The sequence below is a fragment of the Lutra lutra genome, chromosome 8 (assembly GCF_902655055.1).
Source record: "Lutra lutra chromosome 8, mLutLut1.2, whole genome shotgun sequence".
Lineage (NCBI taxonomy): Eukaryota > Metazoa > Chordata > Mammalia > Carnivora > Mustelidae > Lutra > Lutra lutra.
This window is the reverse complement of record NC_062285.1, coordinates 138,605,364-138,864,507: the sequence shown is the minus strand read 5'-3', so window position 1 is coordinate 138,864,507 and position 259,144 is coordinate 138,605,364. Positions and strand designations below refer to the sequence as shown.

The 259,144-nt window shown below is 51.2% G+C and overlaps 3 protein-coding genes across 10 annotated transcripts; all 3 read left to right on the top strand.

Moving 5' to 3' along the window:
- The first annotated feature begins 9,199 nt into the window (after positions 1 to 9,199).
- On the top strand, positions 9,200 to 39,901 carry TTLL1 (TTL family tubulin polyglutamylase complex subunit L1). 4 transcript variants are annotated; one of them, XM_047742618.1, is made up of 13 exons: positions 10,675 to 10,766; positions 12,485 to 12,568; positions 13,015 to 13,046; positions 15,846 to 15,919; positions 18,047 to 18,163; positions 23,668 to 23,876; positions 24,538 to 24,718; positions 25,687 to 25,821; positions 26,469 to 26,577; positions 29,875 to 30,018; positions 31,759 to 31,845; positions 34,661 to 34,824; positions 39,630 to 39,901. In XM_047742618.1, exons 5-13 carry the CDS (start codon positions 18,051 to 18,053, stop codon positions 39,757 to 39,759), a joined length of 1,272 nt encoding a protein of 423 aa, XP_047598574.1. In that variant the 5' UTR covers positions 10,675 to 10,766; positions 12,485 to 12,568; positions 13,015 to 13,046; positions 15,846 to 15,919; positions 18,047 to 18,050; the 3' UTR covers positions 39,760 to 39,901. The 4 variants fall into 4 exon arrangements, with proteins under 4 accessions (XP_047598573.1, XP_047598575.1, XP_047598576.1 ...); XM_047742617.1 differs by lacking the exons at positions 10,675 to 10,766; positions 12,485 to 12,568 and adding an exon at positions 9,200 to 9,333; XM_047742619.1 differs by lacking the exons at positions 10,675 to 10,766; positions 12,485 to 12,568; positions 13,015 to 13,046 and adding an exon at positions 9,200 to 9,333.
- Positions 39,902 to 63,052: 23,151 nt separating this feature from the next.
- On the top strand, positions 63,053 to 195,264 carry PACSIN2 (protein kinase C and casein kinase substrate in neurons 2). Of its 5 annotated transcripts, none has more exons than XM_047739854.1 (11): positions 63,053 to 63,189; positions 155,294 to 155,430; positions 173,753 to 173,909; positions 175,840 to 176,075; positions 177,368 to 177,523; positions 181,960 to 182,135; positions 184,258 to 184,378; positions 187,106 to 187,227; positions 189,330 to 189,452; positions 189,885 to 190,081; positions 193,534 to 195,264. In XM_047739854.1, exons 2-11 carry the CDS (start codon positions 155,371 to 155,373, stop codon positions 193,644 to 193,646), a joined length of 1,461 nt encoding a protein of 486 aa, XP_047595810.1. In that variant the 5' UTR covers positions 63,053 to 63,189; positions 155,294 to 155,370; the 3' UTR covers positions 193,647 to 195,264. The 5 variants fall into 5 exon arrangements, with proteins under 5 accessions (XP_047595810.1, XP_047595814.1, XP_047595812.1 ...); XM_047739856.1 differs by having other exon boundaries at positions 63,054 to 63,154; XM_047739855.1 differs by lacking the exon at positions 63,053 to 63,189 and adding an exon at positions 110,204 to 110,331.
- Positions 195,265 to 206,761: 11,497 nt separating this feature from the next.
- ARFGAP3 (ADP ribosylation factor GTPase activating protein 3) lies at positions 206,762 to 253,866 on the top strand. The gene is made up of 16 exons (XM_047741015.1): positions 206,762 to 206,957; positions 211,925 to 212,043; positions 217,176 to 217,248; positions 218,439 to 218,570; positions 219,708 to 219,791; positions 222,651 to 222,738; positions 227,862 to 227,921; positions 229,513 to 229,559; positions 230,155 to 230,297; positions 233,619 to 233,747; positions 234,400 to 234,522; positions 239,361 to 239,492; positions 244,108 to 244,231; positions 244,876 to 244,966; positions 251,193 to 251,314; positions 252,796 to 253,866. Exons 1-16 carry the CDS (start codon positions 206,889 to 206,891, stop codon positions 252,811 to 252,813), a joined length of 1,554 nt encoding a protein of 517 aa, XP_047596971.1. The 5' UTR covers positions 206,762 to 206,888; the 3' UTR covers positions 252,814 to 253,866.
- The last annotated feature ends 5,278 nt before the right edge of the window (positions 253,867 to 259,144 follow it).

The following is a 259,144-nucleotide window of genomic DNA, read 5'->3' as shown; positions in this document are numbered from 1 at the left end:
ATGCTACTAGAAGCCGCCCCCTGCGCCTGGCTGCTGGCCGACCTGGGTTCCACGTGGCCTGCAAACCGCTCCCCTCCCACTCCCCCCCATTTTTCTGTTTTAAAGAGGAAGCGAAGTATTCAAAACCAGAGCTTGTGGGCGGCTTTCAGGGATATAAATCGATTCTTTCGTCATTGTTTTTTCCTCCACCGCCGACTAAACACCTACTCAGCCTCACCTGCTGGAGGGTCTGAACACCTGGGATCCCCCAGGGCGAGGGGACAGTTGGGGGAGCCCAGCATGAGGGCAATGGGGCGAGGTCCCCGCAGGCTTGGGAATGGGAAGGAAGGGCGGGAAGGGGGCCGGGAGTGAAAACTGGGCCCCCCACAGAAACGGCCGCCTGGCTGGCTGTTCACTGGGGAACGGCATGAGGAGGGCCCGTGCCTCCCGCCAGCTCTGGAGGATGCTCTCCAGAGGGTAGCACAGAAGCTGGACGGCTTTCGACCCCATAAGGTCCTCTCGGGCCCACGTCGCCGGTGAATGATTTCTACCCTCTGCTGTCTCTGTGGTCCGGGTCACCTAGCTAGATGAGGCTGGAGAGGCCATGTGACCCAGGGGTCCCCAAACCCCTTCCTCATTCAGCTACCCTGTGCCAGCCCTGACCTGGGGACTGGAGGAAAGCTGGGACCAGCTCCCACAAGCCCAGGCTCCTGGACGGGGCCGCGCGGCATCCTAGGCCCTTCCCACTACTCCTACGCCAGGTTCCCTGTCATGTGCCAAGCCTGGGACAAGGGTCGTGAGACAGGAAACCGAGGGGCTCAGGGACTGCATTTTCTGCCCGGGGTTCCGCAGCCAGAGAGCTGGCGAGACTGAGATTCGAAGAGAAGCTGGTGGGACTCCCAATCCAGTGCTCTTTCCTGCTCAACCATGTGGACGGTGAGGGGGCCTTGGTGTGTGGGAGAGGAGGTAGACACACTCTGGAGGACAGCATGGCAGGGGTGGCAGGATAGAACAGGTGTGCAAGGGCCTTGGGTCAGAGAAGACAGACCACTGATTCTGAAGAAAAGAGAGGAAGGAAAGGGGACAGAGCAGAAGAAACTTGCAGACTATGGGGGGAGATGAAGGCCCCAGACGAAAATGTGGGTGTGGGGAGGTCGGAAGTTGCTGGCCCAGCAGATCCGCGTGTATCTCTTCATACACCACCTGGTTCATTTGCCTTTATTCATCTATTGGCTTATCCTTTGCTCTGCCCGAAGGAATGTGTGCTGTTCCCACCGGAGCCGAGCCTGGGATAGGCATTCAGTAATTATTTGTTGAATGAATTAATGTTTGTTTTTTAATGTTGGTCATGACCCACTAAACAGAGCTCACAGCCCACCGGGGGTTGTGTCTCACTCCTGGACCAGCACCTAGAAAGGGCCTATTCGGGGGGTGGCCCTTTCCAGCGGGGAACCCCGCTTTCCACCCCCTCCCCATCTCTGTTCTCCCAGTTTCTGACCCCCCAGGGACTCAATTCCTTTGGCCCCAGGCCAGGCAGCCTGCTCTCAGGACTTCAACCCCTGAGCCCGGGGACCTCTACCTCCTTCCCAACCCCTCCCCACCCCACTTGCTAGAAATGGTCATAACAAAGCCAGAGCTGGGCTCCCGGTGCACAGCGCCTCCCCATCCTTGGTAGATTCTCAGTCTGGAACCCCTTTGTCTGGCCACCAAGCCCCACCTTCTGGCCTCCATTCCACAAGGTGCTGAGGTGGGGGAGTTAGAAACACCGATAAGCCAGAGCCTGGGGGTGGGCCTGGGGCAGCGCTGGGTGCTAGTGGGTGGTCGGATCCTGGGCCTGAGGTGGGTGGGGGCCTGGCTCCTACAGTGGCACCGGGGGGGGGGGGGGGTCACGATGCCTCAGAGCAAGGGGCTGGGGCTCCATCAAAGTCCTTGACTCTGCTTTTTTATCCCATCCATTCGGACGGCTGCTATTTAAAACAAAGATGAAAACAAACCCAGAAAATATGTATTGCTAAGGATATGGAAAAAACCTGAAATCCTTGTGCCCTGTCGGTGAGCATATAAAATGGTGTAGCTGCCATGGGAAACAGTACGGCAGTTCCTCAAAGAATTAAAATTAACTTACCATGTGAGCCAGCAGCTCCCTCCGGGGTAGATATCCGAAAGGACTGGAAGCAGGGTCTTGAACAGATATTTGCACGCCCATGCTCAGAACAGCGTTATTCGCAGTAATCAAAAGGTGGAAACAACCAAAATGCCCATGGCCCGATGAATGGATAAGCAAAATGTGGTTTGTAAACACAATGGAATATTATTCACCTTTAAAAAAAGAAAGCGATCCGGACACCTGCCACAACACAGATGGGACTTTGAGGGCGTTGTGTTCAGTCCCAAAAAGACAAATAGTGTCTGATTTCACTTATATAAGGTCGCTCCAGTAGTCAAATTCGAAGAGACAGAAAGTACAACGGCAGTTGCCTGCGGTAGGGGTGGGGCGGGGAGAGGACCCGGATAGTCGTTGTTCAATGGGTAGAGTTTCAGTTTTGCAAGGTTAGATGAGGTCCTTGGGATTAGTTATACGACAGTTTGAATACACTTAACGCTCCTGAACCGTACACTTGAGATGGTAAATTCTATGTTATATTTATTTTGACATAATTTTTGTAAAAAATGGGAGGATACAGGGACGTCTGGGTGGCTCAGTCGGTTAAGCGTCTGCCTTCGCTCCGTTCGTGATCTGAGTCCTGGGATGGAGCCTCGTGTCGGGCTCCCCTCTTCCTCTCCCTCTGCAGCTCCCCCTGCTTGTGCTCTCCCTCCACCCCAGTAAATACAGTGACAGAACACTGAGGCCTGGAGCCCCTGGAGGGACCAGGCCCGGAGTGACCGCACCTTGGTGGGTGGGAACTCCGAGCCCGTGAGGCTGCGCTTCGCGCTGGTTCCACTAGATGGCGCTGAGTGGAAATGGTGACGGCCCTTGGAGGAGCTTGTGGGGAGGGTCTGGGAGTCCTCCCATCAAGGCTAGGAAATGCCCAGTCTCTGCAGGAGGTGGCCCTTATTTTCCGGGCAGTAGTGTGAACGGTCGGGTTTCTGGGCTTCAAATCCAGGCTGTGCCACTTACAACTTATACACATTTTCACTTTTTTTTTTTTTTTTTTTTTTTTTTTCTTAAAGATTTTATTTATTTGTCAGAGAGAGAGGAGAGCGAGCGAGCAAAGGCAGACAGAATGGCAGGCAGAGGCAGAGGGAGAAGCAGGCTCCCCGCCAAGCAAGGAGCCCGATGCGGGACTCGATCCCAGGACGCTGGGATCATGACCTGAGCCGAAGGCAGCTGCTTAACCAACTGAGCCACCCAGGCGTCCCCATTTTCACTTTTTTTAAAATTTGACAGAGATCACAAGTAGGCAGAGAGGCAGGCAGAGAGCAAGAGTGGAAAGCAGGCTCCCGACGAGCAGAGAGCCGGACGGGGGGCTCCATCCAGGACCCCGAGATCATGACCCCAGTTGAGCGCAGAGGCTTTAACCCATGGAGCCACCCAGGCGTCCCCAAATTTTCACTTTTTAATTGATGAAATTAGAAACATGATCGAATATAATTTTTTTCTTGGAAAATACAGGTCCACTAATGAGAGGGATGTAATTTGCGGGGGGGGGGGGGGAGTAGGAGGGGGATAGATTTCACTTAATTGGGGTTCAAAGTTAGTGTGTTCTCTCGTCCAATCAATTGAACCGGTCTTAGTTTTCTTGAATTGTTGAAAACATGGCAGGCAGGATTTGGCCGTGGTTTGCTGTCTCTTCTGACCTAGAATAGTAACTCTGTTAACTCTATTTCCTTGGTATGATCTCCTTTTGCTGAGTTTTGTGCCTTTGTTGTTCTTTAATATTTTTGTCTGAACTCTTAAAAAAAAAAGATTTTATTTTTTTGACAGAGAGAGAACACAAGTAGGCAGAGAGGCAGGCAGAGGTGGGGGGGGAAGCAGGCTCCCCGCTGAGCAGAGAGCCGATGAGGGGCTTGATCCCAGGACCCTGAAATCATGACCTGGACCAAAGGCTTAACCCACTGAGCCACCCAGGCACCCCTGAACTTTGTCTTTTATGAACTATCTATTCTCGTGGGGTAATGGACTGAATGCTTACATCCCCCCCCCAAATTCATGAGCGGCAATTCTAATCCCCAATGTGATGCTGATGGAAGAAGGCTCGGCCTTTGGGAGGTGATTAGGTCACGAGGGTAGAGCCTTCATGAATGGGATTAGTGCCCATACAAAAAAAGAGACCTCGAAGAGCTCCCTAGCCTCCTCCTGCCACGTGGGGACACAGGCAAGAAGACTGCCTATGAACCAGGAAGTGGAGTTCTCAGCAGACACCACACCTGCTAGCGCCTTGATCTTGGACTCCCCAGCCTGCAGAACTTAGAGAAATCAGTTTGTGGTGTGTGGAAGGCAACCAGTTGCTGGTGATTTGTTATGGTGACCTGAGCCGTCGAAGACCGCGGTTTCAGCCAAAACATGAGACTGCTCTCTGGGGAGGCAGACCAACCGCCCGTTAATTCCATTAATAAACTTTCTGGCCAACTGTCAGCGCGTGTATTTTCCTCACACTCCCTCTTGCTTCTCATCTCCAGGGCATTCCAGGGTTTTGTTCAGAAAATGCACCTTTTTTGGAGTGGCCCTCTTTTGCTCGTTTGGGAATGTTTGTCCTCATTTTACGGGGGGTTGCCCCACTCATCTGTTCTCATCTCATCTGGCAAGAATTCCTCACTGTTTTGTCTGTCGGGAGCATCTCTTCTAGTTTCCCGGCCATGTCACAGATCTGCAGCAGCTGGTCATTTATGCGGAAACCCAGTCTGGAAACTGATCTTTTCTGGCTAGACTGTTTCTGTAATTTAAATATCTTAGCACTTCAAGAGAATAATGCCCTTGAAAAGAACTTAACAACCAATGTATTTACATTGGCACAATTTCAACTTAGTAGTTTATGCAATTATTACCCTTCAAAACATACAAACTGGGAGTTGCAGTAACCTGTGTTGTGACATTGCCACGTAACAGCTCCGGTGTCGCTCTACCCACGGGGACTCCCTGATGTGGGCAATGAATCTTGCTCTGCCTGCTGGACCCACCAGCACCAGGGACAACGCCGTATAGCGAATCTATCCTTAGCAACTACAGATGGCCTGATATAGACAGATGATTTTTTAAAAGAGATTTTATTTGAGAGAGAGAAGAGAATGAGCAGGGGGTAGAGGGAGAGGCAGAGCAGGGAGCCTGACATGGGGCCAGATTCCAGGACCCTGAGATCATGACCTGAGCCAAAGGTCGATGCTCAACAGACTGAGCCACCCGGGCGCCCCGAAGAGACAGATGATCTTAAGACAAAACCTTTAACCTTTTAGGGTAATTTCTCTATTTGGATGCCTTTGCTATTTAGACTCTTGAATGATTTCATCTTCTGTATTTCTTCTGTCATTTCAGTGAGATTTCGGGGTGTGAAGAGAAGTACATATGTTCAGACTGCCCTTTCAAAATTGAAAACAGTTTGTTTATTTTATTTAAACTTTAAAAAATTACAAAATAGTACTTTTGCACTACTAAAATTCAGACAAAAAATATAGGCTGCAAAAAGGGAAACTACCTTCTATCCCAGCTTCCAAAAAGAAGGACTCATTTAAATTAGCAAGCGTTTAAAATATAGTTACAACTAATATTATAAAGGATTTAGTATAAAGACGCCTGGGTGGCTCAGTGGATTGAGCCTCTGTCATCGGCTCAGGTCATGATCTCGGGGTCCTGGGATCGAGTCCCGCATTGGGCTTTCTGCTTGGCGGGGAGCCTGCTTCCTCCTCTCTGTCTCTCTGCCTGCCTTTCTGCCTGCTTGTGATCTCTGTCTGTCAAATAAATAAATAAAATCTTAAAAAAAAAAAGAAAGGATCTAGTATTGTGCATATTTTTTCAGACTTTTTAATGCTTTTTAATTTTAATTTTTATGCTTCTTAAATTATATGTGATGCTTATACATACAAATTTTAATTAAAAATTTATTTTTATTTATTTTTAAGATTTTATTTATTTGACAGAGAGAGACACAGCCAGAGAGGGAACACAAGCAGGGGGAGTGGGAGAGGGAGAAGCAGGCTTCCCACCAAGCAGGGAGGCCGATGCGGGGCTCCATACCAGGACCCTGGGATCATGACCTGAGCCAAAGGCAGACGCTTAATGACTAAACCACACAGGTGCCCCTAAAAAAAAAAAAAAATTTTTTTAAGAAATCTCTACCCCCAACATGGGGCTCAAACTCACAACCCTGAGATCAAGAGTCATAGGATCTACAAACCAAGCCAGCCAGGCACCCTATACATAGCAATTTTAAAAGCCATACTATACAAACAGTTGTGTAATTTGCCTTTTTAATGTAATATATCATGCATATATTTCCAGGTCAGCATACGTAGATCCACCTTATCCCTTTGAATATGTAAAATACTATCTCATTAAATTGATGAACCTAAAGTAGCAAACCAAACTTAAGTTACTAAACATTTATATTCTTTCCAACTTTTTATTATTAGAAAAATACTGCACTAAATGCTCTTGTACATATATCTTTGTTTGTGAGTTTCTATAGAATGAATACCTAAAATTTGAATTTTTAGGTCAAATTGTATATAATTAAATATATTACTTGTTACAGTTTTAATGAATACTGACAAATTGCCAGCCTCCCAAAAGCTGTATTTCTACCAATAGTGGATGCAAGTGCCTTTCTAATATTAGTTGTAAGTAGATTTTAAATGCTTGCTAATTTAGTCAGCAAAACCACCTCATTGAGGGGCGCCTGGGAGCCTCAGTCAGTTAAGCATCTGCCTTTAGCTCAGGTCATGATCCCTGGGTTCTGGGATTCAGGCCCACGTGGGCTCCTTGCTCAGTGGGAAGACTGCTTCTCCCTCTCCCTCTGTCCCTCAACACACTTGTTCTCTCTCTCTCAAAAAGTAAATAAAATATTTTCAAAAAAATGTTTTTAAAAAAGATTTTATTTATTTATCTGACAGAGAGAGAGACAGCTATACAGGGAACACAAGCAGGGGGAGTGGGAGAGGGAGTAGCAGGCTTCCCACGGAGCAGGGAGCCCGATGCCAGGCCAATCCCAGGACCCTGGGGCCATGACCCAAGCCAAAGGCAGAGGCTCAACAACTGGTTGTTACTAGGTGCCCCAGTAAATAAAGTGTTAAAATAAACAAATAAACAAACAAAAAACCCACCTCACTGAAAATTTCAGTATCATTAATTTTTAGTGATTTGGGCATCTTTCCACATTCTTAAACATTTATTTTTACTTTTGTTGTATGATTTGTGGTTCCATCTCTTCCTCCAAATTAAAAGTTTTTTCTTATTGATTTGTGCAGACTCTTTGTATATTGTGGATATTAACTAATGTTTTGTCACATATGATGCACACATTTTCAATTTATCACTTAATTTGGCTGATGTTCTTTTTGGCCTCTTACAAGTTATGCTTTTTACAACCTGTGAGGATGGGTCTTTCTAAGCACAAGAGATGCCAAACTGGAAAAAGGTTGACAGATATTAAGTACTTTAAAAGTAAAAATGCTGGGGTGCCTGGGTGGCTCAGTGGGTTAAAGCCTCTGCCTTTGGCTCACTTCAGGATCCCAGCTCTGCATAGAGAGAATCTCTGCTCAGCAGGGAGCCTGCTTCCCTTCCTCTCTCTCTGCCTACTTGTGATCTCTGTCAAATAAATAAATAAAATCTTTAAAAAAAAAAAAAGTAAAAATGCTAAGGAGTCTGGTTTTCATCTTGATGGCAATAGAAAGCCCTTGATGACTTTTTAAACTAGATTTAACAAGATTGGATTAGCACCAAGTATCTCCAATTCCTGTCTCTTCCTCAGCGGGTTATCTGCCTCCCATTTAATTCTTCACATTGGTCACATTTTTTTTTTTTTTCTCTTCTCTGTTGATCTCTCGGCAGTGGTTGTCATCAAGCCTTCTGGTATTTTGGCTGCTGGCGACACTCTTTGGAATGGCACATATACTACACAAGCATATACAAGGTTGGGGTAAAACATACACTTTCCTAGGTGCTAGCCACCAGGAATTTAAAATCGTTTCTGCCCCTGAGAGATGATCATTACTCCTGTATCTCTGGGGAGAAACTGTAATTGAGAGACTGGGCTGTGTGGATGCCCAAGCAGCTAGAATGTATCAGAGCAGGGTTGTAAAATTCTGTTCCTCCTTTTTCATGCCGCTTCTAAATGCACTTTTGTGGCTGACAAACATCTGGAATACATGCTTTTATTTTGAATTATTTCAACAATTTGAGCAACTATTATGTGCTATACCACCTGCTTTTTTTTTTATTTTTATTTTTAAGATCTTATTTATCTTTTAGCAGGGAGCCTGATTGGGGGACTTGATGGGGGCCTCGAGCAAACGACCCTGGGATCATGACCCCAACCAAAGGGAGTTGCTTCAGCAACTGAGCCACCCAGGCGTCCCGCCTTTTCTTTCTTCTCTTTTCTCTTTTTTTCTTTCTTTTTTTGGAATAATCTTCCTAACAACCCTTTAATATTAGTGCTGTTATCCCCATTTATAGACAAGAAAACTGAGGCTCAGATAGGGAAGCGACCTGCCTAAAGGCACATAGCCGTGATTTTGGAGCGAGGATGCAATCCAGGTCTGACCCCGGTTTTAAATTGCTCACGAGGCCGCGCTGCCTCTTCCTAACAGAGAGTTTACAAAACATAGTTTCAGAAACTAAATCAGCCCCATGCTCAGAGGGCACTGAGCATGAATGTGGGGACCTCTGAGTACTGACTTTACATTTACTGATTAGTACGAATGGGGCACAGGATGCACTCGACCCTGCGAGGTCGGCGCTACCTGCAGTCCCAACCTTGCAGACTGGGAAGCTGAGCAGCAGAGGAGACCAAGGGCGCTCCAGACCCGGGCCCAATTCCTCACATGGCTTTGCCTCCCACTGTCAGGCTCGACCTCGCGCCTCGACCTTTCTCGACCTCTTTTCTGGGTCCTGAAGGCTGCGAGCCTCCCCGCGATGGACCGTCTTCCTCTTCGTAGGACGCGCGCCCGCACCACGGAGCTGGGGGCCTACAGGTGAGCCAGGAAAATGTGACCCCGGAAGCAGTCGCGGCGCCAGCGGCGGCGTCTTCGGTTGCCAGAGCGCCGCCCCGGAAGTACAGCGCCTCGCGCGGCGGGCCGGTCCGCGGGGCTGCGAGTGGCGTCCCCCTGCCCGCGCCGGAGTGGGGCTGGAGGCGGGGCCGGGGCACGGCGCGGGGCCGCCCAGCTGCGCGCTGCTCGGCGCTCCTCGGGGCTCTGCGCCCACAGGTGAGGCCCCGCCGCCGAGGCCGCAACCCCGGACGAGGGTGTGGCCGGCCCTGGTGGACGAGTACGCATGCGCGAGCGGGTCTGAGCGCCCAGGTCTCCGCGGCCGCGCCGTGTGGTTTGTTTAGGGGCAGCTTGCCGGACCCGCGTCCTCCCGGAAGCCTGCGCTGACCACTGTGCCCCCGCTTTTCCTCCGAGCTCCTGTGACTTTCCCTGTGCTGCCCGGTCGTTGTAATTGCATTCTGATTCATATTGGCTATCCCAGAATTTCATCGTTTAGGCTTTTCCCATTCGTTTGCAGTCTGTGTTGTTTCTCCTGCATCTTTTGCAGGGGGCGGGGGACCTGTGGTGACAGCGCTGGTTAGGAGATGGATTCGTGTCCCCCGCCCTGCCTGCCCTTCTGTGCTGGATTGGACCTGAGCATTTCTGCTCCCTGTTTGTCAGTCCAAGGGGATGGGAGGCGGAGGTAGCCGAGCAGCCCATAGAGTAGCCGGGGCGTTACAGGGAACTCGTTCTAGAAGTAAAAGAATCTCATTGTTGTAAGCAGGTTAGGGTTTGCAGAGAGGCTCTTTGTTCACGGAAATATTGTACTGAGCACATTTCAGTGCTGGTTTGTGGCAGTTACAAAAAGATTGGTCTTGCCCTGTGCCAATTACATTACAAGCCCTGCTAAGTGGTTGCTGTAGAACATGGCACTGTCTCCCAGGGGCGTGCGGAGCTAGAACGGGGCCATCCAGCTGTTTCGAAGTCGTCGTTTACACTATTGATTGTTTTCTTTAAAGATGGTATTTTTTCCTTTTCCAGGAAGACTAGCTGGAAAGGAATTGAAACGCCCTAGAATCCTGACCTCGTTGGGACTTTGTTGAAAGTGATAGTGACCAAAGTGTTTGCGTAGTGGGTTTGGGGACGGAGGAGCCTCCCGTTTTTTATGGCTGGACCCAGAAAAGTGCATTCATTCTATGAATATAATTTCTTCCCTCTGCTTGCTGTTTCTCCTGAAAGGTTGGCCTGGCTTTTGTCAGGGAGTGGTCATAACTCCGGGAAATGAAAGGCCTTTTTGCAAAGTTCTGTCCTCCTGGGGTTGGGGGTACGGATATTCCCCGAGATGTTCCCTCACTCCATGGAGATCTGCTAAACTCCAGATCTCCTAATTCAGGCCCCTGGAAAAAGTGTGAACGTCTGGGGGTGTTTGTTTACCATTTTCTCCCACCTGCGGGTCTGCCAGCCTCTGGAGGGCTGGGCTGTGCCTGAGCACTGCTTGGCTTGTTTGATTGCATGAGGGAAGGGAATTCACCTCTTTATTTTTGCTAATTCATCAAATATTGACTGAGCACCTGCTATTATTAGACGCTGTTCTGGATGCTGGGCGTTCAGTAGGCAGTGATTGAGAACAACACTTCTGCTCTCCTGACGTGAGATATGTGTGTCAAAGACAGGTAATCACCAGGGAACCAAATACGTGAACTAGACCAGTTCTTCTCAAACTTGGGCAAGGGTTGGGATCTCACCTGAGAGCTTGTTCAGATACGGATTCCTGGGCCCGCTCCCAGGGAGTCCAAGTATGCGCATCTGTGTAGGGGCTGGGGGAAGCGTAAGAATTGGTCTTTCTTTCTTTCTTTCTTTCTTTCTTTCTTTCTTTCTTTCTTTATTTATTTCTTAAAGATTTTATTTATTTAGTTGAGAGAGACAGAGACAGCGAGAGAGAGCAGGGAAGAGAGGGAGAAGCAAGCTCCCTGCCGAGCTGGGAGCCCAATGCGGTATTCGATTCCAGAACCCTGGGATCATGACCTGAGCTGAAGGCGGTCACTTCACCAACTGAGCCACCCAGGCGCCAGGTGCCCAAGAACTTCTATTTGTTTTTTCTTTATTTCTTTTTAAAGATTGTATTTATTTATTTGACAGAGAGAGAGAGATCACAAGTAGGCAGGGAGGCAGGCAGAGAGGGAGGGGGAAGCGGGCTCCCTGCTGAGCAGAGAGCCTGATACTGGGCTCCATCCCAGGACACTGAGACCATGACCTGAGCCAAAGGCAGAGGCTTAACCCACTGAGCCACCCAGGCGCCCAGGAACTTGTATTTCTAACGAGCTCCAGGTGATGCTGGTGCAGTGGGTTTGTGGGCCCTGGACTAAACAGTTGTGTGCAGCCTGACGGCCACAGAGAAGTAAAGTGTGATGAGTGGGGGCATTGAGATTGGCATTGTGAAAGTCACTCTGAAGAGCTGACCTTCGAGAAGGGGCCAGATGTGGGGGAGAGCAAAGCCTTGAGACAGGCTGCAGCTTGGTGGGTGTGAGGAGCTGAAAGGCGGCCCAGGGCTGCAGAGGGCTGATGGGGAGGGGTGCTGGAGACAAAGCTTGAGAGGTGATGGGGAGCCCGGATCACATGGGGTCCACCTTGTAGTTGGTTGTAGGTGATGGTTGTATTCTGGGGCTAATGGAAGCTCCTGGAGGCTTATGAGCAGGATGACCTTATTTGCTTTGTGTGTGTGAGAGGGTCACTCTGCTAGGCAGAGCATGGGTGCCATGGGGTGATGGTGCTAAGGAAACCAGTGGAGCCTGCTGCGGTCGTCCAGGGTTATGGGGATGCTGGGGAGAGGCATAGACAGATCTGGAATCTTCTGGAGTAGAGCTGGCACCATTTGCTGCTGGCGGGATTAAGAGTCACCTCCCCCTCAGGACCACAGCTGAGCTTTGCTGGATTGTGAAAGCACCTTGCTGCCGGGGCTTCCAGCTTGTGAAATGACTCTCTTGCCTCCCTGGATCGGGACTGTCCACGAGCACCTCGTTCAGGTGCTCACGTCTCCCGTAGTGGTCCCTGCACAGGGTGGCTGTCAGAGCTGAGCGGGTGGGTGAGAAGCTGGGCTGTCAAAGCTCAGACACCCAGGGCTGTCCCCGTGGAAACCTGTCCTCAAGCTTTTGAAGGTCCTGCCCACCGGCCCCGGCAGAGGGACCCACATCACTTTCTGAACATAGCTAACTGCCTGCCTCGAGAATGCCTTTCCCTGGCTGGCGAACCTCAGGTGGGGACAGCCCACTGGGATTCGAGCACAGCCAGCACAAAGATCACCACACACCTAACTCTGTTTCTCTGGGTTAGGTTTTATGATGCTCAGTTTGGGTTTTTAAATTTTTTTTTCAATTTTTTATTTAAATTCTAGTTAACATACGGTGCGATATCGGGTTCAGGAGTAGAATTCCGTGGTTCGTCAGTTACATACAGCACCCAGTGCTGATCACAACAGGTACCCTCCTTCATCCTCATCACTCATCCGGCCCATCCCCCACCCACCTCCGCAGCCCTCTGTGTTCTCCGCAGTTAAGAGTCGCTTATGGTTTGTTTCCCTCTATCTTTCTACTCACTCCCGTATGTTCACCTGCTTTGTTTCTTAAATTCCACATACGGGTGAAATCATGTAGTTTGTCCTTCTTTGACTTTTGCTTAGCATAATACCCTCTAGTTCCATCCACGTTGTTGCAAATGGCAAGATTTCATTCTTTTTGATGGTGGAGTAATCATTCCATTGCATATATATACCACATCGTCTTTATCCCTTCCTGTGGGGCTCAGTGTTGAAAGTAGCTGACCAATGGCTTCACGTTCAGTTCATGTGAACCCCACTACAGTCGTTACCTACCAAGTTCATTACACGGTCCTGCTAACCTCACTTATTTTTCTTTCCTGTTTTAGGAGGAAGTAACAGGAGAACTGTCTGACATCTGGTATTTCTTTATTGATTTTTCTAAGGGCAGGGCTTCGTATTTCTTAAGGTTGGGAAGGAGTCAGCCCTGGCTTCTGTGGCCAGCGGGTTCCTTTGTCTGTTCTGCACACCATTTCTGAGCCCCCGACTGTGGCTGGCCCTGGCTGGGTGTTGGGGGACAGAGACCAGTCCACCCACCCCCTGCCCTGTGGGGTAAAGGGACAGTTGACAGAGTGGGGAGGGGAGGCAGCATGGCATCCACAGGCTGCAGTCTGTGCTCTGCCTACTACTCTTTTTTTTTTTTTTTTTAAGATTTTATTTATTTATTTGACAGACAGATCACAAGTAGGCAGAGAGGCAGGCAGGGGTGGGGGGGGAAACAGTCTCCCCACCGAGCAGAGAGCCTGACGTGGGGCTCGATCCCAGGATCCCGGGACCAGGACCCGAGCCGAAGGCAGAGGCTTTAACCCACTGAGCCACCCAGGCGCCCCTGCCTGCTACTCTTTGAGCCCTACTTTCTCCGTGTGTAAACGGGGAGAATGAACACCTGCCTTCCAGCAGCGTGTGAGCCTGAGGGACAGAGGAAGTAGAGAAGCACGCGTACAGAGTGCCCGGCCCTGTGCCTGGTGGATCCTGGCGCTTCATAGAAGTCGTGGCTGTTGTTTTGGGTGATAAAGTAAATATCGAATTACTTCCTCCGTGAGGGCAGGGCTGACCTCCAGCACCTGGCCAGGAGCCCGGCCCACCCACTGTAAGTAGGGGCTGAAGTGGAGGAGCATGCAGGGCTGAATCGGGGAGAGCGTCAGAAACCTTCAGGGAAAGCAGGTGCGCTCGTTTCAAATTCGGTGAACTGTGGTGTACCACAAGCACACCCGCCCGACCTCCCAGTAATCTCAGCCATCCTGCCAAAGCCCTGGGGCTCTCATTCCCATTTTCTTCATGGGGGAAATGGAGGCCCCAAGAAAACTGGCGAGTCCGCATGAATGTGTGAGCGCAGGAAATGAACCGAGTGCCCGAGCCTCAGGTGCGGGGGAACCGCTGTCCCTCCTTTGGCTCTGCTGAGGCTGCCTTGTCATTGGTTCCCAGTGGTGGTTATCATGCTGGTTTGGTGCATTTCTGGAAAGAGGTCCCACGTCTCTCTCTTTTTTTTTTTTAAAGATTTTATTTATTTATTTGACAGAGAGAGATCACAAGTAGACAGAGAGGCAGGCAGAGAAAGGAAGGGAAGCAGGCCCCCTGCCGAGCAGAGAGCCCGACACGGGACTCGATCCCAGGACCCTGAGATCACGACCCGAGCCAAAGGCAGCGGCCTAAACCACCGAGCCACCCAGGCGCCCTGGTCCCACGTCTCTTTAAAGGAGAGGTGGCCTTAGTTCATTTCTTTCTTTTTCTTCTTTTTTTTAAACTATAGATAAATGTTTTGTCCTTTTTTATTTTTTTAAGATTTATTTATTTGACAGTGTGAAAGAGATCACAAGTAGGCAGAGAGCCAGGCAGAGAGAGGGGGAAGCAGGCTCCCTGCTGAGCAGAGAGCCCGATTTGGGGCTTGATCCCAGGTCCCTGAGATCATGACCTGAGCCGAAAGCAGAGGCTTAACCCACTGAGCCACCCAGGCGCCCCAACTTATTTGTCCTTTTGCACATCACTTTACTGTGCTGTCTCCCACATATATACTTAAAACTCTTTATAGGTGTAAATTTCCTTTTTCTTCAAGTGCCTGGGATGGCTATATCTTGAGTTCGTTTCCTGGGCTGTACTTTGAAAGTCCCATGAAGTGAGTGGCTCAGTGAGGCCAGATGTCTGAAATCAAGGTGCTGGCAGAGCCGTGCTCTTCCCGAAGAATCTGGGCAGGATCCTGGTCTCTTCCAGTCTGTGATGGACCCAGACTTTTCTTGGGCTGTGGCTGCACAGTTCTCATCTCTGCCTTCATGTTCATGTGACCATCTTCCGAACTGTGTGTCTATGTGTCCCTGCGTCCAGACTTCCTTCTTTTTTTTTTAAGTAATCTCTATGCCACATGTGGGACTTGAACTCATAACCCTGAGATCAAGAGTCACATGCTCTACTGACTGAGCCAGCCAGGCACTCCTCAACATATCTTTTTTGGGGATACAGTTCCAACCCATAATATTTACAGGAAAGTAACTCTTGAAAACAGAGTCAGATTCAAAGGACTGACCCTTGGGATGTGTCTGTTATCTCACTTTCGTGAGGAGTAGGCACTGTTTGCCCCCCTCCCCGTGTGCCGGACGGCTGGGTGCTGGAGACAGTGGGGCCTGCCACATGCGCTGTGAACGTTATTGCAAATGCTCACACCTAAGTCTAGAAAGAATCAGGGGGATGAGAAGGAAGCAGGGGACTAAGAGAGTCCTCTCCTCACCTTACTTTCCTCTAGAAGGAAGGTAAACAAAGACCAGAAAGGCAAGGTAGGAAGTTCTGTGTGCCAACAAAGATGGCAGGAGACATATAGGGAAGGCTGGGTGGTTCAGTGGAGGGAAAAGGTGACGAGAATGGCTCCCTGGGGGAGGTGGCCTTTGACCTGCAGCTTTGGGATCAGCGGAGCTGGGTGAGAAGCCCTGGGTGGGAGCAGCAGGGAGGCGGGTGCTGGGGGCGTGTGAAGTGGAGTGGCAGGGTGGCCCAGAAAGTCCCGCCGGAGTCAAGAAGTAAGAGAATCCAGAAAAATGTATCACAATAAGAAAAGACCCTCAAGACAGCTCGTGGCGTGCTCTTGTTCAGCAGAAGACACGGTTTTGCCGTGTTCACAGACCGTCTCTCAGTTCTGGGCCGTGTACATTTTGCCTGTGTGTTCATTTTGTTGTAGGTACGAACCCCAAGCAGCAGGCCCTGAAGCTGAAGTGAACTTGGCCGTGCCTGTTGGCTCCAGGAGTCCCTATGGTGGGTCCGGCCTGAGAGGCTGGTTTTCCTTAGCGGCCTGCGGAAGTGGTGGGTGGGGTGACGAGAAAGCCTGACCTCCGAGGCTCTGTGTCCTGCTCCATAAAGTGTGGATGAGAATATGTGCCCTGTCTGCTTTATGGGGTTTGGGGATCACACCTGGGAAGCGTTTTCTGACTGTTCCAACATGGCCCCATCAATGGCCCTGCTGGGTCACCCCCAGGCGGGTTGCGGGTCAGCACCTGTGCCAGGTGGCAGCGCACTGAGATATGAGGGGTGGTGTTGGGGCTGTCATTGCCTGCCTGGGGGATGGTTCTCCCCACAATCCCAAGTCTGTGGTTGGACTCTAGGGGGCAGAGTTGGAGCAGGATTGGGCTGCTGGGCTGTGAGGGCTGAAGTTGGGGAGAGCGTAAACTCGCCAGGGCTTTGGACACAGGCTGGGGTTGGCCCAGGGAGGAGTGTGGGGTCACAGCGCGCAGGGATTCCGTTCCCGTGCTGCCTCTGCCAGCGTTTCTGTGCGGCGGCGGCTGACTTTCCACAGTAACAGCCTCCTGTCATCACAGGGCGGCTTCTCGTTTTGCAGAGGGCAGTTCCGTGCATTTCTTACCTTGACCCCGGGGGGCATGGGCATCCTGATGAAGCCCATGTTCAGAGCGGGGGGGGGACAGCAGACTGTGTGAAGAGGTGGCACATCAGAATTGGGTCACCGTGGGCTCAAGTCAGGGCTCCATGGGTCCCTTCAGTCTGATTCTTAAAGGGGCTCTTAACCTTTGAGCCTCAGCGTCCAAATCCATAAAGTGGTGACAATGTCAACAGTACCACCAGATACCTCTTGAGTGTTTTCTACATGCTGCGCACTGTTCCACTGTTCACTCATTTCATCCTCACTATAGCCCTGTGAGATGGGTACATGCTGTTCATAGAGAGAAGGAAACAAGAGGTTCAGAGAGGTTAAGTAGCTTTCCCAGAGTCACACAGCTTGTGAGATTCAGAACTGGCCCTCGAACTCAAGTCCCAGCTCTGTGACACTGCCACTACTGGGCAGGGTGAGGAGGCAGTGGGCTGGTTTTGTGTGAAAGCTCCACAGAATTGTCTTCCTTCTCCCTTTCCCGAGGCAAGGCAGACCCAGGTCTTATCTTTTAACTTTCTCCAAGTCACACAGTGGTGCTGACAGACCTGGGGCTACAGTCAGTCAGTCTGATTGGGTATCTGTCACATGCCAGGTGCAGGGCTAGACCCTGGGCCCAAAGCAGTGAAGAAGAAAGCCAGCTGCCGGTCCTCTTGCAGGGCCAGGAGTGCAGGAGCACCGAGTGGCCGTGAACCAGGTCTGGAGTCAGGGAGGCTTTGTGGAGGGAGTGACATCCACTTACGCTGGCCGATGAGTGGGCAGCAGCTTTGCCAGGCAAGGGGTGGGGGAGTGCCACAGGCACAGACGCGCAGCACATGCCAGGGCCCTGAGGCAGAGTGTGGGCAGAAAAGTCCAGTGTGGCGAGAACATAGCACGCGAAGGAGAAACAGGTGAGGGCTGAGGGTCTGCAGATCTTAAAAGCACTGGGAAGCCACGGAGGCTAGTAAAAGGCAGTGATGTGGTCAGCTAAAGGTCACCTGCACTTACAGAGAGTGAGATGGAGCAGGGCAGGGGAGGAAGCAGGGAGGTAGCAGCGCTGGACAGGGTGGGAGGTGCTCCTGTTGGGACAAGCTCCCACCCAGCCTCCGGAAGCCAGCTCCAGGGTCCTCTATTGCCACCTGCGAGGGCCACCCCCCGCCTCAGGTCTCACAGCCCAGGTGCTACCTCTGCCTGGTGGCTCCTGTCGCCATGGCGACACCCATCGGGTGGTGACTCTCACTGCTGCCTCCCCCCCCCTTGCCGCAGGCCAGGCTTCTTAGTCTTGGCACCGTTGACATTTTGGCTTGGGTGACTTGCTGTGGGGGGAGGGGGCGTCCCATACGCCATAGGGTGTCGGGCAGCATCGAGGCATCCGTGTCCCCAGCTGTGTCAACAAAAGACATGGCCAGATGTCTCTGCCAGATGGCCGAGAACCACAGCCCGGGTCGGGGTAGCTTGGGGTGTGTGAGGGATAGTGTCTTGCTGTTGACATTTCCAACCTCTAACACGTTGATCTCTTCCAGGATTATGGCAGGAAAAGTGAAATGGGTCACTGATATCGAGAAGTCTGTGCTGATAAATAACTTTGAAAAGAGAGGATGGATCCAAGTGACAGAAAACGAAGATTGGAACTTTTACTGGTAAGTAGAGAAAACAGGATCCAGTTGTTTTTCCAAGGCCGCTTGTCGCCTGGTGAATGCTGGCGCAGGCTGTGCGCCCAAGGGACACCTCCCATCACACATCTTCCGCCCCGAGGCCCCCTAGGAGCATACGACAGGAACGCCCTTGGCTCGTCCACGTCCCCGCGTGTTCCCGCACTCCCGCGTGGCAGGCTGGCGTCGGACGTCCCGGGACGCTTCCGCACAAGCCAGCACGGCTAAGACACATGGTGAGAAGCCGGAGTCCCCTCCGGTCGGCGTTCTCAGTCAGTGCCTTTGTCCAGCGCTGGGGGATCTCTGCCTCCCTTTGCTTCCTCTCACCGCAAACAGTGCCGGTGGGACTGGTTACCAACAGCTGAGAAGCGAGTGGCGCGAGGAGCAGGGCAGCAGGGTTCGGCACGGCAAACACGGGTTTTCCTAGACTCCTGCTCCCGCCTGCCTCCCCGCCTTCACAGGGTGAGGTCCTGCGTCCTCCCTTGTCCACAGCCGGGCTGCTCCCTGCCTCGGGGCGGCCTCCACCCTCGGGCAGGGTTGTGTGCCCAAACTGCCACCTGCGGTTGCCCCTGCCATCCCCAGCCCTCTTTAGCTCCTGCCCCCGCGAATCTTTGAGGAAGGGCGGGCTGGTGGGGCTCTGGAGGCTTTTTCTTTCTTTCTTTTTTAAGATTTTATTTATTTGTCAGAGAGAGAGTGCAAGCTGGGGGGGGGGGTGGCAGGCAGAGGGAGAAACGGGCTCTCCTCTGAGCAAGGTGCCGATGTGGGACTTGATCCCAAGACTCTGGGATCGTGACCTGAGCCAAAGGCAGACGCTCAACGGACTGAGCCACGCAGGCGCCCCTGGAGGCTTTTTTGCCCCGTGCACCCGCCCTCCCTGAGCCCAGCTCCCCTCTGCTGCCTCGAGAGGTGTTCCTCGGCCTCTTTCCAGCCGCTTCCTTCTCCCTCACGCCCTGGTGTGGCAGTCGGCATGTTTTCCCCTGTTGACGTACTAAGACGTTCTTGCTTCCACACGCGTGTAAAGGCTGTGCTTTCTGCCCCCTCAGCCGAGCCTTGAGAGGGGCGACGCATCCGGCATTTAGACGTCTGGACCCTGGAGACAGGTCATGCCTGGCTTCCCACCCTGGCTCTCCCACGGCTGTCTCTGTGGCCATTAGCAAAGGACTCAACCTCTCTTTGCAAATCCAGTTGTTTGAAATTTGAATGACTCAGTAAAGCACGGAGCATGGGCTGTGACGGGCGCCTCATAAGCGTGTGCTGTCGCTGTCCTTCACGAACCAGCGCACCTGAGCTGCCTGCCCCGGAAGCCGCCGGTGCCTCTCCAGCCCCCCAGCCTGCTTTCCCTGGTGTCAGGAAGCCAATGTGGTTTCCCCGCCTGTGCCCTCTTTACATGTGACCGCGAGCCTCACGACGTAAGGACCTTGTCCGGCTTACCCAGAGCCTGGCGCTGGCCCGGGTGCAGAGTGCACTGGCATCCAGCTTCCATCTCCCACAGCGAGTAGAGAGAAAACCCTTTCTTTTTCTTTTTCTTTCTTTTTTTTTTTTAAAGATTTTATTTATTTATTTGACGGAGATCACAAGTAGGCAGAGGGGGGGGGGGGAAGCAGGCTCCCCGCTGAGCAGAGAGCCCAATGTGGGGCTTGATCCCAGGACCCTGAGATCATGACCTGAGACAAAGGCAGACGCTTACTGACCAGGCTACCCGGGCACCCCGGGATGACTCTTTGCCCCTGTAGCAGTTTAAGGTACCTGTACTTTAAACCAAAACGCGATTTCCCTTGGCGAGCACGGAATGCCAGCAGAGAGAGCATTTGTAGAGAAATGCAGCGGCCGTGCATGCTTTGGCGTCACACTTATATTCTTCTCTGACACAGAAGGAAATAACAGGAAGAGCCCTGCTTCCGGAGGAGCTCTGAAAGAAAGGCCGAGTAAGAGCATTTTGTAGGGCGCCTGGGTGGCTCAGTTTGAGGCGTCTGCCTTTGGCTCAGGTCATGATCTTAGGGTCCTGGGATCGAGCCCCTGGTTGGGCTCCTTGCTCAGTGGAGAGTCTGCTTCTCGCTCTGCCCCTGCCCCCGACTTGCGCTCGCTCACACACTCTCTCTCTCTCCCTCAAATAAATAAAATCTTGAAATGTCATTAAAAAAAAGTGTTTTGAACTTACTGCTTTAGTGTCCCACGGCTCCGTGCCATGGGCTTAGCCAGCCCTCAGTCCTTTCTGCTTCTCTCAGTGATTAATCAACGCTTGGGAGGGTGCAGAGCGTCTCCCTTCCCTTCTTCACGCCACATGAGAAGCATTTTAGAGCTAGTCTTAGCGAGAGAGAGAGAAAAGAGTAGAACTGTGTCACTTTGGATATTTGAACTCCTCAGAGCTCCTGTTTTAAGCACTAAGCGTCCCATTAAGTCTTAACAATGTGTTAGGGTAAAACATTGACATCAGCGAAATGTTAAATGGTTATAGGGAAAGGTACCCACGTTAAGCAGGTGGATTATGGCGCAGCCATTAAAGCAAGTGACAGGGGCGCCTGGGTGGCTCAGTGGGTTAAAGCCTCTGCCTTCAGCTCAGGTCATGGTCTCAGGGTCCTGGGATCCAGCCCCGCATCAGGCTGTCTGCTCGACAGGGAGCCTGCTTCCCCACCCCTGCCTGCCTCTCTGCCTACTTGTGATCTCTCTCTCTGTCAAATAAATAAAATCTTTATTAAAAAAAAAAAAGAAATGTTACCAAAAAATAAAACAACTGACAGTTCTAAAGCAGTTAGGAAAATTGTGTAACAATAAATATGATGACAGTGAGATCACAGCTTGCATACGGGCAGGAAGCAGGAGTAACACGAAAGCGTGGCTACCCCAGAGCGAGTGCATGAGCTGTCTGAGGGCCAAACTGATGGGTGTAACGAGACAGCACAAAACGGGCTCGGAACAACCGTTTGATAGCATTTATAGGTTTGGCTCGGTGGTACTTTTAGAGCTGATTCTGCCTGGGCTCCCCCGTGCATCTGCGGTCCCCTGGGGGAGGTCAGCTGGGGCTCGTCTGCTCTTGGCTGCCCTGGGCGAGGAGCACAGCGGCTTCTCTCCACACAGCTCTCCCGTCCCTGCGGCCGGCGAGTGGGGGCTTGCTCTCCTGCGGTGGCGAGGGGCCAGGAGGGAGGCTGGAAGCTCTGCAGGCCTTTCAGGGCTGGTCTCCAAGTGGCACACCACCGCCTCTGCCACATGTTCGGCCAGAGCAAAGCCAAAGTGAGACGTGTCTGGGCCCAGGCCTTAAGAAACTAGCAGCTTCCACTTCCTTTATGGGAACTCTCAGCGGGAGCCCCGAGCTGCCATGGGACAAGCCTGACTTCTGGGACCATCTTGCTGGAGAAGCCATGTATAAGGCTTGTGTGGGGCGGTTGTAGCCATGCCCACCAAGGTGCCAGGCAGGAACGAAGCCTTCTTGGATGTTCCAGGTCGGATCATACACTGAATACCCCGAGTGTCCTCCAAGTGGCCCCAGTCAGGGCCATAGGGAGCAGAAGCACCCTCTACTGAGCCCTGCCCCGAGTCTTTTTTTTTTTTTTTAAGATTTTATTTATTTATTTGACAGAGAGACAGTGAGAGACGGAATATAAGCAGGGGGAGGTGGGAGAGGGAGAAGCAGGCTTCCTGCTGAGCACGGAACCCGATGTGGGACTCGATCCCAGGACCCTGGGATCATGATGTGAGCCGAAGGCAGACGGTTAACGACTGAGCCACCCAGGTGCCCCCCCACCCCCCAGCCCACGTCTTGGTCCCCAAAACCTCGAGATGGGATTTAGTGGATATTGTCTTAAGTTGCTAACACGGGGCCATTTGCTTTTCAGTATTGGATACCCAGAATATATCTTATCCATCACCTGACCTGAGAATGGTGGGGAAACAACTACTGGTAAAGGGAAAGGAACAAACATTTTGTTCGTCTTTTCTGTATGAACTATGTTTTGAGTATCCAAACTGTTGATGAAGGGGAACTTCTTGTAGAAATATTCCTGCTAACACACGAGGGAGAAATGACAGTGTAGAAACACACCCATTTTGCCTCCCTTAATGACGTAAGGGTCTGGGCTTGCCCTGTACGGGAGCCACTAACCACAGGACTGATGAGCACTTAAACGTGGCCGGTCCAAATGCAGATGTGCCCCCAGATTGACCTGCAGCTCCCCAGTCTGCAGTCCAACTCCTGATTTACCGGCAGCATGTGGGAGGGGACCAGGAGGGAGGGAGGGGACACCCGCGCAGCCATGCTGAGTAAGGAACGTGAGAGGACCCCTGGAGCTCTCCTGGAGGACGGGTGACTCAAGGTCTTCAACAAATCAATAGCATAGGAAGAAAGGAGGGAGAAGACAGATGGCAAGAGCCATGGGAGAGAGAAGAGCCTGGCTCTTTGCACAAGCTGTAAGTAAGATTCCTCAGACAGCTAAGGAAGTGTGAGCACCAATGAATATTTGATGATACCAGAAATGACTGTTTTTAGTTACGATAACAGTATCAAATAGGATATAGTATAATATAAAAAAGAGCCCTTAGCTATTAGAGATGCCGACTGGAATATTTTGGGTGGGACGTTGTGTCTGGAAATCACTCCCAAGTAAGTCGGTGCTGTGGGGCGTGGGTGGGGTAGGACCACAGCAAGGCTGGCCTCTGGCCGCAGCCGCGACGCCAGTAATAGGGCTCTCTGCACTTTTCTCTGCTTTTGCATGTGGTCGAGCTCTTCCCTCCTAAAACGTTTTAAAACTCCCATTATTCCCATGATCGTAGAATCAAGAGAAATAAATGCTTTGGGTGCTGGAAGCCCTCTGTAGTTGGTGCCTGGGCCCGGTGGGGTGGATTGGGGCCAGGAGCGACAAGCCACTGACAGACAGCCCGCCTCGCCCCTGGCGGTGGTTCCAGAGTGAGGGCCGGTCCTGTCCTTCCCGCTCCCTCCCTGCGTCTCTGTGGGGCAAGGAGGGCAGAGAGGGTGGCAGGGAGACTGGCTGTCTTAGAAGATTAGAAGGAATCCCTTTGTCTTTCACCCGTCCTCATTTCATCCAAGTTCTGGCCCATCAGAGGTCTCTGTATGAACATGAAGTACTGACCCAGGGCCCTCAAATCACCCTGTGATTCTGATTTAAAATGGTCCCTGTCCTTCTTGACATTGGGTGAAAATACCGGGTAAATGATTTTGCTGATTTCAGAGTCTGGAGGAGGTCCTTTCATCGGATTGGCGTCCGCAGTCAGGGGACTTGGAACCCACGAGCATTTAGGACCATCTCCTCTGCGCTGCGGAGTGAAACCGTCCACCATGAGCCTGAGAACAGCCCCCCTGCCCCCCAACAGCTCCGGGCTCAGCCGGTCACTGGACGCCACCCTGTGCGGCACTGGGCCAGGCGTCTCCTGGCCCGCGTGCCGGGGGTGGGGGGAACGTCACCAGCTTTGACGAGCCCTGCCCCCACGTGGACCCGCTCTGAGCTTGTGCCCCACACGCCCCTTCTGTGCTTCCCTTATAGGATGAGTGTACAAACCATCCGGAACGTTTTTAGTGTCGAAACTGGCTACCGGCTCTCAGACGATCAAATAGTGAACCATTTTCCGAACCACTACGAGCTGACCCGGAAGGACCTGATGGTGAAGAATATTAAAAGATACAGGAAGGAGCTGGAGAAGGAAGGGAGCCCTCTAGCAGAAAAAGACGAAAATGGGAAATACCTCTATCTGGGTTTGTGCATTTCTCGCTGACCCCAGGTTTGAAACAAATCCCTGAGTTCCCTAGTGACACCGGGTACCAAGACGGGGACAGGCCCGTGCTGGCTGGGCTGGGCACCTCTTTCATTCCACGTCTCCAAAATGGCAGGGCGGGGGCTCATGTTGGGATCTGTGTTTCTGGGAGCATCTTGGGAACGCGATGCCCGTGCAGGAGCGCGAGACCTTGGCGCGCAGGTGGCGGGAAGCCTGTTCCAAGCGGCAGGCTGCATTTTGGAATGAGGCTCCTCGCTGCATCTGGTGGTTCCCAGGTTCCGGTCCGGTGGTAAAAGCTGGACTGTGGGGTAGTTTCAGAATCCCTCTATCTACCCAGGAAAAGTAGATGACCCTCTGACGTCTCACTGGGCCTCAGTTTCCTCATTTGGTAAATGGGAATGATAACAAGACCTAGGCCACAGGGGGCTGTGGGGATTAAAGGTTTGTGAAGGGCTTAGCACAGAGGTGATAAGGTTATCCTGCAGGAATTGAACGGCAGGGGCTTGTCCTTATGATCCTGGCGGGGGGGCGGGGGGGCGGGGGCGAGAAGCGGCCGCAGAAAAGGCAGGGGCCATGTGTCCCTGCCCGTGGGCACGTTGGGCTGGCTCACCCACTGCTGTCCCCTCTGCTTCCCCTTTCAGACTTTGTTCCGGTCACCTACATGCTGCCCGCCGACTACAACCTGTTCGTGGAAGAGTTCAGGAAGAGCCCCTCCAGCACCTGGATCATGAAACCTTGCGGCAAAGCCCAGGGGAAGGGCATCTTTCTGATCAACAAGCTCTCGCAGATCAAAAAGTGGTCCCGGGACAGCAAGACGTCTTCGTGAGTGCAGGGCCCACCCGTCCCGGGGGCTTCCGAGTTGGGAGTTCCAGGCCACCCAGTCAGCCTTGCCCGGCGGCCGGGGACCCTTACTTGCTTCTGTAGGTGTATGGCGTTCGCCACATGATGGGCACCACGGCAGGGTTCCGTGGCTGCCGTCGTGTGATTGATTGTAGGATCCCACCTGAGGCAAGTTGCAAAGGGAAATAGTGTGTGAGCCAGCATACGGTCCCAGGAGCCGGGACCCTTGTGGGCTGTTCTTTGTTCTGGAAGTTTCTGTGAGACCCACTCAGTCCTGGACTTCTGAGGTAGTAAAGTATCCGCTTAAGATCTGGGCCCAGTGTACGTGGCTTCAAATCCCTGTCTACACTTACTGAGTACGTTTTGTCTCGGTAGACGCTTACATGCCTCATCCGGGTAGATGGCGGACACCAACAGCACCACCCCCGTGGGGACAAGATGGGGATGGAACAGGTGAACCCGTGCGAGGCACACGGGAGGGTGTGCCGTCAGTGGGGCTGGTGCTAGGCTGTGTCAGGTCAGCTCTCTGCCCGGGGTTTGAGGGCTCCTTAGAACTGAGGGTACCAGTTTTTTGCCTGGGCCTCCCCTAGTCTCTGAGGGTCCTGACCTGCTCGTCAGTGCTGGACAGTGATCCTCTCCTGGGGGCTGGTGGCTCGCTGTCAGGGTTCTCAGGAGTGACAGGGTCACCTTCTCCTCGTGCAGAGAATTTAAGTCCGAGTGCACACTGCTGACCCCCTCGTGGGTCAGGTCCAGGGAGCACGTCCCTGGTGGGCTCCAGGGGCCGCTGGCATTGTCCTCTGGGGGCAGGGCACAGGCTCGGGGGCTCTTCCATGGATCCACCTGACCCCATTTTCTCCCCGACATACCAGCCTCTCACTTAATGAGTGGCAGAGGCTTGTTACCAACCTTTGGTCTTTGCATCTAACTTTGACCTTCTCTGACACGTTCAGGTTCGTGACTCAGTCTACCAAGGAAGCCTACGTGATCTCCCTCTACATCAACAACCCGCTGCTCATTGGCGGGAGGAAGTTTGACCTCCGCTTGTATGTCCTGGTGTCCACGTACCGCCCGCTGCGCTGCTACATGTAAGGGCCACCAGCGTTTTGCCTGGAGCTTTGACCGCCCAGGGTAGGCCGCTCCTCAGAGATAGAAGGCAGCTCGGCGTTGGCCCAGCCCTGGCTTGGGGAGTGACTGCTAACGGTCCCAGGCTTTCTCTGTGGGGCGACGAACGCGGGAAATCGAGTGGCGATTGTCGTGCACCTCTGAGGATACCAAGAACCACTGAGCTGTGTGCTCTAGCTAGGTGAAGGAGTTCTGTGCCATGTGAATTATATCTTAGTAGGACGGTTATTAAAAAGAACAATAGAAAATAAAAAAGGAGCTCTTCTTGGTTAAAAAAGCTTAAAACCCCCCCTAGATAATGGCAATAAAAAAATTAAAAGGCTTAAAACCAAAACCAGGGGCTCTTTGAAGGGAACAAAGTATTCTATATACATATATTTTTAAGGTTTTATTTATTTGAGAGAGAGAAAAGTGCAGGAGCAGGGGAGGGTCAGAGGGAGAGGGAGAAGCAGACTCCCCGCTGAGCAGGGAGCCCAACCCCAGGACCCCGAGAGCATGACCCGGGCCAAAGGCAGACGCTTCACCGACTGAGCCACCCAGGTGCCCTAAAGCCTTGTATTTTCCTGATGCTTCTCCTCAGAGTGTTGATATAGTCTCCCTTTCCACGTAGGTATAAGCTCGGATTCTGCCGCTTCTGCACCGTGAAGTACACGCCGAGCACCAGCGAGCTAGACAACATGTTCGTTCATCTCACCAACGTCGCCATTCAGAAACACGGGGTAAGCGCGTCCCTCTCTCAAGCTAGAGGAAATAGGCCCATTGTGTGGGTTTCTTTCTACTTGCCAGAGAGGCAGGTGGCCGCAGGAGTGGAATTCCAGACGCTCTGGCACAGCCTCGGGTCGGGGGCTCACGGAGAAAGAAAGGCCCGAGGTCGAGCCCTGCCTTTTTGGTCCCGTGACCTGGGGCAAGTTGAGTGTCCGAGCCTAGCGTGGGTTTCTCATTTATAAAAGGCGGTGATGTCCGTCCCTCGTGGAGTGGTGGGAGGGGGCACATGACTCGCTGAGCGCCTGTCTCGGTTGGTCCCGCACTGAGCGCCCGGGCTACACCGATGGGCAGAAACTTGCTTGGTCCCTCCTCAAGGAGCCTGGGCCTGTCAGGGGGAGATAGGTGTCGAGGACTGCGTAATCATGAACGGAGATGTGCGCTCTGAGACCAGAGAATGCACGTCCAGAAGAGCTTGGGATGAAGGGGTCCCTCGTCCAGGGGGCTGGAGAAGCCCTCCGTGCAGCAGTGGAGTGGTGTCCGAGCAGAGACCTGCCGTGTGAGCGGGGCTGACTCAGGTCAGGAAAGGGTGTTCGGGCGGAGGGGACAGCGTGGGCCGGGCCCCGTGGCAGGAAGGAGTACTGCAGGGGCTGTGAGCAAGTCAGGGTAGCCGGAACCCCCAGAGCATGGGTGGTGGAGTGAGGGGTACCTGGTGAGGTCAGCGAGGGCCGGGACGCAGGACGTAGGTTCTGTGTGGACTTTGGGCCTTTCCTCGGGTCCTGACAAAAATGGTCGAAAGGTCTCATTTCCTTATGAGAGATTCTTCTGTTCAGATCTTGCTTGATTGGAAGCCTTGTACCTAGGTCCTTTTTTAAATGTTATTTGAATGGAAAGAGGGTAAGTGTTGATAGAAAACAAGCTTTTTTGGGGAACCTACTGAAAGGTTTGGTCAGACCAGTCTGGGCTCCATCCCCTGTCCATCCCTTACCCTCCGTGTGACTGGGCAAGTCACCCCGGCCTCCCTGGGGCACCTTATCTGCCAGCAGGACCCCTGGTATTATGTTGCTGGTCACCATTTACGGAGGGCCTCGCCGGTCTTCTGGGTAAAGCGGACCCTGATTCACTGCCGAGCAGGTCCCCCTGAGAGCAGACTGGTGAGCACCACTGTCACACGTTCAAGGTTAGAGGAGCAAGGATGGCTTGACCAGAACCTTATTTGTAAGAATTAGGAAGATGAGTCTCATGGAACGCGGCACAGAACTGGTCAGCCATTTGGAGAAAGCTGAGCAGTGACATCGGGCCCTTCGTCGCCAAGTAGCACATTATCGAGGTCTGGGTGTGGGCTGGGACATGACAGCGCCTACCTAAGTCCACTGGGTGTTCCTGAGCACATTGGCTGCCTAAGCTGCTGGGGCGGGGGAGTGCGGGCGCTGGGGAGCCACAGTGACATTGGGAGGGCCCCATTCGATGGGCCTTCTCAGGACACCAGTCAGCTGAGTCACTTCACCAATAAGGAACAGAAGCCATTTTTTTTTTTTTTTTTAATCCACGGAAGAAGAGAGCAGAGGGCAGGCCTGTTAGCTTAGCATCTCAGCAATGTGCCAGAGGTTCTATTTGTAAATGCTTTGCTTGCGAACGTGAGAAAGTGCTGACTTTGAGTTTCATTCCTGAGTAGCAGCCTCGCATGGCTCTCATTTAGACTTTGTGTGAAGGGCAGATGTGGTACCAGACACCGAAATGCTCAAGCTGTCCATCGAGTGCACCCACCGGCGTCCCGGGGTGCAGAGCACAGCCCGGTGCCTGGGTCAGAGACTGCAAAGGGGCATCCCCACCCTCAGAAGTTCAAGGGAGAGCAGGGGAGGCAGATGGCAAAGGACCGATGACAAGGGAGGCCTCGGGGCTGGGGTAGGGGTGCAGGCATGTGGGTGGGAGGCCCACCAGGAGGCAGATGGATCCAGCAGGCAGAGAAGGGGATGGAAAGAGGAGGCGTGCACCTGGACGTGGGCAGTGTTTGCAGATTGACTGATTAAGTGTTCTGAAATAAATCTGATAAAATAATGTTCCTGATGTTCATAAAGCAGGAGACGTTCGCTGCTCTTTATATCTACGCGTGTGTAAGGCAGTGTTTTGTTGTAGATACTTTATACCTCTAGAACTTTTAAAATATTTATTTATTTATTTTTGTGAGTGAGAGCGCATGAGCGGAGGGCGAGGGAGAAGCGGTCTCCCCGCTGAGCAGGGAGCCCAGTGCGGGCCTCGATCCCAGGACCCCAGGATCATGACCCGAGCCGAAGACAGGCACTTCACCGACTGAGCCCCCCCAGGCACCCCTTGTCCCCACTTCTCATCTTTATACTTAGGGAAACGAAACCTGGTCTCATAACCTCCTGATGTGCTTCAGGGTTTTCTAGCTTTTTGTTTCCAAAAGAGAGCCTTGGGTAGAGAGTCAGTGTTTGGGGTCAGAGGCATGGAAAGAGCAGTGGATGAGGGTGAGAAAGCTGGGCTCGGTGCTAGCTGCCTCACGGCCTGGGTGGAAGCTCGGGGCGGTCACATAAACCCTCTGACCCCGAGGCTCTTACCCACGGATGGGACATCGTGAGGAGTCACGTGGGTGGTGCTCTTGGACCACAGTGCCTGGTGCTGGTGTGCAGCTTCTCTAGAAGTAGGCTTGCAGGTAGAGATGAGTGCACAGGGGATCTGCTAGGGCAGCATTGGCGGGGGGAGTCCAGACAGGGCGGAGGGAGGGTCGAGCTGGGACGCAGCTGCTGCGGGATGCCTGGAACTGGGCCATCCCGCAGAGCCACCTGCGATGGATCAGGGACTAAGGGGCCCTGCACTGGGCTGCTCCCGTTAGCCATGGGTGGCTCCCAGAGAGGGTTTCTGCCAGAAGAGTGTCTGGGCTTGAACTTGGGGTCTGGGTGGCACTCTGTAGCATGCACCACAAGACGTGGATTACTAATCGTGTTAACTACTAGAGGTGAGTAGTTTAAAACATACCCAGGGTGCCTGGGTGGCTCAGCTGTTTGGGCAACTACCTTCAGCCTGGGTCATGATTCTGGAGTCCCGGGATCGTGTCCCACGTCGGGCTCCCTACTTGGCAGGGAGTCTGCTTCTCCCTCTGACCCACCCCCTTCTCGTGCTCTCTCTCTCTCTTTCAAATAAATATATAAAATCTTTAAAAATAAAATAAAATAAAAATTAAAAAATAAAGCATCCCCATAGAGGGGGCCCCAGCACATGTTCTAGGGGGACAAGCAGGTGCTAGATTTCTCAGGATGCATGGCCTGGGACACTGTGCCCTTTGCTGTCACCAGGAAGACTATAACCACATCCACGGGGGCAAATGGACGGTGAGCAACCTGCGGCTGTACCTGGAGAGCACCCGCGGCAAGGAGGTGACCGGCAAGCTGTTCGACGAGATCCACTGGATCATCGTGCAGTCGCTGAAGGCCGTGGCGGTGGGTGGCCAGCCGGGGGGCACTGGGCGGAGCCTGTGAGCGGAGGGCCGCCAGGTGCCGGCAGTGGGGGATGCTTGTTTTCTTGCCACAAAGATTTGTCTTTACGGGCTCGCCTCCCTCGTGTGCACGTGTCTGCTGGAGGCCGAGGCGGCTTCGGGCCCAGCTTCCAGTGAGGTGCTGCGTGGGGCGCGCCAGGGGCCGGATGAGTCCCGCTGGGTTCCTGGCAGCTCCCCTGGGCCCGTGGATGCAGGAGGCATACTTCGGCGTGAGCGGACGGTCAGGGGTGGCCTCGCGGTGGCCTCCCCGTGTTTAGGCCTCCGGCTCTGTGACGTCGTGGGCATCCGGACACTACCTCTCTGTTTGTTGCCTCAAGTCTGCTGTTTGTTGGCTGGTTTGTGGTTTTTGTTTGTGTCTTGTTTTACTGTTCAAAGCAGACGGGCATGTTTTTGAGGGAAAGAGAAAGGAGTCGACCCCGGGCCACCAGCACTGGGCCGCTGTGTTCAGAGCTTCACGTGTGGCTCCCAGATGCTCGGCACCTGTGACTCATAGCGAAATGGAGGCTCAACCCCGGAGCATGGACATGCAGGGACAGGCATTGGGGCCCAGGCCTGCCGAGGGGGCCCCCGACAGACTGCCCCACGGCTGTGGGACCTGAGGGCACTTGGCCTGGCCTGGGGACTAGACATCAGGTCCTGTGCGGAGTGGATGCTCTCCTCAGTGCCTCGGAGGCCTTCTTTGTGGAACTGGGAGACAGCGGGGTCGGGGGTTAGAGAGTTAGCAACTTCCTGTCCTGCAGAGGCTGCTGGGACAGTGGTGTGGGCAGTGGCCGGGGGATCGTACCCCAAGCTCTCCGGGGAGATGCAGTTCCACTGACTCCACTGAAAAATCAGCCCCCGATTCTCCACTGCCCCCCGCCCCCCACCTGGTTTTCCTCCAGAGGGTCAGGCTGGACTGGCCTGAGTTTGAGTTCTAAGTCCAGTGTTTAAAGTAGAGCCAACACACCCACTAAGGCTTAAAAAGGCCTTACTGTCATGTCTGTATGCTGCTCTCACTGTGGGGTGCATGAGGGTCCCCAGGGCGCACGGGACGTAGCTGCTTGCTGGGCCTTCCCACAGGTTTTGATCCAGGCAGGCAGGGCTGGGCCTGGGAATCTGCACTGTGAGCGGCCAGCAAGGTTTCTGATGTACCCGGAGACCAGTTTATGAAGTAGAATTGAACATTAAAAAGAAAATCCAAAATTCAGCAGTAAATGCATTGACTCTTGTCACGGAGAGCAGAGGTTCATGACCGGGCACCCCGCATCCTTAAGGGCCCGAGAAGGGCCTGGCAGCCTGGTGGATAGCGTCCGTGTGTTTGCGATGAGAGACTGCACAGGCTGAACTCTGTGTGCCGGCTGTGGAGCCAGACTTGTGTCCGCTCCGGGGACAGTCCTGCGCAGACAGAGATGCCGCTGCTCAGATCAGGCCTCAGATGAGTGAGGCCCGGAGACCCCCGTGATTGCTTCGGGATGTCGCCTGTCGGCGGCTGAGTGCAGTTTCCGAGTCTGAGCCGAGGAGCGGGAGGAACTGGCAGGGAGGGAGGGTAGCCCTGGGGGTGGAGGAAGGCGCGCTGCCTTGGCAGTGAGACTCCTGCACCCAGCACCGCCAGGAGGTCACGAGGCCCCACCGCCTGTGGCCTCTCTGGTGGTGTTGTCAGCCAGGCCCCCTGGGGCCACCACGCAAACCGCTTCCTCTCTTGCAGCCGGTGATGAACAACGACAAACACTGCTTCGAGTGCTACGGGTACGACATCATCATCGACGACAAGCTGAAGCCCTGGTTGATTGAGGTAACCTTGCGGCTGCAGCCCCAGCGGCTGCCTCTGCCCGTCTCACCCTGGAGCCTCTGGGCAGGCCCTGGGCCAATGCAGCTGAGGAGGTGGAACGGGACGGTGCGCAGGCGCCACAAGCTTGCAGGTGGACAGGGAGCCACTCCCCATCTCTTGGCACTAAGCCCGGATCACTCAGCCGAGCTCAGCGCCGTGGTGCTCCCGGGTGCTTCCGGGCACGTTGTGCCCTGGAGGCCCTGTCCTGTCCTCAAGAGGACATTGTTGCTATTCAGGAAAGGAGCTCCCAGACCCGGAAGTCTGTGGGAGGCGGTAGCCTACCGGCCAGAGATAAGGCATATTATCTTCCCGTCACTGAGGCATACTTTGGGAGTGGATCCCTTGTCCTCTTTCAAGGCGTGCACACTGTGGCTGTGGCTGGCCTCGGGGCATGCATCGTTTCCCTGGCGACAGGCCTGGGCGATGCTTGCCTCAGCCGCCCGTGGGCGCTGGCCGTCGCACCTGAGGCCCAGAGCCTGCCTTGCTGGGGTTGCCCTGCTTTGCTCTGTGGCCAGAGAGAGGGGCTTGGGGCTCAGGGGACACATGCCATGAGAACAAGGGCCGTCTGTTCCGTTGGTTCGTCTCCTTGTGTGTGCCTCTGAGCACCGGCCAAGCTAGATGGCTCACGTCCTTTAGCTCAGTCCAGGAAAGTTGAGTCTCAAAAGGAGGTCATAGTGAGTGGTCCCTTGTAGGGAAGTGCAGTGGGAGCCCTTACAGGAAGCTGCTGGGAGAGCCGCCTTATCAGAGAGCAAACTGTTCCGGAACAGTATTTTCCAGGTTACTTGTTATCTGCCAAAACTGTTGGGCAGGGGGAGGGGGTTGGGCTTGCATGGAGATATACGTAGAGATAGAGAGGGATTTGCAGGTGCACATATGAAATGTTTCTGTGTTCTCTTTTTCCATTTTCAAAGTCCACTGTGCAACCCATTGTGCTATGGAGCATTTTTTTTCCATTAAAAAAAAAGTCACTTGAGGGGCGCCTGGGTGGCTCAGTGGGTTAAGCCGCTGCCTTCGGCTCAGGTCACGATCTCAGGGTCCTGGGATCGAGCCCTGCACTGGGCTCTCTGCTCAGCGGGGAGCCTGCTTCCCCCTCTCTCTCTGCCTGCCTCTCTGCCTGCTTGTGATCTCTCTCTGTCAAATAAATAAATAAAATCTTTAAAAAAAAAAAAAGTCACTTGGGGCGCCTGGGTGGCTCAGTGGGTTAAGCCGCTGCCTTCGGCTCGGGTCATGATCCCAGGTCCTGGGTTCGAGCCCCACATCGGGCTTTCTGCTCAGCAGGGAGCCTGCTTCCTCCTCTCTCTCTGCCTGCCTCTCTGCCTACTTGTGATTTCTCTCTGTCAAATAAATAAATAAAAATCTTTAAAAAAAAAAAAAAAAAAAAGTCACTTGAATGGAAGTCAAGCTTTCCTTGACGAGCTAGGTCGTAATTGTGAATAACACTGTAACGTAATAACAGACCTTAATTTTAGCATACTTATGATAATCTTGGCGTTCTGGTATGGGAGCATAGTAATTCCAAGGGTGCCTGAGGTTCGTACAGTCCCTTTCACTGTTGTTCGTTCGCCACTCTGCTGGCGGCTCAGAGACAGAGTCTGGCTGTTCGGGAGAAACCTGAACCACTTGCAGACTTGCTGCTCCGCTCTCCTGCGGCCTGAGGGAACAGCTAACCAAGAGTGTTACAGCTTTGCCTAAAGTAAGAGTAAGTAGGTTGTAACTGAGGTCCTGTGGGTCTCTCCACACAGTAAGTGCATTTTAACCTGTGGACGTTTGACATTGCTTAGCAGCTCAGGGACCTTATGGGACTAACTTTCTGTCTTTCAGATGGGTTCCTAATTTGGCAGAATATTGCTTTGTTGGTGACTTAATTATTCCCTTCGCCAAAAAGGGGCCCCCTGGGACACCTGGGTGGCTCAGTCGGTGGGTAGAGAATCCGACTCTTGATCTCGGGGTCTTGAGTTCGAGCCCCATGTTGAGTACAGAGATTACTCAAAGGGGGGGCATTACTTTTTACTCCAACCCCACGATGCTGCTTGGTCAGGGTGATCTGGTTCACTGATTCCAGCAAAGCTAGGGGTGGGGGGTGCTTTCAGTACTTGAGACAGAGCTCATCACACAGGTAGACACGGAAGTTGTATTTGTGATCTACAGTCACTTGACATTTTTTAAAAAAGATTTTGTTTATTTGACAGAGAGAGAGATGGTGAAAGAGAGAGCACAAGTGCAGGAGAGCTAGAGAGGGAGAAGCAGGCTCCTCACTGAGCAGGGAGCCTGATGTGGCGCTTGATCCCAGGACAATGGGATCATGACCTGAGCCGAAGGCAGACGCTTAACAACTGAGCCACCCAGGCACCCCATCATTTTCTCTAAAGATTTTAGAATCCAGTTTCTCCCAAACAGCCAGACTCTGTCTCTGTGCTGCTAGCAGAGTAGCTAACATACAACAGTGCAAGGGATCACGATCTGAGCCAAAGGTAGATGCTTAACCAACTGAGCCCCCCTGGGCACACCTTCACTTAACATTTTTATTTGTGTGATAAGTGATTTGCAAGTCATAATCCCGGCCTGTTTTCAATATTATTTATATTTCATCCAATAGCTAATGAAAGCAGATCCAAAAATGCTTCCTATATGAAGTACTAGAGGATATTAGATACGAACAGTATGACATGACAGTTTGACCCAAAGTGTGTGGTAGCTGGCGTTTTCCTCAGCAGTGCATGTGTTCACGCCGCAGGAGTCCGCTGTCCCGGTGAAGAATGCGGTTCCTTTCCTCTCCCAGGTGAACGCGTCCCCGTCTCTCACCTCCAGCACTGCCAACGACCGAATCCTGAAGTATAACCTGATCAACGACACTCTCAATATTGCGGTCCCGAATGGCGAGATTCCAGACTGTAAATGGAACAAGTCACCCCCGAAGGAAGTCCTCGGCAATTACGAAATCCTGTAAGTCTGTGTGCAGACTGGGCGGCTGTCCTTGTGCATTTTGGGTTGAGGGGCGCCACAGCCCAACGTGGATTTTCTATACATGTGTGGACTTGCCTTGGGCCAAGTATTTCATTTATTATCCGTGTTACAGGATAGGTCGTGTTGTAGCAGAAAAACGTGTCTTAAACTAGGGCTTTGTCTCCGTCTTTTGCTTGATCAATATTGATGAAATGTTTGCCACCTGCTGGGCACCACGTGAGCCGCTGGGGCAGGTGGGAGCAGGTGGGAACAGGTGGGACCAGGAGAGCTCTATGGCTTACCTTCTCCGGGCCACCATGGAGCAGAGAGCCCTTGCGCACACCTGGGCTCCAGCACCTGGAGCTGTGGGACCCTGATGAACTCTCTGCAGCTCTTCGAGCCTCAGTGTGTCCCGCTTGAGTGGGGCTCCTGCAAGCGATCTCACAGAGTTGGGAAGGCGAGAATGTTCGCGATGATTGCTGACAGCTGAGGGCTGCCACATGCCCCAAATTGTGCAGAGCTTCATTTCCCCAGAGACCTCCTGAGGTCAGTGTTGTCATGAGCGCCCTCTCACGCATGCGGAAACAAGGTTTGGAGAGGTACAGTGGCCTATTGGTGGTGACTGCGAGTGGGAGCAGCATGAGAACCTGTCAAGGGGACAGTGGTTGAGTGATGTACCATTGGTTCGTACTGTGGGATAGTGAGTGACCGCTGAGAACATGGCCCAGGAGCTATGGTGGGGCCTGGGGGGCTGCGGGAGGAAAGCTCGTTGTAGAGAAGGGTGCGCAAGAGACACGTGTTCGCTTGTCTGTGTGGGCTGCGAGGTCTGGAAGGGGAGCTGGAGAAAAGAAGAAACAGTGCCCCAAATGGAAGGGGCATATGTGTTAGGGTCATGTTAGTCTTTCTGTAAAAGTAAAAATGCACATTTAACGTTTCAAGAAAACAAAGGAAGAAATTTGTAGTGGACCTCGTGTGCCGCACGCCGATCCTGGGCGGGCGTTACGGGCGTGGGGACTTGGACTCCAGAGCCCATGGCTGACGGCGCTGTCTCCACCGTGCGTGCCCTTGACATATGCGCACAGCACCGGGGAGGGTGGAGGGTCAGCTCAGAAGGGCAGTGTGGGGCCTCCGGGGCAGTGGTGGGGAGCTGCGAGTGTGACCACTCAGCATGGGGGGTGGTTTTCTCCAGCCACGGGCAGTGGTTAAGTGGGTAAGTGCAGGGTGAGCCGAGGGCGGGAAGTGGCCAGCACTGGGGGCTTGTCGGGCAGGGAGGAGGGTGAGAGGGGAGGGCAGTGGGGGCAGTGGGAGGGGACTGGAGGTCCTGGTGCTCGCGGGCTGCTGGGCTTGGGGCGCAGGGATGCGAGCGGGGGAAGAAGAGGCAGAGGTCAGAGGGAGGGTCTGCAATCTGGGCTTTGCGGGATTGCGGTTACTGGACACAACAAGGTCGGGAGCCGTGGGAACGGGCCTGAGCTGAGGCGGAGGACGAGGTCATGGAGGGGTGCAATGGGTCAGGGAATTGGGGTCTCTTGTCTGGTCACTTGCCCTGACCAAGAACTGTGAGCCAGGGGCCTGAATCATAAGGAATTAGGTTACAGGTAACTGCACAAGGCGCGTGGTGGATCCTGCTGACCTGGGAGGGGGGCTTTGTGGGGGGGCTCCCTCCAGACCCAGGGGCATGACGGGTACGAGGGAAAGCACCCCCCGCTGGAGGGGCGGCAGAGAAGCCGTGTCTTCAGGGAGAGCCGGGGTTTAGCGCAGGAAGGTGCAGAGGACGTTCCAGGATGAGGTGGGGAATCGGGGGTTTGCAGGTGACCGGTGAGTTCTGAGGGGATCAGTCTTCCTCCAGCCACCGTGGCGGCAGGCTGGGCTCTCGGGAGCCCCGGGGCTATTGGGGGAGGGCGGCAGACACCCCACTTCCGGTTAAAGACAGAGTCCGAGTCTCATTGCTGTTAGCTGACAAAGCAAAAAGGTGACCCCCCCCAACCCGCTCGGCATCCCCCCACCCCTGTGAGTAAGGAGGGCTCCCGCGCAGAGCTGATCGATCCAGGCGCTTCCACGCAGGCCTGCTCCCCAGTGCTCAGAGGACCTCACGGTCAGGAAGCCCGTTGCTGACTCCCAGCCACGGCCTCCTGCAGCGGTAGCCGGCTGCGTGGGCACAGAGGGCCCTGACTTTCTACCGCGTCGGTGCTCTGCCTCCCATGGGGGGCTCGCAGCGGTCTCCAGAGTGTGCCAGAAGCAAGAGGAGGAAGCCCGGCGCCAGTTAGCCGCCCGAGGTCATGCTGCCGGTGCTGGCCCCCAGAAGTAGGTGCTCTTGTTGCCCTGATCGCCATCCTGGCCTTCAAGCCATGCGGCCTGACTTTCTGTGTCTGCAGCCTCCAGGGCCCAGGGCTGAAGCTGCTGGGTATACGCTTGTACACCCTTGAAAGCCCTACTGTCCAGGCGCGCCTGGGTGGCTCAGTCCGTTAAGCATCTGCCTTCTGCTCAGGTCACGATCTCAGGGTCGTGAGATGCAGAGTCCAGCCCCACATTGGGATCCCTGCTCAGCCCAGAGTCTGCTTGAGATTCTCTCTCTCCCGCTGGCCCTCCCCCTACTCACTCTCTCCCTCTCTAAATAAGGTAATTGATCTTTTTTTTAAGATTTTATTTATTTTACAGAGAGAGAGGGAGAGGGAGAGAGAGGAAGTGGGCACATGAGCAGGGGCAGAGGGAGAGGGAGAAGCAGGCTCCCCACTGAGACAGGAGCCTGATGTGGGACTTGATCCCAAGGCCCTGGGATTGTGACCTGAGCTGAAGGCAGCCGCTTAACCAACTGAGCCACCAGGCATCCCTGATCTTTTTTTTTTAAGCTTGTATTTATTGATTTGTTAGAGAGAGAGAACACGCATGTAAGCAGGGGAAACAGCAGGCAGAGGGAGAAACAGGCTCCCCGCTGAGCAAGGAGCCTGATGTGGGTGGGGCTCAACCCCAGGACCCTGGGATCATGACCTGAGCTGAAGGCAGATGCCAACTGAGCCACCCAGGCGTCCCAATAAATAAATCTTTAAAAAATAAAAAAATAATACTGTCTGGACCGTGCCAGTGACTGCAACCCCCTTGTCATTCTGCTCAAATGAGAAGGGGCCCTAGGAGACCATCCCAGCAGCACCCCTGGGAACAGCCCATCCCAGAGCCCCACTGCTTGCCACAGGCACAGCAAGGCTGGTGAGCCCTGTGTGGTCCTTTCCCCCACTCCCCCCCCACCGGTCATCAGTGCATTCTTCCTCCACACCCACCCAGCAGTGAGGTGCTGGGGGGAACTGTGAGCCAGACAGATGGGGGTCACTGCAGTCCTCAGGTCAGCGATGGAGACACAGAACCAGCAACAGAGTGCTAATGGGGAGTGCTAACCTGTGAGTGGGGAGTCAGGGGCTCTAGCAGTCCTTGGGGTGGGGAGGGACCCCCACAGGCAGAACCTCCCTGGGGAGTCCTCCCTGCAGCATCATCTCTCCTTAAGGAGATAGGGGAGAGGAGGGCCCTCCGTTGTCGCCCTGATCCCCATTCTGGAAGAGGGAAACCCCATAGTGACTGCCATGTGGGTAACAGTCAACAAACTGGCCTTCTTCCTCCTCACCTTTCCCTTGCGTCCCCCCATTTGCCAGCAGAAGCACAAGGCAGCAAATATGTTCTTCAGCTTCTGAAGCTTCTCCCGCACACTACTCTCAGCTTGTGGATTCCGATTCTGGGAATAAATGTAGAACAGAAATAGCTCCTTTTCGAGAAGTCAGCAAAATTCAGCTAACACAACCTAATTGAGCAGCATCGTACCTTTCGCATTGAACAGGAACATCTACTTACGACAGAGGCTCCTCAGTCAGGGCGTGGCCACCAAAGGACGCCTAGGAAGGAGGTTTACTAGGGAACAGAAATGTTTTTCATGCTCTTGATCCACAGGGTTAAAAGGCCCCAATTAAGAATCTGAAGTCTTGGGATTTATTTGATCCCACAGACCTTCGGACACTGAGTAAACCTCTCCCCAGGGTCAGATGGAAAGTGGGGATCCATCAGGAGGGTGATGGGAAGTCACTAGGGGATTAGGAGACCCCATCACCAGAGCCTGCACCTGCCAGGTCCCACAGGGGTGCAGTGACATTTCTCCAGCCTCGAGGACCCCTTAGGAGGGGCTCACTGTGGCGAGAGAAGCCAGGGACTACCCAGACGTCCGAATCGGGCAGGGGCATCCGCGATTCTAGCTCCGTCCTTTCTGAGGCAGAAGCCCAGGCTCTGTGTCCTACACAGGCCATGCTTTCACACTGCACAGGTCTGGCGCGTGAATGCTAGTGGGCCAGTGCAGGGGAGGCCTCAGCTGGTGGGTGCTCAATCTGGCCTTTCTTGCAGAGGTGACCTGCTCACCCTGTCCTGGTCCCCTCCCCCTGGGTGGGTCATTCACACCCTGTTCCCCGTCTGAAGTGGGTCCGTCATACCTGCCCCCAGATGCTGTGTGTAAGAGTATTTCCCAGACATCTGTCCTCTCCCTCACCTCCCTGGTGTCTCATGTTTCCTTGGGGGTCACTGCCGACTTCCACCTGGTAGGAAGCCTTTAGAAAACGCCGACGGCAGGAGTGGGAACAGTTCGCAGAGTAATTTAGCAAGTCTGTACCCGCCTGCTCTGTGGTCTCCGGCAGGGTCTGGTGGGCTGGCAGGCGGGAGGCATGTCGGGGAGTTGGGGGGCGGGCTGCTTCCCTGGGCGACGTGGGATTTACGGGATTGGCCGTGCTCAGCGCTGCTGCCGCTTCTGCCAAACCCTGAAGGTGATCCTCTGTTTCCAGCTATGATGAAGAGCTGGCACAGGGCGATGGCGCTGACCGAGAGCTGAGAAGTCGTCAGGGCCAGTCGCTGGGGCCCAAGGGGGGCCGGTCGCGAGACTCGGGCAGAACCGTCCTCACCACCTGGAAGTGAGCACCAGTCACCGTGAAAGATGGCGAGCCAGACCCTACCGGATACTCAGTGCACCTGGGCCCATTCCGAAATTTTCCTTTTTCTAGAGCTTTTTCCCCCTTTCCTAAGCGCTGTAAATAAAGGCACTTCTTTGGAAGGTTAAGGAGTCTCTTATGAGGAAAAGATGCCCCGCTTCTCCTCCCCTCTCGCACAGTACCTCTGAGACCAGACGTGTGGGGGTTTTCCCCATACCCAGCCCTTCTGTGCTCCTCTGGCTGGTGCTGGGTGTCCACGATTTCTCTCCATTTTGATACCATCTGCCTGGAGATGGCGTCTGGTCCCACCGGGGAAGGGCCCAGTCCCGCAGAGCTGTCCCCCATGCCCCTGCATCCCCATAACCTCAGAAGCCGATCCTGGTTGTCTCCTGTACTCCTGACCTCCCTGCTCTAAGTGGGAGGTTCCCACCACCTTTCTCAAGCCCCTCCGAGGGCTTCATTCCTTGGCCAGAGTGGCTCACGGGACTCAGGAAAACCGTTCACCTGCTCGATTACCCATTTCTCATGAACGATGCAACTCGGATCAGCCCGATGGAAGAGATGTAGGAGGCAAGGTATGGGGGAAGGGGTAAGGAGCTTCCGCGCCCTCCCTGGGTACGCCACCCTCCCAGCGCCTCCCCGGGGTGATCAGCCTGGAAGCTCTCTAAAGTCCGTATTCGAGATTTGTGAAGGTTTCATATATGGCATCTGTTGGTTAAATCATTGGCCATCGATGATTGATTCAACCTTTAGCCTCACCTCCTCCCCAGGAGCTGGGGGGCAGCGGCTGGAAGTACCCACCCTCTGATCCCCGCGTGGTCCCCTGGCAGCCAGTCAGGCTACCTGGGAGCCCCCAGCCACTGGGTCAGCCATCGGCACAAACTGGCTCGGTTGAAAGGGGCTTGTTAGGAATAACAGAAGACACCTGTTTCTCTTTTACTACCCGGGGCTATTTCAGGAACGGGGGACAAAACTAAGTATTCTAACAAAGAGCGGTCCCTATCGCTCTTGGAAAGGAAAGGACAGGGGTTTTAGGAACTGTGTGACAGGAACAGAGACAAAGACCAAATCTCTTTCTTTCTTTCTTTTTTTTTTTTTTTTAAAGATTTTATTTATTTGTCAGAGAGAGAGGGAGAGAGAGCAAGCACAGGCAGACAGAATGGCAGGCAGAGGCAGAGGGAGAAGCAGGCTCCTGCTGAGCAAGGAGCCCGATGCGGGACTCGATCCCAGGACGCTGGGATCATGACCTGAGCCGAAGGCAGCTGCTTAACCAACTGAGCCACCCAGGCGTCCCTCTTTTTTTTAATTAAAAGATTTTATTTATTCATTTGACAGAGACACACAAGAGAGGGGAACACAAGCAGGAGGAGTGGGAGAGGGAGAAGCAGGCTTCCCAAGGAGCAGGGAGCCCGATGCGGGGCTCGATCCCAGGACCCTGGGTTCATGACCTGAGCTGAAGGCAGATGCTTAACCGACTGAGCCCCCCAGACGTCCCTATATTTCTTATTATAAATCACAACACCCCATTTCCATTTCATCAGGGCTGGAAGAACCGATTCACAAGTGCCTGAAACCAGCTCTTTCCAGAGACTAACAGCCTCAGCGTCCAACTGAGTTTATTACAAAGTGTTCACATTTTAAAAATACTGCGCTGACTAAAGAACGAAAGCTGACTGTCTCACAGAGTCATGGTGCTGTGAGAAAGCAAGATATTTAGCCCGATGGCTGTTTCGGTGTCACTCCCTCTAACTGTGACTCGGAGGAAGACTGGCAACCGGGACTGTGTGTCAGTAATCTGTCCTCACAGAGGCCGTTGTCTCGCTGCTGTCGGAAGAGATCAGTTTCTGTCACTTCGATTTTGGAGGTGAGTCTGTCAGATGGGCCCAGACGGTCCCCACTGTGTGGCCCAGCGGACAGCAGCATCCGGGGATGCCGCAGACCAGAGGTAAGCGTCTTTGGCAGCTGGCAGCCGGGCCCAGCTCCAGGGGTGCAGTGCTGACGTGAAGCCGCCCTGGACACCGAGTGAGGTGGAGGAGAATCTGGGAAGCCCTGAGTCAGTAGGGCAGAGTAACTGATGCATGCCAGGAACCCCCGAGAGGCGGGCTCCTTCTAGAAAGAGCCTTTTTCTGATGGTCATGCTTGACACTGTTCACTGCTGCTTCGGTCACTGTCTTGAATTTATCTTTAAAACTCCCCACCTGAGGGGTGCCTGGGTGGCTCAGTCAGTTAAGCGTCTGCTTTCGGCTCCGGTCATGAACCTGGGGTCCTGGGATCAAGCCCCGCATCAGGCTCCCTGCTCGGCGTGCTCTCTCTCCCTCCCTGTCTCTCTCTCTCTGTCAAATAGATAAAATCTTTTTTTTAAAAAAGGCAAAACAAAAAAACTTCCCACCTGAAAAAAAAAACAAAAACCAAAAAACTCCCCACCTGTCTTGTTGTGATGCTAGTACTAGGGTTTGGTCTCCTGGTGGTGTACTGAGGACATGGCATGCTGACAGAAGTCTTCCTTGTACCCGTGTGTGGACATATGTCTGGTTTATACGTCCTGTCACGTGTGTCTGTGTGCTCACATGTGTTGAACGCGGTTTCACGGCCAACTGGGGAAAAGGGCCCTTTAGGTGGTAGGACAGAGAGAGAGAGGTGTGACGCAAGTGGCACTCAGCCGGCATTCACATGAATTGCAGTTTGAGGGGACTTGTCTGTGGTGTCCCTGCAAGCCTGAGATTGTGCCACCTCCATGGCCTGATCTGAGGTCTAACGTTCATGGCGGGTGTAGCTTTGACCTTGAGTCAGACCTGGGCTCCAAGCCTGGCTCTGCCATTTATGAGCTCGTCCCGAGGCTGGCCAGGGGATCTTTGGACCTTGGCTGGTTGGTGTATAGAAGGAGATTAATTATATCCGTTTCAGAAGTCACCAGTGTTACAGCCGCGGGTCCGGCCCGCCCCACGGGCGCTGCGACTCCGACACGTCTCCTGACCCAGGAGGGGCGCAGTCCGCGGGGCAGAGGGCCTCCACCCCTGGCTCCGGCCCATGGCTTTTCCAGCCACGACGTCCTCCAACCCAGCTTCTCAGTCGTGTTGTTTTTGATTTGTTCTCGGGGTCTCTGGGAGCCGGGTGGAGTCCCCGGCTGGGAAGGTTGACCTCGATCTGAGCACAAAGGGCAACGCCATCACCTCAGGAGTGAAGTTGTTAGTTTGCCGACGTGCAGGTTGCTAGGTGAAGGCGGGGTCTGCTAGAGAGATTCTGTCCAACACTGACTGTCACATCGGTGATGTCATGTTCTGGGGCAGATGTTTCCTCTGAAGACTTCCAGAACACACAGGGGTGGGAAGCGGGCGATGTCCGAAGCAGGCCACGGAAATTCATGGATTGTAAACGCTATTCATCACGGAGTGGTCCCCGCCTTTGGAATCGTCCAGGATGACACTTTCTGCTTTCTTATCAGCTCCCGTTATTTTTTTTCCCTTTCGATGGGGGCTGGAAGGGCGGGTTCCAAACTCTGAGGGTCATTTTCACAAGGATTCTTTTTTTGTTTGACTTTATTTTTTCCAGAGCACATTCGTCATTTGCCTGCTTCCCCAACGGGCTGCTCCCCAGTATTCCCTGGTGGGTGTGCAAGCTGGGAACACCACAGTATCTTCCTAAATGTCTCCCCTCCCCACCCCACGGTCCCTAAGCCTGCTGACAGCCTCCTCACTCAGCCTCCTCCTTCCCCTGGCCCCCCGCCGGACCCCTGCCGAGCCTCCCACTGGTCTCAGTCTGCAGCCCCACCCCCACCCCGTCCCGTCAGGCTTCAACCTCAGGCCAGCAGGATATCTAGATATCTAGATATCTAGATATAGATATCTACATATCTATCTATCTATATTTTTTACTAGCGTCCATTTCTCCCAGTGTGCGGTGGTCCTTCGACGCACTCCCCAAAAGGCAAAGTCTCTTGTCCTTGGGAGGATTCAGGAGGCCGTCCGCACATGCTTTGTCCACCAGCCCCAAACTCACCTGACTTTTCTCTCCCTGGACCATCTGTCTTCCTCCAAGGACCATTTCCAGCTCCCATGCCTCCCCCAGCCAGCTGGAGGCTGTGTTTCCTCCCAGCCCCAGGCCCTTGGTCTCCCCAGCATCAGGCTCTCAGGAAGGGTTGGCTGCAGGGACCCTGGCCAGCCTGCCTTGAGGCCCAGCACCTGGTTCTGCTCAGTGACCAGGCACCCACAAGGTGGCCACTGTGTCATTTAACAGGTGCTGTGCCCAAGCAGACCACCCTCCGGCTATTTCAGGATCCTTTGTGAGGCAACAGGAGCATCATTCAAATTTCGCTTCCTGTTTCTCATTTGGGAAGACGATGTATTCTTATGTTCCCTGATCTGTCCCAGCCTGTGAACCATATTGTATCTCCTATACTTTGAAGTTAAAAATAGCAATTCCATACTTTTGTGCCTGGAGCATTCAAAGCAGTCCATCTCCCGCTCACTCCCCCCATGGCTGGTGCTTCTTGAGCAGAAACAACCTAGGGGACTGCGGGGTCCCCTGTAGGGAGCCACAGGTTTCCCCTGCCTCCCACTTGTCCACATTTTTTTTTCCATCTTCAAGTTCAGCTCCCTTGATTTTTCTCATGTAAACATGCTGTCTGGTAACTCCAGTCGGAGCCCTCATCCTCTTTCTGGATCTTCGGAGACTGCAAAGTCCTGAGCAAAGCCTGCTTCCGGGGTTCAGGGATGAAGAAGCCGTAGCTTGAATGCGGCTTCAAAGGTGGCCGGGCAGATGGCTCGGGTGGCCGTGTGCCCTCGCGGATGTGTAGTGGGCCTCACTGACCATCAATGGCAGCAGCCTCTTGGGCGGGGGGATCCAGGTGTGCCCCACAAAATGTGGTGACAGGGGCCAGTGGGGCCCTCGTGGCCATCTTCACTGGGATCCTGGAGGCTTGGCCAGGATGGTGGCCCAGTGGTTGGCAGCGGCAGCTTCCTCGGAGCCCCTTACACCCGCCGTGTAGCCCCCAGAGCCACACAGGGCTTTGGACCTGGTCCCTGGGCCTACTTCTGCGGGGACGTCCTCTTCAGAGCCTCAACCTCAAGGGACACCAATGACGAGGCTTCTTGGCGGTGTAGTGGGTTGGATGGAGCCCCTCCAAATTTCATGCCAACCCAGGACCTTGGAATGTGACCTTATTTGGAGATAGGTCTTTGTAGGCGGATGAGTTAAGGATCTCAAGATGAAATCCTCTCGGGTTTAGGGTGGGCCCTAAGTCTAATGACTGGTGTCCTTATCAGAAGAGAAGACACAGTCACACAGAGAAGGCCACGTGAGGACAGAGGCAGAGACGGGGCTGAGGCCGCCCCTCGCTATGGAGCGCCAGGCAAGCCAGCGGCCACCAGAAGCTAGAAGAGAGACCAGAACAGACTCTTCCCCCAGAAGCCCCCCTCAGCAGGAGCCTGCACTGACAACACCTTAACTTCAGACTGTGGCCCCCAGAATTGTGAGAGAACAAATTTCTGTTGTTTCATGCCATCTAATTTGTGGTAATTTGTTAGAGTGGCCATGGAAAACCAGTACAGGGGGTAAGAGAAGAGTGAGGTCCAGAGGACTAGCCCACCTGGGGACCAGTGACCCACCTCGTTCTCTGTCAGGTTTGCTGCCTCAGCCCACCCAGCCTCACGATGAAGGCTCATGGTGCCGGTGTCATCTGGAGTGGGTCCTTGGAAGGGTCACACCTCCTGCCTCTCCTCTAGGCATCCACTGCCCCACACGGTGGCCCCAGTCCCAGCCAGGAGCAGCCCCATTCTCTGCTTAGCTCTCACCTCAGCGTCCTGCCAAATCAGATGCTTCGGAGAAAACCAGGGTTTTCTGGGGGGTTTTGGGTAAAATGATCACTATGCGTGAATATGATTGCTGGGACGGGTTGGGGGGGGACTCCCTGCCTACCAGGCAGTAATGGCCCCACGATGCCTGTGACCTGTACTGTCCAGGCCCTGCCGGTGCTTGGTGCCTCTGGTGTCAGACTCAGGCTGTTCTCAGTGCTTCCCCCTCCCTCACCTGCCAGTTCCAACTGAGTCTTTGTGATTTCTGTCTCCTGCATTTGGTCCCCAGTGTCACCTCTGCCCCTGCTCCTTCCCCTGTCCCCCATTTGCCTCCAGGTCCCCCCCCCCCACCACTCCCCTTGAGCTGCTTCTCCCAAGAGCACACCTGAGGCATCAGCTGCTGGTAGCCGGATGCCTCCTGGGGAGAGGGAACCATGGGGGCTCCCTCCTGCCTGGGGGGGCTCTCCCCTGTTGTGGCTGAGGACTCTGGGCAAGGCCCAGCCACCGCAGCTCACACCCAGGCCTGATTCCCATAGTGGCTGGAACAGCGAGCTGGACTGCTGAGTTCCAGGTGCCACCCCCCAACACACGCGCGTGCGCGCACACAGACACACACACACACACACACACACACGGAGCAGAGGCCTGTGGCTGCCTCATTCTCCTTTTGTCCCAGCCTTAGACCCTGCTAGCCTGGGGGTCCACAGCCAGCCAGCCAGTGGTGAGGAGAAGACATCTTAAAATGCGGGTACCAGGAGCTGTTCCAGCTGGCGAGACCAGACGACTTCTGTCCTCTGACATTGCCCATGAAAAGCAGGAAGTGGCCCTGGCAGCTGGGAGTGGGCCTAGTCCTCACAGCTTGGTGTCCTCACTCAGAAGGTAAACAACAGTACAAGATACCAACACCAGACAAGGCCACTCCGCCTGATAATCAAGAGAAAGACAAGACCCCTTGGTCATCACCGAATGCGGACGACAGCGTGAACATCATTCAGGCCACAGAAGGACCAAACCTCCCTGCCCGGCTTCCTCAGGCCCCTCCCTGTGGACGAAGGTTTGGTTTTGGTTTTGTTTTAAGTAAGCTCTGTGCCCAGTGTGGGGCCCAAACTCATGACCCCGACATCAAGAGTCACATGCTGAACCGACTGAGCCAGCCAGGGGCCCCGGATGAGAGTTACTGGGATGTCCCCTGCCTGACAGCGCCCAGGCTGGAGCAGAGCCCCGCCTCCTCAGGCCCCCCGTACCCCAACACTCACCCAACCTCCCTGTGTCACCTCTTTCTCACCCTCTTGCTGAGCGTCCCACACTGCTGTGGTGGCCCTCCCTCCAGCCTCCAGGCCAGGGGCGATCGCCGCTCCCGGCTTGGTGGGGAGAACACGAGACCACGGAGAACGTGGACGGCTTTCACGTGGCGGACTTCATTTGTTTCGATGTGGCTGAGTGTTAAGATTGACCTCTTGGGGCGCCTGGGTGGCTCAGTGGGTTAAGCCGCTGCCTTTGCTCAGGTCATGATCTCAGGATCCTGGGATCGAGCCCCGCATCGGGCTCTCTGCTCAGCAGGGAGCCTGCTTCCTCCTCTCTCTCTGTCTGCCTCTCTGCCTGCTTGTGATCTCTCTCTGTCAGATAAATAAATAAAATCTTTAAAAAAAAAAAAAAAAAGATTGACCTCTTCCCCAAGGTCGGCAGAGGCCCTGTTTAACCTTGGAGAACAAGTAAACCCATTTCTCTCGGTGCTGCAGGTGGTGAGTGGTGAAGGAAGAACGGGTGAGGGGGTTGCTGGCCTTGGGCACCTCCGCACAGGAACTCTGTGCCCCCCTTCCTGTGGGGGGAGGCAGCCGAGTCGTTACTTAGCTTATAGGCTGTTTTCTCACAAAGCCTTAAAGGCCTACTAAATAATAAAAATAATAAAAAGTATCCCAGCATCTAATTGGAGAGCCCCAGGATGCTGCCCGGTCCCTCATGGGGAGGGGGAGCTTCCCAAGGTCACACAGCTCGTGAAGGGCAAGGGCTCCACTGGGACCTGGCCAATGTGACTGACTTCCCGCTCTTTCCAGCCCAGGGGGCCATCTGCTGCGGGGCCCGTTTCGACAAAGAAACACTGGGTCACTGTGGCAGCAGTACTGTATCCAGGGACGGAAATGAAAGATTATAATCGACAAATATTGGCCGTCACTCTCCATAGACAAGGTTTGGGATGTGGGAGACTGCAGGGGTACTGGGACAACGACAGAGCTGGACAGTGGAGGAACCAGCTCTGTCCGGGCCCTCCTGCTTGCTCGCTGTGTGACTGTGAGCGGTCACGTAGCTTCTCTGAGCTCCGTTTCCCCATCTGCTGGGGTCGGGGGGGTGGGGATCATAACCTGTGCCCGCCTGCCTCACGTGGCCATCAGGAGGAAGGGAAGGGAATGGCCACGAAAGTGCCAAATCACCAGCGGTTAACATGTTTGCTACATCTTCTGTTTTAAGACTCGGTGGCTGCCCTCAAGGAGTTCACAGGCTAGTTCTTGTAAAGACAAGGCGTATGCAGCCATGAAAAAGGCAGCATAGGCTCAGGGCTAGAGAAGTGGCTGGGACAGCACATGTTCCAGTCGTGGTGATCTGGGGTGGCTTCCTGGAGGAGGAGCAGCTTGAGCTGCCCTTTAAAGAATGAGTAGAAACTGCATGGAAAGCAGGGGAATAGGGAGGTGTAGTTTCAGAAAGATGGTTCAGGGCCATATCATGAAGGATATTGGATGCCAGGCTAAAGGATTTGGATCAGTTCCATAGACACTAGGGAGCCATTGAATGTTTTTGAGGAGTGACAAGGTTATTGTTCTTGAGATGTGGGTCTGGGGGGTGGTTCAAAGGATAATCGAGGTGGGAAGAGGCTGGAGGGAAGCACAGCAGGGGAGAGCTGAGGAGGTGAACCTAGGGTGGGCAGGTGGGAGGTGAGGGGTGGGGGAGTGGCTTCTGCACACCTGGGAGGGGGAGCTTCAGAGCCTGGAGCAATTCTCAGTTCCCCAGCAGGGGGCGTATGTGAGAAAGGGGTTTGAACCTTGAAAGTACAGAGTTAAGTAAACATCACGAAAAGCAAGTTGAGTAAAGTACAGTGGACCCTTGAACAACGCGGGTTCCAAGTGTGCGGGTCCAGTTACAGGTGGGTTTTCTCCAGTCAGTACAGTACCGTAAATGTGTTTTCTCTTACAGTTTTCTTGATAGCGTTTTCTTCTCTCTAGTTTACAATATTGTAAGACTGCAGTGTATAATACACAGAACGTATACGATTTGTTCATCAACTTGTTTTGGTTAGCGGTAAGACTCCCAGTCAGTGGTAGGCTCTTAGTAGTTAAGTTTTTGGAGAGTCAAAAGGTGTAGGTGAATTTTCAACTGCCGGGCAGGAGGGGGGTTATTGGCCCCCATAACCCCCGCATCGTTCAGGGTCAGCAGTTCGTCACGGTCCATGTCTGTCGCGGCCGTGAGAAAATACTGCTTCCGTGTCACGATTCTCTGTGAGGGAATAGTGAGAAGGGCACTGCTTATTAAGTCCTGGACTAGCTAAAACAAAATCAGAGCTTTCAGGGGGCGCCTGGGTGGCTCCACCAGTTAAACATCCACCTTCGGCTCAGGTCAGGATCCCAGGGTCCTGGGATCGAGTCCTGCATCGGGCTCTCTGCTCGGCGGGGGAGCCTGCTTCTCCCTCTCCCTCTGTCTGTCACTCCCCTTGCTTGTGCTCTCTCTGTCAAATGAGTAAATAAAATCTTTAAAAACAAAATCAGATCTTTCAGAACGAGAATGAAAATAAATCCATAGGAAAGCCGACTTGCAGGCAAACTCTTGTTTGTACAAGGATGTCCCAGACAGGAGCCTCTCCCCAGCGAGTGGAGTTCCCTGCTTTCCCACCGAGCCACCCCACGCTGGAGGGGCAGCTGCTGTGTGATGGGCGCTGGGGTGCAGCCGTGAACGAGACGGGCAGGTCCTCGCTCTGCGTGGTTCCTCCTCCAGGGGAGAGAGCAGAGAAAGGAACAACGCCAAGGCCGGTGAGAAATGCTGTGACTTGGAGGGCGGACACTGAGGCTGCTCGGGGAGACGCCGCGAAGGGCCTGGGGGAGCTGAGGGTGGGGGGCGCCAGCTGTCCCGGTTGCGTCAGGACGGATGCTTGGGATCGAGGGAGGCCTGGGAGCTGCGCTGGGCTTTGGGAGGGCTGGCCGCTAGGCCCAGGTGATTTCTCTGGCGGGTCTGGAAAGTGCTCTGATGCTCCAACTGGGCCCCTCAGCCAAGCTGGCCCAGTGGAAACCGGAGCAGAGGGACTTCGAGGCTGAGTGGCCGAGGTGGAGGCCCCTTGAGAGAAGGACCATGAGCTTCGAAGGCCGAGGTCTGGGGCTGCCCCGTGACTTCCTCTCCCTAGTCCCGACCGTTCAATTCTTTCCTTCCATTGCACAAAACACCCCAGTCTCCTTCCGCTCTGTGCTGTTAGCCTGAGCTATCTAGATGTGGCTCCTGAGGCTTCCAACCAACAGCATCCTAACCTCTAAGAAGGTCGCTCTGGTCCCTGCAAGGAGAACAGCTTGGAGAATTGTCATCTAGATGATGGAAGGTGGCACCTGGAGAGAAAAGAGATGCTTGGAAGTAGCATCGACCCGATTGGTGAGCGGGGGCGGTGGGGGGATGAGTGAGGAAGTGGGAGAGAGGTGTCAGGGAGGATGCCTGTGTTTCTGGAGGGTTCCTTCATGGCAGGGCCTCTGCAGGGGAGCAGGGCTCAGGGCAAGGAGGACCTTCTGTTTTAGAGACATCAAACTTAGTGTTGGGGACAGGCCAGTGGGTTGTCCCATTGGTAGCTGAGGGGCTGAGGTTGGACTGTGACACAGAACTGAGGGCCATCAGCATAGAGACAGGAACGCTACCCCAGCAGGTGGCCTGAAGGCAAAGGCTAGCCCACAGGCAGGGTGTGGCATCTCTGTGAGGCCAGGAGTGAGCGCTGCCTGGGGTCACGGAGCTGAGACCTGGGGGTGCCCTGGGACTTCACAACCTGGGAGTGCACGGTCGCAGCATGACAGGGAGGACATGGATCAGCCGTGTAGTTGAGTCTTTCCAGTAGGGAGATGAGGGGGAGAAGAAAGGCAGGGAGCTTCCGAGGGGCTGCACGCTCAACTAAAGATGATCGTTTTAATGGCTTTTGTTCATTCATTCTGCCAGAGTCACTGGATCCTCACCGTGTACTTAGTTGCTCTAGGTGCTGGGGTACCTTTTGCTAAGAAAGATGGGCCCATCCCTGCCATCGTGGAGCATAAAATCCAGTGGGGGCTGGAGGAGAAACTCCTTGAGCTGTTGTGTCGGGGTGTGATGTACACACCATCAACACGCCTTTTCAGTGTACATACAATTCAGTGATTTTTTGGCAAATGTACAGAGTTGTGCAACCGTCACCGCAGGCCAATTTTAGAACATCTCCACCCCCACCCCATCCCCCGTGCCTGCTTGTAGTAACTCCCCATTCCTACTCCGGACCTCGGACAACTGCTCACCTACTTTCTGTTTCTACAAATGGGTCTCTTTTGGACATTCCGTGTGAGTCCTGCCCGCTGTGTGTCTTCATGTTTAGCTTCTTTCACTTAGCGTCATGTGTTTGAGGTCGGAGCACATGCTGGCCTCTCGTGCCTTTTTCCCGCCAAATGGTATCCCAGCGTGTGGGGGCAGAGAGCACGTGGTGTTTACCCAACACGCAGCTGAGGGCTTGTGAGTCGTTCTGGCTCCTTAGCTGTGCGAGTAACATTGCTCTGGGTATTTGCACACACTCTCCGCATGCACCAATGTTTTCGTTTCTCACGGGTGGGTATCTAGCAGAATCCCTAGATCACAGGCGAATAAGCCATTTTGCAAAGCCGGTTTGTGCTGTTTTGCATTCCCACCGACAGTGTCCTTGGCGATGTGAAGCGGCATCTCCCTCTGACTCTGATTTGCATTTCCCTGATGACCAGCGATGTGGAGCATCTTTTCCCAGGCTTACGGGACACGCGTGGGTCTTCTTGAGACAAACCACACGAAAGGAATGCATTTGTCACTGCTGGTAAGAGATGATGACTTATCTTTAATTCCATGGTGGACGGTTTCACTGACTCTTCCGCAAAGCCCTTACTGACAGCTCTTGTCTACACTGGTCTCTCCTTTCTCCTAAAATGTAAAGCATAAGTCAGATCATGTCTGAGGCCTAATGCTCTCCAAAGGAACGGCCCCCGGCACTTAGAAGAAACTCCAACTCCTCGCCTCTCTGGCCTCGTCTCCCATCACCCTCTCCCTTCTGCACCTGTTCATTTTGCTGGAGCCACAGTGGCCTCTGAGTGCCTCAGGGCCTTTGCACTGGCCGTCCCCTCTACCTGGAATTTTCTTCTCCTTGCTTGTTGTGGGCTGGCTCCATCTTACCATTTGGGGCACCCTGGCCCTCTCCTCTTAGAGAAGATTTCCTGACAATCCTTTCCTGATGAGCCTTCCATCTGCCTCAAAGTGCTGGTCGCCACCCCAGCCTCCAGCTGGCATTGGTTTGGCAATAGCAGGAACTGGATGAATGACAAGTGGATGACTGGCCGGAGGACACTCAGGGGTCTGCTCACTTGTGACTGTCCTCACCCTCCATCCATACAGCTCCTCCTGCCCAGGCCTTTGCCATCCATCCCCAGGCTGCGATGAGGCAGAACGTGAGATCAGGGTGACATTCTGTCCTGCATGTCTTCAGTGGTCACTTGGTGAAGCAGTTTTGGACAGTGCGAGAGTGGCAGGTGTCAGGGCCGGCAAGCCAGAACAAGATCAGACAGTGTCTGAGGAATCGTTTAAAATCTGAGGAACTGTACTCCTAAGAAGAGAAGATTGAAGGATAACACAAGTATTCGAAGGGCTGTAAGGTGAAGAGGGGTCACAGGTAATGGATATGTTATGGGGGTTGTCTCAGAGGGCAGAAGGAGTGAGGAGGTAGAAGTTAGTTCCACTCAGGGAGGGCTTTTCTGTTAGCATTGCCTATTCTGGAATGGTCTCATCTTATGAGGTAGTGAGCATCCTGTCCCAGAGAGAGTACAACTCCCCAGGGTGTGGTAGAAAGGAGGCAGCATGGAGAAGGCTGGAGCAGGTGGCTTTTAGGGAGGGCCTTTCTCCCTCTGAGCCTCTAGGAAATTCCCCTCAGCAAAATCTAGAATTTTGATCTGGTGCTTCTGGAAAAGAGGAAAGAGCCATTTCCGGACAGGTAGAGGGCGGCCAGCAGCGTGCATGTGCCAGCATGTGCCTGGATACTGGCCAGCAGGGAGAGGATGGGCCATACTCCAGGGTCCCAAGAGTGGATTTTCCGCTCACTGGATGAATTGGGCTCATCTCATTCACCACAGCCTCCCCAGTGCCCCCAAGAGTGTCCAGTATGTAGCTGGTGCTCACCAGCCCCAACTTCAAAGCTTGGCTGTGGAATCCAAGTCCTTGGGAGAATCCCTGTCCCCTCACTTGCCGTGGGCTCCCAGCTCCTTTGCCTCTCAGCGTCTGCTTCCTTGTTTGCTCAGTGTGTGTGGTGACGTGAGGGTGACAGTCATCCCCACCTTCCAGGTGGTTGCTCTCCGGCTCTCCTCCATGGCGATGACCACTGTCTTTGTGGCTGGGTCCCGCCTCCATTCCCACTGGCCGGCCCCTGGGCAGGCAGTTTCGAGGTCCCACCCACCTGCTTCGGGGAGGAGCAGCCGGGTGGAGCCAGGCTGCGGACAGGTGCCAAGGGAGTAGTCCCCCGAGCCCTGAAAGGTCAAGGGCTGGCAGAGTGCTGGGCACGGTGAAGGCTGAGTCACAGCCACAAAAGCTGAGGGGCGTGTCCGAGTGACAACACTCACTTCCGGCCAGGAGGGTGCTATGTCTCATATCTCGGGGCAAGGGAGCCCAAACAGAAAGTCTTTGAGAAAGAAAGGAAACAAACAGGAGGACAATGGAAAATTTCAGCCAAAAGCCACCCAGGAGTCCCCTTAGTTTGAGAGGATCTCTGGAGCCTCAGCTCCCCTACCAGCACGCGGCCCTGCCTACCGCTTGGCCTGGAGTGGCTTTCCCATCTACAAATACAGGTGCACCTCCAGGCAGCCCCTTCCCAGTCGTCCGTGACCCCCCAGGGCCCTCACACTGTCTTGACCGAAGTTCAGGCTGTGCCCATAGCCTGGTGCGGGCGTGCTCCTCCGTTCCCCCCTCCACCTGCTGAAATTCTGCTCCTTCCTGATGCCCAATGAAAACACCATGTCCTGGAGGCTTGAAGCCATTTTTGGATGCAGTCCCTGCCCCTTCCTCTGCCTGCCCTTGACCTTTCAGGGCTCGGGGACTACGCCCTGCAAGTCAGTTGGTGTTCCACGCTTCCCTTAGGCTCACCTTTCTCCCCAACATGGGATCACTCTCCCTCTCCACCCCTCCCTCCCCACCCCCCATGGCTTGAATATGGTTCTTATGACCATTTTCATAGAACTCCACATGTATTTACCCAAACTGATCACAGGTGCTTTTTCTGATGTCACCAGTGCTATGCACAAGAGTCTATAAATACGAAGTCGCCGCCCACTGAACAATACACCTGTGTTGCCGCTTCCTGGTACCCACCCAAACCAGTTGACAAGGTTCACACAGAAACCTGCACACGAATGCTCACAGCAGCTTTACTCATAATTGCCAAAACTTGGAAGCTACCAAGGTGTCCTTTTAGTGGCTGACTGGATACATTGCGTTGCATCCAGATAATGGAATGTTATCACAGTAAGAAAATAATGAGAAATGAGGTATCGCATCACAAAAAGACACAGAGGAAATGTAGATGCATATTGCTAAGTGAAGGAAGTGAGTCTGAAAAAGCTATCTACTGTGTGGTTTCATCCCATGACATTCTGGAAAAGACCAAACCATGGAGACAGTGGAAGACCAGTGGTTGCCAGGAGATGGAGGGAGGGAGGGACGGTGGCGCACGGAGGGTTTTTGGGGCAGTGACAGTATTCTGTATGACATGGTAAGATGGACCCATGTCATCACGCGTTGGTCAAATCCATCGAACGTGTGACAGGGTGTAGCCTACTGCAGACTGCCTTTTTGTGTGTAACAGCGTCGGTTCCTCAGCGATAACAAATATAGGACACCAATACGGATGTAAATAGTGAGGAAATCTTGGCGGGGGAAATGTGGATGGGGGATCTCTGTACCTTCTGATCAGTCTTTCTGTGAACCTAAAACTCTAAAAAAAAAAAAAAAAGTCTATTCATTAAAAAAAAAAAAGAAAGAAAGAAATCACTGTTTTTCTCTAGGGCACTGAAGATGTTCCTCCTTTGGAAACCGCGTATCTCCCCTCTCTATGGTTCTTCTCTATGGTTCTTCTCTCCAGAGGCCTGAGCCACAGGAAGGGCTCCAGGGGCTTTGGCTGAGTTTCCTACCATGCCTGGTGCTGTGGGCAAGAGGTTTACACATCTGTATATCAAGGGCTTGGGTGGCAAACTGTGCCTGGGGTAGGGGGCTATGGGGCCCTGAGAGGCCTGGGTTGGGCCCACCATAGAGCCACCAGGCTCTCACACTCACAGATGCTAGGCAGAAACGGCTGCTACATATCCTGCCATCACCCCTCCCTTCCTCAAGTCAGGGACATGTGGCAATGCCCCACATTCTCTGAACTTCACTTTTCTCCTCTGTAAATGGGGAAGGTAATTCCTACCCCACAGTGGGAGGTTTAAATCTGTTCCTGGACTGCTCCCTACTCTCAGGCGTGGGCATGGCTGCTCGGGTCTGGTTGCGAAGGACAGGCCCACGGACTTAAAAAAAAAAAAAAAAGTCCACCCTGCAATTTGACAAATGAAGAGAGCAGAATAATTGCAAGAGAAGACCTCTGGGCTCTCAGAAAGCAGTTTCCAAAGAGGGAGGGGGCTATGTGGGAGGTCTTCTGGAAGTGTCCAGAGGAGGGCCTCCAAGGAGGAGTGGTATTTGTCTGGGAAGACATGTCAGCCATCAGCCGGTAAGGAATAGTCAGCAGGTGCCACAGCAGGAAAGTTCTGGAGAGAGCACCACAGAGCAAACGCCCAGAAGCAGCCTCTGACATCTGGCAGGGCTCCAAGCCCATGCTCAGGCAGGCCCCCAGACCAGGGACACAACCCCTGCTCTCCCTGTGCTCTCTCTTCTGGGAGACTCTGCATGGTCTGGGGGAGTGTGAAAGGCATGCTTTGGGAGCCACACAAGAGCTGGGTGACCTTGGACAAGTCACTGCCTCTTGAACCTCCGTTTCCCCAAGCACAAAGTGGGATCGTTGGGAGCTGCTACATACAAAGCAACCTCATGGGGCCTGTCACCATGGAAAGGGCTTGGGTGGTAGCCATGATTATTACTGGGGGCTGGGAGAAGCCAGGGCCACCCCAGCCCTTGGATCCTCCCTGGGTGCCCAGCCCAAGATCTGTCCCAGTAGGTGCTTCTTGTAGGCCGATGGACCCATGAATGAAGGAGTGGGGGCTCTCCCCCAAGACCTGGTCCCAGGGAGGGCCTGGCTCTGGTGCCACTGTGGACACACGGTGGGAATGGCATGACCTATAATTAACCCAAGCCTGGTCTGGCGGGCAGGTAGGCGGACAGGCTCTCCCTGGACCCATGTGATACTCTGGTTGGCCTCAGTGAGCGCAATCTGAAACCCCAGCCACGGGCTGGAACCAGTAGCACAGAAAACAGAGCTGTCACAACAGGAAGGGTGTGTTTGGAGCCTGCCAGAGGTACGGTGGAGGGGGCCTCCGCCCTGCTTTCCCGCACTCCAGGCTGCCCAGGAGCTGCCAGGCCCCAGATGCTTAGAACACGGGAGCTACTGGGAGCGTGTGCTTGGCAGGGTGCTGGATTCAGCCCTGGCCAGCCACCCCTGACCTTGGTCTTGAACCCTAGGGAGGGTTATTTGCCCACAGCCTTTAGGAATCTGCCTGCACTCAACTCAGGCCAGCAGCCCCTCACTCCCACCTGCCCCCATGACCTGCCCCCCAAGGGCTGCTTACCATCTTCAAGGATCTGCTCAAACTTTGCTTTTCTCAGGACCTGCCCGGGACTCCCAAATATTTGCTTGGACCCCTCTGGAGCCTGGTCCTCCACCCAGCAGGAGGTGCTGCAAAGTGGGAAATGTGTGTTTTTCGTTCATGCCTCAGTTGGTATGATGTGTCTGCTGTGTTAGAGGGAGAGATAGGGTTGGCGTGGGGAAAGAACATTGGAGAAGGAACCAGAAGCCCCAATTTGAGAAGGACCCCTAGCACTGATGACTGGAAAACCTGGGCAACTCATCTGTCTTCCCTGGGCCTCTGCTTCCTCACCAGTGATGACTCACTGGCCATCCTTTGGGGCCTCCTGGCTTTGACACTCTCTGGTCTCAAATGCTCTCCCCAGCGTCTTCCTGCCAATTTCTTCCCTGCCCCACCGCCCGCCCTGTGCTGCCAATGGGAAACCATTGCTCCCCGTGCCTATTTGCCTGCTGGCTGCTTATTCTGATCTATCGTCCATCATTCACACATCTGGAGAAGAAAAGGAATATTCCTTAGTCATACACACTTCTGAGGCTCTGCCACATGGCGTCGACGGCTCTGGTTCAGTTGATTCCAAACCATTCGTACTCACCTTGGCAGCCTCTGGCTTGGATCTCTCATCTGCCCCTCAAACCCAGAGAGAAGAGAAAGCGGCTGGCCTGGGCGGGCCACCAGGAAGAGGAATTGCTTGAACTTGATGTGGAGGGTCTTGGCCTCCTGCACCTTTCCACCCGCCGTGGGGCCGTTTGGATTGGTGGGTGGGTTCTGATGGGTTGTTCTCAGACTTGGTTGGACCCTCCCATGGAGGGAGAAGCGGGGGACAGGGAGACGAGGCGGAGGCAGGAATGAAGCCTGGGAGGAGCAGAGGGCCGTGGGAGTGGGAATGCGGGCAGAGGGTGGGGCGGCCCGGGAGAGAGAGATGGTGCCCACATTCCTCCGTGGGTGATAACCTGAGAGCAAGGCCCCGTCCCCTGAAACGATGTCTACTCTCCAGAGCAGCACCCTTCGGCTCTGCGGCTCTTGGGCCAGGGAGTGTGGGCGAGGGAGAAGGAGCTCACCTGTCCATTGTGGTCTGCCAGGCCCCTCACCTGCTCCGCCTTCCCTTCGCAAACCAGGAGGTGGATCTGGCAAGCAGGTGCATGATGGTAATATCAGCATCGGTCGAGCTGGTACCCACCTTGTGCTGGGCACCGTGGGAAGGATCTTTCACCCATTACTGCATTTAATTCCTCAATGGCCATCCTTTTAGGTAGGGGTGAGCCATCATTCCCCGTCTGGATGGGGACATTGAGGCTGAGAAGTGAGGGGACTTGCCCAAAGCTGTATGCTAAAAAAAAATAATGAAGTGTTTTCAAACAAAAGCAAAGCAAAACAAAATGAAAAGAATGAGGAACCTCTGAGCCTGTGACTGAGTCCTAGGCTTTCCTAATTGCTGGGGGGAAAAGTCTTTTCAGCAAAAAACTAAAGAGCCCAGGTCGCTTAGGCCTCTCCTTCTCCTTTCTTCTGACACCGAGCAGTGAATGGGATTTGGGTAAATATGAGCCCCGTGGTGTCCGTGGGAGCCTGACCTCCAACGCCTGCTTCTTGTACTCCTGCTTCAACGGGGGCATATTGCCACATACAATCCTGGGCCCAAGATCATTCCACCAGGAAGTCCCCCACCCTCACCCCAGGCGAGGCATGTCTGCCCCTGAGGCAGAAACTCCCCCCCCCCCCAAGTATTTAACAGATGACAACTGAACACATCAGGTACAGACACAGGTCCGTTTGCAACAGCTGGTCTGGGGGCCAGGAGCAGCCCTTGATGGCTCCCCACTATCTTCAAGTTCTTTGTGTCTTTATTGGTGGCACTCCGCATGAAATCGTACATGGGATCAATAGCAGTGTTTGACGGGTATACATTTATTTTATGATATAATTATGGTGTACAACTTCTTTTATAAGTTCAAGTTTATAACATTCATCTGTTATAAACTGAATCAGTAAGGGGAAAGTCACTTTTTTTTTTAATGAATGCACATTTTGAGATCGCTGCAATGTTTTTTTAAAAATTAGCTTTGGTATGCAATTTTATTTTCTATCAAGGAAATCTGGAATCACAGAAGTGGTTGCATATGGTAACATTGTAAAACAAAATAAAACAAGATCTCATTTCCCAATCACAGGATGCCCTTCGATTTAGCCGATCCAGGAGCCCACCAAAGGGAAGAAGATACTCGGGATTCAGAATGGAATCTACTGTTGACATCCAGGATCTTCTCTTCCTCCCAAAGGGCAGGAACTCAAAGAGGGAGTGTGGGATTGAGTCTGTATGTTCATCAGAGGGTAGAAAATACTTTATACAATGTATCACATGAAGTCTGGGCATTAAATCCTTCCTCCAAAGTTTCAAAACATTCACTTTCATGTATTGGTTTCCTTGTTGCCACTTGTTCCACATTGGCACAAATGGCAACACTGTAACACTGACCCCCCCCCCCCCCCCCCAACCAGGAGCCTTGGCACTTAGTAAAAGTATGAAGATTCCTTCAGGAATAGTGCTTTCAAGCCATATGAGGCATAAGAACCAATTAAGGAACTTGGGGAAAATGGGGTGCTCCTGGAGATTCCCACAGGGGGAAATGCTGTCCCGTTGATGTGACCACATCCTGCTGACTTTGGGTGGGAGCTGGTCCCAGGCCTGAGTGTCCTACCAGCAGCGCTGAGCTGAATGTGACCCTCGTAAGTACAGCTGTGTACTTGATGGCATAGTGTTACATGAGCAGACGTGCACAGGCCAGAATGGAACGAAACAAAGCGAAGCAAGAAAGGCTAGGATAATTGCCTCCTAATCAATGACACATTTGTAAGGAATCCAGATCTTTCTACAACTTGGCAGGGAAGAGCTCCATTCTGAGGTAAATCCAGAAATGGGCTCCTCTAGTCGTAACAGTTAACACTTTGATGTCTCTAGAACATTAATGGGTGATGCAGAGTACGTGTTCCTGCATCTAGCTTATTTGATGACGCTTAAAAATGTTTAAGGGTTAAGTCTCTCCTGAGGCACTCTTACAAAATGTGGATCAGGGAGGGGTCCTCGGACACACTCAGCAACTGCCGATCGTGCCAGGACCCGTCCTCAGAGCAGGTATGATCTCATGAATCCTTGAGGTTTCCCTAAGCACTTGATTTCTATGGTTATCCCCATTTTACAGTTGGGAAAACAGAGACCTGGAATGGCAAAGTAATAGCACCCACAGCTATTTGCAGCTCAGCTGCTTTCCCCACCTTATTTTCACTCGTGCTTGCAAGGCTCTGGCCAAGCAGAACCCTCCTCTCTTCCTGGAGAGCATGATTTCTTGCCTCTGGGCCTTTGCTCTACTGAATTTCCATTCCCTTTGGCTCCATTAAATACCACTGCCTTCAAGATTGTTGCCGTCCTACTGGAGGGTTTCTGGTTCGTGAGGATCACTGCTGTCCCTTGATGGGGAGCCTCTTCTGGACTCTGTGTCTTTGTTGGGTCTTCTCAGGAGCAGAAGCAGCAGGACCCAGGTCCATCCCTCCCTGAACTGCCGGCTGCCCCCTGTCCTGCCCCGCACATTCTAAACACTGGGATTTATTTATAGAGTAAATGTCTGTAGCAGATTTTGTTTTTGTTTTTGTTTTAAGATTTTATTTGTCAGAGAAAGAGAGTGCATAAGCAGGGGGAGTGGCATGCAGAGGGAGAAGCAGGCGCCCCACTGAGCAAGGAGCCAAATGCTGGACTCCATCCCAGAATCCTGGGATCATGACCCAAGCCGAAGGCAGACACTTAACCAACTGAGCCACCCAAGTGTCCCACAGATTTTGATTTTTGTCCTTGAACGAGGAATATATACCACTGTGTAAGAAAGACTATTTTACCAGCAATACAATTATATCTGGGTTTTTTGTTTGTTTTTGAGAATGTTTTGATCTCCACAAAATTATGTGTGGACTTGGGTTGTGTGTTTATCCAGGCTGCTTAGTAGGAAATGGTTAATAAAGGATTGAGTCAGCCTTGGTCCCAGACCCAGGTAATGAGCACGTTGTGTGGGGAGGAGGAGACAAAAGGGGAGTTGACAAAGCCTGACCACATGTTAACCACTTAGATACTGAGCACTCCTACCTGCACGCCCAGAGCCGCTCTCCACACTTCTGCTTTTTTTGTCCCTCTTACCCCTGACCACAACCGTGTGAGACGGGCTCTGTTATCACCTCCCTGTCACAGATCGGGACAGAGAGGCACAGGTTATACAGTGACCTGCCCAAGGCCCCTCAGTGGGGAAGGGGTAGAGGCCGGTTTGGGCTCCAGGCCAGTTTGAATATGACTGAAGGAGAAGGCTGAATACAATCTTGTGAAATGTTTGCGGGGATCCAACCTGGGATGGTCAAAGCTCGCAGAGGGGAATTCTCTTTGGGAAATATACCCGATAAGCTGTTGGGATGGAAGGAGGACTCAGAGTGTTTTAGCAACAGTGTCAGATTGCTAGGTGCAAGAAAATGAGAGGAATTTTGGTTTTGCCCTAATGTTAGTAGTAGTCACACAGCCAAGTTCAGGGTCCCCAACAAGAAAATACGATGTCGGGACAGCCAAAATAAAACAGCAGTAACATCCTGTTCTGCAGCTTAGACAGGCCTCGCACTAACACTCCGCTTTCCAGCCCCTGCAGAAATGAGTTCTGCAAAATGTTCTCAAATAAGACAATTAACCACAAAGCATTTGTCACCGTCACGGGCAAGGGGCAGTTAAAACCCAAGCCCCCCAGTGTCAAGCCACAGAAGCCCGTCAGCGCATGACCACGAACCTACTAGGTAGACAGATACATGACCAAAGCCCTGATTGGCCCGACCCAGCACAGCCTGGTTACTTAAGACAGTTCTGCAAAAGATCTTGTAAAACTCCCAAACTTAGAAACTCCAGGGGCAGGCCTCTCACGTGCCCTCCCTCTCCGGGAGCTTTGTCCTATCACTCAGTAAACTTTGGTTTGATGCCCACCTCTCTTCTTCTGGAATCTACCTCTTCATTCCTCAAAGCGGCGTGACCAAGAACCACAGGCACCAAGGGGACACAAATCCTGTAACATTAAGAAGGAAAGAAAGAGACAGGAAAGGGGCCAATGTGTAGATGGTAGAGCGCTGCCTGGGTCACGTGGTAGGAAGTGACCTCTGGGGCTAGGAGGTTCAGAAAGGCTCAGGGGCTGTCTTGTTGCTGGCCAGTGCCAGGCTGGCCGTCTCCCTGTGGTGTCCGGTCTGCGGAAACTCCTTCCAGCCTTACCAGCGCTTGGTGTGAAGGGGGACGTGTGTGAGCGTGTGTGTACAGGGGAAGGGGATGAGGGCGAGGACTGACGGGCGGATGGGGAAGAGCAGGAGGCTGGAGGCCCACGCCACTGGCCAGCACCCGTTCAGAAACCTCCAGCAGTGATCATAGGCACAATGCTACTTTCCAAACAATTTGGAAAGTGAAAAACCACTCTATTTCTTTGTGGTCTCTCTCAGTTCCTATCCATAGGTGGTGGAATCTTACAGTCCCCACCATTTTGTGTCCTGCTTTCCCTTTGACCATTTTAGCTGAAGCATTTTCCCACATTGCTACACCGTCCTCGTGATTATTCTCCAGTTGGAACCAGCACAGGCCTGGGTTGGGGGGGACCTGGTTTCTAATCCTGGCTCTGCCACTTAACTCTCTTTACTCCAGCCATCCCCCCGCAGCCCCCAGCAAGTTGCTGGGGCGCCGGCTGCAGACCCTCCCTTGGGTAGCCTTTTCGCACTCTCCAGGACCCCGGGAAGCAATGCTTGGAAAGCGCTGTGGGTAGTGCGCCATGAAGGCCAGCAGTTTTAATCTTTATTCTCTCTGTCTGTAGAATGGGGCTGACACCCCAGCAGGCAAGGTCTGGTGAGAACTAGAAATAAAGTGCTCCATTGTGCAGTGCCCGGGCCGCTCTCCCTGATTGCACGGTGCACACACACTCTCACACGCACTCCCCGCGGCTCCGTCCACACACACACACACACACACACACACGAACACACTCTCTCTCTCTGCCCGGCTTAAACTAAGCGGCTCAGGAGCGATCTGCACTTGTGGCGGGAATCTGAGGAAGCCCGGTTGACACTGGCTTCCCTGAGCGCCCCAGGGGAGGAAACTTCCGGAACTCCCAGTCAGGTGAGGCGCTGCCCTCCCGCGCTCCCCGCGCCTGGGTTCCAGCAGAGCCGCAGGACTCTAGCCCCGGTGAACGACCCCGCCAAGCACAGCCCGGGAGCGACCCCAGGACGGCGACCCCTCACCCTAGCTCTTGCTTAAGTAGGCACTCCCCCTTTGATGGACGGGAGTCGCGCCAATGGCGCCCGGGGGCGGTCCTTCGGTGCGGCAGGGGGCGGGCCGCCTCCTGGGGCCCTGGCCCAGTCGGGGCTGCCGGAGGGGGCGTGGGGCGGGGCCCGGCGCCCAGCAGCCAATGGGACGAGCACAGCGGGCGCGGCGGGGGCGGTGCACTGGTGGCTGGCGGCAGCTGCGGCCGCGGTGGGTCAGGGCAGGGCTGTGGAGCGCGGCCGGAGCGAGGGCGGCAGCCGGACCCGGAGACGCCGTCGCGGCCGGAGCGGGGTGAGCGGCGAGCCGGGAGGAGAGCGGCGGCCGAGGTGAGGGGCGCGCCGCGACGGTTGGGGCGCCGCGGGCGGGCGGCGGGCCCCGCGCCCTGTCAGGCCGCCGCGCCGGGGCCGCGCTCCGCGCCTGGGGGAAGCCTCTGCGGCCGCGCGGCCGGCGCGCGGACTTCCTGTCGCCGTGGGAGGGGGCGTGCTCGGGGGCCGCGGCGGGCGCCGAAGGCCGGCGGGTGTTCGGGGGGGAGCCGCCGGGGGCGGGCTTGGCGCGGGGCTGCGGGCGCCCGCGGGCGAGTTCTCGGGCGGGGGTCGCGGGCGAGCGGAGTGCGGCGGCGGGGCCCGCGGGCTGGGAGCTGCTGCCGAGGGGCAGGTGGGCGGCTGCGGGGAGGCTCGGGGAGGAGCCGCGGGCGCGCTGCGGGGAGTCCGCGGAGCCGAGGGGCGCGAGGTTCGCTGCGGGACACGCGGGAGGCGAGGGCGGCTGCGGGAGCGGCGCCGGAGCCCCGGGGTGGCTGGTAAGCACCAGGTGGAGGGCAGGGCTGGGTCCGACGGGTGGCGGGGGCAGGCGGGACGCGGACGCGGATGAGCTTACGGGGGCACTTTGACGACCGCCTTTCCTTTCCTTCCTTTCCACCCTCCGCGTGCCTCTCCTGGCTCCACGGGGGTGCGGGCGGCGAGGCCTGCCTTGTGAGCAGCCCCTAGGGCAGGGGGCACAGGCAGGAGAGTCTGGGGCTGTTCGCCCGCTCCACCCTCGGAGTTTCCCACAGTCACTGATTCTTGGAACCGTGAGCGCCTTCTCCCTTCTGGGGTTTCCGAGCCTGCCGGGTCATCGGAGGTTCCGGGCTGGAGAAGTAGCGACTTCTGTCCTCTGATCTCACTGGTCCGTTGGGCATTTGGCGCCACCAGAGAAGGGCGATTTTCCTATCGGAAGGACTTGGTCGGGAGAGCAGGCTGTGCGCCTTCTACACCCCCCCCCCCCCCCCCCCACGCAGCTCTGGCCTCTGAGCATGCTGCTGTCCAGTTGGGTGCCCAGGGGAAGGCGGCCTTCAAGGTGGGGTGTGTGTCATCATTCCGGAGCCTTCTCTGCCGCAGCTGTCCTGTTTTTTTTTTTTTTGTGGTGAAAGGGTAGGCTGCCCAGAGTCTCCACGGCTACTCATCACACTGTTTACCAAACACTCCTTGGCTGTCCTGATGAAAATCAAGAGATTTGCTAAAGGAATTCAAACCTGAGCTGCTGTCCGTGAGCTCACAGCTTCCTTCCCTGCTCTGCAGTTCCTCCCTCCGCAGTTGGATGCTGAAGTTCTGTTTTAATCCTCCTGGGATTGCCAGTTTGGTGCCCAGGGCGAGGAAACCAACCAGGTGGGGGCTGTTGAATGCCAGCCCTCCCGTCCTGGCCCCAGATGTCCTTATTCCACTTGATTCGCAAGCCTGGTTGCAGCCTCCACATAGACGCATTGAATAGGAGCCAGTGCAACTTGGGTTTCTCTTGATTCACATGGGAAACTCATCTGTGTGCGTTTTAACTTAATTCTGGAGCTCGGCCATCAATCTCCTGGGTGAGGTTATGCTAGTTGAGATACGAGGCCACATCAAAAACTTTTCTGTGGTGTGTGATTTTCTTTTGACAATTGTCTTCAAGCTTTAAAGAAACGGGCCGATATAGGCTGATATATTTATTACTTGGGAAAGTAACATAACCCAGAGGGATAGAAGAGTGATTAGGTCTGTGCTCTTGCTTCACTTTGTCGGAGAAGAATAAGAACTCATTCGAATGGAAACAGCTCATGCTGTTTGGGCACTGGAACTTTATTACTCTCAGTCTTAAGTATATGAGAGGTCATAATATTTAAATAACCTAAAAGTATGCATATGTAAAAAACCTTGTCTGGGTTTCGGACATAGGCTGGGAGATAAGGTTGTCTTTCCCTAGTCCCGGATGCCTAATCCAGATCTCTGATAGCCAGACCATTCCTGGGGTGGGAGCTGAGGGGCATTTGTCCTTTACCTTTTCATTTTCTTCCCTATTCACTTGAAAGTTGTAGACTTTCACTTGAATTCCCTTGAAACTTGTAGACCGAGTTAAGGCCATGATGCTCAGGCTTCCTGCTTGTGACAGAGTCATCAGCGGGTTCCAGGATGTTACGGAATATCAAACAGAGTTCACAGATTCCTTAATAATAGTAATGGTACCTTTACCAAGGTAGCATTTACCAAGGGCTTTCTGGCCACCCTCACCTGAACCTTGCAGCTGACCCGCGCCTGCCTTATCTGTCATCAGATCTGCCTTATCTGTCATCAGATTGTCATGGCCGCTTTGCGGAGGCCACCCTGTAGATTATGGGGTAATGACCACATTCATGGGAGCCATAGTGCTGGCTCAGTTTTTTCCCCAATTAGGTTGTTTGGAACTGCAGTGGCATACCTGAGAACAGCACAGCCATGCCTCAGTTATGAAGTCAGTTTGCATTCCACAGGTAGAGACCTTTCTTTATGGCCCTGGCAGTGATCCTTCACATACCTGAATGCATCTTAGTGCCTGAAACCCGACTCCTGATGGGTCCCAGTGCTGGTCTCTGGGATGGCTGTGTAGGATTCCTTCAAATACTTAGTATTCAGATGATTATGTTCTGTCTGCTGACTGGAGACAGTCTTAAAAGAGGAATTCTCGAAGTATACTGAGAAGCATTCTGTGCCATGCGACATTCTTGGCATACGTGCAGTTCCAAAGATAACTGTTAGAAGAACACTGGCCATCTAAGACCACACGGGTTGGTAGTTTGACTAAAAGCACATAAAACAACAACAGTCTCCTTTCTTTATGTATTGATTTCTTTTTGTTCCCATGATTGCACATTTATGTTTGTTTGGTAAAATAGCACCATGTAATCCATTTTTTATTTCCTAGAATAAAATCTTCATTTTGTTTTAATTATTTTTAAAAATTTATTTGCTTATTTTAGAGGCAGAGTGTGTGTGTGTGGGTGGGGGTGCTGGGGGGGGTGTAGAGTAGGTCAGGGCAGAGAGAGAGAATCCCAAGCAGACTTGGTGCTGAGCACTGAACCTGATGCAGGGCTCTATCCCAGGACCCCGAGATCATGACCTGAGGCAAAACCAAGAGTCAGACACTCAACTGACTGAGCCACTGAGGCACCCCTTAATTAATTTATTTTTTCATTCTTTCGTTTTTTTTTTTTTTTAAAGTTTTTATTTATTTGACAGAGATCACAAGTAGGCAGAGAGGCAGGCAGAGAGAGATGGGGAAGCAGGCTCCCTGCTGAGCAGAGAGCCCAATGCGGGGGCTTGATCCCAGGATTGAGATCATGACCTGAGCTGAACACAGAGGCTTTAACCCACTGAGCCTCCCAGGCACCCCTCGTTCTTTCTTTTTAAAGTAATCACACCCAGTGTGGAGCCCCACACAGGGCTCAAACTCACAACCCTGAGATCAAGACCTAAGCTGAGGTCAAGAATTGGACGCTTAACTGACTGGGCCACCCGGGTGCTCCTTAAAGATTTTATTTTATTTATTTTTTTAAGATTTTATTTGTTTGACAGAGAGAGACAGCAAGAGAGGGAACACAAGCAGGGGGAGTGGGAGAAGGAGAAGCAGGCTTCCCGCCGAGCAGGGAGCCGGATGCCAGGCTTGATTCCAGGACCCTGGGACCATGACCTGAGCCAAAGGCAGACACTTAACAACTGAGTCACCCAGGTGCCCCAAGAGTTTGTTTTTAAGTAATCTCTACACCCCCAGTGTGGGGCTCAAGCTCACAACCCCAAGATTAGGAGTCACATGCTCCACTGACTGAGCCAGCCAGGTGCCCCAAAGTCTTAATTTTTTTATTTTTTAAAAGATTTTATTTACTAGAGAGAGGGAGAGAACACAAGCAGGGGGAGCAGCAGAGGGAGAGGGAGAAGCAGGCTCTCCACTGAGCAGAGAGCCCCACACAGGGCTCGATCCCAGGACCCCCAAATCATGACCCGTGCCTAAGGCAGATACTTAACCAACTGAGCCGCCCAGGTGCCCCCCATCTTTATTTTTTAATTGAGAAATATTTGACATACATTAATGTGTATTTAATTTCTTTAAAAAAATTTCCATATCAGAAAATTATAGGAGTGTTTCCTGGCTGCAGGCACCAAACTAGGTAGAGAGGTGGTTACAGAAATGAAGGAAAAGCTGTCTCAACCAGCAAAGACCTCAGCAGGAAGCCTTGAGAAGACTGAGGATAGAAACTTTGCTATGACTTTATTTTTTTTTTTAAAGATTTCATTTATTTATTTGACAGAGGGAGATCACAAGTAGGCAGAGAGGCAGGCAGAGAGAGAGGAGGAAGCAGGCTCCCTGCTGAGCAGAGAGACCGATGCGGGGGCTCGATCCCAGAACCCTGGGATCATGACCCGAGCCGAAGGCAGAGGCTTTAACCCACTGAGCCACCCAGGCGCCCCTAGAAACTTTGCTATGACTTTAGCAACCACACGTGCCACGGCTTGTGTAACACACTCTGTGGCTGTTTGAGATTTGTGTGACTTTTGTCCTCCCTAGAAATGTGGTATGGTGGGGTGGGAGGAGCATGGTTGGAGAGGAGGAGCCCTGGGCCAGCCTTCCTCTCACTTACCGTGAGGCCTAGAACAGTCACATATCTTAGGGTCTCAATTTGTTTGTTTTAAAGACTTTATTTATTTATTTGACAGAGAGAAAGATGATAGGCAGGCAGAGAGGCAGGCAGAGAGAGAGGGGGAAGCAGGCTCCCTGCTGAGCAGACAGCCCGCACGGAGGCACCCAGGTGCCCCAGGTCTCAGTTTTTATATTTGTAGGATGAGGGGCTGAGAGGTTCTTAACCTTTTGAAAATCTGATAAAAATTGTGGCCTCATTCCCAGAAAGCTTGCAGTTTCAGAAGCCAGGGCCAGATTTAGGACTCCGGGATCACCCCATCTCTAAGCTCCCTCTCACCGATGATATTCTATAATCCTATTTTCTCGGTCATCTTTGAGCTAATAATAATGTAACTTGTGTTTATAGAGGACATATTCCAAAGCATTTTCACCTCTCGTCTTTTTTGTCCTTAAAACATTTCTGAGTGGCGTGGGTGGTGATGGATATTCCTTCTTGTGATGAAGAAAGGGGTACAGGACTGGCTACCACTGTGGTAGGATCACCCAGGGAGAGGCTTGTAGTGGGACCAGAACTGGGACACCTGGTTGCCGGCTTGGGGTTTTTCCATTAGGTTTTGCTTCCTTGGTGGTTGTCATTACGGAGTTTTGTTTGGCTGTGTAAATATCCCAGAATGTGTCACTTACAGAGGAAACTCTTTGCTCATCTGCTGAAAGGGCTGTTTCTTGGTCTGAATTTGGATCACTGAACACCTTTCTGCCTGACTGTCAAAAGGACACTTGTTTTGTTTTTGTTATTTTTTCTTGCCATATTTTTCTCATAGGGACACATTTGTAGGACTTCGGTGTTTTGAGCAGACTTGTTTAACGTTTATTGATTAAAGTACACATTGAAATGATTGCTTCTCGGTTGCTTAGCAGTTGAAACACTTGTGAAATAAATGTTAAGTGAAAACTCCAAATGTTTGACTCGTTCCATCCAAATATGTACTTACAGATGAGACTCGCTTCCAGCCTGTGAGTGGCTGGTGGGCTTGAGAGTCGGGTGCGGACGGTGGCAATGATCAGGACTACCAGCAGTGGCTGCTTGTGGCCTTCTGGGCAGATTCTGAATATGGTAGGGACTGATTGTTTTTTTCAGTCTATTAACAGCACAGAGTCTCAGTTATATAAAGAGCTTATGTATCCAAAAGAACACGGAATTTTAAAGACTCACAGATGTTAGATGGTTTATTACTCATGAAAAGAATCTTCATAGTAAAGATGATTTGAATACTCAGATTTGGAAGTATAGGATGGTATACAGTAGGTATCACTCCAATGTGGTATGAGTCTCTGTGTGGTCCTGTCTTCCTGTTATGTTATTCATTGTCCAGACATGGAAACAGGTGATGTGTTTGTTTCATGATGCATTTCTTTAGGATACCCACAAGAACGAGGCAGACACACACGGTCTCCCTGATACTGAACAGAAAGCCCGATGCCACATGTCAGCTTCCTTAAATGTGTTGCTCCCCAGAGAGAGGAATTGGTGGAGGCTGAAGGCAGAAGTGAATTCTGAGCATTTGGAAGTTACCAAAAGTAGAAGCCTGGTCAGGAAATGATGCTGTTGGAGGGCAAGGCCCATGACGAAGGGTAAGCGCCAGGCTGCAGCCACAGTGTCTGGTTAAACATGTGACCTGCCGTAATGCCTCCTTCATTAGCTCTGCTGGTCTTTACAAGCCCTCACTCTGACCGGGAGACTTGCATCCATAGGTTGGGCCTTCCAGGGGCCACCTGTCTGTGATTTAAATATTGATAGAGTGGCAGAGCTGTCACTTGGGAACTCCATCGGGCTGCCGTGTCGACGTGCCTGTTTTTAATTTTACTTTCCCTCCTGGGGCTGAGAGTGTTTGGGGACGTGGGCAAGGTGGGCCCAAGGAGGGGTGGCATCCTGACTGCTGTGTGCTCAGTGCACCTGGCCCTGCCCACAGCTCTGGGATCCCAAGATGAAGGCGACTCTTGCGCTCTGTAGTGGCAGCTCAGTCAGGAGGTGGACCTGGAAGCCATCACATTTCATTGCGACAGTAGCAGATGGGCACGTCTACAAAATGGAGGGAGGGGACAGTAGTGGGAGGGTCTGACCTAGGACCTGCAGAGAGCTGACCTTCAGGCAGGTGTCTCTGGAGCTGGCGATGCCTGGAAGGAGAATGGCAGGCAGAGGTGCAGAGCTGTGAAGAATGTGGGGGTGCGAGTGGCTTGGTGTGAGATGAGCCACTTCAGGTGGAAGGAGGAGAGGCTGGGTGCAGGCTTCAGGTTGGTAACCTGCCTCACATGCCTGGTTCGGAGTTTGATGGGGAGCTGTTTCAGGGCAGACATAGCAGGTGTTAGTGTCTCTGCACAGAGAGGAAACATCAGTTGAGAGGTCAGGGATGCACACTGCGAGGGGTGATCCCGGTAGCTCATTTTAACAATCGTCAGTGTCCCTGGAGGCCGCCAGTGTCCCTGGAGGCTCGGAGATTGCCATGGAAGTTTCCAGGAAGCAGTGGCTGCGCTCTGCAATTGGAGGGGCTCCCACAGCGGGACGGGCAGCGCTTTTGCCAAAGTGTCTTCGCCTGCGTTTGCGTTTTCCATTGGTAATGCGGTGGTTCCTGGGTTCTGCTGCCCTTCCCGTGTGGTTTTTGGTCACAGATGCATGCAGTCAGGATGTAACTTTCACTGCCAGAAGGAAGGTCATATTGCAGTAAGGTGTAGGAGGTGACATGGTTTCAGAGTCCCACAGCCCCGGCTGGAGTTCGCCTCCACCACTAGGTAACAGCGTGGCCTTCCTTGGCCACGTGCTTCAGAATCTTCAGAACTGGGATGTTGACAGCCTCCTCGTCCTCCAGCTAAGGGAGGGCGGTGTGGGGTACTGGACCCTGAGAGGTCAGCGCCTGTGCCGGGTCCATGGTGCCGGCTCAGTAACTTGAGTATTGCTCAGAGTACAATGTCTACTTAAGTGAACTTGCTAATTAAGCAAAGTGTACCATTCAAGTGCTTAATTTGATGTTCTGTTATCCAGTTCTATTGCACGCCCTCCGACTGTGTGTTCTTTCCTCCAGCGCAAGTGTAGGTAGTCTATTTGGACCTTGCTTTGGTGACTCAGGGTCATAAGTGTGATGCCGGGGTTGTTGATGTGGGCGAGGCCACCGGCCCTGTATGGAGTCCCCTCCCTCCCATCCTGGCACTTGCCAGGACTTCTCGCCACCTCTCTGGGTCTGCCCTTCCTGTTGGGTTGAGGGCCTAGGCTGGTCCTATCGCCTCCGGGTCGTGAGGGCACCCCAGCCTCGCCGAAGCCTTGCTCCTTCTGGGTTGGCGATTCTGTGGCCGAGTTGAATGTTCTAGGTTGGAGAAATCCTGAGCCTGGGATGACGGGCTGCTGCTGTGACTAGAGGCGCATGAGGGTGGTGATGGCTCACGCGGAGGTGGTGAGAAATGTCAGGATTCGAGAAGGCGAGTTGTCAGGTCGTGTGCACTGGTCACATGCGCGGGACAGCTGAATGCAGACAGCGATGGTAGTTAAGGCTACGAACTGTGGAAAGTTTCTCCTCGTTTCCCAGACTGCGCCATTACCCTTTTACTTTTAGAAATAGTATGTAAGTAATAACCTAATTTGAGAACGGAAATAAATGTATATAAAAATGGCTTGGTTGTGTAGGCATTTGCAGTTCACCAGAACTTTCCCATAGCTTGCATTTTGTTTCCAGCCCTTTTGGTTGGCTCCCCTCTTTCTTGCTCAGAGAAGGAGAAGAGGAGGGACTGGAGGGTTGGTGGTTTTGCCTGAGACCAGCCGGCCAGTACCCCACAAGGGCCTCCACCCTAATTTGGGCTTCCAGGGAGCCCAGGTACGGGGGGCCCCGACTGGCGCCTGCCTGTGGTCTTTAACACACAGAATAAACTGTACCTACTGTTTTGAAGTTTCCTATTCAATTGAATGAAATTTGTAAGTGATGCCCAGACCATGGTTTGTGAACATTTTCATATATATTTTAAGTTTATTTATTTATTTGACAGAGAGACACACAGAGAGAGGGAACACAAACAGGGGGAGTGGGAGAGGGAGAAGCAGGCCTTCCGCCGAGCAGGGAGCCCAGTGTAGGGCTCGATCCCAGGACTCTGGGATCAAGGCCCAAGCCAAAGGCAGATTCTTAACCACTGAGCCACCCAGGCACCCAACATATTCATATTTTAAACTCTGTGTTCCATTATACTCAATTATGTTGTCGCCAACTGAGTGTGCCAAGTGTGTGAGTTGTGGTCTTCAGAGGAACCACAGAGCAGGCTGTGCTCCCCGCACGGACCTCCGAGGCCGTTATTAGTGGGTTTTGTAGCTGACCGGTTGCTGGAGGCTGTTTAGCTTGGTCGTGACAGTGTTTTAATTAAGGCAGCACCTGTGACGTCTGCACCAGCAAATGCATCATCAGCTGAGTCTGGGCAGGTGCCAGTGAGGAGGCCTGTGACAGTGGGGGTCGGTCAGGGCTGGGGGTCACCATCTGGGTCAAGCCTCTGGGTTCTGGGGTTTCTGAGGGATCATATAAGAAGCTTTATGTTCCTGCTCATTTCATTCTTGGAGCAAGATAGTGTTAACTCCATTTTACACATAAGTAAGTGAAAGTTCTGAGAGATAAATGACCTTCATAGGGTCATCATGAGATGACCTTCCACTGAGAAGGTCGAGAGGTGGCCTTCCACTGGACTTTGAAGCCACATTCTTTTTTTTTTTTTTTTAAAGTAAACTCTATGCCCAACCTGGGCCTTGAACTCATGACCCTGAGATCAAGTGGTGCATGCTCTACCAGCTGAGCCAGCCAGGCACCCGTGAAGCCACGCTCTTGCCACTTATCTTGCTGCCTTGAATAAGTGGATTCTGAGTCACTCACCCTCATATGAAAATAAACCTTAAACGTTAATCTTCCCTCCCCACCCCTCAGAAACAGAAAAGAGGAAAGTTCTGTGGTCTTTTAAGATAGGATCTATGCCTGCCACTAACTTGGTTAAGATAACCTGAAAGTTTGCAGCAATTTACACAGCGGGGAGATAAGGGCAGAAAAGGGAGAGGCTTCTCCACAGCCCAGCTGTTAGGTGTGTGACCAGGGCGGTGGCTGTCACCACCTGTCCATCGTCTCTGCGGCGCGCGCCTGTCCCCCTCCCGACTGGCAGCAGGGGGAACAGCATGCCTGGGGATGCCAGAGCTCCCTGCTTAGTTGTGCCCTTTCCTCACCTTCCACTAGCTGTATTTTGAAAGGTGTCATAAGCTGTTCAAAAGCAGCGAGTTCAAAGAGAAGAAATTATGTTTCTGTAGAGCATTCGTTTTGCACTATGTAAAATTGTGAAAGATCTTCACATTTTGTTGACATTGTGGTATCGACTGAAGATCAGTTGTTGAGGTAAATTAGAGCAGATGGTTGTTTTATGCTTGTGATAATTGTCGAAAGGCTTTTCCTCCCATTGTCTTTTAGTCCTTAATTTTTTTTTTTTTTTAAGTTCTTTTAGATATTGAAGGTGCAGCATAGAATTTTCTGAATAAAGGCTCTTGGGGCGCCTGGGTGGCTCAGTGGGTTAAGCCTCTGCCTTTGGCTCAGGTCATGATCTCAGGGTCCTGGGATCGAGCGCCCTGTCAGGCTCTCTGTTCAGCAGGAAGCCTGCTTCCCGCGCCCCATCTCCTACCCTCCACCCCTCCCCCCTCACCCCCTGCCTGTCTCTCTGCCTACTTGTGCACTCTCTCTCTGTCAAATAAATAAAATCTTAAAAAAAATGAATAAAGAACTCTTTTTTGTTTTACCTTCCACATGTGTAGAGAGGTTTTTTTTTTTTTTAAAGATTTTATTTATTTATTTGACAGAGAGAAATCACAAGTAGGCAGAGAGGCAGGCAGAGAGAGAGGAGGAAGCAGGCTCCCTGCTGAGCAGAAAGCCCGATGTGGGGCTCGAACCCACTGAGCCACCCAGGCGCCCCTGTAGAGAGGTTTTTAATGTACCTTAGAAGGAGTAGCTGCCACCCACTAGCGGCCTGCTTTGTTCCAGGCTTCAGAGGAGGCAGGAGGTGCATTGCCTCTGTCTACCTCTGAGGTCACTAGCTGGAGTGCAGGGACACTGCAGGCAGTGAGATTGTGTGCCTAGTCCAAGGTCGTTCAGGTTGTCAGTAGAACAGTGGCTCTGAAGCCGGCGTTGACCACACGTGCCTGCTTCTTTTTCACTGTTTCGCTGTTAGGATTGTATTGTTCAGATCCACTTAAATATTTTATAAGATATTTTCTGGGTTTTTACTGTTGCCTTTAACAAGACCTTTAATGATTGCATAATCCTGTGGATGTAATAAGATTAAACCATTTCCCTATTGCTGGCCATTTTAGGTAATTTCCAACTTTTTTTTTTTTTTTTGCTGTTGTAGATGAATTTGTAGTTTTTCATTTTTTCTTTTGTGTGATTAGATTAGTTCCTGGGAATAAATTCTCAGAGATAGAAATCCTGGATTAAAGGATATGAGCATCTTAGAGTGTTTTGAATGCCTCCTCTGTTGCTCGTGGGTTTATTTTTCTGATATTTACGGGTGAAAGTATTGAGGGACTCTTTCTTGTTAACATGCCTTGGCCTCTAGAACTTCCAAGTATCTGTGAGATAAGAAACTTTAATGAGGTTTTCTCAAATGAGTCACATTTCCTTTCTAGGTTTCTGGATATCATTTTACTTAGATGCTTTCTTTTCATAAGCGAGAAACAGTCTTTGAAAAAGCCTTTCCACTGTGTTTATAATCACCCAAGCTCACGTTCAACATTCCCAAGGCTGTAAATGTTTCTGGTTGCATTTCTTCGTCAACCCAGTGGTCCTGATACTCTGAACCACAGCATCTCTTTGAATTTGTTCTCCTTTTTTCCTCATTTACAGCGTGCGTATTAGGAAGGACATTGTGCCACGTTGTTGCTGCCAGGGTCATCAGTATGGTGGGACAGCCCAGGGGTCGAGTGACCCTGCAGATTTTACCTTGTGTATCTTCTAGAGGCTGCTCACAGATGTTCCTGGCGCTGTTAGTTGTTAGAGACCATCATCTCAGAGAACATTCTGGGAGGTTTTTAATGTTGGTACTTAACCCTCCTTGTTTTTGTGTTTGTTTTTTCTGTTGAGAAGTTGCTGTGTCCTGCCCTGCCCTTCACAGTGTCCCTTCACCGTGGCCTGGCTGGCTGCTTCGTCTTCTACTGTCCCTTCCGGATCCACCCTGAGACTGAGCGGAGTCCTGTTTTCCTGGTGGCTCCTTTTCCAGGGTCCGCAGAAGAAAACATGTTTTATGAGGGATGAGGAGGGGCTCAGGTGGAAGCAGTGTTGGGCCTCAGTGCCTTGTCCCTCAGACTCCTGCTGGGTCTCCATCACATCCTCTGTCTCTGGGGTGGGCAGGGCCTGCTTCCTTTTAGTTCTCTGGCCTCTGGGGGGACAAAAACTCTATTCTCGGTTCCTCTTATCCTAGCGGAGAAAGGCTGACGTCCACAACAAAGCAAGACGTTACTACACACTGAGGTAGAAGAGGAAATGATCACAACACAGAAGCGTGACAAGAGTGTTGCCTCTCAGACACAAGTGGGTTTTGCTGCCGGCACTGGGGGGCTCGGCTTGGCGCTGCCCTTCCCCACTCATGTTTATTCTGTCAATAAACCCAGATTTTAGACTCATGCTTTGCTCTGTGCTTGGCCTTCTGTGTTTGTATCACGAAGTATGGGAATTGTACTTTGCCCCGCTTTCCACAGATGCGTAAGTGTGCCTAGGTTGGCCGTTGCCTAGGCGACCGGCTAAACCTTTGGTTGTGTGTGTGGTGAAGGCTCTGGCAGGGGCCGGCAGGCTCAGGCATCCTGGCAGCTTCTTAGCCAAGCTGGAGGGTGACTACCAAGCCCCAGAGGCACAGGCGCTTAGCTTCGCTTGGTCTTTTCCATGCTTCCTGTTTTCCTTCCCGAGAAATGTCTGCTCAGCTCCCCTGCCCGGTGCGTGGCTCGGCAGGGGGCTACTTAATTTCAGGACGGGCCCTTTGGTGACTGACCCGGAGGCATGATTCCTTAGCAGCCTGCGACCCAAGCTTTATTCAGGGCTTAGCAGGGTGCAGGTTGTTGCCTAACCTGAACTGTTTTTTTACTTTGTCATTATCATAGTGATGTTTAAAAATTTAATATTTATGGAGGATTATTTTGTGGCACCGCCCTACTACTCCAGCATGATTACACTTATCCTTACGATAGCTTTATTTTGCAGGCGGGAAGCTGGGCTAGGTTAAGTGGCAGGCCTCAGAGCTAGGCTGGGGAGGTGTGTGCATTCGATCAGTGAGCAGCTTGGGGTTGTGGAATTCAGCAAGCTAGGCCCGAGGGCATCATCAGAAATGTCAACAGAAAACTAAGCGTTTTGTCCTGGACACCTCCCTTCTCTGATTGGTTCCCTTAGCGGTCAGAAATGTAACCTTTGCCTGTCCCATCAAATTGCCTTGCTCAGGGATGGAAACAAGAGTGGAGACTGCTTTCAGGCCCCTACACGGTAGACAGTGTGGACACTTGAAGTCACCAAATATATACGTTTTTATTGTTAGCAGAATTGCGTAATCTCATCCTTGGTCCCAAACAGTCGCTCCTGAATGGCATTTGAGACACACATCATTTAGTGCTCGGCCTAAAGGAGGAGAACCGGGGCGCCTGGGGGCCTGACACGGTTAAGCCTCTGCCGTTGGCTCAGGTCACGATCTCTGGGTCCTGGGATGGAGCTGTGCATCTGGGCTTCTGGCTCAGCGGGGAGTCGGCTTCTCCTCTCCCTCTGCCTCTCCCCCTGTTCATGCTCTCTCTCTCCCTCTCTCTGTATCTGTCTCAAATGAATAAATAAAATCTTTTTCAAAAAGAGATTTACATGCACACTGGTATTTTCCACATCAGACAGTTATTTTCTTATTTTAACTTCAAAGGCACTGCCCAATGGACAGAGTAGCTTTTCAAGTTTGTATCCTCTGTAGTGGGTGGGATGGAGTAGCATCTGTGATCTTGACTCAAGCTCTGACATAACAGAACCATTATTCTGACTGGAAGTTTGCAAGCTGCCATCCTCCTGGCATCAACAGCTGCTAGTTCTTTAAATATTTACATTTAATAACTTTATAGCTCTGCTTCCTTCTTGGGGTTGCCACAGCTTCATGCCAAACACAGGACTGCCCCTTTAGAGTTGTTTGGAAACATGACTACATGCCAGGGTTGAGTTTCTCTGCAGCCCGTGCACATCACGGAGGATCGTCCTAGACCAGGCACATGGGACTCCTCCCTGGGGCCCTCTTCTGATGGGACTCTCCCCCCAGGGTGAGCTATCCGAAAGGCAATGGTTGTGCCTGCCCAGAAGCTGTGCATCCGCCTTGCAGATCTCACGTGGAGACAGAGGCTCTGTGGTTCTCCCCGACCCACCTGTAGGAGCTGTGTCGGCCTCGTCCCTGGCTGTGTCCTTCTGAGGGTGGACTGTGCCTCTGTGTACACACACTTCACGCCGAGAGGGGGCCGCATGGTGGTTGTGCACAGGTAGTATATGTGTGGAAGGAGCTTGGGTGTGCGAGCCGGAGTGTTCCCATGGTCGCATGTGGGGGTGTCACGGTGCATGGCGCTGCTCTGGATTCATTGTACGTTTGGTTTCTTGAAACAGCGGAGTCCATGCTTACTGAGTGTGTTTGGCCCTGCGGTCTCTGCTGCTCGTGGCACCCTGCAGAGCGTGGAGGGGTCCCTCCCTCTTTGACAGCTGGGGTTTGGGGAGGTGTTGTCCCCTTCTCAGCTGTTCATACCACGAAACCAGTCACACATGGTAAGGATCACTTGTAGTGCTCCATTTTATCTAAAGTCTTCTAGGGTTTGGTTAATTGAGATCCTTTGGATTTTGTTAGCATTGTGGCACAGTATCAGAAGATTCCAGTGTATATTGTGGTCTTTTTAGAGCTCTTACTTTATTTCCATTTTAGCTCAATGGATGTTAGCCTGGAAGATTCCCCAGTGAACAGGCTTGATGTTGACATAAGAAACTTCTCCCTGCAGCAAAACACAGATACTCTGGCTTTGGGGTAAAAACCTCTTCCAGAATGTAGGTATTTCACTTCTGCAGCCAAGCAGCACTCTAGGAACCTTTGGGGGCACATACTTCTTGTGTCTTCTTGTCCTCCAGGAGGGAAGGACACAGTGTCTTGGGTCACTGCCACAGTTGCAGTGACCCACGGTACACTTGACTTCCCCGGTGCTGTTGGAGCTGGGGTGATTCCCTTCCAAGAGCAACTGCCAGGTTGGAGATGGAGGTGAGCCCGGGAACTGTCTGAGGGTTACGCAGCCTTTAGTATCCCCAGCCCAGTGGGTCACAAAAGCTGGTCTGAAATGGTGTGGTCACCAAGTGAGGAAAAAGGAGGACTGTGTTGTTTATATGTTAAGATTAGCAATTACCTTTTCTTGGGAAGGGCTCTCTTTTAGTAAAAAATTGTGGGCTTTTTTTTTAGGATTTTATTTATTTATTTGACAGACGGAGATCACAAGTAGGCAGAGAAGCAGGCAAAGAGAGAGAGGAGGAAGCAGGCTCCCAGCTGAGCAGAGACCCTGATGCTGGGCTCGGTCCCAGGACCCTAGGATCATGACCTGAGCCGAAGGCAGAGGCTTTAACCCACTGAGCCACCCAGGCAGCCCCCGCCCTTTTTTAAGATATTATTTATTTATTTGACAGGCGGGGGTTGGGGGTTGGGGGGGATACAGGTTCCCTGCTGCTCAGAGAGCCCAATGTGGGGCTTTATCCCAGGACCCTAGGATCATGATCTGAGCCAAAGGCGGAGGCTTTAACCCACTGAGCCACCCAGGTGCCCCGCCCCCCCTTTTTAAAAGATTTTATTTATTTATTTGACAGAGAGATCACATGTAGGCAGAGAGGCAGGCAGAGAGAGAAGGGGATGCAGGTTCCCTGCTCTGCAGAGAGCCCGATGTGGGGCTTGATCCCAGGACCCTGAGGTCATGACCTGAGATGAAGGCAGAGGCTTAACCTACTGAGCCATCCAGGCGCCCCAGAACTGGTAGTTTTTAAAGAGTATTCTTTCTTGACAAAATAAAAGGTAAGCAGCTTTATGTTATTCTCCTCCCAAATTTTAATTTTTAAAATTTTAAGTAGCTTCCATGTCCATCATGGGGCTTGAACTCATGACCCTGAGATCGAGTCGCATTCTCTGCCCACTGACCCAGACAGGTCTCCCTATTCCTCCCAAATCTAAACAGTTTTTGTTTTTCTTTTTAGTATAATTAACAAGCAATAAGTTGTACATGTTTAAAGTTTACAATTTGATAAATTTTGACATACGAATACACCCATTAAACCATCACCACAATCAAGATAATGAACCTGCCCATCACCCCCGGAAGTGTTCCTGAGCTACTTTAGTCCTTTCTGCCTGCCCCTCGCCACTCCTAGGCACCTGCTGGTCTGCTTTCCATCCTTGTAAGCTAGTTGTATTTCCTAGAATTTATAGAAATGGAATCATACAGTATGTACTTGTTTAAGTGTGGTTTCTTTCAGCAAAATTGTTTTGAGATTCACCCATGTTGTAGCATCTATCAGGATTTCATTCTCTTTTATCTAGTGTGTGTTTTTGCCACAGTTCATTCACTCATTCACCTCTTGATGGACATTAGGGCTGTTCGTAGTTTGGGCCTATTACAAGTAGAGCTTCAGTGAACTTTTGTGTACAAGTCTTTGTATGTCCAAAAGCTTTCATTTCTCTTGGGTAAATACTAGAGTGGAATAGCTGGATGGTATAATGTTTAACTTTTTTTTTTTTTAAGATTTTATTTCTTCATTTGACAGATAGAGATCACAAGTAGGCAGAGAGGCAGGCAGAGAGAGAGAGGAGGAAGCAGACTCCCTGCTGAGCAGAGGACCACCCCCCCATGCGGGATGACTCGAGCTGAAGGCAGAGGCTTTAACCCACTGAGCCACCCAGGCACCCTTATAATGTTTAACTTTTTAAGACACTGCCGGCTCTCTGTGTTTCTGAAGTGTTGTACCATGTCACACTCTCACCAGTAGTGTGTGAGAGGTCCAGTTCTTGCGTGTACTCACCAACACTTGCTGTGGGCTGTCCTTAGTTGCTGCCATTCTGGTAGGTCTGTAGTGATGTCTTATTGTGGCTAATTTAATTTGCATTTCCCTAATAACTAATGATATTGGCCATCTTTTCCTGTGCTTATTTGTGTCGGTATACCTTCCTTGGTGAACTAGCTATTCAATCATTTGTCTGTTTAAGAAGTTGGTTTGCTTATTTTAATACTTTTGAGATTTCTTTATTCTGGATACAAGTCCTTCATCAAATATGTGATTTGTAAATATTTTCTTCCCATGTGTAGCTTGTCTTTTCATTCTCTTAACAGTATCTTTTGAAGAGCAGAGGTTGAAACAGTTTGATGAAGTCTGTTGTACAGTATTTTTTTGGTTGGTGTCATAGCTAAAATCTTTGCCTAATCCAGGGTCACGCATATTTTCTTATATTTCGTGTAGTTTTACAGTTTTAGGTTTGAATTTTGGTCTGTGATCCATCTAGAGTTATTTTTTGTGTACAGTATAAGGTATGGAGTTCTGTTGGTATTTTCGCATGTGGATAGATATCTAGTTGTTTCAGCACTATTTTTTGAAAAGCCCCCAAATTTGGGGGAAGACTTTTAGTTAGTGAAATCCAAAGGTCTGGGAATTGTGGTTCTAGACCCACAGATCTCCTCCCTTTGGGACTGTTTATAATTCTCATCAGCCTCACACAGCCTGGCTTTTTCTTCATTTCACTTGAGACTTAAGCCCCTTGACAGCAGGGGCCCTCTCACCTGCTCCGTGTGAGAGGGGCTGGGAGAAGTGTGCTGGGGTCTCCTGTGGTCTCTTCCATGATTCTGGGTTTTCCAGAACCCTGGGCACACAGCCTTTAAGGACTTCCTGGTGGTTAGGTTCTGGGCAGTGTCTCATGTGTAGAGGTGGCTGTGGAGGCTGCGGTCTGTAAACTGATGAGGGGACGGGAAGCCTTCCGGGCCTGGCTGGAGGAGGTGGGGCCCAGGCTAGAGACGTGGGAAGGTGAATGGAGCCATTTGCCGTCTGTGGGGGGTGGCAACCCTGTGAGCTGCCTCAGACTAGAGCCCTCTCAGCCCAGCTTTATGACCGTGTATGCGAGGGGTGGATGCTCTTTCTTCTTTTCCCTTCAGTCCCAAAGGGGTCCGAGCAGCCTCCACCTTTGTACTGCTCTGCGGCAGCTTCTCAGGCGGCCAGAAGGTCATCTTCACCTGCTTTTTGACCTGTGCGCCCTTGGTCTTGCTACTGCTGGCACTTCTGAAGCTCCTGGAACGAGCACTGCTGATACCATCCCCAGCACCCAATAGCAGTGGAGCTTTCCTTGGGCTCTGAGCCCTGTGTGCGTGTTTTCCATGCGGTCCTTTCAACAGCTCTCTGGGAGGGCTACAGCCCATTTTACAGATGGGGAAAGAGGTGCGGAGCAGGTGACCAGATGTCAGAGGTCTTTGGGCCATGCTTATCAGTTCGTTACTGAATGTTGGAGGAGGGATTTGGTTTAACATTTTTCATTAACTTTTGAACCAAATAGGAAGGGTGATTTACGTTGCTCTCTTCTGAGTCTTCGTTTCTTTATCAGCAGTGGGAGCAGTTGGGCTGCTGTTTGGCCAGATTAAAATTCTTTTAGTGGCTCCCTGCTGCCATCACAATAAAGTCCAAGCTTGTGATCTGGCCCCTGCTCACCCCTTCAACCTTATCTCTTGCCCCATTGAGCTTGGTGTGTTTCTCCCTTTCCATAGATCTGTCACCTCTGCTGCAAATGCCCTATCTTCCGTCTTTGCCTGCTGAACTCCTTACTCAGCCTTCAAAACTCAACAATACTTTTACCCCCACCCCCCAGCCCTGGTCTGCAGAGTACAAGGCCCTTACCTGTCCCAGTGTATCTCATACATGGTATGATTGCCGGCTGCTCTGCTGGGCTGGGAGCTCAGGGACACGGAGGCAGGGACTGTCTTTTATATTGGAATCCACAGTTCTTAGACCCGTGCTGGTGTGTAATAGGCACGTAGACGTGTGTGGGATGAATGAGTGTGGTGTGAGTAATATGTGGACCCTCAGTTTTCAGGGCCGCCTTAATAGGGGAAGTAACATGGACTCACTGCAGAAATTAGGTGTATTTAAAAACCATCACGCAATGATTCCTTTAAATCCTGAGCCAGGCTTACATCGATCTTTTTTCTTTCCTCTTTGAGAATAAGTTTTCTATTGTGTTGAGAAACACACTATTTTTTTGACTGTTTTTTAGATCATGGATTTAAATATGTGCATTTCCTCTCCAACTGTGTGTAATGGCATAATTTTTATGCAGACTCAGGAAATAATTTGAATTTTTGAAAATGCTTCTTTGGAGCTTTACAGCCAACATGGATTAAGAGTAGTTTGGGGTCTTTCTTTGGAAGAGAAGGAAGTCTGGTAAGAAACGTTAACTGGGTTTGGTACGAGAGTTGTTTAGAAATGTTTTGCTGCATTTCACTGTGGTCGACATGCCATGACTACACGAGTTTCCTCCTGAGCCGCTGCGGTTCTGGGAGCAGCTAGACTTCTGGCCAGTGAGTGCTGAGGCTGCACTCGTAGGGGTTCATGAGATTAGGAACCTTTGAATTAAATTTTCAGCTCGTTACAGAATGTATTTTCCCCTTAAGTTACTAGGAGGCAGGAATCCTCAACTCACTTGTCTACTTTTTTATTTGGAGGAGGCGACGGTGGAGGGAGGTAGGGGAAATAGAAGGTTAGGTTATATCTTTATGAAAATGAGTTCAAGTTTTCTTGGCTGTGGTCCACTCCTGTCTTGGCACATGCCTAACTTCTGAGATGGCACCAGGGGGGTGGGTAGGTGTTGTTCCTGAACTCGGAGTGGTCTTGAACCGACACAGTAGGTGGCCAGTGAGGTCCCTGAGGGGAAAAGCTGGCTGCATTTAGGGATGTCATCTAGGGGCTTGAGTTAGAGTCTTTTTCTGTGCAGAGCCAGCCAGCCCTTACATCCCAGTGTGTCTGTGGTCTAGCACCCACCACGCGGCAGGTACTTCCATGCTTTCCAGTCAACTTGTACTTGGTGCTTCGAGGCCAATACTGTTACCTCCTTTTTACATATAAAGGAAACAGCTCCAGAGAGGGAAAGGTATGTGTTCATGGTCCTGCAACTGGTAAGTGCGGAGCCAGGACTGAAAGCCAGTCTCTCTTGGTCTTTCACCCATGCTGTGGGCTTTGTAGATGTGCCACACTCTGGAGCTCTGTGGCATAGACCCCTCTCTCTGTGTCCAGTGGGTCTGTGCCAGGCTGCAGAGAGCAGTGAGGGTAGCTGGAGATGTGGGCTTGTGGCCTCTGCTCACACATAGTTCCGCTTTGGGGTGTCAGTGGTGATATGTGTCCTGAGCTCATCTAAATGCTGTGAAGTACATGGCTCTGGCCTGGTCTGCCGGGACTGAGGCGGGGGTAGAGCTGCAGATGCTCCCCAGCGTGGGGCCTCCATGAATGTGTGGTGTGCACAGGCAGTCGAGGTGCAGGTCTGAGATGCCATGGGACCAGGGGCTAGCGGCTTCACGGGTAGCACGGCTGGAAAGGGGACTGGGCGCCAAGGTGGCTCTTTTCAATTTCTTGAGCTGCACTGGCGCTGCCCTTGATTTATGCTTGTGGATGTTTCAGCTGGGTGGCCGCTGCTCTTTCCTGAATAGCCGCGGCGGCCGCCGGACTTGCTGAGCACTTCGTGGCTGAGCTTTGTGGCTTACAGCAGCAGCGTCGTTTTGCTTAGTTCGGATTGCTTTCTCTTTCCCACTGGGCAAGTTCTCTTATGCTAGCTGTCATTTCCTTCTTTTCAATCTCCCAGTGGAGCTCTTGGTCTTCTTTTCATGTCTCTCCTTTGTCAAATACTTATTTTCTGTATTAGTTCTGGGAAAGGGAAATTGACGTGGGGTGGCTTGATCAGGATTACAGAGCTAGAGAATCATTGATTTTGAAATGATAGCTCTAGCCTCCTGCCTCTGGACATTGGCAGTGGGCCCGATCCCAAGGCTCAGTCAAGATGACCTTGATGTGTCCTTTGCGCTGGTTTTGTGGTCATGCAGACAGGCAGCCAGCGGCTCTCCACGTACCCTTAGTGGGTAAGTTAGTCCTACATTCCTGTGGTGAGGCGGGGCGTGGTGGAGTTGAGGTGGGGTGGGGTTGCTCTGAGTGGAGATTGGGCTCTGGGGCCTGGGGCGGGAACCTGGTTTGCTTAGTGAATCGGGAGGCTGGGGGTAGGGTAGAGGCAGTTGCCAGATTACTAAAGGATTTTTTTTCCAACTTAACTCTTCTCCAGAATATGATGTGGTGCAGAGGCCGGCACAGGTTACAGTCAGTTGAGGCTGGATGGCTGGTGTGTGTGTGTGTGTGATTCATTGTACTCATTTGTTTATGTTCACGAGTGTTTAAAAAACCAGGTGGGCCCTTCTGAGGGGTTGGCTGAGGGCTAATGGCTGGTGTGGCTGGTTGGGGGTTCTGGCTAGTAAAGGGTGACCCTGCTGAGCCTCGGAACTGGGTCTGGATTGGGTCAGGATTTGGGGAGGGACCAAGAGTTAGCACCATGGGGCCTCCGAGTACACCCATCTTCAGGCCCTGATGGGTGGAGTGTGGAGCCGGTAGAAGTAGCTCTGGGCATGAGCACCCTGTTCTGAGAGGTGTGCTGTTGAGAGAGAGGGCTTCTCTCTGGTCATGTTGTTCCCACTCACTTCCTGATTTCAGTTTTATAGGAAGCAGCCGGCTTTCCTGACTTTTGTTACCTTAACAAACAAACCAACGTATATGCATTTTTAGGATTTAATTTAGTATAAGGAAAGTGAAGTGTCGGCCCCACTTCTGTTTTGAATTATTCCCCTGCCCCCTTGCTTTTTTTGGGCAAGGATTTGCCTCTTTTGGAGTAGTCAGTCATAACCGCTTGGCTGTACACTCTCATTGTCATTAAATGGGTGGCATTGTTGTTGCGCCAAGGGGAGGAGGCCTGTGTCTCAGTAATGGGGAGGTGTTCAGCCTTTCCCCCAGGTTGTAACAGTCAAATTAGGCCACAGCTTTGCAACCTCTTGGCACAGGTGAGGTAAGAGACATTTAATTTTCATTTCCTTCTGCTTGACTTTGCTCTTTATTCCCGGATGCCCTGAAGCACTAAATAAAGGGAGTGGTTTTTCCACTTGGAGCACCTTTGCGTCAGGTGGAGCTTCCCAGCTGTCCTGGGTCAGCCACCGTGCTTTTGTCCCCGGCGGGTGAGTTCTCTGCATCCCCAGGTTCAGTCTGGGGAGATGGGCCAGCGCAAGCTGGAGCAGTTTCCTTAGGCAAACACCAGCATCACAGTGCCTTCAGGGAAGCCCTCGGCTTTTCTTCCAGATTGGAAATTGAGAATTTTGAATTAGCTACTTTTATTAATTTTCCTGGTCTTTAAACAAATTACATAGCTGTTCTGTTTTCATTGATGGTGGGAAGAATGTGTTTAATGCTCTGCTCGGTGCTGTGCCTTGTAGGCTGTGTGCGCCTTCTCCGGCCGAGTCTCCCAGTTTATTTCCCGTGAGGCTGCTCGGGGTCTAGTACTTGACGTGACACCTGACCAGTGGGCCCTCAACATTTGTCTCCTGAGACTGGGACAGGCCACCGGTTAGCTAACTGAACAGGCTGGATGAAGCAGGAATAATACAGAACAGTACATAATGTAGGCATTTTATTTTTAACTTTAAAAAAAAAAAATCAGTGTATCTGATGTGCCAGTCTTTTATTGACCTTTTCTTTTACTTTGAATCTGTGGATCAGAATTATCCCTTATTTTCTTGCATAAACCACAGCCATAATCTATTGCCTTCCATATTCAGGTTTTGCTTGAAGAGGATTGAGAACTAATAATGATGGGTGAAGCAACTTGAGTTGCTATATTCTAGAGTTTTACAAATTTTCACCCAATCCTTTATACCTGTCTTTCCTGTCTCACCTACACCTGTAATTTATGTAGGTTTATAAAAGTTAAAAAAAAATTAGCTAATTGTGATTTTTCATAGAAACAACCGTGTAGTTATTTCATGGGTTTATATAGTTAAGTGTGTGTATGCATACTCATATAAATCCGTATATATGTATATCCATATATAAATGCTTATTTTTATATATATATATATATACTTATAGGTGCAGTTGGCATAAATAGGTTTGGGGATGTTAACTTTAAAGATTAAAAACGCCCAGTTATTTTACCAGCAAAAGATGTGTTTATTCGGGAATAAGAGAATTGCAATTTGGAACAAACAGTCTTTGGTAAAATCATAGGCAAGTCCAGGGAATGAAGGACAGGTAAACTTTTTAAGGAGAAAGGAATAAACCGGGAAGGTTGTTATAAACTAAAAGTCCACTGTAGTAATGTGGAGGTTGGAAGTATGGTGGTTTTCATTGGCTGAGCCCTTAACAGAGGGATAAGGAAAGCACCTCTTCCTCCCACTGGAGTAGTAGAGTGGTATGTATGCAAGGTCAAATCTGTGCAAGGTCAAGTCCATATCTTTCTGTTGGGCCTGCAGTTGACTAACCAGAGGTAGGACTTGGGCTCCCCTGCCCCCCCCGCCCCCGCCAAAACTTCCTGATTCGATTTTAGTGAGTTATCTTGTTAATGATTTTCCCAGAGACAAACACTTGTTTAGCACATTGGGCAGTGTATGGGTCTGTTTGCCCCGTGTAGTTGATATGCCAAGGGGGTCCTTTAGTGAATTAGATGGGGATTCTGCTCGCAGGAAGTTTCTAGCCTGGTGGGGGCCATGTCTGTATTTCAGTAACTAAAACACAAATTAGACAGTGGCAGATGCCTTCAGAAAGAGTGTCTATTCCGAACAGGGAGGGATTAGAGATTTCATGGAGAAGTAGGTATTTGACCTCGGCCAATCATTTCTTTCTGTATTTAGTTGAATATTTTTCTCTAAGTAGAGATTTAAACAGATGTAACTATCATTGGGTCTCGGGAAGTGGTAAGAAAATACAAAGTAGTTTTGAAGTTTCTGTGTCTCAGACCTTTGTAGAGGCTCACGCTGTTTCTCCTAAGTGACAAAACTTTGTAACACCTCTGTGCTCTGCTTCCGGGAATTGGTCAAGAGGGACAGTGTTCCTTTCAGTCTATAGCAGTTACAGTCCTGTGGTTCTAAGCTAACCTAAGCATAAAATCGCTTGGAAGACAGTGGGTAGGGTGACCTCATGGACCGAAAAGGAGCCAGGGGAGGGTCCGTTGTCTCTGTGGGCAGAGGGATTCCCCAAAGCCCAGCTGGAAGGTTGTTGCCAGAAGGAGGAGATGTGGGTGCTGGGCAAGGAGCAGCCTGTTTGGAAATGCATTGTGAGTGCTGTGTGGAATGGGATAATACATTAACCCAGGGCCAGGATGCATCTAGGATGCAAAGACACTTGTGTGTGCGTCTCAGATGAGTTCATAGGAACTTCTGTAGGCGAACAAGTATAGCACATCATCCACGGGAGCTCAAGAAACATTGTTAATATGTAGAGTTCAGGACCTCTTTCCAGACTGCCTCCCCAAACTCACTGTCAGTAGGAGAGGTGAGGCCTTCTTGGGTTGCCCCGTTTGTGGGTGAGTGAGTTCAAGTGAGGAGAAGCGGCGTCATCTGGATGCAGAGCCCAGCTTCGCAGTCATCAGCCCGATAGAGGGTGCACTCCTGGCTCCGCCACCGACCTGATGTGGACCTTGTGCCCTTCTTTTGCTGTGTGTCGACGAAAGCGGTTTATAATATTCTTTGTTAGATTTCTCAGAGTTACAGGTTGTTGCCTTTGTTACTCTATGTTCCTGCCAAGTGCGGTAAAAAGGCGTACGCACGGAGGGGGTGGTAACCTCCAGTCCCAGCGCTTGAGATAAGCCAGCACTGACCTGGTGCAGCAGAGCCTTCCACAACATTCTCTAGGCTCCCACAGACACCGGTGCGTGTTTCAGTAAAAGCGAGAGCATAAGTAGGTACCGCTCAGCAACCCGCTCTCGTTTCCCTTAGCTCACTCTGAGAACGAAGGTCTAACGGCCTGCACTGTGTCTTGTACGTGTTTTTGTCGCCTGAGTGAGGACCTGCGCTCCGGGTGTCTCCCCACGTCCGCAGTGTTCGTAGTTTCGCCAGATTGAATTGCTTCAGGTTTTTTTGTAACGGACATAATTACATCAAGGACTGTGTGAGTTGTGTGCCTCTTCTGGGCATTCCCACCAGCACCAGACTTCGGGTTTTGCTAATCTGATGGGTGAAAATAGCATCCCGCTCTTACATTTTCCCGAGTACTGGTAAGGCTGAGCGACATTACACATATTTTATTAGCCATTTGTGTTTCTTCTAGGAGTTCTTTATCCATATTTCTTGTCCATTTTTTTCTTTTATTGGATTTTTTTTACAGTTTTAGAAGCTCTGTATATTGGCTATAAATCCTTTGTTGTATGTATTTACAAAAATGTCCCTCTGAGTGTGTTTCTATAATTTTTATTTTGTTTAGATAGTCTTTTCCCATAACATTTAAAGATTTTTATGTAATCATATATGTCATGTCTTTATAGTGGTTAGACTTGGGGTGCCTGGGTGGCTCAGTGGGTTAAGCCTCTGCCTTCAGCTCAGGTCATGATCTCAGGGTCCTGGGATGGAGCCCCGCATCGGTCTCTCTGCTCCGCAGGGAGCCCGCCTCCACCTTTCTCTCTGCCTGCCTCTCTGCCTACTTGTGATCTCTGTCTGTCAAATGAATAAATAAAATCTTTAAAAAAAAAAAAAAAAAGAGTGGCCTCTAAAGAGTGCTGAGGGCCAGCCGCAGGCACAGGTAACCTGGCAGGGGCCCATGGTTCAGTCCTCGCTCTGTGAGGAGTTAGTCCAGCAGTCAGTTCCAACCTCTTTTCTTCCACATGCGAAATAAGTGGACCAGTGTTTTTGAAATGAAGGGGGGTGGGGGAAGGCCTGAATGTTCTGAACTTTGGGGGGCTTCAGGTCAGAGTGCATCTCCTAGACTGGCCGGGAAAGCCTTTGGGGGTTGGGGCGTGGGTCTCAGCATTATCCTTTGGCCTGATGTTCGTTGGACACCCAGGTTTCTCTCCTTGTGTCTTTCTTACGGCATTTGTCTGGTCTACCTATAGTTTTGAAATGTTTTATTAGACAGTTTAAAGTTCATGTGAAACCAGGTGATGGATAAGTAAGTTTTGAAGCATAATAATAAAGACCTTGAAGCCAACCTCCCAGCTTGGGAATTTAACCATCTTGCACCGCAGGGAAGCTCCTAGGAGGCATTTCCTGCTAATGCGTAAAGGTAATCCAGGATATTTTATTGTTCCCTCATTACCTTTTTATATATTTATTATTAAAAAAAATTTTTTTTTATAAAATTTATTTGTCAGAGAGAGGGAGAGCAGAAGCATGGAGAGCTAGCTACAGGCAGAGCAGGCAGAGGGAGAAGCAGGCTCCCTGTCGAGCAAGGAGCCGGATGTGGGACTCAATCCCAGGCCCCTGGGATCATGACCTGAGCCGAAAGCAGACGCTCAACTGACTGAGCCATGCAGGCGTCCCTACCTTGCTTTAAAAAAAGAAAAAAGAATACTGGGGCACCTGGGTGGTTCGTTAGTTAAGAGTTTGATTCTTGATTTTGGCTCAGGTCATGATCTCTGGTTCCTGGAATTGAGCCCTGTGGTGGGCTCAGCGCTCAGCTGGGAGTCTGCTCTCTCCCTCTGTCCCTCTCCCTGCTTGTGTTCTTTGTCCCTCTCTCAAATCTTTAAAAAAAAAAAAAAATTACAGGGCGTTCAGGTGGCTCAGTGGGTTAAGCGTCTGCCTTCAGCTCAGGTCATGATCCCAGGGTCCTGGGATTGAGCCCCACATCGGGCTCCCTGCTCAGTGGGGAGTCTGCTTCGCCCTCTGCCTCTGCCTGCCACTCCTGCTAGTGCACGTTCTCTTTGTATCAATAAATAATAAATCTAAAAAAATTAAACAAAAAACAAATATGTATGTATAAATAACATACTCAACTCTTGTTTATGAGCTTCGTAAAAAGGGAGTCATAAGTAATCTGCAAATTCATTTTTACTGCTGAGTAGTAGTCCATTGTGTGCATTGTATTAGGGTTCTCCAGAGAAACAGAACCAATCCAATATGTGTATCTATAGAAAGAGATTTAAGGAATTGGCTCGCGTGGTTATGCAGACTGACAGGCCCAAATCTAGTCTGGGCCAGTAGGCCCAAACCCCTAGCAGACACTGTGGGACAGTGGAGACCCCTCTGAAGGCTGGCAGGTAGAGGATTCCCTCTTACTTGGGGGAGGGTTGATTTCTTTTTTTTTTTATTCTGTTCAATATTCAGCTGATTAGATTGTCGCCCTCCCACATCGTAAAAGGCAATCTAGTGATTAAAATGCTAATCTTGGGGCACCTGGGTGGCTTAATCAGTTAAGCGTCAACTCTTGGTTTCAGCTCTGGTCGTGATCTCAGGGTCATGATGATCTCAGGGTCCTGAGATTGAGCCCCACCTTGGGCTTTGTACTCAGCAGGGAGTCTGCTTGTCCCTCTCCTTCTACTCCTCCCCCTGTGCATCTCCCCTCCCCCCAAATCTCTCTCTCCTAAATAAAAAAAATGAGATAAAATGTTAATCTTACTCAAAAACATCCTTGCAGAAACAGCTGGAATGGTGTTTGATCAAATACCTGGGCACTTTGTGACCCAGTTGTCCAGCCAGGCAGGGCTTTATTCCAGGACCAGAGATCATGACTTGAGCCTAATCAAGAGTCACCCTCTGTCACACTTCTTAATTGTACCCATCTAGTGACTGTCAAATGTTCCTCTCATTCTGGCCTTAATTTACCTCTCCCTGATTACTGAAGAGGATGGGCATCTTTTCATATGGGTGTTAGCAATTCAATAGGTTCTCTTTGGTGATATGTCCTTTCCTGTACTTCTTTTGGGTTGTCTGTATTTTTATGTCTACAGCCATACCACCCTGAACACGCCCGATCTGTTTGTATTTTTCTTACTGATTTGTGTTGGTTCTTCTTAATAGCCCATTTGCTGGTTCTGTGAGATACAGATATCGCCTCCTACCTTGTCCATGTGTTTTTTTTTTTTCTTCACTTGAATTTTTTAAAAATTTTATTTTATTTTTTCAGTGTTCCAAGATTCATTGTTTATGCACCACACCCAGTGCTGTCCATGTGTTTTTACTGTCATTGTGCTATCTTTTGTTTAACATTTTTTTTTAAAGATTTTTTATTTATTTATTTGACAGAGAGAGATCACAAGTAGACGGAGAGGCAGGCAGAGAGGGAGAGAGAGGGAAGCAGGCTTCTTGCTGAGCAGAGAGCCCGATGTGGGACTCGATCCCAGGACCCTGAGATCATGACCCGAGCCGAAGGCAGTGGCTTAACCCACTGAGCCACCCAGGCGCCCCATCTTTTGTTTAACATTTTAAATTTCAGTGCAGTTCACTATATTCTTTAACGATTGGTACTTTTAATGACTTTTATTTTTTTTTAAGATTTTATCTATTTATTTGCCAGAGAGAGAGTGTGTGCACACATGCAAGAGAGTGAGAGAGAGAGAGAGAGAGAGAGCACAAGCAGGGGAGCAGCAGGCAGAAGGAGAAGCAGGCTTCTCGCCAAGCAAGGAGTGTGATGCGGAACTTGATCCCAGGACCCCGGGATCATGACCCAAGCCAAAGGCAGATGCTCAACTAACTGAGCCACCAAGGGCATCCCTTTTAATAACTTTTTAAAGGAAATCCTGGGATGTCTGGGTGGCTCAGTCGGTTAATAAATAAAAACTTAAAAAAAAAAAAAGGAATCCTTCCTTGTCTTAAGGTCATAAAGATATTCTTTATTTTCTTTTAACAATTTTAAAGTTTTGCTTTTCACATTAGCCTTAGTCTATCTGAAGTTGATATATTTTTATTATTTATTTATTTATTTATTTTAAAAGATTTTATTTATTTATTTGACAGAGATCACAAGTAGGCAGGGAGGCAGGCAAAGAGAGAGGAAGGGAAGCAGGCTCCCTGCTGAGCAGAGAGCCTAATGTGGGGCTCAATCCCAGGACCCTGGGACCATGACCAGAGCCAAAGGCAGAGGCTTTAATCCACTGAGCCACCCAGGCGCCCCGATTTTTTTTTTTTTTTAAGATTTTATTTGACAGAGATCACAAGTAGGCAGAGAGGCAGGCAGAGAGAGAGGAGGAAGCTCCCCTCTGAGCAGAGAGCCCAATGTGGGGCTTGATCCCAGGACCCCAAGATCGTGACCTGAGCTGAAACTAAGAGTTGGGTGCTTAACTGACTGAGCCTCCCAGGCATCCCCATTCTGCCTTTTTTTTTTTTTTTTTAACATTTTATTTGTTTATTTGACAGAGTACAAGCAGGCAGAGCAGCAGGCAGAGGGAGAGGGAGAAGCAGAGTGCTGAGCACCCTTCTGCCTTTAATAAAAGTATTTTGGTTTTAACTTCATTATGAGTGAACCACAAGGACAGACAGAGACTCTCTAAGTGGATCTCTGTATCCCTTGAAATTTAGCATTTTATGGTGAACGTGTGATGGGAGCTTAGTAAATGTCAATAATTGAGTACCGGTATTGGGTTGAATGAGTTAGTAAGTTAACTCACTCAGGTTCAGACCTGTGAGAGAGTGATGCTAGAGTGTCAGAATATGCCAGAGACCTGCTTCATAGCAGGCATGGAGGAAATGGCAGAGTGTAGCTTCTACACAGGGCTCGCCAAGTGGATTGCTGACTCTGCCTGACTCACCTTCTGGTACGGCCTCTGTGAAGGTCGGCTGCGTCTGCAGAGCAGGTATCTTTGCTCCAGATGGCTGCCTTGGCGTTGGTCTGCAGTGGGGAGTCAAGGAAGAGATGCTAATTTTCGTTGCTATGATCTTTTTCTCTTTTTACTTTGTTCTTGAAGTATTCTTGATGTTTTTGATGTACAGTGTTACGTTAGTTTCAGGTGCACACATAGTGGTTGACCATTTTACCCATTATGCCGTGCTCACTGTGATAAATGTCACCGTCTGGTCACCGCACAGTGTATTATGGTATTAAATTGGCTACATTCCTTATGTTGTACTTTTCAAGTCTATGACTTATTATTTTGTAACTGGAAATTTGTACCTCTTTTAAGATTTATTTTTATTGGGGTGCCTGGGTGGCTCAGTGGGTTAAGCCTCTGCCTCTGGTTCAGGTCATGATCCCAGGGTCCTGGGATCGAGCCCCACATCGGGCTCTCTACTCAGCAGGGAGCCTGCTTCCCCCTCTCTCTCTGTCTGCTGCTCTGCCTACTTGTGGTCTCTCTGTCAAATAAATAAAATCTTAAAAAAAAAAAAGATTTATTTTTATTTATTTTAGAGAGCATGGCGGGGAGGGACAGAGAAGGAGAGGTAGAAAAGGTCTCAAGCTGACTGCGCTGAATGTGGAGCCCGTTGAACCCATTGCGGGGTTCAATCCCAGAACCCTGAGATCATGATTGGAGGCGAAACTTTAAGAGTAGGATGCTTAACTGAGCCACCTGGTCGCCCCAGAAGTTTGTACCATTTAATCACTTTCACCTATTTTGCCCATCCCTGCACCCACCTCCCTTCTAGCAACCCCCAGTTCTCAGAATTTATGAGTCTATTTCTATTTTTGTTTGTTTTTTAGATTCCATGTATAAGTGAAATCATATGGTATTTGTCTTTCTCTGATTTATTTTGCTTAGCATAATGCTCTGTGGGTCTATCCATGTTCTTGCAAATGGCAAAATCTCATTCTTATGGCTGTGATAGCCTTGTGTGTGTGTGTGTGTGTGTGTGTGTGTGTGTGTCTAGATAGAGATGCATGCATATGTCACATCTTTGTTACCTGTTCGTCTATTGACGGACACTGGGACTGCTCCCATGTCTTGGCCATTGTAAATAATGCTGCAACAAGCATAGGGGTGCACATATCTTTTTGAATTAGTGTTTTCATTTTCTTGGGAAAATACTCAGCAGTGGAATTACTGGATCACGTAGTATGTCTATTTGAATATTTTGAGGAACCTTCATACCATTTCCGACAGTGATTACACCAATTTACATTCCTACCAACCATGCACAGCATTCCTTTTTTTGCTGTATCTTCACTAACACCTGCTCTTGTCCTTTCGATTTAGCCATTCGGACAGGTGTGAGGTGCCATCTCGTGCTTTTGATTTGCATGTCCCTGATGGCTAGTGATGTTGAACATCTTTTCGTGTGTCTGTTGGCATCTGTGGGTCTTCTTTGGACAAGTGTTCTGTTTAGTCCTCTGCCATTGATTGATGGATTGATGGGTGTTGAATTGTTTAAGTTCTGTGTTTCGGATATTGACCCCTTTCCAGATATGTCACTTGCAAATATCTTCTTCTGTTCAGTAGGATGACTTTCTGCTTTGTTGATGGTTTTTGTGTTTTCTTTGCCATGCAGAAGCTTTTTATTTTGGAGTAGTCCCAATAGTTTATTTTTCCTTTTGTTTCTTTTGCCTGAGGAGACAGATTCATATGTTGCTAAGGCTAATATCCAGGAGTTTACTGCCTGTGTTTTCTTTTAGGAGTTCTGTGGTTTCAGGTCTCCTGTTTAGGTCTTTAATCCATTCTGAGTTTATTTTTGTGTAAGAGAGTGGTCCGTGTAGCTGTCCAGTTTTCCCAGCACCATTTATTTATTTTTTTTTTAAAGATTTTATTTATTTATTTGACAGAGAGAGATCACAAGTAGATGGAGAGGCAGGCAGAGAGAGAGAGAGAGGGAAGCAGGCTTCCTGCTGAGCAGAGAGCCCGATGTGGGACTCGATCCCAGGACCCTGAGATCATGACCTGAGCCGAAGGCAGCGGCTTAACCCACTGAGCCACCCAGGCGCCCCCCAGCACCATTTATTGAAGAGACTGTCTTTTCCCTATTGGATATTCTTGTCTCCTTTGTCAAAGATTAATTGACCGTATAAGCGTGCGTTTATTTCTGGGCCCTTTATTCTGTTCCATGGATCTGTGTTTTTATTTGTGCCTGGCCCATACTGTTTTTTTTGTTTTGTTTTGTTTTGTTTTGTTTTTAAGATTTTACCTATTTATTTGATAGAGATCTATAAGTAGGCAGAGAGGCAGGGAGAGAGAGAGGAAGGGAAGCAGGCTCCCTGCTGAGCAGAGAGCCCGATGCGGGACTCGAACCCAGGACCCTGAGATCATGACCTGAGCCGAAGGCAGAGGCTTAACCCACTGAGCCACCCAGGCGCCCCCGGGCCCATACTGTTTTGATGACCACAGCTTTGCCGTGTATCTTAAAACCTGGGATTGTGATGCCGCCAGCTTTGTTATTCTGACTTATTTATTTTTTAAGATTTTATTTATTTATTTGACAGAGAGAGACACAGCGAGAGAGGGAACATAAGCAAGGGGATCATGACCTGAGCCGAAGGTAGATGCTTAATGGCTGAGCCACCCAGGCACCCCTTGCTTATGATCTTTTAATGATGATCTCCACCCAGGGGCGCCTGGCTGGCTGAGTCGGTTAAGCATCTGCCTTTGGCTTAAGTCATGATCCCAGGGTCCTGGGATGGAGCCCTGCTTCAGGTTTCCTGCTCAGCAGGGAGTCTACTTCTCCCTCTCCCTCTGCTCTCCCCCCCCCCCCCCCCAATGCTTGTGCTCTCTTTCAAATGCATAAAAAAAATTTAAAAAAAAAAATCTGCACTGGCACAGGAAGCCTGTATTTGGTCATTGTCTCCTGCCCTCTAGGAGGAGTGCTCTACTGTTTTCTCCTGGGGGAGGAGTTAGGCATTGCGTAACAGACGAGTAGCATCGAGAGAAACATCCTTCCGGCGCCCCTGGGTGGCCCAGTCGGTTAAGCATCTGACTCTTGATTTTGGCTCAGGTTGTGATTTCAGTGATCTCAGGGTGGTGAGATTAAGCCCTGCGTCCAGCTCCACGATGGGCATGAAGCCCGCTGAAGATCCCAGCCCCCCACCAGGCTTGCTCACTTGCTTTCTCTCTCTCTCTCTCAGGAAAAGAAAGGAAAATTCTTCCTCATGGAAATCAGTGGAGAGGTAGATGAGATACAAATAAAATTCACATTCCATTGATGGAGGAGTTGTTGCCTATGGCACCTGTCCTCTGGTGCTCATGGGAAAGCGCTGTGGGAGGACAGTAAGCTGCTGGCTCCTGGTGGAACTGGCTTTTTCTGTCATACCTGGGTCTTGGTGGGCCACATCGAGGGCGGCCAGCAGCAGAATGCATAGAGGGATTTGGAGTGAAGGAGGCTTAGATTTGGGGGCAGGATGGGCCTCTCACATATTTTGTCTCATTTAATCCTCTCAGCAGCCTGAGAGGTGGGAGGTGCTGGTCCTTTTCTCATAGTTGGGCAACCCACCCCCCTGGGCATCTGGGAAGGCTGCTCTGCCGGGGGCTGGTGTGGGGCTCGCCAAACCTGGTTGTGGGGCTCGCCAAACCTGGTGAGCCCTGGCGCACAGCCCGAGAACTGGCATCCGACGTCTGAACTGCCAAATGTGTCAAGTCCAAGGTGTATATGGAGAGTTTCTAATTAAATAAAACATGTAAGTGTCGCCCGGGTGGCTCAGTCGGTTGGGCTGCTGCCTTCGGCTCGGGTCCTGATCCCAGGATCCTGGGATCGAGTCCCGCATTGGGCTCCTTGCTCAGCGGGGAGCCTGCTTCTCTCTCTGCCTCTGCCTCCCACTCTGCCTGCTTGTGCTCTCTCTCTCTCTCTCTCTCTCTGGCAAATAAATAAATAAATGAAATCTTTAAAAAAATAAATTAAACATTTAAAAAATGAATGGAAAAAGCGTATGTGGCCTTTTTCTCAATGTGAAGTTGAAGAACGAAGCCTCAGTGGAGGGCTGGGTCAGTGGCACTATTGTACAGACTCCTGGTTGCATAATTCAGAGCACTGGGGAAGTTTTTACCTGAATTTTGCAAGATATTCTTCAATTACTGGATATGCAGAAATAATGAAGCTGCTCATCAGTGAGAAACAGCAGATTCTGTCATTTTCAAACTGTTGTTTTGGAGAGCAAATGCAATTTTTTTTTAAATGTGTCTCTCCTTTTTTTGATAAGGGTTGTTTCAAAAAATCACGGCTGGTTTTCTCTCTTTGTCATTCAGTAATTTTGTTGCAGGGCATTTGGGCAGGAATATTTCACATAAATTCTTCCTCGAGCTGACCTTTCTTTAGGTGTGAGACATTTGCTCAGACGCGGAGCTAAGGTGCTTATTCTGCATTGACTCTCGCCACAGAAGTTTTCTTACATCCGGTTCAGAATGAATTAAATCCCCACATGTGGTTCATGATTTGAAAACGCAGGTGCGTGCTTTTATTTCTAGAATTGTGTCCTGTTTGAAACGTAGGAAGGTACTCTTATAAAGAACACACTGTTTATGTTAAATGCAAAGCTATTGAAAAGCTTGAGTGAATTTTCAGTCATTGTGAGGCAGTAGGCTCCGTCCTTCCCAGCGCGGTCTCCTGGTCAGAAGGACCGAGGCAGGATCCTGCTGCTTCCAGCTAGCTCATCCCCTGTGCAGAGTTCCGGCATCCGATTTCCTAGTGTAGTTCTGGTCACGGCTCATCTTTCCTCTAGATACAGAAAAAAACATTTTTTAAAATTGAATTATCATACGGTGGTAGGTAATGCCTCCTCCTTTTATTAGTTTCACTCCATGAGCTTGCAGTCCCTCAGAACTTGCTGCAAGAATGAAGAGAGGTGCTGGAGGCGAGAGCCCGGGCAGTCAGGGAGGGGGGGAGGTCAGGGGAGACCGGGCAGGGCAGTCTAGTGGCTTGGAAGTCCCCTCTGTGAACCCGGTTCATTATTGCAGTCAGTTGCTCTGTGTACCGGGGTACACTCCATCAGCTGCCCTGCGTGGCCTTCAGCTTTCAGGGGCCCTGCCTTGTTTCAAGGTGCTTCCCCTTCCTTTCTTTGAGACTGTTTAGCAGATTGTTTTCTTGATGTTTCATCTTCCCTCGCTGAACTTTGTTTTATTTTATTTATTTATCAAAAGATTTGGTTTATTTGAGAGAGAGAGAGAGCATGAGAGGGAAGAAGGTCAGAGGGAGAAGCAGACTCCCTGCGGAGCAGAGAGCCCGATGTGGGGCTCGATTCCGGGACTCCGGGATCATGACCTGAGCAGAAGGCAGTCGCTTAACCAACTGAGCCACCCAGGCCCCCCATTTATTTATTTTTTAAGTAGACTCAACACCCAGTGTGGAGCCCCATATGGGGCTTGAGCTCAGGACCCTGACGTCAAGACCTGAGCTGAGATCAAGAGTCAGACCCTTAACCGACCCAGCCACCCCGGCTGAATTTTAAAATAAAGACCTCAGGGCACCTGGGTGGCTTAAGCGGCTGACTTTTGATTTTGGCCCTGGAAGGTGGGCTCTGTGCTCAGTGGGAAGTCTGCCTTACATTCTTTCCCTCTCCCTTTGCCCGTCCCCCTAGTTTTGCTCCCTTTTGTTCTCTCTCTCTAAAATAAAGAAATCTTGGAGTGCCTGGGTGGCTCAGCGGGGAGCCTGCTTACCCCCTCCCCTTGCCTGCTGCTCTGCCTACTTGTGATCTCTCTCCTTTGTTAAGTAAATAAAATCTTAAAAAAAAAAAAAAAGATATCTTTAAAAAAAAATACATGAAGTCCACATTGCCATTGACTCTTTCTTGTGAAGGATATAATGAATATTTATTAGGCAGTTAAATTTTTTATATGATTTCTCTGATAATTTTTTATTTTGGAAAAAATTTAGGTATACAGAAAAGTTGCAAAGACTATATAGAGTATTCTCATATACCTTTCACCTAATTCCCCTAATGTTAACATCTTATGTAACGGCAGCACAGTTGTCAAAATGAAGAATTTCACTTTGGTGCAGTGTTATTAACTGAACTACAGACTTGACTTGGATTTCACTGGTTTTTCCACTGAGATTCTGTCTGTTCCAGGATCCAGTCCAGGATATCACATTGAGTTCAATTGTCCTGTCTCCTTGGTCTCCTCCATCTGTGACAGTTTCTGTGTTAACTTTTCACGACCTTGACAATTTTGAAGAGCGCTAGTCGGATATTTTGTGGAATGTCCCTCGATTTGGGTTTGCCTCATTTTTTTCTTTTTTCACATTATTGGACCGGGCTTATGAGTTTTGGGGAAGAATACTGGGTACTTGGGGAAGAGGTGAAGTGCATTCCTTACCATGTCTTCTCAGGGTGTATAGTGACATCCATATGACTTCCCCTTAGTGAGGCTCACCTTGGGGGCTTGGTATTTTTATTCTTTGGTTTTATACACGTTTTACGTGGGCTCTGGTTCCCCATAAAGTTGCCATTCCCTTCAGATGCGGACCTCTGCTTGCTTTGTGTCTCCTCTTCCAGACTGAGGCTCATGCTTTGGACCTGCCAGGTCTCGTAAAAACACGTTTGGGCCACATGATTCTATGAGCATTTAACGATTTTCACAATCTGAAGTGAAACAAGATTAGTCCTCTGTTGATAATTGTTGAAACTAGGTGACATTATTCTAGTCTCTAGTTTTTATATATTTGGCATTTTCCATAAAAGATGAAGAGGAAACATTTCCAGTCTACGGATATAATGGATCCCAGATTGTTCCGATAGTGTAGGTGTTATGGTATTGGCTGTTGCCAGAGTTGTTCAGGCTGTTACTCATCTTAAAAGTATTTGGTTCTTCCCCAAGGCCTCCATAGGAAGAAAAACTTGCATGTAAATCACTGTTAAGTGGTACTGCTGAAAATTATATAATAATATTTCTCAACATCTTTGAGGATGAAAAATAATTGGTGTTCCATCAGAAAATAATTCTACATAAAATGAAGTTACAAATTAGTTGGAATACATTTGTGGAACAGAAAGAAAATCTTCACTGTTTATTGTCCTATTAATTTGTTGGGAAGAGTATCTGAATCTGACAGATTTGGACATAGCCCATTTCTTATACGTGCATTATTTTGACATTACAGACTGTGAATCTGTTGTTTCAAAAAGTGTAGCAGAGAAATACTGATGCCATTTAAAGATCCTAGTTCCCCCTCCTGAGCCTTCAAGACACTTTTCAGTAGGTGGGGAATTGTAAGTGGGTTTGGAGCGGGTGTACTGGGGGGACAAGCACAAAGGGACCCCAGGTCTGGGTGAGCTCACTCATGGTGTTCCCCTCCTATTAACATGGAAACCCACGGTCACAGAGTGAGGAATTGTGAAGATGAATGCTGTCACAGAGCATAGTAAGCCCACTCAGTGCCACGTTTTTAGGGCACATCTTGGCCCTCGAAGTCAGTACTCTCAACTGTTGATAAAATTTCCCCCAGCCCTAATCCAAGTACGTAGGTCCAGTCACAGGACCTTCTGACCTATCAGAGGTCTTCATACAGCTTTGTGTGCCTATGTTCATGGTCTGGGTTTGGTGAAGCCGGCTACAGAGGCGATGGGCTTCCCTCTGGGGGACGAGGTGGCAGGCTTTGCTTGATAGCATCTTACTCCAGGGTTTATCCAGAGCAGGGGATTTATGGAAGCCTTGCAGGCAGGGCTCTGCCCTCTGTGTCTGTTGGTGCTCAGATGTTGGGGGTGTTGTGGTCCCAAGCGCTCTCTTTGCGCCATTGGTCTCGCCACAGCCCTTCTGCTAGCTGCCTGGGGGTCACCCGTCTGGCTTTAAAATCTCCCAGTGAACTCAGTGTATTCCTTCATTGTAAGATCAGTGCATCGGCTTTGTAAAATACAAGTACAAATATTCAGTTTGTCAATAATCATTGTCAATACCTTGACGTACGCTTTCCCAGATTGTTACGTTTCCTCACAAACCTGATTTTTAAAGACAAATAAGATCGTATAATTTAAACTGTTTTGTAACTGGCCCTTCTTGACCTCACTCATCATGAATGGAGAAATGTGCTCCTTGTCTGTGCTCTGTCTTCGGCTGGGTCACCTGTCACAGAGGTAAAGCAACCACTGCCAGGCTGAGCAGCTTGCTTTCTCCTTGTGACTCCTGCCAGGTGGCTCACAGTGCGCCCGCGAGACTTGTTCTGGACTCGGCACTCTGCCAGTCAGCCCAGTCGGCCTCTTGGCAAAGTCCCTTCTCTTTCTTTTCCTTCAGAAGATCTGCTGAACCAGCCCCGTCCGTGCCCATACTTCATTCCCTGTGGCCACTATGGGTTTGCTTCCATTCAGATTATGTCGTTGGTTGCCTGCTGTCTGATTTTCCTGGGGGTTGACCTTATGCCCTGCCACGTAAGTGTGTGCCTGCTGTGTTTCGACCCTATCCTAGAGAGGGCCCATTGACCCTTCCGTGACTTTAGCTGTGATTACAGATGGAGGAACCTAGAAGTTTGCCAAGGCCGTGCATCTGCTCACCGCTGCCCCTCTGCATGGCCTGGCCCCACTCAGCTCTGCCTTTCCCACGCAGGCGTGGAGGTCCTGTAGGGCACCAGCCTCTGTAATCTCTTTGCTTGGCGGGAGCTCATCCCACGTTGAAGTACTATTGGGACATTGTGTATATCTATATATATCTATATAGATATATTTATTATTTAAGATTGTTTAAGTGCAGTAGACTTCAATTTTAAATGGTAAAAGTAGAAGAAAAACAAAATTTGTAAACTGAGATGTAAAGTAAGTTTGTAGTGGGTATTCTATTTATAAGATTGTTTGAGAGAGAGTATGTGTGTGAGTAGCTGTAGGGGCAGAGGGAGAGAGAATCTCAAGCAAACTCCATGCTGAGTGGCGGAGCCTGATGTGGGGCTTGATCTCATAACCCTGAGATAATGACCTGAGCTGAAACCAAGAGTCGGCTGCTTTACCAACTGAGCCACCCAGGTGCCTCAGTTGGTGTTCTATTTATAATCACATTTCAGACCCGAGAATGGAAGCTTTTAGGGGTTAGAGACCATATCTTTTATTTTCTTTTTTTAAAAGATTTTATTTATTTATTTGACAGACAGAGATCACAACTAGGCAGAGAGGCAGGCAGAGAGAGAGAGAGGGGAGGAAGCAGGCTCCCCGCTGAGCAGAGAGCCTGATGTGGGACTCGATCCCAGGACCCTGGGATCATGACCTGAGCCGAAGGCAGAGGCTTTAACCCACTGAGCCACCCAAGCGCCCCATAGACCATATCTTTTAAATTGAATTTATATAGCACTCAGCGCTGTCTACAGGCTTTAGATCCATTCATTAAACTCTAAATGTATAACTATTACATGCTAAATTGAAGAATAGTAGTTTTTTTTTTTTTTTAAGATTTTATTTGTTTATTTGAGAGTAGAGAAAGCACAAGAAGGGGGAGAATCAGAGAGAGAAGCAGACTCCCGCTAAGCAGGGAGCCGGATGTGGGACTCAATCCCAGAACTCCAGGATTATGACCTGAGCCAAAGGCAGTTGCTTACCCAACTGAGCCACCCAGGCGCCCCTGAAGAATAGTATTCTTTTTTTTTTTTTTTAAGATTTTTATTTATTTATTTGATAGAGATCACAAGTGGGCAGTGGGGCAGGGAGAGAGAGAGGAAGGGAAGCAGGCTCCCTGCTGAGCTGAGAGCCCGATGTGGGGCTCAATCCCAGGACCCTGAGATCATGACCTGAGCCGAAGGCAGAGGCTTTAACCCACTGAGCCACCCAGGCACCCCAAGAATAGTATTCTTGAGGAAGGGTTCATATGTCCCGTTTCTTGGCACTTTGGGATTTTTGATTTTATTTTTTTTTTAAGATTTTATTTATTTATTTAACAGAGAGAGAGAGAAAGGGAGAGAGAGCATGAGCACAGCACAAACAGGGTGATCAGCAGGAAGAGGGAAAAGCAGGCTCCCCACTGAACAGGGAGCCCGATGTGGGGCTTGATCCCAGGACCTGGGAATCATGACCTGAGCGGAAGACAGACAATTACTGGCTGAGCAACCCAGCACTCCAGGATTCTTGATCTTTTCTCATCTTTCCCATCTTCTTTATCCCTAGCACTGGTCCCAATGGAGAAGGTGAAGGTAAAGGGAGCATTCTGGAATGCTTGGGATCATGATTTCTGTTTATTTACATATTTATACCTCTCTTGGTTTCACAAAGGGTTTGTGTTGGTTTTTTGGGACTACCAAAAAAAAAAAAGAAGCAGAGCTTCCTTTGTGATCTTAAAAGCAACAACAGTAAAACATGTTTATTTCTTTTTTTTTTTTTTAAGATTTTATTTATTTATTTGAGAGAGAGAGACAGTGAGAGAGAGCATGAGCTAGGAGAAGGTCAGAGAGAGAAGCAGACTCCCCGTGGAGCTGGGAGCCCGATGCGGGACTCGATCCCGGGACTCCAGGATCATGACCTGAGCCAAAGGCAGTCGTCCAACCAACTGAGCCACCCAGGCGTCCCAACATGTTTATTTCTTAATGAGGACCTCAGAGGTCAGCCAGAGCTCTCGCGTACCATCCCAGCATGTTGGTGGGACTGGACAGGCTCCGCTGTCAGAGGGAAGCGTGTGTAGTAGCTCTGTGCACTGTGACTGCTGTGTGACCATAGGCAAACCACTTCCCCCAGGGCTCTTGTTTTCTCTTCTGAAAAAGGGGGACGGTACTCCCACCTTGCAGGGTTATCATGACGTATAGAGTCACTGTATGTAAAGATCCTGGCAGATGTATATAAAACGTCATAAAATAGTCCTAATTTTCGCCTGTTTGCAGGGTTTCTAAACACCCGCTCATGATGGTATTTTTACTGCCATGGGGCTAAAATAGCAATGTTGTCATTATTCTTTACAAAGCTAGAGATACTTAATTTGAAGCTTTAGATATATTCTGAAGTTGTAGGACCTGCTTTTTAGTATTAAAATGCCTGTTTTATTATTAAAATGCCTTTGAAATGAAATAATGGGAGGTGATTGGTTTTTCTTTTTTTTTTTTTTTTAAGTGCACATAGTGGACGAAATAAAGTTGGTAGCGTCGCACTGGGTGCTCCTGCCCTTAGTGGCATGCCCTGGTCAGTAAAGCTGCCCTTCCTAGTTCTGCTGTGTGGCTCTTGTCACACTGTGTGGGCCTCTGGGTGCTTGTTTGTTTACGCTCCTCTAAGCTGCTTAAGGACAAGTGTAGGGAATTATTTAGCTTGTAGCTTGCAGAGTCTAGCATAGAGAAGGCACATAGAAACAAATGAGGGGGAAAATCACACCCGTAAACCTCCAATAAAACATGAGCGGAGCAGAGCTATAACTTTAGTCCTGAAAATACCCCAAAACTCACCACAAATCTTGTTCACCACTCCTTTTTGAATTCAAACCTTCCTTCAGAGATCATTTTCCATCTTCGGTGTGTTGTCCAAGGAAGGCTTGAGCTGGCCCCAGAACTGCAGGTGATGTCTTAACCACTGAGATGTTGTGTTAGAAGCCCAGGTGTTTCTTCTCATGGGGGCATTTTATAAAATGTGTAAGAAAAGAAATTAACATATTTTTCATATCACATTGGTGCTTTGAAGTTTTTCTCAATTGGGCTTTTCTGCTTTAATTAGTTTGGCTTCTTTTTTTTTTTTTTTTTCTTTAGTTTTGGGTGACTGCCAGGGAAGCAAAGAAGCTTATATAAAGGGTTTTAATTTTTTTTTTTTTAACTTTGCCAAAGATAGAACTAGTACTTAGTTCAGCTTGTTCTGGCACCTTCTTCTTTGATGGAGAATGTTAGAAATTTGGCTTGGTTTATTCATGTGTGTGTGTGTGTATATATATATATATAGAGAGAGAGAGAGAGAGAGAGAGAGAGAGACTAAAGGCAAGATGGCTCTATTTATGTCTTGTTTCATGAAAAATATGAAAGGCTAACACGTAGGATTTGAACCTAGCCGCTACCCTCTTCCCCCAACCAAAAAAAAAAAGAAAAAAAGATTGACAATAAGGATAAGAATGTTTTATATAACCTATATAACCTATTTAAATTCTAGAACTTAAGATTTACTTATCATTTGAGGAGAAGAAAAGCTAATACCTGTAATTATCACATTAGGTTTTACTTGTTCACTGACTGTCAAACAGCCATTGGAGCCTGTCACAAAAAGCAGCCACTGCTGAGTCGCTGGCTGACGTCATCACACTTTTTACTGTGGGGGTGCTGGAGAGCTGAGTTAACCGGTCAGAAAGTGGACCGTTCAGGTTCATCAGAATCAGTTGTATGTGTTAGAGGATCAGTCGTTCAAGTACTGAGACCCAGTGCGATGCACGCGCACTGGCAAGGCCCGGGCTCAGCAGCCCCTTGCAGGCCAGTCCTTGGTGATGGCTGTGGCCGCGCTGCCACAGAGGGCATTGCTCAGGCTCCGCAGCAGGCTTTTCTCCTGTCTTCTTTCCCTCATTCCCCCCTCCCTTCCCCATCTCTCCCCTCCCCTTTCTCTTTATTGAGGTATTAATTTAACAACAGAGTGGACCCATTTAGGGGCTTTGATGAATGGATACGCCTGTGTAGCCACTGTCCCAAGTGAGACAGAGAATATGTCCATCAGTTCAGAACTTTCCTTGTGCCGTGCTTGGTCAGCCCCCATCCAGCCCCTGGTCCAGGCAGACATGGATCCGTCACTACGGATTTGTTTGGCCCAGTTTGGTATTTCATGTATCTAGAACACAGTGCATACCCTTTTGCATCTGGTCTCTTTTGCTCAGCAAGAACTTTCTGTGATGAACCTGTGTGCATCTGTCAGAAGCTCATTCCTCTTCAGTGTTGAGGAGTTTTGTACTATGTGGCGATGCTGCATGGAGCGGTTTCGTGATCTGTATGCAGAAATGACTAGAGAATTCAGGGCTCTGCAGAAGTATGTGCATGGTCTGTGTGTAGATCCCTTTCCTCCAACTCTCCTTAGCACTTGAGGAAGCCTGGGGGAAAGAGCAGAGGAGGCACTTTTCCTCCAGGCCGTTGCTAGTCTTGATAATCAATCCTTGAAGAGTTTGGCTTCTCAGAACAACTCTGTTCTGGTTACCCCCATCTATGATAGCAGATATCATCCTGGTTTGTCTTTCTGGAGGCAGGGAGATGGCATCTTAATGGTGTAAGGTCTTGTGACCAGAGGGGATCTTGTAGAGCTCTTGCATGACTCTACCATCCTGGCAGCTGCTTGACCATGGGGCTCGGCATTGAGGGCTTACTAAGTTTAGGGGCGTGAGAACCGTGGAGCCCCTCCAGCATGGGGCAGCCAGATACTCCCACCTCTCACCGCAGTACTTGCCTCCAAGTTGTCTGGCTTTTCCCTGGCCCTGTCTGGGCTCAGCTGTTAGCTTATAGCCCAGGAGGGAGGACTGAAGTACAACTACAATTTGCGCTGTTTTATTAACAGCCTCATGACCGTGTGCCCATAAGCTCTTTAAGAATCACCTTGTAAGGGGACGCCTGGGTGGCTCAGTTGGTTAAGCAGCTGCCTTTGGCTCAGGTCATGATCCCAGCGTTCTGGGATCGAGTCCCACATCGGGCTCCTTGCTCATCAGGGAGCCTGCTTCTCCCTCTGCCTCTGCCTGCCATTCTGTCTGCCTGTGCTCGCTCTCTCTCCCTCTCTCTCTCTGACAAATAAATAAAATCTTAAAAAAAAAAAAAAAAAAGAATCACCTTGTAAGAGTAACTGGTTGTTTCAGGTTGGGGAATTGGGGAGACAGAGATGACAGCTAAAGCGCATGGGGCTTCTTTTTGAGGTGATGACAGTGTCTTAAAATTGACTGGGGTGAAGGTTGCACAGCTCTGTAAATACACTAAAAACCATTGAATTCTATACTTAAATGGCTGAATTCTATAGTATGTGAATTACATCTCAATAAAGCTGTTTTAGAAAAAGTGTGGCATTAAAGCAAGGACAGACCAATAGAGGAATAGGGAAAAATCATGTGGGGAAAATTTTGTTCTTTCCCCCATATGACATGACCTGTTGCCAGCTATCCTCATGTTCCTCAAGGGCCTAGTTCCGTGGCAGGCATGAGTGTGGTGGAGAGAGGATGTGCTTTGGAAGTTATCAGGTAGGCCTGAGTTCAGATCCCATTCTGGCATTATTTGCTGGGTGATATTGGGCAGGTTGCTTAATTTCTCTGTGGTGGTTTTCTTCTGTATAACGAGGATAGTCGTACCTATCTTACGTAGTCTTTTGAAAGAGCTCAGTAAAGACAGCCATTTTCAACCTATAAGAGAACAGAGGTATCCGAGAGAAGATGCAGCTAGTCCAGTGTCGCCCTCATGTCTGTTTCTGACGCTGGGCTAATGACTGCTGCTCATGGACTCAGCCATCAGCTGAGGACGGAGGACATGAAATCACTGGTAATCTTCGGCTAACTTGCTGGATTTTGTTTCAGAAATTTTTTCGGCCTTACTCTACATGGTTTGAGTAGGTTGATGGCAAGCTCTTGGAGAACCGAATCCTGTCCCTTCCTTCATGAAGCCTTCCCTGACCCTGCTTCCCCCTCTAGCTCACTGCTGCCTTCATAGTGTGCCCTCAGCCCTCAGGGCATGTTGGTTCATTATCAGCTCGTGCCATTTTTCTTTATTTATACATCTGCCCTGCCCATGCACTGAGCAGTCCAGGGCAGGGATGTTGGCTTTTTCAACCATGGGACCCCAAGGCCTTAAGCCCTGTGCCTGGCACTAATGTTTGTGGAATGAATGTCCAAAGGTTTCAAGTCTGGTGACGGAAACCAGATTGGAACTGGAAATACCAGTTTAGGCACCACGTGGGAGAGGTTAGCAGGTGGGTTTCCCTGGAGCAGTGTGTCTGTCCCTGTACCGCCTTAGGGGGTAGGACAGCTGCTCTCTAGCTAGGAACCTGCTGGTCGAGGTTGTGGGGCCCGGGAGAGAATGCCCCAGCCCTACTGGAAAGCCAGGCTCATGACTTCATCATCCCACCACTATCTGCATTCTTAATTCAGTTCACATCAGATTTTTATTACGTGGCAGCTCTGTCCAGGACCCACTTCTGATTTATTGAGGGAAGCCAACATGGAGAGGTAGTGTAATGGTTAACAGCTGGGTTCTGGAAGCGGACTGCCTGGGTTCGGCTCCTCGACGTGACAGCTTTGGGACACAGGGCAGGTAATACAGTCTCTGTACCTCAATTATCTGAGCTGGAAAGTGGAGGAGGTGACAGTCCCCTGATGGGATGGATTCTTTTCATGATTAACCCTAAAGTAAGTAGTATATGAGTGTTTACAAAGCAGCTGGTGTTTGTTGGATTACAATAAATAAACAAACAAACAAACAAACAAACAACTCACTCCACCTCGATATGGTTGACCTGTCTCATAACTGAGAGGCCTAAGTGGGGCTCTGGGGCAAAGGAGAGTTTTTGATCATGCTAGCTGATGAAAAGGGAAAGGAGATAAGTCAGCTTGGTTTGCCAGAACCCAGGTGTTTGTTCTTTCTTAGTGGAAGAAAATACCCCCACAAAAGGACTTTTGTGACCATATTCTTGTGCTGCTTAAATTTAGTTAAAATGCTTCGGAAGATAACTGCCAGGCCATTATTTTTAGAAAGCCTGTCTGTGAGTTGTGGTCAGGCACACTGAAGTAGTCTCTAGAAACATTATTCAGCCTTTTCCAGCTTTAGAGTCCCTGGATAAGATGACCTTTAGGGCCATTAAACCCCCAGTAAGCCCCAGGAGGAAGTAGCCGGCCTCCCTGCAGACCAGGGAGCGGGGCTGGCGCGGTGCTTCAGCCTTGCCTCTCTGTTGAGCACTGCAAGCGATTTAGTGAAGCTGCTCGTGGGGTACAGCGAAGTTTGCATGGTGTGGGCCCAACGGCTGTGTTTTTGTTGTTGTTTTTGGTTTTTTTTTTTTAGGTGGGGGAAATAGTATGATTTCCAAGTAGTATGAATTATTATATGTCAAATAATTGAGCCTTGTGTTGATATGATCCTTGCTTTATTGTTGTTTTTCCATCAAGGAATTTCTAAATACAGATTTTGGAAAGATATTTTCAACCTATTTTGTTTTGTGTCACAAGGTCAGACTAGGGGCCCACGTTGCAAGGGCGGGGGGTCTGGTTTGGCTCTGTTTGGGCTACCACCACTTAAATGTAGCATCCAGCTTGCCATAGGGATTGGGGGAGGGTGCACAGGTATCTTCTAGGAGGGTACTTTGGGAGAAATTGAGCCCTTGAAATGATTTTTGCATTTCTTGTGTTTTAACAGATTAGTTTCAGTACCTGCTCTTTCTTGTAGTGTTTGTATTTTTTTATATTGTTGCATATGTTTTGTAAAATACTTTTTATTGAGACAGAATAAATGTACATACATACAAGTGCACATACTGTAAGTGGGTGCAGCAATGAATTTTCACAAATGCAGCATACGAACAGCTCAGGAAACAGAGCCCTGCTCAGAAGTGCTCCTGAGGTCCCTTTCATGCCCGGTCCCTTTGCCATTCTGCCCTGGCTTCAAGCCCCACGGTGTCGTGGTGCCTTCTCTTCACCTTATCTTATATTATTATTATATATATATAATATTATACAATTATATAATATATATATATAATATTATATATATATAATATATATATATATATATATAATATTATTGTGTGTGTCCTCATGGGCGCATACATTTTTTTTTAAAGATTTTGTTTATTTATTTGCCAGACAGAGATCACAAGTAGGCAGAGAGGCAGGCAGGGAGAGAGAGGAGGAAGCAGACTCCCTGCTGAGCAGAGAGCGGGGCTCAGTCCCAGGACCCCGGGTTCATGATCTGAGCGGAAGGCAGAGGCCTTAACCCACTGAGCCACCCAGGCGCCCCCTGGGCGCATGCATTTTAAAATGGGTTAGGACATCTTTCCCTAAAGTTATAGTTATTCTTTGTTTCTTCTTCATTTTTAATTCTTTGTAAAACTCTAGGAAGAAAGGTGTTTTGGGGTTTGGTTTTTACTTTTACCTTGGTTTTTGGTTTTTACTTCTCGGGAATCACATGAGCACATACATATGAGTGTCTTCAGAGCTGTCTGTGCTGCGGAGAGAGAGCCTGGGTTCTCCAGCCCTGAGCCCGCCCCCTCTTCCTCTGCGTCCCCCACTGTTGAGCTGCTTTGCCTTGCTGTTGGAGTCCCAAAGAGAAGTTGAGTTTTCTGTGTAGGGACAATGTAAGATCATCCCGTGCAGGAAAGTCCCTGTCGCATTAACTCCTGTGATGCCAGGCATCTTAGCTCCGGAGCAGGTCTTTTTTTACTTCTGAGTGGAAGGATCAAATACAAGGAGAGATTCTAAGACGGTCATAGGCAGTATAAGTTAGTTTATATACAAGTTGATTTTGGAGGGGTATTATGACTTTTGTTCTCCGATCTCCTCTCTCCGACTTTCTCTCATATACTGAGATTCTGTTAGGCCATTTTCCAAAAAGAAAGCTCTTCTGTGATGGCCCTAGCTGGCCGGGAGCAGAGGTCTGAGAACCTGGTGCCTGGAGGGTGCCTGCAGCAGCGTCGGGGACTGGCCTTATCTCCCCACAAGGAGTCGGCAGCCAACAGGAAATGATGAAATGTGCTGGGAGAATTCGGCTGGGAGCTGGAGGTCAGACGTACCGGCAGGGTCGGAAGGAGGCAGGTACGGAAGCTGAACTGCAAAGTGAGGCAGTTGAAGCTGGCATTTGACAGAAAAACGTGAGTGTGCTATTTAAAGCCTATATTTCCTTGAAGGGAGACCTTTTTAAAAGCAGTTTTCATTGATTTTTTTTTCCTGCGTGCTTGATTTAACAGAAATCTCACCTTTTAAACACACTTAGTTTTAGAGCTTCTTGATGGAAATATTCAACGTTAACCGAACAGTGTGGAGGGTTTTATCCAAAATGCCTTGAGAAAATGTCAGAGTAAATGTTTGATTTCCTTGGTGAATCGACTTTGGCCTAAACAAATGAAAGATCTGCTCTATAATTTTTACTCTGGTTTTAGAACTTATGTGCATGCTTCATTCCTAAATAGAGGAAATGAATCAGAAGCTCTGGCCCAGCTACGTACTTGTTTCTTACTGGGGAGCTAAGTGAGTTACTTGAGTTAACTATTAGTAGAGGGTTGCTTTCTTTTCCTGCTGTCAGGCATTATGTCTTTTACATGCTGCCATTTCCTTTCTTAACAGCCAAAGCTAACCTGCAAACACGTAAATGGGACTCGGGAGAAACGGGGGACAAATTAGCTTCTCTGGGTGACACTAACTGCTGTTTCATGGCCGTCTGCTCCAGACTCCCAGAATTAGCATGCGGCTTGCTCCAAGGCCCCCCTGCCTTCCTCCTCCGCCAGCTCTTTCTCCTTCCTCTGCGGCTGGCCCTGGTGCCCTCTGCTCCATCTGACTGCTGTCACTAGGCACGGCGCTTTTATTTTTAGTAGATACCAAAATGTAAAAGTTTTATTGTTCCAACAACCGAGCAGCCTCACATGCGTATTTAATTGTTTCTTATCTGCAAGTCATATTCTGGAATTGAAAATTGTGCCTCCCCTTCCCTTCTTTTTGTTTATGCAGTGCTGTGCCTCTAATTAGAGGGATGCTGCTTTTTTAAAAATCCCAGTACTTGAGCGATCCATCGTGAAGTGAACATACTTTTTGGATTACCTATTGCCGTGAACATTAGAAAGGCAGCGTCAGGGTCTTCCTTCTGTTCTCCAGAAATGCCATGCTGGTACAGTCTGTGCCACATAGAGAAGCATATTTTCTTGCTAGGTCATTACCTTGTATGATTTGTGGATTTCTGACACTTTTAGGGTCATGTTTTCCTATTTTTTTTTAGAAATTCGCCGAACATGTGATCTTTCTCTCAGACCTTAATGAGGTCCGTAGGTTTTGCCCTCGCTGTTGTAATTCTGAGGATCTCCTCAAATTTTCTTCACACTGTTATCTTACTGAATTCTAGATGAACTTTAAATGCTGCGTTTGTGAAAACAACAGAGAAGTATTGTCACTTCATTCTGAAACACGTCTTGCAGGTCTGAGATTAATGCCAGTAGTAAAAATAAGCCCGCCCCCTTTCTTTTTATACATCATTAGTCCTCTGTTTTGCCCAGCCATGTAATTCTGCTGTTCATTTGGTGGCATAGTTGGAAAGATGGGAACACAATATTTAGAGTTGTAATGGCTCTTGCTGGTGGTATAGTCAGGCCCTTCTTCTTTGTTGTTTTTTTTTTTAACAAAGCATTTAAGACCTAGAGGTGACATACTGTCTTGACTTGGCCAAGGTCACATGGCTTATTGATAGCTGAGTGAATTTAGACTGGCTTCTGGGTCACCAGCCTTTCTTCTCTCAGCTTTCTTCACATATTATCTCACAATTAATAGGCCCAGAAGTCCCTGAGAGTTTATGCTGTTGGTGTCATGTGGGCCTTCCTCATTTCCATCTCTGTTCAGGGCGTCTCTCCAGGGCAGCTTCTCGTGGTGGCCTTCGAACCTTCTCTAAGGCCTTGAGAAAACTTCTTCCAGTATGCCAGCTAGATCCTAGATCCTAGATCCAGGTAAAGAGGAGAGAGAGAGAGAGGGAGTGTGTGTGTGTGTGTGTGTGTGTGTGTGTGTGTGTGTGTGAGAGAGAATATGAGGGGAAGTAATAGTGGAAAACATGGGCCATTAATTTGAGTGAATGGATGAGTTGCAGTGGTCCCCTTTCCATGGCGGTTGCTGCAGAAGGCACTATGCTCCTGTCTCACCAACTTGGTCTAAATATATTTGCATCTTTCAGTTCGACCTTGATGCCAGGAAACAGACTCAGTGCCTACTTCACATCTCCAGTGCTGGGAATCTGGCCTAAAGATTTTTCTCATTAGGCTCTGTCATTAGGGAATCATAAGAAATTAATCTTTATGTGGACCAATGAAGCATATTGTTCTATTTTTTGTTAACTTAAAGAATCTGACAGGAAGTATTCTGAATTTGAAATGTGTGCTACTGGCCATCACAGTAGTAAGGGATTTCAATTTTCTTTCCTTCTTTTTCTTTTTAGCATGAAGCCTGTGCTGAGTTTCGTCTCAGTCTTGTTTCTCATCAGAATTGCTCTGCAGTGGAGTCCTTAAGGGAGATCAGGGGAGAATGATTTTGCTTACTTGACAAGATGTTGTTGATGTAGCTAGCAGGCTAAAATGTCGAACTTCCCGAGTTGGAATTCGGTCTGTTTTCAGTATCGGTAGGGCTGGTGGAGCAGGATAAATGGAGTCCAGGGCAGCTTGGGGACGACAAAGTGACCTCTTTATGGTTCTTTTCCACCATGAACTGATGCACAAGGGAAAAAATAGCACAGGGCACAGCGCTGAATACCTCTTGACCCGGAAAGCAGAAATGTTTTGTTAATTCACCGCCCGTGAGTGTGTTCAGCGCAGGCGCCCTGCGGTCTGGCCCGTACCGTGCGGGAAGAGTATTACACAGTGAGACCCTGAGGACACGCAGACAAGCATCAGGGCCGCTATATTTGCATATTTAATGTTGAACTCCAAGACGTTATGGTTATTCTTAGGCGCATCTCATCGACTGCTTAAGGTTGAGGAGTGTGAGTTTGGGAAGGTAGACGTCATGACGATGAAAACTCACAACAGGGCGCATGTGGGCTGTGATCGCCCCGGCGCTGACTCTGCTCTCACCGATGGCCGTGCAGGCTCCTGGCGAGCTCTGTGCTGATTTCCAGCCGTGCACAGGCCACCACCTGGAGGCACGGTGCACCTGGACGATGGGTGGCCGGGTCGGGTGGCTTGCTCGTCTGTGTCCGCGCGTGCGTACAGTGAGTTTGCCCACCTGCAGAGTCTCTTGTCCACCGAGTGTACCTCAGGTCTTGGGCTTGGCCCCGGGGTCAGGATGAGGTTGAGTCCTTGTCGCGGGAGAGCTCCCAGGGCAGTGGGGTAGAGACTTCTAAACGCCAGTGCGACGAGTCTCCTTCTGGAGCTCTAGGGACCTTCTCCTGCTGTGAAGAATGGGGGAGGTTGGGGAAAGACGTCACGGTCCTGTGGTGGGTTTCAGAGAGGGGCCCGTCAGGCAGACGAGGTGGCGGAAACCATGTGTGCAGACGCAGGGAGATGGGAGAGAGTGTGCCCAACTCGGGGGTGCCCCGTGGCTGGACTGCAGCACCCACGCTGCCTCTGATTTATCGGGCCCAAGCCGGTTCCTCTCCACCCTAACCCAGTTCTTCCTTCCAAGCTGTTTCTCTTTGTGACATTACCCTGTAGCCTGACTCCCAAATGAGGAATTAAAAAATATATATATTTTATTTATTTATTTGACAGAGAGATCACAAGTAGGCAGAGAGGCAGGCAGAGAGAGAGGAGGAAGCAGGCTCCCTGCTGAGCAGCGAGCCCGATGTGGGGCTCGATCCCAGGACCCTGAGATCATAACCCTAGCTGAAGGCAGAGGCTTAACCTACTGAGCCACCCAGGTGCCCCCCAAATGAGGAATTTTGAATCTCTGGCCTCCTCTGCCCCGCATTCCTACCTAGCATAATCCTTCACGGTGTCCTCTGTTCGTCCTGAACGTCACTGCTCTGTCCCGTTGCTTAAGCCCTTCTCCTGCTTCCTGTCTAACCTCTACAGCTGTGTGGCCCAGTACAGCCGCGCTAAGCACATGTGGCTATTTATATCAACATGAATGAAAAGTCAGGGAGATTAAAAAGATAGTTCTTCAGGGGTGCTAGCTGCAGTTCAAGGGTTCTGTAGCTGGTGGCTGGTCTGTCGGACGGCTCAGGTCCAGACGCTCAGTGGTCTGTTCGCCACCCTCTGTCGGAGGAACTTTCCTTCCTGGACCGCGACCAGGTCCCTCCTCCTCCCGGAGGAGTCCACATCCCCAGTGTGGCCCTCCAGGGGCTTAGCCTGCTGGCCCCTGCTCGGCCTCGTGGTATTCAGCTCCTCCTTCTCCTCGGCCCCCACCGCCACGCTCTTGAATCTTTCCCCTAGTGCTTTCCCCTAGTGCCTACTGCACTTTCCCTCCGGAGTACCCTTCCCTGCCCGAGCGTCCCTGCGTGGACCTGGCACCGCCCGGCTCTCTCCCTGGCTCTCCTCAGGTTGGTCTTGCTTTCGTGGGTGCTCCAGGCACCCGTGATCACCCGGGGGTACCCGCCTCTGGGCTGCTTACCCTGCGGTGTCGTGGTTTGTCTTGCTCTGTGGCGGGCACCGTGGTTAGGCTGCGGGCGCAGATAGACTTAATTTCAAAACCAACCTTTTACTTGCCAGGTGGCTTTGGGCAAGATATTTAACTTCCTCGAGTTTCAGTTTCTTCTTCTGTGAAGTCAGTCTGCTGTTTTCCTCACGTGAAATGAAACCAAATGCACGGTAGCTGCCAGCCGTCGCTCCAGATGTCATTCTGGGAGCCTTCAGCCCTGCGGAGCCCGCGTCATCTACCAACAGTGATGGGCTTTTCTCTTCTCTTCTGATTGTTGTACCTTTACTGACTTTTCTTACTGCATTGGCTACTATCTCCAGTACAATTTGAATAGAAAAGGTGATAAGCAGCAGCCTTTTCTTGCTCCTGTGCTTTCTGTTTGCTGTAGTTCTGGGAAGTGTTTTGTTTTGTTTTGTTTCGGCTGAGTTCCATCATGCCCCCCACCTCCGTTGCATTTGTTCTCTCTCTCTCTCTCTTAGTCTAGAAATTAAATCCTCTGTCTAGCCCGTTAGTGGTTATCCCCTGCATGGTTTAACACATAACAAATCCAAAGTAATGTCTTTTCTCTCAGAAGGATTTAAAACATTTTAACTCTACACTCCTCCCAACTTATTCAGCATTTCCTTTCTGAATTTTAGAATCCTACAAATTAGATACTATGTTTCATATAGTCAGTGCTGTTTATCTATGTTAGTGTATTTATGTGTATATTTGCTTACTCTTTTCTTTTGTGCTTCAAGCTTTCCCTCTGAGATCATTTTTTTTTAAGATTTTATTTATTTATTTTTTAAAGATTTTATTTATTTATTTGACAGAGAGAAATCACAAGTAGGCAGAGAGGCAGGCAGAGAGAGAGAGAGGAGGAAGCAGGCTCCCTGCCGAGCAGAAAGCCCGATGTGGGGCTCGAACCCAGGACCTGGGATCATGACCTGAGCCGAAGGCAGCGGCTTAACCCACTGAGCCACCCAGGTGCCCCAAAGATTTTATTTATTTATTTGACAGACAGAGATCATAAGTAGGCAGAGAGGCAGGCAGAGAGAGAGAGGAAGAGAAGCAGGCCTCCTGCTGAGCAGAGGGTCCGATGCGGGGCTTGATCCCGGGACCCTGGGATCATGACCTGAGCCGAAAGTAGTGGCTTTAACCCACTGAGCCACCCAGGCGCCTCTGAGATCATTTCTTTATCTTTTTCTTTTTTCTTTCTTTCTTTCATTTTTTTTTTTTTTTTTTTTTTTTTTTGCCTGAAGTAGACGCTTTAGAATTTTCTTTTCTGTGGTGTCTTTTTTGGGAGGGTGGTGGTGGTGGTATCTATTTTGCCTGTTTGCAGATATGTAGTTCTTTTTTTTTTTTTTTAAGATTTTATTTATTTATCAGAGAGAGAGAGGGAGAGAGAGCGAGCACAGGCAGACAGAATGGCAGGCAGAGGCAGAGGGAGAAGCAGGCTCCCTGCAGAGCAAGGAGCCCGATGTGGGACTCGATCCCAGGACACTGGGATCATGACCTGAGCCGAAGGCAGCTGCTTAACCAACTGAGCCACCCAGGCGTCCCCAGATATCTAGTTCTTATTAAAAACTAGTTTTGCTGGGTATAGAATTCTGAGTTGGCAAATGTTGTTGCTCAGCGTGTAGAATATATCACCACAGTGTGTTCTGGCTTTCACTGTTGTTCTTAGCCCAGTTGTCATTCTTTTTTTTTTTTTTTTTTTTTTTTTAAAGATTTTATTTATTCATTTGAGAGAGAATGAGTGAGGGAGAGCTTGAGAGAGAAGAAGGTCAGAGGAAGAAGCAGACTCCCCAAAGAGCTGGGAGCCTGATGCGGGACTCGATCCCGGAAGTCCGGGATCATGACCTGAGCCGAAGGCAGTTGCCCAACCAACTGAGCCACCCAGGCGCCCAGCCCAGTTGTCATTCTTTGTGGTCTTTTCTCTCTGGTTGCCTCCACGATCTTTTCTGTGCTTTTGAGGTTCTACAGTTTTACTTTATCTTGGTGTGGCTCACTCTTTCTAAAATCTTGCTTGAGTTCATTGGGCTTCCTTAGTCTGTGGGTGAGTGTCTTTAGGCATGCTGAGAAATGGTCTTTAAAGATTGCTTCTTACCCATCCTTAATGTTACCTCCTTCTGGAAGCTTCTTAGATGTAAGTTAGGCTTCCCTGTTTTTCCCAAGTCTTTAATCAATCTTTTATATTTTCTTTCTTTGTCTCTCTCTGTTACATCAGAGAGAAAGAAGACTTATCTACTTATATTTCTTCTTTAAATTTGCCTTTTTGATGTCTTTAGATTCCCTTATGATCATTTAGAGTATAATAAAGTGAAACAATTATATTTATTCAGCTTTTAACATTTTTCAGTGGGAGACTTGTAAGATACCTGGTTTGTCTTGCTGCTGAGAACAGAAGTGTGTTCTGTCATAGTGCATGTTTGTGCCAGAGCCTAGCATGTTCCTTGACTCATTCGTTCCACACATGTTTATTTTGTTCCTATTGTGCATCAGTGCTGAGGATATGGGGTGAACTTGACACAGTTCTTGTTCTTCAGGGGCTTGTGTTCTTGTGGTTGGTGAGAGATGGTATATAAACACGTAATTTGGCACGGGAGACTGAGTGTTACTTTAAAAAAAAAAAAGCAGAGTTTAGGGGCTGATGTGTCGGAGGAATGGGGACGGGTTGGGCTTTTTAAAGAAGGTGATATGTGAGCGGCTGTGTGATGATGTGAAGCAGCAAAGCCAGCAGGCCCTGGGGAGGGTGGTGGTGGTGGTGTTCCTGGCAGAGGGGAAGCAGGCGTGAAGATAGGTCTGAGCCTGGTGTGTTTGGAGGCCCACGGGAAGGTCACGGCAGCTGGAGGAGCCAGGGATGGGGGTTGGAATGAGCTGGAACCTGGGGGCAGATCACATGGGACCTTGTGGGTCAGGGTGGGGAGTGTAGATTAGTGAGGAGCGTCTTCCAGCATGCTGAAAGACACAGCTGTTGGCAAGTTTTAAGTTTGGTGGCTTGACCCCAGGTAGCCGAAGCAGAGATGGTGTGAGGTGGCCGCACTCTAGCTCTGTTTCAAGGTGGAGCTGATGGATGTAGGGTGTGAGGGAAGGAGAGGCGTCAGGGGTGGCATGGGGGCATGTGCCCTAAGTGGCCATGTAGATGATGGAGCCCTTTACTGAAAGAGAAAGACTGGGTAGGAGCCTGTCTCAGGGATGGAGGAGCCAGAGCTGAGTTTTGGGCAGTGTGTCAGAGAGGCCCATCAGGTGCCAAGGAGTGGGCACTGAGCCCATGGTTGGGGCTGCGCTGGACTCTGCAGTGCAGAGGAGAGTTCTGTGCTGGGGAAGTCAAGTCAGGAGGCATCCGTGGGGGACTGGTGTTGAAAGTCACAGGAAGGAGAGATCACCTAGAAACTGGCATGCAGAGAAGAGGGAAGAGCCCAGAAGCCTGGACCCTGTGGCCTTTCCAGCGGTGAAGGTGCTCCCGGGTGCTTTGCAGGACAGGGCTGGAAGGTGTGTTGGCACTTGTACTGAGTGAACGTAAGTGATACACAGGCCAGTTATCAGTCACTTGAAGATAAGGGTCATGGGTTTTTACCAGAAATCTTGGGTTTCATGCTTATGGACATTACAGAGGTGCCTAGGGCCCTTTCCTTATTTCCTTTTGAATTTTCAAAAATTTGAATTTGAGAATTTTCTAAAGACCCAACCAGTATTCTTAGGGTGGGAAAATTAAGAAATACAGATACGCAAAAAGAAAACTCCCAAACTCACATAATCCACCATCCAGAGAGGGTGAGTAAATGTTAACATTTATTCAAGTATTTCCTCAGATGTTTCCTCCTCGGGAAGACCTTTGTTGACTACCATCCTGTCTATAGTAGACCCCAACACTCTGTCCCCCACTGGCTTTGTGTCCCAGCCCAGCCCTCAACACCGCCTTCTGCGACATTCTCTCCTGGTCTGTCTGCAAGTCCTCTGGTCCCCGGAGTGTCAGAAGCCCTCGGTACGGTTTGCTGAATGAAGCAGTTCACATTTTGGTTCATAGCCTACTGGACTATTTCTCTGTGTAACCACCCACTTTTAAACCTTTATTATTATTATTTTAAAAGATTTTATTTATTTATTTATTTGACAGAGAGAGAGAGAGAGAGAGACAGAGAGAGTGAGAGAGGGAATACAAGCAGGGGGAGTGGGAGAGGGAAAAGCAGGCTTCCTGCTAAGCAGGGAGCCTGATGCAGGGGTCAGTCCCAGGACCCTGGGACCATGACCTGAGCCAAAGACAGATGGCTTAAGACTGAGCCACCCCAGTGACCCTCTTAAACCTGTATTTTTAAATAACCTACAGTAGTCAGTGATTTAGACCTCAGGGGCTACAGCAGAGCCGCCTGTGCCCTTGTGGGCATTGGGTGCTGTCCTCGGTCTATGTCCAGCCTCTCTGAGCAGCTCCTGAGCCTGGGCCGTGGCTGGACACCTCATCCTCACTGCCACCTGGCCACAGGCCTCAGGTCTCCCCCTTCCTCTTGTAAACTGCAGTCCTGCTTGCCCCTCCTCCGTTGTCCTCCATCCTCTCTCCTTCCTGTCCCCTAATCAGGTGTGATCTTATCTTCTCTTTCTGGCTGTACTGTGAATTCCTGGGCTGTAGGGCTGAGTCTTATTAGGGACGTATTTGCTCCCTTCCCCCAGCTCTTAGCTAGGTTTCTGGCATTCAGAAAGTCAATGTTTTAAAAAGAAAAAAAAAAAAAAAAGTGGGAAATAAAAAATAAATTTTAAAAAAGTCAATGTTTTTAGAAGATTGGAATAAATATACATAAAATTATAAAAATATTTTGATTTAATATAATTTTACTGAGTTTATCAGAATACATTATATATTTTATTAAAAATGCTTAAACATTTGGAACACAGTCTATTTCTTGAGCTAGCCAAACTGAGAAATGTTTTATTAAGGATAGGGCCTTGAAAGTCCTTTTGGAAACTCCCTTTGTCGTCATCTGTGCCAGCTCCAAAGTGTATAATCAGTTGTTCCTTATAATCCTGGGGCAGCAGCCCTTTCTGCCCAGGGGTCCTGACCCCATGCTTTAATGAAACCACATTTTAGGATTTAAAAAAAAAAAAAAAAGGAGAGGCTCTTTCTGCGTCTGTGTGAGAGAGAGAGAGAATGCGTGTGTGCATGGACACATGCTTGGGCATATAGGGTGTGTGCATTTGTGCATGTGTGAGGTATCTGTGCACGTGTGTGTGTGTGCATGTGAGCATGTATGTGTGCTTGGTAATATAAATTGAAGTTAAGATAGTAACCAAGGCATTTTCTTTAGAGCTTCTCAGATAATGCTTATTATATATGGTAATTAGGTATTTTATCATAAATGGAAATTCTTCTTTGTAATATGGTAACTGGAAATGTTTATTAGGTAGCATCAGGAAAAAAGATATGTAAGAGGCTTGGTTATTGTTTTGTGTTCTTGGCGGTTTCTGTGTGTGAGTTCTGCTTTACTCCAGTGACATCTGCCCTGTGGGCCAGAGAGACAGCAGGAGCTGGACTAGAGACGGCCAGGTAGAGTTGAACGCTTCCGGCACGCCTAGTGAATGCAGGCACTCACATCTAATGTGTCGTTTATTTTCATTTTACTTTATTTTATTTTTAAGTAGGCTGCCACCCAGCGTGGAGCCCAGCACAGGGCTTGAACTCATGACCCCGAGGTCAAGACCTGAGCTGAGATCAAGAGTCGGACGCTTAACCTACTGAACCGCCCAGGCACCCCAGTATGTCATTTAAGTGTCTCATAACGTCCCATGAAATAGGTTGGCCATGTTTGTCGCCATTTTACACATAAGAAGACTGAGGTTTAGGAGGTAAAATTTGCACCTGTCATAGCTAGTACAAACCTGCTCTATCTCCCTGTTTAGAGGGAACTTTAGTTACTAATTCTGTGTTTGGTTGTAGCTCAGTAGTTCTAGATTGTTCCTTGATAAGTGGGTTCCCTATTCATTTTTCCAAATTACTGGGGTGACCTTCATGTTATATGAACTTCTTAAGAAATAAAATCACTGTCAAGTTAAAACTCCGTTGTCTGTTGTCACACCAGGTCCACACTGGCCCCGTAGCTTTCTCCGGATCCGAAGGCTTTGGCTTGTGCTTGTACATTTGAATGAAACGGAAGACTGTCCTGAGAAAGTGGCACCATAGTTGAGTGCGTAGTACTTAAAAATAAAATCCTTTTGTGGTTTGCATGACTTTTTTTTTTTTTTTTTAAACTTCAAAGGCACTAGTCACAGCGCTGCTTGAGAAGTATTTGAGTAGTTTACTTCCTGACTGACGGCGCTGATGAGCGTGATGTCTCATCGGGGGTTTCCCGCCCGTGCTCGCATCAGGACGAGCTGCTTTTTGTTGCGAGGGGAGCAGCGGCTCAGAGCGGACGTCACCCTTCCTGCTATGTAATGAGTGACACAGGCAGGCGACCTGGGTGGCGTGCCCTTCGGCACCCCACCGTTCTTTGGCAGTTATCTCTCCCTCCTTGAAAGCCACAGCCGCTCTGGGGCTTGGCCTCAGAGCCTGGGTGCCCCTGGGCTGCAGTTTGTGGCCCTTCTCTTTGCCACTCAGTGTCCTCCACCTGGAATGCCCTTCCCGACCTCCCTGGCTGCTGAGTCCCCACTAAACGTTAGCCCCGTGCACCCTGTCCACACCCTCCTGTGTTGTCCCACTGCACTTTGTGCAGAATTCTCTTCTGGTGCTTGGCCCTGGGATGGGGACTAAGTGTCCGTCACGCTTGTGAGAAGGCACATGACTCTGTGGTCGTGTCTGAAGGCTTTGCGACTGGCCCCTAGTCCCCCTCACTCCGGCAGCTCGCTGTCATCGAAGGCCCCCGTGCTGGCTCTGTGCCAGGTCTCAGACAAAGGCCATTTGATCCTCACAACCTCGAAGGCAGATTGGATTCCGTGTCACAGAGAAACAGTATCAATCACAGACCTCTTCAGCATTTCGCCAGCAGTGACTGGGCCATTCCGGGGTCCTGCCAGTGTGTCTCGTGAAGAATCCTAGACGCAGACTTCCGAGGCCTTCTAGATGGATGCGTCTGGGTATGCTGCGTGCTTCCCTCCTGCTGTCCTCGGTGTGCGGGTGGGCTGCGGCCCCTCCGGAGGGCAGGGCGGGCGGTGTGCTAAGTCTGACCCAGAGGGCGGGGGGACCGAGTGCTGCCACTCTGCACAGGAAAAGAGGCAGCGGGGAACTGGCCACAGAGGCCCTTTGTGTGACAGGAAGTCCTTGCAGAAGGGGCTGCTCAAAGGGGAGGGGTTAAAAGAAGTTGAAGTGCTTGACCTGAGGCCACTGACTCATGCGTGTTGTTAATAATGCCCTTTGTTGAATCTTGGGAACCTGCTCTGGCAGACCTCCGCGGCGCTCCCAGCGGTCGGTGTCCCTCTCCCTCTCTTTCCCTGTCGTGTCTGTCCTTGGCGAACGCCCCCATTTTCTTGCCTGGACAAAAGACAGCCTCCTGACCCGTTCTGTATTTTTTCCTTCTGCTTTTGCCAGAAGATGCTTTCTGGCTGATCTGGGCCTACGTGACTTTCTTTTTTAGTGTTTAAGTACCTCTCTTGAGTTTCAAAACTTGCAGCTCAAGGAAGAAGTATCCCACTGGGCAAGTGCTACTGATCAAGCGACGGAATTTTCGGGAGAGTGTTTGATGTAGGCCGTCAAGGATCGGCCCGGGGAGAGTGGGGCTGCGCTTTCAGAAAATCTCGGGGGTAAAGAGTAGTGAAGGTGCCTCAGCCAACAGCCCAGCTCTCTGGAGCTTCATCGCAAGCATCTCTTGTGTCTGTGGCCCTCTGTCCTTGTCAGGTGCGGCAGGGACCCCCTGAAGTGAGGGGGGAGGTGGTGGCGGTGAGGAGCCGCTGTGTCCTCCTGAGCTCCCCAGCCGACACTGGCGCCGTGTGAGAGGAGCTGCAGGCTTCTGGGAGGGTGTGTGTCTGCACATGCGTGTGCATGTGTGCATGTGTGTGTCAAGGCACTCCTGCTAGTGTCAGGGCATTCTAAGATTATGTTGTAGTAACACCACTTCCGTTGAGGTCAGGCGGTTTTACATGGTGTGGCATAGCTGGGTTCTTTGCTGGGTTGACATGGGGGCAAATCGTGAGCTTGTTCTCTAGTTCCCTAAAGTGAGTCTCTCTGGAACGTGACTGCCTGGGCAGCTGGTCCGGAATGCTTACCTTCGTGAGGAGGAAGCCACGTGTGTTGAATGTGTTTAGTCCTCTGTAATAGGTACTTTCTTGAGATTGTGGTGACCATAGGTCATAACCCTTTTCCACATTTGGAGTGGTAGAACTTTGGAACTGCAAATACCCTTATCTTATGGACCCTTCTCTTAAAGACCCTTATGTCCAGCCCCACACTGTGGAGAAGGGAGAAGTGAGTGTGAGGAGGGTAGGAGTGGGACAGATCCACAAATGACTATAGCCCCCTCCCCAGTTCTGGGGTGCTACCTGGGGCAGGTGACTTGGTGGCTCACCCTTTCTGTGACCACACGTGAAATGAGCCTCCCGCAGACCTGATGTGAGTGTGAGGGGCCATGTGTGGAATGGCTCAGAGTGTGGTAGGCAGACAACATGTTAATCCTGTCCCCAGGTCAGGAGCCAAGAGGGACCTGTGACGTGTGCCAAGGTCTGGCGCCGGTGTCCCCTGCCCTGACAGGTCTTCAGGCTTTATTATCTTTCTCCATTCTTCACCCTTGGACTGCCATGGACTTGGTGCGCTTGTACTTCTGGATTCTCCGCCCTGGATTGTAACAGGTATATAACTTAAAGTACTCTGCTACGTATGCACACTCAGTGCAGACATTTATGCTCCCACTGCAGGTTGTCAGCTGTGGCTGAATGAGCACGGTGTGACTGGAACATGGTGGGCATGGGGAGGCTGGAGGGGGCAGTCGTTGGAGCTGGAAGGCCCTGCTGGCGAGGCTAAGAAGTCTTGGGGAGATCCCAAGTTGAAGTGTAACCTAATCTTCCGAAAGACATGTCAGCCACCATGGCAACATCGTGGAGGATGAAAGGAAGAGGGACCAGACTTGTACGCTGTTAGTGGCCTGGGCAGGAGAGGGTGGTGGCCTTACCAAAGGGAGCAGTTGTTGCGGGGCTGGGTGAGGCAGGAGGATTCGGGAGGGACTCCGCTGTCAGGTCTTGGAAACTGATTACGCGTGGTGGGGTCAGTTGGGTGTGGGAAGAAAAGGAGTTTCTGGTCTGTGCTGCTGGGTGAATGGTGGGGACCATTTCCTGATGTGGGAAACCCAAGGACTGGAGTGGGCTTAGGGAAGGTAGGAAATGATTTGCAGGGACTGTGTGATGGCCTAGTGGAGGTGTCCAGAAGGCAGTCGGATGCCTGGGTCTGGACTTTTGGGCCAGAGATGCAGATCAGGGGACATGAGGTGAAAGGAGAATTTGATGCTTGCCTACGGACAGCGCGCTACTAGAGAGTAGGGCCTGGGTCAGAATCCTGGGGGTCACCAACATCTAAGACTTGGGCAGAAGAGCGGGAGAAGAAGCAGGAGGGACAGTGTTGGGAACAACGGGGTGTGGTGGTCAGAGGAGAGCGGGGCGGGGGGCGGTGGGTAGGGAGGGAGGGCAGGGGCACCGAGAAGACCTGAAACTCTCATGGGTTTGCACTAGGAGCCTGGGGGGTATCCGCAGCGTGGCGCCAGGCGGTCTTGCTTTCTAGTGTGGTCGGCTTCGCCAGAGACGCAGACGAAGCTGCAGGCGGTGAGCCGAGTGGTCAGTTCTGGTAGGAAGCTTGGCTGTGAGGGGTGGATGGGTGGGGCGAGTCCCTGTGACGGGGGGCGGGGGGGAGCGGGATGAGGGGCCAGCCTCAGACAGGGGTGTGTGTGGCGAGGCCAGCCTGTGGGCGCGGAGGCCTCTTGAGTGGCGGCAAGAAGCGGAGGGTCTGAACGCCCGCCCGCCCGTTCTGTGAGAGGGAGGGGGACGGTCAGAGAGCAGGTCTGCAGGAGCCTTTGGGGGAGAGCTGGGGAGAGGCAGTGAGGAGGACCCCCGCCACCCCAAAGAGGTGGCCTTCTCCGCAGCATCCAGCAGAGTGCTCGTAACTGTGGCGGAGGCAATGTGTGGGGTAGAGGGTGGTGTTTTCCCCAGGCAGGTGTGATGCTGCTGGTCCCCATGGTGCCATGAAGGTAAGAGGGGTGAAGACGGGGCGCCAGGCAGCCCGGGACGAAGGAGAGAGGAGGTGTGGCAATGAGGAGGGTTTGTCTCATGAAAGACAACTCAGTATTACCGCCCCTTCAATTTCTGTTGACCTTTTCCATTCATAGGAATACTAGCCCCAAGGAAGAAGCATGATTTTTATAGTTACCAAAGGAGGTTCTGTGGTTACAAATGGGAATCAATTGAAAGTAAACGCTGGGGAGCAAACAGTGAGGAAGTGTCTGGGTGTCTGACGAGTGAGGGAAGCTTTGTTGTGTGTCCACCGCTCTGTGGGCGCGTTGATACCTAGTGAGGCTTTTCAACAACCTTCCGGGGGCCCAGCCTTGTCTCTCCCTCTACACATCACTGGCAGGTGGTCTGCCAGCCTCGCCTTGAACTTCAGTGACACACTTACTGAGGATTCCTTCCCGGTATCGCAAAGCTTGAATTTTAGTGAGTTTTTCTTTGTGTAAAGTCATGACCCATTCCCTTGAAACATGAACCCATGTTTGTTGGGTGAAGGAGGACTATGACGTGTCAGTCCGCAGTACGAATACATGCCCCTTAAGACGCACAGGCCGAAGTTGTTCCACAGGAAGAAGGAGCACTCCACTCCGTCCCCACGTGGTCTCCTCCAGCCCGTCACCCGACTGGATGATTTGCTGGTTGAGATATTCAGTCACTTGGGAAATGTTTGAGCATCTACTTCATGCTAAGCAGCGGGGATACAAAGATGAAAACACGTAATTCTTGCCTTTAAAGTTTATGTGTAATGAATGTCTCTGTGCTGTTTTATTCAGCTTTTTCACTTGGCCCAGGTTTGAACATAAAATGATTTACCTACTTGTCCTTTAAAATGACTCTGTGGTGTCCTCTGTGTCCATTCGCCATTGTTTTCTCAGTTGGTGAGCGTTGACTTGTCTCTAGTCCTTGCTGTTATAAATATCACTGGGATGAACATTTTGTTCAAGCTATTTTTTTCTTTGAGTTTATTTGCTTGGGGCATATTCCCCGGGGTTGGACTGCCGGGCCAGAGGTTGATAACTCTCTTGTTCTGTATTTCCAGATTTTTCCATGAAGCCTATCGGCAATGTTAGAGTACATTGTATTTTGCTATAGCCCCACCCAAACTGGCATTACCCTTCTAATTTTTCTTATTTTTACAAGTTATTTCCATTTTTAAAGGAAGCCGTGCTTTCCCCCCCACACGTTCATTTGTTGTGTCGGATTGGCTAAGTTATGCAGCAGTAGCAAGCGACCCCAAATCTCAGGCGTAACATAATACACATGTCTTACACTCTCTCTGCATGTGGGGTGTTGGGGGTGCGGTTCTACACAGTCCCATCGGGGCCAGGCCGATTCAGAAGACTTCCCTTTCCTATAGCTGCGAGGTGATCCTTCCCAATGGATGACAGGCAGAAAAGAAAGGGCCGGGTGCTGTGAACAAGGCTTTTCTCTAGGAGTGTGGCCTGGCTTAGCAGATGGAACATCTCTGAGCATTCCTGTCTGTGCCTAAGCCATCTTTTCTCCTGTGTGTGCATCTCTGGCAACTTCTTTGTGCAGTGGATTAGGATCCTTGGTCTTCGTATGAGTCCTTCATATATTCTTAGTAATAAGATCTTTATCAGTTGTGTTGAACCCATTTTTCTTTCTTTGCTTTTCACATTACATTTTATTGTGCAGAGCTTTAAGTCATTACATAAGTCTTGGGCACATCCATCTTTTTCTCTGTCCTTTATTTCTTTAATATCACAAGTTTATCATTTTCTTTTCTTTCTTTTCTTCTCTTTAAAGTAGGCTGTGTGCCCATTGCGGGGCTTGAACTCGTGATCCCGACAGTAAGGGTCGTATGTTTTACTAACTGAGCCAGCTAGGTGCCCCTACAAGCTTATCATTTTCTTAAAGCCAGAGAATAAACTGTTTCTTTGAGTTGCTTAAAATAGATTTTTATTTGCCTCCGAACGAGACTTCACCTCCTCCCACTATATAATGTCAGGTGGTTTTAATCTAAGTTAACTTTGGTCTCTGGTGATACCTGTTTGTTCTGCAACATGGAAGAAATGTGAGCACAACAGTGCAACACCTCTTCCTGATAAAAACACTCAACAGAGTAGCACTAGAAGGGAGCTTCATTGGCCTGATAAAGGACATGAATGAGAACCTACTGGCTTGGGAAAGGAAAGACCGAAAGGACAAGGATGTCCGCTCTCAGCGCCTCTGTTCACACTGCCCTGTGGGGCTCTACCCAGGGCAGTGAAGCAGGAAAAGGAAATGAAAGGCACATAAATTGGAAAGAAAAAATAAAACTATCTCTGTTTGCAGATAGCATGTCCTTGTATATAGAAAACCCTAAGGAATCTACTAAACTGTTAGAACTAATACCTGTGTTCAACAGGGGTGCAGGATATTAAGATCAACATATAAAAGCAGTGGTATTACTATACACTAGCAATGGGTAATCCAAAGGAGTACGAGACTCACTTACTGAAAACTGTAAAAAACATTGTTGAGAGAAATTAAAAGTGACCTAAGTAAATGGAAAGCTATCCCCCTTCCATGGACTGAAAGACTTGATGTGATTAAGATGGCACCACTCCCCAAACTGATCTGCAGATTCAGTGCGATTCCTACCAAAAACCTCAACTATCTCCCCCCTTTATTTTGTTTGGTAGAAATTGGCATGCTCATTCTAAAATTCTAATGGAAATGTAAGGTACCCAGAATAGTCAAAATAATTTTGAAAAAAGCAGAACAAAATTGGAGGACTCACACTTCCTAATTTCAAAATTTTCTACAAATATATAGTATTTAAGACAGTGTGGTATCGGCTTATAGAGTAGACATATAGATCAGTGGGATAGAATCGGGAGAACAGAGTACAGCTTGTATACGGTCACTTGATTTTGGATGAGGGCACGAAGCCCGTTCAACGGGGGAAAGAATACTTCTGGGACAACTTGGTATCTACATATAAAAGAATGAATTTGGACCCCTGCTTTATACCAAATATAAAATTTAGCTCTAAGTGAGCCAGAGATGTCAGTGGAAGAGCTAAATCTGTAAAACTCTTGGAGGAAAGCAGGCACAGACCTTCCTCACTTTGGATTAGGCAGCGGTTTCTGAAATATGATAGCAAAACACAAGGGAGAAAGATAGATAAATTGGACTTTATCAAAATTAAAAACGTTTATGCTTCCAAGGAGGCTATTAAGAGAATAAAAAGATGGCTCACAGAATAGAAGAAAATGTTGAAAAATCCTGTATCTGGTAAAGGACTTGCACCTAGAACAAACATAAAAGAACTCGATTAAAACTCAGCAACAGGGGCACCTAGGTAGCTCAGTTAGTGAAGTGTCTGCTTTGGGCTCAGGTCATGATCCCAGGGGTTCTGGATTCCAGTCCCTCATCAGGCTCCCTGCTCAGCGGGGGAGTCTGCTTCTCCCTCTGAGCCAACCCCCCCCCACCGGTGTACATACACTCTCTCACTTGTGAAAATAAATAAATAAAATCTTAAAAAAACAAACAAACAACACCCCCGCCCCAGTAATGGAAGGACAAATAACCCGATTAAAAACTGGGCAAAAGATCTGAATAGACACTTCTCTAAAGATGATATACAAATGGTCAAAAAGCATATTAGTTATTAGGGAAATGCCACTCAGAACCACACTGGGGTATTACCTCACCCCGGCTAGGATGGCTGTGATCAGAAAGGGCAGCCACTGACTAGCGCTGGTGAGGATGTGGAAACATCGGAACCCCACCCACTGCTGGGGGGTGTACGGCGGTGCAGCTGCCTTGCTGAACAGTCTGGCTGACTGGGTGAAATAACTTTGGAAATGGTTCTTCAGAAAGCTGGGGAGTTGCGATATGACGCTGCAGTTCCACTCCTAGGTATCTCCCCAAAAGAAATGAAGACCTATGTCCACGTAACGGGTTGTGCGTAAACGCTCACAGCAGCATTTATAATAGCCCCAAAGTAGAAATGACCCAAATGCCCATCAGCTTGGTCCTGGATAAACACGGCGTGCTCCAAACATATGACGGCACGGTATTTCGTGATAAAAAGGAACACAGTCTGATAGGTGCTATGGCACGGGTGGCCTCGGAAGCATTGTGCTGAGTGAAAGAGGCCGGTCACAAGAGATCACACGCTGCAGGATTCCGCTGATGGGAAATGTCCAGAATAGGCAAATCCACAGAGACAGAAAGTAGGTGAGTGGTGGCCTGGGGGTGGATGTGAGGGGATGGGGTGACTGCCAAAGGGTACAGAGTTTCTTTTTGGGGTGAGATGTTCTAAAATGGACTGTAGTGATGGTTGCACAACTCCGAACGTACTAAAGAAAATCACTGTGTACCCTTTAAAATGGGTGAATTGTGTGAATTGTGTCTCAATTTTAAAAAATAGGAAAACAGCAGAATTTCAGCTACTTAAAACCATTGCTGCTTCCACAACCTCTTCTGGCCAAGTAATGTCATTCCATTGTATGTTCTTGAGATGCGTTTGGGTCATTCTCATTTGTATAAACAAAATATTTTTCTGACCTTCCTAAGTTGTGGCTTCCAGATTAAACAGAAAGTATGGGGGGAGGAGGAGGCAGAGGCAGGAGTTGTGGGCAGGAAGGGAAGGGACTGGGAGGAGAGAAGACCGGGCCTCGCAGGTGCCCCGTCTCCAGGCCCTGCTCATCTCCCTGTGCTCAGCGTGGGGCCAACATGCTGGTGCCACCACTTTCTACCACTGACCTTGGTGACTCCTCGTCTGTCCTCCCCGCTTCCCACATCTGTTCAAGGAGAAGTGGCTATCGAAGAGTGCCTGCCGAGCTGTAGGCCCCCCTGCGTGTCACCTTTATTCTCACCGCCAGGAGCCAGTGTCATTTGGTCAGCAAACACAGACACATACAGACCCTCTGCTGGGCAGGCTTCTGGACTTCAAGGTGAAGAAGATATGGCTTGCCCTTGAGCCGCTCACAGTCTGATGATGATTGACTCCACAGTGCGTTTCCTTCCTTCCTGCTTGCATAGAAGATAAAAATCTGTTTTTGGAGTAAGCTGCTATCTGAATTACCAAGCGGTTAAGAAGGAATTTGAGTTTTTCTGCCAGCACTCCTTTCCATTTGGTGCTGGTTTGACTGTGTCATAGATGACTGTGTAATAGGTAACATGTGTCGGACTGATCACAGGCGTCGGCCTCCTGGAGACTCGTCGCCCCGGAGGGGCTCCCCTGCTGCAGCCTGCGCCCGGGCACACGCCGGGGGAAGAGTCCTGCGGGAGAAGTCTAAGGATCGTGTCTGGTGGAGCATTCCCTTGTCCGCCCGCTTATCAGACGCCGGGCATCTGCAGAGGCCGAGAAAATACGCAAGCTCTAGGAAGTCAGGGGCTTATCTTGCTCGCCATGGTCTCAGTCGGTCTCAAGACCTGTTTCTTAGTGAGCGAGGGGGTGAGTAGAGGGGCTGGCAGCCCGGTGCAGTGACATGGCTTGTGCTGTGGTTGATGACAGTCCTTCTGGCTCCCCAGAGCCAGGCAGGGCTGGGAATGGGTCTCTCTCTTTTTATTTATTTTTTAAAAGATTTTATTTGTTTACTTGACAGAGATCACAAGTAGGCAGAGAGACAGGCAGAGAGAGAGGGAGGGAGCAGGGAGCCTGATGCGGGGCTCGATCCCAGGACCCTGAGATCATGACCTGAGCTGAAGGCAGAGGCTTTAACCCACTGAGCCACCCAGGTGCCCCGGGTCTCTCTTTTAGTAGGTGGGGAAGCTCAGGCTGTGCAGGTAAAAGCCATATCGAGCACTGGAATCGGGGCTCTCGCACCGTCGTCCCCTCGCATTCTTGTCCCACTCCAACATGGACAGCAGAAGTGGCCCTGTTTCTCATCAGAGTGCCGCACCCCGGGAGTGTGTCCGGGCCCCGCGGCGGGTTGGCCCTGACGGGACGGTGGGGAGCGGAGCAGCTGGAGTCCGGCGAGGCCTGCTTGAAGTAATTTCTCTTTCCAGTCTTCGGACTGTCCCTGTACGTTTTCTTGCACTGCTGTTTGTATTCTCACGTTAATATCAGACTTGCAAATGTGTCATTTTTGTCCTTTTTAAAGTAACTTTTCTATTTTTAAATCGAGTCAATATTTAGCTTTGGGAAATGTTGAGCTCGAGCCTCCGCGTTCCCAGGGTGCCCGCCAGCGGAGGGAGGCCTCCCAAGTAGGACTGCAAAAAATCAGCCCCAGGCGCGGACCTGTCCGCTGACACGTTTCCACTGCGTAGGAAAAATGAGCTTAGGGGACTCGGCTAAATGCTCTTTGCTCCAGCTCCTTCTTAACTCATGTGGGCGAACTCACAGCTGACGGGCTGGCCTGAGACCGGGTGACTTCGGGTCTTGCTTTCCTTTGCTGCCGGTTCTCCATAACCTGAGATTGTTTTTACTCAGACCAGGAAGAGCCAGAGGGGCTGAAAAGGACCAGGAAGGGGCGGCCATCCGTTTGTTTTCTTTGAGGGATTAGGATGTAGAAGACACCAGGGGTAAAACATAGTAATTTTAAGAGTTACTAGAGGACTCCAGATACAGTATTTTGAAATACTAATGTCTCACATTGAAAAGTTTGTCTCCTCTAACTGCTCTCTCTAAAATAAATAGATCTTAAAAGAAAAAAAAAGAAATGAGAAAGGATCACAGGTGAAGAAGGGAAGATAGGAGAGAGGAGGTACAGGCTGAACTGTGATCCTTTCTCATTTCTTTCTTTTTTTTTTTTTTTAAGATCTGTTTATTTTAGAGAGAACAGGAAGAGCAGAGGGAGGGAGAGAGAGAGCATCGGAAGGAAACTCTGCTGAGTGTAGAGCCCAACGTGGGACTTGAACTCAGGACCCTGAGATCTTGACCTGAGCTGAAACCAAGAGCCGGCCGATTAACCGATTGTGCCACCCAGGCGCCCCACACTCTCTCATTCGTTGAGCACTTGTTTTGGGTTATACACAGATAAAGGGGCAGAACCCTGCCCCCATGGAATTCCTCATGGAGTAGAAGGACATCTGTGAGCCTCACAGATGGCACGTGACAGGAGTGGTGACTTTTAACTTGGCCAGACTGGTAGGGGGAGATGGTGGAGCCTAAAGGACTCTGGGGAATTGCCACGTGGACTCTTGGGGCCACATGTGTCTGTACACCCTCTGCTCAGTCTGTACACCCTCTGTTCTCCTTGACACACAGTATATACTTGGGAAGCCCTTCCTAGAGGAAGAACTTCCTTATCCACTTCTGAAGCCTGCTCTGACAGAACAGTGGATTGTAAGATTTGAGTTCACTTCCTATAAGATAATCGGAAAGGAAAGGTCAAGCCTTTTAACACCTCCTTGCATATTCCAAAGGTGGAGGCTTTATTAAGCATTTTTTGGCATCTGGGCTTTCCTTTCTTCTTCATGCCAGTTTTAAGAATAAAATAAACAAAAACACCTTTCTCTGGATCCGTCAGAACCATCTCGGTTTTCACTCTTAGGCCTTAGGAATGCACTGCTGAGTATTTGCGATTCGTATCTTCTGTTCCTTGGTGAGCCCAGGAAACAGTTTAGAAACTACACCCTTTGTGCAGATGGAGAGTGAGGGATTTCAGGGGACCCTGCCTGTGCTCACCTGACGTGACTGCTTGCGTGCTGCGACACAGCGCACGTCCTGCCTGCGTCAGAGGGCGTCCGTTCTTAGTGCTGTCGGTTTGCATCTAGCACTTAGCAAGGTAATTTCGCTTTACTTTGCACAAGTGTGGGCAGGGGTGGTGAGGATGTGATCTGGGGAAAGTCTGCTGGGTGAGAAGAGGGGAGCCTTCTGGAAGTGGGGGTCCAGGACCACTCAAGCAGGGAGGAGAGGCTGCTCTGGCTTCATGTCTGTACAGCCGGCCCCAGACAGTGTGGGACCTTTGTCAGTGCTGGACTCTCCTGCCTCTTGGGGCTGTGTAGAGTCAGTGGGAAGGGCTTGGGGTCCACGTCCCGGCTCCTTACCCACAGTGGGCCTCAGACCCCACAAGTGGGTCGGTGGGGAGAGCCGAGCTCGGGAACTGCAGGGCGCAGTTGCTGCTGGGCACATGGTCGTAGAATCACTGAGCCCGAGAACCTGGGCAGGAGGTCAGGGACGGACACTGGTGGCATCAAAGCTGAAAGACTGAGGTTGTTTTGTTTTATGCTCAAGATTCTTCCAGAACTCCTGCGTCATCGCTTCTGTTGCTGTCTGCCTGGTGGCGGCCACTGTCCCCTCTCACTGGGCAGCACTGCCATGGCTGTATGGCCAGGCACGCCTTCCTGCCCTCAGACTCCAGCTTCCTGTTGCCATGTGCCTTTCCCCTGGAGGCCCTCAGGGCCTTCAGCTTTGTCTCAGATGTCCCCTGTTCAATGAGACCTTCTCTGGCCGCTCTGCTTCAAAGTTCAGTCTCCTTTCTGCCTTCACCCTCCTCCCTTTTCCTGGCTGTGTTTCTCCACGCAGCAGCAGCCGCGCTGGCTCATTTGTCAGTCACTTGCGGGAGAGTGTGACGCCCTGAGGCCGGGGCTCTTCTTCCGCTGCATCCCCTGTCGGACTCCCCAGCACCCCGAGCCTAGTGCAACTGCACGTATTGAAAGAACGGAAAGCAGACAGTAGGTGGGTGGTATAAGGGATATATGCTAATTTAATGAAAAGTAAAACCCCCTCTTGATTGCTGCTTTTATTTAATAAAAAAAGTCCTCTTCATTTCTCATTTAGACACCAAATGCATAATATACATTTTCGCTGCAGACTTTGAACCAGTGCCCCAGACGGGCCCCAGTCCACCCTGAGCCTGCACTCCCAGGCTCCCCTTAACATGTCCCAGTTTAAATAGAACTTGAAGATCACCTACTTCAGGAACAAGGAAACCGAAGTCCAAGGAGTCTTACACTAAGTCCAAGGTCATTCTGCTCTGGCTTCAGATTTGCACTGGAGCCAGAAAAAGGAACCAACATTTATTTTTTGGTACAGAGGAGACAGGCACGTCCTTGCATCATCTCAGCTAATCCTCATTCAGAAGCCTGCACGGTGCCCCTCATCACCCCCATTTTATGAGTGTATCCGAGGCACAGAGCAGTAATGTGATTTGCTGAGGCACATGGCTAATAAGACTCAGATGGCTGGGTCAGTCCCTTTCCCAGCCAGTGCTCATGGGGACATCCCTGGAGCCCCGCCTGGGTGGCACAGGGAATCTCCTCCTCAGCGCTGGCGGTGAGCGTGTAGAGCGTGTTTTCTAGATCTGTTTGATGCTGCTGTTGGTCCGTCACCTGTGTTTCCACTGGCTCAGTGTGTTCCAGCTTCCTGCCGGGAGCATGTTCTCAGGTTGACTTTTGTCTCTGTGGGCAACACTTTCTCCTACTCAAAGCTAGTGTGTGTGTTTGAGTGCTTCTCTTCGGGTTTTGGTAACAAATTCAGTTGAAATCTCAGTGATTATGGGGCTTGATGAATAATTTATGTTGCAAAAGATTTTAAAAGTAGTCCTAAACAAACAAAGCAAATTCTAAGAGTAAGTGCAGTTACTTCATTGAAACTGTCACCAAGTGGCAGCAAAGCTTGCTTTTTTTTTTTTTTTTAAGATTTTATTTATTTATTTGACAGAAAGCGACACAGTGAGAGAGGGAACACAAGCAGGGGGAGTGGGACAGGGAGAAGCAGGCTTCCCACCAAGCAGGGAGCCCGATGTGGGGCTAGATCCCAGGACCGTAGGATCATGACATGAGCCAAAGGCAGACGCTTAACGACTGAGCCACCCAGGTGCCCCGGCAGCAAAGCTTTTAGCAAACAAGTTTTTCTGGTGCTCTGACTCCAGTCAGAATTGTAGATGAGTGTGTAGTATGTCCAAAACAGGTCTTTGGGCACGGGGAAGAGTGGCAGTTTGCACAGGAGAATAATTATTTTCACATGAAAAAGAGAGAAGGACTGTAGTGAGTAGGGCAGGGGTAGGAGGGGAACAGGCTAGGGGGGCAGGTCCTGGGCAAATGAGGAATAACGTAGATACCACAGGACTGAGGTTTCCTAGAAATTCCCTCCCTGGCTCCATTCTTCCTTCAGTGACTGTCTCTGAGCAGCTAAAGGTACTGTGGCAGGCACCAGGGTACCCCCGAGGAGCTAACAGCCTGGTTGGGGAAATAGGGATATAACCAAATAATGGCACAACAGAGGAACTGTACTGGGACAGTGGTGGGCAGAGGGTCATCGCTGGGGCTGGGGGCCCTCCTCGGAGGAGGTAACACTCGAACTGGGCCTTGCAGGATGGGTAGGAGTTGACAAGTACGGGCTGTCTCGGGCAGCAACGCACCACACCTGTGGTTGTTCGGAGCCTGGCAGAAGGCTGAGCTGGCCAGATGGGTAGGGCGGGCCAGTGCAGGGCCCCTCAGAACTGAGATCTGTGGGGCTGATTCCATGTGCGAGCCCTTGCGTGTGCCACTGCCGCATTAAAAGGTGTGTAAGTGTAGTTAGAGGGTACACAGTGGAGATGGGGCCCGAAAGAAGGAGGTAGGGGCGTGCACACACTTGCAGAAAGGGAAAGATGGTCACATATACAAAATGCCTTAAAAGGTTGTACGTTAATGACAGAAATTGTGCTGTAGTTCTTTGTTTTGTTTTCTTTTCTTTTTAAGATTATTTATTTATTTATTTGACAGAGATCACAGGTAGGCAGAGAGGCAGGCAGAGAGAGAGGGGGAAGCAGGCTCTCCCCCCAAGCAGAGAGCTCGATGTGGGGCTTAGTCCCAAGACCCTGAGACCATGACCTGAGCTGAAGGCAGATGCTCAACCCGCTGAGCCCCCCAGGCACCCCTGTGCTCTCGTTCTTTGGCATTTACTAGTATTAGAGCTCTCAGTATAGCACATCCTGGGGCCTTAGTTACGCTCTTTGGATTTATCTTATGAAATAAATAAAGCCTTATTAAAAAGCTCAAGATTCTCTCATCATGAATATACGTTTCTATGCTCTCATCAAACTCTAAAACATATAAGGTCTTATTCATACCAACTTGCTGGTAAAATTAGAGAAAAATTTCAAAGCGTCTTTTTACTTTCTTTGTTCCGCATTTCTCCAGTAGGGAAAAAGACTGGGAGACTGTCAAAGAACTGGCTGTTCTCATAGGATTTGAGGAGAACAGTGTGAGTCATTGTAGCTTTTTGCTGGTATTTTAGTATCCGGTTTATTTTTAAACAGTTTTGTGCAATTGGAGTTTCTTCCGTGGTTTCTGTTACCATGGCTCCATAATATTTCCTCAGATCTGCTTGTTCATCCTTTCACACACTCCAGCATCAAATTTACAATTCCTTAGAATCAGAATATCTTATTTATGATATCCAAGAATGTTTCTCCAGCTGCAATAGCATTTTGCTCCAAAGTGGAAAAGTTAGTTGTTTTTCCCTATCAGAGACGTTGGGAAAAGAGAGGGTGTGGTTCTGTGAAGGATAGTGCAGTCAGTGGGGGGTGGAGGGTGGCAGGGGCTCTTAGGACGCTCCCACTGGTGGTCTAAGCAGAGGACCAGTGTCAACTGTGTGGAAGCACTTCCCCTTTAGATCCCACAGTTGGAGATACAGGATGGGCAAGTTGCCATGTTTGCTTGGGACATGCTGGCATTGGATGTTTTGGCCCAGACATCCAACACACTCCTGGTTCTTGGTTCTCCTTCAGTGTGAGTGTGTGTGCTCTCACTGTATTTATTCATTTATTTTTAGACTTGATGGAGGCTTCCACCCTGGGAAGGGCTCTTGTTTTTAAGAATCTGCAGTCAGGAGAAACAGTGCTGGTCCTGGCAGTCAAATGCCCTCTCTTCCTGGCATTTAGGATTATTCAAGGAGATACTTTCCTGCATTTCCTTGCTTTGAGGAATGTGTATTTCTTAGAGGATTGTTTAGGATTTAAAAGAAAGTGTCAGAGTAATACAGAATCCTAGAGATAGTTTGTTTCCAGTCTCTTAAAGTCTTTGCTGCCTTTCACTTTTCAGGGCTAACCAGCTTTCCTCTGATAAATGTGGTATCAAACTAGGTTCTGGGTGGGGTGCCTGGGTGGCTCAGTCCATCAAGCTTCTGCCTTTGGCTCAGATCGTGATCCCAGGGTCCTGGGATTGAGCCCCACATTGGGCTCCCTGCTCACTGGGGTGTCTGCTTCTCCCTCTGCCTTCTTCCCCACCACTTGTACTCTCCCCCTCTCTCAAATAAATAAAATTTTTAAAAAAATTTTAAAAATCCAACTAGGTTCTGGGTGTATGTGAGGTTCGTTATAGGGGACAGTCAGGCCAAATGTTTTTGAAATTCTATAAATATAGATGTTGACTCAATGACAGAGCAAGTCCTAATACTTGAGAATTTAAAGTGTGTTGTAACTGACTGGGCCATTGGCTCCTACCACAGTTGCTTCCTGTGACTCAGACAGGACCCCTTTATAAACAGCAAAAACACACAGAACTGTGGTTCTGGGTATCCCGGAGGCTGCCCAGGAGGCTCCAGGTGGGAAGGTCTTCTGAGTGACTAGACAAATGGCATTGTAGAAGAATTTACTTTTTAAGAGTCACTGAAAAATTAAGTTTTGCTGTCAGCTCAAGAAACGTTTTGTGGTTAGTCATCTGAGTAGTCTTTTTTTTTTTTCCGTGTAACCCAAGAGATGTCAGTATGTGGCTTCATGAGTGAAATAACAACAGAATGTTATTGTTAAGATCTTACAGATCTTGTAGGGTGGTGGTATTGGAAGATGGGGCTGGATGAGAGGATGGTCAGGGAGACTCTGACGACCTTTGGTCAGAGGCCCATATAGTACGGGAGCTGGCGATGCAATTGTCTTATGAAAGAGCATTCTGGGGAGAGCGAACAGCATGTGCAAAAGTCCTGAGGCAGGGATGGGCTCAGTATGTTTGAGAAACAAAGGGAAGATCATTGTGGCCAGAGCAGAACAGGGCCAGTCAGTGAAGGAGCGTGGAAGAGGGCAGGCAGGGGCAGGTCGAGATGGGACTTGCAGCAAAGGCAAGGAGTTAGGGTTTAACTCTTGAGTGTGGTGGGTGTTGAGCAGGGAAGTGACATGATTTAAGTATTTAAAAAGGTTGCCCTGAGGAGACTAGAAATTGAAAGGGTGGGTTTTCTGATCTACCTAACGTTGGGCTTCCGTTGGGCTTCCGTAAGAAAACATTAAACTTTTGTTTGCATTTTAACTTTGGAGTTTTAGAGTCACTAATACCACCTGCATTCCTTGTGTCTGGGATTCTGTGAAGTTTTCTGGGCTCTTTTTTTTTTTTTTTTTAAGATTTTTATTTGAGCTAGAACTAGAGAGAGAGAGAGAGCAAGCACGGGGAGCAGCAGGCAGAGGGAGAAGCAGACTCCCCGCCAAGCAGGGAGCCCGATGTGGGGCTCATTCCCAGGACTCCAGGATCATGACTTGAGCCGAAGGCAGATGCTTAACCAACCGAGCCACCCAGGCACCCCTGCTGGGCTCTTTTTGGAGAGGTGCTGTGTAAGTAAGCAGCACTCTGGTCTCTGCATAGTCTCGTCAATTTAAAAATGTCCCTGTTAGTAGTGCATAACATTGTTCTCAACCTAGCCAACAGCTGGAGGGTTACAAGTCATGAGAAACTCATCAAGGTTAAACCACACGGGAATTTTTGTATAGAAATGTGACCCCAGTTCCTCCTTCCTTGCTCACTGTTCCTGTTTCAAGGTGGGCACCCGGCCGTGCTGTCTAGCCCTCTGAAGACTGGGTGCTCTCACTGACACTGACTGGCCTGTGCTCCCTTCCTGCCCTCCCTTCTTGCCTCGTCCCACCCCCACCCTTCCTCATGATTCTTCTGTCTGGGACATCTTGCCCTTACCCTTGTGCACCTGCCTCATTCCCGCGGGCTCCTCAGGACTCTGCCTGTGGCCCCTGGGAAGCCACCATGCGATTCCGGGCTTCCTCAGCGCCCCGGTGGAGAGCAGCTACTTCCGCTCGTGACTGAGGCATGCCATCCCCAGCGAGGCAAGGAGTAATGTCAGTATCAGTTTCCCTTTCTGGGTGAGGAAGCCGAGGCTCCAGAGTTTAAATCACGTGCCCATGGTTAGGTGTGCGGCGGGGCTGGGGTTGTGCCTAGTTCATTCCCCCATCACATATCTCTGCCCTGTTTACACTGGGCTCCCTGCCCAGCTCTGGGGTACACCTGTGAGCAAGGCAGGCAGGGCTTGCGGGTGTGTCTCCCCCAGTGCCCTAAGCTGTTCGAGCAGGCGTGCTTCCAGAACAGGACTCCTGCCCAGGTGCTCAGCGAATGCCAAAGGAGTGAATGCGTGCACACGTGCATGCCTGTTGACGTCGTGCCCTTGTGGGAGTCCCAGCTGGAGTGCTGTCCCTGTCTCGCTTACATCGTTCACCTCTGCCTCTTCTCGGAGTTTTCCATTGCCATGTCTCACCGAGGGAGACAGGGTGGCCTGACAGTGAAGGGGCAGGCTCAGGGGCACCTGGCCCAGGTCTGAGTCCCAGCTTTGCCACCTGCTACCTGTGTGGCTTTGGTCAAGTTATTGAAACACTTGTTTACCTCATTTCTTCATCTGTAAAATGGGGATGATAGTAGTAGCTACCTCATAGGGCTGTTCTGAGAGGGAACGGTGCTCGCACCTAGGAAGCACTTAATAAATGTTGACTGTCACTGTGACTTCTGCTGTGTGGTGGGGACAGGAGCTGAGCCCCACTCAACTCCAAGGGCACTGTCAACCCCTGACCACCCTCAGCATGGTGTCTGGCACTGGGTCAGGGCCTAGCACGTGTCAGATGAGGGAATGTCCAGGGAAGAGTTCCACCCACGTGGTGCATCTTGGGGCTGTGGGGCCAGGACTCCATGAGACCCTGGTGAGAAATAGGACTACCGGGACTGTGGTCAGCTTTTGGCCATGTTGTCCTGGCCTTTTCTCCTGCCTGTCCCCAGTTTGACAACTTCCTTTGACTCGTCCTCCTCCACTTTTCCCTTCTACTCACTGCATCCACCATCACTCCCTTTTACGCAAATGCATCTGTTAAGTTCTTTGCTGCATCTGCTGTATCTGCTGCATCTGCTGTAGCCTCAGTAGTGATGTTTCTAAATTTATTCATTTCATTTGCTTAATTTCATGCTTTTAATCAAGGAAGTCCATGCAAATACATTTAACTTACAAAGACTATAATATACCAGGAACTTGAGTATTAGTTCACATTAAAGTCCTGAAGCCGGTCTAACTTCTCATTAGAAGCCACTGTATTATGCATGTGGCATCTGTCTCTAAGGAATTCAGTAAGAAGTAAAGTGTACTTACTTCAGGGAGACATTTACTTTTGAATTTGAGCTGTCAGAATCTTACATTTTGTAATGTTTAAATTCTCCCATTGATTCAAACTAAACTGAAAGAATGAATAGTCCAAACCACCAAAGTGTTTTTGTTTTTATCAGCATGCTGTTTATTCTTTTAAGGTGACCTACTTGGAGACTTCCAAATACATTTTTGAAACATTTCAGTAAGTTTAAAAGTAAGACAGTCACTTTCAAAATTTGTTTCTTTAATAACGTGTCCCGTTGTTCAGTGAGTAGGAATGCGGGCCTCCATCTGCTTTTGGGTCTGGATTGAGTGGGTGTCTCACCTGTGCCGGGCTCCGAGACAGGACACGAAGCCCCACAGGGTGTGCTGGGTCCAGAAAAGGGGTCTGGGTGGTGAACCTTGGTGCTGCTGTGTGTTCTCCTTGTGAAACTGGGAGCAGAGGAGAGATGGTTATTTCTGCTACCTAATGCCCGGGGCGGCATCCCAGGGGCGGCATCCCAGGGGCTGGCAGTCGGACCAGTTAGACTCCCACTTCCTGTCTCATTGTATGGAACAGGGCTCAGGGCCCAAGGACTTTTGTATTCAGTACAAATGACTTTGTGCTATGATTGGGCTACAGAAATAGATACCACATGGTCCTTGCCCTCAGGCACCCTTTGTCTCCTGATTGAGATAGATCCTTGCATGACCGTGTCCACCTAAGGTTGGATGGAGTGGGTACTGGAGGAGAGGAACGTGCTACTCAGAGCAGCCCGGGCTGCAAAGCTTACTTTTGACTGGGAATAAAGGAAGGCTTCGTGGAAGAGGTGTGACATTTGATTATGACCTTGAAGAATAATTAGTATCTTACCAGTCATCCATGAGGTGGTTCTAAGGAGAAGGAATGATGTGGAGGGAGGTGTGAGGGCCCAAAAGGACTGTGCTGTCCTGGGCCCTGGGGGTGATGGGAGGGACTGTGAGGCCTAGAAGGTGGGTAACCCTCCTGCATTGTCCCTGTTGGGAGTAGGTCATCCTTTGGAGAGCTCGTTGCAGGATTGGCAAGATGTCCCCAGTCACATGGCCAGTGTGCACTCCATTCTAGAAGGCGGACTGGCTAACCTTGTGAGAAAACCTTGAAGAATCGCTGTGGGATTCAGAGATGCTCTCTCTTCTGCCTGCAGTTCCGAAGCAGGCACACTGCTCCCACCTAATGCTCCCCGATCTCCTGACTCCCCTCCCAACCCCAAGTTGTCATTGTGCCTGACCTCCCAGCACCCAGTGACAGGGGGGTCTTCATCGAGGAGCCTGGGACCTAGGGTCAGAGTGCCTGTCACAGCATATGTGACAGTCATGCCTCTTTTTACTCATTTTGTAAAATGCACATGTTAATTGCTGTCAACTTTCCTTTAAACAGTAGCATTCCTATATGAGACCTCACAGCACAGATGACATCCTGGGTCCCCAACACTGTTCAGTAACTTCTGTGATGTGGAAATGCTCGGGAAGCAAGGGCTCTGTATTGACTGAGGCATGTTTTGCAGTGAGACCCTGGGAACGAGTTCAAGCTGGACTTTGGGGTCCAGGTGAGACTGTCCTCACGGCGGGGCTGTGAGGCTCAGATCTGGTAAAGGAGGAAAGCGCTCTGGAGCCATGGGGGTCGCTGTAAGCAGGTGCTCTTAAAACAACTTGGGTTTAATCCACTTGAGTTCTCCCACAGTCTCTTGCCAGTAGGAGGCTCTTCTGAAACATTTTAAGCTCAGAAAAATTTAAGAGTTGAATTCCACACTCTCTAGTATCAGTAGTGGGATGCTGAGAAGTTGCCCAAGGTCCCAGCTGTTTAATGGCAAATTTGGGCTGAGTCTTCCAAACATTGGCCCTGAGAGCCCTCAGTAAGAGTAGAAAATGGCTTCTAAATCATCAGAAATTAACTTTTGTTCAGTATAGTTTTGTTGGGTTTATTTGGGGCATGTGAATACGTGTGTGTGCGTGTGTGTGTTTGTGTGCGCGCGTGTGTGTGTTTGTGCGCGCGCGCGCGTGTGTGTGTTAAATTGGCATTCCTGGCAGGGTGTACTCAGTGATTCCCTGAACCACACAGATTAACCACCGCCACCACTGCCTCCTTTCTTGCCTCTTGAGGGAATCGTGTTCAGACATTCACACCATCCCACTGGTTTGAAGGACACTGGTCCTCCACGTGTGGATAACCGGTTGTCTGCGTCAGTTTGACTAGAGTGAGTCCCAAACCCTCCCAATACTTAATACTTTAAAGGCATTTCCTATTTAGAATTTTATAAAGGTTTATTTACTTGAGGTTTCTTAAAAAGAAACAAAAACGCCAAGCAATCCGATTTCTGCATTTATGCAGTAAGACAGGAGAAGCTCGCTGTCTGCCTGTTTCCCCCAACAAATGAAGCCTCCTTTCCACGTGAGCTCGCTCTTTGACTGTCCCTTCCGTCCCTTTCTTACTCATGAGCAGTACTGTGTAATACTCATGTGACTATCTCCTGAAATACTCTGATTCACCGTGTGAAACGGGTAGGTCCCCCACAGGCAGCAGCATTTTTCTGCCAGGGTGTGTCTTGGGGGTCATCCTTTTTCATGGGCGTGTGATCTGCACCTGAAATGTGGATGGAGGAGGCCCAGATTGAAATCTTGCTTTACAAACTGTAGCGGGAGGTTCTCCAGCTGCCGTGAGAGCACATGCGCCCATGAAGCAGCGGGACAGAAATGGGATGGGCCCCCTTCTTGGTTCTAAGAAAGACCCAAACCCCTGAGATCGGGCCGTGAGGGCTTGGGCAGTCGTGTGGGACCACGGAGTGACTTTACACGGCCGTCAGGAGCGACAGGAAGAAGACCCGCACAGCGGGGGAAGTGCTTGCTGTGCTGCTGAGAAAAGCAGACCGCGGGACGGCTCGTGGGCCGTGATGGCCGCGGGGGCAGGGAGAGAAGCGCGAGTGATGAGAGCGAGGGTCGGTGGTGGAGCCCTGGGTGATTGGGACAGCCCTGTGCCAGCCAAGGGAGGGGACGCTGGGGCGGACCCCGGGGCAGGCTCGGTGGGGAGCGCTGGCTGTGAGAGCACAGCTAGGGAAGGACCCTCGCAGCGGGGGCTGTGCTGAGCCCCAGTGGCAGCGGGTGTCTGTCGGACTGCGGGAGAGCTTCCCTGTTTTCCTCGAGCCCTCGCCAGCGTGGCTTCCTCTGTGGGAGGAAGAGAGCTGCTCCGTGGCGTGGACTAAAACAAAATAAGATGCGTCTTCCTCCACTCTGTCTCTCTTCCCAGCTGTGATACTCCTGACGCCGGGCCCTGTTTGCTTTGAGCCAAGCGGCTGTGTGTCCCCGGCTGAGTGTCCCCCGCTGTGTCCCGTGGAGTTCCTGCGATTCCCCTTCTTCTCACCAGTACTCGCTTTAGTTTGCAGCGGGTCGCTCGGTGCCCTGATGTGCTTGGACCCCTCTGCTCGTTTCAGGGACGGTGTCCACGGCCACCCCAAGCTCTCTGCTCCCGGATACTGTGTTTTCATCTCCGGACGCACTTCTCAGTGTGTTCAGCCCACACTGCTCACCCTGGTGGGTGCTTCTGGAGAATCCTCCCCTCTCTGTCCCGGCCTGGGACCTGCCAAGCCGTGGGCGTCCGTGTCCTTCCCCAGAGGGGACAGCTGTTGAAACCAAGCGTCCTGCAGCGCACAGGCAGCTTTCCGTTGTTGCAGTCCGCGCATTACAGTGCTCCGCAGATACGAGTCCCTTTATGTGCTGATCTCTATCTCTTCCTTTGAGCACTGTTCACTTTTCCAGATGAGATCACTGGAAACAAAATAGGCCGTGCCAGATATTTAAGCTATTAAAAAAAAAAAAAATGTCCCTGCTTTGCTCATGGTGCAAAGCAGTGTATTACCTCAGGCCTTGCTCCCCGAGCGCCCACTACAGGGGAGGCCGTTAGAGCGCTAGAGGGAAGCAAGAGACCCTGTCCTGAAAGTAAGGGACTGATTGGGCATACAGCAATAGCCCGAGCCAAGACTGGAGGCAGAGAGGACCTAGGGGCCCACGGGCCTCAGGGGTGGTCCGGCCCAGGCAGGTGAGCCCCAGAACGGCTTCCTGCGTGGCTGGCGGTCGTCATTCGGGAACCGAGCGGCACACACCCGCCTCGACCCCCACTGTGGTTGTAAACCCATTTGTGGTTTAGTTTACATGCGCAGGGTTGTTTATAAAAGAATTCTAACCACTGGAGTTAAAACGTCTTCACAATAATGCTCCAATTACTTTCCGCCTGTGGATGGATCTGCATTCTGCGTGAATCAAACCCGCCGAGACTTCTCAATTCAACTTTTCTCATCCTGAATCCATCCAGCAAGTTTTTACCCGAGTGACTGCTCTGTGGTCAGACCTTGGGTGCTAGGACTACAGCAGGGGACACAACAGACAAAAATCCCCTGCCCTCCCAGAGCCTGCATTCCAGACGGGGAGACAGAGAATAGACAAAGAACAAAAGGATCCAGTAAATGACAGAACTCGCTGGAAGGAAATAAGTGCTTGAGGGAGCAAAATAAAGTAGAGAAGGTCTGGGAGTGTGAGAGCTCCTGGTGGTGGGGGTGGGTACCAGAGGGGTCAGCCCTAGGGGGTGCCCGTGGCATCGTGTCTTGAAGCTCTGGGGCAGCACATAGTACAGAGGCGCCCTCCCTCCGTTCAAGCCCCGGCCGCTGGTGAAACAAAAGGGGGCATTTTTATTAACTAGGTTTTGTATTGTAAAAGTGTCGCATGCCGATAGTCACAATCCTCATGGTTTAGAAGGTTACAAGGTGAGCTGTAAAGTCCCCTCCCCACCCCCAAGATATCCCCTAGAGCAAATCAGAGGCCTCGGTGGGACTCTGTGTGTAGGGGTGCACTCTGGTGGACTCCTGATTGTTTTTTGTTTTTAAAGATTTTATTTATTTATTTGACAGACAGAGATCACAAGCAGGCAGAGAGGCAGGCAGAAGGAGGGGTGGGGGACAGGCTCCTCGCCGAGCAGAAAGCCTGATGCGGGACTCGATCCCAGGACCCTGAGACCACGACCTGAGCCGAGGGCAGCGGCTTAACCCACTGAGCCACCCCGGCGCCCCTCCTGATTGTTTTTTAATGCCAGTGTGTCACACTCCTGTACCATGCGACACCCGCTGTTCCCATTTGAGAGGTGGGAACGACTTTTGTGTCTGTACACACAGTCCCTTCCTTCTCTCTCCTCTGGCTGCCCCGGTGCCCTGGAGAAGTGTGCCGGCATCTCCGATTCTTGAAGGCCGGTGAGTAGTTTTCAGTGTTCTTTTTGTTGCTGTTACCAGTGATACCACCGTGAATACCTACATCTGACTCTTGGATGAACTCATCTGTAGCATAAAGCTTCCGAGGAAACGGCTGGGTCAAAGCCTAGGTGTTTCTCTTCTTTGAATACTCCGTGCATTGAGAGGCGTGTAAGAACATGGAAGGACAAACCTAGAGTGACCGCGCATGTACGCTGCTTGGTCTCCACGAGCACATCTTACAGGCACTTGCGGCTCAGCGTTTTGAGACAGTAGCTCCGACGGGGCTGAGTTCCCCTGCAGCTTCTCAGCGGTGCCAGGTCGTCCCGCCCGATTCCTCAGGCAAGCACCCGGGTTCCCACCCTACTGGGTGCTGGGACGGGCCCAGCACTCATGGGATCTTTGCCGATGCCCTCCCTCTTCTGGAAAAGCCTCTCCCTTGTCTTTCACATGCCTGCTTGCCCTCACACCGGGGCTGTTTGTACTTCACTCTGTGTCAGCCTGCCCTGGTAAGACGTCAGCTGCAGGCGGGCCGGGCCTGTGTCTGTCCTTCACCGCTCCCTCCTGGAGACCTAGCCACCGTGCCAGATACACGGTAGGTACTCAAACATCCGTCTGTAGAATGAATGGGGAAATCCGGCCCTTCCTTAAGGAATGATCCTCCCCTCATCCTGGGCCACACAGTGGCTTAGAAGAAATTCTAGTCATACCCCATTGTGGATAATGAAGAAACCAACCTTGGGTCCAGCATGTGCTCATGGCTAGGCCCATGGAGCAGCACGGAGCCAGGTCAGCGGTGGCAGGGAAGGGGCAGCAGGGGGGACTCCTTCCTTCCGCAGTCAGTTATGGAGGACTACGGGGGCTTTCCCCCTACCACTGGCTGACTCTGGGGGAGACAGCAACATGGTGCCTTTGCTCTGAATGTTCTTGATTTATAGTAATATAGCCTTTTGGCCTAATGACCCATTCTGTTTTTTGTTTGTTTGTTTGTTTGTTTTTGGAACAAATTAAGGGCATTAAGAGGGAGCTAGATGTACTTATGTAATGTGTACTTTTTGTTTACTTGATAGTTGTTATCAGGCCCAGAGCGGATGAAGGTTATGCCAGTTCCCAGCCAGGGCCAAGGGCACCTTGGCAACCTCTGTTAACCTCTGAGACTCTGCATGCCCTTTTAGGAGTAGCTGTGACTCACCAGTGTTTACATACCTCAGTGGCAGAAGTTGCTGGAATGTAGGCATCTGGAAGTCTTTACCCCGCCTCATTCCCAGGTTCCAGGATTCCCAGATTCCTGTCAAGTGCCTCCTAGAATAGGTCCTTGACATACGTCTATTGAGGGCCTGCTGTGTGCCAGGACACGCAAGGAGGAACTTGAATGTGCATTTCAGGAGGGTGGGGAGGAGAGGGGGTGATGATCCGTGTGCTTAGGGTCTCCTTGCTCTCAAGTCTCAAGCTTGCTGCTCATACACCTTCGATGGACAGACAAGGGCCCAGGCAGAAGCGCACCATCCCTGTAGCTGGAATGTCAGGGTCTCCCAGGGGAGCCAGCCTGAGGCACGGCACACTGTCGCTCGGACGACCAGTAGTTCACTGAGTGGCCGTAGCCTCCTTCTCCCAGAGCCCTTGGAGAGAGAAGAGGGAAAGGCTGCAAGGCCTGTTCCATTTGCACCGCCTCAGGTCTTGTTCGAGAACCTTCTCGATGCAGCACTGGGTGTGCTAGACCTGAGTGGGAAGCCAGCAGCGCTCTAGGACACCCCACCTCCACCCCTCCCAGCCCGCAGGACTTCCTGGCGGCTCTTCCTGTCCCTTAACCAGCCTCTTGCTCACATCTCTCCCTCCTGTTTTCTGTGATAGGAAACGCCTGTAGTCTTACAGGCGGGTCCTGAGCTTCATCCTTAATCTTGTCATTCAGTTATACAGACTCTCCATCAAAATGTTTATTTTGGTAATAAATCAGTCCTAAAAATCAAGAAAAAAGTCTTTACTAATTTCCTGATTTCTCCTTTCTCATAGCAGCTCATTTGTGTCTTATGGTACAATAACTCTTGACTTTCTTGGAGAAGTCTTAAACGAGTTTATTAGAATCTCTGTCTTGTTCCCTGAAGTATCTTTATTTTCTCTAGACATCAGCCCCAAATAAAAATTGCCCTGTTGATCTTGGTCCTTTAATGGTTTGGGTTTTTATTTCATCATTATGTATTTCATGATTGTGAAGACCCTTGGTTATCGGTTCATGTTTATCAAAGAAGAACAGGACTGATGTGTAGGAAGCTCTTCCAAGTTCCTGGACTGTGTTTCTGTGAGAGGCTGGCCATGGCCCCAGGTGGGCTTCCTGAAAGGAGTCTAGGCTTGCTGGTCACAAATGCAGTTTTAAAAATTGCTGTGATTGCCCCTCAGCCCCTCCCGCCTTCTCTCCTCCCCACTCCAGCATTATCTCAGCCCAGGGCTTGGCACTCCTACCCCAGGGAGACTCACTCCTACTCTGGCGTTTGGGATGGTTTTCTTGGTCATCTTCCGGCCCAGGCCTGTCTGCTTGCTTCTGGCGTCTCCACTGGTCTGCTGCTCTGCCCCGGAATTGTTACAGGCTCCTTCTTGTTGGTCCACTGGACCCTTGCGGGGAGGAAAGGAGAGATGTGTGCCTCTCTTGAACTGGAGCACATGAGATTTGGGGGAAAGAAACAAAGCTAGGGGCAATCCATGGTGAACGTATTTTCTTGGCTTTGTTTTTCCCATCGTGATGGGAGGGAATCAAGAATAACTCAACGCACACTACCTTGTCCTAACGGTTCATTTCAGAATCTGTTGTTCAGAATTCAGATGGCATTTTCCTGTCACCAAGTTAGACTGTAAAAGCCTCTTCTGGGGCACCTGGGTGGCTCAGTGGGTTAAGCCGCTGCCTTTGGCTCAGGTCATGATCTCAGGGTCCTGGGATCGAGTGCCGCATCGGGCTCTCTGCTCAGCAGGGAGCCTGCTTCCCTTCCTCTCCCTCTGCCTGCCTCTCTGCCTACTTGTGATCTCTGTCTGTCAAATAAATAAATAAAATCTTAAAAAAAAATTTTAAAAAAAAAAAGCCTCTTCTGGTGTGTTCAGCACACAGTGTACTCCATGAGGCAGCGGGAGACTGGGAGCAAGTGCAGCCTTTGTTCAGAGGTGATGGAACCTGTTCAGCATTACATTCGAGTATTGTAGTTCAGTGTCTTCGGGAAGAAATGATCCATCAACTACGGGGTTCCAGACGGTGTGACGCAGAATAAAGCAGGGCTAGCTTCTGTCCCTGTCCTCGAAAAGAGCAGTACTAGCTCACTTGTTGGTCACTTTGTACTTTTCCAGAGTTCTCCCACATCCGTGATCTCCCCTGAGCCTCTTTGTACCTCGGGGAGGGGAGGGTGCGGGTGGTGTCCCTGCCTTACAGAGGAGGATGGGGCTCTGGGGGAATCATGACTGATGTCACAGAGGCGGAACCGACCTGCGTTTTCCACCCACTGCCACGCTGCCTTCCCAGGAACTTCACCATCCCCCTGAGAGGCACCCAGCTGATGAATAAACATACATCATATGTTTTGGCATCGGTAGACCTATTTCACGAGAATTCAGTACCATTTGGCATTAGAAACCTGCTTATCTCTCAGCACGTCTCAGGCTTAGCAGTGGTTCTGGCTGGCTCAGGACCTGGAATGAACGAAGGCTGCGGAACCAGGAAATTTGCCTGACCTGATCTCCTTTGAAGGAACAGGTTTGTGAGTTCTCTTATTGCCGTCTGAAGCCTCAACTTCCCCGACTTAACACGTTTCTTTAATCCAGAGGGCACTAAAACCAGATTCATTTTTTTAAAGATTTTATTTATTTATTTGACAGAGAGAGAGATCACAGGTAGGCATAGAGGCAGGTAGAGAGAAGGAAGCAGGCTCCCGGCTGAGCAGAGAGCCCGATGCGGGGCTCGATCCCAGGACCCTGAGATCATGACCTGAGCCGAAGGCAGAGGCTTAACCCACTGAGCCACCCAGGCGCCCCAACCAGATTCATTTTTATGGTTAGAGATATTTGTGTGTGTGTGTGTGTGTGTGTGTGATAGTCTGAGGACCCTTGGGGATGTTTTGGACATCTCTGTTAATAAGACAGCCCTGAGAATCAAGCCGCCTTTGTGAGGGATTGGCCTCCCATTCAAGTGGGTCTTCCAGAGCTGGGAATGACTCGGCCGGATGAGCAGTGTTCTGCTGTGGTTGGGTAGTGTGGTATCAGATAGTCTGGCTTGAGTCCTGGCCTAATGTTTACAGGCTGTGGGCCCTTAACCAGTGATTTTAATTGTTGGGACCTCAGTTTCCTTCCTGTTCATCTTTTGCAGAGTTTTTGAGAGAGGAAAAATCCATCTACAGGTCACATAGACCGCTGGGTGGTGCTAAGAGGTGTTTGGTGCATGGGAGCAGCTGTGTTACTGATTTATGCCTACGTGGGCTCCCAGGTGGGAAGCAGAATCACAGCTTGCTTGAAGCAGGCTTGCTTTGTTGGACCCAGGCATGGCCACCTTCATCCAGGGGGTATCATTTGGTTCTTAGTTACTGAACAACTATGTGGTGCCATTAGGCAGCTCTTCTAGTTCCTTCCTTGGTGGCCTTGTTTTCCCTGGGGGTCTGAGCCTGGCTCCTGGGGTCTGGCCTGGTCTGCAATGGATTCCCACTCAGGAGGGGGCACACTCAAGTGAGCGTGCATACACTAGAACAGAGCGCCAGTGTTTGCCTGGACATTAGGGGGCTTTGTTCAGGAGGCTCATTTGCTCTTAGAGCACAGGCCGTGCCCTGTGCCCTCTCCTCTTACCTTAGAGCTCTTTGTCTGCAATTCTAGGCGCCGTAGTCACATGTGTCCCCCGCTCGCTTTAAGGAGGGAATGAAGTGATCCGGCAAACAAGCTGTGGGAGGACCAGGCCTTGGGCTACCCACGAGTGATGGAGCTATGGATGCTCCTTCTTCCCGTTCTTCCTTCTTCCGCTGGACTCTCTTCTTGAGTTCTCAATGGAAGCATGGGTTATTTTTGTTTTTCTAAGTTGCAGATACATTAAAAAAACAAAAACAAAAAACGATACCCAAGCTGATTGGTTCACTGAGACCCCTTAACATGGGGGTATTGGCACTTTTTCTTGTCTTGTGTGAATACGTAGAGTAGACATTATGAGACTGTATGTTGGCTGTCATCAAGCCTTTATTAGCAATTTCAGTTTATTTAAGATATTATTAATTTGTCAGAGAGCACAGGCAGAGGGAGAAGCAGGCCCCTCTCTGAGCAGAGACACTCCACCCACTGTCCCCCACCACGACATGGGGGTCGACCCCAGGACCCTGAAGGCAGGGACTGCCTGTCAGAGCTCAAGGCAGATGCTTAACTGACTGAGCCACCCAGGCACCCCTATTTTTTTTTTTTTAAGATTTTATATATTTATTTGGAAGAGAGAGACAGAGATAGCAAGGGAGAGCTTGAGCGGGAAGAGAGGGAGAAGCAGGCTCTCCGGCAAGCAGGAAGCCCTGCACGGCTGGATCCCAGGACCCTGGGATCATGACCTGAACCAAAGGCAGATTCTTAACCGACTGAGCTGCCCAGGTGCCCCCCCCACCCCCACCGATTTCACTTTATTTAAGGCACTAAAAAGGCAAAGAATATTTCCTCTGTTTGCATTTGACAGATTTAGCATTGGGGTCTTTCCTGAAGATTTTCCCACTAGTCTAGTCCAGTTTAGCTGTTTTCAGTTTCATTTAAATGAAACTGAAGCCTAGTTCATGGGCTATTTGTATTCCCAGCACTAGCTCAGTTCTTGAAACTTAGGTCTTTGTCGAACGAATGAATCTGTTTCACCACAAGCAGCTGACAGTGGCAGGGCCTCCCCTCTTTCCAGTTTTAAGTTGATACAAGACCATTGTCACTGCGCCAGTGACACTTTCCAGTCCCCTCCATCTCTGAGCCTGGGTATGGCTGATGTGACTGCTTTGGGGCTAGGAAAAGTGGCCCCAGGTCATTTGGGCCCAGGAAAAGTGGCTGCTCATTGGGACACATTGAGTCGAGGAACCAGTCAAATTCTGATCATGAAAGAACAAATCTCACTGTTTGTCGGGAGAACATTTCTTGTGTGAACCTTGAACCTTGTGTGAACCTGATTCTTTTACTTTTGTAAAATCGCCAGTCTTGGATTTCTTTGGTCTCCCTTGACCCATCTTGACCACCCTCCCTGCTTACAGATAGGAAGCCCTTCTCCTGGACACCCATGCAGAGCCCGTCTGCCTGTCAGTCCCTTTCCAGCTTATCCCATACCCTATGGGGAAAGCACTCTCATTCTTGCTTTCTTGATATTTTCATAGCAGTTTATTCCTAATACCCATAAACTGCTCATTATGTGTCATGTACTATAATAGGAAGAACTCGCATTTGAGGACCACAGAACCTGGTCTTGAGTCATGACCTCACCATTTATCACCATTTATAACCTTAAACAAGTCACTTGACCTTTAGTTTCTCATCTGTGAAGAGAAAATAAGAATACCTACCTCATGGGACTATTAAGAAAAATGAATGAGATTGTGGACTAAAGCTAAAATTGCACCTGAAGGGTAATTTGTAGCTTTAAATGCACAGAAAGAAGAAAGGAAGACAGGCAGGAAAGTAATGAGCTACACTTCCATGTCCAGAGTTCAAGAAAGAATAACTTGAAGCCAAAAGTGGTAGAGGGAAGGAAATTCATAAAGGGAAGGAATGAAGGAAAAAGAAGACAGATGTTCAATAGGCAGCTGAAAGGGTGCTAAGAGTGGGTTCTTTGAAAAAATAAAAATGCAAATTGATAAATCTCTGAGACCGATCAAAACTTAATGTCAAGGGGCGCCTGGGTGGCTCAGCGGGTTAAGCCGCTGCCTTCGGCTCAGGTCATGATCTCAGGGTCCTGGGATCGAGCCCCGCATCGGGCTCTCTGCTCAGCAGACAACCTGCTTCCTCCTCTCTCTCTGCCTGCCTCTCTGCCTGCTTGTGATCTCTCTCTGTCAAATAAATAAATAAAATCTTAAAAAACAAAAACAAAACTTAATGTCAAGAATGAAAAGGAGGCACGACTACGGGTCCCTCAATCTTTATAATGATCATAGGAGGGTAGTGTGAACAATTTCATGCCAATAAATTTGGAAAAAAAAAAAAAGATTACCTAGATTCCCTGGAAAACCACAACTCTACAAAACCTACACACAAAGAAATAGAAAATAGATGAATAGTCTTTTCTCTTTTAACCAGAATCTGTGGTTGAAAGTACTTCAAGAAAACTCTAGGCCCAGGTGACTTCATTGACAAATTCTGCCAAACATTTAAGGAAAAAATTAAGCCAATCTTATGTAAACATAAGATTGAGATAAAAGCTCTTAGTAGAGTTATAGTAGAAACTTTCTAACCTAAAAAGTGTACCTTAAAATGCTATGTAGCAAGCATCATTCTTCATGGTGAAATGTTGACAGCTCCGTCCTTGAGGCCCAGGTCAGCTTGGCATTGGTACAGCTGTCACCTTGGGGCCTGTTGCAGTTGCTAAGCACAGTGCCGGGGCGGGCACAGGGCCCCAGACTGAGGGAGCTTCACCACGTTGGGTATGTCCCACCATGGGACTCGGGTGAGGAAAGCTGGACTTTCCTTGTTCCCGCTGATCAGCCCATCACCCTTCTGAAGCCCTCGCAAGCTCCAGTGTTACTTGGTTTTGTTACATGGTGATCCAGGTTCTTTCTCCTAGGAGTTGAGTGTGTCTTTTTGTGCTGAGCCCAGGGGCAACCTCTTCTTGGCTTCTGGCACTTAGTAGGCTCTTGCTAAATCTTGTGCAGAACCGACCATCTGTTTGTGTCTAAACCATCGCTGTACCCTGGCAGAAAATGAATCCCTCTGCCTGAACTCTCCAGGTATGGAGCTGCTTCTCCATCCAGAGCAGCTATTCCCAGAGCTGCCTACGCAGCCCTGCCAGTGGCTTGATTGGGCCACTTTGAGGCTCGCCTGAGCCCAAAGCCCAGATAATTCCTGAGGAGCCTGCAGCAGAGACAGCTGGTCTGGGTAGGAGACTTTTTGCCACTGCAGATGGGGGCTGGCGTGCTCCCAGGAGGGCCCTGGCCAAGAGTATAGGATTGCTTAGAGAAGGGGGTGCTGTGAAACATGGCACCAGGGCCCAGCCAGAGCGGCCCATTGGCCTTTGTGATATCCTGGAGTTACAATGACACGCTGCCCTGTGATGACGGAGCAGAGGTCCAGACAGCCTGCTGGCAGGAAGAGTGGGCACGTGGCGCCCGGGCAATTGCCTGGTTATAGTGTGCGTGCAGTGGGGCGCTCAGCTTTGAAGTACCGTCATCGCTGTTTGAATTTATTGGCCACACAATGCACTGTTCAACTCTAGAAGCTGTCAAATCCATCAGATTAAACCCTTTTAATAGCAACTAGATCTTAGGTTATAAGACACCAGATTTATTTAAACTTCAGATAGATTTTGGAAAACCTCTTGGTAGGATGGAGAGAACATTACCTTAACAAACTTGTCAAATATTGTCTCCACCATTCATTACGTGGGTGACTGTGGGCAAGTTACTTAACCTCCCGAGCATCAGTTTCCTCAACTAGAGAGGTAAAAGGAGTGATAGTGATAATAATTGCTGTCCAGTGACAATTACATTGTAACTTACTATGTCCACCCCTGCATGTCAGGCCTCATTTGACCATCACTATAATTCTCTGATGTGTATTTCATATTCATCTCTCTTTTATAGATAAGGCCATGGAGGCACAGAGAGGTTAGGTAACTTGTCCACTGTTGCCCAGCTAGTGAGTAATAGGTCTGGGATTGGAGCCTGTGTTCCTGTTCCTTACTATGCTTCTAGACTGTCTCGCAGGGAATTGTGAGAATTAAGTGTGATCACATATGGAGAAGCACCTAGAACAAAGTCTTGCACCTTGCTGGTATAGCGGTGTGGATCCGTCTGCCTGCCCCACCCTCCCTAGGCCCTCCTGTGACAAAGCTGAGGCTTTGGACTCCCGACCATGGTAATTAGGCAAGCTCCAGATCTCTGGCAGCGTGATGGGAAGGCAGGGTGATGGAAAGGAAGGTGGAGTTCGCTTTCCACCAAGAAGTCAGGGAGTCTCATGTGGCTCTGGACCATGATCTGTGATCCTGAATGTCGCTGGGGGTCCTTCAGCTTCCTCCCTCTTATGAAGAGGTTAATTACCCCTTTACTCTCGCCTGGATTTAGAACATCACCTCGTGACCCAGCATTGATCCCTTTCGCTTATTCGTCCTTACTCTCTCCAGCTGACCCTCACTCAGACGGTAACTGAATGAGCTGGTCTGGCCTTGGGGCTTCAGTGGCTGAGGTGAATCAGTCATGGGTGGGGAGGGGGAGACAGTGCCCAACACAAGTGAACCATGGGGGGGAAGCTGGGGGTGGAGTCAGGGCTCCAGGGCAGATCATTTCCTCTGGTGTCTTACCGCAGGGCCTGGTCCTGCGGGGTAGGTAGGGCAGGCTGGTGCCTGGCGAGCCCAGAAATGCAGAGATTCTGCCTGCGTTTGCATGTTCTCCTACCTGTGCTCTGTCTCTCTCTCCAAGGGATGAGGAGGAATAAGGTTATCAGTCTTTTGGTCTAAAACATGAACTGTTCTCCAGAAAGCTCTTTGAGCTCTTCAGTAAGATGTTGAGAAGGTGCAGTTGTTAATGTGAAACACACATACACACGCATGTAACATATGTGTATATAGACGTTATTATTGATTTTTCTCTCACCTCAAGGGAACTTTTGCGACCGTGCTGTACCAAAGATGGGAATGCAAGTTGTAGGATGGAGATGGCTCGCTTATTACGAAAACCACAACAATGTGCTTTTCTTTTATAGGTTTGTCTAGGATTTTGAGCATCTGAAGTTGACCTCTGCCGTAAGCATTTGCTGCTGCTCCCTCACCGCCTGGAGAGATGTCTGTCGCTTACGATGATTCCGCTGGAGTAGAAGTATCCAGCGATAGCTTCTGGGAGGTAATGCCCGCGCTTGCTTCCTCATGACAGACCTGGCTTCTCTTGGCCAGAATTGCGGGGGGAAAGGGAGGCAGAGATCAGCAGACCCCAAGCAGGCCAGGTCTCTGTGGTCAGATCCAGATGGCGGCAGGTATGGCTAAACTATCAGCATGGGCGGTGAACTCATGCGGGCAAGGACAGAGTGATAAAGAGACTAGAGGTTGGGGTGCCTGGGTGGCTCAGATGGTTAAGCGTCTGCCTTCAGCTGAGGTCATGATCCCAGGATCCTGGGATCAAGCCCTGCACTGGGCTCCCTTCTCAGTGGGGAGTCTGTTTCCCCCTCTCCCTCTGCCATTCCATCTTCTTGTGCTCTCTGGCTCAAGCCCTCTGTCAAATAAATAAAATCTTAAAAAGAGAGAGAGAGAGAGGCTAAAAGTTCTTGTCAGGGTCTTATTGGTCTGTCTGTTCTCGGATCTTCCTTCTCATGCTTAGCCGTGATGTGACTTGGTGCTGCGTACACTCATTACTGGGCTTGGCCGGAGAGGCAGTGTTACTGCCAACTTGTGTGTGGAAAAGTGGATGGTGGTGATGGGACCTCATGCTGGACAGTGCGGGCAGGTGGCCAGAGGGCCGACCCACTGCCCTTGAGCCTATCAGAGCATCTTCCTATGAGTCTACACCCTTGAGGAACTCCTTTCCTGGTTTGATATTGGGGGTGGGTGTTGTCCTAGAAGTCACTTTCCCTGAGCCCACTTTTTCCTCCTTGCTGCTTAAAGGAAAGTCCATTTTCTTGTGGCAAAACCTCTGGAACTTGCCAGGCAGCTGGGGGCTTAGTGGAAGGAGCACTGGCTTTGTAGTTGGAAAGATCTGGGTTCTGATCCCAGCTGTTCCATTGCTAGCTGTGTGACGTTAGGCAAGTTGCTTGACTGATCTGAGCCTCAGGCTTTCATCTCTAAAGGGAGATGATACTGGCCTTCGAGGGAAACTGCAGGATAAAACAAGAGTATACGTATCAGCACCCACGTAGGTGCTTCCCTGAACCCAGACGCTCAAGCGGTGCATGAGATGGGGAGGATCGCCAGGGGTTTCTGGGGACTGGCACAAGCTAGTTTTATAGACTTTTTTAATTGATTAGGTGTATAATTTTATCTGAGACCAAATACCATGCGATATTGCTGTCTAAGAGAGAGTGATCACAGGTGCCCAGTTTTTAAAAAGATGGGCAAGGAACTCAAAATCCTATTAACACTTTATGGGGTGCCTGTGTGGCTCAGTTGGTTAGGCATCCGACTCTTGATTTTGGCTCAGGTCATGATCTTGGTGTCGTGAGATGGAGCCCTGTATCGGTCTCTGTGCTCAGCGCAGGAGAGATTTTCTCTCTCTCTCTCTCTCATAAATTTTTTAAAAATTCTGTTAACACTTTTCTTAAAATTGGGCAGCAGGTCATTATCAACTGTTAGCTGAATAGTTCATTTTATTAAAAGTATGTGTTTCATGAGCAGCTACTATGTGCCAGGTCCTTTAAGGCACCAGTGGGAAATGGGACAGCTCCGCTGGTAGCAGCTTTCCTGGTGGGTATCCAGGCCAGAGCTCAAATTTCAGTAGCCAGAGAGGTACATCTGCCCCGGGAAACATTTCACAGAAGGCAACAAAAGTGACAGTAGAATCACAGTTGAGTCCCAGCCACCTGCAGCAGCAACTCCCTGGCATTGTTAGGCGCATTCTCGTGGCACCGGGGCAGGGGTGGTGGTGGTGAGATGCCTGGAGCTGTTGCAAGATACAGTTTGGAGGTGCCTCTGGGTCAGTGCTGAAACTCAGGACTGCCTCTCAGCTCTGTGCAGGTCCAGGTTCACGGACAGGACCCATCTTGCTTGCTTGTCCCCAGGGAGCCTGTGGCCGTGCTGGCATTGCAGAAGCACCTGGGGAGCCGGCAAGGGCTGTGCAGAGCTTTCCTGGCGGTTCCTGGGAGGCTGGTCTTTGGAATAGCAGGTCTTGCTAGCTTCAACACCGAGCCCAAACTAGATAGTATCCTCTAGAGCTGTGGGGGAACTTTGTATCTGCGGTGATGTTACCCTCGGTACTAATCAGTACCCGCCTTGAGCTAGATGGCGGTGCGGAGACGGGCGCACCCAGCGGAGCTTGTGAGCTGTAGGCCAGGGAGGCAGCCGGACAGTTTCAGATGCGTCCTTTGGAGCCGGATGGCCTGGGCTTGGGTCCCTGCCTTGGGGGCGGAGGGAGCACTTTGGGCAAGTTACTTACTTTTCTTTGCCTCAATTCCTAATCTGAAAAGTAGGGGTAAAAATGGTACTATATCCTGGTGTCGTGAGGGTTTCACAAGGAAGGCACATGGGTAAAGTGGTGTAGGGCGTCAGGGCAGGTGCGGGCTGGGAGCTCTGTCCCTCCGATGCGGGAGCCGGGGGTCATCTGCCCCTACAGGGTGCACTTGGGAGCATCGTTTGAATTACCCAGTTGAGGGCAGCAACCGCTCTGGAGAAGTTCGGCAGCTAACGGCAGGGCTGCTACAGAAGTCTTTAGCTGCTGCTTAAAAAAGAGCAGAAGTTGCCGGCATATATTAAATCAAGCAGCTTTAACAAGTCCTGTCACTGATTTAAGCTCTCAGGCTCCCTGTTAAATTCTTAGTGGCGATAATGTCAGTGGACAAGAACATCTCCTTTGGCTGAGGAATGCTAAGGCGATGGTTTATTTTCTAGTCAGGCCCTGCTCCTCTTGGGACGCTCTCTCTGAAATGACCCTTCAGCTTGGAGAGATCAGCCGTGCCGTCGTCCTCCCCTCCCCGCTGGCTGTCCACTGAACCGAGGAGCTGTTCCTCAGGGTGAGCCCATCCCATTCAGCTGTAGCAACGCGGCTGCGTGCCGCCAGCCCCATATCTCTCCAGGCTGCCAGCAGGGTCCCTCTTTCCCCCAGGAGGTGTCTTCTCACTGAGGTGACCCTCAGACCAGTAACAGATCTACAGAAAGCCTTGTGGTCTCAAGGTGGAAAAGTTGTTGGGCTTAGTTTTACTCCTTTCCACTGAAAGGTACTCACTGGAGTGGGTCATTCCAGAATCATCTTCTGCATGCTGGCAGAAGGCCGGACATGACCCTGTGCACCAGCAGCTTTCGGCTATGACATCTCGAGGGAAGCTTACATGGGAGGAGACCGACACTAGATGGATCGTTGTGTGGAGTGCTGTAAGATTTGCTGGGGGGCACAGCAGGAAGTGGGCTCCCACTGGGGGCGGGGCAGGAGAATGCGTTGGAAGATAAGCAGGATTGGTACTCACTAAGCACTCATGTGTTTGCTAGATGAATGAGTGAGCAAGTCCTGGGAGGAGAGAGCACCCACAGGGACTAATACCTAGTGGAAGTATTTGTAGATATTCGGAGGGGATTTCTGTATTACCCAACACTTACAGTGAGCCATTTAGAAAAGGGGAGCGGGGGAACTGGGTGGCTCAGTGGGTTAAGCCTCTGCCTTCAGCTCAGGTCATGATCTCAGGGTCCTGGGATCAGGCCCCGCATCGGGCTCTCTGCTCAGCGGGGAGCCTGCTTCCTCCCCTCTCTCTCTGCCTGCCTCTCTGCCTCCTTGTGATCTCTGTCTGTCAAATAAATAAATAAAATATTTATTTTTAAAAAGTGGGGGGGAGCGGGCTCTTGAGTCCCACAGTGAAGCCTCCTGGAGGAGGGAGGATGATGGCCTCCATGGCGGGGTGGGGGTACTCAGTGGGGCCGAGCCACAGTCTGCGTCTGAGTGTCATGATGTTCAGAGGAGAAGGACGTGCTGCCCGACATCACCAGAGAAGGAGTGTGGGGTAGTTAGGGCTGGACTTTGAGGCGGGATGACATTCCGAGTTGGAGCAAGTCTGGAAGCCAGAATGAGCACGCCCTTGCAGAGGGCTGTTTTGGAGGCCAGAAGTCATATGGGATTGGGTAGGATGGGGCCAAGGGGAAGCTGTTCCCCACGTGGGTGGCTTCTTCAGCAAGCTGGAGCCTGGCATGTTCTCCTCGCAGGCTTCCCGGTGTGGGGTAGGGCAGTTCAGTTACTGCTGGCGAATCTTCTGGCTCACCCCAGGAGCCTAAGGGCCCTCCTACTTTGTCCTCGGTTTCTAGGCCCTGCGTCTGGGTCTTCTCATAGGCCCTGGGGCTGGTGGGGAGAGAGAGAGCCCAGGCTGCAGGTTGTGGGCCTTTTCAAGTGTCACCAGGCCTTCCTAGGAGAGCCTGGCCTCCTCCACCTTCAGTGGGCCCTGGACACACAATGGCAGGTTTGTCACCAGCAGGCCTGCCGCTGCCTGAGTCTCCAAGGGCTCACTGGCCACCAGGCTGGGAGGACAAACTGCTCATTTCAGGAACTGGGTCCTGAGTCTGCCTCGTCCCGGAAGCAGGGGTTCTGCTCAGCTGTCAGCTGTCTGTGCGGTTAGCGCTCAGATCTCCCCGGAGAAGCCAGGCCAGGCTGACCTGTACTGCGTCCTCTGTGGGCACAAAGAGCCTTTGAGGAGAAGAGTATTTGGGGATGAAGAGGACATAAATATCTTGCTGGAAATGTTCTAAGAATGTTAGCCCGTAGGAGCTGCCTGTGACTCCGGTATTTACCATCTCCTTCAGAGAAGGCTCTCCTGCAGCTTCCTCTCCGACTGTAGAGACAGTGTCACACGGGCACATCCCCACATGGATTGGCCTGCACTGCTCCCATCCCTCTGGGACAGTTGCCTAGGTGACATATTTAGAAGATGCTGCTGCCCTGTGTAGGTGGGTTCCATGGAGCCTGATTTGGCACCTGCCATGGTCCAGACCCACAGCTGAGTCCTGGGGTCCCGAGACGAGTATGTAGTCTTGAGGCCCCAGAGCCAACATTTGCCGCGTCAGGCAGTTACAGGGCAGCAAGGACGAGGGGACGCATCAGGCGCGAGGCAAGAAATTGCCTTGCCTCCATTTGTTCTCCGGCCACCCCCCGCTTAGACAGACAGAGTCCCCCCGCCCCTACCCCTATGTGACGGCGGGTTCGTGGGTGTATCAGCTTGGTTGTAATCCCCACTGTGCTTGGGCAGAGCTCCCAGCAGGCTGGCGGCATGCCTCGATTTCCCTGACGTTTCTCAAGGAACCACTAATTCATTCTTTCAGGCAAACCAGCATTTGCTGTGTCACAACCGGGGATTGGGGCACTGGCCTCCTCTGTGCCGTGTTCAGTCTGTTCTCTACCCAGGCCCCGGGCAGCTCATCCAGAGAAGCAGGCCTGTGTGACTGCTTGCCCTGGCTGGGAAGCTCCAGTTTTCTCCATCAGCTGCGGAGTAAAACCACACTCTGTAGCATAACGAAGGCATAAGCATGTGTTGGCGGCTGCTGGGCCACCTGGTCCTTCCCGAGGAGCGCTGCCCTGGGTGGCTCTTCTAGGTGCCTGTCCGCAGAGAGCTGCCTCCCTTCCTGGTTGTCTTTCCTCCAACCTGATCTCCATTCCTTTCCCAGCTCCTCCTCCAGGCAGCCTTCCTGACCCCTTCCAGCAGGCTTAGGCGGGCTTCCCGCCTGCCCATCCAGTGTGTTTGCTTCTCGCTCTGGGCTCTGAACAACCTGAGGGCAAGGACATGATTTCTGTCCCCCCACGACCCCTCTGTCCCACGCATGGGTGTGCTCTGATAAGTCATGAGACTGTGTGCACATAACTATATGCTCATGGTCTGTGTACTTATAACACGGTGACAATGGCCAGCATGTATCGCTCCGTGCCAGAACCCCGCTCTGGCTTATATGGTGCTCTAGAGCCCGACAGCTGCCTTCTGAGATGGTGATCTCCATTTCACGGGGAGGGAAACTGAGGCTCGGGTGGTTTGCTGGTGCCCAGCTTCGCATTAGCAGTAGGTGGTGGAACTGGGATTCGGGCCCTCTTGCTTCAGCTCGCAGGAGCTCTCCTGAGCTCTCCTCCCAGGAGCTCCTCAGAGGAGAGAAATGTTCTTTTCCTCTGACTGCCACACATTAATGCTTCCGCTTCGGTGTGAAGTCACGCCCTGTCTCTGGGGTCAGACCCGGGGACACCGTTGGCTAGTGTATGACAGCGAGGGCTCAGAGAGGTGAGATAGCCTTCCCCGTTTCCTAGGCGATGACATTGCCCTGCAGATTTCCCTCCCCGGGATGGTTGCCAGAATTGACCACCTGCACGGGGCCAGGGTCCCCTATTCCTGAACCTGAGGGGCGTGCGGCCTCCTCACTGAGTCTGCTTCTCGGCCCCGCACACTCACGTTGCCTGCCTGGGAACAGACAGAGCTGGGTGAGTCCGGCAGCCTCTCATCTTGGGGCCAGCTTGTTCCTCCCCTGTCTAAATGCCAGAAAAAGAGCCGTTCCTTGAGAGAATTGTTTTGCTGTCAAGCTTTTCCTCTGAAGATAAATTATTTTCTCATTTGATTTCAGTGATGTCAAAGTAACTTGTTTAAGCCATGTAAGATAAAACATTTTCCTTTTCTACTTAGTAAACAAGTAGAATTACACAGTTTTAGAACTGGTGGGCTCTTGAGTGCTTAATTAGACTGTGCTGGCTTAGCTCCATGTTTGGGCTGGCGCCGAGGGACCCAGGTATGGAGATGGGGTGAGGGAGCTCCTGGTCCCATGTGTGTGGTGTGTGTGCGTGTTTGGGAGGGGGCTGCTAACAGGAATCACTGAAGGTAGAGCCCAGGGATTCAGATGCGGGGGACTTGGGGACGTGGGGCACTGTGAAAGCAGTTTGGGGAGGGGATGGATGGTCATGGAAGGAAGGGGCCATTACCTAGAGGAAGTGCTTGTCCCACTTTTCCAGTCTGGCAGTCTCCCCACCAGGTAATTTGGCTGTGTGTCCCAGGGCTTTGCCTGATGGCGGACACCTGTCCCTGCCTCCTTTCCCTGTTGGAGTTTCTGCCAAGAGCTGCCAGTCTTGAGCAAGCCCTTACTTAGAAACCCAGGGAGACTATCTCCCCAGCCTGTCAGCGGCAGCTTTTACGGCCATAGGGTGCCACACGTGCAGCGCCGCCTGGAGGGTGAAGGAGAATCAGAGAGGGTGTGACCTGGTTGCTCAGCAGCCGTGCCCTCCGGCTGTTCCCTGGGCACTTGGCTGAAGGACGAGCGTTGTGCCCCGGAGACCGTGAGCCCCAGGGTGGAGTCTTAGGGGTGACAGGGAGGGGGTGTCACTGGGCCTCTGCTGCCATCTGAGCAGTATGTACTGAGGGCGCAGAGCTCAGTGAACCCCGCCAAGCACGCTCAGAGAGGAGTCCACTTCTAAGATAACTGTGTCTCAGCACCTCCGTCCTCTCCACTCTATGTGTTCTGCCTTTGGAGCTAGATCTGCAAACGGGGATTTCTGGGTTTCTGTGTCTTCCTTTTTCATTTGAACATTTGAAGATCGATGATGCCATTAATGTTGCAAGTTGTTGAAGTCTAGGATTTGTGCTTTAAAACTGTCACGTAGCACCAGGTGCCTTTGTGGGGTGAGGAGCCTCCTTTTCTTCACCCTCCTACGTGATGAGTAGTTCCAAGACCGGATGGCGGGCCCATCAGCATGGGGAGTGAGAGCTGAATGCTGGAGCTGGGACTGGAGTGAGGCCTCCGGAACAGTGGCAGGACTGGGGCTGGGCAGAGTCAGCCGGAGCACAAACCAGTGAACACCAGCAGGCCAGCCAGGAACTGGGTCTGTAACCCTCTGAGAGCCCGGCCAGGAAGAGAGTATTACTGCCCTTTGAGGATGGCGAGCCCAGTGAGGTCGGGGCTGGTCCATGTAGTGGTTCGGGGGAGCGCCAAGGTGCAGAGCTCCTAGACCCTCTGTTCCAGGGCAGGGCAAGTTGGGAGCCCAGAGGGCGGGTGAGCTGGAAGGCAAAGGGGAGAAGTAAGTGAAGTGGAATCCTATAGAAACGAGGACTGCCAGAGCACAGTCTGAAAGCAAGGCCTGGACTTGGTTTTCCACAGATCCTCCTTATTCCCCTGTGCTTTCAAGCACACAGCACATTTCACAACCCTAAAATCCCTGGTGACCCCATTTGGGAAGGAAAGCTCAGAGTAGGGGTCGGGATAGGCTGAGATAGGAGGCCCTGCTGGCCCCTGGGGGATGCCCTGCCGGTGTGTGCAGGATGTGGCATCTGTCCTGTGCCTCTCGAGGAACATGGGTGGGGAAGTGGTGACACTGAAAGGCCCGCGCCAGGAGCCTTCCCGGCCTTCCTGGGACATGGGTAGACTTGGGGATAAACTAACTCGGATCCCGGATTTGACAGCAAGCCTTGTCAGCGTAAATGAAGCAGCGGCTGGTTTGTGCCCACACAGCTCTTACCAGCTTGGCAGAAGCGTTAGCTGCTCTCTGATGGTTCCCCCCGGAGTTGATGCTTTCTGGCTTTTGTGAGGAGAGCTGGATTGATCCGCTGGATTAAGAACTTGGTAAATAAAGGCTCATGAGTCACTTGGTTGCTCATGCCTCCAGCTGAGCACGGAGCAGTCTCCTGGTCCACCCCACGCAGTGTACCCGGATCGGGAATCCGGCTCCCAGCCCTGTTCTGACACTGAGACGACACCATGGGGTGCCCTCTGCGTGCCTGGCGTGGAGGATGGAAGAGAATGAAGGCACGGCCCTTGCCCTCACCCCACTGTTAGCACATTTAGGCGTGCAACCGCAGATGTCCGTACAAGAGTAACGGGAGGGTTGAGCTGAGGGGAAGCTTCCCAAGGGGGTGGGATCTCGTCTAGCTCATGCTCCGTGGGCCTTGGTGTCCTGCCGCAAGCCTCCAGAAAGCAGCCTTGCCCCTCAGAGTCCCCTTCTACTACCACCACAAACATCATTTGCTTCCAGCAGTCCTGACCAGCCAGAGGGCTCCTTCCAGAACTTGTTGCCATTGTAATTGGGTTGTTTATCTGACCATAAGACCCAGGAAGGTGGGGACCACATGGTTTGTTCACCATTACCCCTCGTCCCTCACACAGTCCTTGGCACATGGTTAGGTGTTCTTACACACTGGTGCGTGGCGGGGGCAGGGCCAGGCTCTCAAAAATTGAGTTATGAGGGCTTCAGAGGGCAGACAGCCTGCTGGTAGCAGTGACAGACTCTTCAGGTAGAAATCCTGGAATTACAAAGGGCCCTAGGAGATCATCTAATCCTGTCCCCTCTCTTCATTTGTCTCCCGGTGGACACGATGGAGAAATGGCCAGGTCTGGTTAAGTGGTGCCTGAGCTGGGCTAAGAGCATGCCTGGCTGGGAGGAAACCACCCCAGCCCAATGTGTTTAGTCCTTGTGAAATCAGTTCTGCCTCCAGCTTACGGCCGAAGGAACGGAATGGTGGCGGGAGAGACAAGAGTACAAGGTCATTTATGTGGGGGCAGGGCCAGAGCTTTGCCTCTCCCTGCTAAGAGGTGACCTTACGGGGAGGGGGGGGCGCTGAGGGACTCAAAACAGATAACAGAAACTCATTCAGCCAATCTGGTTGCCATCTGCAGGACTGCCATTAAGGTATCCCAGAAGTGTCATCTTTCATCCTTGTCTTTCAGAAGAGCTGGTTGAGAATATCCTGGAGCCTCTCAGTGTACTTTATCAGCTTTATAAAACATTGGACTCTGACTCTGTGGACTTGCCAGGAGGGAGGGACAACACCAAGGGCTTTTCCTTCTGTCTGGTCAGCACAGCACAGCTGCCTCACCCTTGAACTTGCCTCTCCAGAACATAGAAGGTGCTGTTGCGCTGCTTCAGCCTTCAGGGTCACAGGTTAAAGGGCATGAGCCTTCTGAGAGTGAAATCAAGATCATCTTTGGCAAGTGGTCTTAGGAGTTTACAGGTTTGGGGTTCCTGACATGAACCTCAGTGGCACACAGTGGAATCAGGAGCCGGGCCTATACATTACTTTTCAGTCTTGAGCTTCACCTGTGGCCTTCCCTGGGGCCCAAGGGGCTGGTTGGAAGCACACACATCACCTGACGACCCATGAAGTCTTGGCTTTATCCTGTCTGTTCTTGGCCTGAGGAAGGTTCTGGAAGGTGGGCTCTGCCTTTTTCTGGCTGCGTGATCATGGGTGACTTTGCACCTTTTAAACCTGTTTCATTTTCTGTAAAATGGCAACACTAATAGTAGCCACTGCTGGGGATTATCACAGGATTAAATGAGGTGGCCCACGAAGAGCTGTTAGCACACTGCCTTGCAGAGTGTAAGCATGCTCTATTATGATGCTCCTGCTGATGAAGACCAGCACGTGGTGCCTGTGGCTGGAGGTTTGCAGTCCAGCTGGGGCGGGGGCTACCATGCACGACAGTGACCCATGTGGGACACGCTGTGGCTGCGGGCCATGGGAACAGTGTGTGGAAGGGCCCTCGTGGCCCCCCGGTGGACCGGCAAGCAGGAGCCTGTGGTGGGGAATTGGTCCCGACTGTCTGCCAGTGTGGGTGATACAGGCGCTCCCTCTTGGTGGTCCAGCGGGGACAGCAGGCATCAGGGAAGCCTCCATGGGGAAGACAAGCCAAGCCTTAGTAGAGAACTGGAACTGGGGCAGGTAGGACGGAACTCAGCCACCCATGCCCTTCACCATCTCTCTCCCTGCCTTTGACACTAGTCCCTTTCCTAGTGATAGGACTTGTGTTAGCCCCGGCTCCTGTAAACTCTGTAGCCTTGCTTTGTGTGCAACTGTTCTTAATTCCCATCGAGGCCGTCATGGTCCCTGTCGTTCTCTTTGTTTCTCCGCTCCTGGTGAGATCTGTGCAGGTTGCGGTGTCTACACCTAGTCCTGCGGTTCGTGCTGCTTGCCTCCACGTCGGTATGCCCCTGCCCCCCCACGTTCACCTACACATTCCCCAGGGAGGAGACTCCTGCATGCCCGCGGCCCAAGAGAACATTTCTGTGGGGCTCTGACTCAGGGACAAGATTGCTGGGTCCTCAGAGGGCATGTGTGCTTAGTGACTCAGAGGGCATGTGTGCTTAGTGACTTAACTACCGCCTGCTTTTTCCCAGGCCCGCTCCAGGCTGTTTTCCACCAGTGTGTACAGCGAGCGTCCTGTGTGCCCCCTCTGCCCCACACTTGGCGTTTCCCACCCCCGGGTTTGCCAGGCTGCCGGAGTGAAGTGAAGAGCCTTGTGATCGTGGGCATCCCCCCAAGTCGCACAAGGGGGAGCCAGCCCCCTACTGCTGTGAGCCCCTCAGACTTTGCTTCTCTCTGAAGTTGCCCTAATCATACCCTTTGCCCAGCTTCCCTCAGGGCCCGACTTTCTCATGTGGCTCTATGGGACCTCCTGGGGCATCCCAGTTTAGCCTCATGTCCGTTTACACAGAACAGGTTGGGAAGTAGTGTTTGCAGTCTGTTCGTTTTGTCCATGGTGTTGATTTCTGAACAGAAACAGAAATATTTGATGTGATAAAATTCATTTATACACACAGCACATCTGTATGTAAGTGTAGAGCTTTGACTAGACATTTTAAGGATCCTGCCTGGCCCTAAGTCACACAGATAGTCACCTACGTTTTCTTCTGGTCACTTTCTTGTCCTCCCTTAAATTTTTATTGAGCGCCCGCCGTGTGGCAGAGCCAGTGGAAGGCAGTGGAGAAAGAGTGGTGGCTGAGGAAGGCGAAGGTCCACACCACCTTTTTAAAAATATATTATTTATTTATTGAGAGAGAGAGAACGAGAGCGAGCATAAGCAGGTAGAAGAGCAGAGGGAGAAGGAGAAGCAGGCTCCCCACTGAGCAGAGAGCCCGATGTGGGGCTCGATCCAAGACCCTGGGATCATGACCTGAGCTGAAGGAAGACGCTTAACCGACTAAGCCACCCAGGTGCCCCGAAGGCCCACACCTTCTTAGGGCAAAGAGTTGGATGGTATTTGGGCTCGATGTCCTGTTCCCCGCAGGCTCTGGTCCACACAGCACGAAGGGAGGCCATCTGGGGGTGTGGACGCGGGGGCTGGCTAGGGAGGACAGGCTGTTCCAGGCACAGACCGCTGCTCCCACACTCTGTTGTGCTGCCAGTCGGCAGGGAGACAGCCAGAACTTCACTGGGGTCCCGGGGGGTGGGGGGCAGCGTCTGTTGGGATGGTTGGTGGTGTTGAAATGAGCCATGGGCAGGCAGGAAGAAGCCACAGGGAGGGGACTGTGAGCTCTGGGGCAGCTCTGCCTGGTTCCATTCTCACGTGGGCCACTGGTTTCGCTCTGGGACTTCGGCTATAATCAGGTAATCTGTCTGTATGATGGGTCTGATGCTCAGCAACCAGAGAGGAGAGTACAAAGGACCGACTTGGGGCACCTAGGTGGCTCAGTGGGTTGAGCGTCTTCAGCTCAGGTCATGATCCCGGGGTCCTGGGATCGAGCCCTGCTTCGTGCTTCCAGCTTTAGGGGGGGCCTGCTTCTCCTTCTCTCTCTGCCCCTCTCCCTCGCTTGTGTATGCTCTCTCTCTCTCTCTCTCTCTCTCAAAATAAATAAAATCTTAAAAAAAAAAGAAGAATATACTGGGGGGCTGATGGGTGGGAGACTCAAGAGGCGCTGCAGGTTCACTTTCCGAGTCACCTACCTGGGATCCCCAGAGGTCCCAGCTACTCAGTAGCTTCCAGAGCCTCCAGCCTTCCTGTTGCCTCTGGCCACTGTGTTCCACAGAAGGGAGTCGGCCAAGCTAAGTAGCCCCCAAAGTCAGAGAGGCAGGCATTCTCCGGTGTCCTTGTGAAAGGGGTTCCAGAGTGTTTACACGCAGAGGATAAAGGAGGAACTGGTACGACCTGTTTGAGAAGTCCCTGGGGCGGGGGCGGCTGTAATTATACTCCTGCTGGGTTTTAGACAGAAGCCACGGTCTTTCTTCTGGTTCCTGATTATGCAGATGTTTCTGCACAAGGTTTGCTGCAACTCTAGCCCCAGACTCCTCCTCGCTGACTGGAAATCCGAGTCGTGTCCCACACTGGATTCTCAGTGCCTGGGGTGGAGGAAAACCAGAGGAATGACTGGGGCCAGACTTAAAGGGAGAGGTAGGAGCCTGGAGGAGGGCAGGCTGCTAGGGGGCCATAGGCCCCTGGGTGGGGAATTGTGTCCTTGGAGAGAAGATAGAATGATTCGGATTCCTGGGAGGACAGCAGAGCTTGGGGGTTGGGAGGAGTGTGCCCCCAACCCCCCCATCCCCTCGGAGAAGTGGGGGCAGGAGAGTGGCTTCTGGAGAACTCTAGAAGCATGGTGGTTCTGCTTTTTCCCAAGCCCAGTCTGCGAAGACTACAGTCACTGAGGTGCCTGCGAAGGTACCTTGGTAGTCCTGCGAAGTCTACAGCCCCTGGGCACTGACTGGGATCCTGCTACCTCTGTCCGGCTCCTACCTGCCACCTGGAGGACAGAACGGTCCCTTTTCCAGCTTTCCCACTCTTTCTCCCCCACTGCCATGGCCCCAGGCTGAGGAGGCCATTCTCCCTCCTTCCTCCAGAAGCTTCACCCTCCTGAAACCCACCAGTCCCCGAACATGGCACCCTTCAGGATGACCTTGAGATGTCTCACCATCTGACACGCTCCCACCTCCAGCTGCACCTGACACCCCCCCCCCACCCCGTCTAAGTTGCTAGTCATTCCCTCGCATCCCATGATCCCTGCTCCATGTCTCCTGATTGCACACCTGAGTCCCGGTGCTGGTACATCTTTTCACCAACACTGTTCTCTTGCTGGAGACCTTTATCTCTCCTCACCTTCAACCTGGCCAGCTTCCTACTTGTCCTTGAAAATGAAGTTTGATTGTTGCCTCCAGTACACCTTCCCCAGCTCCTCCTCCTCCCTCTGGCTGAGCAGTCCCCGAGGGAGAAGAGGGTGTCCCAGCCCTGCACCCAGACGTCTGTGTGTTGAGGTCTTTAGTATCTTGGTATCAGAGGGAGTGAGCCTGAATTTCAAGGAAGTTGGGAACATAGCTAGCTTCACACCTGGCTTTTAAAATGGACATTTTGGGGGCGCCTGGGTGGCTCAGTGGGTTAAGCCGCTGCCTTCGGCTCAGGTCATGATCCCAGGTCCTGGGTTCGAGCCCCACATCGGGCTCTCTGCTCAGCAGGGAGCCTTCTTCCTCCTCTCTCTCTGCCTGCCTCTCTGCCTACTTGTGATCTCTCTCTGTCAAATAAATAAATAAAATCTTAAAAAAAAATAAAATAAAATGGACATTTTGTGAATAAATCAATTGATAATAAGGTTTGGAAGAAATCTCATGTATTTTTTAAATTCTACATCAAGTTCTTTGCCATTTGGCCACCTCAGAACAAACTAGTGTTTTAAAAAAACAAGAGAGAAACTTAAATTATAAAACCGATAAGACAGAAATAGCTAAACATATAGGTCCTTACTTTAACATGCGATCCGTTTGTCCTGTATTTGAAAATGAACTCCCCTTGCATTTTAAAAAACCAGTCATCATCATACCTCAATTTATAAAATGTATTTTAAAGAAAAGAGAGAGAACACACCACCGCAGAAGACAGATGGGTGACAGACAGGAACAAGAAAAGACGCTCAACATGGCTGGACATTAGGGAAGTGCAAATTAAAATCTCAGGGAGATAATTGCTGCATACTAACGTGGCAAAATACTGAACAAACCAGCCTGACGGCACCGAGTGCTAGTGAGAGCGCGCACCCGTTGGGACCCTCGTACACTGCCGTGAGGAGTGCAGAATGTGCAGAATCTCCAGACGCTTGGGGTACGAGTTTGTCGATTTCTTATAAAGTTAGACATAGACTTACTGTACAACACTTCCACTCCTGAGTATTTACCCAAAACAAATGAGGACCTACGTCTGTGCAAAGACCTGTCTGTGAATGTTTACGGCTTTTTTTTTTTTTTCCATAATTGCCCCAAGCTGGGAACAACCCCAGTGTCCTCCAGCAGGTGACAAGGCAAAGGAATGATGGTATATGCTTTCAGTAGGATACCTCTTAGCAATGAAAAGGAGTAAACTGTGGACACAGACCATAACCGGATCGGTCTCAAAAGCCAAACCACATCGTGTGCGATCCACGTACCCTGGACAGCCTGGTCAGCAGTGCTGGGCCAGAAGAGCTCCTTCCAGCTGGACTAAGAATCAAATTGACATGAGACAGATTAATGGGAGAAAATATAACTTAATTCACATATGTGTGGAATCTGCACAGATATGGCGTATTCCAAAGACAGGCAAAATGAGGTACATACGTCATCCTGAACTTGGGAGAAGTGGGTAGGGGTCTGGGACTTCAAAGGGAAAGAATGTGATTCACAGGAAGATAAAAAAGAGTAAATGTTTAGGAAACGTGAATGTTTGCTGGGCCCCTCAGAAACAATGGGACACGGAGGATGTTGATCGGATAGGCCTTGCTGGGTTCCGCCCTGCCCCCCAAGCCTGGTTCAGAGTATAATGTAGTTCTCTATGGTGGCAGCTCTCTTCCCGGAGCAAGTCCTCTATCTAGATTCTTTGTAGGCAGCTGCGGGGGAGGTAAAGAATCAGAATCTGAGGGTATGATTGTTTTTTAACTCAAAATAGTCTTCATGCCAAAGTGGCCTGTTTGGGGGCGGCCTGCCGCTGGCCCCTACGAGGGACACAGATCATCAGCATTTGCGGGGCTGTGTGGGGCAGAGACTGACTGCAGGGGGTGCGGGGAACGTGGTGGCAGATGAAAGTGTCTGCCCCTGGACATGGTGATGGTTACCCACAGCACAAGTTCATCCATACTCACCTAGCGGAGCCCTGTGAAGGGTGAATGTGACATATGTAGATTATATTTCAGCTTAGAGAAACAGCTGTCAGTCATTCTGCTGTTAAGACGACTGCCGGTGCCTTGTCCAGGGCAGCGGGAAGGCCTCACTGCTCTGTCACTGGGCAGTCTGTGGAGGTGAGACAGTGGTGTGTGTCCGTGTGTGTGCACTAAAGGGATGGCCGGCCTGCGCCCGCATGGAGCCTTTTCACCCAGCAAAGCCCAGTGGGGCGGAAGATCCTGGAGTGTCTTGAGCACTCCCTTCTCTCCTTGGCCTCAGTGGTCACAGTGGCAGCATTTAAACCTAAACTCATGCTTCTGGAAACATCCTGCCTGTATTCCTTGTTGCTTCTCAGATTTTAAGGGTTTGTCCTTTAAACATGAACAGCAACTAAGGTACGCGCTGAAGATCGTAGGGACAGGTGTCTTTTTAGGAGTTAACCTTTTTCTTTTCCCTAAATCTTTTTACAAGGGTTTTGAAAAGCAGAGAAGTGGGCAGGTTTCTGGAGAGCCAGCCTATTGTGATCGTGATTACCAGTGAGGAGATTGTTGGTGACAGTGAGCTGAAAGTCCGCTCCGGCTCGTGGCGTCCTGTCGACTGTTACGTCTCAGTCAAGCTGTGATGAGCTTAGCCCTTCTTGCTGCCAGCGCAGCAGCAGGGTTTTGTTTTGTTGGTTCCTTGTTTTCATCCTGCTGTAAATTTCAAAGTAACAGCAAGGCCCTATTTTAAGGGAAGTGTCACTTCCAGCTGGTTGTGAAATGTTTGCTTTTGGGGGCCCCTGGGTGGCTCAGTTGGTTAAGCCACCGACTTTGATTTCAGCCCAGGTCATGATCTCAGTGTGGTGAGATCGAGCCCCATGTTGTCAGTGTCCATGCTCAGTGGGGTGTCTGCTTGAGAGCCTCTCTCCCTCTCCCTCTGTCCCCCCTCCTCCCCGCCCGACTCGTGCTGTCTCTCTCAAAAACAAATAAATAAAAATGGGGAAAAAAGTGCTTGCTTTTGCGTTGCCAAGAAAGGGGCTGCCGAAGGATAGAGTGGAGGGGTCTGTGTGTTGGTGAGGAGCAGCAGCCTGGCCACGCCCTGGCCAGGACGACAACTGACGTGGGCTTGCAGGGCTATTCGGCCTGCCTGCTGGAGACCACCGCTCGGGGCCACTTTGCTTCCAGGGGTCCTCGCTGTTCCCAGGGGAGCAGGGTTCTCTCTGGCCTTAGGGACAGCCCTTCCTGAAGGGGCCAGAGCCCCTTCTCCCCCACTGCCTGTCTCCTTGTGGGGCCCCTGTGTTCTGTCCCTCTGCGAAGTCTTCCCCACCACCCCCTTCATGTGGCTAACTCAGCTCAGGATGGGAGAAACAGGTAGTTTGCAGTGTTCAAAAGTTGGAGTTAGTGGGCTGTGCCGCTGGTCTCTGCAGCCTGCCCCGGGGAGAGTAGACCTCCCCTTCTCTGGAGAAGTGGGAACTAGTCCTCCCTCTTCTCCAGGAGCTTTCCGACTGAGTCCAAACAGAGATGAAGTAGGAGAGTGATCACCCGGGCGGAGAGCTTTAGAAACAGTAAAACTAATCAGGGTTGTTGAAGATTTTTGTAGACAGGGGAAGAAACGGTTGAAATAGAACAGACCTTTTTCCTGCCACTTTTCCTCCAGTGCTCCAGCGCAGGCGGGCTCTCCTGCCGCACCGACTGCAGAAAGAATGGAACATATTGAACACTTTTGATTCTCACCCCAAAGTAGCCACTAATGTTTTGTTAATTATTCTTTATGTATTTGATAGATGAGCTAGTTTCTCTTTTCACACGTGAGAGAAAGTAGTCAAAACTCACCATGACCCTTGGCAGAGCAGGTAAACACACTGTCCTCCCTGGAGCCATGCGAACCACTGCCCTCAGCGGCAGCCCAGCCCCTGCTGCTGCAGCATCCGGGGAACCATGTCGTTCTCCAGGCCTTGCTGTTCTCCTCTTAAGATGGGGACAGTCAGTCCTACTCATTAAGGCAGGGCACTATTTGGAGGTGTAAGACACTGGCTGTGGTGCCTGGCACACACTGGGTGCTCCTTAGTGGGAAATAGCATTTATTGCTCTAACGGGGAAGTGATAGTAATCTAGCGCGGGATGCCATTAATGCGGAAGGCAGGGGCGCCTGGCGGCTCAGTGGGTTAAAGCCTCTGCCTTTAGCTCAGGTCATGATCCCAGGGTCCTGGGTCCCGCTTTGGGCTCCTTTACAGGGAGCCTGCGTCTCCCTCTGCCTGCTGTTCCCCCTGCTTGTGCGTGCATGTGCTCGCTCGCTCTCTGGCAAATAAATAATCGTTTTAATCTGAATTACTGAATTCTTTTTTTCTCTTAAATCTCTAGTGAGACCTCGCTTATTCTGGGGAGCTGTCCCTGCGCCTCAGTTTTCACAAGATGCCTTCTGGGCACCCTCGGCCCCTCACTTTCCTCTATCACAGCCCTTCCTGGGCTTGTCTGTCTCCTTCTCTGACCCACGGGTCAGAGCGTGGACACTGGCCATATGGTTATTAAGAAGCTCCAAGTTTTAGTGTTGCTGCTTGTAATAAAACTGGGGAGCTTGTCATCTAACAGGACGCCTTTCGGGTGGGAGAGGGGATGAACTCCCCGGAGCCCAGCTAGCATGGAGGCTGTTTGTATAGCCGTGAGGGTCAGGCTGCCTCACTCCCAGGAGGGGCCCCCGGCCTCACGGTGTGGTTCTGTCTCCTAGGTCGGGAACTACAAGCGGACCGTGAAGCGGATCGACGATGGCCACCGTCTGTGCAGCGACCTCATGAACTGCCTGCATGAGCGGGCGCGCATTGAGAAGGCGTACGCACAGCAGCTCACAGAGTGGGCGCGGCGCTGGAGGCAGCTTGTGGAGAAAGGTATGGAGGCCGCCACCCGGGATATCTCCGCCCAGGAACTCTGGGCAGACCTCACAGGATCAGGGCAGGGGTGCATCTATAGCTCTAGGGGGCTGTGATTCACATGGGGGAGCGGCAGGGTGCCGTCATCCAGCAGCACAGGCTGTGCAGGCTTTGTTTCTCTTTCTCTGTGGCATGGGGCCCCTCTGCAGACAGCTCCAGGGTCTCCCATCGCAGCCCTTGTCATCCATGGGACATGCTTCCCTTCCCGGTCTAACTCAGAACAGCTCCTTCAGGGCCCAGATTTGAGTAAAGCGGCTATCACATCAGAGGCCTTACTGTTCCACACTGTGGGTTCCAACACGGAGAGTTATCTGTAAGCCGGACTGTGTAGCCCATCAGGTAAGGCTAGATGGTGACACCCAGCAGGTTTTCTCATTCTCAGTCGTGACAGGGATAACAAGAGGTGTTGTGTGGTACAGGCTTCGCCCCCACTCCCTCCTTAGCAAAACACTCAGAAGATTCTGGAGCTTAGCAACAGAGTGCTGCTGTGGGTCTGGATTGTGCTCAGAACGCACTTCCCAGCAGTAGACCGTGGGCTTGATGGATTATGGGGTTTTCTGAGACAGAAGCCGGATAGTGGGACTTTCTCAGGGTGTGCTGTGGGCCAGGCCCTTCCACCGTGATGGCTGACCTCGGAAGATGGGGAACCGTCTGGCTGAACGGTTGTAGAGGGGCAGGGCCCCAAGCAGCTGTAGCTCGGTCTGGATCGGCTGCTCATCTGTCCCCTGTTGCTGAAACAAGTCATCCGTGGGGCCTGCCATGGTGCCTTGGTTCAGGGTAGGTGTCAGGGAGCGAGGTGGCCACCCACGGGTGAGGAGTAGCCAGGGGAGGGCCAGCTCCCTCAGTAAGCCGTACTGTTGTTGTTTGATTTCCACCTGTTAGGACCCAGCTGTCAGCTCGGTCCCTTGTGTTTATTCAGAACTTGAGGTTCACAGAGCACCCGTGCCCCCTTACCTTGTGGATCCTGCCACTGTGTTGCAGACCAAGGCAGGAGAGGGAGCTGCTCATTTTATAGACACAGGGGATTCAAAGTTCAGAAGGGCTCACGTTCCACCGTTATCTCCCCATCCAGTGCCTCTCTGTGTCATTCCCCAGCTCGAACAGTGACTGTCCCCTGGGGGAGCCTGGAGGACAGGACCTGGGTCTTCCCGTTTTCATCCTCAGATGCTCTCACGGCCTCTTCCTCCCTCTCTCTCTGCCCTGCCACCCCACGCCTCAACAGAACGACAGGCCAGATCAGGAGCTTCGTTCCTGAGCCCGGTGTTTGTGGTGACCACTGTCTAGAGATTTCCACCTGGCCAGAGCAGGTTCCTGCCTCCAGCTCTCCTTCCTCTCCCCAAGACAGAGCTTCCGTTCTGCGGAGGAGACAGTCCCCTCTGACAGGCGGCTCTTACACTCTGCTCCGAGCCGCGCTCTGTTTCCCCGGGGGGTGAATGGGAGAGGAGCCGAGGAGTCCTCCGCGGGGCAGGGGCGGTGCGCTGCCAGAGCACCTGAGCGGGGAGAGCTCAGCTCACTTCAGAGGCCCCTCCTTCTCCAGCCAGCCTTGAGCAAAATCAAACTTCCAAGATGCAGAAACTGAAGTTTTTAAAAAGCTTAGTGACTTTTCAAAAAGGAAATACGGGTAATTCCCTAATTGTCGTAACAAAAGAATGGCTGAGTGGATCCAGCTTCAGTTCCTTATTCTTTCTTCATCCCAGACTGAAAAAGGAACAGCCACTGCGAGCGAACTACCTGAGAGAACCAAAAGGAAACCTCCTGGCCCCCGCAGCCAGGCTGCTGGCCCAGAATCCCGTCCTCCCCGCTGAGAGAGGTTAACGGACAGGATCCCCATCAGGGCCTGTCTGGGAGCCCTGGTGCCCAGTAACCACTAGCTTCTCTCTCGTGCCAGGGCCTCAGTATGGGACGCTGGAGAAAGCCTGGACAGCGGTCATGTCCGAGGCGGAGAAGGTGAGCGAGCTGCACTTGGAGGTGAAGGCCTCTTTGATGAACGAGGACTTCGAGAAGATCAAGAACTGGCAGAAGGAGGCCTTTCACAAGCAGATGATGGGAGGCTTCAAGGAGACCAAAGAAGCCGAGGACGGCTTTCGGAAGGCGCAGAAGCCCTGGGCCAAGAAGCTGAAAGAGGTGCCTCCCCCTGCGGGCTGCTCCCTGCCCAGCCTGACCCCGTGCTTCGTGGCTAGACCCTCTGAGTGCTTTTGGCACTCGGGATGCTAACAGCGGTAGAGATGAGGCCGCCCCTCGGGCCAGTAGCCCATCGTGGCTAGTATTAACCCGAGCTCAACACACGAAAGTGCCTTTGGGCTAGTAGAAGGTGTTAATTTAAAATTTGTCTTTCTTTTATATATATTTTTCTTTGAAATTTGCAAATAACACCATTACAGGTTTTTCTAAAAGTAGCAACCAAAGCCACTGAGTCTCATCCAGCCTTGGTTAGCTGGAGGCTCTCCTACCCGCACCCCGGCCCACAGGTGCACCCCTCCCCACCCCCCACCCTGTCGGCCCTCAGGGCCGACTTGCTGCTTCCTCATGCCTCCACTCGCTGGCTTTTCTCAGGAGCCGCCCCATCTTCCTCCCCCTCAGATTCCTCCTCCTCAGAATCACCCGCAACAGACCTCCGTCTGTGGGTTGTAACGACAGGCTTTCCTTCTTTTCTCTGTGTCTTGGCATTTGCCATGTCTCTTTTCTTTTGCTTCTTGTCCGTGGCCTCATTTGTAACGACTGCCCTCAGCCCCTCATGAGATTATGGGTACAAAACTCATCTTTCCTCTCTAGAATGAGCTCCGTGACTTTGGCTCAAGGAAGGAAGCATGTGTGAAATACAGATACGGCCACTGTGTGTGCACGCGCGCGCGTGTGTGTTCTCCCTGCGTGAGATAGCCGTGGAGCCGGTGGCCTATAATTCTGCCTCCCAGCTCTATCCCTCCTGGTAGCTCTGGAATTACGGAACGTTCTTCACATGCGCCGTTCCAGAGAGCCGCACCTCCTGCAGATTCTTGCTCCGTGTGGTCTTGGCTGGCTCTCTCCAGCCCCTCCAGATGCACTTGACCCACCCCGTCTCCGCACGGCACCCCACCTCTCCTCCCTGCTTCCTCTCCTCCTTGGCGCTCCTCACCCTCTTGTTCACTCTGCTCTTCAGCTAGCTTTGTAGCTGCCTCCCTGGCCAGACAGAGAGCTCCCCGAAAGCCAGCGTCTTCGGCGCTGCACCCCTAGTGCCTCTAACAGTGCCCGGACCAAAGCAGGCACTCCAGCCGTGTCTGTTGGACGAGCTCCTCCCTGTAACTCCGTTGTAACCACACGGCACGTGCAACTTTGTGCCTGCTCCCCGCCTCCTCGGGGGGGCCAGCAGAGTCTGAAACCCCTGGTCGGGATTTTGAACTTGCAGACACATGGCACTCAGGAGCTCTTTCTTGCTGTAGGTAGAAGCAGCAAAGAAGGCTTACCACGCGGCGTGCAAAGAGGAGAAGTTGGCCACATCACGAGAAACCAACAGCAAAGCAGACCCGTCCCTCAACCCCGAGCAGCTTAAGAAGTTGCAAGACAAAGTAGAAAAGTGCAAGCAAGACGTTCTAAAGGTAAACGGGCACGTCTTTCTCCATGTCGAATGCACATGCCTCGCCTGGCCGCCTCTCTGGCCACGGTGAGCCTTCGTCGCCGCTTGATGGGTGGGGAGGTGGCAGGCCAGTAAGACCTGCTCATCCCCTCGCTCTCCCGCGATGAGCACCTCACCTTACCACAGCCCCCTGCGCCCTCCTCAGGACGGGGGCAGAACCGAGGGCCGGGCAAGCGGGGGGGAGCGGACGAAGCCTCTGCTCGGGGAAGGGTGGGGCGGTGGCCGGGCAGCTGCGGGAGAAGTGGCAGGGAGTGGCCTGTGCAGGACAAGGCGGTGTGGGCTCAGCGGCGGGGAGCTGACGCGTGAGCGGGCACGGGGGGGTCGTGATGACCGAATCGCCAGCAGTTTTGTGAGGCAAATGAAGTAAGGAGCTTAGGACACTGCTAACGAGAAGCCACTGAAAGAAGGTTCCAGAGCCCAGACAGGGCAGAGGTTTGGAGGAGGAGCATAGCTTAGATGGATTGCCCTGGTGGTGAATGGAGGGAGTCCCCTGAAGGGGTGGTAGAGTGCCCAGGAGGCCCAGCACTCTGTGGCCAGAGGAGCTTGGCGGGGCATGGGGAGCAGGCAGGTTTCCCCAGCAGCCCCGGCAGTGAAGGCCTCAGAGAGGTGTGGGTGGAGGCTGCGGGCGCTCAGCCAAGAGACCTGAATGGTCGCCACGGGCGGCAGGCCCAGTGCAGTACCCGGATGCCCCTCTGTCCCTTCTGGGCGGTGGGGAGGTTCCGTGCTGCCGTGGATTAGAGAGAGCCCGTGGGAAGATGGTGGAGGCCGTTGGGCTCCGCGGATGTAAGTAGTGATCCTGCCTGGAAGGCCTGAGGCACGGAGTGCAAACACTAAACAGAGTCGCAGAATTTTCAGTTCCCAGTGAATGAGAGCTGACAGGAGCCAGGCCCAGGCCGCCGCCTCTGCTGTGTGGGAAGGGGTGCGGGGCTGGGGGCCACTGCTGTCAGCCTCCCTCCTGCAGCCGTGCTGAGGGAGGAGATGCCACCAGCATTTGGAGAGAGAGGCAGCCAAGCTGAGAAGGCCTGCATCCCGGGAATAGGGTGTGAGGCCGAGAAGGAAACAGGAGCCCCGAGCTGCTCTGTCCACACCCCCACCGAGCCCAGGGAGTTAGGAGGTGGCATCTCTGTTGTGTGACGGGGGCAACTAAGTCCAGAGAGGCTCAATCTTGTGCTGCCTGGTAGTGTGAGTGGGGGAGGGCCTGTACCCTCTGTTGCCGCTCTGTCACCAGCACAGCAACGGAGGGTGGTTGTGGGGAAAGTCATCTGCAGAAGAGTTCATGGCTCAGAGCAAGCAGCAGAATCCCTTGAGGCGCAGCCCCCACTCCCCGCACCGGTTCTGGGCCAGGAGGGTGGGCTTCAGAGCAGCCGGCTGCCTCCACCGTGGGGCCAGGCAAGGAGCCTGGGCTACATGCTGAATGGGGAGGGCACCCGGGCTCAAGGCGCAGAAGGCTGGGGGGCTGCTGAGGATTCCCTTTGCAGGTGTCCAGGGCGGTGCCTGGAGGAGAGACGTGGCATCTTTGCTTCCTAGGTGTGGGGGGAGGGAGATAGACACGTACCTTTCATGTTTCACGGTCACTCACAACAGAGTCCACCAAATTGATCTGGGGTCCAAGGTCAGACGTAAGGCGCCTGTCAGGATGACTGGGCCACTTTGTAGAGGTTTCCCTCCTGACTCTGTGGTCTGGCCAGTGACCTTGGGGCATGATGGTTCTTGTAGCCGGAGAGCTGGCCCGGACAGGAGGGCAACCCCATCCCTCACTCCCCTTCCTGACGCAGTTTCTGAAAACCAGCACCGAGTGGCTGGTACGCCCTTCTGTGTCTCTAACTGGTCCGGCGGTGACCACACCTGGCAGTATCCCTCAGAAAGGAACTTCTCAGGTTCAATGCTAACTGTCCCAGTCCACAGGAGGGCGAAGGCTGCCTTTCATTTCACTCCATGGATGTTTACGAGGAACTTTCTCTGTGCTCTGTGCTAGGAATTCCCCAGTAGTGACGACCCTGTTCTGCATCTGGCTTTGCTAGGGCAGGGCTGTTCGTGACACTGGGGAGCATCTTGTTGCCACTGGGCACCGCAGGGGCTCCGGGGAGGCTGCTGTGTGCCGTTGAGGTATCCCAGAGAAGGGGGTGCTCTCTGCCGCTCTGATGGTCCGGCAGGAGCTGGGTGTTTTGGCCACAGCTGCATGTCCTGAGGCCCCTGAGCTCGGGACCTCACACCGGACCTCACACAGATAGACCCAGGGCGGCTGATGGTGATGATGAGTCATCAGAGCAGTGGGAGGCCCTCTGGGAATGTCCAAATTCTGGAAAGGATAACCTTTTCCTGGGGTCACAGAGGACCCAGGCCCAGCCAGGAGGCTCAGGAGCAGAACAAGGAACAGCATATAAGGGAGCACCAGGGAGGGGGGCTCCAGGGAGTGGGTGGAGCCAGTTAGGGAAGTCTCTGAGAAGAGGGTTCTCTAGAACATCAGGGGTGGGGGGAGCTTTCCAGGGCAGCAGTCGCAGAGGGTGTCTAGGAGGGGAGCAGCGTAGACAGTAGATTTGGGGTGTTGAGAGGGCGGAGCTGCTCCAGAGGTGGCGGGGGCTGGTCCTGAGACATGGCCTTGGTCCTCAGTAGTCCACACAGTCGTCAGGGCCAGAAAAGCGAGGTTTCTGGGTGGTCCCCCCATTTCTCAGGGTCTCCACAGTGGAAGGGCTTACAGTAAATACGGCCCCAGCCCTGCCATCCCTCACTTTGCTCCAGAAGGCCCCTGGGGTCCTACTTTGTTTCCTTTCTGGTAACAAACTTCTACTCGAGGGCAGTCTCAGACTGAACGGTTGTGTAGGGGGAGCAGCGAGCTAGAGGACAGGGAGACAGGGACTTTTTTGAATGCCTCCTTCACGCAGCTTGGTGCCCTTTGTGGGTCACCTCATTTAAATATCAGAGCGCTGTGAAGTATGGCATGGTGGGGTCAGCTCTAGGCCACCGCAAGAAAGTGAGTCAAATGAATGCTTTTTGTTGCCCAGTGCATGTAAAAGCTATGTTCACGCTATAGTGTAATTTATGAAGTGTGCAATTATGTTACATCTAAAAACAATAGGTACACCTTCATTAAAAAATACTTTATTGCTGGGGTGCCTGGGTGGCTCAGTAGGTTAAGCCTCTGCCTTCAGCTCAGGTCACTATCCCAGGGTCTTGGGCTCTAGCCCCGCATCAGGCTCTCTGTTCGGCAGGGAGCCTGCTTCCCCTTCTCTCCCTGCCTGCCTCTCTGCCTACTTGTGATCTCTGTCAAATAAATAAATAAAATCTTTAAAAAAAAAAATACTTTATTGCTAAAAACTGCTAACTGTCATTTGAGATCTCAGTGAGTCATAATCACTGATTACAGATCACCATGACAAATGCAATAATAGGGATGAAAACATGAGATACTGAGGGAATTACCAAAATGTGGCCAGAGACATGAGCGAGCAAGTGCTGTTGGAGAAATGGCACCGGGGCACGTGCTCCATGCTGGGTCGCCACAGACCTTCAGTCCACAAAACACACGATATTATGGAGAGCCACAAAACGAGGTTTGCCTCCACCTCGTCTTCAGTGGAGGGAAGCGAGGCTCTAAGAAACTCAGGGTCCAGACCCCCAGGTCTGTCTGGCGCTCAGAGCCCATGATCTTGCCCAGAGGAATCTGCTGAGTCACCACTGCTGTGGGCAAGGTCCGAGGCTCAAGGGAGACCCTTGCCCAGGGAGAGAGGACACGGATGGATGCCGCGGGCATGAATCAGTGGGGCAGTGGTGCCCGAGAGCATGCGCCCTGGGCTTCAGAATGACCGCCCCTTCCCCAGCATCTGCCTGTTCGGGCCTGATACTAGCTGAGAGGCCTGGCAGATGCCAGGAGTGTGGTTTGCTGTTCAGAAGTGGAGGGGCTGGCACTTGAACTTGACTTTGAAAGTGGAGTCTGTCAGACTCCAGAGCTTGTGCTCTTTGTGCTTTGGAATCTGGAAGCCTGAGAAGCTTTCCCCAAGGATGAGCTCAGTGGTGGAGGTGGCATCCGAGATGAGCCTGGGAGGCCTGGCCATGTGGGGTGGGGAGGGTGTCTTTCTGAGTATTTTCCTAGCCCAGATTGGGTGGGAGTACCCTTTGGGAGTAGAGGTAGAATGTGAGTCTTCTGGGCTGGGACCCGAAGAAGTAGATCCTTGGATGCTGGGTCACAGCTCCTCCGCCTGCTTCTGAAGTCACTCAGAGTGTCTGCTTTAGTATTGTCACCTGATCAGTGGGCCTAGATGCTGATGAATTCAGAAGCGGCAGAAAGAACCAGCGGCAGGTGAGGATGAGGGTACAGAGCCTGGCTCGCTTTGTCTCTGTTGGAGGGAAGCAGGGTGCATGGCAGTGAACCTTGTCCTGTTGGCACGGATTCTCTTGCAGACCAGAGAGAAATATGAGAAGTCCCTGAAGGAGCTCGACCAGGGCACGCCGCAGTACATGGAGAACATGGAGCAGGTGTTTGAGCAGTGCCAGCAGTTCGAGGAGAAGCGTCTGCGCTTCTTCCGGGAAGTTCTGCTGGAGGTCCAGAAGCACCTAGACCTGTCAAACGTGGCCAGGTAAGTTTCCATTACCATGAGGTCAGTGGAAAGTTGCTTTTGAATCAAGGTCAGTCACTGCTCTCCAGACTTGGGATGGCGGTGATCTTCTCTCGGGGGCGCCTGGTTGGCTCAGTCAGTTAAGTGTCTGACTCTTGATTTCAGCTCAGGTCATGATCTCAGGGTCATGAGATCAAGCCCCATGCTGGGCTCTGAGCTTAGCGGGAAGTCCGCTTAGGATTCTCTCTCCTTCTGACCCCCTACTTCAAATAAATAAATTAATTTTAAAAAAAAATAGAGCAAAGAGCTTTTCTCCCTAGTTAAGTCCTCCTGCCCAGGGACGGACCTGGTGTTGAGTCTGTCTGCGGCTGCGTGGTCAGCCTGTGCCAGGCAACCCAACGCTGGGGACAGCTGACTGCTGGTCTGAGCTGGGCGGCCTCAGGCTATGCAGTAAGGTGGGCCGTGCACTGCGGGCTCTGTGCACAACACTCGACGTCCAGGTAGGAAGGGAGGGCTGCAGCCTGGACCAGCCACAGCTGGCATATTGGAAATCAAGCCAGGAACATTTCTCTGTGTTTCCTGGGCTGCTGTGCCCTGCCCTCAGGACTGTCTTACTTTGAAGGCCTTCCGGAGGCCCCTCGTTCTAGAGCAGCTGGCTGCCCAGGACAGCACAGGCCCTCAGGGACTCAGCTCTAGATCGTGACATGGAGGCCGTGATATTTCTTCTGCATTTGCCGTGCCTTTGGTTCCACGATGCCTTCTTTGGGGCAGAGGTCTGGGCTAACCGTGGATGTGGACTTCAGTCATCCATATTGTAGAGCCCTGTAGGAATGACTCACAAGCTAAGGCCTGTCCTTTGAAGGAAATTACATTCCTTTGTCTCCCACACAATACGTGGAAAGGAACGATTACTGTCCAGCCACTCTGCCAAGAGTTAATTAATGCTTATGACAGTCTATAAAGTGGGAGCATTATTCCCCATCTTACCGATAGGGAAACTGAGGCCGGTTGTGGTGCGTTGACTTGCCTTAGGGCTGCATGGCTGGCTGGGGTGGGGCAGGCTGTGCCCATTATGTGTTTGCGCGTCCTTGTCTGGCCTCTGTGGCCTCACTGAGTCCTCGAAGCCAGCCTAGGGAGCAGATGGCAGAGTAGTGTCCTAAGGCTGCCCTAACGAAGTACCAAAAGCCTGTGGCTTATGACCGTAGCAGTTCCTTCTCTGTCAGTTTGGAGGGCGGGAGGTGTGAAACGAAGGTGTTGGCAGGGCCGAGCCCTCTCTGAGGCTCTTGGGGGAGATCACTGCAGCTGTCATTCCTTCTGCTGTCAGTTTTGGCTTGTGGACATGTCATCCCACCACGCGGCCATCTTCCTCTGTGTCTTCACCTGCCCTTCCCTCTGTGCGTGTCTGTGTGTCTCCATTTCTCCTTTCTTATAAAAAGGCGCCCATAGATTAGGGCCTCATTTAACCTAATTACTTCTGTAAAGACTCTATTTCCAAATAAAATCACATTCTGAGGTACTGGGGGTCAGGACTTTAACATGTCTTATGTGAGGACACACTTCAACTTATACCAGATGGCGCTGTGCTCACTTAATGAGGAGGAGACAGAGACCCGGGGAGGGAGATGGCTTGCCTGCCATCCCGATGAGAAGGGAAAACACGAGCCCCGCAGGGCTGCATGCTCCTGTCCTCCGTGGCGCACTTGCTAGGCCGGTGAGCTGGCGGGAGCTGGTGGGAGCTGCCGCGAGCTGCCGCTCCGGGTGGCCAGAGCATGGGCAGCCTTCACTTAGAGTTTTTGCACATCTGAGTGTAAACCTTCCAGCTTTTTTGAGGGGATGAGGGGGCACTTTCCTGACATTCGATTCTGGACCTGCTGAAATGGAGCCACAGGGATTGGTGCCCTGTGGCCAAGGTGCCGGCACCCGGTCGGATGTAAAGCCAGTCTGTGGGAAGCCAAAGCTGTGTCTCCCTCCTGCACGGAGGCCACGGAACCCTCCAGCCGAGCCGGGCGGAGCGTCCTGGCCCGTGCTGTGGAGCTGACTCATGGGCTGGAGCCCGCGCCCCTGCTGTGGCCAGGCTCTGGGCTGGGACGAACAGTGCCATCCCCACCTTCCAAGAGAGTCACACATCCTCTATCTGATTCAGCTACAAGAGCATTTACCGCGACCTGGAGCAGAGCATCAAAGCCGCTGACGCGGTGGAGGACCTGCGGTGGTTCAGAGCCAACCACGGGCCGGGCATGTCCATGAACTGGCCGCAGTTTGAGGTAAGAGGAGGCTTGTCCGTGACCCCTGGGCCCGCAGGATTGAGACATACTTTGTCTTGTCTTTCTCCTTCCAACTCGGTGTTGGCCTCTGCCCTGTTAATGAGGCACCCTTTCAGCACAGCTGCTCCAGAATCCACGTCCGTGTTGACAGTCCCGAGGGCACCCCCCAGAGGGCCTTCGGGGTCTCGGCGAAGGCGCAGTTATGTGCTTTCTTGCTAAGAACTTCGGTGGTCGCTTGTTGGCCATCTGGCATTCTCCCCTCGGCCGTGAGCTCCAGGAGCCCCCCGGGTTCCCTGCCCCACCCTGCACGGTGGCTGCAAAGGGGGCTGGCGAAGGGGGCTGCCGACGTGTGCTCCAGGCCTGGTGGGCCTCAGGTCCGGGATGGGGAGCGGGGAGGTGGGGAGAGGGTCATGTGCAGCTCGTCTTACCCTCACATGAGGGGCTTTTCCTTGTTTCAGGCAGTACATTCAGCTAATTTTGGCTCAGGATTAACTTCTCTTTTCCTGATTTCATGGATCCTAGCCTTCCAGTATCTTACCGTGCAAAATGGGAGGGCCTGGGACCTCGGGTCTCTTCTAGCTGTAGGCCTGGCCCACCAGACCCCCCTCTCCCCGTCTCACCCCCACCAAGTGCTGCCACCCCATTCTGTGAGGGCAGGGGTTCTCCCCACCGTGTGGTAAAGCAGGGGTCAGGAAAGGCTCGGCCGCTGCCTTCCAGGGATGATGTCTTGCGTGGGGGCCAAGGGGCTTGCCTAGCCTTGGTGGCCGCCAGAGCACAGGCTGACTCACGGCTGGTCTCACCTCTTGGCAGCTGTGGGACGCTGGGGGTCTGTGCTGGCCATTGGCCCCATCTTATGCCACAGTTGTGTGTGTCCCTATCTTCTGGAGCCTCTCTATAGAAAGCTGCTCCAATGGCAGTGTAGGTCCCTGTGGCTGAGCACACCCCTGCTCTGTCTTTAGGACATCTGCTCCCAACAGGAGGCTGAGAGTGGACTGTACCCCTTCCACGGAAGCCCTGGGACAAAATAGAGGCCAGGGCCCTCCCAAGTGGAAGTGGCTCTCGTGGGGAAAGCACAGAGCCTACCCCGCCCCTGGCGACCGTGCCCTGGAAGAAGGGAGGGGGTGTGTCTGCACAGAGCAGGATTTTACCCTGCAGGGGTGCGTACTGCTCTGGAGGGCCTCGGGAAGCCACCTGAGAAACCATCCCCCCTCCCAGGCCCTTAGTGTTGTCCACCAATACCCAGAATATGGAGTAGTCTGTCTATGGACTGAACAGCCTATCTCACTGGGATGGGCGTCCTGGCCAGCCCACCGTGGTGGCCCTTCTCTCGTGGATCCTGCAGGCTGGGAAGCAGCGCCCACATGCGGTCTGTGGTTATGAATCTTAGAGGATTATGCTTGACTTTCTCTAATACGATTATTTGTTTTTATTTTCCATGCCGCAGGATGAAGTAAGTTCCTATTTTTTGGTTAATGTATAATCCCAAACCTCCTGCAGTGTGTGTCTGGCCTACATAGGTCTGCGGGCGGTGGGGGGCGGGCAGTCCACAGCCTGGTTCTGACAACGCAGATCAGCGACAGAACCGTGGCCTCTGTGCTGCCCTGCTGTCCCTTGTCCATGCTAACAGCTGGCCCCTCCTTCCCGGGCCAGCCAGGGGCGTGTCACATGGGCTCTGGGGAACCACCCAGGCAGGACAGATTATATTCACATGGTCGCTGAGTCAACTTACGACAGATGAGAAGATAATAGATCGGGACCAGGGTCTGGAGTCAGGGGTCCAGGTCTGTCACCAACTCTGTGTGGGCAAGTCACCTTTTCTTTCTCGGCCTCAGTTTTCTTGTCTCACAAGTTGGCAGGTTAGACTTGATGTTTCTAAGATGGCTTTAACCTGGGCCAAGCTGTGCACTCAGTCACACCAAAGGTTAATTCAGTTAAGGTTGTTTGGTGATGGGTGGGGTCTAGAGAGCATTGTTAACCAGGTGCCCACACACACCTTCCTGGGAGATGTCGTCATAGCCTCTTCCTTCTTTAACTCACTTCTAGTGTTTCTCAGCGCAGTGCATGAAAGTTGTTTACTTGCTGGGAAACTGGCGAGCCTTTGGGGAGGTCAGCGCTTTGCTGTGCTCTGTTAGTCCTGCAGCCTGTGCTGCCTGTGAGGATGCTGATCCCTGGAGACCTGTGTGGTGGGCTAGCTTCCGTGCCCCCGCCCCCCGAACATGTGACACCCAGACCCTATCGTGTGTGCCCCCCATGGTGCAGTCCCCATGGCGCAGGCTTGCTCAGGCCCTGCAGCCAGCCCTCCTGCCCTGCTGGGAGCCAGAACCAGTGTTGGGCAAGATGGCAACTAGCTCCTGTCTACTTTGAAAGGCTCAAGGAAAGCTGGTGAGGCCTCTGGTGACCCCTGCTGGCCAGAGGTGGCTGGAGGCTTAGCGCCCTGGACGCCAGGCAGGATGGGGAAGTTCCTGGACGTCTGAGTGCTGGCTGGTCAGACTCTCCTTCTGGAGACTGGGCCTCTGTAAGCTGGAGTTCGCCCTTGTAGCAGTGAGCAGGGAGTAGCCGGAGGGTACCGGGAGCCTGAGGTCGGCTGGGGAACAACCGAGGTCATGGGGCTCCATTCCATGAACTGCGCAGGGCAGGCCTCTGGGCATTGGGCTGGTGCATTGCACACTAATGTGGCCTCAAACAAACGAACTCCCCCATTACTTTCCCTCGGCGCCCGCTGCCCAGGAGTGGTCCGCAGACCTGAATCGAACTCTCAGCCGGAGAGAAAAGAAGAAGGCTGCTGATGGCGTCACCCTGACGGGCATCAACCAGACGGGCGACCAGGCTTTGCAGAACAAGCCCAGCAGGTAGGCGCTGGGGCAGCCTCCATCCCCCGGGATAGGTTCCCCTGGGGTCCTCTGTGTGGGCCAGAAGCTCCCAGCCTGGGCACCTGGGAAACTCCCCTGTGAAGCCTTGCAGGAACCCCACAGGTATCTTTCCAGATGGGGCATCCAAACTCCACTGGGCAGTGACCCAAGGGCATCTCTGGGGAGAATCATCAGCTCATCTGATGCTAGAGCTGTGGAAAGATCCAGAGAAGCAAACCCTTGTCACAAACATGCTTCGGGCCCCAAGCGAGGGCAAAAGGTGATGTCAGATACTGACCATTGTGTGTCCCCAGTGGTGCACACCAGCAGGCGGAGGTCACGGTCAATGCCGTCCTTTGGGCGAGTTCAGGTATCCTGGCCGGGTTTGTACTTCCTGGTTCTGTACGCAGGTGCCTGATTTGGGGGTGGGGGGGAGGAGCAGTGCAAGAGATCATTGTCAAGTGTCCCCCCCCCCCATTTCAAGTCACCTCTTTGATGAGACTGAGACTGTGGGTTATTTTATTTCTGACTTGTTTGCTGAAACCAAGTTTGGATAGCAAAGTGGCACTGAGGTCATTAGAACCTCCTAGAAAGTGTGTGCTAGATGAGGCCTGCCGCCAGGCCGCCAAGTCCCAGCAGATAGGTGTTACTAGCCTCTGCAGAGCTGAGGCTGCCAGTTGCCTCTCCCTGGAAGCCACTCAGGCCCCATGCCACAAGTAATAATACAGTTCATGGTTGCCTTTTCCTAGGAGTGTCAGCACAGGTTCTGGAGGCCTTTCTGGAGTCCTAGGCACTGAAACCCCTTCCTGGGCTCCCTGATCAGACATGGCTGGCTGTCGTTCAGCTGCTGTGTCTCCATCTGGGCAGGTAGGCTTGGTGAAGTGACCAGAGCAGTAATCACTGTCCCAGGGGTGAGGCTAGCACCTGTGTGACTGGGTCAGGGTTGGGGAGACACCACCCCAGGGCTCGGGGCGGAGGGTCTAAGAGAGTCTAGGCAGGCCAGGGCTACTGAACAAATTTGGCTTCCTAGCACCAGGCTCCTCCCCACACCCACAACCGAAGGACACAGGTCCCAGGGAGGGAGGAGGGCCTATTCGTCTTAAACATGCGGCTCAGGCATAGGCTGTAGGCAGGCTTGGGTCCGGTGCCCCTCACCAGGCCTAAAGCCACGAGGCAGTTGCTGGCCACTTGAAGTCAGTGGTGGCATTTGAGGCATTTCCCCTCCTTTCCTCTCCCCTTCCCCCCAGCTCTGTGTGAGCCGTCCATGCAGCAATCTTGAGTGCCAGCTGCTTGCAGTCCTGGCTTGGAGGCCCTGCCTTGCAGCTGAATCCATAGTGCAGTGCCAGGTCTCATAGGGGCCCGTCTTATTTCCTTACTGTCTAGTTCCGCACCTAGCACCTATGGTCACTGCATCCTGGCTGTCAGCCCTCAGCCTGGGCCTGGGTCAGATTTCTCTCCAGTCCGTCCCCTCTGGGCCTGGTACACAGTAGGCAGCTGAGACGGTTACACAGATGGAGCACGAAAGGGGTTCTTCTGTCTTATAAAGGGCTGTTCAGCAGGCTTTGGTGCTGATTTTGGAAGCTCTGGCCCCAGAAAAAGCAGGGAGGAGGCCACTGGAGCCTCTGGAGTCAGAAGGAGGGGAATGCTGTGCTATGGGGTCCGAGAGTGCTCCAGGAGCCTCCCTCCTGCTCTTGGCGGGGCACCTGGTCTCTGAGCCCCACAGGCCGGCTACCAGCTCACAGCATCAGGAATGGGGGCCAGGTGGGGAGGACAGTGAGGGGAAGCCGCAAGCCAAGACAGACATCACTAGTGCTGCAGTGGCTCCCTGTCTGCACCCCAGGTCTCCTGTTCAGGTTGGACTGTATCCAGAGGCAAGAGGGGAAATGGACATGTTCTCTCAGACTTTTTAAGTGCGTTTAACCACCAAGATATCGGTGTTTTCGTTGAAACAGTCTTTTTACTCAAACAACGTATCCTCCTTTCCTGCAAGGAGCTGATCTGTCCCTTCAGATCCTGGCCCTGTGATCCTGCAGCTGGGAGCACCCAGGACCGGGTTGGGGTGCCGAGCTGGGGTCCCCTGAAAGCTCTCTCTCTCCCTGTAGTGATCTTAGTGTCCCGAGCAATCCCGCACGGTCCGCGCAGTCACTGTCCAGCTACAACCCTTTCGAGGATGAGGACGACACGGGGAGCACCGTCAGTGAGAAGGAGGACATTAAGGCCAAAAAGTTGGTGAACAAACGTTTCCCTCCGGTTTCCACCTCGCTCGCTCTCTGTCTCTCCTCTCTCTCTGTCCAGGCTCTAGCCCCCTTGGTACTCAGAGCAATGCATGAGGCCTACAGGAGGTGGCCCGGCTGCCAGCTGGTGGACAGTCTCTGGCTTCTCGATTGAGTCTCAGGGCGGGGTGGCACCCATTAACAATCTGTGGTTGCTTTTTCTCTGTCCTCCGTTAACCCTCGCCAAGGCCTTGGCACACCACCGCAGGAAGACGGGTGTGCTGGGTGGCCCTGCGGGGAGCCCGACTGCGCTGTGATGCTGAGGGGCAGTGCTCCTGCGGAAGGAGGCCCCCGCCCAGCCCTAGGGCTGCCGGCTCCAGGCAGGGCCTCGTGCCTCCGCAAGCCCCGTGCTCAAGGCCCCCCCGGGGCAACCCTTTCTTGCAGTGTTAGCAGCTATGAGAAGACCCAGAGCTACCCCACTGACTGGTCAGATGATGAATCTAACAACCCGTTCTCCTCCACGGATGCCAATGGGGACTCAAACCCGTTTGACGAGGATGCCACCTCGGGGACAGAAGTGCGGGTCCGGGCCCTCTACGACTATGAGGGGCAGGAGCATGATGAGCTGAGCTTCAAGGCAGGTAGGTGGGCTCACTGGCTGGTACCTGACGCAGAGGTTTCCAACCTGCTGGGGCGGGGAGAGTGTCTGGCTTTTTTTTTCTTTTTTAAGTCTGGAAAATTCCTGCTAGTTCCATTTGTGGGTTTTCCTCCCACGTTTGAAAAGCAGCAGATGCTCACTGCCAAACCTTAGAAGGCATGAGGTGCCCTGGTGCTTTTGCCCAAGGTGCCACCCCTAGCAGGACCGAGGGCTGCACACAACAGGGCACTGGGGCAGGAGCCACTGATCAAGGGCACTGACAGGGTTTCCCAGGCGCTCTCCGGAAGCAGCCAGCTGTGTGGGTCCCCAAGGGAAGGCTTTCTCCAGAGACCCCTGGCTGGCAGAGGAGCCCTTGGTGAGCCATCTTGCCTAGACCCCAGAATAGCACTCGATGTTCCGCTGGGCCACTCGGAGCCCCGTGTCAGGGCCGTGCCTTTTGAACTTCCTCCCTACGGCCACGTTGTCCACGTTCTACCAGCAGCACCCCTTTGTTGCCAGTACCCGAAACTTCTGTTTTTGTTTTTGTTTTTGTTTTTTTAAGATTTTATTTATTTGACAGACAGAGATCACAAGGAGGCAGAGAGGCAGGCAGAGAGAGAGGAGGAAGCAGGCTCCCCGCCAAGCAGGGAGCCCGATGCGGGGCTCGATCCCAGGACCCCGGGATCATGACCCGAGCCGAAAGCAGAGGCTTTAACCCACTGAGCCACCCAGGCACCCCCCGAAACTTCTGTTTTATAGAACAGTCTGGATCCAGATTATGGGAGCTCTGTGCACATGGATCTCCTAGGCTTTGTCTTTTTTTTTTTTTTTTTAAATGCTGGTTGAAGGGCACCTGGGTGGCTCAGTGGGTTAAAGCTTCTGCCTTTGGCTCAGGTCGTGATCCCAGGGTCCTGGGATCGAGCCCTGCATCAGGCTCTCAGAGAGCCTGCTTCCCCTCCTTCTCTCTCTGCCTGCCTCTCTGCCTGCTTGTGATCTCTGTCAAATAAATTAAAATCTTAAATGCTGGTTGCAACTTGCCAAAATGGGTTTCAAGCCTCAGTTTGAAAGCACTTAGAGGCTGCTAGAGGAGGCTCGAGAGAGCCAAGTTCTTCCCTTCTGCCTTGCCCCTTCCCCGAAGCCACCCCAGACCCACAGTCCAGCCTTCAAAGCGGGAGTCTGGGCCAGAACTCAACCAGCACAGGCTGAAGCGTGCTTCTCCACTCGGGCTGCGCCTCTGGGACAGACCCTGCGTCTGTGGGGCGGAGAGCTCTGTCCATGCTCGTGGGCCCCTTTGGTCTGTGCTCAGCAGGCTGGGCAGCTGGCCTGACACTCAAGCCCCTGGTCACCAGGTACCCCTGGCGGGTTATAGAAAGTTTTTATGCATGTCTTATGTAGCCGCACACACCTTTGTCCAGTTTTCTGATCTCTGCGGGTCATTTGCCCCCCTACTTTGTTGATTTATTCATCGTAACTTCTAAGTCTTTCTCTGTCTCACCTGTTGGATTAGTCAGCAGTTTTGTGGACATAAATGTTTCCTTCTGCTCTGAGGAAATTGTTAAAAGCCGACTGAACTAAAAGCAGTATTTTAAATCACCGGATCACGCTTTTACAGCCAGAAAGCTTCCCTCTTCACTGTGTCTATTTTGTGCATTACCTTTACTGCAGTGTTCACCCCGGCCAGCTCTGCTTTCCTCTCTCTCTAGCATGCTCCGATGCCCTCCTCTCCTCTAGGCCTTAGGCACCTGCAGAGCCTTTCCCTGGGCCCCTTCCCAGCCCGTGTGAGCATCACAGAGCTGGTCCCACCGTGTACCTGTGAGCCTGGCTGTGTGCAAGGGTGGGATAGAGAAACACCAGTTGTCCAGGGGCCCACAGGGGCCAGGAAGGACAGGAGAATATGAAGCTTTACCTCTCTCTCTCTCTTTTTTTTTTTTTGAAGATTTTGTTTATTTGAAAGAGAGAGAGCGTAAACAGGGAAAGCAGCAGAGGGAGATCCTAGGGCCCTGGGATCATGACCTAAGCTGAAGGCAGACACTTAACCAACTGAGCCACCCAGGCGCCCCTGAGCCTTACCCCTCTTGGTGCTCACTTCGGCCCCTTGTGTTCACTGCTGGTGTTGCTGAGTTAGATTTGCATGGGACCTGGTGCTGCCAGAGTGACCCAGCGGCTGCAGGCAAAGCCATCCCTCACAGGGGCCTGACGGCAGCTGCCCGCCGCCTGCTGGCCACTGCTTGGCTCCGTCCCTGCTCTAATACTGAGTCCTCCCGGTCTGCAGGGGAGGAAACCAGGCCCCAGGGGCAGGGCATTTCGCTCATGAACAGCAGCCCTGGATATCCATCCCACAAGCATCTTCATCACTCTGCCACACAAAATAGAGACAGGGAAGTACCTAAACAGGGCATAATTGCCTGGGGAAGAAATTGTAACTTAGCCTGCAAAGGGAACCAAACTGCCCCTGAGAAATACAAAGCTTGAAGCTGAACGAAAGGCTCCTGCTGTCCCGGGACTGAGTCTTCTGCCCGCTCCCTGCTCCCAAGAAGGCCTGAGCTTCGGGGTTCCCACACCTGCAGGCGGTCCCGGGCAGAGCCCCAGGTGGCTCCTCATCAGGGGGCACCGGACTGCTCTGTCCGCTCCGAACGTGAGATGCCGGACCCACACCTGCCACCACCATGGCCCTGACCACACCTTTGGTCTCCGTGCCCGCATCTGTGTCCTTGAAGGACCAGCACTCCATCTGTCCCTCCCCATCAGGGTTCCTCCTCCACGACTCGGGCCCAGCCTGAAGTAGGGGGTCCTTCATGTGTGAAAAGATGAGATGAACCAAACACAGTAACACACAGAGCCATGGGGAGATTCCAGAACTATGCCGATGGCTTCCGTCTCACAGCATTGAGAGAGCTTGATTTCTTTCCGAGGATAAATGCCCTGAGCCGGGGGCTGAAGCTGGAGTGACAGGTCCCTGCTTCTCCCATAGCCTACTCTGGACACGGATTAACTGAACCCACCGGGTCAGGGCAGCAAGTACCGGAGGGAAGATCTAAGATAAAGCTGGCTGGAGCCTGGGAAAGAGGAGAACAGCAGGAGAGGGCGGTGACGGGGGCGGCATGGGCGCTCTGAAGGCATTTCTCTGACCTGGCCTGGAATAGTCAGGAAGCACAGGGGCCTGTGGCATTGAGTTCTGCAGTCTCTGCGGGAGCTGCTTGCTTTAGGGTCCCTGTGCGCGGTGGCGGTCTTGGGACTTCTCAGGGGCTTGTGTGGCTGCTGAAGGAGTGACTTACAATGCAGCTTAGTAGGGAAATAACCAAGTCTGACCCAAGAGAATGCCTTCCCCTCCCACCCAACTTAGATCCTCTGGGGGCCAGGGGTGGGGGCCAAGCTGCTAGGGTGCTCTGACTGGGTGGCGGAGGGTCCTTGGGTCACCCGCCTGTTCACCAGGACTGCTTCGTTCTTGTCTTGAAGGGGACGAGCTGACCAAGATAGAGGACGAGGATGAACAGGGCTGGTGCAAGGGACGCTTGGACAACGGACAAGTCGGCCTGTACCCAGCCAATTACGTCGAGGCGATCCAGTGACAGGCCCGCCGGCTGGCTGGCGGAGAGTGGAGGCAGAGGTCGCAGGAGCTCCGTTGGCCGTCGGCCCCGGGCAGCGGCACTCCGGCACAGCTGGCTCTGTGAGTGTCCGCTCCTCTTCCTGCAAAACATGATGGCTCCGTCACTGTCGGCTTCCTGGTGTCTCTCGGAGACAGATGGGCTGGTCGCTTCACCGGGACCCGGCACCTTTCCGCACGCCGCGCAGACGGAGAGGTCCGAGCGCCAGAAGACAGTACAACAGACTCGCCCTGTCCCCCCTCCCGCTCACTGTGCGTGTTGGCTTATCATGGACCTGTCTGTTCTTGACCTTGTCTCTCCTCTGCTCTGAGTCAATGGTGGGTCCCACTGATTCTTGTTCCTCTGACGCGTCCCGTCTCCCACAACTTCAATGAACAAGCTTCCATGCCATTTTCTGAGTGAAGACGTTGAGGTTTTTTATTTAAAGGCTGTGTACAGTTATACTTTTTTATGTACCTGCTCTTCCATTCACTCACACTTAAATTATGGCACAGATTGGTAGCCGCCAGCGTTGAGGACAGCGCTCTCCCCGCGCCACGCTGGGGCCGGAGCTGCCGCTCCCCGAACCTGGCCGTGCGTAAGGCCGGAGATCGCAGTGGGAGGTGGGAGCACGTTGGGGGGGTTTCTGTTGTGAATGCCCTACGCATTTGGGGCGTCCGCCATGATTTCCGGAAATAACCTTACGTAGTACTCCCAAGTGTCCCCATATTTAAAAAGTATTTTCATTCTATTTGTGTTTAAAACTTTATTCTTGCAAATTAACAGTTTTATCGGTGATTTGGAAGGTTACACGGTAAGAAGACTTTCTCGAGCACGGGCGTCTGTGGATTAGATGCTTTCTGTGAGACTGCCGTGTCTTGGTGTGTATCTGTATATATTATTTGATATTCAGAGACTCTAAAGAGTTCGTCTACTGTTTCAATGAGATCTAACGGCTTTTGACAGTGGGTTTCATTTGTAAACTGCTTGAAGACTGTGACATTCAGGCACAGGCCTGGCTGGCCGGCTGGGCCTCCTCTGGGCTCTGGGCCTGGGCCTATCTGGAGTGGAGACAGCTGTGGGGCAGCCTGTCCTCGCCGGCCAGCTGCGGGTCCACCTTCTAACCAGCCTTAGTCCTTTCCGTAGCAGAACACTGTAAAACCTCCCATGTCTTTCCAGCAGCTGCAGACTCCAGCCCTCCCCATTCCTCGCCAGCACACGAAAGCTGGTCTCACCCCAAGCAGCGGGGTCCCTTTGAATGGCCTTAGTCATGGGGAGCGCGCCTGCAGTGGGCGCCGTGCTGCAATCCCGGGGCGGTGGGGGGGGGCGGGGGAAGAAAGGAAAACCTCTATTTTGTGTAACTCAGACATCGGTGACGTGGCCGCCGCCATCACAAGCTGTGCATTTTCTCAGTGTTTCCAGTGAGCTCAGTGTCTTGCTTGGAAAGTGGATGCGCATCTGTGTTTGTCATGAAAACTTACCAGCAGAAATCCTCATTCCTTTGCTACAGATTTACCAAAAATTGTCAAGTCTTTTCAGTTAGGAGTTTCTTCAAATGTATAGTATTTTAGAAAAAAAAATCAATAAACAGTTGATCTGGTGAGTGTGACTGTCCCAGAGCCATGCGTCCCTCACGCTCCCGTCAGCTGGTGGGCGTGTCTTTGTCGGCATCTTCCAGCTCTGGAGCTGGTGAGATCCCGGGCACACGGCCGCCCCCCGAAGGGCTCTGTGCCTTGCCCTTCCAGAGCTTGGGGACTTGAGGCACCTAAGCCCTTCGAGATTCCCCTCTCCCCAAAACCTGCTACTCTGTGGCCCGGGCTTCCCCAGTGTAGACAGCAGCCTGGGCTTCCCCAGTGTAGACAGCAGCCCGGCGCCTCTTTCCCTCCCTGAGGCCGAACAGCAGGACCCATCACCTGGGCTTCTTTGAACACATTGCCGAGCGTCTGCTGGGCCCTGTGCTCTGCTCACACAGTGTCTGCAATGGCGTGCCCGGGGGCTCAGCCAGTTGTCTGCCTTCGGCTGGGGTCATGATCCCGGGATACTGGGGTCCAGCAGTGTCAGGCTCCCCGCTCAGCAGGGAGTCCACTTGTCCCTCTCCCTTTGCCCCTCCCCCCAGCTTGTGCTCTCTGTCCCTCCCTCCTTCCCTCTCCCTCTCTCTCACTTGAATAAAATCTTTAAAAACAAAAAACATGCCCATCTCCGGACATCCTGTGTGTGGGCTGAGTCTCCGTGTTCCATTTGACAGAGAAGGACACAGAGGCTCCAAGAGCCACACTTCCTCCAAGGTGTCCCTGCTGGTGTGTGGCACTAAAATGTACCCTGTGGGATCTGCGCCCTCGCCGAGGTGACATGAGTTGAAAGAAGGCCAGGGCAAGGCCCAAGAGAGTTGTGAGGGCTGTCACAGCCCGACACGCCGAACCCCAGTAAGGCTCGTCCAGAAAGGTGCCCCTCTGGTCAGCGGGCCCTCGGAGGAGCCCAGAGGAGCAAGGCAGGCCGCTGCCGCCGCCCCACTGCTTGCCTGGCTCAGGAATGGCGGAGAAGGCTCTGATGGGTGATGGGCCCTGCTCTCCGCTTAGGAGGACTTGGAGCCCATCGGAGCTGCCTCCCCCGGGCCCAGGCTGCCACAGATACGAGGTCGGACAGGGCGGAAGGGAGGCGTCCGAGTGGGCTCCCGGCTCCCACAGCGGGACCTGGGCCGGCCAGTCCTGGGCACTTGGTGCTTCACGTACTGTCAGGACCGCTGTGGGGGAGGCTGGCGTCACCCTGCTTTGTGGAAGACACAGGAGGTCTGGAAACTCAAGTTCCACAACTCGCCCCAGCTCCCATGACAGAATACGGGATTCTGTCCTGGCTCCCCGGCCGGCAGATGCAGGGGCGGGGGGAGGTGAGCAAGGGGAGCCCTCCGAAGTCAGGATAAAACCACCTCCGCTCAGCGGGGCCCCTTCTTAGCCTGTCCTCTCAGAGCTCCTGCAAGAAATCCTGCAGGCCCTCCCTGCCCACCTGCCCTTTGCCATCCTGGCCCTCGGGCCAGCTCGGGAATCCCAGCTCAGCGCTCAGCTTCCCCAGGCGACAGTGGCGCGGGCCTTCCTGGCTGGAGGCTTGGAGGGAGGTGTGCAAGGCCCCAGGCACCCAGGAGGTGGTAACTGGTACCGTGGTGATCCGTGATCACCTGTCCTCCTAGTCCCCAACCAGAAGGTTCCAGCGTTCTTGGCTGCCCCTCCCACACCCTTCATGCTGGGCCACCAAACCCTCTTTGTCCCTCTGTCCTTCCCCAGAGCCACTGCCTGGGGCCAAGCTGCCCCTTCTTCCCCAGAATCACTGCTCTGTGCGTGGTGCCTTCCTGGATCCCAGGGCCCTCAGCAGCCTGCCCAGTCCCTTCTCAGTGGAGGGTGGGAGGGGGTATTTCATCTTCCCATCAGAGCCCCCTGGGCATGGCCAGTGGGCAAGCAAGCTCCAGTGAGCGGCCTGGGCAGAGATCTGGCTCTGTAGCAGCTTGAGCAAAAACACTAGGCTTTCTGAGTTCCTTGAGAGAGGACTGAGGCCTGGGCTTCCCTGCAGGCCCTCCACCGCCTAAGCTCGTGCAAGGCCTCTCCCTGTGCCTGGACAGCACATGGGGTGTGACTGGTGGGTTTGGGCTCTGCAAAGGCCTCGGTACTAGGGGCAGACATGGAGGGGACCACTTAATCCATCAGAATGGGGGTGGGTGGAGGTTGAGAAGGACCCCCATGGGCCGCTTAACCAACCCCTTCCTTGTTCATGGGAAAACAGGCCAAGTGAGGGGCAGGAGTGACATGCCCATGGTCACAGAGTGAGCGGCTGAGCGAGCTGAGTAGCCCTTCCTGGCAGGGAATCAGCTGGCTCTCTCCCTGGATCATAGTCATTCACCATGCAATTATTGAGCACCTACTGTGTGCAAGGCTAGGTGGTGACAGGAGGAAAAATGAAGAAGGGACCCAAGTTTGCCTTTGGGAAACTGCAGAAGCTCAGGGAGAGTCCAAGTCACTTTGACACCAGGGAGGATGGGGCAGGGTGGTCCCCTGAGAGTGTGCCTGGTGAATTCTGGAGGCCACCCTGTAAGTCTTAGGGAATTAGGACAAACAGGGTCCTTGAGCTGTTCCCCCCCCACTTCCAGTGGGAAGCATTCCTGCCTGGCAAGAGATCAGAGTGGACCACAAACGGGGGGTACCCCCACTCCTGTGTGACCAGATGCCTAAGCAAGTGCCTGAGCCTCCCTCCATAAAGTGGGGACGACCTGGGGGGTGTCCAGAAGCGGGACACCTTGCTGGGCAGGAGCCTTGCCCTCGGCCTCCCTTCCCCCCAGACAGCCGCAGGAGGTTCACGCCCCCCTCCACTTTCTGTTTTCCCTTAGAAGGGCAGGCAGTGACTTCTGGGCTGGAGCTCTGTGGTCTCTGTGGTGGCAGGGCGACCCCTCTGCAGGGCCCAGGCCATAGCACCTGGTGGACACATGTGGGCCACAGGTAGAGAGACCTGCAGCTGGGATGGAGGCGCTCCGCTTCCCCCGGGAGGACAGGCCTGGGCCAAGCCGAATCTGGCGGGCATCCTGTTGAGGCTCAAGGTCATCTTCCACCAGGCGGGGCCACTGCCAAGCACAGACTTAGAGGAGCCAGGCTGACAGAGGACAGGCGGTTTCTCTGCCCACCCTTTCCAAGCAGCCTGGGGCTTAACATTTATCAGCCACATGCCAGGTGCAGGGCTAAGCACCTTTCTCTGCAAAGGGTCATATAACCCTCCTCACTATGTGTGAACACCATTTCGCAGATGAGAAAACAAATCAGAGAAGTTGAGCGACTTGCATGAGAGCGTACAGCAAGTTAGGGGCAGGGCTGGGGTTTCAACTCCTGCGCCTAACTCCAAAAGTTCCTGTACCCCTGGAGGACTTGTTACAACCCAGCTTGCTGGACCACGTTCTAGAGTTTCTGCATCATGAGTGGGGGATGAAGTCGAGAGTTTGCATGTCTAACAAGTCCCGGGTGATGCTGACCCAGGACCACACTTTGAGAGCCACCGGTCCAAAGAGCAAGAACGAGCTGGTACCCAAAGTACCAGCAATTCCCTGTGCTCTCAACGTGTTCATAGAAGCAGATGCTCCCAACCCAGCTCTGGGACATGGAAACTGGGTCCTGGGCACCCAGAGACTGATCGCCCACGGTCTGACCCAAGGAGGTGGGGAAACTATGTCCAAAGAGAGCCCAGGAAGCAAGGGACACAGGCCAATGTGACATCCCATCCCGGGCCATTCCTATGATTCCCAGACAAGGGGCAGGCAAGGTGCAGTGGCAGCAGGTGGCAGAGGGAGCGGTGTCCCACCAGGGTCAGATGGGCGCCCGTGTCACTGATGAGCTGCCTGTCCTCAGGTAAGCCCCTCCCTCTCCCTGACCCTTGGTTTCCTCATCTGGAGGAGGGGGAAGTGGGTCCTATCTTTTCTCTTTCATGATCCTATGCGGTCTGGAGTGTGAGAGTGCTTGATAAAACACAAATCTGGGAAACGGTGGCATGGAGGTAGTCTAACCCCAAGGGCTGACCTCGGAGACTCCAAATCCTCCCCCAACCAGTCACCCGGCACAAATGCCTCCAAGCCACAGACTCATGTATGAAACTATGCGGGGAGGCTGGGGTTTCCACAGCAGAATCTGACAGAAGAGGTTTTTCTTCTCTGAAACTCAACAAGAGTCTTACAAAGGTGTAAAAATGAAGTCGATGGTTGAAAGCATGGACTGTGAGGTCCTGTTCCCTGCACTCAGACTGGACTCCAACTGTGTGACCTTAATGAGCTGCGTGGGCCTGACGGAAATACTTAATCTCTCCAAGCCTCGGTTTGCTCACTGATAAAATGGGAATAAGTGCGGTTAACATTTGTTATTTCAGATGTGCCAGACCCTGTCCTAAACCCTTCAACGTTTATTAACTTTCTGGATTCTCACAGCGGCCCCATGAACAGGTAAACGTTATCACTCCCAGTTTTACAGGCAAGGCGCTTGAGGCACAGAGAGGTTAGGTAACTTGCCCAAGGAGCGACAGCCGCCAGGCGGCCGAGCGCGCATTCAGACGCAGAGGGTGCAGTACAGGCCCTGCCCACTAGGCTGCGCCGTTGGACTGCAAGGGCGAGGATGTCCGCCGTGGTCTGCGCTCGGTCAGTGACACCTACCAGGACTGGAGGTCCCCACTAGGGAGCCACCAGCCCTGAAGGGCCCTCCTCGGCAGCACCGGTCCGACCGTGCCGTCACTGGCCGCACGCCTGTCCCTCCCACTGAACAGCAAACTCCTCGGTTTGGGGAGCCGCCCGTCCCCTCTATGGTCTTTGGTGCTCCTGGAGCTAGATGGAAAAGATGAAATGAAATCCATTTTGGCCCATCCGATGAAATTCAGATTATACGGTTTCAGACATGTTCAAATCCTTTGTGGGAAGGACTAGGAAATGAACAAGGGAAGGGACGGAGGAACAGATGAACCGCGTAACTAACGGGGCTCTCTTGGAGCAGAGGATAACTGGTGTGGGCAGACTCAGCGTGGCCCCGTGTGGCCCTCGGGGAGGTGACAAGACAAACAGCCCTGAGCCAGGCGACAATCAGTCAGCAAGGCAAACAAAGCTGACTGTAAGCCACCCCGCCCATCAGGACACCTCCAGGTCAACCGGTCAAGGTCAAGACAGCCTGGCCTCTCCTGCCCCTCCCGAGCATTTTCCAATAACAATGTTAATAGTTTTCACTTAATTGTAAAGGGAACAAAGGTTGAGATGGAAATTTGGAAACTAAGCAGAAGTATTCTGAAAAACAAAGCCCCCATGGTCCGGAGGTCCAGGGGCAACACTGCTGGTACTCCGGGTTAGTTTTTCTGGTCTTTTTTTCCATCCGTACACAGGTGTAGGGCACGTATTCTCTTGCGGTTGTCATCGACGTGTTTTGCAGAACTGGGCTCCTACTGTAAATGTGGTGTGGGACCCTACTTCTTTACCATTTCACGGGCATTTTCTCACGTCCCTAAATATGCTTAAACTTAAAAATAGAATGTTTAACGGCGGCAGGATATTCCATGGGCCCTAAGTCCCATATCCCTGAGTGTTTGTTTCCCGTTTTTTTCATTTTATAGATATAATTTACATACAGTAAAATGCACCCTATTTAGTGTACAGTCATTTTTAAAAAAGATTTTATTTATTTATTTGACAGAGATCACAAGTAGGCAGAGAGGCAGGCGGGGCGGGGGGGCGGGGAGCAGGCTCCCCACCAAGCCCAGAGCCCGATGTGGGGCTCGATCCCAAGACCCTGAGATCATGACCTGAGCGGAAGGCAGAGGCTCAACCCACTGAGCCACCCAGGTACCCCTACAGTCAAGTTTTGACAAACACGTTGCCGTGCAACCACCACCACAATCAAGAAATAGAACTGTTCCATCGCTGCCCAAGTATGTCCTGGCTTCTCCGTAATTCAACCTTTCCTTATATCCTTGACCCTGGGAAACTGCTAATCTGTTCTGTTTCTATAGTTTTGCCTTTTCCATAATGTCCTGTGAATGGAATCATACAGTATGCAGCCTTTGTCTTCCCTTCTTTTGGGTCACATAATTAATTTGAAATTCATCCATGTGGTTTCACGCAGCAGTAGTCTGTTCCTTCTTACCATAGGTGGTCTCTGGGTATTGAATTCACCATGTTTGCTAATCCAGTTGAAGGATATTTGGGTTGTTTCTGGGTTTTGATGATTACAAACACTTTTGTTATGAACATTCAGGTACATGTTTTTGTATAAATGTAAGTTTTCATTTCCTTTTGCAATTATTTTTGCTAATATTTTAATATTGCAAGTATTACAGCAATGAGCAATTATTACACCAAATCCTTTATCCCATTAATGGAAGTAATGGCATCAATGTACATTTTTTTTTTAAGATTTTATTTATTTATTTGACAGAGATCACAGGTAGGCAGAGAGGCAGGCAGAGAGAGGAAGGGAAGCAGACTCCCCGCTGAGCAGAGAGCCCGACGTGGGGCTCGATCCCAGGACCCTGGGACCATGACCCGAGCCGAAGGCAGAGGCTTTAACCCACTGAGCCACCCAGGTGCCCCTCAATGTACATTTTTTAAAAATCAATCAATAACATCAACTCAATCACAAGCGTCTTTATTTAAATATTTTACCGTCTAAAATGGGTCCTTTGTGAATTTCCAAGTGTATACCGCCTCAGCAGTAAAGGGGTTTGTGGAAATCAGATAGTAGTGCTCATGATTCCATGCATTTTCCTTTTCCTTTTTAAAGATTATTTATTTATTTGAGAGCAAGCGAGTGAGCAAGGGATAGAGAGCACAAGCAGGGTGAGGGGAGAGGGAGAAACAGACTCCCGGTACTCCAGGACCATGACCTGAGCTGAAGGCAGACGCTTGACCGACTGAGCCACCCCAGGCGCCCCATCTGTTCATGGTCAAATGTACCTGACCTGTAAGAAACGGCGTAAGGGTGTCTTCTCTTCTGCACTGGCGTCCTCCAGGGACAAGGGACAAGATCTGTGCCTATTTACACTTTGTGATTCATCATATGACTGTCCAGAAAAGTCTAGTTTTTCCTGAGAGTGGCATCCGCGTTTCAGCAAATTCCTATTTCACTGAATGAACTAAACGGACTAAACGCTGTTTCACAGGGCCAGAGGCACACCAGGATGTCTTCCTAAAAGAGAGGACAGTATACAGCAGTCTGGACCTGCCTCACGGCTGCTTCTGTATTATTATTCTGAAATCTGGAGCAGTGAATTTTTGCCTGTCCTCTTTTGCAGGAGAAGTTCTCATTCTCTTTCAGATTTGGTATTACCTGGGTTTTGCTTCTACTCCTCTCCAGGCAGGAATGCATCTTTTCCTGAACCCTGGGGGACAGAGCATTTGCTGCTTGTTTTCCAGAAGGGATGTGGGTGGAGTTTTGTGCCTCTCCCCGCAACAGTTGGATGCCCAACTCCCCAGGGGGTTTCTCTCAAGTCTCTTTGCCTCCATCTTTCTTAAGAAGAAAGATTTCTGGTGGAAGCTTATGGAAAATAGCTTGTGGAATATAACCTCTCTTTGTATCTGAGGCCTCAAGCTATTTCAAACGGACATGCCAGCCCACACTTGGCCTTTATGAATTCATTAAAAATTTTAACTTATTTCCTCTTGCCACCTTTCTCCTAAGCTTTACCAAAGGGGAACGAGTTCCTTTGTTCCATCTAACTTTGGGGAAGCTCGTTTCCCTTCAGAATTCGGTTTACTTGGTTGATTTGCAACTTTACCCATCTGACAGGCTTAAGAAACCCTAGGATAGGGTGCCTGAGTGGCTCAGTGGGTTACGCCTCTGCCTTGGGCTTGGGTCATGATCTCAGGGTCCTGGGATAGAGCCCCGCATCGGACTCTCTGCTCAGTGGGGAGCCTGCTTCCCTTCCTCTCTCTCTGCCTGCCTCTCTACCTAATAGTGATCTCTGTCAAATAAATAAATAAAATCTTTAAAAAAAAAAAAAGGAAAAAAGAAAAAGAAATGTTACGATTTTGTAGCTTAAACCATCTGTTCTTGTCATCATATGGGGAGGGTGATGCTCTTTGGAGCTTCCCACATTCGAAGCCTAAGTCGCACATCCTTCTTGAATGCACACTATGCACCAGGCCTGGTCCCGGTGCTGGGGACAGGGACAGACAAAACAGATCTGATCTCGGTACATTCACATTCAATGGAAGGGAGGAAATAGATAGTATTACATATGGTAGTATTAGGTGGTAGTAAGGCCTACGAAGGACGAGAGATGAGCCTCGGCTGTGCATACAAACCGTGCTTCTCCCAGAGACAGTCTGGACTTCACTGCACTTTTTTCCCTCTTTGTGATGTTGTTTGGGAATGTTGGTGAGGTCTGGAGCGGAGGTCCAAGAAAGAATTCGAGAAGGTTCTGGTATAAAAAGATGATTTTAGGGACGCCTGGGTGGCTCAGTTGGTTAAGCAGCTGCCTTCGGCTCAGGTCATGATCGCAGCATCCTGGGATCGAGTCCCACATCGGGCTCCTTGCTTGGCAGGGAGCCTGCTTCTCCCTCTGCCTCTGCCTGCCACTCTGTCTGCCTGTGCTCGCTCTCTCTCCCTCTCTCTCTCTGATAAATAAATAAAATCTTAAAAAAAAATTAAAATTAAAAAAAAAATAAAAAGATGATTTTATCAAAACACTGGGACAAGACCCCTGGGGACGAAGGGCTGCGAGCAATGGCTGATTAGACACGTGGGAGTGGGGAGGGAACAGAAGGCTGGCTGAGGACAAAGCAGAAACTGACACCCTGCAGCCTTCCCCCACCCCCACTCCTGGGTGGGACATACTATGACATCCTTTAGGAATCTCCCAACTATCTTAATGTTAATACCTTGCTAAGAAGGGAAAAATGACCTTGGCAATAGCAAGGCCTTCCGGTATCCATATCTCTTAGGTCCTCTTTAGCATATGAAAGTTGTTGAAACCTCCCTTTTTTGTTACCTCCCCCAACCCCATCGTACAGAACCTGCCACCCCTCACAACCCCGAGGCAGCAGCTCTCCCTGCCCATGGGTCCTGTCTCCATGCTTTAATAAACCGCTATTTTGCACCAAAGATGTCTCAAGATTTCTTTCTTGGTCATTGGCTCCGGACCTCACCCACCAACCTCACTTATACTCTAAAACTTCATCAGGAGCGGGGTGGGGGGGGTAGTCAGGAAAAGGCAGGTATTCCGAAAGGACTCTGATAGACTAAAGATTTATATGATAATGGAGGCCTGGCGATTGCTGAGTTAAGGTGGTTTTTCCTTCCAGTACAGCACTGACATTAGGACAGGTGGGAGCTTCCTGGAGGAATAATACTCTTCCTATCACAAGTCCTTGTCGGTAGGCTGCCGGTCCTAAAGAAACTTAACTTTGTTTTCATTTCCTTCTGCCTGTTTCCCATGTCACTCATGGGAGGGTGATGTTAGGGCTCCAGGAAATTGAGCTACGGGTTTCTGGGAGTTAGGCTATGGATAAGAATGCTTCTTCCTGTGTATCACTAAGATGTTGCTAAACTGATGGAAACTCCTGTCTTGTAGGGCTGTGAGCTTGATCAGGTAACCATTTTTTTTCCCCATTCCCTTAGTTTTGGGGCAGCTAGGAGGGCCTGAGGGATGCCACACAAATCTCACGTTACACATGTGGGATGGGGGTTGTGGGTATCAGCTTGTGCTGTGTCCTCAGCTTGCCTTCTGCTCCCTCATCATGTGGGGACCTTTATGTTGTAGCGTAGAGTATGTAACACTCAGAATCTGATACGGAACTTGGTAAGTAAGATTTCAGCTCCAAACAGTAATCATCATTCCCATCAGGAAGGCTCTAACTGTTCATAAACATGCCAGGTGTCCTGCGTAGGGCCAACCTGCACTGAGACAGGGAAACTAAAGGGGCCCCAGGAAAAAAAAAAAAAAAAAACCCAAAACTGCTTTTTTGCTCCTTTTTCTGCTTCTGTACTTGCTAGGACCTGTACCCTTGCCTTCTCCCTGCCTTAATGTAGGTCCTCTTCGTCACGGTCAAGGAGTTAACCATCTCTTTGGAGTCGTCCAGCCTAACAGGTAACAAACATCAGAGAGAGACAGGGAGGGCTCATCACGCAGGCTTTCCAAGACCCCAGACTCCAGCTACCTTGATGCCAACATCCCTGGCTCCAGGGCGTAAGTGACTTATGGAGGACATCTGCGCACTTGTCCTTGTTTTGACCCGTTCTGGGATGCCTGAGACATGTACACCAGACCGTGATCTTCAATAAAAGCCCCAACCCCGAGCAAAGGGCTCTCTCCTTTCCTTCCTGAGTCTTCCAGACGCTCGGTTCGCTATGCTCTATCAGATATGCTATTTAATATACTATGCTCTCACTTCCTCTCAGTTCGCATTTGATTTCTGTCCTACACAAAACCAAAGACCCTCTTGTTTGGTCCTGAGGGATTCCCTCCGGGTCCTCGGACAGGCCAGCCTGCATCAGTATGACGGGACACAGAGTACAAGAATATGTACTTTGACTTGATGGAAGGAAGAACTTTCAGTCACAGCAGATTGCAAAAGTTAACTTACTGTTCTGTTAGGCACTACATTTCCCTTCCTTGGAAAAGTTCCAGCCCTGGGTTTATCGGAGCCCACATCCTTGCAAACCTCCGACTTCTCCCGACGGCATCTAACCTGACACGCTGAAGGGGCATTCCCAGCTTCTAAAAGCAGAAAGGCACAAAGGCTTTTCTGGGGCTCCCGCGGGGAAGCTGCTCCCACAGGCTGCTTGGCAAGGATCCTTTATCTCTAGCCCCATTGTACAGACGAGCAAGCCAGGTTTGGGAGGGGAGAAATGACTTGACCAAGGTCACAGAGCCAGGAAGCAGCCGGCTGAATCGGGCTTGGAGCCAAGGAAACCTGTTCTCCTCGCACGGCACCACCCAATCCCAGGAGGCCAGCGGCTCTGCACCCACGGCCGTACGAGAGGCACCTTTCTCCGCGAGTCTGAACCCTTCTGCAACGTCAGCCACAGGTCCCGCAGCGCGGGAAAGTCCCGCTGCTTTCCGGTCCGCATCCACCAGCTCGGACCGAGCCTCCAGAGAACTGCTCTCTCTCGCCGATCTGATACCCACACAGCTACGTCGGGCGGTGAAAACTTCCCACCCAGGGCTCGGCCTCGGCTTAATGCAAACAAAACAAAACGAAACAAAAGGCGACCAGTGAAAATCGGGCGTCCGGAGCGGCGGGGTCCTTCCCCTCACCTTTCCTCTTCTGCCACCTGGAGCGACTGGTTCCGCGCCCTCACGGGGCACGAGGACGAGGTGAGAAGACTTTGGCCAAGCAAGGAGTCCGTCGGTAAAAGTGGACATCGACCAGCCCAAGTGGTGGCGAGTCCGGCCCGGGAGCCAAACCCCGGCTTCAGCCCCGCACAGATCCCACCAAACCCGGAGCCGCCCTCGGGAGAAATGGCGCGAGGCTTCTGCGCACGCGCGGGCAGCGCCGGGGCGGGGGCTCCAGCGGGCGGAGCCAGCGACGCCCCTGAGCGAGGGCCGCGAGAAGAGTGCGGGGCGTGAGCTCCGGTTGTGGGCGGGGAATGGGGGCGGGGCCTGGAGGCGGGGTCTTGCCGTCACGCGCAGCCCCGCCCCCTCGGCCGCCCTCTGTCTCCGGGAGGCGGCAACCGCTCCTGTTCGGCCCTTCCCGGTTGGCCGGGCCGGCTGCGCCTCGTTTCTCTGGTGACCATGGGGGACCCCAGCAAGCAGGACATACTGACCATCTTCAAGCGCCTCCGCTCGGTGCCCACCAACAAGGTAACGGCCCCCGGGCGTGTTCAGGCTTGCTGGACATCCGTGCCGAACCCCGCGGGCGGCCCCCGCTGCGGCAGTGGCCGCGGCCGCGGGAGGAGGAGCCGGCCCGGCCTGTGACACGTCGCACTTGCGGCCGCGGCGCCTGGGCCTCGCCTGGGTCTGGGCCGCGCGCCGCCCCCAGCCTCAGCAAGGAGTGGGGAACGGGGCGTACACGGGGGTCCCGGGCGGGGCGGTCACCTGGGGGTCCTGGGAGCGGGAGGCGACAGCATCTGGGGGCCCCGGGGGCCGGGGCACACATTTTTGGTTCCTGATACCGGGCGGACAAGCACACACGGGGGCGGCTTTTGAGGGGTGGCAGAGTGGACCCCGTGAGTTCCTGAGAGAGCTGGAGGCGGGCTCGGGGACCCTCCCCCCCAGAGGACTGGGGTGCATACGCAGGGGCTCCTGTGAGCGGGGCGACACCGCAGGCCACCTGTGACCAGCTGGGAAGCACGCACCAGCCCTGAAACTCCAGCTGGTAGCTCTGGGCTCTTGGGAAAGCTCGACTCCGCATCCTGGAGCTGACCTCCGAAGTTCCTCAGGGGTGCCTGTTGGAGCCTGGTTGGTCCCCTACGCCGTTTGATGGCAGCCTCAGTTTCCCTGTCTGATGGAGCGACTAAGTCTCTGCAATGGCTTCCAGCTCTTTTCTCTTGCTAAGAAGGCCCCCCGCAGACCCTTTCTCTGTCTTCCCTTTGGGTCTCTGGTGGAGATGGGATCTTCCTTTTTTTTTTTCTCCCTTTGTCTCCAGAGGTTGTTTTCTCCTCTGTGACTTACACAACTTTTCACAACTGGCTGGAGATGTTGTGATGACACATCGGGCTAAAGTGACACCCTCCACCAAGGATCACAGGTCAGGCTGGAACCTGGAGAGTGCAAAGGGCTGTCAGTGTGTCCGTGTGGACTCTCCCATCCCCTCCCATGACAGGAGCTCCTCTGGTCCCCACTATCACCTCCAAAGTGAACAGCTGTTAATGATCATGGTCATGAGTCATGACATCACCTCATAGAAAGATCCTGAGTTTTATGAAATCTAGATGTCTTTAAGTCTTGGTGGAAAGGAGCCCATATTTTTACAGACTAGGAGGAGTGAGCAAGGAAAGAGTTTATTGGAGGTGATGTCTGATGAGTGTGAGAAAGTCAGGAGGAGAAAGTCTTCAGGAACTCTCTAGTGCTAATTTCTTTGCTGTTCTCTTGATTTGCAAGTTTAGATTAACGGGTTTATAGGGAGTGGTTGCTGTATAGCCAGACGAGATTAGGATCTGCTGTTAGGAGTGTAGAGGTTCTATTTTTTGTCTGCTGTATCTCAGAACCAATGAGTATTCTCTTTGAATTCATCAAAGGGAAGGTGTCCTCTTTTAAATAAGAAGTCGTTGTACTTATAACACTTCCGAGAGGCTTGTGAGGGGTGAGTATGTTACCTTGGGCAGGTTACTTGACTACTTTGTACCTTCTTTCCTCCCCTGGCCGGCTTGAGCAGGATCTAACTCAGTGTTATTAGGAAGATTAAATTAGAAAATCCAGGAGAAGCACTTAGAACAGTACCCACACTTGTTAATCTTCAACGTCAGCCATTTTTTTGTTACGATCTTTATAACAAACAGCACCCCTCTGGAAAATTTTATATTCCGTAATAGGATTAACAAAAGCACGGGGCAAAGATATTTGCCAGTAATGCTCCACAGTTTTGTGCTACATTTTTTGATTAAGAATTTTCATCTGACTGTAAGTAAGAAACCATTACCTAAGCAGAAATGAAAACTAGCTTTAAAATATGGAAGAGTTTGGGGAACTCTTGGGGAACAGGAAGCCTTTTCCAGAAGGGGCTACGAAAGACTGCTGTAAGATATGGAGGGAAGGAACTTCAAGAGAAACAACTGGGTTTACTTTTAGTCTCTGTTATCTGGGTTCTTCATCTCATGAGTGATGAGTGTTTACTCTGGACCAAGGTTTTAACCCAGAAGGGTGAATGCTCTAGTTTGAGAAATCCTTCCTGGTCTCTATGTGTTCCTTCGTTTTATTGCTTGATTGCTTGAGTTACTCTGTCAGCAAGCATCCGTTGGGCAGCTGTAGTCTGCTGGGCACGGTGCAGAGGGAGACGGAGAAGGAGACCGGCTCTGCTCCTGCCCTTGGGGAGCTGCGAGTCTAGGGCGTGGGAGACTGACATAGGCCAACAGGGCCAGCCAAGCCTTGTGAGAGGCCATGTGGTGAGGGGGGAAGATTGAGCCCCGGGGCTCGCCGCCTGGGGTCTTGTCCCCAACATACCACTCCTCAGAGGTGATGCTTAACTTCCCAAGTCCTTCGTTTTCTCTAAAATGGGGTGGAGAACTGCACTACGGAATTTGCAGAGAATACAAAATGTGCGAGCTGAAAACGCGGGGCCCTTGTTTAAAAAGTGTTGAGAATGTCCAGATGAGACCGCGGAGCATTAAGCAAACAGGGGCTTTTCTAAGTGTGGGGCCCCAGGCAGCTGCACAGGTCACACGCATGCCCAGAAGCTGGCCTCGATGGGGACAGGCATCATATCCCCTTAGAGGGATGTTATGATGGTTCGGTGGGTCAGTAGCAATGCCTGATGGGGACACACTCAGCATTAGCATGCTGTCTCTCTAGTACTCACTCTCGTCATTAGCCAGAGCAAATTGTTAAGCAGAGGCATTTCTTTTTCCTTACTTACTTGGTAGTAAGCGCACAACTGTTAGTTGAGTGAGTGGGGGGGCTACGGGTGGCCTCTTGCCGAGGGACAGCACATGCGCAGAGTTGATGACACTGTTTGGTGTTCCATGGAAGGGGATTCCTTGCTCTAGGTGCATAGAGCATCCTCATTTCTGTGTCCTCTCCTCCCACGGTGCAGTGAGCTCCAGAAAGGCCAGCACACGGCCTGGCAGGGGTAGAGACTCAGCAAGTATTTGTGGACTCGGTGAGGCCAGATAGTTCTGAATAGCTCAGTGCCTGCCCTGGCGACTGGCATGCAGCAGGTGATCGATAAACACCAAAGGGAAGGGATTGGCACCTTCCATGGCTGTTGTCTCTGCAGCCTCACGTGCTTAATGCGAGCCCGTCACGGTGAGGGGCTTTGGACAATCGGCTCATGTTTTCACTTTGGCATTTCCCTCAAGGGGCCAGAAGCCAGATCTTCCTTGATGACTAGAGATGGAACAAGCTTTTCATAGGTGGCTCTGTCTGTAAAGTGTATCTAAAATATGGGGCTCTTGGGGCACCTGGGTGGCTCCGTTGTTAAGCGTCTGCCTTTGGCTCTGGTCATGATCCCAGGGTCCTGGGATTGAGCCCCGCATCGGGCTTCCTGTTCTGTGGGGAGCCTGCTTCTCCCTCTCCCTCTCCCACTCCCACTGCTGTGTTCCCTCTCTCGCTGTATCTCTCTCTGTGTCAAATAAATAAAACAAATAAAATAAAATGCGGGGCTCTTTTTCTGGAAAAAAAGGAAATATTCTCTTATTAGTGGAATTTTCTGACTTCAATTAAATGTTGATTTCCATGACAAACTCTGTATATTTTATTTTTTTTATTTTTAAAGATTTTATTTATTTATTTGACAGACAGAGATCACAAGTAGACAGAGAGGCAGGCAGAGAGAGAGAGAGGAGGAAGCAGGCTCCCTGCCGAGCAGAGAGCCCGATGCAGTACTCGATCCCAGGACCCTGAGATCATGACCTGAGCCGAAGGCAGCGGCTTAACCCACTGAGCCACCCAGGCGCCCCAAACTCTGTATATTTTAAAGTCATTTTATTCTCCTGTTGCCAGATGCTATCCGAAGAAGAATGTTTGACTTCAGGCAGTGTTGAGGGAGGAAGGCGCTGGGCCCCATGACGTTGCCGTCAAGCTGGTGGCTGGGGCTGCCCTCTCTGAGGCCTGCAGCTCCCGCTCCCAGGCTTGCTCCTGCGGCGCTCAGCCGGCCTCTGCGCCTCACTGGCTGTTGGACTCGTGGCCTCGGTTCCTCACCACTGGAGGCTGTCCACTGGGCGGCTCGCAAGTCCCGCAGACACGGGGCCAGCTTCCCCCAGAGCCAGAGGTCCCCGGGAGAGAGAGCGAGCAAGAGGCAGAGAAGACGCCAGAGCATCTTTCGTAACCTCAGAAATGACCTATTGGTGTATGTTAAGAAAAAAAAGAAAAAAAGAAATGACCTGTTGGCACATCTGTCTTATTATTGGTCACAGACCACCGTGCACAAGCGACCTGCCGGCTTGTCTGGCTGGGGCAGAAGGCGTATGCATGACCGCTGCCACCATCTGGAGGGCCACAAGGCCTTGAGCCTTCCCAGCAGGGGACATCCTGGCTGGTGTGCGGGAGCCTGCTAGGAGCCCTGTTGGTGCCTAATTAATATAATACAGTGATACACAATATGATAATAAAAGAAGTGAAAGTTAAGGTTGAGAAAAATGTAGTTGAGATTTTTTTTTTTTAAAGATTTTATTTATTTATTTCACAGACAGAGAGATCACAAGTAGGCAGAGAGGCAGGCAGAGAGAGGGAGAAGCAGGCTCCCTGCCGAGCAGAGAGCCTGATGCGGGGCTCCATCCCAGGACACTGAGATCATGACCTGAGCGCAAGGCAGAGGCTTAACCCACTGAGCCACCCAGGTGCCCCTGTAGTTGAGATTTTTTTAAAGATTTTATTTATTTGAGAGAAAGAGAGCATGAGCAGGGAGGCAGGTCAGTGGGAGAAAGAGAAGCAGCTCCCCCGCCACCCCAAGCGAGCAGGGAGCCCGATGCGGGGCTCGATCCCATGACCTGGGCGGAAGACAGACACTTAACCGACTAAGCCACCCAGGCGCCCCTAGGGGAGATAATTTTGTAATAACCGGTTTAAAAGTGTAAAGGTAAAGTCACTTTCAAGCTAAACCCTATATTGTATCCTGTGAGATGCCCCTTTTGGCTAGTAGGAATTAATAACTGAATTTTGAAATTTTCTTTCAGGTGTGTTTTGACTGTGGTGCCAAGAACCCCAGCTGGGCAAGCGTGACCTACGGGGTGTTTCTCTGCATCGACTGCTCGGGGTCGCACCGGTCCCTCGGCGTTCATCTGAGTTTTATTCGGTAAGTGTGTCTTCTCTCGTCAGGGGTGGGAGTGACCCTATGGTTTCACAGGTCTTTTCCCCCCTTTTCCTTCATGTTTGCTTTGACATAAAGTAGAACGAGAGGCTGGCTATGAGTTACAGAGAGTTAAGATTTTATTTATTTATTTGACAGAGATCACAAGCAGGCAGAGAGGCAGGCAGAGAGAGAGGAGGAAGCAGGCTCCCTGCCGAGCAGAGAGCCCGATGCGGGGCTCGATCCCAGGACTCTGAGATCATGACCTGAGCCGAAGGCAGCCGCTTAACCCACTGAGCCACCCAGGCGCCCCAAGTTACAGAGAGTTAAATCTTCATAATCAGGCGAACAGGGAAAATGAATTATTTTCCGTTCAATGACTGTTCTGTGGAGCTGTGTCGGGGACCTCAGGCCGCGGTGCTGATGACAGAGTCAGGATGGAGGATTCGAGATGGTCGTCTTCACCCTTTATCACCTTCTGATAGCCAGCAGCTCAGAGGAGTCTCACTGTGACAAGCTTGTGATAGAAGGGGACCGGGGGCTGCAGGTCCCCCCATGCCCCATCAGGAGCGGAGCTGTTGTTAGGGGTGAGGCGCCCTCCTTACAGCCTGGGCGTATGTCCAGTGCAGTCCTGCAGCCTGGCTCCCGGGGTCCCTGGCCTCACAAGGCCTCGGTGAGTGATCTTTGTATGAATTTTAGTGGCCATTTCAGAGGCTTATAAAAAGAAAGTCCTTCTTTTTCTGTCTGCAGAGCTGGGCTGCAGTGGCTTCTTCTGGCGAGACTATATCTTCTACCCTGTCTGGTAGCAGCCTCCATGGGGCTTTGGTGCGTGTCCCCTTGGACACAGCCCCACAGGGGGCCGAGGTGCCCTTCTGTGAAGTAAAATAAATCGAAATCATAAAAGGATCCCTAGGGAGCCTCAGGATTTGGAAACCCAGCAAGGCCTGCACTTTAGCGCCTGTGGGCCTTGGCCAGGCCACGTGCTGCAGGGCACCCCCAAGCAGCCCTGGCCCAGCTCTCCGTTGTTGCTGACCCCCTGCAACCAGTTCGCCTGTTCCTCTGCCGCTCCTTTTTCCAGGGAATGAACCAATGAGTCAGGCAGGCTCTTTGGAATTGTGGGGAGCAGTTGTATTTTATGTAATGACTTAAGGAATATTCATACAATGTGATTACTATGAAGAGCACTAGCTCCAGGGCCACCCGGGTGGCTCGCTCGGTGGCTCGGTCGGTAAAGTGTCTGCCTTCAGCTCAGATCATGAGTTCAGGTCCTGGGATCGAGCCCCACATCGGGCTCCCTGCTCATCAGGAGACCTGCTTCCCCCTCTCCCACTCTCCATGCTTGAGTCTTGCTGTCTCTCTCTCTCTGTCAAATAAATAAAATAAAATCTTTAAAGAAATAAGTAAAATCTTTTTTAAAAAGAGCTTGAGTTCCTGTAAGATAAAACCAATTATAATTTGTGATGAGATATTTTATATGATGGCATAAAAACTGTGTAGTAAAAATAATAGCTTAATTTTCTTTTTTAATGTATTAACTTAAAAAACCCTTTCCTGGTGTGCTTTCATGAGTTCTTTTTTCAGAAATCAGTCCATAGAGGCATGATGGACTAAATATTTATAGCTTTATGGCTATATAACTCCATAAGTAATTAATTAGAAAAGGGAGGTCTTTTGTGTGTTCTTCCTGGTTTCAGAGTATCTATCCATGTCTTGTCTTTTCTTTTTTCTTAGAGATGCTGGTCCCAGAATATTTTATTTTATTATTATTTTTTTTTTAAGATTTTTATTTATTTATATGACAGATCACAAGTAGGCAGAGAGGCAGGCAGAGAGAGAGGGGGGAGGAAGCAGGCTCCCGGCCGAGCAGAGAGCCCGATGTGGGGCTCGATCCCAGGACCCTGAGATCATGACCCGAGCTGAAGGCAGAGGCTTTAACCCACTGAGCCACCCAGGCGCCCCCCAGAATATTTTAAATACACTACCCTATTCTTGTCTCTCTTTTTTTAATGTTGAGGTATTTACTTGCCAAGGCAAGTTTCTTTTTTTTTTTCTTTTTAAGATTTTATTTATTTGTCAGACGGAGATCACAAGTAGGCAGAGAAGAAGGCAGAGAGAGAGAAAGGGAAACAGGCTCCCCGCTGAGCAAAGAGCCTGATGCGGTGCCCGAGGACCACGACCCGAGCTGAAGGCAGAGGCCTTAACCCACTGAGCCACCCAGGCACCCACAAGTTTCTTTTTAATATCCTAACCCCCACCCCTGTCCAGCCCTGGGTTGGTTGAACGCAAGACAATATATAATCATATATAATCGGCTGGCTTCCTTTGTTCTACCTTTCTTCCTCTCTGCCAAGTCCCACCCATTGTAATGTGGCCCTCCCTTTGCCTCACCACCAAAGCACACCTCCAGTTTAAACCATTCCAGGAAATCTGACGTGTTCCCGGGTGAGGGAAGGACTGACCCGGTGAGTAAAGGACCAACCGGAAGCCTAATGGGCCTGGACAGCAGGCTTGGACCCGCAGGCTTAATGACTAGCCTTTAAAAAGTCAGATAAATATAACTATGAATCACAATGTTTATAAGTGATTCAGAAACGGTTGTTAAAAAGTCCTGTGGAGCTGGAGGGCAGCAGTCTAGGATCTGGGCAAGAGTAAGTCAAGGATGATAAGGCTTGTGTTTTTGTTTTGAGAAGGTAGATGTTTGCTCTTCGAACATTTTTTATGGGTTAAAACAGTTACAAACACTAGCTCCATGGGAAAAAAAAAATCCAAGCAGCCCCAAAGTTTATAAAGTGAGAAGTGAAAAGTTCTTCCTCTGAATTCCTTTCTCCTCTTCCTCTCCTCACCTGCCAGACTCACACACACAGACACCAGTGCTCCCTGGCCTGCCCTCCAGGCATTAACAGATTAACAGTTTGGCTTGAGTGGAATGTTTATTTAAATGGAGATTTGGGGGATTTTTTTTTTTTTTTTAAAGATTTTATTTATTTATTTGACAGAGAGAGATCACAAGTAGATGGAGAGAGGCAGGCAGAGAGAGAGAGAGGGAAGCAGGATCTCCGCCGAGCAGAGAACCCGATGTGGGACTCGATCCCAGGACCCTGAGATCATGACCTGAGCCGAAGGCAGCGGCTTAACCCACTGAGCCACCCAGGCGCCCTGTTTTTTTTTTTAAGTATAATTTTAAGTCAGTAATTTTACAAAGGAAAAAATTTATGAACTGTTGCTTTTGCCAACCAGCAAGGGAAAAGTGGGTTAGACATCCACGGAAATGACCAGCTGCCACTTGGAGCAGGGCCCACGTAATGGGACTGGCCCCAGCCCACCGCCTCCTGCGGCTTGACCAACTCTGCGCCTCGGCCCCCAGGGCAGCTGTGCCTCACCACGTGGCTCCTCTCCCTCCAGCTCTGTCTCTTCTCAAGTTCACTGTTAAGTACTTCTTGAGCTTATAAGGTGAATGGAATCTAGTCCTCCCTGCAGTAGGCTTAAATAGAGCATGAACGAGAGGACCGTCAGGTACACCCACGACAGAGAAACAGCACCACCTCTACCTGTTTTGGGATGGGAGCGTAGGAAGGCGACGCCTCCCATGGCCTTCTGTTGAGCAGTCAGGCGGGTTACAATCAGCCGTTCCTGGGCTTGTCCATGAGGAAACGAGGAAACGGCTAGATTAATTGTGGTAAATGGATAAAAGGCCATTTAAATTTTTTCATTATGTGATAACTTTGTCATGTTTATTTGGTGAGATGCCTTCTGATTTCTAAAATCTATTTCAATGTTCTACTTAACGAAAAAATACTGCGTTTGGCAGCCATTAGTGAAGCTAATTCATGCAGGGTTTTTTATTTTATTTTGTTTTATTTTATTTTATTTTATTTGTGAAAGAGAGAGAGAGAGCAAGTGAACATGAGGTGGCTATTGCCTTAAAAATAACATTCTAGGGGCGCCTGGGTGGCTCAGTGGGTTAAGCCTCTGCCTTTGGCTCAGGTCATGGTCTCAGGGTCCTGGGATCGAGCCCCACATCAGGCTCCCGCTCAGTGGGGAGCCTGCTTCCCCCCCTCTCTCTCTGCCTGCTTGTGATCTCTGTCTGTCAAATAAATACATAAAATCTTTTAAAAAATTAACAAGAAAAACATTCTACCATTTACAAAGGGTAAGCAACACAAAGAGGCATAGAAATGAGGACACGGAAGGACAGCATAAAAGAACTTCGGTGAATCTGAAGCCTCTTTCCTTCCTACCTTCCCATGTTGTACGGGGTACTTTACCTACAGCCGTTAAAAAATGTCCACATTCCTTTGCAGTTAGTGTGGGACAGGCTGTTGTTGAATACGGAACAGCCTTGCTTTTTGTTCATACCTATCTATGGGTTCTGTACAAATACCTTCTAACATTGTTGTCCTGTCGTATCTTGCTTTACAGTAATGAGTTGGTGAAATTTATTATTGAGAAATACAGCTATTGCCTTTCCCTTGCCCTGATCTGGTCTCAGGTTGCAGATAAGTAGGGCATAACGTGTGGTCAGGGAGAAGACACTCAGAGTTTTCCCTTTAAGAACACTGAATCCTGAGTTTTCTCCCCTCCCTGATGGTGGTGACGATGGGTAGGTCCCTTTCACCCTAGGTAGTTCCCTTTCACCGGGTGAGGAGGCTATGAGCATCCCCAGACACTCCCGTTACGGGTCACACTGGACAAGTGGAGAGCTGATCGGAAAAATCCAGAACATCTATTTTGAGCAGAGACACGTTACCGATTTTTAGATCAGAAGCCACTGAGGATGCGAAGCTGAGTCAGTGGTTCCGCCGGCCCCGGGAAGCTTGTCGTGTCCCTGTGCCCTAGGATTAAAGCTGGAGTCCGTGCGGCGCAGGGTGCTGCTAGCGGGGCCAGGCCTGTCTGTGGTCAGGCGTGGAGGGGAGCCGGCGGCTGGCCCACCGGAGACCTGGCTGCTAGGAAGGGCGAGAGGGGCCAGGAGCTGCGGGCACAGCTGTCGTGTGCCATGTAGGCCCAGCGTCCCGTGTCACTGTTCCCACAAGCTTAGCTGTCTTCAGGATCCTCAAAATCACGCAACTCTTTCTTTTCAAGGTTTAGTGGCTGGATGCCAGGGGGATGTGTTAACATTTGTGAATATTCTTTCCATCTAGATCTACAGAGCTGGACTCCAACTGGTCTTGGTTTCAGCTGCGATGCATGCAGGTTGGAGGAAATGCTAACGCGGTAAGCTCACTGCAGACGTGCGGCTTCCCTTCGTGTATAAATACGTGTTAGACTAGAAAGGAAGCTTGGTGTTTGCATGTACGAGCTTGGGGACCCTACTGGCTAGCAAAGGCTGGGGGGGCTTGGCAGTGGGTGGCCCTGGTGACTTGTTTTTCCCCACATTGTGAAATACCCAGTCCACACGAAGCCCTGGGTTAGGCACGGGGATATAGTGACAAGCAAGACAAACGCAATCCCCGTTTTTAATTTAGTAATTTCTGGGTAAAATAAAAAAAAAAAACTTTTTAAGTGTCCGATTAACTTACAGTTTTACAAAAGCAGACTTCCTTAACCCCCTTTACAGATCTAAATAAGGATCCTCAAATCTGTAAAACTTCATTTACAGGGGCGCCTGGGTGGCTCAGGGGGTTGAGCCTCTGCCTTTGGCTCAGGTCATGATCCCAGGGTCCTGGAATCAAGTCCCGCGTCCGGCTCTCTGCTTGGCAGGGAGCCTGCTTCCTCCTCTCTCTCTGTCTGCCTCTCTGCCTACTTGTGATTTCTGTCTGTCAAATAAATAAATAATCTTTAAAAAAAAACAACTTCATTTACAAATTCGGTTTATCTGATGAATCAAGTTGTGTTGCTCATACAGGTTTTTAGAACGCCTGCCTGAATTACAATATGAATTCTGTAATTCATGTCCGTGTTTGGACCCTTATGAGCTTGTTGAACAGTTTCTTCTAGTTGTTTCAACTTTTGTTTTACCGCCTTGTTCATGCCGCGGTCTCTGTGAAGAGAGAGTTCTGCACAAGGTGAAGGTCAGCGTAGCTCCTAACTGATTCCACTTAGTGGAATTCCAATGGAAATGAATTTCTCATGACCTAAAAGCAGTCCAGAGTGGAGAGAGTCCCCCAGCGTAACAAAATAATCAGAACGATCGCGGTCCTTTAACAGAGGCACAGAGGGCCAGTGAGTCTCATGTCCAGCTTTACTGAGATATTAACATGGCACGTGTGGAAGGCATTCCTTTTACAAGAAAAAATTTATATTAGATTGTGCGGTTTACATTATTTTTGTAAATTATGTGACTCAATTACTTTTGTTTTCACTAGTATTTTCCCAAAAAATCCCTCCCGACAGAAAGTACTGTTTTCGGTCACGTGTTAGATTTAATGCAGTATTGCTGTTAATTTGTATATTTTCCTCCGTAGTCTTCCTTTTTCCATCAGCACGGCTGTGCCACCAATGACACCAATGCCAAGTACAACAGTCGCGCTGCCCAGCTCTATCGGGAGAGAATCAAGTCACTAGCGTCCCAGGCGACACGGAAGCACGGCACTGACGTAAGTCACGGGCGGGTTGGATCTTCTTCTTCAGATCAGATGACATTTATTTCAGTAGAAAAAGTGATTTTAACCATCCCAGACAGTAAAACTTTCTGACAGGATTCTCTTGCAAGGACACAACCTATAGCTGATTCTCATTGTTTGTGGAAGTTGTGCACTGCGAGGTTGCTGTGAGTTCTGAATTAGGAAATGCCAGAGCATCACTCCTAGGGGAAGCTAGAGGGCGAGGTCCCAAGGGCTTCTGGTCAGGACGTTTCCATCAACGAATAAATACGTGGCCTTATTTCACGTGTGCTTCTGCTTCAGGACACCTTATTGTGTATATTATTTAGCTAAATACATAATACTTAATAGTATATTGATATAATAATAGTTGATAGATAAGAGATACAATTTAATATATTACTAATATATAATTATTGGCTCATTGACATTGAACTTGCTGCCCACAGACTGTATAGGACCTGGGCCTAAATGAAGCTTGCCTAACACTGTATTTTCTCTGTAAGGCACATCATGGGCTCCCTGTGGCTAGGAGGCCTAGGTGGGATTTAGCACTAGGCTTATGAACCATTCTAGACAGTGAAATCACCAACAAAAATGTGCAAAATGTGGCATTAAATAGACCTCAAAAAGGACAATTATTTACAGTTGGAGAGCTAAAGTAGGAAGACAGAGCATCACCTTGCTCCATCTCAGCCGGGAATGGGTACCTTGGGTGGCTCAAATTCTTTGCTGGTTCGCACACCTGTGAAAGGACCGCAGAGATGTCTCAAGCATTGATTTGGGGGTTACAAGGAAATTGTGGCAAGAAGGTGAATTTGCAAATATGGAAGCCACTGTTAATGAGGATTGACCGCACTTTGGAACCCGCACTTAGAAATTAAGCGCTCGATCTTTCCTATTCAGAAACAGCTTGTGAATCTGGTACTTGACATCCTCAAGGACTGGATGCAGAAATTACTAGATTGCTACATCACTAAGATGTGCTCAGGGGCGCTGGAGGACTGTTACTGACTGTGTAGGAGTGGAAAGTACCGATCTTTAGCAAACAGATCTCTAGAAAGGGAGTGAGACTATTAGATAAAACCTTTTAAAGCCAGGGAAAGGGCTAAGCAGTGCTCTATGTTCTAGCTGTGGCTGGATAGCTGCGTGGTTCCGCCTTCGACCCCTCCACCAAAAGAGGAAGATTTTTTTGCCTCTCATGCTTCTCCTGAGGTATGTAGTATCTTTTATAGAATTTTAAAGTATGCTTACTCTCACATTTATAAAGGGTGTATGTTTAAATGTCTCACTTAGGACACAGGCTAAGCTGCTGTATAATAACCCTGAAACATTTCTATCTTAAACAAGATAGAAATTAATTTCCATCCGTGGTTCTGAAGTCAGCTGTGCAGGACTAATCGAGGGAGGGATCTGTTTGGGTCTTCTCCACATGTTGGCTTCCATCTCAGGGTCCAAAGCGTCTGTTGCAGCTCAGGACCTTTCGCAGCAGGGGGAGTGGGGCAGGCATCTAGGAAAGCTAGTGCCCCATCCTTCTACTAAAAGAATGTAGACGTGGCACACATCTCTTCCGCTCACATCCTCGTAGCCAGAACTTAGTTGTACATTGATACCTAGCAGCCAGGGAGGCTGAGAAATCATTTCCAGTAGTCTGCCACAGTTCACTTGAGAACTATGGAACTGACAAAGAATGAAAACTTTTTTTTTTAAGAATTTTTATTTATTTATTTGAGACAGAAAGAGAGCATGAGGCGTGGGGGAGGGGCAGGGAGAGAGAGGAGAAGCAGAGCTCCTGCTGAGCTAGGAGCCTAACGGGCTCGATCCCAGGACCCCAAGATTGTGACCCAAGCTGAAGGCAGACATCCTATCAACTGAGCCACACCCCCCAGGTACCCCAAAATTTTTTTTAAGATTTAATTAAGAGCATGTGAGTGGGTGGGGGAGGGGCAGAGGGAGAGAGAATCTCAAGCAGGCTCCGTGCTGAGCGTTGAGCATGATGGGGGCTCAGTTTCATAGCCCTAAGACCATGACCTGAGCCAAAATCAAGAATTGGATGCTGAACTGACTGAGCCACCCAGTCACCCCTAAATCCACATTTTAATAGGGGCTTGAATCTCACTGTCCCAGTTTAGCTGTATACAGAGTGTATCTCAAGGCTCTTATACTAATGAAGCCAGGGGTGGGGGGTCCGAGGGTCTCCATCAGTTAAGTATCCAAGTCTGGATCTCATCTCAGGTCTTGGTCTCAGGGTTGTGAGTTCAAGCCCCGCATCAGGCTCCCTATTTAAACAAAAGAATGAAGTCAGGACTGGTGCGAGGAATTGGGAGCTGGCCCCGAGTGAGCCTCCAGTAAATGCGGCCAGAACCATTGTCTTGGTGTTGTGGTCTGATGGGAGCAATGATAATCACCCCCACATCACAAAGAGGGGAACATAAGGCCTCCACAGCCTAAAATATTTCCTGAGTGGCCCTTTTGGGAAATGTGTGCAGGCGCCTGGCTTAGAGCCCCAGATGTCTGTTCACTGCCCTCCCTCCTCCCAGTCCCACCGGGGAGGGGGCACGGTTACTTAACTGCTGTGCAACCCATTCTTGAACCAGTTTTCAAGTACAGACATGAAATTGCTGTCGCTTGATTTTTTTTTGTTTGTTCTTATAATGTACGCGTACAGGTTCATTGACAGAGTTGGTAGTTACTAGAAGTAGTTATCAACAGGAAACCAAAAGAAATGGTGAGGTAATCTGTCACATTCTGCAGTGCCTGTTTAAGACGAGACAGGGAGAGAGTACTCAGTGGTAGTAGCTGGGAAGTGTTGTCATGCAAATGACAGGCTAAAAGGAGGAGAGAGGGGAACGTCTGATGTGGACGAGCATTGGAATTCATATTAGCATGAACTCACGTTTGTTCTAGTGTGTCTCTCCGTGCGCACACGCACACATGCAGACACACAGTGGAGCACTGATGACAAATGTGTGTGTCCCTGGGTGAGCGCACACACAGATGTAGTACCAGGCTCTTGTCCACCGGGAGGCCCCGAGACACCCACACCCCCTCTCGATTTCTAAGCGCCACGAGGAACTGGGGCTACTGGTGGAGAAAAGGCAGACTCTAGGACCGGGGCTGCTGGGGCAGCTGAGCCTGGAGCATCTTGGCATGCGCGAGAGTAAGGAAGTGCTGGGCAGAGGGGCTGGGAGATAGAGGAGGGTGTGTCTGAAGGACTCAGGAACCAACTGGAAAGCGATCCCAGTGGTCAAAGCTGGAACAGTTTCAACAACAAAATAGATAATGACCATTTGGATTATAATCCAAAGAATAAAATAAATATCCACGCGTCTACACTAATATAAATAGATGATTGAATAAATAAATGAAGAGAAGGGACGATCTTCCCTAGAGAAGAATCAATCATGTGTGCGTAGACACTCTGCCTTTCAGGAGGCCCCCTCCCCTTGAGTGCAGGCCACATTTGGTGACTCGCTTCCCAAGTCTAGGGGTTGGAAAGGGGAAAGCGGTAACTTCACCAGAGAAAAGCACAGCAGGCACCACCTGTTTATCCATGATTTGGTGACCATAATTGAAGTATCATTAACACATAGTGTTACATTAGTTTCACATATACAATGTAAAGATTCAGCAACTCTGTACATTAATTACCCAGTGCTCATCTAGATAAGTGTGCTCTCGGGGCACCTGGGTGGCTCAGTCGGTTAAGTGCCTGACTCTTGGTTTCAGCTAGGTCATGATCTCATGGGTCATGGGATCAAGCCCCGCATCAGGCTTCTTGCCTGGTTGGGAGACTGCTTGAGGTTCTGTCTCTCTCTCTCTCCCTCTGCCCCTCCCTGTGTGTGTGCACACTTTCTCTCTCTATATATATAATAAATACATAAATCTTTTTTAAAAAAGAATACATTTTAATTTTTTTTAATTTTTTAATTTTTGATTTTTTTAATATTATCTTTCCTTCTCACTAATCTGGGTACTTAGAAGGTGACTATTAAATTATTAGCTTTTCCCCCCACTTTGTTTCGCAGACTTGTCTTACTTTGCTTACTGTTGACTTTTCTCACCTCGCTGCAGGCGGCGAGCAGCACAGGGTGGGCCTCAGCACAGCCAGAAGCATCTTTGCCACCTCGGGACGTGGAAACCACTCCGGCTCATAACGAAGGTAGTCTTCAGGACTGTCCTGTAATGCTCTCCTTGGGGTTTGATGGCTGCTATGGAACTATTAGAAAATAAGACCCTTGGGGTGCCTGGGTGGTGCAGTCAGTTGAGCGTCCGCCTCTTGGTTTCGGCTCAGGTCATGATCTCCGGGTCATGAGATCGAGCCCCGCATCAGGCTCCACAGTCAGTGCAGAATCTGCTGAGATTCTCTCTCCCTCTCCCTCTGCCCTTCCCGCTCGTGTCCTTTGTCTCTCTAAAATAAATAAATCAACCTAAGAAAGAAAGGAAATAAGATCCTTGTATTTCATGAGGAAACTTGCCCCGGTAGATTACATAGTGAGGAAACAAAATTACTGAACAGGGAATCTGATCTCACTTCTATAAAAAAAAAAAACTGAAAAAAACATACACACACAGAAAACATTCCGGAAGGTACATACCAAATTGTAAACTGGAGAACGAAATTACTGAATGAATCACTTTTACTTTCAACTTGATACAGCTGTGAAGTGAGTGAGCTTTTGTGACGAGTGTATGTTACTTCCATACTCAGAAAACAAGATTTCAATTTTAAAAACGATCCTGTAAATAGTTGGTATCTAATGACTTGCATTTTGTGGTTTTATTATGGGATTTTTAACATTAATTAATTAATTTATTTATTTATTTTAAAGATTTCATTTATTCATGTGTGAGAGAGAGACCAAGAGAGCATGAGCAGGACGGGTAGAGGGAGAGGGAGAGAGAGAATCTCAAGCAGAGCCGGATAAAGGGCTCTATCCCAGGACCGTGAGATCATGACCTGAGCCGAAGCAAGCATCAAACGCTCAACTGACTGAGCCCCCCACCCCCGGGCGCTCCAGGATTATATATATAAATGATATACTTATATCAGTTGCTTGCATTTTAGAAAATCACTTAGGTGATAAGAGTAACAAGGATCAAGACATCAACTTTTTCTGTCTTAAGACTGAACACTTTTGTCAGCCAGAAAGTTCGGGTGAATTAACAGCTCTGTTTCACAGCTGTGCAGGAAACCCCTGGGTTCTGGCGCCAGGAGTGTGGGCTGGTATACTGAGCCTGGAACTACTTTTGGGGACCTCGTGTAATAGGAAGGACCAAATACTCAACCAGCTCTATGACCAAGATTCTTATTTGAGAAACTTTCTGGCAAGGGTCTTGCCGGAGGGTTGGCGAGTACCTAGTATTTATCAAGAAGAGAGTCCTAGAAAAGTGGTCATTCAGGTCTCTGGGAGAATGGGATTGGGAGCATGCTGGAAGAAAAAGTCACTTCATTGGTATTGAATTCTAGGTATAAGGGTAGGAACGTCTGAGATGCCATCAAATAGCAGATTTTAGGATGACTGTTTTTAATGTTACTGGTCTTAGGAGTCGACCTATCAGCAAACCAGGAGGGGAACATTTTGCCTCCTGGGGAACAGTGAATGGAGCTGGGACAAGTGTTTAGCGTTTTGGAAAAAACAATAAAGCAGAATTCCTTCTTTACTCTTTACATCATCCTAAATTCAGTCGGATCAAAAATTTAAACATAAACATGAAAATAGGAGGTACTAAAAGAAACAGGGGTGAGGCTTTTCTTGTCACCCCGGGAGGGGGAAGTCCTTCTACGCATATGCAAGCCTCGTGAGAAGAGATTAGCAAATCTGTTACAAATACAACATTTCTGTTCTGAAGAAATGCTTTAAAGACAAGTGATAAATACTTGTAGTCAGAACACAGAAGCTCGTTTCCTTAATATGCAAAACACTCTGACACTGCTGGATTTGTAGCATTTGCAACCTGTGGCTTTTTTGCACATTTCATTTTTTGTGCATATGACCCTAAATGCTTGCTAAGAACTCATCTCCAAGTGGCGTTTCGCTTTTCAGTTTCTTAGACCTGCACCATACTGCGGCTGCACTGGCCCTTGGGTCCTTTCCTGTGTTTGTTTTATGTTGTCCTTGCAGTGGGAATGTCTCCCCTGGTTGCCATGAGGCTGCCTCCTTCCTGGAGTCTCTGCTCGAGGGTCCTCCTCAACGAGGCCCTGTCCACCCCACGGGCACTCGGGTCACTACCACGTTTACGTGTCCAGGCTCCCTCATAGCGCAGCACACCTTGGCTCTGAGAGTGGCCGTGCCCGGTGAGCTCACTGCGCTGTGAGCTGCTCCAGGAGAGGCGGCTTGTGCAGATAAGGAATCTGCCTGAGCCGCCCATCGGTTTGTCATTTTCCGTAAGGACAGAAGACAAAAAATAATCCTGACACTCTCCCGACTACCACAGAGAAAAGGCGGGCTTTGTGTCTGCCAGACAGTACAGGTGACAATTTGAATATTGTTCTTAATACAGCTAATTAGCATAAAAGGCCATTTGAGGTTAAGCCCACATGCCACGGAGGCCCCTGTGCCCTCCGGAGTCCAGGTGTGTCGTCTGTTTTCCTAACGGGAAACTACGGTAACCAAATGCAGAACAAGATTTTGTTCTTTTTTTTCCCCCAAGGTTTATTTATTTATTTGAGAGAGAGACAGAGAGACCACAGCAGGGGGAGCAGCAGAGGGAAAGGAAGAAGCAGATTCCCCGCTGAGCAGGGAGACTGATGTGGGGCTCGATCCCAGGACCTGGAGATCATGACCTGAGCTGAAAGCAGAGGCTTAACGATCTGAGTCCTCCAGGTGCCCCAAGATTTTGTTTTTGTACATATTTTATCTTTTTAAGATTTATTTCTTTATTTGAGCGCGTGCGTGCTTGCCACACGAGTGCGGGGAGGGGCCGAGGGAGACAGGGAACCCTCAAGCAGACTCCCCGCCAAGTGCGGAGCCCGATGATGCCACTTAGGGCTCCATCTCACAGCCCTGAGATCACGATCTGAGCCGAAGCCAGGGGTTGGACGCTCAGCCAGCTGAGTACCCAGGCTCCCCTGTTCTTGCAAATATATTAAAATCTACATTCTTGAGGCATCTGGGTGGCTCAGTCGTTAAGTGCCTTCAGCTCAGGTCATGATCCCAGGGTCCTGGGACCATTCCTGCATGGGGGGGGGGGGTCTCGGCTCAGCAGGAAGCCTGCTTCTCCCTCTCCCACTCCCTCTGCTTGTGTTCCCTCTGTCACTGTGTCTCTCTCTGTCAAATAAATAAATTCTTTTTTTAAAAAAGCAACATTCTTAGCTGAAGCGTTCCTCCTGAAGGTTTTATTCTTTAGAATTCCATGCCCCCTCACCCCTGCAACGGCACTTCCTCCTCTCCCCCAACCAGAATCTCTCATCAGCAGCTCTCGGTTCCCCAGGCTGAGCCCAGAGTTTCCTGTGTTGAGGCAGGGTGACAGGGTGCAGTCTGGAGTCAACTTAAGGGTTGCATAATAAAAACGGAGATCAAAAGAATGTTGGCCAGTGGAATGTGGGTCCTGACATCCTCTGCTTAAGTGTCCTTATTCCCTGGTATTTTTCCAGTGCCCGGCAGCTCCCGGCCCATGGTAGGGAATCAAGAAATGTGGAGTCAGTCCTTTTTCCACAAAATGCTATTGTTCTCACTCGTCCTGCTTTGCCTACTTAAATGCCTTAACTCAAGCTTACCTTTTAAATATTTATAGGGGCTCCTGGGTGGCTCACTTGGTTAAGGGGCCAACCCTTGATTTTGGCTCAGGGTCTCCTTTGACCAGTTTCTTGAGCTTAGTGTCCTGTTTTCAAGGTCCGTCCGCGTCACAGCCGGTGTTGTCATCTCATTCTGTTTTCTGACCAAGCAATCACCCATTGCCTGGAGAGACTACATTTTGTTTATTCATTTTTTTGTTACAGATTTTATTTATTTACCTGACAGAGAGAGAGAGCACAAGTAGGGGAAGTGACAGGCAGAGGGAGAGGGAGAAGCAGGCTGCCTGCTGAGCAGGAACCCTCAATTCAGGAATCGATCCCAGGACCCTGGGATCACACCTGAGCCAAAGGCAGACGCCACCCAGGTGCCCCTTGTTTATTCCTTTTTAAAGGGATAAAATTAAGATAACAAAATATTTTTTTAATGAAGTCATAATAGAGTTTCCTAACCAGAATCATTTAAGATTTTATTTATTTATATGACACAGAGAGAGAGATCACAAGTAGGCAGAGAGGCAGGCAGAGAGAGAGGGGGAAGCAGGCTCCCCACTGAGCAGAGAGCCCGATTCGATTCGGGGCTCAGTCCCAGGACCCTGAGATCACAACCCGAGCTGACAGCAGAGGTTTAACCCACTGAGCTACCCAGGCACCCCCAGAATCTTTTTTTTTTTTTTAAGATTTTATTTATTTATTTGTCATAGAGAGAGAAGCGAGAGCGAGCACAGGCAGACAGAGTGGCAGGCAGAGGCAGAGGGACAAGCAGGCTCCCCGCCAAGCAAGGAGCCCGATGCAGGACTCGATCCCAGGACGCTGGGATCATGACCTGAGCTGAAGGCAGCTGCTTAACCAACTGAGCCACCCAGGCGTCCCCCCAGAATCATTTTTTAGGCAACTAGGAAACAGCAGATTTCCTGGTACCTGGAGATTTAGATTTCTATTACTGATATGATTGGTGTTAGAATTTGCAAGTGTAGGGGTGCCTGGGTGGCTCCCTCGGTTAAGCGACTGCCTTCAGCTCAGGTCATGATCCTGGAGTCCTGGCTTCGAGCCCCACATCAGGCTCCCTGCTCAGCCGGGAGTCTGCTTCCCCTCTGCCTGCTGCGTCCCCTGCTTGTGCTCTCTCTGTCTCACTCTCGCTCTATCTCAAATACATAAATCAAATCTTAAAAAAAAGAATTTACAAATTTTAACATATATTGGGTGTTTAATCCACATATATACTAGGGGCCTCAGAACAGTATATTTTAAAAGACCAGATCATAAGGTAGAATTTCAAATATTAATTAGAGAGACCACTAATAGTTTTATCCTATAAAGCAACCGGATAAAAAGCATACTTCCATTTCAACAGACTTTTAAATCAAAATTCTTTTTTTTAATTCAAAATTCTTATAATAATAAAGTAGAATGTGGAGCTAGACAGAAAAACAATCATTGGCAAAATTGGGTAAGATATATGTGACTGAAAAAGTAAAATTTGTTACATATTCAAAAGTGTGTTTGATGAGTATATTTTCTGTATTAATATCAAGCTATTTAACTTTCAGGTGGACCAGAGCAAGGACCGAGTGTGGAAGGTCTTAATGCACCAACGAAGGCTGGTTTAGGTAACAGGCCTACGACTCTATATTCTCATTCTGAGGGGCGCCTGGGTGGCTCTGTGGGTTAAGCCTCTGCTTTGAGCTCGGGTCGTGATCCCAGGGTCCTGGGATCGAGCCCCCCCTGGGGCTCTCTGCTCAGCGGGGATACTGCTTCCCCCTTTTTCTCTGCCTGCCTCTCTGCCTACTTGTGATCTCTGTCAAGTAAATAAAATCCTAAAAAAAAAGAAAATCTTATATTCTGATTTCGAGAGTGAGATTCATTAAGACAAAAAAATGAATCCCGTCCTTACATTCTGCCAGGACTTTGTAGTCTAATACGGCATCATGACCATTAATCTATTAGTAAGATTTTATCGAGCAAAAAATCCTGGAGAGCAGAGCAGCCCCATCATTCCCATTGACTCAAGAACTCCTCTAGTATTTCATTTTAGTGATCTTTAATATTGCATTATTAGGGAATTTTATTCTGATATAGTGCGTATTACATGGCATTAATTGGAAAGCAATACTTTGGTGAAAAATAGCTAAACTATTAGAAATGTTCTGGATATTTTCATCCGGTGTTAATGGCCTTGTAGGAGGTTGGGAGCGGATTATGTGACTACTGCCACACGGATCCAAAAGGAGGCGAGGGAAAGAAAAATTTCCCTAGATCCCTCTTTCATATTTGAAATGTAATGGTGTTAAATTCTCATATTAGGGCTAAATTTGAATCTTTCGTTGTTTGTGGTTTTATGCTGTCTTTTCCTCTTAAAATACATTCTCGTCTTTGTCAGAAAAAAGTTAAAATTTTATTCCTACTGAGTCTCTTAAACATAGAATATATAGTCTATGATTAAAGTTTACCCATAAAAAGGGGCGCCTGGGTGGCTCAGTGGGTTAAAGCCTCTGCCTTCGGCTCAGGTCATGATCCCAGGGTCCTGGGATCGAGCCCCGCATCAGGCTCTCTGCTCAGCAGGGAGCCTGCTTCCCTTCCTCTCTCTGCCTGTCTCTCTGCCTACTTGTGATCTCTGTCTGTCAAATAAATAAATAAAATCTTTAAAAAAAAAAAAGTTTACCCATAAAACAATTTTTAAGGAACTCTAAAGTATATATTTTTGTGCAATTTAGAAAGTACTGGTATGAAATAATAGAATGGTTTTTAATTCTTATTGGTTAATAGATAAAATCTGTATATAAGTCAAGGTGAAAAAGCTTGTCGTTGCTTTAGTTGTATACGTAATGCCTGGCTAACTTAATGTTTTAAAGTAATTCTAAAAGTTTTTGAAGAGCAGATCTTAATAGGAGGGTTTGTTCTAATATACAGAAGAAATGTTCCTGAAGAAAGCAGTGTGTGGGGCCAGGCCAGGCTCTTTATTTCTCTTCAGGGTGGTATGCAGAAAATGTTTTCTCTGAGTTTGGATACTACTTGGAAATACTGAGAAATTCCATTTAACCAAGCTCTTACTCTAAAATACACTCATGCTCGAGTCTTCTGGGAAATGTTACAGTCTCTTAAATAATGATATGTATCTTAATATTTTTTTTCAGATACACTAAAAATAGAAAAATTATGTATTTCAATTGGCCTGACTTTCTGTTTTTTATTTTTTGGCAGAGGTGTCCTCTATCATAAAAAAGAAACCAAATCAAGCCAAAAGAGGAGTGAGTATCATGTGTAAATACCTAATAGCTTGTCTCTGAGACAGCCACCTTTGTCACTTCCCACACTGTGTGTTATACACGTGGCTTTGATGAAGAACCTATGCTTTGTGCAATGAGATGAATGTTGGACGTAGTCAAGTTTTTCTAGAATGAGTTTTCAAAGAAATTTTTCCTTCGATGACAAAATTAAAAAAAAAAAAATCAGCAGAGGCTCCGTGGGAGTGTCTGTTGCATTTGCATTTCTGTAAGCGATGCTATCACTGGAGACTTGGAGGGTTGTCGTCCTCTGAGCTTTCAGAGACCGCGATTCCCTTTAGGGTCCCTGTTCCAGAGGCAGGCGCCAAGGCAGCCACTTTGTCACCTAGTGGCTGTGTGATCTTGGTCAAGCCACTTAACTTGCCTCAGCTTGAGCTGCTCATCTGTGAACTGGGGCCGACGGTGATGCCAGCTTGACAGGGTCGTGAGGACTGAGTGAGAGAATGCTTGTAAAGCGCAGGTCACAGTGCCTGGCGCGTCATAGACCTCAGTCCACGTTAGCTGTTGCTGCGAAGCTTTCCAAAAGTTTGGGTAGAACCTAATTTTATATATCTTCTAGCTTGGGGCCAAAAAAGGAAGTTTGGGAGCCCAGAAAGTGGCGAATACATGCTTTAATGAAATTGAAAAACAAGCCCAGGCTGTAGATAAAATGAAGGAACAGGAAGACCTTCTGGCCAGGGCGGTGCCTAAGGAAGAATCAATGTAAGTCTGACTTGCTTCTACTAGTGTGTTTTTAGTGAATAAAACTATTAATCATATAACTGGGAGGTTTGCTTTCCAGATGCCATTCAGTTTTGCGGGGAGGGGGGCTGCCTGGACTGGAGAAACTGGAGAAATGATAACATGGAGTCCCTTGAAGTCCGGCCAGTCAGCTCACATTTTATCTAAGAGGAGCACTGGAACGAGGGAGTGTATTTTGGAGGGTGAGTTTGGCAGTGAGATCAGGACAGACAGAATGGGGCAGAAACTGGAAGCCCGGAGGCCGGTCCAGAGAATGGCTGGAAGTATTCACTGAAGGCTCTGAGAGGCTTTGTTTGTGTTGGAAACAGAAGCGAGTGGCCCTCTGGAGTCGGGATGTGCTGGGTATAAAAGACCGCGCGGAGAGAAGCAGGGGGAGCACAACGCAGAAAGGAAAGGCAACTTGGGTTCCTAGTTCTTATGTGTGTTTATTTTACTTATATGGTATTTCCTCTTCCTTTCATGTGTGTTCTATCAGTTTTGGCTTGAGTTACTGTAGACTGCATAATGAAGAAAATAATAATGCTTATTTTATGAGGTTTAATGCTGTGAGGATTAACTTAGTTAATGCTCATCAGAGTGCATCAGACAGTGCCTGGGGCCGAGTCCGTGCCCAGTCGGTGCGCTTTCTTACTATTCATTCTAACAGTTTGCGAAGGAACTTTCTGGTTGCTAAGCCCAGAGAATTTGAAGTATAGGGGCACCTGGGTGGCTCAGTGGGCTCAGGTCATGATCTCAGCGTCCTTGGATCGAGCCCCACATCGGGCTCTCTGCTCGGCGGGGAGTCTGCTTCCCTTCCTCTCTCTCTGACTGCCTCTCTGCCTACTTGTGATCTCCCTCTCTCTGTCAAATAAATAAATAAAATCTTAAAAAAAAAAAAAGAAAGAAAAAAGTATAATATTTCTCCTCGTCATTTAACTCAAAGAATGTAGGGGGCAGCACTAAACCATCGTTGGGCTGAAATGGTTTGAAATGCTTTCTGCAAAATGTGCTTTCAGTGGTCACCGACCTCACTTTAATTTCTCTAAGCTACGTTCTTGACCCTGGGGAGGCCAAATCTGAGGCTCTAGACTGCTTCTCTTGGTGTTTGGGATCGAGCTGTGTGCGGATTGCCGGTGCCTGGTTTTCCTGGAGCCTATATAATCCAGAGCCTGATCCCTTCGCTCCCTGCGGTGCAGGGGGCTGGAGATGAGCACAGTGATGTTAGAAGGCCAGCAGCCTTAGCTGGTAGCTTTCATTAGGTTGGTCAAGTACAGCAGGAACGCAGAGATGTGGGCCCGGGTATTTATGGATTTGACCTCGCAACCTGCTTTGACGGCTTCCTTGGCCCCATTCAGGACAGCCCTACCACTGTGCCCTCCCGCTCAGCCCCGGGGCAGCCCAGTTCCAGCAAAGCAGGGCTGTGCCAGCCCGAGAAAACACACACTTTATTTTTAAGATGCGACGGGCAAGTTAACTTCTGCAAGTTAATGTTTTCATGGCTGTGAGTAGTTAGTTCAGTCCAGCTGTCAGGAGCCGCAATTTCCTCTCATCAGCCTGGGAAATTCCGACTGGCCATGCACTAGCCTGTCCTCACCTCCTGGCTCGCAGCTCCTGGGCTTACCGTCAGGAGTCTGCACAGTTGTTGGTTGGGGGGGTGCGATGGGAAGAGGCAGAGCTTCTTCCCTTGTGTGATCTGAGCGGCTGCAAGCCCTCCTTTGAGCCAGGACTGGGAAGCAGGGAATCCTGACTTCTTAATTCTATCAGTGCTGCCGCCCTGTGTTACGGGAAGCCTGGGCGGTCAAGTGTGTGCTTTTCCTGGGCAGGAAACCCAGTCCCATGTCAGACCCGGAGAAGGAAAGCGCTCCCATCTCCACTCTCCCCAGGAAAACCTTTCCCCCAATCCGTTCCTCTTCTCCAGAAGAATCTGTTGCAACAGTTTTATCTGTTCACGATTTTCAGCAAATCTGTTGTCTTCCTCCAAAAAGTATACTCAAAGCTATTTTTTCTTTTCTGAGTGATAAAACCTAGTGCATTGCCAGAATCCGTGTGTTCAGTAGGAATAATAGTAAAGAGAGCAAACTGCTAGGTCAAAACAAAACAAATTCTGCCTGGCTTACTAGGGAAGAAAACAGCAGACGCATTTTCTTTTCTTTTCTTTTCTTTTCTTTTTCCTATTTTCTATTGACTGTGTTTTTCTAGTAAGAAATACCATTGTCATTCCCTGTTAATACAGAGAAATATATTTATATTATTATGGCATTTATACCGTGACTTACGAGGAATCCATGACATTTTACACAATTTTATAAAATGGATGATAGCTTAGAGTTCCTGATAAAATACGTATATCAGGGGCGCCTGGGTGGCTCAGTGGGTTGAAGCCTCTGCCTTCAGCTCAGGTCATGATCCCAGGGTCCTGGGATCGAGCCCCGCATCGGGCTCTCTGCTCTTCGGGGAGCCTGCTTCCTCCTCTCTCTCTGCCTGCCTCTCTGCCTACTTGTGATCTCTGTCTGTCAAATTAAAAAAAAATAAAAATAAAATAAAATACGTATATCACTTTTCAGGACCCCAACATTCTGTCGCTGACTTACTAATATAAAATAGTTCTGCTATTGCTGATAGAGGCATAGTTTTCCTTATGAAAAATTAAGTATTCATAACATTTTTAGAACTCTGGGAGTCTGGGACAGGTGCATTCCCCTTTGGTGCAACATTCATAACAGACATTTGACAAACAGATCATTAGTGTCTGACTCGCAGCACAGTTTTAAATGCTCTCAGAAGCCTGATTACATAGAGATCCTCTGAAGAATCCTTTTGCAATTAAGTAACTCCTTCTTAATTTATCTATTTGTAAAGTCAAATGTGAGTGTGTGTGTATTTAAACCAAGCAAACCAGTGAGACTCATCTTATCCTTTTGCTCTGTAATGTGGAAATATAAATGAAATATTAATCCAGATAAGGAATTCTGCTTTTTACTATCCTATATAACATAATTTCCGTATATGTTATGTTATTATGTAGCAGGTGGTACAAACCATTATTATATGATGATAACTGATATGAACTAGAACTAGGACCAGCAGCAACCAAAAAGTGGCTGTAAACTCATTGAAATTTTCTTGAGCATCTACTCAAAAAAGACCTCTGGGGGGGAAAAAAGCCAATTTGCCTTCCTAATTATTAATTATGGAAAGAAGCACGAAGCTCAAATTATAAGCGACATGTTTAATTTTGCTTAGTGTTTGAACTCGAGAACACAGAATTAAAACCAAATTAAGAGCATTTGGTTTTTCTGGCAGCGTTTCATCACTGCGATTAGCCTACAAGGATCTCGAAATTCAAATGAAAAAGGACGAGAAGGTGAACATGAGCGGCAAAAAAAAGACAGAGTCCGAGAGACTCGGCATGGGATTTGGAAACTGCAGAAGGTACGTGGCTTCCAGGAATTAAACCAGGTTGCTGATCGTGAATGGTTTTTCCTTATTAACGTCAGCTTGAAAAGTATTTTTTCTTGATTCCTTCCTTTTTTCAGCTTTTTCCCTTAATACTCAACATAGCATGAAAAATTCCAAATTTGAGTTTCAAAAAAAGGGAAATAGGCCTGACTCGTCGCTGAGCAGATGCCACAGACAGAACTGATACGTGTGACTTATTTCGTGTAATCAGGTTCTGGTCCTCACTAAGGCTTTTTGATGCTCATGCCAAAAAATATACGTACTATTTTTATTGCTCGTGTTTTGAATCCCACTAATACATTCTTTTGTTGAGAGTATAGATTAAAATGTTCATTCTTGGGGCGCCTGGGTGGCTCAGTGGGTTAAAGCCTCTGCCTTTGGCTGAGGTCATGATCTCAGGGTCCCGGGATCGAGCCCCGCATCGGGCTCTCTGCTTTGCGGGGAGCCTGCTTCCCTTCCTCTCTCTCTGCCTGCCTCTCTGCCTACTTGTGATCTCTGTCTGTCAAATGAATAAAATCTTTAAAATTTAAAAAAAAAAAAAGGTAAAATGTTCATTCTTCAGTGAACGCAAATGTCTTCATGAGCGAATGTAACTTTTTCCCATTTTATTCTCTGTTTCCTCAAGTGGCATTTCACATTCCGTGACGTCAGACATGCAGACCATTGAACAGGAAACACCAATCATAACAAAACCCAGAAAGAAGTACAGCGATGACAATGATGATTCATATTTCACTTCCAGCTCAAGGTAATCCGCTAAAAATCTACCTTACAGTGTTGTTTTGAAAAGCAGTGGTTAGCGAGGACTTACTCGCTTATTAGCGTTAGGAACAAATACAAATCCTTTGTTTCACAGCTTTTAAAAGCTTTAGCTGGAGTCAAGGGTGTCCTTTGGAAAAAATTGGGGAGGCTTTCACTCCATGCTTGCTAATATTAAGGTGTTCGATAATAAAAATCATCGACCAAGAGTTAAATTTAGAGGTAGGAATTTATGTTTCTCTAAGTGTGAAATTGGAGAAATAAAGGAAGATCCCAGATGTCCAGATCCTTTCATCTTGGGATACCTGCTTCCAGAGCCTCCAGCAAGCGGGATGGAATATTAAGTCAACACTAGCGTGTGCGCCCCAATTCGTGGAAGACGCTGGTGTGCTGATGGCTCCCGGGCTGAGCTGGCTTCCGGTGTGTCAGTGTTCGCCGTCAGGTGGGACAAGTTGCCTGACTCCAGTGTGAAGCCGACCGTGGCTGAGTGCCATGGTTCACGTTCAGGAGCCTGAGGGGGCAGGGAGGACAAGTTTAAACTTGAACCGACTCTCTGAGGTTCTTTCGAGAACCTGATCAGCACAGGGGAGTCCTGCTTTAAAAAGAACCACAGGCACCTGGGCTGTTAACTGGGGGTGGGCGCCAGCCGGGAGGGCACAGCGATGAGAGCGTAGGCCCCGGCGCTGACGGCCTGGGTTCAAATCCTGACTGGGCCATTTAGTGACTGTGTGACCTTGTTCAAGTTACGCAGCCTCTCTGTGCTGCAGCTTCCTCATCTGTAAGTTAGGGATACTGGCATCTGCCACGCAGGGTGCGGGGGTGGGTACATGAGTTCATCCAAATGGAGCATTTGGAACAGTGTTTGACTGTTGCTTGTATTATGTTTAGCTGCTGTTATGGTACAGAAACTCAGTTCGAGGGGCCTGCGGCCCAGTCCGAATGTTTAATCCCTGTTGTTAGATGCTTACTCACATCAAGGGCGTCCTTCAGGTTTGGAGTCCAGGAAAACCGAGGGTGTGTCTGTCAGTAACGGGCTCCGTCCCTCATGCCTGGGAGGGCATTGCTGTCGTCTGGCGGTTGTGTAGGCTTCAGGTGTTTTCCTGCGTGTAAAGTGGACAGTACCCCTGACACGTGTCGCGCGTACAGACGCTGTTCACTGAACCACAGGCCAGTGGTGAGATGTAGTTTTTAAAGTTCCAAGACTAGTCTTAGCCTTCTCACGTAGCTTCCCATTATTTCAAGTCCGGATGTTTTACCCAAAAAAACAAGTAGTTCAGTGGTGTTCCCTGTCAGTGTCGTCAGAGACGGGCGGTTTTCTCTTTCCTGCCGAGGGTAACCTGGATAACACACCAGGTTTTGGTTTCCTCAGAGGTCACTCCCAAAGCATGCCTTTTAAACGTTTTTAAATACATTTTCTACAGGATCAAACTCGATTTCTAACCTGATTTGGGAGTTGCTCGCACGCCAGCTCATTTCAGATTCTCTCCTTAAATGAGCGAGCGGGTCTCGGCCGGAGGAGACTCTCGGTGATGTGGGTTCCACGGCCCACGGGCTTCTCCACTCCTTCTCACTGCTGCTTAGCACCTCATGCACACGGAAGCATAGAAGAGTAAAGAAATTTCAAGTGAAATCAGCCCTGCTGCTTGGCAGCCAAGTTGCAAACAGATGGCCGCAAGTGAAGTTATCCATGGGATGGGCCCTGAGAAACTTCTGGAGAACGTCACTGGCTCCAGGTCACTGACTGGCTCCTGGGGGACTTTTTTTCTGCCTTTGTCAGGAGCCTCAGGAATCGTGTAGGTTTCTCTTTCTCTAGAAGCTTAGAGAGTTGGTCCTAAGGCCTTTGCTCTGTGCAGTAATTATGATTTGAAACGTGGGAGTAGGTGTTGCCACACGCACCACACTTGGTGGGCTCCCGCCAGAGACACCGGGGTGCAGGGTCCTCCCCTACGGGTTGTATCCCAGGAGCAGGGGTGCCTTTTCCGGCCCTGCTCTGTCGTAACACTGCTGGTGGAACAAGGACACTGTGAGTTCTCCAGCAGCTGAGGGAAAGTAGACACGGCCCCCGGGAGAGCCAGCGAAGAGCTCGCACTGCTTCCAAATTATTCATTAGCCCATTAGAACTTGGACGTTATGAATTATGAAAGAGTGCTGTTTCTATTAAAAATAAGATCCACCGTATCTTTGGGCTTTTTTAAATCGAGTTCCATTACATTCAGGATCTAAAGAGCATAATTATACACTGAGTACAAACTAACGACACGAGAACAATTTGCTCAGCCCCGTGCAGCCGTGCGGGCTTCGCCAGGACAGACAGTCGTCCCAGCGACATACCGCATACATGCTGCTGTCGGGGTGCTTTTATCAAGGGGTCGTAACAGCGTCCTTAGGGTTGGATGCGGACCAAGCGTGAAAGCAAAAATACAAGTGACAAGAACTGAGAACCAGGATCTAGGAATGAGAATTAGGAAATCAATAAAGGTTTGGAAATCGGGGACGGCTATTGTGTTTCCGAGGCCAGGCAAATGTCCCACGGCCCCGCTCGTCAGTCAGCCCTTCCTTCCAGTGGACCTGTGGCCTGGTGGGCCAGCCGCCTGTGCCCCCAAGGGGTGCCGCACGCCTCTTGCATCTGTCCACGCACGGAGAGCTCACCCCCACGCCTAGCTGTCCCAGCACCCGGAACGCTGCACGGTGTCCTGCTGATCAGTAGGAGCCCAGCAGAACGGCTCGCTCTCTCCTGAATCTTCAGCAGTCCATCATTGAAAAACTGATACCCTTAAATTCCAAGATAAGCACTTTGGCTTATGGGAACGAAGACTATTTCCTTGGAGTGACAACTAAATCTACAAAATCCTAAATCCCAGCCGCTCAGAGTTGTGAGGAGTCTGGAAGTCCCAACCACACCCTGTCCAGTGCTTCCTGCCCTGCCCCGCCCCCAGCATCCTCCAGGGGACCCTACGGCCCCATCGCCCCCCACTCCCCCTCATCCTCAAGGTAGCCGTTCAGTCCAGGGGCAGCTCCCTGAGGAACGATGCCTCTACTTCCATACCTCCCTGGGTTTGTGAGCTTAAATCAGCCAGCCCAGAGGGCAAGGACTGGACATGTGTCCTCGCCCTGCGTCCTCGTCCAGCAGAGTACCAGCCCCTCATGGATGCTTACTAAGTACTTTTTAAGTTTCTCATTGACTCGGTCTTAATCCTTTTGCTTGGGCCCTTACAAATAAGTCTCTCAGATAATTGAAGATGACTTTCCAGGCCCATGTGCCTCCCACATTTTGGAAGCCCTGTTTCTCTGAACCACTTGAAGACTCTGTCCGAGTCTCCTCTCAAGAGGGGAGAGTGCAGGGCTCTGGGCTCACGGAGAGAGCCAGGCCCGTTCCCCACTGACATGCAGATCTGCTCTGAACCTCCATCTGCCTTCCTGGGGAGACAAGGCCAATGTAACGAGATTTGCTCTTAATGACCCCCTCGCTAGAGAAGGCAGAAGCCACTTTAGGAAATTCTGCTTTCTTTCTATTATCCATGTAAAGTCACACACCATCTGCTTCAAACAGCAAGTTTATCCCTTCTTGCTTTTGTTTTTTAACCAAGAAGAGGATATTTGTTCTCAACATTCCCACCCCAAAAACCTTAGCTCATCTGGGTCCTTGGCCTGTCTGTTCTCGAAAGTTCCTGCTGCCCCCTTTGATTACACGCCCCTCTGGCCGCCCGGGCTTTCCATCTCTGTAGGACTTCTTAGGACGTCAGAGCTTGGTGCTCACTGCGTATCCCGTGAGCTGCTTTCCTTACTCTGCAGAAAGCCTGGGTGACATTTCTGAAAGCCCGGACAGCCTCTTGCATCATCCTTCCTTTCTCAGGACCTAAGCCTTGGAATCTGCCCCTTCCGAACGTCTTGAACCCCACCTTTAAAAGGAGCGCATATCTGGCAGAGCTGTTTTCCATCCCAGGCTGTTGTGAGTTCTGAGGAGCCCTGGCACGTCCTCCTCCCCCATCAGTCTCTGCCGTGTTCCAGACAAACCCTGCTGCTCGTGGTCAGAGAGTGTGCGGTCACCACACAGGACCAAAGCTGCCATTGAGTTTTGCTCTCGGAGCAAGGCCCTGCTCAGTGATGCCCGGCTAATGAGAGGGTAAACTGATCTAGAAGGCCGGCATCTTACAGACCAAGTTTGCTCCAAGCTCCAGGCTGCAGAGTGGTCCAGGGATCGGCCATCCAGAGCCGTGCGTCTGACCCGAGGAGGGGGCCGGGGAGCATCACTTACCTGAAGTGATTGGGAGTTGTTGGGACTGATGGCTTCCACGGGGGCTACCACAGCAGGGAGTGCCAACAAGGCCCTAGTGCTTTGGTGGGATTTTTGTTGTGACTATCTAATTAGGCAGAACTAGAAGCAAAGAGAGCAAAATAAGTCACCTCCCATGGATAAAGACACTCAGAGCCGTCGTGTGCTAGCAGATGGGCTAGGTTTTGCTGCAGTGACAACTATCCCCCATCTTAAAGGCTGACACAATGGTGGTTTACTTCTCATTCAGCTGAGGGTACAGGTGGTTGTCCAGATTATGTGGCCTTTGGGTGGCACCTTGGTTTTCTTGATGGACGGAGTCTTCTCCTGCCTGAGGATATATAGCACCTGAAAAACACCACCTTGTCTTCCATGGGGCGTGGGAAGGGGGCACTGGGTACTTCAGAGGCCTGGGAAATGGCTCTCCTCATACCTGCTCCTGCCTCAGTGGTCAGCTCTAGTCACGTGGCCGCTCCCACGTTCAAGGACCAGGAAGTACAGTGTGGACAACATCAGGAAGGTCTCCCAAGTCACAGTCACTCTGTTGCATACAGGTACTTGGATGAGCCAGTGGAGTTCCGAGGCAGCTCTTTTTCGGGCTGGGAAGACGGTTCAGACTCCTACTGGAAAAAAGAGACCATCAAAGATGCTGACGCCGTCCTGAAGACCACAGGCTATTCGGACAGGTATGAACACAAAGCAGAGGGATTGGAACTCATGAGGCCACACATCTCTAGGGAAATTCTCTAAAAATTAGTCAATGATTTCATTCAACAATTGCAAGAATATTCTTTGCATCCTGGTCTTTTTTCTGCCTTTCCAATCTTGCCTTTCCAGAATGTCCTATAAATGGAATCATACAGTAACTGGCCTTGTAGACGGGCTTTTTTTACTTTTCCTGGTGCATTTGAGACTCTGGTCATGACGTTGTGTGTCTTCCTCTTCTCTGTTGAGTCGTTTCTCCATTCACCTGCCGAAGGACTATCTCCAGTTGTTCATGATTATGAATGAAAGACTTTTTAACCTCCTGTCCAAACCAGGGAGCTGTTGAGAGTGCAGGGAGACATGACGAGGGTTGGGACAAGAGGTGCAGCCTGGGCGTGTGCTGGGTGACAGGAGGATTCTCCTTTGGTGTCCTGCGTGATGTGGGGTCACAGCTAACGTTCATTACCGCGTGCTCAGTGTTTACTGATGGATCTATGGTGCCAATGAGTGAGATGACTGGGCCGTTTAAATAGGAAAATTCCTTCAGATGTTGGGTGCTTTTGGATATTTATTCATGTTTTTATTAGAATTTTCAGACTTTTTAAAGTGGCCTGAAATCCTTTTACAAAATGACCACTGTCAGCTTTTTAAAAAGTACAGTGGCATTGATAATGCATTATAAATGAGAAATGCATTTGCCTCACCTCAAATTAGTTTAACCTATTTGGTCTGGATTTTTTTGTTTATTTTCATTTTGTGTGCTGAGGACACATTAGGATCCATACTTTTAGCGAATCCCAAGTATATACAACAGTATTATTTACTGCAGCCCCCCGTATTGTCCTTTCCATCCCCAGAACGTATTCCTCTTGTAAATGCAAGTTTGTACTCTGAATATCTGCCCATTTCCCCTACCTCCAAGCCCACGGGAAACACTATTCTACTCTTTCTGTGAGTTTGACTTTTATTTATTTATTTGACAGACAGAGATCACAAGTAGACAGAGGGGCAGGCAGAGAGAGAGGGGGAAGCAGGCTCCCCGCCAAGCAGAGAGCCCGATGTGAGGCTCAATCCCAGAACCCTGAAATCATGACCCAAGCTGAAGGCAGAGGCTTTAACCCACTGAGCCACCCAGGCGCCCCGAGTTTGACTTTTTTTTTTTTAAAGATTTTATTTATTTGAGAGAAAGAGAAGGAGAGAGCACAAGCAGGCGGGGTGGGGGAGGAAGGGCAGAGAGAGAAGCAAATTCCCCACTGAGCAGGGAGCCCTAGGTAGGACTCAGTCCCAGGACCCCAAGGTCATGACCCGAGCTGAAGGCAGACACTAAACCAACGGAGCCACCCAGGTGCCCCGACTTTTTTTTAAATTTTAGGTTCCAAATAGAAATGAAATTGTACAGTATTTTTCTTTCTCTTATTATATTTATTTCACTTAGCACAATGTCCTCCATGTTCATCCATGTTGTCACAAATGGCAGGATTCCCTTTTTTTAATGGCCGAGTAGTGTTCCATTGTATATGTATTTTCTTATCCGTTCATCCGTCAACAGACACTTAGATTGTTTCCGTGTCTTGATCACCGTGAATAATGCTGCTGCTGCCGTGAACTTGGGAGGGTGGAGATTTCGAGATCCTGACGTTGTTTGCTTCGCTCACGCCCAGAGGTGGGATTGCTGGATTAAGTGGTAGTTCTGTTTTCTGTGTTTAGAAGGACCTCTGTGCAGTTGTCTCTGTGGCTGAGCTAATTTACATTCATTCCCACCAACAGTGCACAGGGTTCCTTTTCTCCACTTCCCATCAGTACGCAGCTCTTCTGGTAATTGCCGTCCAAGCACGTGTGAGCGTTCGTCTCACTTGTGGTTCTGATTTGCATTTCCCTGACGATGAGTGACGTGGAGCATCTTTTCAGATACTCGTTGGCCGTAAACTAACTTCTTGGAACTGCTTTTGCTGTGTTTCATACTTTCTGGTGTGCTGTGTTTCCATTGTCATTTGTTTGAAGAGAATTTCATTGCCCTTTTGATTTCTTCTTTGCCCCACTGGTTGTCCGGGAGTGTGTTGTTAACTTGTGAATTTTCCAGGTTTCCTCTGGTTGTTGATTTCAACTGTCAACCATTATGGTTGCAAGACACTTAATAGGACTTCAGTCTTGACTTGTTAAGATCTAGCATATGATTTAAACGTGTTTTGTGACCTGATACATGATTTGTCCTGGAGAATGTTCTGTGTGTGCGCTTGAAAATCTGCATTCTGCTGCTATTAGATGGAACGTCTGGGACATGTCCGTTTGCCCATTTGGTCTATAGTATTGTTCAAGTCCAATTTTTCTCGATCTTCTGTCTGGGTCGGTCTGTCCATTACTGAAAGTGGGGATCTGACGTCTTCTACCATGATCGCAGTGCTCTTGGTCCCCTCAGATCTGTTAGTATTTGTGTCATAAATTTACGTGAGCCCCTCTGTGCTTACAGTTGCTATATCCTCCTGACCAATTGACCTCTTTCTTATTACATAATGACCTTTGTCTCTTGTTACAGTTTTTGTATTTTATTTTGTTTTATTTTATTTTATTATTTATTTTGAGGCAGGGAGGAGCAGAGGGAGAGGGAGACAGTCTCCAGCAGACACCCTGTTGAGTGTGGAGCCTGACATGGGGCTTGACCCCACGACCCCAAGATCATGACCTGAGCCAAAATCATGAGTCAGACACTCAACCCACTGTGCCACCCAGGCGTCCCTCCATTCACGTTCATATGTTATTCGTTACCATTCATCAGTTCAGCTCGCACCACTCCTTTCGGCATTTCTGGGATGCCGGTCGGGTGGCCGGCAGGGCACCCTTTCTTGTTGGTGTTCCAGCACTTTGGGTATGTCATACCACTGTCCCCTGGCCTGCTGGCTTTCTGCGGAGAAGTCTGCTGGGGGCCCTACAGGGATTCCATTGTACATGAAGAGTTTTTTTTCTCGCAGCTTTCAAAATATTTTTTTTTTCCTTATGCTCTGCTTTTTATTCCCGTGACTCACGCATTTTGAAACTGGAGACCTGCATCTCCCTTTCACCCACTTCGCTCACCCCCTCTTACGCCTTCTGTCTGGTTATCATCATTTGTTCTCTGGTTTTAATTCTTTTTTTCTGTTTTTTGTTTTTGTTTTTGTTTTTGTTTTAGTTCTGAATCTGCCTTTTGTTTGCTTATTCTCTTTGCTTTTAGATTCCATTGGAGTCATGTGGAATTTATCTTTCTCTCTTTTTGTCTTTGATTTTTGACAGTTTTATTAAAATGTGTCTTAGTGAAGCTCTCTTTGGGTTGAATCTCTTTGGGGACTTTGAGCTTCATGTACCTGAATTTCCACATCTTCGGATTTGGGAAGTATATAGTCATTATTTCTTTAAATAAGCTTTTTGCCCTTTTCTCCCTCTCTTCTCTTGATGGAGTTGATTCTCCCATATTGTATTATCTCTTTTCCCATAATACATACATATTTTTCATATGGTGTCCCATAATTCACGTAGGTTTTCTTCCCCTTTTCATTCTTTTTTCTTTTTTCTCCTACCGGGGTAATTTTAAATGACCTGTCTTCGGGTTCACAAATTCTTTCTTCTGCTGGGTTAAGTCTGCCACTGACATCCACCGTTGCATTTCTCAGCTCCAGAGCTTCTGTCCGATTCAGTGTTACGATTCTGTCTCCATGTTGGACTGCTAGTTTTGCTGGTGTACTGTTTTCCTGATTTTGTCGACTTGGGTGTGTTCTTGTAGGTTGCTGAGCTTTCTTAAAATAATTACTTTGAAATGTGTTGGGCAATTCCTTGGCGTCGGTTATCGGAGAACTATTGCGTCCTCTCTGTGGCATCTTGTTTCCTTGATTTTTCATGTTCCTTGGGGTCTTGCCTTGCTGTCTTTGCATTTGAAGAAGCGTCACCTCCTTCCGTCTCTACTGACTGGCTTGGGGTGACAGATGCCTTCAGCAGCAGACATGCTAGGGATTCTGAAGCTTTCTCAGACCTTTCCTTTTTTTTTTTTAATTAAATTAGCATATAATGTATTACTGGTTTCAGGGATACAGGTTCGTGATTCATCAGCCCTACACACTTCACAGCGCCCACCGTAGCACATACCCTCCCCAGTGTCCATCACGCAGCCTCTGATGAGTACTGCTGTGCTTCTGGCATCTCCCAGCCCCTAAGCCATGCAGATCACCTCAGTGTTCCGGGTAGGGTGGGAAAGAAGAGGCCTTCTGTGCAGTGTCCCACACAGCTGGGAAGTCAGGCACCCACTTACCACCCTCCCACCTCCCCCCGTGGGAGATACTGTGGGCCAAGCGGATCTCCAGTGGTACTGAGCTGTTCCACTGGGGGGACACGGGGGTGGTGACCCAGGCAGAGCGAAACTGTTCCTCTTACCCTCTTCAGTGGGTCTGATCTTGGATTGTTTGCTCCAACAGTGTGCTGGGACCTGTCTGCTGCTCTCCTACACACCCATAAAGGCATTCTTGCCTGTGGACGATGGCCAAAATTGGTGTTCTATAGGGGGATGATGGTAAAAAAATTTCTATTCCATTGTCTTGCTGACGTCACTCCTGTTTTGGCTGTTGTTCATTGTAGATCTACTGCTCGCCGTAAGCCAGACTACGAGCCAGTTGGAAATACAGATGAGGCTCAGAAGAAGTTCGGGAATGTCAAAGCCATATCGTCAGATATGTACTTCGGAAGACAAGCCCAAACTGATGTAAGTGTCCAGAGAGTTTGCGTGTGGGCCCCGCAGAGCAGGAAGTGAGCAGGGACATGAGGATTGGGGCAAGAGGTGATAGGCCCAGAGCGAGGTGGACTCGGGCTGCGAGAGGCCGCTGCCCCTGGGAGCTGGCATCAGGACTCGAACCCAGGTCTTCCTGACCACTCCCCCAGGCAGCCCCAGCCAGATGCACAGCTGGCAGGTAGGGACCAGGTCTCATGTTTCTCTAATTCCTTTCTCAGTATTTTGAACAGACATCCATTTCCTATCTTTGGAATAAATTTCCGGCAATTTTCAATGCAGATGTAATTTACTTAATTTTTAAATTATTATTAATGAAGTTAAAGGAAGTAGACATGTTTTTGGAGGGTAGATATACTTACCTTCAGGTTGTCGCATCTTAAGGAGTCTCGCCAAGCACAGGGATCTTACGGCAACAAGGGGGCCTGAGGCTTTGTTCTAACGTGGGCGCACCTGCACCGAGCTCTGGGCCGGGCGTGTCACTGACGGACGTGTCCTCCTTGCTCTCTGCTTTCCCCTCGTACTCAGCAGTGCTCAGATGTCGGCTCCGAGCTGATGGTTTTTGCATAATTGCTCACGGTATTTGGAACCTAACGTTTCCTATTCTTTGTCTTCTCCAGTATGAGACCAGGGCTCGGCTGGAAAGGCTTTCGGCGAGTTCCTCCATAAGCTCAGCCGATCTGTTCGACGAGCAGAGGAAACAGTCAGCAGGTACAGTGGCAGGGCAGTTGGGGGGGGCGGGGGGGGGCTCACAAGCCTGGTGGCCGCTGTGTCCACGGCACCAATGCTGTTTCTTTGCACAGAACTTCATACTTTTCTTTCTCTCTTTTTTTTGAGGATTTTATTTATTTGTTTGACCGAGAGGAGAGAGACAGCAAGAGAGGGAACACAAGCAGGGGGGAGGGGTAGAGGGAGAAGCAGGCTTCCCACCAAGCAGGGAGCCCAATGCAGGGCTCGATCCCAGGACCCTAGGGTTGTGACCTGAGCCGAAGGCAGAGGCTTAATGACTGAGCCACCCAGGTGCCCCAAACTTTGTACTTTTCCAAGATTATCGGCAACCGTTCTATGATGCTTTTCCTCCTCTGTGAGTTAGAGCAGAAATTACTGTTATTCCAGGCTTTGTGTGTCAGGAAACCGGGTCACAACATTTCACCAGCGTCCCCTAGGTTGCCTGACAAGTCTTCCTAAAACAGGGTCTCCTAGTCCAATGGGAACGTGGTGTCTGATATGTGGTATCGCGGCCTTGTAGGGGGACAGCTGTGGGCTCCTAGCGTCACTGGCCACTCCCTGCCCGAGACCTTGAGCCTTTCATGGCACTTATAGCCTCCGATTCTCCTCTGCGAAGTGGCTGGGTAGTATGTCCCTCACAAGGTGACGCTGAGGCTTCAGTCACGTGGGGGTCTGGCGCGGGGCCCGAAGGAGGCAGAAGCAGATAGAAAGGGGACTGCACCAGGCTCCGTCTTCCAGGGAAGGCAGAATGTGGCCTTGGGAACAGACAGGTGGAGAGGAACTTGCTGTCTCCCCCATCCCTCTTAGGGTCCAGACCCCCTTAAGGAGAGTCTGGGAGCCGCAAGGAGTGAGTGCCCCTCAGAGCCCGGGCCCACCGTGGACGTGCCACTCTCCACTTGTACCTCTGGGTCCTTGAGCCGTGTTGGATCCTGCCCCAAGCCTCAGCCAGGCCGCAGGGCTAGGGGAAGGCTATGTGTCCCTCCTGTGTCACAGCTAAGGGTCAAGGAGCAGTGTCCTCTGGGGTCATTTCAGGAACTCGCTCAGCAGGGGACCCCAAGGGGAGGGGATCTCCCAGGCCCAGGACCACCTGCACTCCCTCGTTCCTGGCCCTGGAGGAGTTGCCCGCAGGCACAGCTGACCAGCGTGAGCAGCCACCAACAACAGCTGTTTTCTGAGTCCAGTGAGAAACGGCCTCAAGAGAGAAGGTCATAGGGCCGACCCAAGTGCCTGGGACTTTCAGAGATGGGGTGTGGGGATGTCAGAGGATCCCGTGGCCCTCGGAGCACAGTGAGCGCGCCGGACTGCCGGGGGCTGTGGGAAGGAGCGTCCCAGCCTGGAGAGTCCGCTGACCCCAGGGACGGGTGGGGGTGCTCGATGCTGTACCTCGGCCTCACACAGTGGGGTGGGGGCTCTCCGTCAGGCCTCTTTCTGAGCTGTTTTCTACACTGAGTCTGGGTGGGGACAGGGGTGGCTCCCAGACCTGTGTTCTGACCTCAAGGCTCTCAGCATCCTGGCCTCTTGTCCAGGCAACTTCCTTCTCGGCCTGCCCCAGCAGAGGGGTGCTAGCCCTGCGCCCTCCCGGAGGGGAAGCTCTCTGCAGCCCCACTTACCACCCCCCCCACCGTGGGCCTGTTCTGGGTCACCTCACAGCCCTGGCAGGAGTCAGATCAGCCCAGAAAACCCGACTTGTTGAAAATCGCCCCCCACCCAGCTGTGTGTGTTTTTGTAATTCAAATTGTTGGAAGTTTTGCCCTGAAACATTGTTTGTTAGGGGGGAAAAAAAAAAGCAAAAAAAATATTTGGAGATCAGATGAAAACAGCCTTTCCAATTGTTGAAGGAAAATTGTGGTTGGCCTATGTTTACTTTCCTGTCCCCTTTCAGAGAACAAAGGTCCTTTAATTGTTTGGGCCTTGGGTGGGTCCCAGACAGACTCCGTCCCTGGGAACTCACGGTCAAGGTGAGAGTGCCCCCTGGCATGCCCACGGAGGGTGCCTCCTCCCTCCCCGGCCCCCCTCCCTCTCTCCCTCGTCCAAGTCCACAGCTCCGACCCTGGCCTCCCTCACTGCGGCTCGTCCGTCAAGCCCGTCTTAAAAGTTGCCTTCAGGAACTTCCCCAAATGCAAGGGCATCGAACAGCTCTTATTAAATATTTCCTTCTTGTTTAGAGTGTGTTTCAGCAAACAGCAGAAGCTGGATTAAGGGACTGTTCTGTGTTGCTTACGTTGGAAGCTTTCCTGTCTGTGACACATCAGTGTCCTTGAGTAGATCCTGATAAACCTTTATAATTTCTCTGTGGTGGGGGGGACAGGTCCGGATCTGAAAGGCCTCCTGGTGGAGTAAAATGCTTCCTGGGGATGTGGTTAACCAGGGAGTCCTGACGTTGACTGAGGGCGTTTCCCTTTCAGGGTCTTGAAAGGGCCAGATGAGAAACAGCCGCTCACACCCACAGCCCATCTGGCCCAGTGTCGGTCCCCGTGGTCACACCCCAGAGCAGGGTCAGCTGGGGGACGTGGGACTGCCATCAACCGTGCTGACTTGCGAGGTGGCTCCTGAGGGCGTGGAAGGACAGCAGAGGCCCCTTTGGGAGCGGCACTGGAGCAGAAGTGGCTCCGGGCAGAAGCCTGTCCCCTCAGGGTGGTTCTTCCACGCTGGCTCCTTGCGCTCTTCAGGTTCCCGAGTGTTTGCTCCTGTCCCCTCGGGACGCCTTGGCCACCCCCCACTTCCTCCTCACTCAGGTCCCGAGCCCGGGCACGCGGCCTCTTCAGGGCCTGCAGATCTCCGAGCACTGGTGGTTCTGTCTGGTCCGTGGGTGACCGTGTTTGTCCTGCGTCACAGATGTGTGGTGGCCTTGCCAGCCCAGATTCAGTGGCAGACCAGAGTGTTGGTGACGTCCACGGGGCTGCTGGGCTGGTCGCGAACGGTGCCCCCGCGGCGCTCTGTTCCTTCCGAAACTCGGCAGTCCTGTCACCGCGGACCTCCTTTCTCTCCGTTCGTCTCTGTTCCAGGGAAATGTGTACATGATGCTCCACCGCAGCCTTACTGTTGGAGGAGCGGGGAACTGCCCTGCGCTCCTCCCGCTCCGGCCCTACAGAGCCGCCCTCCCGCCCGTCCCTGCTTCCCGCTGGGTTTTCAGAGTTCACCCTGGTCACAGTGGGGTCCAGTCCTGCCCCTGGCTGGGGTGCAGCTCCGCCACCCAGCGCCGGCCGGTGCCTGGCTCCCATCCGCCCTTCCCGGAGTGGCGTGCGCCGCCCTGTCCTCTCCCCGGAACCAGGCCTTCCGAGGACCCTCTCCCCCTACCCGGGACAGGACCTGTCCGACCTCGTCTCTGCACGCCGGGCGCAGAGAAAGCCCCTGGGGTCTGCGGAGCACATGGGTGCTCTGGGGCCGTGTCAGCGCCCCTTCCAGCACAGCCAGGAACAGACTCTGCGGCAGCTGTGAGGTCGTGGGGCTGGCACGGGGCAGCAGCGACGGGCTGCCCTGCCCGCCCGAGCTGTGAGAGCCGGTGCACGCCTGCGCCTGCTCTGCTGTGAGGCTTCTGGAAGCTTGTGTCGAGGGCCACTCCCAAGCCTGCATCTCGAGTGGCTGTGCCAGGCAGACCCCTGCCGACCCACAGTGGCGCGGGCAAGTGTTCGCTGGTGTCCCCGGCCTTCCAGACTCGACGTGGGGCCTCCACACTGATGGCCTCTGCCCGGGCCTGGACCCTCCAGGGCCTCTTCCCCTCTTGCCATCTTCTGGTGGCTCGAGCCAGAATCCTGGGAGTCCGTCATCCTTCATTTCTCTCTTTCCCAGCAACTGCCCACCCCCCAACAGCCAGTTGGTCCAGAAGCCTCCTGGGGACACTCAGACGCATCCCCTCCCCCGCCACGGGCTTAGGCTCCGCAGCAGAGACGCCAAGACGGGCTCTGACTGTGGCCACGCTCTCTTCCTATTGTTGTCAGTTGATTGTCCGCCTTCCTCTGAAGGCAGTGAGCTCTGGAAAAGAGGGTCTTTGTTGATGTCCTTAGCACGGAGCCCTCTGGGGCCATTTTGGGAACGGAGAGCAGTGAGATGGGGCACCTGACCTAGACCCTGGGTCGGGGAGCCTCTTCCTGAGGAAGCAGCTCGGGCTGTCATTTCCTGGAGCCCCGTGTGCGGCCGAGCACTTAGCCGGTGCTGCAGCCCTCAGCGGGGACACGGCACCCAGACGCCCACAGAGGAAGGAGGCTTCACACCCACAGCAGACCTCCAGTCGAGCCCAGGGCCGCGGGCGGAGGGTGGGAAGGCGCCTCCTTGCCGGGGACCTGGCAGCTGCTCTGGGAGTTAGCAGGCTGCTTACGTTCCCGGGGGCTTAGCTCATTAGTGAAGTTGAAGGAAGGAAGGAAGGTGCATGTTAATAGAGGCTAAAGCAGACCCGAGTTTGTTTCTCTTATGGTGTGATTCTGGGGGACAGTTTGGGACGTGCACGATGTTCCCAGATGCCACGGAGCCAGGCCCTTTTCCTCCTTACTGCTCATGACCTCCACGTTGTACCTCACCTCACGCCAATTATGGCCGCTCGAGCCCCAGGCATCACACCTGCATCCCAGGCAGCAGGAAGGAGGAAGAGGGCGAGGAAACAGCAGGCCCCAGCCCTGTAAGGCACTTCAGCTTAGCACGAGTGACCAGAACTCTGTCACCTGGACACACCTTGTTGTGGGGTTAGAACTGGGGAAGGGTGGGAGAGTGACGCTGGGAAGCTGGTGTCACCTCAGGGCCCCTGCGGGCTGCACGTGGTCAGGGAGGGGTCATAGCCCAGAGCGTCTGCCTTAGCTGTGCTTGCCTCCTCACACATTTCTCCAGTTGGAAACTGTAAGTGGACGTGCTCCTGCTGTCCCCACTGCAACCCCTGCTCCAGACCCTTCCAGCCCCCTGGGGCCTTGCCGGGTGATGGCGCGGCTGGGACCCTGGCCCTTGTGTACTCAGGATCTCACGCTGGCTCCTTGTTTGCTCTAAAGACCCAGCTTTAATGGCTGGGCTGGGATTTGAACCTGAGATCCAGTGGCTGGGCTGGGCCTCCACTCTGTTATTAGCAAAGGCCCCCTCCCTGCATGGTGGACTCGGGAGCCGTGCTGTGGGTTAACACAACGTCCCTTCCGGGCGGCGTCCTTACAGAAGAATACACTCATCCCTTCTGTGTGTTCTTGGGAAGGGGACTGGCTTCTGTTGCTGAAGGGGCAGGTGGGTGCATGTGGGCGGTGTGGGGCCGCTGGGCGTGGCTCCCCAGAGGACCTGCAGGGTTGGGGCCCCCCGAGCCCCTCCCGCTCCTCGTGACACCTCCGTGACAAAGGCCCACCACGAGAGCCTGCTTGTCAGCTTGGGGTTCGCACCCCTTATTGTGATAACACTGACGCTCTTCACCTGCGTTGGTGGAAACAGCGCCTCTGCTTGTGTTGGGTACCCAACGTGGATGCCGAGAAACCCAGCCGCGGCGGCCTTGGGAAGGAAGGCAGGGCGTCTGGCTCTACCCAGTGAGCGGGGCTCCAGCTAAGAGTCTCAGAACAGCCTCAGGGAGACACTTAGGCTCTGGCTCGCCTCCCTGGGGACCCTCCCTCCTGTCCTGCGGCATGCTTCCTCTCCCCACCCCCACACTTGGCGAGTGAGGGCTTTGGTGGCTGCAGCAGGGCCTTGGCCCCACCGGTGACCCCGGAGCAAGCGGACAGCTCCTCTCCCTTGGAGATACACAAGGCCCAGGAAGGCTCTGATCGGCCAGGCCTGGGTCCCATGCCCACCCCTCTGACCGGAGTCCCGGGGGCTCCCCGGAGGAAGGGAGGGGGCTTGCACAGAAAGCACATGCGAAGTAGAGATGTCTGCCCATCTGCCCTTTACCGAGTACTCACCTGTCGGATCTGGTGTTGAACACCCTCGGGGGGAGACCAGGAACCCAGAGATGGTGAGGAAGCTCTCCACAGACACACAGCTTCAAAGTGGCAGGGCCATCTTTGAACCCCTGTTGGCCGCAAGGCCCAGCACTGCGTCTCCTCTCACGTGGCGTCTTGTGGCTGGTTCGTGGTGAGGCTGGCACCAAGTCCTGACCCCAGGGCAGGCTTCCTCGCCCATAACCACAGCCGCTGCTCGTGGGCAGTGGGAGGGGAGGGGACCCCACGTTCCCTGAGGTCATCGAGGGCCCGGGGCAGTGGCCCTGCTGTCTGTCGCAGCTGCGGAGTGACAGTGGGATCTGCTCTGTGTGCAGGAAACTACAGCCTCGCAAACGTGCTGCCCACGGCGCCCGACATGGCCCAGTTCAAGCAGGGAGTGAGGTCCGTGGCTGGGAAGCTCTCGGTCTTTGCTAACGGAGTCATGACTTCCATTCAGGTCGGTGACGCTGGGGTGACGGGAGTGGAGCGGGGTGGTGGCTCAAAGCTTCGAAAGTGAGATTTGGGTCACTCTTCAACTGCCGGCAGATTCGATTTCATAGTCTTGACCGATACGCGTGCGACAGTGACGCAGGTGGTCGTGAACACCAGAAACTGTCGTTTTATTCTTGTTTACATTTTCTAGTTGGTGACCCTTGGGGAACGGTTACAGGGGTTGTCGTAATCCTGACTTACTTCTTTCCTTTATTGGGACAGAGAAATAGTAAGAGGGAAATAAAAATGACCTGTTATCCCCCCTCATGAGGAAAACTTCTGTTAATGCTTTAGTATATTTCATGTTAGCTTTAGATTCCCATCCATATCCTTTTAAAATTCAAACGGGATTATATTGTATATATGATTTGACACTTTCTATGATGTTTTGTTACAAGCATTTCCTATGGTTGTTTTTGTTTGTTTGTTTGTTTTTTAAAGATTTCATTTATTTATTTGACAGAGAGATCACAAGTAGGCAGAGAGGCAGGCAGAGAGAGAGGAGGAAGCAGGCTCCCCGCTGAGCAGAGAGCCCGATGCGGGGCTCTATCCCAGGACCCCGGGATCATGACCTGAGCCGAAGGCAGAGGCTTTAACCCACTGAGCCACCCAGGCACCTGGGTTGTTTTTTTTTTTTTAAGATTTTATTTATTTGACACAGAGAGAGTGCACGTGTGTGCCCAAGCAGGGGGGAGGGGCAGAGGGAGAAGCAGACGCCCCACTGAGCAGAGAGCCTGATGCGGGGCTCGATCCCAGGACCCTGAGATCATGACCCGAGCCAAAGGCAGACGCTTAACCCCCTGAGCCCCCCAGGAGTCCCCCCCCCCCCCCCCGCTCCGGGATGCTATTATTAACACAAAAACCTGACCAGGGGCAGCAGTACCTAATGGATGTGGCTCTGGTGCCTCTGGAGGGGCTTCCCAGGGTGGGGGGTGGGGACGGCTCTTGGTCTTCTCACTGCCCTTATAACCGTGGGTTAGAATCCCCAGGATCTTTCATGTCCCTGAGGTCCGCTGAGCCCACGCCAGTCCTTCCAAGCAGGTGACATCTGTAGCTTGTGGAAGGTCATCCCCATGGTCTAGGTCACCCCCCATAGCTTTATTTCCTGGCTACAGAAGCAGACGTGCAAGGCCAAGTGGCTTCCGTGGGAGACGGCTTGGCTGAGCCAGCATTTCAGGGTTCAGGCTCCAGTGTGCGCCCCTGCCCTCCCCTGACACCTGCCTCCCAGGGGCTCACCCCCCAGATACTCCCACCACGTCCCACAGCGCGGAGCCGCAGATGCCACTCAGAGGTGGGGGAAGGGTGCTCTTGTGGCTCAGGAAGCCAGGGCCACGAAGCTTCCAGTTACCGTGGTGGGTGGGGGAAGGCCAGCCTGCCAGGCCGTGGAGTGTGCTCCCTGCGAGGACACCCAGCGCGAATCCGCCCTCCTTGGTTCTCTCCCGGCAGGATCGCTATGGCTCCTAATACCCCCTCGGCTGACACCTGTTCCCCGGGGAAACTCTCCCTCTGTGATCCAGTGACCACATCGCAGACCGCAGCTGGGACCAGCAGATTGTTTTGCTACTTTGTCACATGGTATATATGTATTACTGATTTTTAGCATTTCTTTGGAGAAATTCTCATTTTTGATGTAGTAGAAGCTTTATCGTAATTCCTATTGTGCATTTCCTCCTGCACACGCCCCGCATTTGGGCAGAGGCGTGCATATCCTTGCTTGATTTTTGTGGAATCTAGTTCCAGCAGCCGGAGGGCCTAGAGACCAGGGCTTCTCCCCACTCTGAGGACAGAGCCTTCCTTGTGGGGGTCGGGGGGTCTCGGGTCTCGGTGCTGAGTGACCTAGGGACTGAGGGCCCCACGGGCCGCCGATGCTCCAGGAACCTGGAGAAACGAAATTCACAGCACGCATTTCCTTCAGAAGGAAGCAAAGAATAAAAACAAAAGACCAAAAATGTCTAATTTGACAGATTGCTTCCTTATATTTATGCATATTAAGGGGATTTCAAAATAATGTTGAAAGTCGTCTGTCCCTTTGTAAATGTTTATTTTGTATGATCTATAAATTAAAAAATAATTTTCAGTGAGTACTTTTAACAAACCTAAGCTTCTGCATTGCCAAGGGAATCAGTCTTTCCACATGGTGTTGTTTGAACCGATGGGACCTGGGAGGTGAGAATTCCCTGAGTGCATTCACAAACAGAGAGCACGCAGAGTTCAAAATGAAGAAGAAAATAGACCCACGGAAAAGACTTCAGTGTATGGGAGAAGAGTAGTTGTAACTGGGTAGTTTTGTTAATATTTTTTATCTTAATCTTGGTTTTCAAAAAATTACAGAATGTGTATAAATGAATAAAGACAAATAATTTGGCTGTGTTTTAGACAGCATTAGAATATATTGTTCAGCACGGTAAAATATATTTGAAATTTGATGAACAGAAATGTGGTTTCCACTGAATATTTTGTGAATTTTTCCTAAAAGATCAAATTTGTGGACTAAACATAATAAACCCCTGCAGCAGATTGTGTCGCCTATTTTTTTCTTTTTTACAAAAACTTTGGTAATGAATCTGGTAACGCAGGGCTCCTGGTATAACGTGGGCGCACAGTTGAATCGCGACGTAACTACGAATGCACCTGTTTCTAGTGGATGTTGGGTGTCATGTTGTAGCCCGGGAGGTGGCAGGCGGGTTGTCCTTGTTGAAAGTGAGGACGCGCACGGTGGTCTCCTCCACGCCCGAGGTGCTGCTGTGACAAGGTGACACAGTCCTGGGGCGCTCAACAGAGCGTCTGGAGTTTCTCACACCGCTGAAGGTCCCACCGGAAGTCCCAAGATCATGGTGGCATCAGGGGTGGTTTCTGGAGAGGTCTCTCCCCCTGGCTCCTGGAAGGCTGCCGCCGCTTTGTCCTACAGCAGCCTCTCCTCTCACAAGGGCACCAGCCCTCTACAATCTGGGCCTCACCTCTCTTAACCTTAAGGACCTCCTTAAAGACCCACCTCCAAATACACTCACTCTGGGAATTACGGCTTGGACATACGAATTTTGGGGGGACACAGTGCAGTCCACAACAGTGTCTCAAAAAATCCCCACCCTGGGTTAGCCCCACTCCAGGCTAGGGCCTGGCTCCTTCCATCTCGGGGGGAGGGGGTTGCAGCCCACGTGGCCTGGCTCCTTCCATCTGGGGGGGGTGTTGCAGCCCACGTGGCCTGGCTCCTTCCATCTGGGGGGGGGGGTTGCAGCCCACGTGGCCTGGCCCCTTCCATCTGGGGGGGGTTTGCAGCCCACGTGGCCTGGCTCCTTCCATCTGGGGGGGGGGGGGGGTTGCAGCCCACGTGGCCTGGCTCCTTCCATCTGGGGGGGGGGTTTGCAGCCCACGTGGCCTGGCTGTTTTCCCATCCCTGAACTTCCAAGGAAAGGCCTGGAGGAGCCCCAGCCCCAGCCTGACCTGGGCACCCTTTCTGGGCTTTCCTGCACCTGGTTTGATGGCCCAACTGTCACAGGTGTTCAGAGGAGACCTCTCAGTGCCTTTGGTTGTGGGGCTCACCCCCTCCCCCCACTGTCTGTGGGAGTGCGTGTGCGCAGCACGTGACTTGTGTTTGTGGTCCTGACCTGTTTATCCGGGGCCCTGGTGTTCGTTTGGTTTCAGTATCCGTGTGAATGCTTCATATATAGTAAGGATATTAGTTAATAATTGTTCTAACAAAACATGTTTTGGACCTATGGATTGTAGGAAATGGTGCTACCCCACTTGGTGGGTCTGGTGGAAACCGGCCCAGGCTGGGCTGAAGGGTGAAGCTGGGTACTTTCAAAAAAGGTATTTATTGTGCTGCAGTTCTTGGGAACAAAGCCAGTAAGGACCAGATGATGTTTCTGAGAAACTGAGAAAGTCAGGGGGCGGGGCTTATTTTCACAGCCTTGAGCAGAACAAATTCTCCTCGGAAATGCAGAATTTTTTGATCACCTTGAAGAGCCGTTGGGAAGTAGGTACACAGCCGTGAACAGAGCGGTCGGCCTGTGTAGCGGGTGTTGTGGGGAGAGGGCTTCCCCGGGCTTTTACCTCCCACCATCAGGCCCCCAGGAGGAAGAGGAGGCAGCCTGAGCTCTCTTGGACTCTGGGCTCAGGCCCCCCCACCCCCGCCAGCTTGCAGGAGTAAGCCCTGCACCCCTGCCCTGCCCTGCCCACTGCGCCCTTCCTACCCTTCTAGGTGCTCAGCCCGGAAACCTGGTGGTCAGATATGACCCCCCGCCCCTCTCAGGAATCCAGCAGCACCACCCCCAAGGCGCACCCAGAGTCTCGCACACCCAGAGCCTGGGGTCCCTGCAGCCCGGGGTCTGCTCACTGGCCCCGCCCGTCCCAGAGCACAAGCTGGGGTCCTCACCTTCCCCCCTGCACTGCCCCTGCTAACCCACTGTGTCCCTTTCTCTGCCCCAGGACCTTATCTTCCAGTCTCCTTCCCCAGGAGCAGTCTTCTCTAAAGTAACCTCCATGACCCTGATCTCCCAGGAGCAGTCTGCTGCCCCCTCCTTTCCCAGACCTCCCTCTCTCTTCTGTGTGTTTCCAGGCCACTGGCATTGTCCTCCCAGCTCCCTTAGAACATAGGCTTCCCCAGGGCAGGCTGCTGCTCCATCCCGGTCCCTGATTCCCTCCGTGCCAGAACGGTGCCTGGCACGTATCTTGAATGGAGGAATTTTGTCCGGCCAACCGTCCCTCCCCGCCGCCCCCGAGGGTGATGTGCAGGATGACAGGAGACAGACTTCCCGTATGGGAGTTTCAGGCCATTGCTGCCACCCCCACCCCCATTCTGGTGTGTTCCAGCCCTCTTCCTGCTCACACCCAGCTCCCAAGGCACAGGGCACATGGTGGACCGTGCCACTGGGGCAAGATGAGGACACAGGCACACTGGCATCGGGTGTGGGACCTGGGGTGACTGTGGCCTCCCAGTGTCAGGGCAGCTCCTCCAGCACTTGGGACGGGGCCAAGCTGCCCTCCCCCAGCCCTCCTGCCACACCCTGCAGTCGCCCGCTCAGCTGCCCCTGTTTGCTCTGTCGTGTGATCCGTGTACGAAGGCTCCCTCGCTGTCTCCCTTCCTTCCATTCTCAGTCCTTTGTCTTCTGTTTGTAGTTCCTATCATTCTGTTTGCCCGGCTCATTCATCTCACCTAAAGTAAGAGCAGCCTGGCATAGATGGATGGATGGACAGACGGGTGGAGACAGGGCTGGCACGGGAGCAGACTCCAGCGGACTCCGGCCACACGGGCTGGTTTTGCAAACAGGCTTCCAGCGCCTGATCTCCCTCCCCCTCCCTCTGTGCTGGTCCCACTCTTGGACCTGGCCACAGCCCCTGAGCTGGGTTTTCTGGGGTGGCCCAGGTGAGTATCCCAGCTGTGCCCCGAAGCCCTGATTCTCTGTCCCGGCACCTGCAAAAGACATGACCCAGTCTCCTAACCCCCAGTTCCTCCCTGGCCCCCTCTGACTCTCCCACGGCCTGGTCAGCTGCACCTACATCTGTACCACACCCCCAGCTGGGGGTCCTGGTGTCCCTCAGGGTGTGCCCCCAGCAGCTGCACACAGCCCGGGCCATGCTTAGGGACGGCGTGGGTTTGCCGGGCACATGGGGCTCCGCCTCAGGCCAATACTGCCAGGCATTCAAGTTAGGTTCTGGATGTTCTTGTGGAACCCCCAGGACACCCCTCCCTGGAACCCTAGGAATGCAGGCAGCACCTTCTACGCACAGGCAGCCCGTGGGTCTGCAGAGCCTCCTTCCGGAGTGTCCCCAGCCCCAGGTCCGCAGCTGACCTGGAGGTCACCGCAGCCACCCGCCCCTCCTCCAGCCCGCCGCAGCGGCTCAGTCCCTGCGGAGTGGCCCTGGAACCTCACATGGCTCCCGTCTTCCCAGCTGAGACCCTCCTGGCTCCTTTCTGCTCTGAGTCCCAGACTCCTCAGCGTGGCCCAAGGACCCCAGGTCTCAGACCCTGCACCGCCCCCACAGCCCTGGGGTGGCCGGACTCTGACCCTCCTCCGGGCCTTTCCCCAGGAGCCACCTTTGCGGGGAAGGAGCCCTCAGAGGTGCTGGAGGCAACGAGTCTGTGACAGGTGATGATGATCTCATCACTTTATCCTTCAAACCAGGCAGAAACCAAGAAATGCATGGGCTCCCCTCAGGGGTCCCCTGCAAGGCCCACAGCTCTGGGGGATGGGCGAGGCTCGCTCCCCAAAGTGCCTACTGCGTGCCCTCGGGTACACCCGGCTCACCATCACGCAGGGCCCCAGCGGGCTCCCCCAGCCCGGTCCTGCCCCCCCCAATGCAGGCACCGTGCGGACCTCTGTCCTGCTCACCCCTCAGGTCCCTCGGGCTTTGGAGGGGAGGGTCTGGGAGGCCCAAACATGGCCCTGAGGCCTCCTCTCTGGTGTCAGTGTGCTAAGTGTAGTGAAGGAAGTTCTTTTTCCTTCCACCCTCCTAGGCTCTCTGGCCGGAAAAGATGAAAGTCAGACCGCCAGGAGGAAACCAACCAGAGGCGGACGGGCGCGTGCGCGATGCGCGTGCACGTAGCAGGCCCCACAGCGAGCAGCTCCGCGGAGCGGGTGGGACTTGGGCTCCCACAGGGCTTTCACCAGACGTGAGTGCATCCCTGGAGAAGTGGCAGGACAACGGAACAGGGATTTGGGCTTCCAAGGGCCACAGATCGTGAACCGGTGAGGGTCTCCGGGGAGCTCCAGGACGAAGGTCCGTTGGTGCAGGTGCATCTGGGAGCTGACTTTCTGTTTCCTTCCTGGTACAAAATGTCCCCCGAGAGGGGACTCATGGCCATCCCAGGTTTCCAAAGTTTCTGCTTTTAGGCAGATAAAGGAAGCTCCGGGGCGGCATCTTTCTGCCTCTGTCGATTCTCGATTCTCATTTGCCTCCAGCTCAAAGTAATTCTTATGCCCAAGTGACATCTTCTGGTCCCCTGCAGAAGTCAGAGGGAGGTGGGAGGCGGCCTGACACCTGCCTGGGGTGGGGAGGGGCTGTGTTCCTGGCTGCGGGCTCAGCGGGGAGTCCCATTCCTGGAAGCTCACTGCAGCTTTGGGACCAAAGTCCCGCTTTCCTGCCCGCTTTCCTGCCGCCCTCTGCAGCCGGAACCTCCCCATCGCAGAGCCAGCAGCAGGCCACAATCCTTCATTGTACCTGCAAAGCTCCTTTTGTCTTTATGACATAGTCACAAATTCTGCGGGTGCCTGAGTGGCTCCGTCGGTTAAGGGTCTGCCTTCGGTTCAGGTCATGATCCTGGGGTCCTGGGATCGAGCCCTGCCTTGGGCTCCCTATTCAGCGGGGAGTCTGCTCCTTCTGCCTCCCCCTCCCCCACTCATGCTTGCTCTCTCTCTCTCTCAAATAAATAAATAAGATCTTTAAAAAAAAAAATATTCACAAATTCCAGGGATTAAGGCATGGGCATCTGTGAGGGCCATTTTACCTTCCATAAAACCCCTGGACCTCCCCTTGGCCCCAGGATTGCTGCCCTCTAGGCAAAACATTGTAACATCCTTCTCTGGTAATCTGAGCCCCCAAAGAGAAAAGACCCCAAAATACTGGCATCAGCAGTTCTCCCAATAGAATGGTCCATCTGGTCTACCTTACAGTAACTCCCACAACGCATACACCCCGGGCAGGGGCCCAGAGTGCAAACATGACGTGCCGGTGCCCCTTCCTTAAGTACGAGCGGACGCTGAGGGTCACCAGACGCTTTGGGAACGTACATAAAGTGAAGAATGAACACAGTCATAAACAAGAAGATGTGGAAGGGGGTGATGCTGCAGGAGAT

Excerpts from the sequence above, each read along its gene's own strand:
- ARFGAP3 (XM_047741015.1), top strand. The coding sequence starts at position 206,889 with ATGGGGGACCCCAGCAAGCAGGACATACTGACCATCTTCAAGCGCCTC. Across the intron at positions 229,560-230,154 it reads CAAATCAAGCCAAAAGAGGA|CTTGGGGCCAAAAAAGGAAG; the intron begins GTGAGTATCATG and ends TATATCTTCTAG. Across the intron at positions 233,748-234,399 it reads GGATTTGGAAACTGCAGAAG|TGGCATTTCACATTCCGTGA; the intron begins GTACGTGGCTTC and ends TGTTTCCTCAAG.
- PACSIN2 (XM_047739854.1), top strand. The coding sequence starts at position 155,371 with ATGTCTGTCGCTTACGATGATTCCGCTGGAGTAGAAGTATCCAGCGAT. Across the intron at positions 182,136-184,257 it reads GACCTGTCAAACGTGGCCAG|CTACAAGAGCATTTACCGCG; the intron begins GTAAGTTTCCAT and ends TATCTGATTCAG. Across the intron at positions 184,379-187,105 it reads TGAACTGGCCGCAGTTTGAG|GAGTGGTCCGCAGACCTGAA; the intron begins GTAAGAGGAGGC and ends CCCGCTGCCCAG.
- TTLL1 (XM_047742620.1), top strand. The coding sequence starts at position 18,051 with ATGGCAGGAAAAGTGAAATGGGTCACTGATATCGAGAAGTCTGTGCTG. Across the intron at positions 30,019-31,758 it reads AGTCGCTGAAGGCCGTGGCG|CCGGTGATGAACAACGACAA; the intron begins GTGGGTGGCCAG and ends CCTCTCTTGCAG. Across the intron at positions 31,846-34,660 it reads TGAAGCCCTGGTTGATTGAG|GTGAACGCGTCCCCGTCTCT; the intron begins GTAACCTTGCGG and ends TTCCTCTCCCAG.